The sequence below is a fragment of the Saccostrea echinata genome, unplaced genomic scaffold (genome assembly GCF_033153115.1).
Source record: "Saccostrea echinata isolate AGI-Se365-2 ecotype Australia unplaced genomic scaffold, CSIRO_AGI_Sech_v1 ptg000009l, whole genome shotgun sequence".
NCBI classification, from domain to species: domain Eukaryota; kingdom Metazoa; phylum Mollusca; class Bivalvia; order Ostreida; family Ostreidae; genus Saccostrea; species Saccostrea echinata.
The window spans coordinates 34,455,946-34,687,500 of record NW_026889758.1 but is presented as its reverse complement, the minus strand read 5'-3'; the positions used below and the strand labels follow the sequence as shown (position 1 = coordinate 34,687,500).

Below are 231,555 nucleotides of genomic sequence, written 5' to 3'. Positions count from 1 at the left end.
TTCTGAGAATTTTGAGGTCATTCACTGTTTATTATTTCCACCTTTTTCATTCTGGTTGAAAATTTCGTATACCGGTATATTTTGTAAAGAAAATTCAGTCGGTTGATCTAATCCGTACCTCAACTTATAAACTACCGTGGAAAGGGCTACTTCTTTTTCAATTATTTCATTTCATAGAGAAAGATTACCAAATTTCAGATCTATAGTATTTTAACTAGACCATATGCCCTTGTCATTTCTGATTTCATTTCATATGTTTTTGTAGTCGGAGGACATCAAAAATTTTTGTATAATGAATTAATGAAAAGTAAACGAGAAAGGGTTGAAATTATTGAATAACGATACAAAAAAAAAAAAAAAAAAAAAAAAAAAATTAGGGGTAATATTTTTTTTAACTATGGGGTGCATTAGGTATGGAGAGTATTAATGAAATACAAGGGCTAAAGCTGTTGTGTAAAATTAAAGTAGCTCTCAATTTTCAAGCTGGATATAGTATCCACTAAGTACGAATCTGATTATATTTCCCCTTTTTGTTAAGTTTTGTAGATTATCCCTTCACCGGTATATAAAAATACTAGTATTGTCTATGGTGAATATACATGTATGCGAAACGTTCGCTATAATGGCCTAACAAAATTATTGAGACAATTACTTTTACTCCACAAAGGACAGAGATTAATTCATGAAAATTCGCCAACATTTTATAAAGAACGAATAAAACAAATGTGCAAAATTTCTAATTTATAGGATAATTAGACAAGTCCCGGTGAAATTATAAACAAGCATATGTCTATTGACCTGGAGCAGCATCGCTACGTCATTTAACGTCAGGTCAGCCGATATATTCTTATTGTGAAATGACCAGGAAGCATTCAATCTACTTTCTCTGTCATTACATATAACATTTCAAAAATCAAACTGTGTCTTATAATATTTAATCGATTCTTTAAAAAATTTTAAAAAAATAAAACCAGTGCTAGCGCTGTTGCTACCCCAGTGTAAAATATACACAAAGTGTCAAATACAGGTTGACTTCGCATCATGCAGTACCGAGTTATGCAACGCGTCAACGTTATTTAGTCCGTAATAATTGATGGTCGTCCGGGGCTTTTATTTTTACTCTGGTTGAATTATTTGTAAGAAAATGATATATACCAATGAAAAAAATAAACCCTTAGACATGTTTTATTGCATTGTTATTGTTTAGCGGGTCGTTTAGTCTGGAAAAGAGTTCTCAATACTGCTACACAAAATTTTAGGTATGATCGCTGCTCCGCCTTGACGTCAAAATCCGTTTTGTCGTCGTTATCAGATTGCTATACCGCGCGTAAATTTTCTAATGATCTCCGTATTTCTGATCGAAATTCTAACAAACTTGCACAAAATGAAGTCAAAGTTAAATTGAAAAATTATATACATAATTTGAATTATTTTCGCTCTTACTATGGATCCACTGGGAGTTTTAACGTTGGTGTTACATATGTTCAATATCCGATTTCGTGACTGCGCCGGGTACCCCTACCATTGACACATTAATATTCCATTGAAAAGATGAAATAAAATATTTTTAAAATATTTCATGTTTTTATTACTTCTTAGAGTTTGTCAAACGTATATGCAAATTTTCACCGAAAAACGTTCATTAGAAAGAAGAATATACACAATGTCTCAATAATTTCCGAACAGCCCTCGTATAAGTGAAAAATAGTACAATATTGATTGCATATTAAAGCTTTCTTTGTGCAGATTAGAAATGAAACAAAATAATATGATTTTTGCCATAGATCTTAAGAAAATTCGAGATCTTCCTTTCTAAAGTGTTACATGTTTAGTAGGAATTGACCATTCCGAATTGAACATGTATAAGTATTCATGTTTATCTCAAGAATGAAAATGTATTCAGTGAACAGGTTAGTAGAAAGAAAAATCAGGTTTTTTTTTGGGGGGGGGGGGTGTTGGGGGGGGGGGACAAAAGTTCATTGACAAGTAAAAAGACCAAAGTTCAACAGAATGACGTTCTTTAGCTTTGTTTCCTATTCACATGTATTAAAGGAAACAGTCACCCCGTGCCCCCCCCCCTCACCTGGTTCCTACGGACATGGTGAAATTCAAATATATACATATGTTACATAGTACATGAGTAATTTTTAAATCAATTAATCATAATTGTAAGTGCCTATTTAAATCATATGTGTTTTTGCTGTTGAATTTTGACCCGGTTTTATGATCAAAATTCAACGATCCGGCTCAATTTTCAACAGGCTAGGGTCTGAATTCAACGCTGATGGTCTCAAATATTTAACGTTGAGAAAAGACCCCCCGGGTCAGTTTTCAACACGGGTCAAAATTCAACGTTACACCTGCATATCGGTACTGGAAAAACGTATTGCAATACGATATTTTTTGTTAACGAATCGCAATATACCGGAATATCGATATTATTGCGCAGCCCTAGCAGGATATTTGTCAAATCTGCACACAAGTAGGCAAAAAATCTGCTGAACTTCGTTTGAAGTATTCCACATAAAGAAATCTTTAAAATTTCATCTTAGTTTAAATGATGTTATTTAAAATTGAACGTCAAAATATGAAATTATTTTCTACAAAAACACAGAATATAAATTCAAAATTAACGATACCATAATTTCATGATCGTTTGGTAGATGAGAAGATGACACAATAAAGGATGGCCTTGAAATGACCCCCGCTCAAATCCAAGAAAGGTGTGAGATTGTTTCTCGTGTTTCTATTTCACAAAAATGTAAATCAAGTTCATCTGTATAGTGCAAAAATAACGAAGAGTACGAGTTGTCACACGATACACCATTGTTATCGATTTCTACAAAACTCTAAATTACTTCTTTTTAACACCGTTTTTGACTAATAATGTAAATATAGCTTTATGAACCTAAACTGAAAAGTTTAAATATATATGTTTCAAGGGAATATATATATATATATATATATATATATATATATATATATATATATATATATATATATATATATATATAATTGTATAAATGTAGATTTTTATAACATGCTGTGAAAAGGGGAATAACTCTTTCAAAGTATGCATAGTAAGAATGTATTGTGATTTTATGAGTATATTGTATGTTTAAAGAATTGTCATCCTGATTATATCAAATTGTACTTATATTATTTATATGTATATTTACAGGGTATTATTATCTCCAGATATTTACAAATAATAATCACCAAAAACGAACCCGCAGGTGTCTTAGTTCTTATTTATCATCTTTACCTGACCCCTGTCACAAAATATATCATGCAAATGTTGTTGTTTTTTTTAAAGTAAAATATGTGCTAATTTTTTTTTAATTTAAAAAAGTTCGAATATGCCATGATTTCTATTTAGTCTAAACAGACATACATCGCTATTATACCAAAATTTCAAGCCCAATGAATGAATTAAAGAGACCAATTTTAGGGGTAAGTGTGATTTGTCATATTAGATGTTGAAATACATGTATTGGTCCATTTCAAGTTTTTTTTTCTATGTTTAGCGTCCGCGTGCGCCTTGGTTTTTGAAACCACACAAAATCAAAAGTAGAAATTAATTATTTTGGTCGAAACCTTTTGAGTCTGTCGAATTCTTTCTATATTTTTTATCTCGAAAATTTATCAAATTTGTTAATAATTAGTATTTACTACCTTATTTCTGCAGGAGAAATATATCTTTCTACAAGCAAAATAATATTAATTGTTTTCGAGAATGTTGAGATCATTTACTGTTTGTTATTTTCATCTTTTCTTTTTCATTTGGGTTGTAAATGACGTATACTGGTATATTTTGTAAAGAATATTCATTCGGTTGATCGAACCCGTACTTCAACTTATAAATCATATTGGAAAGGGCTACTTCTTTTCATAGAGAAAGATTACCAAATTTTAGATCTATAGTATTTTAATTATGCCATTGTCATTTCCGATTTCATTTTATATGTTTTGGCAATCGTAGAACATAAAAAAAAAATTATAATGAGTTAATAAAAATTAAATGAGTATGGGTTGAAATTTTTAAATAACGATACAAAAAAAAGAGATTAGGTGTCATGTTTTTAACTGGGGATGAATTAGGAATGAATTAATAATATACGTGTACATATGCTGACTGACGTTTTCATACTAATTGTTAGGCCATTATTTACACACTGAATTGTCGACGGATTTTTCCGTTATTTCCAGATCATGAAAAGGAGCACACGGCGGGCGTGACCAGTTGGCAGGGGATACTAGTACTCCATGGCACCTGATTCCACCTCTGATGTTTTTGGAGGTCCGTGTTTGCTCTGCTCCTAATTTGCATTGTTTCTATGAACTTTGAGCTTAATTGAATAATGTTCGCTATCTCCATATTTCATTCATACAAGAGCTAAAGCCGTTGTGTAAAAAATTAAAGTAGCTCTCAATTTTCAAGTTGGATATAGTACTCAGTTATTCACTAAATACGATATTTTCCGTTTTAAGTTCGTATAAGTTCACCGGTATATAAATATACCACTATTGCCTGTGGTGATAATATGCGAAACGTTCACTATATATATAAGTGAAAAATAGTACAATATTGATTACATATTAAAAAGCCTTCTTTGTACAGTTTAGAAATGAAATAAACTAATGTGATTTTTGCGATAGGTCTTTAGAAAATTCGACACATTCCTCTCTAAAGTGCCACGTTTAGTATAAATTTTAATGCAAATCTAAAGTCTTAGAGTGTATGAATACCTTGAGACTTCGCTATTGCGGATATCAGTGCAATAATTAACTATAATTAATACAAGTGGTGAAGCTCGGGAGTGGGTTTGTGGGCCGCCTTGAGGCCTCCGGTAGGTGAGGTCCCCAGTGATGGGGGGGGGGGCATGGCTAGGGGGAAAAGCCCCCGGAAGCTAGTGAATTTTCAGCATTTCAGATAAAGCTAAAATTTGAGTGTCGACTAAAGGAAATTTTCAATAAATTAGTTTAAATTTTAAAATTTAAAATGCGGACTTCGTCATGAAATTTTATGATTAAATAGAAATAGGCTTTTCTGGTTTTTGATTGGACATGATTTTTTTTTCTAAGAAATTATGTGTTTTCTATATCCTAAGCACTACATAATTATAAAATGATATCATGTATTTAAATTAAAGAGGGTGTTGCAGTTCTTTTGTTATTTTCCCTAAAGTTGTAGCAGTTTAAAAGAAAAATTTCAAGTAACAGAAAACGGTCTTAAATTTTTTCAGCACAATGTAGAGCAATATTTAGAAACTGCATATCGACTACCAATTTGCCATTAAATGAATTGTAAATTAGCCACTTAGCAAAGTAAGTCAAGTTTTCTGTTTTTCAAATAGGGAATCCCCATTGTTCTGAAAAATTGCCTCCTTGAAACAGAATGAATTTGATATACGCATAAAGAGACAGGATTTTTCTTCAAAGCTGCCATTTCCGATTTTTGTTTCAAAGAGGCATATTTTTGAAAATCACAAAAATCGAATAAAAATTATTATCCATCCGAAATGGAAAATGTGCACATAAAATAGCACATGATACTTCAGTGTCGGAGCTGGTCTAGCGGTAAAGTGTGTGGACTCTTTGCAAAGATTCCTTTACCTGAGAATGGGTTCGAATCCTGGAATGGCTGGAATGAACATATTTTTTTTTTTCTTAAATAATGGAAGTACAATGTAACATCTCTCTTGAGAGAGAAAGAGAGAGGGAGATGTCAGAAAGTGAATGTGTAATATTTTAAATGCATGCAGAATTAAATTGTTTTCCATGATATTGTGATCTAAATCAAATAAGACATACATTTAGTGGCGATGTCTTAAAAAATAAAGTACTATCATTTTAAATAATTTAATTTTTTCATACTCATTTCGTTTCATTATTGTTCTGTTAATTAGTTGCTCAGATTTGACTTGAAACAACTAAATTGAAATGACTCAGTCGAATTTTTTGGATATTGCATCAACAGTGTGATTATTGGACATATTTTTATATACATATTAAAAAATATTAACGCATGCTGTCTACAGCACATCTTTCAAAATGATGTGCGAGATGCCCTTGCCATTAATTGTGCATTTTATCGTTCTAACGTTTCGCGTGCATTATGGCGATAGTGACCATAGATGTGAAAAAAAAGTTTACTATCAGGTCGCCAGTCTATAGGATAGGATATTTTTTATTTAAAGTCAGATAAATCAACAAGATAGGAAACACTATGCATGAATAAACGTAAAATGTGAAATGTTTTGTTATAACAAGCTGGACATACCCGCCGTATAAATAAAGTCATCTACGTAGCATTATCTATATTTAGAGATAACTCTTCATGCGTCGTGGGTATTTAAGAGGACTGGGTGGTTGTGGCCATTTTTAGACTATATTGATCTTCTTTAGAAGAAGAGCTCCATATAAAGATATACAAAAATGATCAAATTTTAAAACTAAAATGTATGAATTTTTTCTTTCCCAAATGATAGTTGACAGCTTAAGATATCATATCTAAAAAAATAAGTTATATCTGATGGTTAATTTGTTGACCCCCCAGCCTCCTTAAATGTCCTTCTCGATATAGGGAATAATCACGAGTTTCTGCAACACCCTCTTTGTATTTTACTATTCCGCTTGAGACTCACAAAATCTTTATTACATACTGTAGTGCCGATGCGCACCTCCTATTTTATGTTTCGAGTGGGCAGATGTTTGGGGTTTCTCATAGCAAAACCTGGACACTGGCCATTCTTTTTATAACACCGGGATACCCATCTCCTATCTGCAACTCTTCCTATTCCACTGAATAAAATTTAATGAGACTTCCACAGAATCGTTATTACATATTTACCATTGTGCTCCCCCTATTTAAATAGTATTTAATGTTCTGACCGGACATACATTTGGGGTTACCGATGGCAAAAATGGACTTTGCCATAATATATACTCATAGGGGAGCGTGGGGTGTCCTTTTGTGAGCTCATGCAGTGCTCACAGTATCTCTAGTTTTTCTTGTGTCCTCGCATAAAATTACGGTAGACATTTAAGATACCAGATACAGGTTTCTATGCACATAGAGACAGGTTTATACCTCCGCTTGGATTTGAACAGCGGTGTTCTACCGATCAAGCTAAAAAGTTAACCAAATAGCTCAAGCTAGTAAGGAGGATGTGCATCAGAAACTTCTGTTCTCCCCCAGTGAGAGGTATCCTCATCTCTTTTGGAGTGCCCAAAAGCTGAGTGAAGTTCTGAAGACAATCACTTTCACCTGCCAATGAACACCCAAAGTCTCAACCTGAGTGCCATATCTAACAGAAAAAAACCGCTTGGTTAAACTAGGAATCATGCACTAACAAATTACGAATTATGAAGTCAATAAGCGAGATAATCTAACCCTTATTGAATCTTTGTCTCATGTTTGCTATAGAAACATCCGCATTGATTTTATCATCTTTTAGTTTAAGTTCAAGTTTCTTTTTGTTCTAATTGCCAATAAGGCAAAGCTTTTAAATATACTATTTTAGAACAAGAGGCCCATGGGCCACAACGCTCACCTGAGTCAATATGGCCCTGCTGTTCTTCGTCAGCAGATTCCTTCTCCTATATATATTCATATATAAAGCTTTGATCGCCTACTCTAAGCATACCCTACCCCCAGGTGCCATGTTTTGAATGAAATTGAATCTAAACTTTCTGAGGATGCTTCTATATTCATATAATATACTAATCATGGCTTTGCTGTTCTTGAAAATGTAATTTTAAAGAGGTACCCTGGGGGGGGGGGGGGGTTCATGATTTGAACAGACTTGAATCTACACTATCTTAGGATGCTTCCATATCAATATGACTAATCATGGCTCTGTTGTTCTTGAGAAGAAGATTTTTAAAGATATTTTCTATAATATGTTCGATCCCCCATTATGTCCCCGCCCTACTACTGGAGGATGCCTTGAACAAACTTGAATCTACAATACTTGGGGATGCTTCCATATCAATACGACTAATCATGGCTTTCCTGTTCTTGGAAAGAGTTTACCTATATATTCCTATGTAAAACTTTGATCCTCCATTGTGGCCCCACCCTACCCCAGGGGATCATGGTTTAAACAAACTTGAATCTACAGTACCTGAAGATGATTCCATATCAATATGACTAATCATGGCTTTGTTGTTCTCGAGGAGAAGATTTTTAAAGATTTTTCCTTTATATTCTTATATAAAACTTTGATCCCCCATTGTGGCCCCACCCTACCCCAGGGGTCATGATTTGAACAAACTTGAATCTACACTACCTGAAGATGATTCCATATCAATATGACTAATCGTGGCTTTGCTGTTCTTGAGAAGAAGATTTTTAAAGAATTTTTTTTCTATATATACCTATGTAAAACGTTGATCCCCCATTGTGGCCCCATCCTACCCTCGGGGGTCAGGATTTGAACAAATTTGAATCTACACTATGTAATGAAGATTACACATAAGTTTCAACTTTTCTGGCCCAATGGTTCTTGAGAAGAAGATTTTTAAAAGATGACACCAAATTTTCACAAATTCTTAATTATTTCCACTTGGAAGAGGCCTGGCCCTTCATTTGAACAAACTTGAACCCCCTTTGCCCAAGGATGCTTTGTGGCAAGTTTGGTTGAAATTGACCCAGTGGTTCTGGAGAAGAAGTTGAAAATGTGAAAAGTTTACAGACAGACGGACAGACAGATGGACTACAGACAAAATGTGATCAGAAAAGCTCACTTGAGCTTTCAGCTCAGGTGAGCTAAAAATGAATCCATAACTGGTACCCTTCCAAAGTTTCCTTTGTATTTCAGGGAATCTACAAGACACTGTCATTAATACCAATCACAAAACAAACCCAACATACAGTAATAACATATATTTATTTATATAAATACTCCCTTCATGAATTACCTATTTTATTGATTAGTATCTGTAACAAGTATGAAAAGTTTCTAATTATATTAACCAGTTAGTCATCATGTTTACAACAAGTAAAGCTGTCTTTGATACACATCCTACATAAAAAGGCACGTTACACTTTTCAAAGAAATATTCTTAGCACCATCTTCTATAGGATTTAACCTGTTTTGTGTTTACGATCAAGACTGGTATAATGAGCCAGAAACAAAAAAAAAGTACTTTTATGATATATTATATGCATATATTTCATAGGTCACAAATTTTTAAAGACTTATGATTTACACATTACATATATTTTTATCATTCAACACATTTTTTTGCATTGTTTCAAAGTTTGGATCTGTAAAACACGATTTAATTGTACAGATAAGTCTATGTTTACATATAAACAAAAAATCTAATTTGATGTGACAAATGTCCAACATTAATGAATATTGCATAGATCTACTAACTTTTTTAAAACCCGTCTTCCGCTGGCAAAATGTGAGGTCTAAATCTAACAGAAATTTTCAAAATAATGAGGAAAAAACAGAGAAATACCTTCGGTATTTGATAAAACAACCAAATTACTCGTATATGAAGAACAATACCATTTCTGCAATGTACCTGTCTATAGAAGAAATCAGCTACAACATTCCATGGCTATAGGGAAAAAGTGTTTATCAAATGTATCATAGAACATATCATCAAAGAAATGGCCTACAAATGCCCATAAGCTTCATTTGTAAACATGTTGAAAAAATAGATTACATTTATGTCAATATGTACTCTTGCTAACAATGTTTTTAAAACACAAAAATTGAAAATTAAGTAGGCACTGGCTTTAAAAATATACGTAAAAATGAAATATAGCATTTTTACAGATTTTTTTCCCTTTTTTTGCACAGATATCATGGCAAGGTGTCTGGGTCCTCAGAATCAGAAAAACCCTTCTTTTGACACACAGGACTAACATTCAAACTTTAAAAAATTTGATATGTCTAGCTTGTGAAGAGAAAATTATGTCATTCTCTGCAATAAGAATGGTGCAGATTTTTTTAAGGAAGAAAAAAAAATTCAAGAGGTTTATATTGTGAAAAAATCATTTCCATTTTTTTCTCTATTTTTTGATATTTTGAACACTTCTTTGGATTGAGGGGGTATGATGTAACACATTATATATATGGGATATATTCATGTGTGTTTGATGTTACTGTACAATGTCTCAAGGACCAGACACCATCATTTTTAAATTAAATGTCATAAATGCTTTCAGGCTACAAGAATTATGCAGCAGAGGTCAATAATCATAATAGTGTAAATTGAAATTAATGTGATTAAAGAAGACACTTTAAATAAAAGTCATTTTGATGAAATCCTCCTGTAAGATGGGATTTTTATCATTTATAAATGCTTTCATTACACACTACACAGTAACTTTCAAAATAAATATTAAAAAAAAAATAATAATATCTTCTTTAATATATTAAGCCAATTAATTTATGCACCAACACATAATTATTTCTACATTACACTATTCATTCACCAATACTGAAAATCTTGCCAAAGAGCTAGAGCCACGAACCATCAAAATGTGCCTTAACTCAAAAATGAATGAGGATTTCAATATAGATAGTAGAGACTTTTAGCTTTTCATTACTGTTTTTCTTTTTTAGATATCTATTATACTTTTTCAAGAAGAGATTTTACATTATGGTATTGTTTTCATTGAAATTTGCGTGAGGAACGTCATTATTTGTAACGTAACGTCATTATGTTACATCGTAACGTCGTAAAAAATCCATGATTGCAATTATATGAACACATTTAAAAACTTAAAATTGGAATAGAGAAGTATCTAATCAGCATCATGATCATTTTACCAAATGAATATATTAAAAAAAACAAAAACAAAGAAAGGTGTTGATTTCATATTGCAGTTTATGCGATAACTGCGCGCGAGTGTTAACTGATTACATTATATCCTATAGTACATGGAAAAATAATCTGTGTTTCCGAGACTGGGAATCATTTGACGAAGGAGCGTTCTAGAGTATCTGCTATCTTTGTACACACGAGCACTGCAATAATCCTTTTGTTTAGTATTAAAGTATCTTATACTATAGACATATAACTTATAAATGCTATATTCTACATTATTTTCTGATATCAAAAATAAATTCTGGAAAGCTTCATCTGAACTGGATAGAAATATAAAGGCAAATACATATTTTCAATAGAAAGTGATGTCCAGTGTGATAATTGTCAAACCCTTTTCGTAGCGAGCATTTGAGGCTATTAAAGATCTTATTCTAATTAAATTCAAATTGAATTATCAGAGAAGAGTATTTTGTGAGTGCGAAGGACTTATTTCCAAATCATAGGTGCGTTTTTACAATGATATGAATTAAAACAATTGAATGTCTCGCCGATTTTCGTTTAGAGAACAAAATTAACAGAGTTATTAGATCTATATAATAAAATGACCGATAGATGTCCTTGAAAACACTCCTCCACACATGCACACAAGAAACACGGACCCCTGTAAATTGGTAAGAAGAGTCTATTTAGCGGCTTGTTCAAGAGAAGTGTCTTACACCCGCACCCCCTTTCAGGGATTTTTTTATTGTCAAAACACCCCCCCCCCCTTTCCGCGCATTGGAATTTTTTTTTTTTTTCCCCTTTTTGTGTTCGTCAAAAAATTCTAAGTCGTTTTATTTTTTAAATGGGTATATGATATGTAAGCTGTTAGCTAAATAACATTATTGATAATTGGATCGAGAACACAATTAACCGATGCTGAATGCATAAATACCGTATAATTTCTTCATATAAAATATCAGTGTGTGAACAAGTCAAACTATTTCCGCTTCATGTATATCTAAAACGCGCATAAGTTTTGCGTATTGTATGTATCTTAGATAATAACCTTTGAATTAGGCATTTGTATTTTTATTAATATAATAAATCTGAAAAAAAAATTACGTTCAACATGTAGTACTGGCAAAAAATCGGAAACTGGTTTTCGACACTTTTCAATTATCTATTTTGAAATTATTTTGACAAACTTCTTCAAATTATCTATGACATGCAGTCGACGTCAAAAACGTCAAATTATGACGTCATCATTGATGTACGTAAGCATGAATGAAAAGAACGTAATTTTAAATTTTATATGAAACAACACATGTTAAATGTGAGTTTAAGATATTCTAAAACAAAATAATTGACAAATGAGGGATTATGTAGTTATCAAGAATAAATCTCATATACTAATAACTAATTTAAGCTATTTACGTATATAATGAACTCATAACTACTGTTAAAATGGAGGACCTTGCTTCATTTTCTGATAGCTCATCGTTCATAAAATGTAAAATTCATATTGGCCACACTCGAGTACCTCTAAGATATTTTGCTTAAAAAATGCATATATGTAATATTTTTCTCTCTGCAAAGTTTGGAATCGGTACTTGAGTGTGGCCACATTCAAATTTTGAAATAACTACCGTAAAATCGACGTTTTTTAGCAGTTTTTAACTTCATTTGTATATTTGATGCTGCGCATGTGCTAAAGACGGTGGTCTGTGTGGCAAAAAATTGTATGTAGAATAGCATGACATTGTGCACTACAATATAACATATGACAGGCTTAGTGATTTCAAACTTAAATTTTGTCTAAAATTTAAGGCACATTTTGATGGTTCGTGGCTCTAGCTCTTTCATTATTATCAGGAAGGAAAAAAGTTTTCCCATTGACAACAGCATTTAAAAATTATTATTACCCAGGATTTTATTAATAAATGAGCATGGAAAATGTTTGTTTTACAAACATGTAAGCATTGTAGTAAGGGCTATACTGACCGTGATTAAGAAATGCTGGCTATTAAGCCATTATCACAAGGTTAACATCACAGAATGATTCGCCGGTGGATTCACAGCTGCATTGTAAGCTATAGATCAGAATACAAAATTTTTCAGGATGTAAAAAAAAAGAACATTTTATACCAATAACTGTTATAAACTTTTCTCTAATAAATTCTAGAATAAATCTACATTATATTTCCTGTGTGCAGTTTAGTATCTTGAATACATAGAGAAAACTTCAATCTCCTGTTTCAAAGATTTGTGTATGCTTAGTGATAAAATCACTTTTTTCAAAATAAAAAAATCACATGTATTATCTGCATTAATATTACTGTTAAGATATTTTTCCAACTTTAACCGGGAACATATAAACCCACAATACACTGCATTTTCTTGAATATTTCTGCTAGTTTACAATGCAACTCTGAAATCCTTCATTACAATAAAAAAGGAAAAGAAACTTCATCTCTGAAGCTCATCCGAAAAACTAAAATAATATCATGGTAAAATGCATAAACTTTGATACAAAACATTTCAAAGTTAAAATTCCAATACAAATACACATACATATATATATATATATATCTATACCTTAAAGCTCAAACAATCAGCTGGAAATATGATATTTACCATCTTCATGATATTTTGCCTTTCAAGACAAAATGAGAATATTACAACCTTTCATATTGAGATATAGGTATCACAACATTTTTTTTTTAACCATATCATATAACAATGATTTATTTTATTGCAAATGTAGAGAAAAACAAAATATGTGTGTATACAGAGAAAATGTGATACACATATTAAAATATAAATTTGTAATATAAAATCTTATCCAATTAAATTGCATAGAATGCTTTTTCAACACAAATTTATAACATTATATAACAGTATTGACATGGTCCTGTTCTTTTTCAATACCAAAATTTTCAAAGTACACTAAAGATCATTTTCTTAGATGTACATATGTACATGAATGTACAAAATTTTGAAACAATGTAAATGTTAGAACAATATCATTTTGTGCACAGCACATAAAAATAATATTTGATAAAAAATAATCTTCAACAATAAAAATATCTACTCTTCAGTATTCTGACACACTCTAACATCCTTTTTGGCAGTAAATATTTTTTATCTTTCACTGAACTTAACAAACTGTACTCTGAAAATTCACTCATCAATACAAACATAATCAAAATCTCAAAATGTATTTGTTCAATCATTATAAGTGTATTTCAGATCTACTGTCTGGAAGAAAGCGGGATTAATCTTTGTAAACATCAGCAGTTATGAAAAGTATGTCTTGCAGATATAAAGTGAAAAGATTTGTAAGAAAAAAAATTGAATATGAATAATAGGTATCCAGGTGCTGCATTTATGCTATCCCATATGTCTCTTTAAAAGCTTTCTGACTGATGTTCCTGTCCGTTGTACTATGTCCACCACTTGAAAGTTTAGAAGGTATCATTAAATGACTCGCTATTGACTGTGGTGAGTATCTATCACCAATCATTTGTTGTCTTGCAAAGTCCAAAGCGACTGAATTTGCTAGAGAAGAAGGTGCCACTAAGATCCCACCCAGGGCATGTGGCATGCTACTGTGGTTATCAAAGTACCCAGGCATCATAGCAACATTACCATTCATCAAGGTCAACTGGGAGTCAAGGTCAAAGTTTTCACTATGCCAGCTGTATGGTCGTGTAGGGGTGACTGGAGTTACCATAGCCTGAGAGGATTCCGGATAACAAGATGACAAACGCCGAGAATCCAATTCATGTGATAGATGCGATATCCTAGAGTCCGTTGACCTCATTGAACTCATATCATATGCACCAATCATGGGTACTGTTACTTTTGGATATGGAGTTTGCATCAATGATTTGTCATTGCAAAGCTTTGTTATCATGGAAAATGAAGAAAATGCACTGGGCTGACCTCTAATTTCCTCTAATTCTGGATGGAGAATTTCCTCTTGATTATTGACTGAAATTTGAGTCGGTGGGTTTTCATTCTTTGGCTCATTTTCTTGTTTCACCTGCAAGAAGAAAATCCATGGTTTATTCTGTCTAGATATTACTTTACACATTATCACAATTTGACAATTTTCCTTGTGAATGACGCAAAGAATTCTTACCTCTTCAAGATCAGATTCTACATAGTCTACAGACCCACTCTCTGAAGTTCCAGATAACTTGGGGTCCAAATTACTAGATCCAGACAATGCTGAGTCAGTGGATTCATTGTGACTTAGGTCTGCAAACATTGGTGGTGGGGCCAGATACTCCTTTGTCATTTCTGGTAGGGTCATTTCACTGTTAGGAATGTAGGACTCAGTCATCTCTGGTTTGGTGTAGGACACTTCCGTCATCACGCCTTGAGTAACTGGAGGATAGCTGGATAAAACAAGGTTACCAGCCAAGGCATCTAACACTGAGGTGCCACATCCACTACATGGTGCCAGGGTGCTAGGGAAAGTAGTCTGCAATTGATTTGAAATTGGAGGAACAAAGGGTTCATTCTCCTGGAGTTGATATCTTCCAAAGTTCTTGTTAAAGCTATCCGCACGACTTGTGCTTCTACTAACAGGCTGTGAAAAGGAAATTGCATCTGAATGACTAAAGCTAGAGGTGGTAGTGTGTGCGACATAGACGGGCACTGTCCTAGCACTGTTGTAAGTGGGTGGTACTGATTGAGGAGGGCAGGGCAAACTGAGTCTTCCTCCTTGTAAGGAGCCAAGACTACTCCCGCTCGGAGACTTGTTCATGTGCTCAGAACTGTTAAACATAGTGCTTGAACTCTGAACACTGTGGGTACTATGTCCACTGTGTGCACTGATATCAGACCTATGAGCACCAATGACAGGTGTGGCGGTGGGTGATATTCTATCGATGTGCCGGATGATGGGTGATGTACTCGGTGGGAGGGTGGGTCTTCCCAGTGAGGGTGAGTGATCTACACGTTTTATTCCTCGACCTACTGAGGCAGACTTATAGTCCAGCTTAGGGCTAGTCTTCTTACTTCGTGAAGGAACATAACCTGAAAGCATTTCCAAATAACCTGACTTTAGTCAAAGTAAAATAAAGGCTTTCAAATAATATATGACAAATTTTCAAAGTCTTGACTATTGCAGTGAATTGTATTTTCTTAATGTAAAAAGGTTACATGACTATTATAATCATGAGGTCTCAAACCCATAAATTGAGAAAAAGACTTGAGTCAAATTTTCATATTATTAAAACTAAATTTTCATTTATATGCTTCTATTTGAAAATCATACAAACTTGCAACTTTTCAAACATGTTTCTTAAAAAAAGGAATCAAGAATTAAAATCTAAATTTTGCCGTAAGTTTATTCTCAGTTTATTATTATCATTCGTACTTGGCAATGTGGAGATGACTCCATCAGCTTTCAATCTCCCTTGACGAGGAGACATTCTAAAGCTTGACACTTGTGGTGGACAATCTATAATAATTTCCTTGTTGTGATCTACAAAACAACAAAATTTCAAATAAAAATCCATTTAACATTTCTTCTTAAAATCTACCTAATCATATAAATTATATATTTTTTATAAACTTAAAACAAAATTTATGATAAACTATAATTGTCACAAAATAAATTTAAGCATTCAATACCCTATGATACTTTATTTTTTTTCAAATAGATGGCATATAAACTCTCTCAGTAATCTAATTACAAAATCTACTGAGAAGGCTTACCATCACTCTCTTCAAAACTGATGGTCATTTTGTCACTGGCAATGCCTGACGTGGTGTTAGAACTAGCATCACTGACCACAGAGAACCTGGTGGTTGTGCCTTTAGAAGAGGGAGATAAGTTTCCACGGAAAGCTCCTCCATTTGTCACAAGGTCTTGAGTGTCTGAGTAAATATAAGACTCTCGATATCTCCTCTTATCTGAAATAATATTTCCAAATCAATAAATTATCTTCTTTCAAAAAGTACATGTACTGTGGAATCATTAGATTTCGAGATGGCTCATTTTTCATGGTATTCGTAGGTACCTCTCATCAGACTCATTCATGAATTAACATCCTCAACAAATTAAATAATAAACTATGGTTACAAAGTCATATTTCCTTTTGTAGGCATAAGAGAATACCCCATGAACCTGTAAAATTTGAGCAATCCACGAAAATTGGCCCCCATGAATTTTAAAGATTCCACAGTAAGTATAAAATGAATCTTTTTTAATCTTTTGAAAGATCATCTTCAGAACCAGAAGTCTCTGATGAGACTGTAGCTCTACTGGTCTGTTTGTATAACAAAAGAAAAGTAGCACTTGGATTTGAAACATTGCAACATGCAACAATAAATAGAATTATGTATCTTAATGTAGTCTACTTTTGTGACAAGTTATATTGAAATCAAATGAAAACTAGGAGTAGTAGCGTTTTGAAAGTATTTCACTAAAATTTCTATTTTTAGTAACCATGACAACACCATTCACCCAAATAAAAAAAACAGAAATACATATTATGTATCGTAGTGTATTCTAACTGTGTGCCAAATTAGATTGAAATCAGACCAAAAATTGTAGGAGGAGTAACGTTTTAAAGGAATTTCAAAGAAATTTCTATTTTAAGTAACCATGGCAACACTGTCCATCGAATTCAAAAACCAATGCAATGAAAGAAAAAGTGAGCAAGCTCACATACCCCACGCTCCCCCAAAAATCAACAATGCAACACATTTTAAATACACAATATAATTATTCAAAAAGGGGCATTACTTGCAAAAAATCACATCAAAACTTCTTGCATATAAGGACATTCAAATCTTTGTATGTTACAAATTTAATTGGGCTGAAGTTTCTAGATAAATAGTGGAATCAAAATTTCTTGGTAATATACAAATCTATACATTATATCTGAAATACCTACAAAGTTTCAGGAAATTCAGTGCAGGAGTTATGCTGACAAACTGTTATTTAAATTCCTCAGTGATTTCGATTTGTTAATGAGTATAAGTCCATGTCCAACACATGACAATTTACACATTTAAATAATTGATGGAAACAAAATTATGATGTAGTCATATGAATTTGTTTTTATATAGTGTACTTATGAAATGATTTAAGGCAAAGCACCAATTTGAGAGGGGTGGGGGTTGGGGTTGAGAACTATCCAAGATTTTGTGTGTTGTGTGTGTGAGGGTGTGTGTGTGTGTGTTATATCATTAATATTTTGATCTCAAAATCAATAGGGGTCTTTTAAGGTCATGAAATATTTCACATAAAATTTAATTACAAAATTTAAAGCTGATTCCAGTGGATTTCCTTATTACCTAGCTGGAAAGTTTCTTCAATAATAGGCAAAACTCTTAAGGCAAAAATAATGGAATCAGAATTTCCTGGTAATATGCACATCTACACACTGTGTGCTAAATATCTGCAAAGTTTAACCAAATTCCTTGCACAGTTTAAGAGGAGTTGCACTAACAAACTGTTCGTCTCTATATTCAAGATATGGCCAAAAATCTGAGTTGAAAAGTGCCGAAATTCCCAGAAAAATAATGGAATCGAAATTTCCTGGTAATATGCACATCTACACACTGTGTACTAAATATCTGCAAGGTTTGACCAAATTCTGTGCAGCGGTTTAAGAGGAGTTGCGCTGACAAACTGTTCATCTCTATATTCAAGATATGGCCAAAAATTTATGTTGAAAAGTGCCCAAATTCCCAGAAAAAATAAAGGAATCGGAATTTCCTGGTAATATGCACATCAATACATTGTGTCCTAAATATCTGCAAAGTCTGACCAAATTCTGTGCAGCGGTTTATGAGGAGTTGCACTGACAAACTGTTCATCTCTATATTCAAGATATGGCCAAAAATCTAAGTTGAAAAGTGCCGAAATTCCAAGAAAAAATAAAGGAATCGGAATTTCCTGGTAATATGCACATCAATACATTGTGTCCTAAATATCTGCAAAGTTTGACCAAATTCTGTGCAGCGGTATATGAGGAGTTGCGCTGACAAACTGTTCATCTCTATATTCAAGATATGGCCAAAAATCTGAGTTGAAAAGAGCCGAAATTCCCAGAAAAATAATGGAATCGGAATTTCCTGGTAGTATGCACATCTACACATTGTGTCCTAAGTATCTGCAAAGTTTGACCAAATTCTGTGCAGCGGTTTATGAAGAGTTGCGCTGACAAACTGTTCATCTCTATATTCAAGATATGGCCAAAAATCTAAGTTGAAAAGTGCCGAAATTCCAAGAAAAAATAAAGGAATCGGAATTTCCTGGTAGTATGCACATCTACACATTGTGTCCTAAATATCTGCAAAGTTTGACGAAATTCTGTGCAGCGGTTTCTGAGGAGTTGCGCTGACAAAAAAACAGGACTGACGGACTGACTGACTGACTGACACACTGACTGACTGACTGACGGACGGGTCAAAAACATTATACCCCCCACAACTTGTTGCGTGGGGTATAATAAATTATGTATCTTAGTATAGTCTTCTTGTATGCCTAATTATATTAGAAGCAGACTAAAACTGTAGCAGGAGTAGTGTTTTAAAGGAATTTCACAGAAATTTCTATTTTTAGTAACCATGGCAACACCGTCAATTGAATAAAAAAACCAATGCAATAAATTATGTATCTTAGTGTAGTCTACTTGTGTGCCAAGTTATATTGAAATCGGACCAAAACTGTAGGAGGAGTAGCATTTTAAAGGAATTTCACAGAAATTTCTATTTTTAGTAACCATGGCAACACCGTCCATTGAAATCAAAAAACGATGCACTAAATTATGTATCTTAGTGTAGTCTACTTGTGTGCCAAGTTATATTGAAATTGGACCAAAACTGTAGGAGGAGTAGCATTTTAAAGGAATTTCACAGAAATTTCTATTTTTAGTAACCATGGCAACACCGTCCATCAAAATCAAAAACCGATGCACTAAATTATGTATCTTAGTGTAGTCTACTTGTGTGCCAAGTTATATTGAAATCGGACCAAAACTGTAGGAGGAGTAGCGTTTTAAAGGAATTTCACAGAAATTTCTATTTTTAGTAACCATGGCAACACCGTCCATCGAAATCAAAAACCAGTGCACTGAATTATGTATCTTATTTTAGTCTACTTGTGTGCCAAGTTATATTGAAATCGGACCAAAACTGTAGGAGGAGTAGCGTTTTAAAGGAATTTCACAGAAATTTCTATTTTTAGTAACCATGGCAACACCGTCCATCGAAATCAAAAACCGATGCACTAAATTATGTACCTTAGTGTGGTCTACTTGTGTGCCAAGTTATATTGAAATCGGACCAAAACTGTAGGAGGAGTAGCGTTTTAAAGGAATTTCACAGAAATTTCTATTTTTAGTAACCATGGCAACACCGTCCATCGAAATCAAAAACCGATGCACTAAATTATGTATCTAAGTGTAGTCTACTTGTGTGCCAAGTTATATTGAAATCGGACCAAAACTGTAGGAGGAGTAGCATTTTAAAGGAATTTCACAGAAATTTCTATTTTTAGTAACCATGGCAACACCGTCCATCAAAATCAAAAACCGATGCACTAAATTATGTATCTTAGTGTAGTCTACTTGTGTGCCAAGTTATATTGAAATCGGACCAAAACTGTAGGAGGAGTAGCGTTTTGAAAAATTGTTTACAGACAGACAGACAGACAGACAGACAGACAGACGGACGGACGACGGACACCTTACTATCGCATATGCTCTTCTGGTCTCTGACCAGTAGAGCTAAAAAGGGCATTCTTTTCTGTTAAAATTTTGAAAACCTTATACCGTAAATCTGGAAATTTATTTTTGCGAATCTGGGTCAAAAGGGTGTTGATTAATTTTTACGTTTTAAAATTTTGCGAATTGTCATTGGCGCTAAAAATAAAAAGCTCTTAAAATTTTCATAACATACATTTTATAAGTTACAGATGTGCATACAATGAATTATGCATGTACATACAATCACATTCCTTTCGTCGGGGTTTCATTATACACGAGAGTAATTTCTTCGTTAACTATCTGTTGTGCTAAGAATTCATTGTTAGATAAACATGATAAAATAACTGGCCTTTCTTTGTTAGAGAAATAATTTAAAAGAGACATACTGCCAGTCAAACAATCGGACGATATTGAATGTAGTTAATGCATGGATTATCACGGATAATTAGCCTGTAGTATGAACAGATATTCACCGGGTTAAAAAAAGAAGACACCGGTTGTCAGAAAAATTTTTGTTTACATTTTTTGTTGTTTATTTATTTTTAAAAAAAATATTTTTGCAAATGCAATGCACTCGCAAATTTGCTAAAAATTTATCTACAGTAAAAATTTCCAGATTTACGGTATACATTGCTTTAATTCTCCAACCAAAAGTCTCTGACGAGATTGTAGCTCTATTGGTGTGTACTTCTAACAAAGGAGGAGAAAAGTAGCATTTGTTGTTGAAACTATGCAACAGCAATAAATAGAATAATGATGCTTGGTTTAGTCTCTTTTTTGGCAAGATTTATTGCAATCAACTAAAACTGTAGGAGGAGTAGTCTTTTGAAATAATTTCAAAGAAAATTCTATTTTTAGTAACCATGGCAACACCTTTCATCAATTTAAAGAATTATGTAGCTCAGAGTAGTGCTCCAAGTTATACTGAGATCAGACCAAAACTGAAGGAGGAGTAGCATTTTGAAAGAATTTCCAAAAAACTTCTATTTTTAATACCTATGGCAACATCATTCATTGAAATCAAAAACCAACACACTGAATTATGTATCTTAGTGTAGTCTACTTGTGTGCCAAGTTATATTTAAATCAGACCAAAATGTAGGAGGAGTATATCACAAAAATTTCTATTTTTTAGTAACCATGGCAACACTGTTCCTATATTTAAATCAGACCAAAATGTAGGAGGAGTATTTCACAAAAATTTCTATTTTTTAGTAACCATGGCAACACTGTTCCTCAAAAAGATAAACAGAATAATGTATCACTGAGCAGTCTACCTGGGTGTCAACTAATACTGAAATCAGACCAAAACTGTTGGAGGAGTAGCGTTTTGGAAGCATTTCATGGAAATTTCTCTTTATTGTAACCATTGCAACACTGTTCAATGAAATCAAAAACCGATATAAAGAAATATGTATCTTAGTGTAATCTACTTAAGTGCATAAGTTATATTGAAATCAGACCAAAACTGTAGGAGAAGCATTTTAAAAAATTGTTTACAGATGGACAGCTTATCAGACGGATGGACGACGGACACCTTACTATCACATAAGCTCTTCTAGTCGATGACCAGAAAAGTTAAAAATCAATCCAAGTCTGCTATATGCTCTTCAAAATCTTTTGATCAAGCACACCATAGATATAGAAAGCCTAATTCAATTCTTTCAGAATCACAGAATTTACACTCATACCTTCTGCATCTAGATGTCTGATCTCCATAAGCTTGGGTTGGATGGCCATCTGGAACATGTGAGTTGTCCGACACAGAGACAGCAGGTACTTGGACTTGCTATCAGAGTCTGTGTAGTAAGCAAATTTTCTCCCTCCTGGGCCAGACTGAATCTCAAACTTCTTTTTCTACAAACAAGGAAAATATTTCATTTGAGAGCACTAATTAAAATAATATAAATGAATCATTTAAAGAAATAGTGCCCCCCCCCCCCTTTTTGTCATATCTGTTTTGATATTAATCAACAATAAAATAATTGACCACAATCTTTGAAATATTGATGAAACAGATCAACAACCAAATACTTCAAAGTATCATACAATTCTTTTTTTATATAAAATATGAGGAGGGTAGAAAGTTGTTCAGGTATAAAGTGCCTGTGAGAAATTTCAAAACGTGAAAAGAAAGAAAACAAACTCAGAATGACCAATTTTCATCATTTAAGCCTATATAACCGTGAATATTAATGCTTTATTAGCCATAATTAAATAGGAATTAAACTTTAAAATATTATCAGATGGTTGATTAGTAGGTACGAATATATGAATATTAAGTGTTTGGGGTTTGAAATACATGTAATTTTGTGGGTTATGGGGGTAATAGGAACCTCTTCCAGACCCTGCTCCCTCCAAACACAAATTCAGTTCTGCAATACCCACACGTTAGCTTCCACTTTCTATTACTTACCATACCCACAAGTTAACTTCCATTTTCTATTACTTACCTCAAAGTGAAGTTTTCCAATATCAGGCCATAAAAATGTTGAAATGAGATTTTTGAATGAATCATCAATTTCCTATAATGTATAAGAATGAAGTTTTAAAATAAATATTTTTTCTGTAAAACTTCTTTAATCTGTACGTTTATCATTTCATAAAAGTATCACTGGAAATTTACCTCATATAATTCAATTCCTTTGGCACAAACACCTAACCATGCATTGCAAGTTTTGTCAGTTTTCCGTTTCCGCAGACGATAAAAATGAAGATTGTGTGCAGCAGGTGACATGGAGGCCTCACGAATAAAACGCAACTCTGCCTCCGACTTTGTAACATTTTGTAAATCTTGATGAATGACTGGTGTGTTATTCACAATGTAGTTTTCTCCCCTTCTCTTTACCATCTGAAAATATTTTCTAAGCCATGTAAGATTACCTCAATAATTTTAAAAAAGCTTTTAATTTTTGTATTTGTTCTATCTACTTCCTAAACACAAAGATGATCTAAACTAACAGTGTAATTTTCAATGTAAAGAGTCTCACCTGTTGTGGAATTTATTTGTATGTTATAAGTGGTTTAACTGGGTTAATATTTTAATACATTTATTGCCTAAGTCAACTGATTATTTCATATCTACATATGTAATTCAGTTCTGCAAGATCAAAAGAACTTGAGGCCCATGGGCCACAGCAATTACCTGAGTCAATAGGGCCCTGTCATTTTTCTTTTCTCCTATATATTCCTATGTTAAACTTTGATCCCCTGTTTTAGTCCCACCCTACCCTCACAGTGCCTGGGAAGGTCAAAGAATAGGTGGGGCCAATTTCATGAAATGATAGGGCCATTTTGATTTTGTTAGGCTGAGAAAAAAAAAACATTGGGGCCATTTCGGTATTAAAAAAATGGATTTATGAGTGTGATTGATCACTGTTTGTTATTTTTACCTAAAATTAAATATCACAGTATGATCACTTTGCATTTTTGTTGTGACTTATGATGCATATATTTTTGACGACAGCATTTAAGTAAATGAACAAAACACTAGAGGAATAATATTGATAATCATTGTACCTGACATTGACTTGATGATTTTTTTTACCTATCTAAGATATTCATGCAGTGAATTATTCTAACCTGGCAAGTATTTCAAAAAATTATATTAAAACTAAAAGCACCAAAAAGTTGGGTTTTTTTTAAATGCTGATTTACAGATTGAGGGAAGGACAAAGTTAAGTAGACTTTATTGATATGGTATTACATTGTAAGCAAACATTTTCTATGTGCAAGACTTTCGTAAAGTTAAAATTTTCAATGCTATGATCAGCCATCCAAAATGACTTGTCAGTTACGAACCATGTGCGAGAAAAAAGTTTCTGTTTCTTTGCTAGCAGAATGTCATTATGGTGGTTCCAATTTTATAATTCCATACTACTATCGACATCGAAATTTGATGAAATCGTCTGTAATGCACCAACTGCAATGAACTCAGAAATGAGAAAATCATACACGGTCTCATTTTGCTGAATATTTGAGGGATGAGCCACATGGCACAGCACACCATTATTGCATTGCACCATTTTTCCGCAGTATGAACATATGTTGCATGGTGCGACCCCTTCCCAGGTCCTGCCCCCAGGTGTCATGACAAACTTGAATCTAAACTATCTGAGGATGCTTCCATATCAATATGATTAATCATGGCTTTGTAATTTTTTTTTTTAAGAAGATTTTATAGATTTTTTCCTATATATTTCTATGTAAAACTTTGACCCCCATTGTGGCCGCACCCTACCCCTGAAGGTCATGATTTGAACAAACTTGAATCTTAACTATCTGAGGATGCTTCCATAATAATATGATTAATCATGGCTTTATTGTTCTTGAGAACATTTTTATAGATTTTTTCTATATATTCCTATGCAAAACTTTCATCCCCCATTGTGGCCCCACCCTATCCCCAGGGGTCATGATTTCAACTCAGGGCTCTCTATTGTCTATAGTTGGGACCATTCAAGGGCCCCTTCCCAATTCAAAAAGGTACCTTTTTTCCCAATTGAATGTGTTAATTTTCCCAACAGTCATTTCTCCAAAAAATTAAAGAAAATATAGTTGGATATATAATAACTTATTTGCTATTCATATTCCTCTGTATTGCAAAACAAAAATTAGTTGATAACATAGACCAGAAACCCAATATATCATGATTTTAAAGTATGATGGTTATCCCAAGATTTCCCAAAAGGTTGCTATTTTCCCAATCTTTACCGCCTTGGTCCCATTCCCAAAAAGTAGTGCAAGAGCCCTTTCAACAAATATAAATCTACATTAAGTAATGAAGATTTCACGCAAGTTTCAACTTCTTAGCTCATTGGTTCTAGAGAACATTTTTAAAAGATGCCCCAAATTTCACTAATTCTTAATCATCTCCCCTTGAAAAAGGGTGTTGCCCTTCATTTGGACAAACTTGAATCCCCTTTACCCATGGATGCTTTGTGGCAAGTTTGGTTAAAATTGGCCCAGTGGTTCTGAAGAAGAAGTTGAAAATGTGAAAAGTTTACAGACAGACTTACACACAAACACCAGACAAAATGTGATTAGAAAAGCTCACTTGAGCTTTCAGTTCAGGTGAGCTAAAAACACTACTATAAATAAATTACCCATGCAGGAAAGTATTCCCTTGGATCAAAGTAACCCTCTCCATGCTTGTCTGAATTATAATTGCCAAAATCTGCCTGAAGTGCATAAGACACCATTTGAAAACACTTTCCTTCTGAACAAACATGATTGTAACTCAGCAGATTTTCCTTTAACTGGAGATAATACAGGTGTCTAGTAACTTTTTCCCTGGAAGAAAAAAATTCAGTTATAAAGACTCCTCATTTCTATGTTGTACTTAAAATACTTTGTTAATTTTTTTAAAATCTGAAACAGTAAAATACAATATTTCAAATATAAAGGAATATAACTAAAACTTTAGGTTTTATAAAGAATTTTACATATAGACTTTGTGTCAGATTTTAAGTTTCCATCTCATAACAAGTCTTACCTAAGTAACACAAACTGATCAACATAGAAATGAACACGGAAATGAACTGTTAAGATTGGCTGACCACGTTCATCCAATCCCTATCAAACAAAAAAACCATAATAAGTTGATTTTTTTAAATATTCATATGCTTAACTATATTTAAATATCAAATAATGCTATCAAATGAGACTGTATAATCTGCATTTATTTTTAAATTATACCTCTCCGTTTCCTGATTTCCATGACTTAGGAGCTTGTCTGTGGATTTTCTCATCCAATGCAACAAACAAATATTCCTCATCTAGAATAATCAATAAGTAATAATCAAATCAGTGTTTACAACAATCAAAAAGCAATGATTATAACTAATGTTTACAATAATCAATAAATAATAATCACAACCAGTGCTAAAACATTATTACACTATACAAAGATGTATCCTACACATTGATAACATTCAAACCTTTCTTTTGTGCCAGTCCAAAGTACTCCGTTTCCCTAAGATTTAGGTAAGAGGTAATCTGGTTGAAGACGTCCAGAAATTTGGACTTGACCTAGGAAGACATGAAATATTTTTAAAATGTGAACTGATTTCATCATGTATTTTTATATTCATTTTCATGAAAACACCTTTTTCTGGTTCAAATACCATATTATCCCTATTACCTGCCCAGGACACTTAGAAAATTAGAAAATGAGGACACTTACCAGGTCTGTCTGTTAAAAAAAATTTATGTTGGGTTACAAGACATGAATAGTATTACATGTATCGCAAATGGAAATAAACTTTTATAAAAGTACCCCCACCTAAAATGCATTTTAAAATGTTAAGTGGTATATGCCCCTACACTCTTAAAACAACATAGGTATCAGACTAACATTTTAAGAAGGCATAAATGATATAAACACTATGTTTAAAAATTAGAATAGGCATTCCAAAAATAAAAACACTATATTTAGACATAAGATTAGTCATTCTAAGAATAAATTATTAAATATCTTCAGTGCATAGTGGTTTAATCTTGTTTTAAAGTTAAATCATAAGGTAAGAAATATATGAGGAAGGGGGGTCCTTATTCTTAGTGAATTAAAAAAGGTTCTGGGGGCACTTCTAGGGGCAGGGGTGCTCAATAGGGCAAATATGGTATTCTATTTCCAGCTTCACCACTCACATCCACTGTGACTTGATAGGCTTCTCCATTCAATAAGATGACATTTACTATTTTCTTCTTTTTATTAGCAGCATTATGCAGGGACAGTGAGGACATAATTCACTAGTCAGAAATCTTATCGCCTTCTGTACCTCCTCTGGTGTATAGCCATAATACACCTGTAAAAAAAATATTATGTAAACATTGCTGTCTAAATTTCATGGATTCCAAGCTTACTGTTTAAAATACACATATTTACTACTTTTGAGGTCCATCTATATGAAGTAGTAATTTATGTTACTTTAAGGTTTAAAATTATTTTCTGGGAACAACTTTACTTTAGTGGTCCCCTGAAAAATGCAATAAAATATAGCGTTCCAATATACAACTCCAATATATAAGAAATAGTGTGAACAATAAAATTTTTTTCAAAAATATGAGGTTTTGGGCCTTTTGACCTCAAAATTGAAATCTACAATGAAAACTAAAGTTTAGAACTTCGTTTTTAGCCTCATTCTCTAAAAATATTCAATAAATAATGTTCTTTATGCAGTGAAAATTTGACAAAAATAATTGTCAAAGAAGTGCATGCAGCGCACGCTTAATGCCGTTTCTTTCGTACTTAATCATTTTTTGATGTAAAAAAATTTAATTTGTTGATACTGAGAGTTCTTGCAAAAATACATGGATCTTTAGAAGGGTCTTTAACCAAATGAAGGATTCAACTGAATTTCATGACTAATTTAAAAGATTCTTCTGTAATAAAAATACACACTAACCCTTATCTCTTGTGGGTATGCGAGGACTAACCCAAATCTCTACGGGGCTGGTGCGAGAATTACCCTAATCAGTCAAATAGTGTGTGAGGACTAGCCCTAATTTTTCAGATCAGTGGAAGACTAAATCTAATCAAACAAAGTACTTTTGCGAGATCTTATCCTAGTCTGTCAGGTAGGTGCAAGACGAACCCTGATCAATTGAGTGGTGTGTGAGACTAACCCTTAAAAGTCAGGTGATGTAAATCTTACATCTTAGTGCAATGAGCATGCCAATTGTGTGGATCTGGGGACCAGTAAGTAAAGATAAAAGTCTACCCATTTTCTGCTACTGAAATAAATTTGTCTTGTTATGCCTTGCAATGAAAGAAAAATCTATCCTCCCTTCTCTTTTTCTCCTCTTCACCTCCCAATCTTTTTTTTATTTTGCAAATGCTGAATTTCACCAATCATTCTGCTAAAATTGAAAAATTAACCGTAATAAATATACTTCTAAGTCGATGTGTTTACCATGTGATCAAGATTAAGATCAGATGAAGGAAAATTTATTTTGATATTTGCATTCACCAACTTACATGAAGTATAAAATAGTATTATTACAAAACCTTTCATTCATCTTCTTAGTAAAAATAATTTTAAATGCCTCGAGTTCTAAAATTGCATCAAATATTTGTTGAAAGCCTCTTACAGGAGATAACTTTCTATGATCAATGGATTATTTTTCTAATTGCTATCCTAATTAATGTAATGATATTTTGCACCTCATTCAATAAAATGTTTCTATATGTACCTTCATTGTCATGTAAAATTTTAATATTCTGTCCTTCATAATTCTACATATTATATTTTCTCAACAGAGCAAGATACTAAGGTACATGGAGTCACGACCTTTCAAATCTTCTGACCTGAGACAAAGTTTCCTTAGACAATTGTTCTTAGGATGCATCTCAGACAATCTTCCCCCTGATACATGGTTACATTATGTGTCATAACAACACACATGTAAGGATGCAAATGCTTTCATTTCCACCACAAAAGCTCAAAAGGTTAAAATTTTTATTCCTTTGTTTGTTTTTTATTCTTAACAATCCTCATAAAATAAACAAGTTGCTTCCACTGTGGCCAAAACATGTTTTTTTGACCTGACAGGGACAATCAATACACACGTGTGAACGAGTGTATACGTGCTGTGCGTCCCAATGGGAGCACCGGTGGAAAAAGTTGTCCCTTAAAACGAGTTTAACGCGCTCAATTTCAACAGATCTCGTTGACATGCCATCACTTACCTCTTAAATTAAAGTATGACGGTAGTGGATCAGGAGTACTTTCGCTTTTTATGCATTAATTGAGTGATACTCATTCAACTAAGAAACAAAATTCCTTACATTCCATTCTCTTTTCTTAACTCTAGCGAGCCTCGCTTTCATTTCTTGTAATCTCGAACCTAATCCCAAGACTAATATTTTCAAGCATGCATTAAAAATTAATTTCAATTCGGTAAAATGATGATCACAATTATTAAACATTCCGTTTAAATTATTCAAATTTCCTTATTTTGGTTCCTCTTTTAAATTAATTTTGCTTCGAGATTTCAACTCAAACCACAACAAAACAAACAATGTGCGCGAAATAAGAAAAGTCCTTAACTGGCTTAAGAAGTAGGTATGTTAACGTCAAGTGTCAAAATGGGTCTAGAAACGAAAAAAAGTTAGTTTTGGGAAATTAAGTTGGAAGTAGAACATACAGCTCAGTCTAAACTGCACTGCTCAAGAACGGTATTCCGAATTATCTCGGCGATTTCATTTGTAGGTAACTGTTCAGCTTTTGGTGATTAAACCGCTTCGCAGTTTATAAAGTGTAAACTGCCCCAACACAGGCAATACAGTATAACTTGAGTATCTATTAAATTTATTCCTTAAATATGAAACTTATGAATCAATAAGAATATTTATCACATCAATTACTACAGTTTTAAATGATCTGTTAGATTTAGGAATGCATGTGTTTTTTTCCACCTATACACTATGTTATTACATGTATAATTCTTACAGAAAAATTCATGAAATTCAGTAAAATCATAGTTTATGACGAAAAATTAACCAACTATCTATCTTTTGGTGAACGAGTTTTAGAGCAAATAGACTCTGGGCAGCTGGGACATCAAGGACAAATGCATTTTAGGGTGAACAAACATATATTCACATAAATATAAGCCAAGACCCAAACACCTGTGATTTAGAAAATCATTTGTTTGATTTAGAAATTTGTTTGTATGATTTACAAAATTAATTGTATGATTAACAAAATTGTTTGTACGGTTTACAAAATTGTATGAATTAACAATTTAGAAAATTGTTTGGAACGACTTTACTTTACCGGTCCCCAGAAAAATGCGCTAAAATATAGTGTCGCCGTAGGCGACTTCAGTATATATGAGATCGCGTGAGCGATCGAAAGAAATGAAAAATATGAGGTTTTAAGCCTTTTGGACCCCAAATTCGAATTCTACAGTTAAAAGTTTAGTTTAAAACTTCATTTTTAAACAAAGTTTTCAACCTCGTTCTCTGAAAAAAAGTAATAAATATTGTTTATTCAGTGAATAGGAGACAAAACATAATTGTGAATGTAGCGCGTGCGGCGCATGCTTAGTGCCGTTTCTTTTGTACTTAGCCATTTTTTTTTTCATGTAAACCAATGAGATGTTGTTGAAGCTGAATTAAGATCTTGCAAAAAATACAGACGCAACTGAATTTCTTAATTAATCTAAATGAACAAGACACTAACCCTAATCTTTCGGATGGTATGCGAGGACTAACCCAAATCTCCCAGGCGGATGCTAGATCATGCTAGACTAACCCATGTGCAAGGACTAACCCTAATCTTTCGGATGGATGCGAGACTAACCCTAAACAGTCGAAAACTTATGCAAGGACTAACCCTAATCTTTCAGGTGGGTGCAAGACTAACCCTAACCAGTCGAAAAATGTGCAAAACCATCCCTAATCAGTTGAGTGACGTAAATCTTACGTCATAGTACATAGAGTGCGCGGATCTTGCGGATCTGGGGACCGGTAAAGTAAAGTCTACCCAATTGTTTGAATGATTTAGAAAATTGTACAATTTAGAAATTTCTTTTGTACAAATTAGAGAATTATTTGTACAATTTAGAAAATTGTTTGTACAATTTACAAAATTCTTTGTATGATTTCTTAAAATCGTTTGTATAATTAAGAGGGTCAATTGTTATTCTTCTTTTGTTCTAAGTACACATATCTGTTATTTATTGAATAAGATTGAAGTAATTTATAAACAGCATATACTGAGGAAGATAAAAAATAACTCTGATACAATTATCATTTCATTTAGCACTTGTACATGAAAACTATATGAAATGCAAACAAATGCTATCATGTGACATCACAATCCAGACTGGGTTCATCCTACATTTATATACCAGGTACTAATAAGGTGTGTTAGGAGGCAGATCAAAATTGAACATAAAAGATAAATACAAATGGGTTGACCACAATGTTCACATTGTCAAATATAATATGTGACAGTCAACAATTATACAGTGTATATAAATATATATTTCAGGGATTTATCAGTACCTTCTCAGGGGCCAAAATTCGGCCCCATTCCCAATTGAAAATGACTTCAATTTTTCCCAATTTGGCAGTATTTTTTCCCAATTGGTGAACAATGCTTTTGTATTTAATTATCTTGGAAAAAACTCAGTAAAATTGTCAGATTGTCTGTAATTTTCCTCTATTTATCTCATTTAGCAAAGCTACAGTCTTAACATGTTGAAAAACGTTGTAAGCAAACATCGCCGACTTTTAATCCGAATTTCCTCCGTTTTTCTGAAAATGATGATATTGTGTAATAATATAGATTTATTAAGCTATTTACACCGACTCAATTGATCTATGAGTGAATGGTAAGAACTGTAGGCATATATTTCAGATGGAAAAATATATTTTCAATGCAATGGGGACTTTGAGAAAATGTGTACTTACATGTAGTATAATTTTTTGCAGGAGGTTTATAATCTGATTAATCTCCAGAAACAGATTCTAATCACCTAAATTGGAATCTCATACACACATGTACTACCCTAAGTTGTAAAAATACTTTATACCCATTGAAATCAAATTTAGGTTATTAGTCTATTATTCATTATCATAATTGATCTTGTATGATGAAGTTGGATCATATTTAATTGTCTGTTTGGTTGCTCAAATTAGAGTTCATGCTAAAATGTTAAATGAATTACACCTGAATACATAATGTTAGCAAGGTTTTTATTTTTCCCAATTTCATCATAAAGTCAATAAATTTTTCCCAATTCCCCAAAATTGGTGTTTCCCAAAATAAGCTGATAAATCCCTGTATTTAACTTAGATCCACCTTTTCATACCACACACACATTACATTGAAAGGTGAAAGGTCGTACACAGTCTAGACCCTGAGTGACATCACATTATTGGTCACGTTAGTTACTTTTTTATAACAGAGTCTAAAAAGTATAATAAAATAAGTCTTTGCCAGAAAGTTCCTGTGGTTGAGGTTTGCACTTTGCAGTCACCAAAACCCCTTTGTTATTATTTCATAGAGGTCTTTAGAGTTGGTCTAGTTTACCTTTCTTTCTTTTGTATAATTGGATAAATTGTGTTTCCTTTTTGTCATTAAAGGTTCTTTCCTATTGGACCTCACTTAAGAAAATATGGTTGGACAAGAAGAAGATGATTTAAGATCTTTAATTGAAGACACAGATTGGGTACAGCTTTTTCCAAAAGACCAGCAAGAGAAAATCAAACTTCTTTTTGTCAGATTGCTTCACTACAGGTACTTATTTTTAAAAAGATAATTCAAGAACTTTTGATTTGAAAACATAACATCAAATGATTCAAAATTCAGTTTAAAACATTATTTCTTTATTTGTTTCTATGTTTTTTATTTCTCTTAAAATTTATCAGAGTCAAACATCGATTTGTATTAGGTGAAGGCTTAAACTTGAGGGTTTGTCTGAATTCTATCCAAGTGATCAATATATTTTGTTGGGAAATGGAAAATGAGCTCAGTGAGTTTCCAACAAAATTTTGAAACTGAGGACTATAATTTAAAAAAATCCCAGTAATTCAACTAAAGAGTTCTGATTCTGTGGTATTTTTCTGCATTTAGAGTGATCTGCCCTTAGCTCTAAATTCAAATAAATTGAAATCTACTGTATTTTTTAATTTATAATCAATTCAAGCATTCTTAACATTTTAAAAGGCCCAGATAAAGTAACTGAACACATCATTTGCATGTATTTTATCCACTGAAGTAAATGCTCTGTGATTTCTGTTCATTCATACTTTGTTGTCTTTGAACATTTTTCTTGGAGTAAATGCCATGTACCATATATTGAAAATTATATAGATAAGCTCAAAACTTACACTTATATACAATATAATTTTCTCAATTTCCAAAAACATTTTGTACTGGTGTATAGAGGGTCCTTAAACTCATGCCACTAAATACAAAAATTCACTTAAAAATAAGGAAATAAATAAAAAAAGAAATTTTTTGAAAACAAACTTTGAAGACTTTGACTTTGCCAAGGGAAAGATGATATAAAGAGAAAACTGAATCTCATAAATAACAAGCTCTGAAGCGTGCATCATAAGCAAGTTATGAAATCACATTGATAAACCTAAGCCTATCAGTTGACAAACATTTAGATTGAAAATGTGCAATTTTCTTTTCATTCTAGATACATGTATTTATATATGCCATATATTTGAAAAATATCAAATCTATACCAGGTATATTTGTTAAAGATCGTCACCTATTTTGTCTGAGTATTCTTGGGAGTTTCAGTAATATAAAGAATTAAGGTACATGTATATACAATAATATGTATAAATTAAATTTTTTTTCAGTTTAATGATAGAATGTGGGCCTTGCTAAGAAGCAGGGGCTGACAAATGCCCGATGCCTGGAACTAGTGAATATTAGGGATGGGCAAGTGAATTTTTATGAACCACTTACCCTACGGCAAGTGACTTTTTCAAGGAAAAAAATAATAGTTTTAAGTGCACATGAGGGCTTGTAATGATTATTTTGTCTTCCTACTTTTCATAGTTTATGGTGGGACAAGTAACAATTCAGGTAGGGCAAGTGAATTTTGAGCATGCACTTGCCCATAGGCAAGTACTTGAAAAATCTGTTTGTCAATCCTGAGAATTAAGTCTGCCTAGAATTAGAAACTTCTCCCTAATTTTGCCTGAGGGAGAAGTGATGTCTCCCTAAACTTTGGGTCTAGCTTGGCCCCTATGTCCTATAAAGAGATAAAGTAATTCAAATCCTTACCTTTCACATCCAAGCAACAAAATTAATGTATAAAAAAGTCATTCTTAATATGTTTAGTTAATAGATAAATTGATTATTGCTTTTATTGGTTTTACCAAATTTGTTTGTAATTCATGATATAAATATTGTTTCATTTACAAAGATTTTTTGGATATCTAATAGAAATTTTGATCAACATATTGAAGTTTTCTTTAGGTCAGATAGAAAAGTTTATATTTAGACTATTAAAGATAAATCTAAAGTGACTGTTTGGAAGATGAGCTAAACCAGCACTTGAGTGTTTGACTCAAGGTCCACTTTGCCAATGAGTGCAGATTCAAATTCTGATTTTATAAAAATTCTGGGCATTCCTCAAATAAAAGGTACATTGAAGGATAGAGTTGCTTAAAAAGCTGTAAACTGATAATTCATTTTATCACATGTTTACTCCTTTATACAGTGAATATAGCTCATAGGATATTGTTTTATATCCAAAGCTTGGTTTCAGAGTGAATTTGATCAAGTCAAATATTGTGGATTTACATATATATAAAACCATGTGAAGCATGAATAACTATGTGTAAAACGCAATAAAAAGAATCTCCCATGATTTGTGGTCAGATTTAATTTTGTATCTAACTTGTTGTGTGTTTTTATTCCCTCGCCAAGATTCAGGGAAAAAAAACACACAACTTACTGGATAAAAAATCATATTCAACCACAAACCATGAGAGATCCTATATTTCTACAATGAACTAATATACCCAGAGCAAACTTGCACACTACATTCATTTGCTCTAGATGACATTTGTCAAGGTGAGTTAACTTATCTTTGATATATATAATTAATTTCATTGCTTACATATTTTACAGAACAAATGATGTTCATAAACTTTTACGAAACCTGGATGAAGTGCACAAAGGGAAGATTTTAATCAAAGCTAACACAAATGATTCTTGTGTGAAGAATTTTGTTGCTGTCATCATCAGATTATACTGCCATTGTATTGAGAACATTAAATTGGCTAGATCATTGGAAAAGGTACATACTTAATATACATGTAATAGTTACATCTTCAGAAATCTAATGTTCATGTACATGTGCATTGTATGTAAAGACAGTTGCATTTCTCACTGTCAACTCCATGTAGAATTACCAATAACAATGGATTTATTATCTGTGTGCAGATTATCAAGAAATTGTTTTCAAGTACTTTTTTAAGTGATTTGATATCTAAGGTGGTAAAACATGTATCACTCTTGTTTATTTTAGTTTTTACTGCCATTTAAACTAGACAATTCCAAAAGAATTGCAGATGAACTAAATCAATTTTTCTTGGGAGTAATCCATGAGCATCATCCAAGAGTAGAGAAACTCACTGCAGGTAAAATGTCAAAACATGATAAACAGGTAAATTAAAGGTAGAAAAAGGGAGCCACAGTACTGAATACAGTACCCCACAGTACTAAATACAGTACCCCACAGTCTGAATACAGTACCCCACTTCATTTTTTTGTAGCATCCTGTCTTCTAGATCAAAGTGACATCATAAGAGCCACAGCGGAGCAGAATATGGAGGATGTTCTTTCTTGGATTCTCCAGGAGATGAATGAGGCTAGAGGTTCAATAACAACTGATGGTACTAACAAGGAGAACCTACTCATCATCTCTGCTTTAGTCAAGGTAAGTCTTAGACACTTTCTTATATTACACTAATTACATTGGCTTCATGCAATGAAATCATTTCATTTAAAAATCAGACAAATGCACTTGTTACAATTTTTCATTTGTTTTTACATCTTTTTAGTACATTTAGATATATTGACATTATTGTTTTTTCTCAATACTACAACACTGTTTTATCTTTTCTTTGTTTTAGATCATACTTCAACTCTTTCAGTCTTGTCCTACTACGTGTTTTATAGCATGGAAAACCGGATATCAGGATAACACCTGGCAAATTCTCAAACAAATTCTGCTTCATTTGTTTCAGTTACTGGACACAGAGGTATTGAATCTGAGTTCCTTAAAATGAAGTTTGGTGTTTCAAAACACAGCATACATGTATATACTTTATTCTTGATATAAATTCCAAAGGATTAAAAAAATCAGTGTATTTATTGGAATCATATCCTGCTTCCTTTTGTAAAAATAGAGCATTTTAACTTTTTAGCATACTATATGTTAAGACATAGTTCCAGCAATATTGCAAGTATTTGTTAATATTCCATATATATACATGTACTTAAACTTCATTGTCTCAAACATGATGAGACAGAATCCAGATATCCATGGTTGAAGCACAAATTAATAATGGGGTTGGGACCAACAAATCATTTTAATGTATTCCTTGTATTGGACATGACTGCATTTGAGATTCCACAGTTCAACTGTAATTTAATTGTTTCTACAGATTCTCTCAGCTGATGTTAAAATGCTGTCTGGGACAGCCAGTGGGATATTTTTAGCATCTGCTCCAACAAATAACTTGTCAGTTGGCACATTTTGGACTGTATTCAGTAACATATTTCAAGGTGAGTATTTCCTACAAGATTTTTGACACCTTAGCTGTTTATACCATTTTATCTTCCTAAAAATTTTTCATGCAGACATGCTGTGATATTGAGTGAGTATAGCTACATGCACATGCAAATGACTGTGTACAGGATATTTTCAAGACTATTTATTTTTACCCCTTCCACCCTTGACACTGGGCAAAAATAACTCAGTATACACTAGTATTAATATTAATACAGATTGAAAATTTTGCAGAGACGTACAAATTTCTTGGAAATGGGGGTCAGGTTGAGATAGAATTTTTTTTTTAATAAAAAAATTAATACCATAATGTTCTTTTCTACTGTTTTACAATATTAATGTGTAACACTATTAGTAGAGCATTGATCATTTTGGATAATTTTGCAGGTAGCAGATCCCATGTTTCTTCTTATGAAGAACTGATGGCAGAAGGAGAGATTGAAGAACATTCATTGCTACAGCTAAGACTTGGTGCTATTGCTATGGTTAAAGGAATGCTAGCATGTGCAAGTGACATCTGTTTAGCATTCCATTCAAAGGACTCTGTGCCATTTTGTGTGGAATTATTTTCAGTGGTGCATGAATTCTGCATGGGACCAATATCTTTACGATATCATGCCTTTAATCTTCTGCAGACATGGTTCAATAAATTTCTACATTTAGTGTCTTCTGAATTGATTCAGAGTGAAGACTTCATTGATTCATGTTTAAATAAAAAGACTCTAGATGTTGTGTGGCTTAATTGGGATAGTCCTGTTGACGATGTTTCCGAACTAGCAGCAGACTCTCTGAAATGCTTGTTTGAAGTGTGGCAGGTGGCTCACAAAGAAAAGAAGATGGAAGATGATAATGACCCACATAAATTTTATTCTTCTATCCTCCAGAAGCTGAAGAGTGTGCCATGGTATATTAAGGGCCAATATAAAGTGATGTCAGCCCTGGTGCCTTACCTAGGATCACAGTTTGTAAGTTTTACTTGATTCTTTTGAATATTAAGGTAGCATAGTGGTAAAAATTTTTTCAAAGTTCAAATCAAAACATGGCTATGGTAAAAAAAATTCCTGAATTTCCCCTCCAGATCTGGATAGACAGAGACACAAACTTGCTGATATTGCACGTTGGCCATTTTGTGTTAGAGCAATACCTGTGAATAATAAATAGGTTTAGAAGTTGTGATTAGGAATTTATCCAGAAGTTAATTTTGGATTAATACTGTCTTCAGAAAGATACACAATTTTAATAAAAAATATTTTAGTAGCGTATGAAAGAATAATGGAAAAATTAATAGTCCTTACATGTATATGTATAATGCATTGCTTAAGCTTCGCTGTATATACTGTAAGTCATTTTAATTCCACGGTGTTAAAATTTCACGATTTCTCAAAAAGTACCAATTGAGATGGTTTTAATTTCACACTGCAAGAAATTAATTCAAATATTGTATAAAAATTTAAACATTTTTAAAAACTAATAATAGCATTGATGATGGTTGGGTTTTTTTTAAAAAAAATGATAAATCGCTAACATAGTGAAATTAAAACCATCATGATTATTTGCCAATCTACAGTATACATGTATCATATAATGTTAAATATTTTAAAACTGTTATATACAGTAATCATATGTTATATATACATATAATATATATGATATGAAATTGTTACATAATATATCTGTATGTCATGTTCCAAATCTTGCTGGTCACAGTGATTCATTTGTAACTTACTTGTTTATCTGCAGATAGTAAGTGAATACCCAGACTTACCCAAGGAACTCCTTCAATGTCTGACAACAAACTATCTGGCCTCAGCTGCTGCTGATGTGTACAGGACTATTGTGACTGATTTAAGGTAAATATTATTATTATTTTCTTACCCTTGTAATTGAGTTAAGGTACATCCTTTTTATAATCCCTCCTGCTCTCCTTCATCCGTAACTGAGTTAAGGTACATGTACATCCTCTTATTATCAATCCTACTCCTGTGACTGAGTTAAAGAACATCCTCTTATTATCCTTCTTACTCCTGTGATTGAGTTAAAGTACATCCTCTTATTAACCTTCCTACTCCTGTGACTGAGTTAAAGTACATCCTCTTATCATCATTCCTACTCCTGTCTCTGAGTTTAAGTACATCCTCTTATTATCCTTCCTACTCCTGTGACTGAGTTAAAGTACATCCTCTTCTCATCCTTCTTACTCCTGTGATTGAGTTAAAGTACATCCTCTTATCATCCTTCTTACTGCTGGACTGAGTTAAAGTACATCCTCTTATTATCCTTCCTTCTCCTGTGACTGAGTTAAAGTACATCCTCTTATCATCATTCCTACTCCTGTGACTGAGTTAAAGAACATCCTTTTATTATCCTTCCAGTTAGATTCCTATAACTGAGTTAAAGTATATCCTCTTATCATCCTTCCTTCTCCTATGACTGAGTTAAAGTACATCATCTTATTATCCTTCCTACTCCTGTGACAGAGTTAATGTATATCCTTTTATTATCCTTCCTACTCCTTTGACTGAGTTAAAGAACATCCTTTTATTATCCTTCCTATTCCTATAGCTGAGTTAAAGTACATCCTCTTATCATCCTTCCTTCTCCTATGACTGAGTTAAAGTACATCTTCTTATTATCCTTCCTACTCCTGTAACTGAGTTAAAGTACATCCTCTTATTATCCTTCCTACTCCTGTAACTGTGTTAAAGCACATTCTCTTATTAGCCTTCCTACTCCTGTGACTGAGTTAAAGTACATCCTCTTATTATCCTTCCTACTCCTGTAACTGTGTTAAAGCACATTCTCTTATTAGCCTTCCTACTCCTGTAACTGAGTTAAAGTACATCCTCTTATTAGCCTTCCTACTCCTGTAACTGAGTTAAAGTACATCCTCTTATTAGCCTTCCTACTCCTGTGACTGAGTTAAAGTATATCCTCTTATAAGCCTTCCTACTCCTGTAACTGAGTTAAAGTACATCCTCTTCTCTTCCTTCCTACTCCCATGACTGAGTTAAAGTATATCCTCTTATTAGCCTTCCTACTCCTGTGACTGAGTTAAAGTGCACAGGTGAATTAAGGCTAGGTATAGGCATTTCCATCCAAAGAAACTAATTAAAATGCCTAAGGACTATATCTATTATACAGAGAAAGTTAAAACGTATTGTTTAATACATGCTTGGTACCCAGGACATAAGATAGCCAGTACACATTATGACGTCATATTATGACGTCATTGTTCTTTACTACACAAGATTATAATGGACATCAAGAAAAATGCTTCGGCGCAAGGGCATGCTCTATTTTATTTAACTGAAACAAGGTATATTTAGAAGCAAAATATTCCACAGTTTGATGGTATTGCTGTACAAATATCAACAGCTCAGTTGTATAATTTCTATTTGTAAAGTTTTATGTTGAATAAGGGTAAAAATGTACAGTCCGGTATAACTTTCCTCAAATTCTGATCAAATGAGAAAATGCCTAGGATTTGTGCAGCAGTTTTATTATTCTATAGAATAATCTTCTTAGCATTATACAATTTTTTTGTAAAAATAAATAGGTAATCCCTTGCGCCGAAGCTGTTTTGCTGATGTGTTTTATTATCTCCAGTAGGTAAGATCAATGACGTCATAATATGACGTCACAATGTGTACTGGCTATAACATATCCTGGGTACCAAGTATGCATAAGAAAATAAATCAGAACTTTCTCTGAATAGTAAATATACCTCTTATGCGTTTTTATGAGCTCATTTGCATAGAAACCCCTATACCTAGCCTTAACTCACATGTGTACATCCTCTTATTATCCTTCCTACTCCTGTGACTGAGTTAAAGTACATCCTCTTATCATCCTTCCTACTCCTGTGACTGAGTTAATTTATATCTTTTTATTATCCTTCCTACTCCTTTAATTTAGTTAGGGTATGACCTCTTATTATCCTTCATACCTTTGTAATGAGTTAGGTACATCTTCTTATTAACATCCCTACCCATGTAACTGTGTAAAGGTTCATCCTCTTATTATCCTTCCTACCCTTGTAACAGAGTTAAGTGAAGTTAAGAACATTTATGAAAATTATAAACATTATGTAACATTAGTTGGTAAATACCAATTGCCTATGTAGATGGAAGAATCTTCCTTTTTTGAAGTAATACTTTTTTGTGTTGAACTTACAATGTAAAATTTAAAAATTTCAAATTTTATTCAATGTGTCACTGTGAAATAGGATTTTATTTATGTGTATCTCAGGAGGAGGACAACAGAAGAGGAACTGATAGCAGTGTGGGAAGAGACGTGGTGGCCCACTCTCCTGACTGGACTAAAGAGCAGAAATCTGTAGGCTATGCATAAACCTCAGAAAAATCTAGAAATAATAAGCAGATTCTGGTCAGTTACATTATCACACTTGCTCAAAAGCTCAGCAATAGTGGGTTATACATGTCAAATGTATCTGTGCATTTTTGCAAAGCAGCATCGTGGTAGGATTTTCTTTTCTCTGATACAGTTCTAATAGTGATAAATAGATTGGTAGGAGTTTTGTTGCTATGTGATGCAAATGTTGAATAACATAATTAAAGACTAATACCTCAAAATTTTTGAATTTATTTCAGACTTCAGAGAAACAATGTCAACCAGTACTGGATTTCTTCTACCACTAAGACAGCACCACACCTAGGCTCTCATATCCAGAACAAGCTGGAGAAAATGCTGAAAAACACAACAGCTGAAAGAACATGGCTGCTGTTGGCCTATTTATCTGTGTCAAAGGTGATAAGGGCAACACAAGTGTCCACTTTACAGGTATATTAATTAATATTAAATATTACTCTGTATGTTATAGTTTTATAAGTATGTATTAGCTGTATATGATTTACTATTTCTTTTTATTAGGGAGAAGACTTGATACGAGAGGGACTGTATTCATGTCAGGATGAAATCAGATCAGAGGCTTTAGGATTACTGTGTATATGCCACAAAAAATCAGGTAAAATTTCATTGGAAGGGGGGAGGATGAGGCAATAATTAATTTTTATTGCACTTTGAATGAAAACTAAAATTCTTTGAACTTGGCTCTTCAGAATTACTTGATTCACTTGTTTTGCCCACGGTTATAATTTCTAAAACTGATTTTAATACTAAAATATATAGGTGCCTTTAGGCCATGTGGCGTATAGGAATTCAATTTAAATTGCTGCAGTAGAAATATCAGTGCATGCAATGGAAGCTTTTAACTGTCTATTGAATAATCATTTATAAATATCCATTCAATGACTGTGGAAACATTTCTTTGATACAGAGCCATTATCAAAGACAGAAGACAAACTTCTCCGAGAAATTCTTCCACTTAATTTGAAAATAGACTCAGCTCCATTTAGACAACACTTGGCAGCTCATCTGAAAAGACTTCTGATCAGAGTTAGAGATGGATCTGTGGCCCTCATAAAGTCAGGGAACTTGGGCACTCTAGGTAAGGGCTATCTACTGTGGTTTTCATAAAATCAGTACTCTAGGTAAGGACTATCTACTGTGGCTCTCATAAAGTCTGGGAACTTAGACACTCTAGGTAAGGGCTGTCTACTGTGGTTCTCAAAAGTCACTTTAAGTCAGGGAACTTGGATGCTCTAGGTAAGGTCTGTCCAATTTACAAATTGTACCTTTGTTGTTATGGATTTTGGCCATCATTAAAAAGAATTTAATTGATGTACTCCAACCCACATTTTTCAAGGTGGGAAGGTAGGAAGGTTTTTTCTTTTTTTTTAATTATCATACACGTTGATAATAATTATAAAAATCAAAGACCTAGAAATTTATTTATGTTTTTACACTCAGGATAGATAGACAGATGTAATATTTATTGTTTTTAAAAAGTTCGATCGAAATGAGTCTTGGAGAAATGATAAAACCTTAACTTTAAAAATGATACAGACAATCTTCAAGTTTCATTTGCATATATCTTCATTTGTCAGGAAGTTGAGAATGTACATGTAAATAAGGTAAGCATTGATTGTTTTATGTCTAAGAATGATGATCTGCATATGCAATTGATCATCATTTTTAAATGTTTATACCTTGTTGCCCAGATGTGTCCCTGCAGTTTGTGGAATGGCTGCACACTTTGTGTATAGATAACCTGGTTCCTGGTTCCAGCTACCAGAGATGCAAAACCTGTCTGGAGATACTCTCCATCCTTTACGAAACCTTCCAATACAATGAGAATGCAAAGCAAAGAAAATCATTTACTCCAGGTACATTTTAAGTCACTTAGGTATTAACTTTTTAAAGCTTAATAGCAAGACTCTGATAATGCAGTTTTCTTAAGGTTGGTCTTGATCTGTCAGTTTGTCTGATTTACAATCAGCTCATTTTCGAAGAATCTATCCAAGATATTTTTTATCAGACTTCATGAACAAAAGACATACGAGGGGCATTTCAAAAGTTACGGCAACTGGTGTGCGGTAAATTAATGAGCGTCATTATCATAAATTAAATTATATCAATCCCTCAAAATAGTCCCCGTTGACCTGGACACACTCTTTCAGTCTTGAAATCCACGTGGAAAATGCTGCCCTATAGTCCTCTTTCGGTATACGCTTCATACACTGGAATACGGCACTTCTGACTGCATGACGACTTTCAAATCGCCGTCCTCGGAGGGCTTCTTTGATAACGGCATTCAACCAAAAATCGCATGGAGCTAGGTTTGGACTGTAGGGTGGATGTGGTAAAACGGCAATACCATTTTCCTTTAAATATTTGGTTACTACCTCTGGTCTATGGGCAGGTGCGTTGTCATGGAGGAGCTTTATTCCTCTAGTACTGGTTGTTGGTCGGGTCGTTTTATAGTGCTCTACAACCTGAGACAAGACATTCTCTGCATAAAATTGACCAGTAACACCGCTGTGTTCTGGATCTGGAACTTGAGCAACAGGGCCTTTAGAATCAAAAAATAAGGCGTACATTACTCTCCGGACAGACCGGTTTCTGCGTGCAGTTTGAGGCCTTGTATCATTTTCACCGATCCAAACTTTATTATTGAGCTTAGTTTCCGGTTCAAAAAAATATATCCATGTTTCATCACCAGTTACAATCTCATTTATTCGCCTTTGGTCACAATCTTCATAAATTGTTAGTAACTGTGAAGCCATTTCTACCCGGATGCGCTTTTGCTCTTCCGAGAGAAGATGCGGCACCCATCTAGCACAAACTTTCCTAAGCTTTAAGTTTTCCTTTAAAATACGAAAAACTGCTGACGAATTAATGTTAGTTGAGTCTGCTATATCCTCAACTGTATATCTAGCATCATCAGCTATTTTGAACAGCGACGATTTCTTTTTCGCCATATGCACAAACTGGACGCCCTGAACGGGGGTCTTCTTCAATTGATTTTCTACCCTCTTTAAATTGAACTACCCATCTTGCTATTGCTCGATATGAAAGAGCATGCTCTCTATATACTACATTTAAATCGGCTTTTATTTCTGTTGCCGTAAAGCCAAGCAATGAGCGAATTTTGCAATATGCTCTTTGCTCAACAAAAAAATTGTTCTCCTTATCAGTCATTTTTACGCCCAGCATACAGAGTATACCTAATTATGACATCATTTTAGCAGACCTATACGTCATTTTGAATGTAAAATGACGTCACTACTAATGCATATTTGTCTAAGCTTTACAGTGGTATCAGAGTCATTTTAATCCGTAAAGTAGTTAAAATTTTATATACCAGTTGCCAGAACTTTTGAAATGCCCCTCGTATTTGTTGGAGCAGTTCGACTGTGCCTTTACCTTCTGTTTGATCTTTATTTTCACCTCACATTTACTCATTTTGCATTTAGTGTACATTATTTATTAAACTCCATACAGTGATACATTTACTGTTCATATTGTTGGGACCAATTCATCTTTGTTAAAAACTTGTTAACTTTGTGTTCACCTTTGACCTAAGTTTAACATTTTAAGCTCACCTCGACGAAGTAGAGATGAGCTTATGCTATACCCCCGGGCGTTGGCGTTAGCGTCGGCGTTCCGGTTAAAGTTTTAGGAGCAAGTCCATTCTCAAGTAACTATAAGCCCTACCTGGACCAAACTTGCGAGGATGATGCATCTAGGGATGGACATTACCACACTTGCTTCGGATGCTGGATCTAACTTAGATTTTCCTGATGAGTGACCAGGTTAAAGTTTTTGGAGCAGGTCCATTGCCAAGGAACTATAAGCCCTACCTGGACCAAACTTGCATGGATGATACCTCTAGGGATGGACACTACCACACTTGCTTCGGATTCTTGATCTGACCTAGATTTTCCAGATGAGTGACCAGATTAAAGTTTTTGGAGCAGGTCTATTCCCAAGTATTATAAGCCTTACCTTGACCAAACTTGCGAGGATGATGCATCTTGGGATGGACACTACCACACTTGCTTCAGATGCTGGATCTGACCTAGATTTTCCAGACAAGTGACCAAGGTTAAAGATTTTGGAGCAGGTACCTAACTATAAGCCCTACCTGGACCAAACTTGCATTGATGAAGCATCTAGGGATGGACACTACCACACTTGCTTCGGATTCTTGATCTGACCCAGATTTTCCAGATGAGTGACCAGGTTAATGTTTTTGGAGCAGGTCTATTCCCAAGTAATTATAAGCCTTACCTTGACCAAACTTGCATGGATGATACATCTTGGGATGGACACTACCACACTTGCTTCAGATACTGGATCTGACCTAGATTTTCCTGATGAGTGACCAGGTTAAAGTTTTTGGAGCAGGTCATTTCCTAAGGAACTATAAGCCCTACCTGGACCAAACTTGCATTGATGAAGCATCTAGGGATGGACACTACCACACTTGTTTCAGATGCTGGGTCTGACCTAGATTTTCCAGATGAGTGACCAGGTTAATTTTTTTGGAGCAGGTCCATTCCCAAGACACTATAAGCCCTACCTGGACCAAACTTGCATGGATGATGCATCTAGGGATGTACACTAACTAACCTGCTTCGGATTCTGGATCTGACCTAGATTTTCCACATGAGTGAATTTAAGCCATATTTTAACCAAATTAGCATGGATGATGATGTATCTAGGGATGGACACTTCCAGACTTGCTTTGGATTCTGAAACTGATATTGATGGATATCGATCTTGGGATGTACACTAACTAGGAAAAAAATATGATGTGAGATTCGCCTTACTTATAGATAACATTCGTCGAGGTGAGCTTAGTAATCTTTGATTACCTATGTTTCTTCCTTTTTTGTTCTTCCTTTTTTGTCCCCCTTTTTGCCAATATCTGGGAACATTTATTTTTTCCCTCACTTTTACTAAAAGCAGGGGACATTAATTTGAGTCTGTCCCCTGTCATTCTCTCTGTGTGTGACACTATAGTTCAAAAAGTCATTTAGCTTTTGTATGGAAATTTTATATCATAACTCCTTATGACTTAAAATACTGTGGAATCATTTTAATTCGTGGGAGTCAATGTTCATGGACAAGCAAAATTTTACTTGTTCATGGGGACATCATTTTATGGGTTACTTGTTTATACAGTGGATTCAATGAATCAATTTGTTTCAAAATAAACTTTCGTGGGAGTGTAAATCCGTGGGTGAGGATGACCCACAGAATCCATTGGTCACCCATGAACAATGATGATTCCACAGTAAGATTTCTATTGATTTTTTGGTCAAAAGGTAAAAGGTCAGATTCAGAAATTCATATCTTGCATAAAAGTGTGTCCAGGTGACAATCTTAATTGATCTTAACTCACTTTGAGTTTTTGCCATGAAATTTTATATCATAACTCCCTATTACCAGTACTTCAAAAGCACTCTTTGGTTTTGGGCTCAAAGGTCAAGGTCACATATTCATCGTATCTTGCGTAAGATAGTTTCCAGATGAAAACTAGTTCTCTTTCAGCTTTGGCACTGAAATTTTGTATCAGAACAAGATATTTTACTCTGACCTCACATTTCCTAAATTCTGCTTTTAGTTCATCTTTGGTAGAGAATTTCTACGTACAATTTCACAGAGCAGTTCGGTGAAATTTATTTAACATTCTGAGGTTGTGGGATTAGCTTATCATAGATGATGGAGAAAAATGTCAAATGTAATCTAAAATGTACTTGAGATTGTGTATCAATTTGCTGCATAAAGAGAGAAAGAACTTGATACATTTAGCTTTTTAACACAAATAGGATGAACTCAACATGACATTCTACAAAAAAGCAATAACTGTAGCCAATGTATCAGTTCTGTGTGTGAGAAAGGAAAAAAGACTAAGTTCTGTGGGTGACATTTGTTTTTCGTTTTATAGAGAGCACTAAGAAACTGAACAATTATGTGAAGGAGAGAGGATTGTGGGATTTCTTCTGTTATCATAGCAATGGTGTACTAGTCATGTGTTTGCTGGATGGAGCTGATGATGTAAGATTTGTTCTTAAAATGATATCATGTTGGAAATACTTCGAAATTTAAAATTTGAGTAGCATGCAATGATGTTGGGAAAAAAAAACTATATACAAATAGTGTGAATAATGAAAAACTGATACTTGTTATTGATAAATTTGCCTGCATGATGACTTTCTAAACAAAATATTTTTACAATGAATAATTATAAACCCTGATGTTCATTCTTTGATGCATCCGTCACAGAGTATATTGAGATTCAGATAATTTGATGTCCATCTCTTTTTTATGTGATAGATTCAAGAGTTGGCCTGTAGTCTGCTGTTGGAATATTATACTTGGCCACTAGATGGCAGTCCTGGTCCATCTGGAGATGGTTCAGAGGGCACACTGGAATGTCATCTGATGATGGAGGCACTGCGGTTGTGTAACAGTCCTAAACCTTACCAGAGCCAGAGTGGGGCTCTATTGTTAAAACTCATCTTCAAAAAGTAATCTTATGAATATAAATTTAGCGCATATTAGTATTTTAATACTGACAGTATATTAAGTGTTAAACAAAGAGGCATTAATTAACATATTCATAAAATTCATAATACGTGACATTGTTTTACTTACTCTGTGAAGAAAGGTGAAAGTAGGTTAGGTTGATTAAAATTAAGAGTTTTTTTTTTCAATTTTTGTTTTTTTTTCTCAAAGAAATTGATTTTTGATATTAATACATAGTGATGTCACATTAACTAGAAATAGACTCATATCTCTTCAGTATTTCAAAATGTATTTCTACAGTTTCTGCCTGATTTTAAGGAAATTTATATAAGCATGTACATGTATATTAATTTTTGATTCACATGAATGATAATTTGCTTCTGGTTCTAATAAAATGAACAACAAAATTTTATGATTCATTTTTTTCTGTCACTGAAATACATGTAGTAAATTTTAATTTTATGTTAAAAATTTCTGACATGAAAATTGCAGCTCATATTGCTTAATTTCAGAAGTGTAACAGAGAATGGATGGTGTTTTATCATACAGTCTGACCAATGTAAACGTGACTTGACTTCACCAACAGGAGATCCAGTTCAAGTCTTCCTCCAACATATGCTACAGGAAATCCAGGGAATGCTGGCCAAATCCCAGAATGCTCCTGTAAAGGCTTCCAAGTCATCACCAATCCATGGTATGAGTTATAGAATAGTAAAGCTTATCTTTGTCTCTATTTATTCGTCAGAAGTTACAGTTCAGTAAAGTTCCGAGTTCTTCAGTAATATTTGAGGAATGGGTACCACTATTATTTATGCCCCACTCCAATCATTTTGTCCATGTGCCTTAATTGCCGTCCATTCATTCACTATAAGTACTGCTATGAATTAAGTTCTTTTTATAGTAAGTTGGCCACTTATTGACCACTAGGAAAGCAGAGATTTTGTAGATTACTCCACTAAATTTGCTTTTACTGGTACTTTTTTAACATTCATGTTCTGTATGTAATTATTACTTTGTATTTAGTTTATAATTGGAAGATAATAAATAGATGAGATCCATAGGTTTTGAGTCACAAGGTCAATATTTATGATTACTAGTAATTTTATGCAGTGTTTTGACTCAAGGTTTTGTTGACTAAATGACTTCATATTTCCTAAGTAATCACAAAATGAGGTTCTAATGTTCTATGTACCGGTATTAAAAACAAAATTAATCAAATGTCTTTAGTGTGTGCAAACTTGCTGAATTTTGTATGATGCTGTGGTCATTTTACAGGATATGTGACTGCAGTTACGAGATGTTTAACAGAATGTTTAGAATCACTGCAACAAAAAAGCATAGAAAGTCTCACACAACATTACCTAAGTTTGGTTGAACTAAATACCCAGATAATCCAGACAATGCTGAACATCATGGCCCGAGGCTCGGAGTCTGAGGGCTGTCCATCCTTTGCTGAAATAGGACAGGCTTTAGAGAGTTTAATTGTGGAAAGTGAGGAAGATTACAGTCAGAGTGAGGCTCTGTCTGGGGAACACCAGTACTTGTTATCCTGGTGCTGGGTCAATATCAAGGTAATTTATCCTATTTAATTAATGCAATGGTATGTTACTTTGGAAATGCACACAGTAGTTTTATACTGTAGATCACCAAATTTTTGCGACACCTTATTTTTGCGAGATAGGTATTGAGTGTTTATAAGTGAGACAAAATTTTCACGAATTCTGCTTATTGGTGTATATAATATATACTAATAAAAATAAACGCAAGAATGAAATTTTGACAAGCATACCGCCTCGCATAATTACGGTACACTAAAATAAAGTTCTCGCTAATAAAAAGTGTTTTCAGTACATAAAATTTTAGTCTTTTTATTATTATTATTGTTATTTTACAGGAAAGTTGTCTTAGTCTAGGACATTTGTCAGGAGCCTTGATAAGTTATTTTGAAATTATGGCTTTGGAAGTCAAGGTTATCAGATCAGTGGGCGATACCTTTATGAAAGTTCTTACACAGTGCAGACACAGAGTAAGGGCATTTTAAGTAAAATGAAGCATAAAGAGAGAACTCTGAATTGTAGAGTCAGTAAAATATTAAGTGAGGCATCTGATAAAAACCAGTACAGTAAAACTTGGTTATTAGGAAGTCACTGGGACCTTGAATTTTACTTCCTTATACTGAGATTTTTTAAAGTCATGTAAGGAACTTCATAAAAAGTCGTTTAGCGAATTCATAAAAAATTCTTTATAACCAAGATTTCCATACTACTGAGTTCTTTATAACCGAGTTTTACTGTACTATTTTTCACGGAAATGTAGATCCTATTGAAATCTATCCTAGGAGAGCAAATAGTCTCTGATAATTCACACTGAATGTTTGAATGTATCTTATTTCATACAGGGTGTTATTGAAGGATGCAGAACAGCTTTCACCGTGTTCTGTTCAGCTCTATTTGAATCAAACAACAAAGAATTGACCTGCATTCCTCAGAATATTTTATTCAAGGTATAATAACGACAGTATGTTAAGTGTTAAACAAATGATTCTAAACATACTTTGTGAAAGATTGAAAAAGAATTTGAAAACTCATTTGAAATTAAAATAGGAAATTGTGGCAATAGCTGAATTTTTCTAGTGATTAAGAATTTAAAAAAAAAAATGAAACACGGAAGTATTCCAGTGTGTGCTCATTATAGCCAACTGACTTTAATTGTGAAGCAAAACATTTGAGAGCTACCTTTGAAGGATCAAGGTGAAAAAAAAATTGAGCAGCTTTAATTATCTGTAATACAATTGTTCTTTTCCTTGGAATTGCCAGTAAAGCCATGTGATAGATTTCTTTTTTTGGAAATATCTATTGAATAACTGTGCATGGCACAGAAAAATTATAGAAGATTTTACTTGTATGCTGTATTTTTTTTTCTGTTTTGACATAGTCATTAGACAGTCTTCAGTCAAAAGCTGCCTCCACATCAACTACCAGAAAGTCAGCTGGTCTGCCAGTGGTAGTACAGTGTATTATCTCCTGTGAACGCCAAAACAAGAAGGTTAACTTTGCTTTGATATACATGTAGTTTTTATTTTATTATTCAAACCATTGAACAGTGAAGGATAATGTCTTCATATTTATGGTTTATTCATCATAATCTTTATTTCCAAAAGTGATTTCTTATTGAATGAATTATGTGTTCATAGAATTCCATGTGTGTAAATTTCCATATCTAATCCTTCTGCCTAAATGGACTTTAAAATTTGAGGTAAAATTCTGTAAATGAGAAGCAAAACAAATTCCAATCTTGTTTTTGGTTGGCTTTCTTTCCTAATTTTTTTTTTTTTGGGGGGGGGGGAGTGTTTTTGTTTCGTTGTTTTATTTTTTTAAGTACCAGTCCACATAAAATATACCAGTCCACATAAAAATCAGACAAAATTGTATGAAAGTGATACATGAAGGTTTTCAGAATTCGATGATTTTTCACTCATAAATTTCTCTTGCAATATGAACAATGTATGTAAAATGAAAAATGTTTTAAGTCATGGTTACCATGGAAACCCGGCCAAAGAAATTTCCTTAGCAACCGGCAATTTTTTCCATGTTGATGGACAAAAATTCACCTATCTTTAAGGCTTAAAATAAAATTTTAATACCATGAAAATTATTCTCAATTACTGGTGTAATAAAGATACACATTTAAAGTGTTTTAATAATGCAATGAAAGAAATTTAGGTCTTAAGTTAGTTCTGTGCTAGCCATTGGAAGGTACACATGTTTTGCAATTTCTGCTGATTCAGCATTTTTCGTGATTTTGGCAATATTCAAGGCCAAATTTAAAAAAAGGCCAGATTAATACAGCTGTTGCGTGTATTTCACATAAAAGCAGATGAATTTCTCTTTTAGAATTTGAAGTCAAATCCACGGGCCTTTTTGAAAATCAAATCTGTTGCCTAGCAACAAATATGGACATTTTGATACATAAAATGAGAAACAATGTAAAAAGTTTACGGAAAAATCAAATGAATTGTTATCTACAAAAACGAAAAACAAATCTTAAAATAGTAGAATTAAATTTTGACTTCCTAGCAAATTATTGAATATTGTATAATTATTTATCTCCATAGCAACAACAGGTTCTCCATAGCAACGGGCAAAGAAAGTCAATTTTGACATGTATTCATGTAATCTTATTAAAAATTTATTCAAATTAAGTCAGAAAAATGTCGTTGAGCAAAATTGACAATGAAATGTTGGTCTTATTAAAGTTTTTGTGGTACTTAATCAACCCATAGCAACGATTCCCAGTACATGACAACCAATGTGCACTATGCCTCCTGTAAAACAGATTTGACTTTGGGATCATATTGTTTGTCATGGAATTGAATATTCAAGTAATGTGCTGATAATTGTATATGCTGAGAGTGTGTAAAGAATATAAAATGTTGTAGCAAATTATTGAATATCGTACTTTGACTTATTTCCATAGCAACAACAACACTTCCCCATAGCAACGAGGCAAAGAAACTTAATTTTGACACATATTCATGTAAACCTGTAAAATATATCTAAATCAAGTCACAAAAATGTGTTTGAGAAAAATTGACATTGTCGTGTTTGTTTTAGGAAAATATTTTTGTACTCATTTAACCCATAGCAACGATTCCTAGCACATAGCCAGCAATTTTGTCAGTATGGGATTCATTCTCTGTAACCGCTGTATTGAAAGATTTGGCACTCGTCACAGATTTCGGGGATACATGTACGACTCTCAAATAATCACTACAGAAAGCATTACAATGTAACAATTATTCCTCATGAAAATAAATAGATAAATAAAAAGAATATTGTTACTATGGAAACGTATCTAATAATATTTGGTAAGAGGATTCAAATTGAGTAGGAAGATCAGGATTTAATTATTCTATTTATACTTATACAGATTGCAGAGTTTTCTTTTCAAACAGTTAGAGGATAAACACGTTTGTTCATATCTAAATATAGAGTTTTATGCATCAATAACCTCGAGTAATACTTAAATGATTTAAGCCGATGGTCGGGCGACCAAATTATTATCGTATCGTCGGCTGAAAAACTTAATCAGACGATTCTAGTATCGGGCGATGCAGAGTAGTCACATTAAGGACATTGGCAAGTCAAGGTTTTCCGGAGAAAAAAGGTTTAATACATGGGTTTTTTTACTTATGAAATAGTGATTGAGAGTGATCTCCCGTGTAGAATTCTCTAAGCGGTGAAAACCAATTAAAGCCAATGTTTACAGAGGTAAACAAAAGCACACGTACTTCCTTCAATGGGTAGAATCATATATACAGCAAGAAAGAAAAGTAGTAATGGCTTTTTTATACATTGTATTTAGGGGACAAAGAACCAACAGGTCGTCATTTACCATAGTTGTGCTCAGTATGCTGGGAAGAGCAAAGATGTGATATATGCTGAAAGGTAGACAGACTGAGATCAGTTCCTATGTTGTATGAAGGAAGCAGCATTTAGTAACAACGAATAAAAATTGAAGTAAATCCATGCCAATATTTTTATAACAATGTGTTTCAATCAATTTAGTCAATTAAATGATAGAATCAATCAACCAGTCTGACTCTCTTGACCATTATGAATAATATGTAATTATAGCTGTTAAGGGAAGTAACTCAAAAAAAAAGATCGGTGCTGGTATGTCCATGTCTTATATATACATTTTCAGTCAAAATATCTATAAGTCATAGGTAATGAAGATACAATAATGTATATAATACAAAAACTAAATGAAATAAGTGGGTTTTGGAGAAATATGATGAAAAATTATGTAGGTCCCTTTTATCAGTTTATCAACATTTTACATACCGGTAGGAAATGCATTGAGAATTGCAAAAACACTGATATGACAAAATCTAAAAAGGAAGGTTGGCTTGGTAGGTTAAACAATCCAGAATATAGCCTGTTTAATACAATTAAACCTATTCAAGAGTTCTTGAAAAATTCTATACGATAACCAGGAACTTTGCCAATGTCCTTTTAATTCCTAGGAACACCGATGCCTTTACATGTTAAAAATCGCTAAGTAGGCCAACCCTTACCCGATCATCGTTTGCTGAGCCGCTGTTTGATTTTCACCGTCGGCTGACATTTTATGAAAACCCAATCCTGAAATTTCGATCGACCTACGACCGACATGACAAACTGTCTGGCGATGGTTGGACAATGATCCTTATATTGACAATGATGCCTTATAATTTCCATCCTAGCAATGTTGAAGGAATTGGCCACCAACGCAGAAAAAAGTAACTTGTCCAGACAGACACAAAATTGGCCGGTTGACGCAAAAAGAAGAAGTCAAAATCAGACAAGACAACACCCAATGAACTGCCGACTGTCCCCCGAAGAATCCTATTTTTGTTTCAAAAAACTTCGGCCATTGGTCATTTTTGGAAATGTGACTGGGATTTAAAGTTTTCGAAAGACTAAAAGAATAACGTAGACTTAAAAACAGGTTGTGTTAAACAAATTTAAATTAAATTTGAAACCAACAATATCATACATTTAAAATATGGAACAAAACATTTTAGGGGAATCTATGTATTAAATCTCTGTTTTTGCTTTTTATCTGCTATTGTATGCATTATTTATTTATGTACGTTTGAATTTTTTTTGTTTTTTTTTTTTTAATTTCTCACTAAAAAACTATATCTCCCTCCAGAATTTCTTTTTGTAAAATAAGGGGTCATGGGCCACAAGTCTCACCTGAATCTATCTGTTCCTGCTGTTATTTGAATATTTTCGCTATATATTCTTAAGAAGTTGAAATGACCCTTTCCTAAATTAATATGATCATGCCAGATTACCTATTGGGTCCATGATTTTGGCAAACTGAATCTGCACTGAATGAGGTGCTTGGTTATCAATATACTTATAATCTTGTTGTCCTTGAGAAGAAGATTCTTTAAGATTTTTTCCCCGAATGGCATCTTCTCAGGCCTTTCCGGCAAGCCCCGAAAATACATTTAATGTATTTAAATCACTGGATGTTAAAAATTTGTACAAAATGAAGTGATATATAATTTTATAATTTATGTAAATATTTAATAACCATAGTTGATTGTTCCTTCTGTGGTATATTTTAATATCTGTACATTCAATGAAGATCAGTTCCATACTCTATTGAAAAAAAGTCTCCCTACATTTATTCAAATGTTTCTTAAAATGGGTTATCATAGACGCCTACTTACATGTAACACATTCGAGGTTGTTTTTTCCACTTGTCCCTCCCCCCTTTAAACCTCATCCAATTCTTAAGACCATGATATGAAATAACTTGGATTTACACAGAGACAAAAAAGTATATGTCAGCTTCTTAACAACAAGTAAAAGATACAAGCTTATATCTGATCTTTTGAAAAACAGAAATTATCTCAAATGAACACAATATATGCTAGATCAACATTACCAGGGTTAAGGGTTTTATTAGGTGTATAGAGTATAATTTTATGTGCTTGCTCACTTAACTCTACCTTTTCTTTCACTGCATTTCATTTCCGGTATTTTGCATAGCATTTCCGACATTTTTTTTTATTTCATTTACGACAATTTTTTTTTCATTTCCGACAATTTTTTGTATTTCCAGAATATTTGCAGGATATCTTTCTGGCAATTTTATGTTAGCCAAATAGGTGGAAATAGAATTTTTAAAGAATTAATTTCAAACTACGTTTTCAAAATATAAATAAAAACATATAATACAATACATTTATACAGGTAGCATTAAGATTTATAGCATTTTTCCCTGTGCTGCATGTACATGCATATGTGATGTCTTTGTTTTTAAAAACATAAAAACATTCTTCTGTCTTTAAAGAATCCCTTCAACGATGATGGTTTTTCATGGCCATAGGAACCGGGGGAGCACAAAATATAGAATACTATAGAAAACTTCGCTACAATATGTTTGTGCCTACTCAATAATAATGTCTGATGACCTTTTTTGCCAAGGAATTTTTGGTAGTTGATAGTGCCTCCCAAATGAAAGTGTTTGGTTGCCCCCCCCCCCCCCCCCCCCCACTGAAATTGCTTCCTATGGGTCTGTTTTTACGTCGACTGGTTTCTGTATGCCTTATAATTTCCATCCTAGCATATCTGATTTCAAACTTAAAGGTCATAGGAGACAATTACCTGAACATATTGAGTTACATACGGGAATGAGTTCATCTGAGCTGGTAAGATAAGACTGGAATTGTTTTGCCAATGTCCTTTTAATTCCTAGGAACACCGATGCCTTTACATGTTAAAAATCGGTAGATATGGATAGTGGTGATTTTACTTGTTTGTTGCCATGGGAACGGTTTCACTTTATTAAGGAAAATTGAAAAAACCTCTTTTTTTACCCAAATTTTTACATTTTAAATAACAGAAATATAAATTTAAGATAAATTAAGCATAAAATATATTAAATCATGCCATTTTGATTATTTTAATATGATAATATATAAAATAAATCATTTTTTTTCATTGAAAATAATTAAACATGTAAAGCGTCAAATACCTCAAATTTGGCGTCTTTTACTCAAAAAACGGGACGGGCAATATCTTTTAAAATCGTGTTAATTGATGAAACTATTCTTCCCAAACAAATTGATGTATGACATATATACAATTTTAAAAAAATAAAATTTGGAGGGTGTCGCAAACCTTACCTTAAAGTATTTTTTCAGAGGATGCGAATGTTGTGTCATAAAAGTGTATTTTTAAGGTATAGTGGGTCTTTGCTCCATGTCTTTGTTTACCAAAAAATGTATATTTTTATGCAAACTTTGACGGTAACCTTTCAATAAAATGGAGCGATGACCCACTCATATCAAAAAAATGTGTTATAGTATGAGAAAATGATCGTTTTGCCATCTTTAGTGTGTGTGTTTGCTATTTCATAGGCAAATAATTTCAATCTTCGTGAGATTTTTGCAAATTGTGGAATTTTTACATAAAGTATACTTTAATGTTAGATGATATATCAAAGAAAATTCTGTAATTGAGATTTAATTTTTCACCTTTATGTTTGTTACACTATAGGCACTTCGCTTGCCTTGTTCGCCGATCTTCTTTGTATCAGTAATTTGAGGAATCTTGATCAATTCATTTTAGAGAGCTTTAATAAGTTACATTTCTGAATTTACACAGAGGGCTAAAATGGTGCATGCACTGGTCGAAGTGGGAGTAAAAAAAAGAGATTTGTTGTTACATTTATTCTTAATGAAATTAATTCTTCTTAACTTTTCAAGTGTTGTTACTTAAGGTGTATAAAGCAATAAAATACTTTGAAAAGACCTGCTACATGCTTTAGTTGTCTGTATTGCAGAATTTGTTTTACATTCCATTCGACATCATTCATACCTACTTTGAACTGGAATGTTTTTTCGGTGAATTATGAATTTTTATGTTTAGTTGCTAAGGGGATTGCATATTGCCATGGCTTAATTATTAGGAGATTGCATGTTGCCATGACAACAACTGATAGAACATTTTATATTCATTCCGCTCTCTCAACATATACAATCATCAACACATTAATTGAATATTAATTTCCATCACAAACAATATGATCCCAAAGTCAAATCTGTCTTACAGGAGGCATAGTGCACATTGTTTGTCATGTACTGGTAATAGTTGCCATGGGTTGATTAAGTACCAAAAATAACTTTAATAAGACCAACATTTCATTGTCAATTTTGCTCAACGACATTTTTCTGACTTAATTTGAATAAATATTAATAAGATTACATGAATACATGTCAAAATTAATTTTCTTTGCCCGTTGCTATGGAGAACCTGTTGTTGCTATGGAGATAAATAATTATACAATATTCAATAATTTGCTAGGAGGTCCAAATTTAATTCTACTTTTTTAAGATTTGTTTTTCGTTTTTGTAGATAACAATTCATTTGATTTTTCCGTAAACTTTTTACATTGTTTCTCATTTTATGTATCAAAATGTCCATATTTGTTGCTAGGCAACAGATTTGATTTTCAAAAAGGCCCATGGATTTGACTTCAAATTCTAAAAGAGAAATTCATCTGCTTTTATGTGAAATACACGCAACAGCTGTTTTAATCTGGCCTTTTTTTAAATTTGGCCTTGAATATTGCCAAAATCATGAAAAATGCTGAATCAGCAAAAATTGCAAAACATGTGTACCTTCCAATGTCTAGCACAGAGCTAACTTAAGACCTAAAATTCTTTTATTGCATTATTAAAACACTTAAAATTCGTATCTTTATTACACCAGTAAGTGAAAAAAATTCTCATGCTAATTACTTTTTATTTTAAGCCTTAAAGATAGATGAATTTTTGTCCATCATCACAGAAAAATTTGCTGGTTGCTAAGGAAATTTCTTTGGCCGGGTTTCCATGGTAACCATGACTCAAAACATTTTTCATTTTACATACATTGTTCATAGTTCAAAACAAATCTATGTGTGGAAAATCATCAAATTCTGAGAACCCTCATATATCACCCTTTGTCTGATTTTTATGTGGACTGGTACTTAAATATTTGTACCTTTCAGCTAAAATCTTCCTCCCCTTTAACATTCCCAAAATTGTACTTGGATATACATATAAATATTTTTAAATACTTAACATAAATCAGAAATGGAAAGGAAAGTAACATGTTGATACACTTCCTTCTTATAGTATAAAACTAAAGGATTTGTTGGTCTTTCTGACAGTTACCAATTACTCTATGTAAAACATACTTGTAAGTACAAATCTGGAAACTGTAAAATGAGAGGTTAATAAGAAAATTAATTTATACGACTTAGGGATGCTTATATATCTGTTCAAACAGATACATATATTGTTTTGCTGTCTTATTGAAGAATTTTCCAAAAGTGGTCATTTTATTCCTTTGTAAAACTTTGATTCTCCTACTGTGGCCCCATCCCATGGACTATCTACTCTACATAGGGAAGCTTTCAACTACACTTCTTTATTTCTGGCTAAGTGGTTCTTGAAAAGAATCCTATCTTATTTGTACTTTTTATTAATATTTACCACCATGAAAGGGGGATGGCTCTTTGTAAAAAGATACTGAGGGTAAAATACGTAAAGAAAAAGTAGTTGTAACTTCCAACTGATTTCAAGCTACATGTATATCCATGGTACTCTAGATATCGGTGTTTGAGATAAAAGTTCAACTGTACCTTCTTTGAAAATAATATTGATTATATGTTGTATTATTACAGAATGAATCAATGAAGATAGCATTGGATCAGTTATTCAATATGGCAGAATTACCAATAGAAGGAGTCATTGACGACAGACATGATCTACCTCAAGTTCATGCATTGAACATCCTTAAATGTTTATATGGAGATTCAAGCCTGCACGAGGCCCTGATGCAGTTCATTGAAAAAGCAGTGATACTTGTGGTTGAGCAGTTTGGGTCACCAGCGTGGTCAATTAGAAATGCTGCTACAAGATTATTTAGTATGGGTTGACTTTTATTTACAGATTTCCTTTCTTGTTGCCATGAAAATTAGAAGAATTGAAAAAAAATGCAGTGTTTTTCTCTGAACAAAATGATATGTACATCGTTACTTCCAATATTCCTTTAAAATATTTTAATGCATATTTTAATGAAGCGAAAGATTCATGTTTCTAGTTGATGCTGCATGCATGCAGATGTGATACTGAGCTGTGATGAATTACTACTGATTGTATCATACAAAATTTTACATTATATCACAATTTTTTAGGTGTTTTGATTACAAGACTTTTTGGACAAAAGAAGATTATAGGAATGCAGGCCTGCAATACAAAATCTCTCCCAGAGTTATCTGCCTATTACCCAGAGTTAATTCCTTACCTCCTTCAGAGTCTGGAGAGTGCACTACAAAGGGAGATAACTGCCATTCATTCCCTACATCCCTCTCTCTTTCCTGTTTTAACTATTCTTTCACATATGGGAAGACTTGACCAAGAAGATGAATCAAAGTAATTAACAAAAATATTGGTACTTTTTTGGTTTATGAAGAAAGGATAAATTTGCATGCAATGAAAGGATTCATTGTTTAGTAAACATTTTGCAAGCATGCCTAAAGTGATTCTGTTCACATGGGTCATTGATATTTCAACTTTTAGCTTTCTTTGTTAACATGAATTTCCACACAATATAAAAAATGTATTTCTTCAACCTAATTTGATAGAGAAGGAAACAATAGTATCACAGTGAAAAATGGTTATAGTAAATTATTAGGAACAGCTGAAAGAAAATTGGTAAGAATACTCCTGAGAAGCCCTGTTTATTTAATAAGTTCTAAAGGTTTGACCTAATTACTGGTACTCTTTGTTAGTGAGGTCCTACCTCTGAGGAACCTGGTGAGGATACTCTTGAGAAGCCCTGTTTATTTAATAAGTTCTCAAGGTTTGGCCTGATTACTGGTACTCTTTGTTAGTGAGGTCCTACCCCTGAGGAACCTGGTGAGGATACTCTTGAGAAGCCCTGTTTATTTAATAAGTTCTAAAAGTTTGACCTAATTACTGGTACTCTTTGTTAGTGAGGTCCTACCCCTGAGGAACCTGGTGAGGATACTCTTGAGAAGCCCTGTTTATTTAATAAGTTCTAAAGGTTTGACCTAATTACTGGTACTCTTTGTTAGTGAGGTCCTACCCCTGAGGAACCTGGTGAGGATACTCTTGAGGAGCCCTGTTTATTTAATAAGTTCTCAAGGTTTGACCTAATTTCTGGTACTTTTTGTTAGTGAGGTCCTACCCCTGAGGAACCTGGTGAGGATACTCTTGAGAAGCCCTGTTTATTTAATAAGTTCTCAAGGTTTGACCTAATTACTGGTGTACCTTGTTAGTGAGGTCCTACCCCTGAGGAACCTGGTGAGGATACTCTTGAGAAGCCCTGTTTATTTAATAAGTTCTAAAGGTTTGACCTAATTACTGGTACTCTTTGTTAGTGAGGTCCTACCCCTGAGGAACCTGGTGAGGATACTCCTGAGAAGCCCTGTTTATTTAATAAGTTCTCAAGGTTTGACCTGATTACTGGTACTCTTTGTTAGTGAGGTCCTACCCCTGAGGAACCTGGTGAGGATACTCTTGAGAAGCCCTGTTTATTTAATAAGTTCTAAAGGTTTGACCTAATTACTGGTACTCTTTGTTAGTGAGGTCCTACCCCTGAGGAACCTGGTGAGGATACTCTTGAGAAGCCCTGTTTATTTAATAAGTTCTAAAGGTTTGACCTAATTACTGGTGTACTTTGTTAGTGAGGTCCTACCCCTGAGGAACCTGGTGAGGATACTCTTGAGAAGCCCTGTTTATTTAATAAGTTCTAAAGGTTTGACCTAATTACTGGTACTCTTTGTTAGTGAGGTCCTACCCCTGAGGAACCTGGTGAGGATACTCTTGAGAAGCCCTGTTTATTTAATAAGTTCTAAAGGTTTGACCTAATTACTGGTACTCTTTGTTAGTGAGGTCCTACCCCTGAGGAACCTGGTGAGGATACTCTTGAGAAGCCCTGTTTATTTCTTGAGACAACTCTCCTCAGCTGCCTTTGTGTCTTTGGTTCCACTGAAGATGACACTGAAAATCATCAGAGAGTTGATATCAGAAATGTCACCATCACCTGACAGCAACTTTATCCATGGAGCCCTGGTATCCATAGAAATGTTGACAAACAGTTGCAATGAGTAAGTACATTAAAATGATTTATTCTGTAAAAATGGCCTTAGATGAGTTTGCTGTAAATGAATTTATTTCTCTTCTGTGATGGAAAAACTATATGCATGTAAAGGTTTCAAGAAAAAATATCTTAGTTGGCTGGAAAGTGGTTAAATGAATATATTTACTGCCAGTGACTTAATTAGTTAAAAAATGTAAGTCCTAGTTCTGATCAGATTTGCTTTAAATTGAAGAATACCAGAGGATGTTATGCAAGCAATTTTAAAAATGTCAAGTGATGTGATCACCTTACCAGACATAGTGTCGGCACAGTATGTAAGACTGCTGTGTGGTCTGTTGAATAAGGAGAAACAGACAACTAGAGCTGAAATACTGGAAACATTGAGAAAATTCTGCTCAGATACCGAGAGGAAAGAACAAAACATGTCTAAGGTATCATATTATTCTTTAAATGTACATGTAGCTTTATATTTCATTTTGATGCATCGTCTCCTCCAATCCCAAATACATGTTTTAAAATATTTATTCATGTTGGTACAAAATAGTCTGTGTTATATAATTGCACCAAATTTTTAATATGCTAGAATTATACACCTACCATTAGTTTGTGGGGTTTTTTTACATGTCTTTCCAAACTTTTTTGCAGTTTTGTTCGATTTTCTTTTCTATATTTCTTGATTTTAATTTATTTTCAGAAGCCATTAACAGAGAAAGCCTGTATTGCTTGTTTATTACAACATGGATGCCAATCTATCTGTCTGAAAATGCTCACTACACAGAAAGTAAATGCAGATGTGAAATTGTTCTTGATGGAGTTTTTTACTGCCATAGCCAGAGAGGACAAAACCTTTGAAATGTCCCCTGATTTACTGCCAGATCTACTGAAGTGTATACTGGCAGAGAGTTATCCCCCTTTAGAGAGTGCACTAATTTCATGCATGACTGAACAGTACATGAGACATAGAACAATAAGCCAATCAGATCTACAGCTTTTGAAAGAAGCATGGCAGCTGAATAGAAGCAGAGTGTACAATAAAGGAATTCTGGCTTCAGTTGCTTTGGAATTAGGATGTGTTTACCTGGATGCAAGTTTTAGAAATGAAAAGTATGTGATCATTAGGACATTTTTTTTTATTAGTTTGAAGAAATGAAACTTTTTTTACTTTTTCAACAGTGAAATACTGTAATTTATCCATTAAATTAAATTGGTATTTTCACAAATGTGTTATTTTCACTGTGAAAATAACAAAATGGTGTCAAAACTCTCCTTCCCTTCATTAAGAGTCTTCAAGAAAATACTCCCTTTAGATAGCAAAAGTGAATAATCCATATCCTGACACCGACTAAAACTGCCAAAGTGTCTCCAAATTGTTAACATCTAATAGGCAATAGAAGCAAAAGGGAAAAAAGTGCTTTACTTGTGCTACAGGATTTTTTAAAAATATTTTCACTCATGAAAATATAAAAAAGAATCTTGTCCTGCTCATGAAGTAAATTTCATACCCAACTGTATAATGTAGAATATATCTTTTCTAATTTTTTTTATTTTACATATATATATATATATATACTTCTGATACGAGGGCTTTTCATAAATTATTGAGATACTAACTCTGTAGAAGGAAGAAATCAATTCTTGAAAATTGACCAAATTTTTTTCAAGAACGAATAATAAAAATATGCAAAAATTCTAGTTGATCACATCATTACAGTAGATAAATCCTGATGAAATTATAAACTTGTGTACATGTATTTCCATTGACTTAGAACACTCTGGTGAGATTACCACTAAATTATTTTATTGTTACTTCAGAGTTAGATTTTTTTCTAGTATTGAAACAGTTGGGAAGCATTGTTAAACTCCTATCTCTGTCATCACTCATTCAAAATTCCAGGAACCAACCAGGCACAAATGTTCTCCATTCTTAAACTCTGTTGAAAATGTGTGTTGTCATATTGCCATGAAATACCTCTTACAGTCCGACGCGGATTATTCGGTACTGACTTAGCACCACTGATTTGTAGCAAATCCTTAATAACTTATGGTCATCTAGTAGATTAGAAAGGAAAATAAACAGAATGTCTCAATAATTTCCAAACAGCCCTAAAAGAATCTATTTTATCAAAAAGGTCAATTGACATGAATGGGATCTTTTGACATGGCTAAAAGAAGTCTGACCAGTACATGTACCAGTATTACATATGTGTGGCTAACATTGTTTGTAGCCTATTTTTGGGAATTTTGTCGTATAATTAGACATCGTAATATACATGTAGATAATGGCTAGAATTTCTATAGAATATCTTAAAGTAAATCTCATTACTTCAGTAAACTAAAATGAATGTTACTTGAAATATTCAGACAGTTTTATAACTTTCAGTGTGGTGGCTGAAGAAGATATACTAGTCATCTGTGATGTCATGCATCACACCAGCAGCAGTAGTGACCTGTGTAAAGTGGCTGTATGCCACAGTCTATCGATTATTGGAGAAAGTGTACTAAGATTATGCCTACAGAAGAAAGGAGAAACATTCATGTCTTCATTGTTAAAGTAAGTTTTTTTAGGTTGTGTATGTGTTGAATTGTTGGGAAGCGCTGGGGGGGGGGGGGGGGGGGGGGGCTCCTGAGCTGGTTATACATGTGAAAAGAAGGTATTTTGAGAAGTTATGTGTAATTTTTATGCAGGGCACACTTGTCATTTGAATATTATGATAGTATGATAACTTTTATAGCTAGTTAAAGGGATTTCTTCTTAGGAAAATTGTCCATTTTTATGCCCCCCCATGAATATGGCCGGGGCATATAGTGTTTGTCATGTCCGTCTTCCGTCCTTCCGTCTGTCCTTCTGTCACATTTTGCGTTTAGCTCTGTTCAAAGCTCAGTTTCAAAGAAACTATCCAAGATATTTTTATCAAACTTCATATGCCAATAGATATTGATGAGAGCTATGCAACTGCATCAACATCTGACCCTGACCTTTCCTTTGACCTTGACCTTATTTTTCTTAAATGAGTGTTTAGCTCAGTTTTAAAGATACCATTCAAGGTAGTGTAATCAAACTTCATATGTTGATAAATACTGATGTAAGCTATTCAACTGCATGAACATTGTATTTACCTTGACCTTTCCTTAGACCTTGACCTTACTTTTCTTAAATTAGTGTTTAGCTCAGTTTTAAAGATACCATTCAAGATAGTGTAATCAAACTTCATATGTTGATACATACTGATGTAAACTATTCAAGTGCATCAACATTTTTTGACCTTGACCATTCCCTTGACCTTGACCTCGCTTTTCTTAAATTAGTGTTTAGCTCAGTTTTAATGAAATCATTCAAGATATTTTTATCAAACTTCATATGCTGATACATACTGATGAGAGCTTTTCAACTGCATCAATATTTTTTTTACCTCGACCTTTCCTTTGGCCTTGACCTTACTCTTCTTAAATTAGTGTTTAGCTCAGTTTTAAAGATACCATTCAATACTGTTATCAAACTTCATATGTTAATACATATCGATGGGAGCTATTCAACTGCATCAACATTTTTTAACCTTGACCATTCCTTTGACCTTGACATCACTTTTCTTAAATTAGTGTCAAACTTTCAAGATAGTGTAATCAAACTTCATATGCTGATACATACTGATGTAAGCTATTCAACTGCATCAATATTTTTGACCTTGACCTTTCCTTTGACCTTGACCTTACTTTTTTCAATTTGTGTTTAACTCAGTTTTAAAGAAAACATTCATAATATTTTTATCAAACTTCATATGCTAATACATACTGATGTAACCTTTTCAACTGCGTCAACATTTTTTGACCTTGACCTTTCCTTTGACCTTAACTTCATTTATTTTAAATTAGTGTTTAGCTCAGTTTAAAATAAACCATTCAAGATATTTTTATCAAACTTAAATATGCTGATACGTATTTGTGAGAAGTATTCAACTGCATCAAAAACATTTGACCTTGAACTTCCCTGTGACCTTGACCTCACTTTTCTTAGATTTGCATTTTGCTTAATTTTAAAGAAACCATTTAAGATATATTTATGTAAGTTTATGCACTCATACATAATTTGGCAAGAATTTATCATCTACATCCAACTTTTTAGATTTCAATTTTAAAGAAACTATTCAAGATATTCTCATCAAATTTCATACACCAAAACAAATTTTCATGTTGCATTACTTATATACCCTTGGCGGGGCATTCATGTCCTATGGACATATTTCTAGTTCAAGATGCATCTGTTGGGTCATTTATCAGGCATTTTTTCAAAATTATTGAGACCTTGAATCTTTTTTGTTAATTCAAAAATCTTTATATGAGCATTTGGACTAAACATATGTCACTTGTGAGATTGTAACAGGACACTAAGACTCTTTCTGCTGTTACTAAATGATATAGAATTATGTCTTACATTCAGGTTGTTTTTCTGTGTATGGAATCTTGTACAAGATGATGATCCTGATGTCAGGGTGCATGCTTCTAAATTCATTGCCTCACTCTCTCAGGAATTTAATGAGGTATTTAAAGAGCGATTTACTAGTCTAAACTATAATCTGATTTATAAAATACATTTTCCATCAGATGAAGTTTTTCTTTTAGCCTTTTATGAAATCTTCCTAAACATATTGTTATCTTTTACAGTATGGATCTTTGCAGTGCAATACATGTTTACAGGCAAGTTGCAGTTGATTTTATCAAACTCCATCAAAAACTGCATTAAAGTACATTAAACTCATTTGGTTTGCTCTGACATGAAAATCACAGAAATGTAAGTCATTCTTATGTGTAATTTTAAAGTTTTGTTAAAGTCATGTACATGCAGCTTTAAAAATTTGAACACATTGAGATATCTTTGACCAGACTGGCAGAGATTCAATTCAGGTTTGAATTATATTATAAACTTTTATAATCTCTATGTTGCATTCAACACACTTAGCTCATATTTTATATCAAATTGTCAGAATTTCTTATTTACAGGAATGGATAAGTTACTTCAGTGGGCATTTCTGGTGGTCAACACAAGCTGTGAAAGAGATCTTTCAAAAGCTGTACCAACCAACCAGTGTTCAACAGATATATCTGAAATCTCATAAAGGGTAAATTATACTTGACTGTTTTCAAGTTAAGTCTTGAAGTTAAAAGGCACGCTGAGTTATACCAGCCCATAAATAAGATTAAAAGTTACAGAATTTTTTTTTTCAGAATCACAAAAAATAATCCTAATCGTTCACCTGGATAATCATTTTTTTATTTATTGAGAGGGAAAAAGACATCTGATTGACAGGGCATTTGAGCAAAGGAAAACATGTTTATGTATATTAGTGAATTAGTGACCGATTTTGAGGACGTTAATAGGATTTTCAGAAATGATGTGGATATTAGAGAGGACATACTTTGACATCTGTTTATTTGCATTCTTTAAATTCATATCCTTTTGGCAGCTGGAGAATTTAAAAAATGTTCGTCTGAAAGGGGGTGGTCCAAAAAAAAATCATTAAAATATTTTAACCTCAGTTTCAATAAATACTCTGCCTCAAGAAAATGTATCTTTAATGTGCTATGGAATGAACAATTCTGCAGTTTCTAAATGTCACAATGCATGGATCACCCGAACTAGAAGTATGCATGAAAGACATATATTTTTAAGGGTTTTTTTTTGCTCTTCAAGATGAAATTTTTCTCTCCTTTCCTCCTTCCTTTTTCTTTGGCACCTTCTGCTGATTTTTTTTTCTTTCTTGTAATGCATAGACTGTTTATCTGCCTATTCAGCAGAACCTATACTGACAAGATATGGAAATCTGGAAAAATGCTTTCATGAAAATTTTAAAATGATTACACAGTATTCACTGTTTTATTTCCTGACAATCTGATTTTAGTAAACAGTTATATGAAGCAGAGGACAACAGTTTCTTCTCGGAGGCCATCTTCAATTCTGTTTATTTATACCAAATGTTACAGGTAGGTGCAGTAATGAATTTATCTATTTGCGACTGCCTACTACTTGTATTTCAATCATCTTAATGTTTGCCTTAATCTTCAGAAAATGTTGGCACTGAGCACCACTAATGATGTAACACATTCCTTTACGCAAGAGGAGATTCAAGTTCACAACTTGATACAGGACCTTCGTTTTGTTCAGGAACATCTGAAAATACTACGTATGTTTCTTGTTTGGCAAATCGTAAGAGACAATTTATTTGATACTTCATTTGATTGCATTGATTACAGAAATATTTGATCTGTGGGTCTGAACAGTTTCTTTATTTAAGCTACAGATGTTTCAAACACAGTGAAACTTGTCTAATCCAACATGCACTGGGAGACAAATTTTGTGTCAGAATAGATAGAGTGATGGATCACACAGTGTAAAGAGCATGGAAAATAGTAAAATGGGAAAGAAAATAAAGGTTGCAATTCATAAGAAACAGATTACACAGTATCAGATTAGACAGTTTTCACTGTACTTGTAATTCATTTAAAAAAAAAAATAATGAACATTTTCTCTTTTAATAACTGAAAGACTTATGATGACATTAACTCACTGACATTATGATTTCATTTTAGTTGCTTGAAATGTACTTTACATGTGTTTATCAAGATTCAGACATTCATACATGTATTGGTACATGGACATTTGGCATGGCATTCAATGTGTTAATTAATGTAGATATTACTTTGCATAAGTATTATACAAAACAAATCTGATAGCGCAAATTGAAGATTATACCATATGTTTGTGATTAACATTTACACTAATTTTCCAAAAAAAACAGTATGTTAACAGTATGTTGGTATTATAAGACATCACTAAATGGTTTGTTGTTTTCTTTAGATACCTCGGTTATTAGTGACCTCTGTGAGCCAGCTAACTTTAGAACTATGGTAGAATTACTACTTAAAGTTCAACTGTTATTGGAGATAAAACCAGACTGTTTAAGTGCTGATGCCATATCTCAGCTGAGTGTCAGTTACAACAATATAACAATGGTAAGCTCACTGATTACAGTTTGTTGAAAATAAATAGTTTGTAAACATTCTACATTTATTGACTGGGTTCAAGAGCAACATGCATTCTGTTGGACCCAAGAGCAAAACTATTTGCCTGAGGCCTAACAGCCTCAGGCAAACAGATTGGTTCGAGTGGTCGGCAAAACGCAGTTTTCCCGAGAATACAGTCAATAAATGTTTTGTTATATCCTATACTATTTATTTTGACATATCTTGCGCTGGCTTCCATTTTTGCAATACATGATGTAAATTTCGTTTACCCACACTGCTGATTTAAGTCGGTCAATCCTGTTACTGTGGAACACCAAAGAATGCAAATAATATGTAACTGATCCTGCCTACAGTGTGATGTATAAAAAACGTCATAGCAGTCCAATATCTCACTCGGGGTCCAACATGATTTTTTTTTTTTTGGAAAGCTCCATAAAACATTTGAAATGTTAGACTTTTTTGGTATAGATTTATGTAGAAAACAACTTTTAAAGGTACATGTATAACAGGTACACATACACTAGACAAAATTGCTAACGCACCACAGGGCTTTCAAAAAGATTAGAAACAGGTGGTACTTTGACAAAAATAGGAGGTACCTTTTTTTGAAGCAATTTTAATTAAATATGCTGTCAAAGTTTTCTCCACCAAATATTTTCAGTACAATCACAATTTCAGCTGGATAAAAGTACTGGGTACCAGCAGATTTTGAAAGGCCTTGCACCACCATAGAAAAATTAATAATTGCCTTTTCAAAACTTGTTTATGATGAATTTGATGTATAAATATGTTAGCGTAATTTAAAGTAAAACATTTTTTTTCTTTACTGCAATATTATCAATCTACAATGATTCTTTTGGTAGACTGATCCTGATGTATTTTCATAGTATTTAGATTTCAGTTTTTGTGGATACTGTATAGCATACAGCTTCAAAGTACAGTGTCATGAGCTCATAAACATGAAATATAAATGCCAAGATCAAAACCCTGCCTCACAAAAGGGACACAAGTTAAATCAACCATCCATAGTATTTATGCAAAGTGGGTCAAAGGTCAAGTGGATTGTAATGCTATTATTTTACATGATGTTTTATGTCAAATAGTGCAAATGCTAAATAGCATAAATTTACCTCTTAAATGTCAAAAATATGCTGTATATCAGCACATTGAACTATTTTGAAAAGTAGGTCAAAGGTCAAGTTCAAAGGTTATGAGGCCAGTAATCATGGTATTTTACAAAAGCAAAAGTCCAAAGCAATATATGTGGAAATTATCTTATCCATATCTTTTACAGTTCTCAAGATATAGGCTGTGACAGACGGACGGACGGACAGACAGATGCTGAATAAAGTGATCTCTAAGTGTCGCTCTGCTCTGCAGGTGACACAAAAATGCTGCAACTAGATTAATAGATATGCAAATGTCTATTATTGGTGCGCAATTATTGCAAGATTGCACTGTAAATCTGTGGCAACTGGAAGTGTGGTAGACCAAATTCTGATGCTTGAGTGCTGGGTGACTTTTAGGTGATATGATAGACTTACATGTATCACTCTCCTTCATCAGAGAAACAATGATACATGTACCACCTTTGTTACAATGTCAATGATAACCATCAGTAACTACCAACTTCACATCAGTGTAAAAAACTGTGCACATTTGGCTTCAAAAAATTGGTAGGCAGTCAAGAAGGTCAAATGAGTGTCTAGTGTTGACAACTCTGACTGGATTAGGCAAGATGACATTTTAGATTTACACATATTGATTAGGCAAATGTTCTGTTTATATATGGGTATGTTGAGTAGCAATTTATGTCTAGTATATACATGTAGTTAAATTCATATGCCTAAAAATTACAAGTATAAGTATTATTACTTTTTTGTGGTGTCCAAATATGTAAACTTTATGTATGTATATGATATAGAAAATCTTACCACAGATTCATGCCTTTGAGATACTAATGTAACTTCTTCTTTTTTTTGAAACAGGATAAGAAGACACCAGTGACTTTAACAAGATTCCTAAATAATGCATTCTGTTTTGTGTAGATGGACATTTCAATAAATATTGATGATTTATTAACTTTTTCATTCTATGCATTGCATTTTTTCATTAAAATGAGGCTTCAGAAGCTAAAGGATTATTGATATCTCTATATGCACATCCAATGAGTTCTTAATAGTTACCAATTTATTGAAGAAATGACCTGAATTATTCAATTATTCGAACTGTAGATTGTGGAGTCAAGATCAAGTCACATTGGCATTGAAAGTTTTTAATAGAAATCAGATGCAGATTCAGGAATTTTTTTCCAGGGGTCCCAGTCCATCAGGGTAAAAAAAAATTTCCAACGAAAAAAAATTCCTTGACAAGCAAAAAAAAAACACCTTAATTCCCTTCCCAAACATATTAAACCCAGAGAATTTCTTGACATGCAAAAAAAAAAAAAAAAGAAAAAAAAACAACCTAAAATCCATTTCCCAACCGTGAAAAACACCTATTTTGTCATGGTTGGGTCAACATTTTCTGGGGAGGGGGAGGGAGGGTTCCAAAGTCATTTTTTTCTTTCCTTTAGTATATACTTTTAATAACTCTGCAAATTCTAAGGGGGGGGGGGGGGTAGTCCAGAACAACCCCCCCCCCCCACCACAACCCCCCCCTCCTCTTGATCTGTGCATGGAAATAGAGATTTAATAACTAATTGAAAAATATTTCTTGGACAGTACCAATTTTCATAAGTTATCCAAACTTAAAAAAGTGTATTTTTGCAGATTTTTTTTTTCTTTTTGCATTGAAAAGATTTAGGGATGAGAGTCCATTATTTTCACACTTTTCATATTAACCAAATATTAAGACGAGTAAGTAGTTACCAGATTAAAAAGGTCAATTTTAACAGCAGCAGATTACATTCATCTTAATCCAAAAACTCCCTGAATGTCATTTCCAAGTAAATTTATCAACAATATTTATCTTATTACACTTATCTTTTCAAATTTATTAACAAACTAGTCAGATTCTGGAAGGGGTGTTTGCTAGCATTACATGATTTCATGAAAATTGTCAGAATCCATTTCTGTATGATATAATCCACTTTTTAAGATGAATAAGAAATCTGTGATTTTGACCTTTGAGATATCATAATTCATATTTATTGATAGTGCCATAGCTAACTTTTGGCATGATTGTAATAAGCATTGAGCCATTTACCAAAAGTGTGAATTTTAGAAATTCATGGCTCCTGAGACACGGGTTCTGCAGTTAGGGTAGGGCTCTATTGATCATATAGTGAAAAATGCATACATCTCTCCCCTGTATATTTAGAAGACAAACTAATTGCATGATTTTGATGCGCCTCTCCCATAATTGTGAAATTCTTGGCCTCTGGGTCAGGGGTTCTGGGTTAGGATGGGGCTCTATTTAATATATAGTGAAAATGCGTTATTTCTTTGAAATCAAATGCATTAATGTTTTGAAAATCTTCTCCTCTACTCCTAGGCATATGGGAGGCAAACAGAGTACAATTTGGTAATGAGCAATGGTATTTTTCCAGATGTGTCGAAATTTTGGACCACTGGGTCAGTGTTCTTGTGCTGGATATGGCTTTATTGATCTCGTAGGAAAATTTGTATTCTACTGAGAGGTTATTCCCTTTGCTATTCACGTATGATTTAAATCACTGTAAATAATATAATTGATTGGTGAATAAATGAATTATATAACAATGTTTAATGTATAATACAAAATTTTCAATGATAAGGTAGACTTGAATAATAGTTCAAACAAAATGAGACAAAAATACCTTAAGTTATCTTTGTACATTTATTTAAATGTCATTCAAAGACCAAGAGAGGCTGATGTAATGTGCTCAAGCAATAATGTTTTGTTTAAGTTTGTATGGTGATAATTTCAAATGGGAGTGTATTAGCACTGCCAAGTACAGGCAAGAAAATAGGTCTGCTGAATATGATTTGTTACAGAGTACTGGTCTAACTATTTTGTTGATCCCTGATCATATTTATATTGCTTTTGGGCAATATATTATACAATTGTTGACTTTTGATGAGGTCAAGGTTAACAGGTCCATATAGTCATTGGTAGACCTCATCAAAAGTCAATAATCGTTTTATTAATAATCAGGAATTTTGCAACATTTTTAGCTCACTTTAATGAAGTTGGAGGGGAGCTTATGTGATACCCTCGGCATCCACATCCCAGGTTAAAGTTTTTGGAGCAGATTTCTTTTCAAGTAGTTCTATGCCTGCATTAATCACAGATGCATGGAGGATGTCTCTAGTATGTTTCTTTGTACCATTCAAGGTTTCAGATGCAGCATTTCAGCTAAAGAATGACCAGGTTAATGTTTTTGGAGCAGGTTAAAGTTTTTTGGAGCAGGTTAAAGTTTTGAAGCAGGTCTCATTTCCAAGTAACTATAAGCCCTATATTGACCAAACTTGTATGGATGATAAATCTAAGGATGCACACTACCAGGCTTGCTTCTGATGCTAGATCTGACCTACATTTTTCAGATGAGTGACCAGCTTTAAGTATTTGGAGAAGTTTCATTCTAAAGTAACTATAAGCCTTATGTTGACCAAACTTGCAGCGATGACACATCTAAGGATGCATACTACTGTAATTGCTTCAGATGCTGGATCTGACCTACATTTTCTGAATCAGTGACCAGGTTAAAGTTTTTGGAACATGTTCATTCTAAAGTGACTATAAGCCCTATGCTTACCAACTTTGCACTGAAGATATATGTATTGATGCACACTACCAGAGTTGCTTTGGATGCAGGATTTGGCCTACATTTTCCAGATGAGTGACCAGGTTAAGGTTAAAGTATATGGGACAGGTACATTACCAAGAAACTATAAAGCCTACCTGAAACAAACTTCCATGGATGATGCATCAAGGGATGCACACTACCAGAGTTGCTTCAGATGCTGGATTTGACCAAATTTTCCTGATGAGTAATAACCAGATTAAAGTTTTTGGAGCTGACTCATTCTAGTGTAATTTCAAGCCCTACCTAGACCAAACTTGGCAATGCGTGGATGATGCATCAAGGGATAAACACTCTCAAACTTGCTTCAGGTGCTGGATTTGACTTACATTTTCTGGATGAGTGACTAGTTAAGAGTTTATAGATAAGTCCATTTCCAAGAACTGCAAGCCCTATCAGACCAAAATGTTGCATCCAGGGATGCACAATACTAGATTATAAGTTTACTGGGGACTTTGCCTTACTTAAAGATGTAATTTTTTGAGGTGAGCTCTGTAATCTTTACTTTTGTTTCACACCACAGTTCTTGTCTCAAACAAATATAAACACTCCTAAAACAATGAGTTGTGTAACAATATAACAATTATATTTCAGCAGTTTAACACCTGTTTTAAAAGTGGAAATCAATGTTAATGCTAAACAATAGATACTCAACCATTTACAAATAAAAGCGTAACGGAGTTTAGTCTTTTTTTTTTTGATACTGGGGTTTGCCATTTTCATGTCTACGACAACATATGCTTCAAAACACAATTTGATTGGTCAATGAAAATGTAAGTAAATCAGATGAAAATTAAAACCCGAATAAACTTTATGCAACTTCTTTTGGAGTTAAACTTGCTCTGAAATACGCCTCAGGAAGAGTGTCTGGATTAATCAGAGAGCATCAAAATTCCTGTTCATTTAATAACAATTTTTGTTTCATACTTCTATGGATCCTCTGAATTATATTCAGGTGACTGTCAAGGCCCTTGTGTCTCTTGTATTTATTCTTTCAGTTGCCATACATATTAGTGAGCCAGCTAATTTGAACTATTCTAAAAATACTATTCCTAGTTCAACTACCTTTGAAGGAAAGACTCGACTTTGGTTACATAAACTCCAACATAGGAATAATATATTAATTTTTTTATTGGAAACAAAACAAGCAATTCATAAACATTCACATCATTCAAATTTAAAATTCTTTCATTCATGCTTAAATTAAAGCATATCATTTTGCTTCACCTGAAATAAGTGTACCTCATCAATGTTTTCATCAGATTCAAGCCTTCCAGTAAAGTTACCAAGAGAAACTATTTTTTTCTATGATTCTAGATTCTATGGACAAGAAGACCATGTTCTATCTACAAATACCTTAAGAATTCATTTTTTTTTTCTAAATGTGGACAATTATTTCAATAAATACAGGGTGAATTAAAATCATTTCACGGAGACTGTTGATTTGTTTTTCTTCACTTGATTGAAAATGAAGCACCACATGAACATCCCTGGTCAGCTTGGGGATTATTGATAACTCTAAATGCACTCCGAATGAGTTCTTCATGATAGTCAATGGTAGATCCTTTCAGAAATTCCAAAGAGTCATTATCAATGGCTATTTTAACACCATCTTTTTCATAGACTCTGAAAAGAAAGATCCAAGAATACATAATGTTAAAAACAGTTCTAATGAGAGAAAGAAAATTGGAACATTTTTTGTAGTTAGCAAACTATCCATCAGTCTCTCTGTCATAGCCTATGTATTTAAAACCATTAGACATTAGGATCTAACATTTGCACACATTTTTCTTGACATTTATAATAAAATACCACATGTACCAGGATTACTGACCTTGTGACCTTGCATATCAATTATTTCATAATGACAGTATACACTGTCTTGCAGTGAAAGCTGTTATATATTTAGCATGTGTAATGCTTGTTAAGACTTTTATTTTAAGAATCAAGGTTAGTGACCTGAGCACTTTAACCTCTTTGATGTATTTTTTTCAAAAGGAAGTTTCATCTTGCATTCTTTGCATGAAAAAAGTATGGTTCTGAATGACATTTACCATATGTATTGCATGATAACAGGTTTTAAACTTTAATATAAACTTGTTGACCTACTCATAAAAGTTCAACTTTGCACAAATCTTTTGAATGTTAGATGGTGGATTTTGAAATTTAGCAATGTGTTGGAACTTTCAAAAATGTTTTGCTTTATAGGCATCGAGACCTTGATATAGACCTTCATCCTTTTGTGAAAAACAAGAGGCCTATGAGTCACAGTGCTCACCTGAGTCTCTTTGGCCTTGCTGTTCTTCATAGCAGATTTTTTTCCCCTAAAAAATTCCCTCCTTTAATATTTCATCAAACATTTTGACCCTATATTGTAAACCAAAATTTAGCCCTAAAGAAGCTAAATGATTTAATCAAAATTGAATCCATACAACATAGGTATTCCTCAATATCAATAGCATCAACATGGCCCTGCTGTTCTGGAGAAGATTTTTTTTTCTGTATATATGCATTATGTATTTTCTTACAGTCTTAATTAGCTCCCCTTGAAGGAGGGTGTGGCCCTTCATTTGAACAAATTTAAATTCCCTTCACCCAAGGATATTTGTGTGAAGTTTGGTTGAAAATGACCCAGTGATTCTGGAGAAGTTAACAAGAGGCCCATGGGCCTTAATGGTCACATAAGTATCATGAATTTTTCAGGCTATATTCACTTTGAGCCCACCTGAAACTGGCTAAATAGACTTTAATATATCACATACAGTTTGATGAGAACTCTAAAAATTTTTCAAATTTATGCTCCCTTTCCCCTATAAATTGATGAGTGAATGAAATAAACATTAAACCTTGATCTCCCAATGTGGCCCCACCTTATCCCTAGGGGTCATAATTTGAACAAACATGAATCTACACTACAGTACCTGAGGATGCTTCCATATAAATATTACCATCTATAGTTTGCTGTTCTTGAGAAGATTTTTAATGATTTTCCCTATATACCGGTACTGTACAGCAGGTTAAAATCGCGGTCGGAAAAGATCACGATTTGTTCAACTTGCAGCAAATCGCGGTCGTTTGAATTCGCGGAAAGGAAAAATTATACAAAAACTTTTTAAGCAATGCAAATATTTTCCTTGCGTATTGTGTTGATTCTGAACCCGATTAATTAAATAGAATGAAACATTGTACGAATCCCTATTAGAAGATGAATGTTGTACTATTCACAATGTTACACATTCAGATAAATTTTCTTCTTTCTTTCTCGTGTTTTCTTTCTTTCTTTTTATTAAATATATTAGAGTACAGATTAGTATTTACTGCAGTATGTTAAAATTCCTCTGAATCTAAATCAGTTGTCAGTACTGATAGTCAAAACGTTGAACTGTTAATAAAATTGAATTAATGTGTAACAGTGTTGTCTTTACTACATAAGTGCCTTGATTAAAGATAATAAGACTGGGTGATACACACAGGTGAAATCTAACAATACATGTTTTATAGATAATTACATCGTACCTCTACCGGGTTGCAGAATTAAATGTTAGTAATAGATGTCTATTTATCAATTAAGCTTTAAAAAAAACAACAACAGCTACGTGTTAGTAATTAGGAAGACAGCCTACATATATTAATTACTGCTTTTATGTTTGCAAGGAAACACGAATAGAGTTAACAAATCTAATCACAGATATCCGTAATATTTCAATTTATCCTTATCAATTTTTGAAGAATTATTCACTGTATGTTGAATTCGCGGAATATTTATTTCCGCGAATATAGCGAATATTAACTCCATGAGTTAATTTCCTGCTGTACAGTATTCCTATGTAAAATTTTGATCCTCCTATGTAAAACTTTGATCCTCCATTGTGCCCCCACCCTTCCCCCAGGGGTCATGATTTGAACAAAAAAGAATCTACAGTACATGAGGAACCTTCCATATAAATATGACCATCTATAGTTTGCTGTTCTTTAGATTTTTAATGATTTTCCTTAATATATTCCTATGTAAAACTTTGATCCTCCTATGTAAAACTTTGATCCTCCATCGTGGCCCCACCCTTTCCCCAAGGGTCATGATTTGAAGAAACAAGAATCTACACTACCTGAGGAACCTTCCATATAAATATGACCATCTATAGTTTGCTGTTCTTTAGAAGATTTTTAATGATTTTCCTTAATATATTCCTATGTAAAACTTTGATCCTCCTATGTAAAACTTTGATCCTCCATTGTGGCCCCACCCTTCCCCCAGGGGTCATGATTTGAACAAAAAAGAATCTTCAGTACATGAGGAACCTTCCATATAAATATGACCATCTATAGTTTGCTGTTCTTTAGAAGATTTTTAATGATTTTCCTATCCTCCTATGTAAAACTTTGATCCTCCATTGTGGCCCCACCCTTCCCCCAAGGGTCATGATTTGAAGAAACAAGAATCTACACTACCTGAGGAACCTTCCATATAAATATGATCATCTATAGTTTGCTGTTCTTTAGATTTTTAATGATTTTATATATATTCCTATGTAAAACTTTGATCCCCCATTGTGGTCACACCCTTCCAAGGGGGTTGTGATTTGAACAAACATAAATCTACACTACCTGAGGATGCTTCCATATTAATATAACCATCTTTGTCCTTACTATTCTTGAGAAGAAGATTTTTAATGATTTTACTGAATATATTCCTATGTAAAACTTTGATCCCCCATTGTGTCCCCACCATATCCCCAAGGGCAATGATTTGAACAAACTTGAATCTAAACATTGTCAGGAAGCTTCCCTATAAGTTTCATTTCTTCTGGCCCAGTAGTTCTTGAGAAGAAGATTTTTAAATGGCCCTACCCTATTTTTGCCTTTTTAGCTCACCTGAGCTGAAAGCTCAAGTGAGCTTTTCTGATCACCCGTTATCCGTCGTCCGTCCGTCTGTCCGTCCGTCTGTAAACTTTTCATATTTTCGACTTCTTCTCAAGAACCACTGGGCCAATTTTAACCAAACTTGGTACAAAGCATCCTTGGGTGAAGGGGAGTTTAAATTGTTAAAATGAAGGGCCAAGTCCTGTTCAAAGGGGAGATAATCAAGAAAATACAAAAATTGGGTGGGATCATTAAAAAATCTTCTTCTCAAGAACCACTGGGCCAGAAAAGCTGAAACTTATGTGGAAGCATCCTGGGGTAGTGTAGATTCTAAATTGTTCAAATCATGACCCCCGAGGGTAGGGCGGGGCCACAATAGGGAATCCAAGTTTTACATTGAAATATGAAGTAAAAATCTTTAAAAATCTTCTTCTCAAGAACCAGTGGGCCAGAAAAGCTGAAACTTAAGTGGAAGCATCCTGGGGTAGTGTAGATTCTAAATTGTTCAAATCATGACCCCCGAGGGTAGGGTGGGGCCACATTAGGGAATCCAAGTTTTACATTGAAATATATAGGAAAAATCTTTAAAAATCTTCTTCTCAAGAACCAGTGGGCCAGAAAAGCTGAAACTTATGTGGAAGCATCCTGGGGTAGTGTAGATTCTAAATTGTTCAAATCATGACCCCCGGGGTAAGGGCGGGGCCACATTAGGGAATCCAAGTTTTACATTGAAATATGAAGTAAAAATCTTCTTCTCAAGAACCAGTGGGCCAGAAAAGCTGAAACTTATGTGGAAGCATCCTGGGGTAGTGTAGATTCTAAATTGTTCAAATCATGACCCCCGGGGGTAGGGCGGGGCCACAATAGGGAATCCAAGTTTTACATTGAAATATGAAGTAGAAATCTTTAAAAATCTTCTTCTCAAGAACCAGTGGGCCAGAAAAGCTGAAACTTATGTGGAAGGATCCTGGGGTAGTGTAGATTCTAAATTGTTCAAATCATGACCCCTGGGGGTAAGGCGGGGCCACAATAAATACTACATTGGGGGGGGGGGGGAATCAGGTGAAAAACAGCAAGGCCAAAGTTACTCAGGTGAGCGCTGTGGCCCATGGGCCTCTTGTCTTGATTATCTCCCCTTGGAATAGGGCACTGCCCTTCATTTGAACAAATCTAAATCCCCTTCAGCCAAGGATACTTTGTGGCAAGTTTGATTGAAATTGGTCCAGTGGTTCTTGAAAAGAAGTTAAAAATTGAAAAGTTTATGCACGACTGTACACCGGCATGAAGAAAACAGATAGCAATAGGTCACCTGAGTGACTCAGGTGACCTAAAAATGTGACACAAACAAATTTTGATCAGAAAAGCTCACATGAGCCTCTGGCTCAGGTGAGCTAAAAAATTTGTTATATAACCATATTCTAAAAGTTGCTGTTGCAAGTAATCTGTGTTCCTTGGAGCACTCTCAAATTTTATAACTACATGTATTTCAAATTGTGAATCTTCAGGAAATAGATCTATGTTTTAATGATTTCTGTCTGACTTCCATTTGAATTTCAGAATTTATCCAATGTCTGCTCCAAGGAGAGTCACTGAAGAGAGAATCTTTGTATCTTTGTAGACATTACAACAATTATTTTTAAAACTTCTGATTTATAAGTGGCATTTTTATCAATTGAAGTGGTCAATTTGGCCGGTGGAAGGTTCTTAGGGAAAGCATTGCAAAGATTTCATACATCATGTTTGTTATATATAGTAACAAATTGAAACTTCCAGAAAAAAGGAATATTGCAGTAAAGAAGCACTTTTTGCCTTGACTTTCCACTTGGTGGAGTGACTCTGAGATATGGCACTATCACAATATTTTTCCATGTATAGCAACATTTGTTGGATTAAAGAACAAGTCTCAATAAGGCTTATCTGTGGTCCCCGGTTACTCGTCAAATTTCGAACATTTATTAAAATGTTTAAAAATTAAATTTTATTATTAATTAATGTCTTTATTATTTGAATCATCATCTAAAAATGTCAAACAATAGATATAGGCAGCATACGAAGCTGCGCGTTGAAGGTAGGGTCCTTTGATTTTCATGAATATCAAAAGAAATCAGTGACATATACACACTTCAAAGCTTTCGTAAACACCGAGCACAGGTTTGTTCAGAGTCGAGTTTGAAATATAATGTGTATATTATATGTGTAAAGGTTGAGTGAAAATATCTTTGTTGACCAACCTTGTGCTCTATGTTTTCTAATTAAAAGTATTGTGATTTTGAATCTCTTCGCTGACTTCATTTACATGCGATTAACCTCTCTATGACCTGTTTAGAATCATAACAAGCCACGTGGTTTTGTATCGTTACAGGTAAATGCCCCCAGCGAACGTGCTAGTTCTCAGTTGAAACGTACTCAGTTTTATATCGATCAGCATGGACTTGTTTGGTTCATCTTGTTATAGCTTTTATTCCCAAAGTTTTGTAAATAGAAAATTGTATTTGTAATTGATTGTGAATCTTGAACATATAATTCGTCTTTGAAAGAAAAATATTATACCAAGATCTTCTTTTTATAGTATCTAATCTAAATGTCTCCGCCCATTTCCATGTAATAGAGAAACCGTGGTCTGATCGGGGGAAAATGTTCCGGCATTTTTAAGTGCGATAGGTGTTAAAAATAGGCTTGTATTTTCTGATATGTTTAATTATTCATTATAAATACACAATGTTTTAATTAGAAATACTTCGTTGTACACAATGAAAATAAACAAAATACTGTATGCTAATATTTAACCGGTAAACCAAGGGTGTAAAAAGGGACCACACTACTATACTTAAGTAGAATACTCCTTTAGAAATGAATTTAGATATTCATTGGTCATCTGCTCCTATAGGTAAGATCCTTGGTTATGTCCCTATGCTTCTTACAGAAAGAGATTACACAGCATCAAGTCAAAAGTATAACATCATAAACCTCTAGCATGCTGGAGCATGTTGGTCATCAAGGAAATTAATACATGTGTTTTAAATGGCCTTGAAATTTTAAGATTTTGAAATAATTTAAATGGTTTATTTTCATATCAGCTAATTTTTAAATACATGTAATATACCTTCTAGAATTTCATAAAAAATCAAATTTAATACTCCTCTCAATTTATAGCTGGCAGAGGTATATGTAGCACTATTGAGTTGATCAGTTAAAATATGCTTTTCCACTGAATAAGTCATTTCAGAATTCAATAACTTCTGAAAAATAAAACGGAATTTATTTGAACTTGGTGTCTTTTGTAAAAAGTTTCTAATACTATTTTAAAAATGCACTTGTCACAATCGTTGAATTCTGTGAAATCACTAATTTTCCTGGGTTTTAATTTTCGTTGTTTTCATGGTACAAAGAGACCCATTAATTTATGTCCTGATATTTAAATATTTCAAACTACAGTATCATGCATATTCTTCAATTATGATATCAAATCCCTACGAATAAAAAATAATGAGTGATTTTACAGTAGTTGAGAAAGTTTTGTTTTGACTGAAGTTAAAAACAAGGAAAGATCTTTGTAGCAACTTACTTGTCATCATCATGGATTTTGGACTCTATATCAAACTTGTACTGAAATCCTGAGCAGCCCCCACCATCCACAACTACTCTCAAGTAAGAGTTTTCATCAGCAATTTCTTTCAACCTCTAAACGTAAAAAGTTTTTCATTACTTAGTTCTTTAGGTCACAACTGTTTGTTAAAATTTGGCATTTGCAATCTATGGAGGGTAATCATGTTCAAAAATCCAGACTTGTAAGTTTGTAAATCCAAACTTGCAATCGTATCAGTTTCATAGTCCATAGCAATCAGACCTTCAAAATTTTTTTCCCTCTTCTCCATTTCCTTTTTTAATTTTCTAAATTCTTCTCTCCTCTCTCTCTCTCTCTCTCTCTCGTTTTGCTTTAAATACTAACTTCATAACTTTAAATTAATGTGTGTGTTTTTTAAAACCCCTGCAACAGGTATCAGGTTCGCTCGCCCTATCTACCTGTTCGCATGAGTCCGTTCGCGCAGGGTACATTCGCCATTATTATTGTTCGCCCTATATCGTTCGCCATATATCTTGTTCGCCCTAATATATATAAAGTATATAGTAAATATTAACATTTGTTATTAATTTTATTCAATATTTTACGACTTGGTGTTTTTTTGTTTTTTTTTTTCAAATGTTGCTACAGTATTTTTTTTTTATTTACCGTAATCTTAATTAAACAATTCAAATTTGATATTATTGCTTTTTACATGCTTAATTGGTTTAATTATACTTAATAATGTCACTGTAATTTAGGGGATCATATTGATCACCATGTTTTTTTACAATCTGCATTATGTTTTGAAAACAATTAAAGGACGGAGACATTAATTTCTGTTGGTCTGCCTGGTCTTTGATAGGAGAGGTATTTAGTGTGACCACATGCATACGTCTGTTGCCTCCCTTGTGAAATATTTATGTACCAATGTACATATAATTTATTTTAAAAAATCCATTGGTTCATTATTCAACTTTCTGCAATATAAATAAGGCGAACGGACTCTGTGCGATCAAGTTTTAGGGCGATCGGACTCTGGGCGAACGAGAATTGGGGCGACGGCATCAAGGGCAAACACATTTTAGGGTGAACAAACATACAACCCCTGCAACACTTATTCTCACAATGTCAAGGGTCCTGAGTCCACTCATGGTCGTGGGACAAGAAGTGGACTCTGGACTCCTGATATAGTATGAGGATGTTCAACACTAGAATAAGTGCATGTATATATAGATCACAGAATATAATTTTGTCCCAAGGCTCTCTATGATACTTTGATGATTATATACCTTCACACATGAATCACTGAGTTTGATCATTTCTGCATCATTATTTGTCATCTTTTTCACCCCAAGATGGAATGCTCTTTTATCGCACCATGTCATTTGTCTGAAATTTAACCATGATGAGAAGAGATAAAAATTCTAGTTTTGCGTTGACTGATTTAAGTCTATTTAAACATTCTGTTGTCATGTGAGTTATTGTTGGGTATAATTGCCCTAAGATAACAGAATACTTGGCTACATAACTTACATCATCTGTTTTTCAAGTCTGTTTAGGATATTCGTGTTTGTTTGTTTTTAAATCATTAACAGTGACACTATAGAGCATTATAACAGAAATATACCTTGCTGAACAAAGACGTGAAATACTGTGACCAGTCTTCCGAAGCAAGCTTAGAGTCCGAAAGGTTTCCATTTAATTTTTTTTTTTTTATCGCGAAAATGACATTTTAGAGGGGACAGAAAATAAGTCGACGTTAGTGTTCATATCCAATACACAATGTTATCATCTATGCTTTTCAAACGTTCTTATGACTAGAATAAGGTGCGTTCAATTACCTAGATATCGACATTGTCGTACGGAGATAATACGGGTAAATATGATATAAAATAAGCTTTTCGAAGGAAGTCTTATTTTTTTAAGATGTACGTATATATAATTGTTACTCAATGGAAATAAATGAACAAAATATTAATAAATAGTATATTACAGAGGAAGGACACAACTCTATCGGTGTATTAGATTTCTTCAAACCGAATAAGCCTAAAAATGTCGGCCAGAAATCCTGGACAGGTGTTTGATCCAAGTTGGTTTGACAATATATATGTCAATTTACCCGCTGTGAAGCGCAGAGCAGAGTCCTTAGGAACCCGCAGAACAGTGAAGAAACAATGGCAAGCAGCATGGTTATTACGTGCAGTAACGTGTATTGATTTAACAACTTTGGCAGGGGACGATACTCCATCAAATGTTTCAAGGTGCTCTATTTTTAATTTGCCAATGACTTTTGCTCAGCAAACTTTTCAGTTGAGACAAATTGCTCCTCTTTTAATTGACAATATTATGGGTACAGACACTTCAAGTTAATGTTAAATCCATCGAACCGACTGCTCTTTTTGTGTCACCTGCAAAGTAGAGCATACTTTGGGATCATGTCTGTTACATCTTTTATTTTTCATGTTTTTTTTTAACTATAAAAGTTAGGAATTTTGATATATTCCTCAGTATCACTTGCAGGCACGTAGCCAGAATGGAAATGACGTGTACGCAGAGAGCAGCAAGGGGGGGGGGGGGGGGTCGAAGCCGCTGGAAGCTTCTCACTTCTGGGTTTACCAAATGTCATTCATTTTCTGGCAAAAAAAGTCCTGCCATTTCGCTTTTGTATAGAAAGAAAAAGACTTAGTATTATTATTTTTAACGCAATGTTAATATATGTAGTTCCGTGGAAAGTTTTTGTACGTGTAGTTGAGGCTAAATATTTTAACGATATACTGGTATCATATACTCTCTTTCAACGTCTGACAACAAGCATATAATAAATGTTAATTATTAACAAAAAAATGAATATTGTATCTTTTTTATCATAAACTAGTACTAGTTAATCATAGCATTCAACGATATGTTTGAAATTAAATTTCTCAAAGATCCTTAAACAAAATCATTGATGAATTATAGAACAATAATTCATTGACGATTTATTTGGATTTGGCAATGATTATTTAATGAAAGATTTCAAATTTAATTATTCAGACAACATAATATAAAATTTGAACAGAAACAGTATGACACAAAATAATTTGAAACACATATATTTGTTGGAGATGGTATTAAGATTTTTTCCTCTGAATAATTCTCTCTCTCCCCTAGACTTTTTTTTAAATGATGTGTACGCACTTGAGTATTTGCGTATAGGCAGCTACGTGCCTGACTTGGTAGTAACACAATTACTTTTGTGAAATACCATGGTTATTGACCTTGTGACATTGAATTTGACCTTGACTTGCCACTGATAACAATTCATTCTGTCAATATACACTATACTCTTTGAACTCTGAAAGGTAATTCCAAGATATTTAGCATTTACAGTGTTTATCATAAAACCTTTGAAAAATAGCAGTTTGAGTACTTTCAGTCCACAAAACCTTTGACCTGCTTTTCCAAAGAAAAAAAAATGAATTGTCAATCGAACATATATTAAATCTTTTCAATACTAAACTGAATTCTGTTTTTCCTAGCCAATGTGCTCAGGTGAGCGATGTGGCCCATGGGCCTCTTGGGTTTTTTTTTTCCTTTTCACATACCTTGCAAATATAACTGAAAAATAGATTATCAATAAATAATTCAATGAAATAGGGGAATCCAATGTGTAAAAGATGATACTGGCAATACAGTTTTTAGAACTTTTCTATGATCTTTTAGAATTGAGAAATATGCCCCCCACCCACCCCCCGACCCCCCAATAATTTTTCCCATATACGTAGTATACTATAGAAAACATAGCTACTTTATGCTTGTCCCCCCTCATTAATTACATTTGATGGACCCCCCCCCTTTTTTTTTTTTTGCTTGTCAAGGAATTTTTGCTTGGTTGTGCCCTCCCCCCCCCTCCCCCCCCCAAACTGAAAATGTTTGGTCCCTCCCCCCCCCCCCCCCCCAAAAAAAAAAAAATTGAAATTGATTCTATGGGCCTGTAGTAAGGTCAAACCTCGTTATCTCGAACTCTGTGGGACCGAGAAAAAACTTTTAGATATTCAAGGATTCGAGATATCAGGGGTAAAATACTTAAAGAATAAGTGGTTAGGACTTCTAAATTACTTCGACATATCCATAGTATTCAAGATATCAGTGTTCGAGATACTGAAGTTAAACTGTATATAAATGAATAAACACTTGACTACACTCTATTTTTATTCACATCATGGATGTTTCTTTTACTGGCAACATCTGCATTTCTTGGAACACTCTAATCATATGTTATTCCATCAATGCATATTAACATTAAGTTGAAGTGCCTGTGATTAAGGATTAAAAGGTTATTTTTATTTTGATATAGAAATTATAACCCTAACAAACACTGCCTACTAGTAGTTTGGGGTAAAAGTTTTGTGCTTATTTCAGGCTATGTTTTAAGGCAGCAAATCCTGTTGGAAAAGACATCCTGAAAGCAGTTGAAATGGAAAATGAAGGCATTTCAGTTGGTGCAGTGTGTGTGTATCCCAACAGAGTAGCTGATTGTGTCAGGTTTCTCAAAGCTTCAAATCGCCCTGATATTCCAGTAGCCTCTGTAGCAACAGGATTCCCAACAGGACAGGTACCCCTTAAAACACGACTAGAAGAGATCAAAATGGCAGTAGCAGATGGAGCCAAAGAAATCGACATTGTCATCAATCGCCAGTATGCTTTAGAGGGAAATTGGAGAGGAGTGTATGATGAGGTATGCATGATGAGAGAGGCTTGTGGAGAGGCCCATATGAAGACCATCCTAGCAACTGGGGAATTAGGTTCAATGGTTAATGTTTACAAAGCAAGCATGGCTTGCATGATGGCAGGAGCAGATTTCATCAAGACCTCCACAGGAAAAGAAGGAGTAAATGCCATTTTGCCAGTGGCTCTAGTCATGGTGCGAGCTATTCGGGAATACTACCAGCGAACTGGACATAAAGTTGGATTTAAACCTGCAGGGGGAATAAGAAGTGCCAAAGATGCTTGCACATGGCTCTCTCTAATGAAAGAGGAGCTTGGGGATGAATGGTTGTGTCCTCATTTGTTTCGTCTTGGAGCTAGTGCTCTTTTAATAGACATAGAGAGGCAGCTTTTCCATTATGTGTATGGCAGATATGCTGCTGCACATGAAATTCCTATGTCATAATGTGGTCATCTTATTGGGTACATGTAATTTATATGTTATTATAGGTGACTTTTAGATTGATATCACATTAAAGAGAGCCGATAAAGGCATTGTATGTTAGTCTCATTATTTGTTTCCAATTATATTGCTAGACTGTTTGGATTTTTTACCCCGTACTTTAACTGTGTATATGATGATTAATTTGAATCTCCTACAGCCTGGTTTTTAATTGAACTTGGTTCATAATGTTAAGTGATTTATATATTAAAAATCAAATGTTGTGTATATAGTTATTTTCATACAATATATCTAGAGTGGGTTTGTTCTTGATTATGTAAACCTTGATTACAACCCTAAAAGTTAAGAATTTATATGTACATGTACTTGATTTGAGTGACAGAGATGCATTGAGATGGACTCCATTCATTAATTTCGATGGCTCTTTATGTTGGATCTTTCAGCAGCTGTATTTAGGGTGGAGGGGGGCTGATTTTTTAAAAAGTGTTCCATTTTGTTGAATATATCATGTTTATATGCATAAGCATTATAATTATAAGTGGGGGTATTTGATAGTATAGTAATTATATTTAATAATTTTGACTTTGGGGAACCTACCTTTCTTTTTTTCTTTAATCAAGATAGTCTTGATAAAGTACCAAATTCAAGAAACAGTGAATAAGATATTTGTAAAAGCTCATTATATACAGGTTAAAAAAAACTTCATATTTTGGCAATTCATAGGTCTTCGATAGGCTGCCAATGGAAAATAAGCAATATGAAACATCCCTACACAGTAAACATTAAATACCACATCTAGATTTTCCATAGACTACCAGCATTGTCATGAGCCAGTCAATGATATTTTTTTTTAGTGACTAACAAATGAATATGAATAATTGTTTTGTAAAAAAAAAAAAAAAATGTTTCACTATTTTAAAGACAAATATACAAATGTAATTATTTGAATTTTTCTGTTGTACTGCTAGTTAGTATTCTAAACTGGTAAATAAAGTTGGAGTTCTAAATGATACAATTGAAATTGTGTCCACAATATTGTTACAGGTGTACATTGGCCAGTTGCTGTATCTCCTTGCAACTTTTCCTGGGACTACACTTGATGTAACTGTAATAAAATATTAAAAATAAATTAAATAATAACCAATTAATATTTTTTCTCCAGGATCTATTTTTTTACCATCCAGCTAGAGCATTCCTTTTCTAAGAATTAAAATAAAAATTAGTGAATTTCCATTTCATAATATAAGTAAACATGCATTTTTTTAAAGAAACACCAAGACTGTATACAATGCCTATGTTTTTATTATTACCTTTTTTTTTTGTACACTGCATCATACGGACTCAGATTTAAATGTACATAAAGTATGATTTTTTTAAAATGCAAATTTCAGCGATTTTAGATTTTTAGGTCACCTTAGTCGCTTAGGTGACCTATTGCTATCTGTTTTCGTCCGTCATCATGCGCCGCCAGTCGCCTGGTTTGTGTTGTGTGTTAACATTTGAGCATTTCAATTTCTTCTCTGAAATCGCTGAATCAATTTCATTATTTCAACCAATTTTGGCATATAGCGTTATGCTATGGGAGAAGGGTAAAATTAATGCCTTCTTTAAAAATCTTCTTCTTTACTCCTGGACAACAAGCAGTCGAACTGTTTGCATGATTGTAATGAGCATTGAGTTCTCTACCAAAATTGTGAAATCCATGGCCCCAGGGTCAGGGGTTCTGGTGCTATGGTGGGGCTATATAGATCATATAGTGAAAGTGCATTATTTCTTTGAAAATCTTATTCTCTGCTCCTGATAATTATTTAAACTAAGTATGTGGTTATGATAAACAAGGATGCCTCTTTCAAAATTATGATACTCAGGGTCGGGGGTTCTGGTGAAAGGGGGGGGGGGGGTCTCTATTAATTATATAGTGAAAAAGCATAATTTCTTTGAAAATATTCTTTTCTGCTCCTGGTTATAAAGCAAAGTGTATAGTTATGATGAGAATGGGGTGTTTCTTCCAGAATTTTGAGTTTCATGGCCCCTGGGTCAGATGTTCTGGTGTAAGGGTGGAGTTTTATTGATGATATAGTTGCTAAATAATTTAATTTAATACATGTTGTATAATTTAAATATTAAATAATCCTGTCCTCTCCTTAGTATTGAGCAGATAAACAAAGTGCATAGTTATGATGGGCAAGGGTATTTCTTACAAAATCACACAGAGTTTAATTGGAATTAAATGTAAGTCACTGTGAGGATCACTGGATATATCGAGTCAACATATAAATGAAAATAACTTTTGTTAATTGATAAAACAACATCAATATACATTTATCTGAATTAAATTTCGAGTTGAAGGCCACAACAAGTGCTTTCTTCATCTCATGTAGAAGGTTTTGAATAAACTCTGCTTCATAGGAATATAAAACCAGAAGTCTCTGATGAGACTGTAGCTCTACTGGTCTGTATGTATAACAAAGGAAAAGTAGCACTTGGATTTGAAACTTTGCAACATGCAGCAATAAATAGAATTATGTATCTTAATGTAGTCTACTTGTGTGGCAAGTTATATTGAAATCAAACAAAAGGAGGAGGAGTATTTTGAAAGTATTTCACAGAAATTTCTATTTTTAGTAACAATGACAACACCATTAACAGAAATCAAAAACCGATATACACTATTATGTATCTTAGTGTAGTCCAATTGTGTGCCAAATTAGACTGAAATCAGACCAAAACTGTAGCAAGATTAATGTTTTAAAGGAATTTTACAGAAATTTCTATTTTTAGAATCCAATTCATCAAATTATGCATCTTAGTGTACCAGTTATATTGAAATCAGACTAAAACTGTAGGAGGAATTGTGATTTCAAGGAATCTCACATGAATTTATATTTTTAGTAACCATGGCCACACCCTTCATTGAAATCAAAAACCGATGCACTAAATTATGTATCTAGTGTAGTCTACTTGTGTGCCAAGTTATATTGAAATCAGACGAAAACTGTGGGAGGAGTAGCGTTTTAAAGGAATTTCACAGATATTTTTATTTTTAGTCACCATGGCAACACCATTCATCGAAATCAAAAACCGATGCACTATATTATGTATCTTAGTGTAGTCTACTTGTATGCCAAATTAAGTTTAAATCAGACCAAAACTGTAGCAGGAGTACTGTTTTAAAGTAATCTTACAGAAATTTCTATTTTAAGTAACCATGGTGACACCGTTTATCAGAATCAAAAACCAATGCACTAAATTATGTATCGTATTGTAGTCTACTTGTGTGCCAAGTAACATTGAAATCCGACCAAAACTGTAGGAGGATTAGCGTTTTAACGGAATTTCACATAAATTTCTATTTTAAGTAACCATGGCAACACCGTTCAGTGAAATCAAAAACTGATGCACTAAATTATGTATCTTAGTGTAGTCTACTTGTGTGCCAAGTGAAATTGAAATCGGAGCAAAACTGTTGGAGGAGTAGCGTTTTGAAAGTATTTCACAGAAATTTCTATTTTTAGTAACCATGGCAACACGATTCATTGAAATCAAAAACCGATGCACTAAATTATGTATCATAGTGTAGTCTACTTGTGTGCCAAATTATATTGAAATCAGACGAAAACTGTAGGAGGAGTAGCGTTTTAAAGGAATTTTACAGATATATCTATTTTTAGTAACCATGGCAACACCGTTCATCGAAATCAAAAACCGATGTATTAAATTATGTATCTTAGTATAGTCTACTTGTGTGCCAAGTAATATTGAAAATCAGACCAAAACTGTAGGAGGAGTAGCATTTTGAAAAATTGCTTACAGACAGACAGACGGACGAACGACGGACACCTTACTATCGCATAAGCTCTTCTGGTCTCTGACCAGTAGAGCTAAAACAGGTCGGTAGTCCAGTCAATTTAGTGAAAATATGAGCTCAATGTCAAACAAATTGCAACACAAATTATTGTATCATAAATTAAGGACATATGCAACACACCTTACCTACTGATAATTTTTCAAGATATTCATAATTTAAGATATAGTACCATTAGATGTTTGCAGACAAAATATCAGCATGCATTACCAGGGGTTTTGAAAAGATATTAAATGATGAAAACTCTTGTACTATTCAAAGAAAAATATACAAAAAATACTAAACATATATTTTAGATGTTTCTTTCATCAAATTTGTTTTAAAAGATGTGTACGGCACCATATATAGACATTAAAAGAGTAGCACACAGGTCATTCAAGTATTGGAACTCTTCAACTCCAGGGAAAAAGACAATAATGTTCGAACTACGTTGCATATGTCCTTAAATGTAACATGTACAAAATATTTGTTGTAAAACATCTAAGAAAATCTGATGTGCGGAAAGCATAATTTGGGGTATTATATAAATTGGCTCTGGGGATTACTAAAGAAAAGGAGCATAACTGTAAATTCATCCAATTTTTTGCTGAAGGAATAGAAAATTCCTGTTTTTCTTGAAAGCATAATCTGTTGATTTCAATTTTTGTTTTCATACAATTGAATAGATCATTATTTTAAATAGATAATATAAATTTGAAATGGGTATTTTGAATTTAATTTCATACTCTTTGTTAATTTGGAAATATAAGCATTTTTTAATAGTTAGTGAAAACAGGCTTAAAAAAAAAATAAAAATGAATAAATTTCCCTAGGATCAAGATTTAGTATGCATGAATCATTTTAATACATAAATACTAAAAATAATTTTAAAAATATATCCATAAAATTTTAGAGACAAAGTCTTGCCTATGTTTTGATAACCTCTACCCTAAAATTATATTATTATGAGGCAAGGAAATGCAACATACATGTACTCTCTGAAGTGAGCCAAAATATCTATTTAAAAAAAACTCCTTAGATATAAAAGAATTTACTACACCTATAAATGTCATAATACAACAGTTTAATCAACTCCCCCTTTCATCAATTTAGAAAAGTGCACCAGAGTTTTAATCAAAATTGACTTAATTGATAAGAGTTATGCCCCTTTTCTATAGTAATTTTCATAGAAGATTTATATACCTCAAATAATGCTTTCCCCGCATCAGATTTGGTAAGATTTTTTTTATTACATTTATTTTGTGCATTCTAGAGTTTATTTGTAACAAAAGAAATTGTGTTGCAATTAGTTTGATGTTTCATGATAAATTGACTGGACTGGGCTAATAAAGGAGCACAATTAGTGTCCATTAGAATTCCAACAGTTTGTTGAAAGACTTCCTGTCTAAAGACTACATAGATATTGTTAATGAGGAACTTCAGCACCCTATACTAGTGTATAGAATCTGAGTGATTTTAACAAAGTCAGTCCATTGTGTGTAACATAACATTCAGGGACTAGCTGTGGCTTCAGTGTTACGTAAACGGCCGGGCGTGACCTAGTTTAGTCTCCAGTTCCATGTTGTCATTGGATCCATTTTAAACCCAGGTACTCCTATGACTTTGATGAATAAGAAGTAAGTCTGAACAACGTTCATACTTGCCATGCATCTATGCAACATTGCTGGCATGTAGATGAAAAGAGAGTGGGAACTAGCCCCCCTTCCAAGAATTTTTTTCAAATTTGGTAAATCTCTCTCTCTCTTTCTCTCTCTCTCCCCCCCCCCCTCTCTCTCTCTCTCTCTCTCTCTCTCTCTCTCTCTCTCTCTCTCATGCCCCCCCCCTCGTTTGGTTGAAATATTATGATACTTACTGCTTTTAGAGAAGTGCGAGTTTCTTCCACCCAGGAGTGAAGAAATTAATGATCGGACAAAAAAACTAAGGATTACAACAATGTGTCTGAATATTCCTTTTTTTTTAATGTGGGTAAAGCAATAAAATCAAACCAAGCAAAAATTTTGAAACCTGTCTGCAGAACTGCAGCTCTCCGGAAAAGAAAACATACCAGAGATCTGGGTAGTAGTGATTAGAATTGGCTCTACCAGTATTTATAGTAATCTTTATAGTAATGTTATATGAATCAACACATTTTTATCCTTGAAGTAATTCTTATCTTTAAATTCAAAATAATTTTTAAAAAAATTGGTATCTTAATAAAAGGCAAAAATCATTTAAGTTAGATATAATTCTGATGTCACCCAACTTAATTTAAACCAGAGACCTTTCAATCGAAATCGAACTTGCAGAGCGGCACGAGACAGGGTGGTTCTGTTCTAAAGCTGTGTGTGTTTAAGTAATCAGTAATCATTCAACTACCCTATAGCAATTGAAATATTCATAGAGGAAAACTAGTCCTCGATCAATTATTTGAAAAAAGAGGCCGATGGGCCTTGAGGGTCACCTGAGTATCACGACCGAGTTTAAAGGGTCATGTCTACTTTAACTCCACAAGGGACTCAAATCTTCTCTCGTATAATAAAAGAATTATCAATATTTATAGAGAGATAAATTAAATAGATAAATATAAAACGAATATATGGAAATGTGAAATCGTTCTAACATATTTTTAAATCTGATAAAACGCATTACATAATTTAGAATTGTCATAACATATTTAACGAATTCTTTATCATAAATAACATTCATATGCAACCTGTTATCAAAAATAAGATAGAAATATGTTACATAAGACTTTTATAAATTTGTTAAAACGAATTGTACAATTGAAATCATATATATGAATTATGAAATTCGTGAAAACAAAATCATGAATTCGTTTTTTTTTTTACTTCATTAATCACAATCACATATCAACAAAGTAAAATTTACGTTCATCAACTTCAACTATTGATAATTTGTAATTTTACATCAATATAGATTAGATCATCAAACTTTTCTTTGTTAGAAGGTAGAAAAAATATATGAATTGTGGTTAACATTTAATTTAAAAAGCCATGGATTGTAAGAGTTAGACTTTGATGTTACAGTTGTATTTCTAGCAAATCGTGTTGGCCAAATAGAAATTTGATGCCACAACCCGAATGCTACAATGAAAAATTATACCTGATTTAATTAAGTTGATTTAATGGCTCGGAAGATTCTTGTAAAGTAGGTCAAAGGTCAAGTTAACAGTATCTAATGTATTTTGCAAAAGGTATTATGACAAGAATATAGTTCATATCAGCATTATAAATAAGTTACGAGGTCGAATCCCTGGTTTCAAACAAAAGTACAAAGCAATACAATGTGCGAGATATCAAATCCATAACTTCTGCAGTTCTCAAGTTATGAGGTGTAACAGGAAGACGGACAGACAACGGACGTCAAGCAAACTTATCCTCGTGTATTGCTTTGACGGTAGGTGACAAAGAAAGGAATTTCAAAACATGTATGATTTTTCCTATATAGTTATATCATTAATGGTTAGTTCGTCCATTAATACAATAAAGAAATATATCATTTATAGTGGTCAAGGTGGTACTTGTTTGGCTTTATCAATTTCGTAAAACAGGAGTGGATCCAGTATTTTTTTTTTCCATGGGAAGGTCCACATCAACTCTAATTAAATGTCAGACTTGGAATTTTTTGACAAGAAAAAAAAACACACACACACACACAAACAACCAAACAAACAAAATAGAGCAAAACAAAAGAAACAAAACAAAACGGAGTGGGGATGGAGGTGTTGCAAGGTAATTTTTTCGTGACTTTTGCACAGAAATGTAGTATCTCTGAAAATTCCAGAGGAGGGGGGGGGGGTCGGACGCCACCCCCCGACCCCCCCCCCTCTCCAGATCCGCCCTTGTAAAACGCAAAAATGTAAATATATCAAAATGGAATTGTGACATAACAATAAAATTTAACCACTATGACGCCATGTCATTGTCATAAACGTTATGACGTAACAATAACCATTAACTACTATGACGTCATTAAATTGCATTCCGATGAGTCTGACTGTCATACCCCTTTTCGTTCTTAACTTATCAAAGAAAGAATTTGTCTTCAGTGAAGCTGGCAATTGCGGCCAAACACAACTTCTGTTAGTAAGTAAGACATACTGGAGGAATTTAAGCATGCACATTCTACATCTTAAGGTCCAGATCTAGTAAATTGTTTATAGTGTATTTTATGGTGCTAGGTCCATTATACATCTTTAAAACTAATTGAATTATATATGGTAAATAATGTATTTTCATGGAATTCAATTTGAAATGACGTCAAAAGTAATCCCAATACCTATATTCAATTTAATATTACATGTATTTTATACAGAAGATGTCAGTATAATATATTAATTACCGTTTTCTGAAAGGATGTCCAGACAATATGGAGACATTTAATTTGACTGATATGGAAAAAAATCTCATATTTTTAACTGGTTCTCTTTATTTTTCATTGTAAATGGTAGTTTAAAATAAGTTTTTGGTTGGGTTGACCAAAAAATTATGTTCCCGATACACCTTATTCAGGCCCGTAAGAAGCAATTTCAGTTGGGGGGGGGGGGGCACAGCCATATATTTTCAGTAGAAGGGGCTATATCAAATACCCAAAATTTCTTGACAAGCAAAAAAAAAAAAAAAAAAAAAAAAAAAACCGTCATCAGACGTTTTTATTGAGGGGGCACAAACATATAGTATTTATGTTTTCTGTAGTAATCTATATATCGGCAAAATTATTGGGGAATTCATTTCTCATATTTGAGAAATCTGTAGGTACCTTTCATTTACTAATTCTTGACCTTACTTGACCATATACATGTACTGAACAATAAACCATTTCGTTTCACATTTAAGATGGGAAGTTCCTGTATAATGAAAGGAATACCTCCGCAGTAATATATTTCAGAATGATTTAAAGCAATCATTTTTGCTTCAAATTTCTTTACTCATGAAAATAATTTTTTAAAAAAGCATGAATCATTATCGTTGATGTAGTAAGGAAAAGCCACTGAGTGTAGTTGGCTGGGTTTTGTGTAGAAACCAAAACAGTGTCCAGGAGAATATGACCTTTACACTGTGAGTATGGGGTTCACAATTAAATCACGACTGTTAAATGTGTTAACTTACTAATATAGCAAGGCCCGGAGAAACCGGGGTGCACGGGGGAGCCCCCCTCCCCTCCCACCCGAGCAAATATTTTTTTCAGTATACAAGTATAATAAACAATAGAAAACATAGATAGTTTATGATTGTGTCACCTAAATATAACGTCAAATGATTTTTTGTTTTATTTTATCATTATTCTTTCGGAGGGGGCGGGGGTGTATGCATTTTTGGGGTTCTTTGTTTTGTTTTTTTTTTGTTTGTTTTGTTTTGTTTTGTTTTTTTTGTTTTTTTGTTTTTTTTGTTTTTTCTGTTCTTTGGGGGGGGGGCGGGTTGTTTGTGTTTTTTTTTTCCTTTGTTTTTCTTTGGGGGGGGGGCTGCTTTGTTTTTGTTTTTTGTTTTTGTTTTTGCTTGTCAAGGAATTTTATTTGTTATATATCAAATAATATTTCAATTCAATTCACTTCATTGACAATTATCATGTCGGCATACAGTCACGAACATTTATAACATAAAACTAAACACAGATTAATATATATACAAAGTAACAAACACGAGGTAAACAAAATTAATATATTAAAATAATATTTTAGAAGAAAACAATCGTTGTTTGTCCTTAAATAATTGATAATTCTAGTAGGTTCATATGAAGAAGATGAAAAAAATAAATTAAGGAAAAGTCGTTATTATAATGTAAAATTTACAAAATAAAGTTTTATTGCAAAATAAAAAAAGCATTAGATTACGATATAAAAGGTCATAAATTAGGCTACGATCGACTAGCTTAAAAAAGGAGGATCGAGAAGGTGCGGGAAAAGGACCAGTCCTCAGTATCATAAAGCAGTCTAAGACTTTAAAAGTCAACATTTCTAGCTTTTAATTATAAAATGAACATGTCTTTTTATGAACTGACAAATTAATTAACAACAGGGAAGTGAAACGATTAATAACATTCAAATTTTATGTGTTTTCTAGTATAAAGCTTTAAAAAAAAAAGTAGAAATTTAAAAAAAAAAATGTTTCATTATCCTGGTGCCTGCTTTCAATCAGACTTAACCTGAATATTCACTCATGTACATGATTACACCCTATGACTATTTAAAATTTTAATATAAAAGTATACATACATATTTTAATCATTTCAATATTTTTTTAATCCTTTCAATATTTTTAACATCTTTTTCTCTACTTAAAGATTAATAAAAATTCCTCCATCAAACTTTTTACTACTATTAATAATAATCTGATATTTTGTTTATTAATTTATTTGAAAATAAAAACAAATCCAAGCAGTCTAAGTTCAAGGTCATGATGGTATTTTCACGCATGCGTAACACGTAAAAATGCATATATTGCAGCAAAGCACCGACTTCCGCGATAAGTTGTTTCCGATGTTGAGTTATTTCGACTGTGTACGAACGGATTAATTATGGATGTAATAATAAGAAACAGTTGTGTATAAATACAACATACAATGAAGTTTTTCAATGGATCTATGTCGCTAAAGATCTGCGAGGCGCATGATCTTAAGCCAACCGACTGCTCGACTCGCCATCAAATAGCCAAGGGGGCTCAGTTGATAGATCCATATATATCGGTAGACGTAGATGACAATGAAGTTGCAAGAACCACCACAAAAACGAAAACTCTGACTCCAGTGTGGAACGAGAATTTTATGACCGAAGTGCATAACGGACGTACGTTAGGACTTACGGTTTTCCATGATGCGGCCATTCCCCCCGACGACTTTGTTGCAAATTGTTCAATCCCATTCGAAGAAATCAAGGAAAATTCTAACGATCTATGGGTATGTTAAATGCATATATTTTATATCTTGTGATTTGCGTACAAGGAAGTGTTTGGGAATAGCCAGAAACAGCTACGAAATGTTGGAATGGGAATTTGGATATTCAAGATGGACGCCCGAATCGCAGCAGACGAGTCGCTTTTGTATATTTTTTGGAATGTACTCAACATTCTGCTATAATGTCACATATACTTTTCTGAACATGGCTTACTGATATATATATTTTTACTGAATTTTAGGTCGATTTGGAACCAAATGGACAAATACACATTATATTGGAATTACAAGGCTCTACATCTGAAGGTAATACACAACACCATATCATTAGCATATATTGTACATTCCGTTCGTAACCTCAAATTCAGGTCAGCCTTTGAGTGTGTTTTGCCAGTTACCATTTTGAGACTCTTAATAAAATCAGCTGTTAATGTTCATTGCATGCTATACCATGCTAGTGCACTATTGGCATCTTTTTTGTTTGGAGAAGTGATTTTCAGATTAGCCAATGACGTAGGCTTCTGTCGCCGATGTGATCATTTATGTTAATGAGGTTACCACCAATATTAACAATGTAAATAAATAGGAAGCTATTTATCATAATAAAATAAATATTGGAGTAAATATACATTCTTCTTACTAGTTATGATTCATATTGGAAAGAGAAAAAAAATGATTTTATAGCTGATTTGAAAAAAGAAACTAAATAAAAACAGATTCATTGCAATCATTGCAGTATGTAAACATTGCACTGAGCAGGTGCCCTTGCTGTCATTCTAATTGTTATTTATGTGCATGGACAGGTTAAATTGTTCAGTGACTGGTGACTGATTATATTTCTTTAAAACTTTATAATAAATCTGATAAGATATCCTTTGTAAAGAGAGGGGAGTGGAGGAAAACATAAATGTAAACATTTTTTTAAGTTTATTGATTAATAGGGCTTTTGCAAAAACTGTACAGTTATGAATTTAAATTCATACCCAACAGAATTATATCTTTTGGAAGAATGCTTTTTAATTGGTCAAATGAAAAATGTTGTTTAGCAAAAGAATTAAAAAAAAATTAATATTTTTCTTTATTTAATCAATTATTCAATCTTTAAAAAATGTTACTTAGGGCAATAACTCCTTCATTCAGGCATTTTCTTTATTGTACTTCAAATGTAAAATGGTTTCCCTGATATTCACATTTCAAATTTATTTATAATGTAACAATTAATTTGGAACTTTCAGCATCAGAATTATGTATCTGGACCAGATTTTACTTATTTTTTTTTATGATACTGTTTACTATAAATGTACATTTTTATGCTGAAAAATACTTTTGTTTATTTATGTCTTACAACTAAAAAAATATGGCAACCTATATATTTTTTTGCAATTATTAATTAATTTAAACTATATTCAGTAAAAATAAATGCAGTTTTTCTACTTTGAACCCATAAAATTGTGAGGGTGGAAATACCTTAAAAGCTCAATTTAAGAGAGTACAAACCATTCATCATTCATCTGTTGGAGGTTCTGACAGAGGATAGTGGGTCATCATATTTCAGATTTAAATTGGGGAGTGTCTAAAATATCCTCTTTATATGTAACTGAAAAGAAAATTCATTGTTAAAGTACCAAGTTACGTATAACAGCCATGTTTTCTCAAACATTTGGTGTAATGCCACCCTTCATTGGAATGTGGGAATCCTATTCCATATATGGCATTTCTTTCCATTTTATCAGTGTTTTGAAGTTTTTGTAACACACCTATCGTCAACATTAATTTTTAAGACAGAATTTTTCAGCCACTGACCCCAAATTTAGTATTTATATTGAAAGTCTAAAGTTGTGTTGGATTAAAGTTATTTGATCTAGATAGGACCCAGGGGTGCGGTTGAAGTAGATAAGGAGGGGATGAGAAAAAAGGATACTAAAAATAATCATTGAGTTTGTTTTTTGTTAAGAATTAAGATTTATTTAATAATTCAATTTTACATCTTCTATTTTTAACCATTTCTTTCGGAAAAAGTGTCCCATGGTGATTAATGTACCAATAGATATTAAAAGTCTTAGAATTGCATCAGTTTTTCATTAAAAATAATCTATGAACAGAACACATATAATCATATTAATACCCTTTTTCTACAAGAATGTATTTATATAACTATCCTTTCTTTACATCAACTATTGTACTTGTAATGATACAAACTGATCCAAATATGATGTTGTTCAAGACAAGCAACATGGTATGTAACATGTTAAAATATATTTTAGTTTAGTATGATTCTTTAATACTGTTTTACATTATTTAAGTACAGTATCTGTGTGTTAGTCATTCTACAGTAATCTCATAACCATTTTACATTTATGCTGTATGAAATTTGTACACACTAAAGTTGAGTATTAACTTCCACATAAAGGAAGCACTAGTCTACACATCTGCTGTAGTGTTATTTAATATTCATACTTACACAACCACCCACACAGAACAGTAGTGTTTTGCATTTGAGTTATTTTACCCATTGGCAAATATGACTCTGTATAATTGTTAATGACAGACTGACAGTTGACTTACTTTATTTATAAAAGCCTACTTTCTATTTGATTCATTCTTTAATACACATAAGTAGTTGATACTTTGTTCTATCATATCTTTATACATAATTAACAATCCTAATATTCAAGTAATCTTTATAAGAGAATATTATGTTTTATACTATTTATTGTATCAAAGTTTATCAAAATGGTTTGCACTTTAAAAAAATGAGCATGATGAATGGACGGGACTAATTAGAAATAGCGACAATAGTACTTTTAAATGAGCTTAAGTTCATTGATATTGTGTTTTGGAACATTTAAAATGGGGCTAATAGGCGTTGGCACTTTTACTAGATTTCTGTGGTGCTAAGCAAATGAGAGCCATTGACTCCCTCAGGATAGGACATCTGTCCATCGCAGTTTAACTCCCAGTGTAAATCATTACTAGGGCTGGGACGATATATCGAGTTATCGATTCAATATGAGGCCAAATAAAAAAATATGTGTGGTTCCGGTTACCCGACCTTCCCTATTTTATACCCCTGACCCTAAACTTTTTTTTGGCAATTTTCATATTTTTTCTGGAATTTCCCCCGATTTCCATCAATGGCTCCAGTTGTTTTAGTTTCAGCAATGACGGCCTCCTTGCAAAACATAATGCAAGTGTTTAATAGTGTTAAATCCAAAGCAAGCTAGCATGTAGGTGTCCCCTACCAATATTGACTAGTATCACACCACATTTAAATGCCATTTGCAAAGCAGTGATAGGTATTATTTAAAAAAAATTAAGAAAATCATTTTGTTAAAAAAAAAAAAAAAAAAAAAAAAAAAAAAAAAATCCCTACCTACCTACCCTAATTTTTTTGGAAGTGTAACCGGAACCACACATATTTTTTTGTTTGGCCTGAGGATGATACGCATATCGATATGTGTGAAGAAATATCGAAATATCGCAAAAAAAATTCTGACTTATGTTTTTCTTTGTTTACTTAACATTTTGGATCAAATATATAAAATAAATATGATAAATATAGATATAAATATGAAATACATAATAATTAATACCACTTAGGTAAAATGATTTTGTTTTACAACAGATATACAACTTCTTTGAGTAATTTTTAATTTATTTGTGAAGAAATAATGTTTTGTTCATTTCAATACAAAGAAACATTTTATAATCAATTCAACATATCGTGATACATATCGTATCTTGGCTCAAATATCGTGATACGTATCAATATAGAAAAAGCTGTATCGTCCCAGCCCTAATCATTACCCATTTTGAGCAGGGTGGACTGAAAGAATGAAGATATATAAATATCTTGTGTGAGGACACAGTGCATGCACAACATCAAGTGCCCATAATAGGGATTGAACCAGCAAGCTTTCTGTTACTGGCCACTGAGCCACATGCTCCATCTGTTCTTGTATATTTCAAGTTACTTTATTATCTTCCTAACAAACTAGTAAATTCCTTGATTTTTAAATAATTCAGTGCTCATATCACTCGGCTATCGTACATTGATAAACATTAACAAGTACATGAACATGAACAAGCATAGTAGCACTCAAGTAGTGAGTACCTGTGTAACTTCTGTAGTGCAGAGGGTAGTGCAATACTACAATGTATAAGCATCATTTATACCTATATTGGTAAATAAGATTGTACAATGTTAATGCAGCAGGTTTTCAGCTTTTATGGCTGAATATCTATCTTTTAATTAAGATTAACATTGTGAAAAGAATTGTTAATTTCTTGTCTATTTCTCATTTCTGTAAACATTTTTTTTTGAGGACTGATTATCCCATTGCTAGGATTAAACATGTAAAGTCAATTGATACTTTTTAATTTTTAATATTATGTATTTTACAGAGCCCCCAAAGGAAAGAGTATTTAAAGAAAAGGATGGTTTACTCAACCGCCGACGTGGGGCAATGCGTAGAAGGGTACATCAAGTCAATGGACATAAATTCATGGCCACACTTCTACGTCAACCCACTTTCTGCTCACTGTGTCGGGATTTTATATGGTTAGAAGCAAGTCTTATTTCCCTTTAATCCTTCTCCTACTCTGTTACCACTATTTTTTTTTTCACAATTGTATGACATTCTGACATTTTAATTGTACATGTACTATAAAAATACATGCTATGTCATTAAAAAAAAAAATGCAGCAAAATTTAGATGAAATACCGGAATGTCAATTTTATAACAAGGAATTTAAGTTATCAAGTTCTGATTTATTTGAATGATTAAACGTGAGAGGTTGAGCATTGAGATAAACATATTTTGGACTACTAAGATGCTAAGAGAACTTAAATGCACAATATTTTGCATTGTTTCTTTTTTTGATTAAGTGATACAATGTACAAGTACTTAATGATCTACATCAGAGATCCCGCTAATACTAAATGTCAATTAATTAAAATGGACAGCTCTGCATACTAAGAATAGAAGGTGAAAACCTCTGGTTAATTAAGCCATAAATACTGTATTATTCATGTTTTCTTGACATCTGCACTTCAATTAACAACTCACAAAATTAATTGTGGAAGCCTGGTAAAATTATCATGCATGTCTGAAGTATACTGTTACAGCACTGAGTTTTCTAATTTTGTCAGTTTTTAAATTCTGCAGTAAATTATGGATGATATATTTTTATTCATCTGAAGAAAGCTTAATATTGCATGAATATGATAAGTTTTGATACTAGGTGATGGTATGTCCTTGAATAAAGATCACCTGTGTCATTTACAGGTGAATTAAATCTTATTTGTTGCTGTAATAGTATTCACACTCAAACCAGTATTGCAGTTTTTTTTTATTTCTATATACATGTATCACAAAAGTTATATAAGATATGTAATTATAAATAATAAATTAACACATCTGTATCAATTATGTGTTTTAGTAATAACAGGAGCTTTTGTTTCATTGGTTGACAGTGAAAACAAAAAATCTTAAAAAATATGGTATGATAGTAAAGTACTGTATTTTCAGCATGCTAAAATGAAGGCATCATAATATGGTCAGTCTTAAATTAGCCAATCATTAAGTCAAGAGTAGAGACAGGAAAATAGCCCTCCAAATCATGTGACCAAATTGAAGATTAGGTTTCAAGGTCAAGTTAAACTTGGTATTCAGAATAAATTCAGAGATAATTGGAATGGGTTATCCAAAATAGAAACAGACTGGATAGTATATATTCCAAATAATGTGATGCATTTGCAAGATGGTGGTCACATTAGGTCATCCTTACTATAAATATATGTTTTCCCTTTACTAATGTTAAGGTAAGGTCCAAGACGAAGGTCAATTTTGATAAAATCTTTTAAAACATCTCATCTTGATTTACCTATATAGTGAAGTTTGAAGAATATAATTTGAATATGTCACTCATAAAAGGACAAGGAACAGCTAAACAAAATTGTTGATGGGAACGGACAGACAAACGGACATCATCTAACCATGGACTGGATTTTGCTTTGCAGTATGGAAGAATTTGTAGCATACTGCAAAGCAAAAATCCAATCAGTCTTTTCTCTAATGCAGGGGACTTTGGAATCAAGGTTATCAATGTCAAGTGTGTACATGTGTGGTCCATAAACGCTGCCACAACAGTGTAGTTACTAAATGTCCAGGCTCAAAGGATGACGCAAGTGTAGAGGTAGGGGGAAAATCTGACATGCTACCTAAATATGGAGAAAAATAAAATGTCACATTTGTAAGATTTGGCTACTAGAAAATGTAAAAAAAAAAAAAAAAAAAAAAGAGAGAGAAAGAGAGAGAGAAAATGAGAGATCAGTGATCCAACATATTACATCTACCAAGAGGGAATGAAAGCCTTAAGATGTAATTTACATGTAAACTGTGTTTCAAACTTATTAATATTTTTTTTAAGTGAATAAAAATTTCAGAACCAGTAACTTTTGTTACTTCCTTTTGTCTGCAAAAATGGATGTACGTAACTGCTGATTGCACAAATTTTCTTTTTGTAGCAGGTACCGCGGGTGAAGATCAATGTTCCACATCGTTTCAATGTACACAATTATAAGAGACCAACATTCTGTGACCACTGTGGCTCCTTATTGTATGGTATTGTTAAACAAGGGGAGCAATGTGGAGGTAAGCAAAGGCCTGCAAACTTTTACAGCTACATGTACTTTTGAAACTACTTAATACACATAATTTCTCTTACATGTATCCACAAGAAAATACCTGTATACCCAGTAATAGAAAGAAGTAAAATATGAATAATACACTTAATGTCAACTCAGGTACAGTGAATTCTTGATAATGCTAAGCTATAAATTTTATACTACAAGGAGCACTACTGTGCAGTATTATATTTGTTGAGGTTCAATTTTTATGGATTTCGTGATTACCCAATAGACACATATTTACAATCTCAATGAATATACATGTATATTGAAACGTAAGGTTATATCATTCACAAAATAATGTCTCAATTTTAAGAAATCCATGAAAAATGACCTACACAACTCAGTAATATATTTGAAATTGGATGCACAATGAATTACATCAGTTAAAACTAGGTACATGTACCAGATAATTTTTATGTTCTATAAATCTGCCATAACTGCTTATCTGTCTATTAATTTAAGAAATAAGCTTATATATTTACTTAGCATCTCATAAACAATAAACATTATTCTTGGCTTATTGTTTTATTGTATGTAGTATTATTGGCTTGGCCCCACCCTGTCTTAGCCCCTAGCACAATTCCTTGGCTGTAATTAGTAAAATACAACTAACTTGAATCTACTTTACATAATGATAGTTATATGACTCAAAAAGTTCTGAACCTATTTTACTTGCTTTTTGAGAATGGAGTGCATAGAATTAAATCTTCAATAAATTTATTTTAAGAACAGTACTAAGGAAAAAATATTCATAAATTATATATTTGTTACATTGTTACAAAGAATTATTTTTAAATACAAATAATATGTACAAATGTAACCACAGAAATATTACATGTGGCTGACACTGGTTTTCCCTTCGTTTTCCATCTGTATAGGTATTCCAAATTCATGAATTATTTGTGCATTAGTTATCTAAAGAGAGTGACCAATCAGATCACAGCATTATATTCCCTGTGAGTTTACATATGAAAAGAACGTGGTAGATCTAAATATCGAGAAAAGATTTTTATGCCCCGGCCGTAAATGAAGATTTGGGAGCATACAGTATTTGGTCTGTCCATCTATCTGTCTTTTGCCGGTAATCTGTCTTTTTGTTCACAAAAACTTTAACCTTCCCAAAGTTTTGAATGGTTGGTGTTAGGGCTTTCATGTTTTACTTGTGTATTACTTGTGACGAGACCTTTCTTTCAGTATCAACATATTTGACCTGGACCTGGGAATTTGACCTACTTTTGCAAATTTTATCAAACTTTAACCTTAGCCATAACTTTTGAGCTGTTAAATGTAGGAACTTTATATTTCACATGTGTAGTACTTGTGACTAGACTTTTCTTTGGTTACTAACATTTTTGACCTTTTAACCTTGACCTTGGAGTTTGACTGTCAAACTTTGACATACTTTAAAAAACTTTAACCTTCACCATCACTTTTGAATGGTTGGTGCTAGGGCTTTCATATATCACATGTATATTTCATGTGACCAGACCTTTCTTTGGGTACTAACAATTTGACCTTTTGACCTTAGAGTTTGACCTACAATAGTAAAACCTTTAACCTTGCCTATAACTGTTGAATGGTTGGTGCTAAGGCTTTTATATTTCACTTATTTATTCCTTGTGACAAGACATTTCTTTTGGTATGAATATTTTTAATCTCATGACCTTGACTCAGGAGTATGACCTTCTTTTGAAAAACTTTAAAGTTCCCCGTATTTTCTGAATGGTTGATGCCAGTGCTTTCATATTTCACCTGTGTATTCCTTGTGTCAAGACCTTTTTCTGGGTACCAACATTTTTGAGCTCTTCACCTTGACCCTGGAATTGATGTACATTAAAAAAAACTTTAACCTTGGCCTAGAGCTGCCATATGGGGTCATCAGTGTTTCACAAACACGTCTTGTTTTAAGTGAGATTTTTTTTCCACTCAAGATGAATTGAAAAACAAGCAAATCAAAGTTGGTGATAGTGAATTTTCTATTTTTAGATTCAAGTCCTTTTGGGTTTTTTTTCTTAATAAGAGTGATGAAACAAAGAACACAAATATTTTTGTGACAAAAACCCCTGTGGTTTATTAAATGAGTTGTAATACTGTAACAGTGGCCTGTCTGTTGCAGGAAAGTCAAGATTTTTTTTTCTTTTTTTTTTTGCATAATAATGTCAATTTCTTTGCAAGAACTTTCATATAACTTTTTGCAAATTTTATTTTCAGATTGCAAAATAAATGTTCACAAAAGGTGTAAGAAAAATGTTGCAAATAATTGTGGACTAAATTCAAAACAGTTGGCAAAGGTGATACAAGAAATTGGACTCACACCGGGCAATACAAGAAAAAAGGTACTGGATTTGAAGAATTTAAATAAGAAATTAAGTTTCATATTAATAAAACATAAAATTTGGCTGTAAAGTGGCCACATTTGGATTTATGGTCATTGATAGCTGATTGAAAATGTACTCAGAATAATGAAATGATTTTCAAATTAAAATGCTGTTTAAAAGGTTTTATCAAGAATTTTTGAAAAATGTATTTACTAAATTAGTAGTACATTTAAATCTGAAAATCCTGAGAAAATGTCAATTTTTCAATATATAATAGCATAGATATTAAAATTTCAGTGAATTTTCATACTAGTGAATTAGTTTAAAAGAAATAAATTACTACCGGTAATTATATATATTGATTGACTTTGAACATTAAAATAATAAATAATGAAAAAAATTATTTGTTAAGGAAATTCTGAGAAGTCTGTCCTTTTTAGCTCACCTGAGCTGAAAGCTCAAGTGAGCTTTTCTGATCACCCATTGTCTGTCCTTCTGTCTGTAAACTTTTCACATTTTCAACTTCTTCTCAAGAACCACTGGGCCAATTTTAACCAAACTTTTTCATATGGTATGAAAGCATGAAGTCTCTTTTTTATCTTAATGTTTGAAATTGGACATAGACTGCTAATTCTTTAATCGGTCCATAAGCAGGGCCATTTTATGCATAAAGTGAATCTAGCTCTTTATTTGTTGCCATCAATGTGTAATCCAATTCTCAAGAATTGATTTTCTGTTTTAGCCATCAATAAGTACAGAATCTCCGAACAAGGATAAACAGGGACGCTTGACATCTCCTCTTCCTGAATTGGGTAAGATATTTGAAATTTATATTCATTTCAATAAACAAATGGCTGTTTAGTTACGCAATAAAACAACAATGTATAATAAGTATACTATTGAACAAATTTATTTGCATGAGCATCGTAAGGTGTATATGATATTCTTTCTAGAGTAGATTTTATTTAAAAAAAGTAATAAATCGTGGCATGAATATTGAGGCCAACAATAAAAAATGGTTTGTTTGATATACGACGACCGACCCATCGTAAACACCCCTACCTATCTTTTTTTTCAGTACTTTAAATTCTTTAATTTTTTTTCTATTTGTTTCAAGGTAATTACAGATTTCTTGATCATTTTTAAAGTTAAGGTTTATCATTTCTCTTTTTTTTTTGCATCAGTATCAATGCCAGCTGTCCTGTGTATACATTGTAATGAAAACATCAATAAACTATAAGTCTGTGATTTTATTGATGATTATCAAGGCATTCTAAGATAATTAAAAAAAAAAACCCAGGTAATAATAATAATAACTACCTACATGTATCTACCTAGTCACCTTCAAAAATGTGGGTCAGAGTACATCAAACAAAAAAGATTTTAATGATGGCCTGAATGAAATTTGTGTTAAATCAAAGTATCATATTGCACTAGATTCACTATTAAAATGAGATTTATAAATAGAGCATTAATAAAGAATGAACTGAATATATCAATGTGCTGTGAACTGTTGTTGTAATCTAGTAAAAAATTATTCCTATCATACAAAAAAACAAAACAAAACAAAAAACAAGGTTCATGAAAGGTGTAATTTGGCTCTGATAAATTTCAAATTGTTAAATTTGAAGGAAAAAACACCTTTAGTATCAAAGAGATTTGTAATCCTTTTCATGTAATAAAGAGTGTCAAATCACCAGCTTTTTAAAATTGTACCTAAAATGACTTGTACATGCAGCTGTATATTTTTGCTCACCTTGATGAAGTCAAGTTGAATTTATGCTATACATCCTATGTAGGCATCCCAGGTTAAATTTTTCGAGCAGATCCATTTCCAAAGTAATTATAAGCCCAACGTGGACCAAGATGTAAAAATGGTGCATCTAGAGATGCCCATGTGTTCAGATGCTGCACCTAACCTTTATTTTGAGAAGAGTGGCCAGATTAGTTTTTGGAGTGGGTGCATTCTTAAGTTACTATAAGCTGTATCCAAGTCTTGGACTAAACTTGCATGGATGATAGACAGTCAAACCTTGATATCTCAAACTCGATTGGACCAAGAAAAAACTGAGATATCCGAGGATTCGTGATATGCAGGGTAAAATATTTAAAGAATAAGTATTTGGAACTTCCAAATCACTTCGACATATCCATGGTATTTGATCTCTGTTAGAAAGAATTCTTCCCCTTGTTCTTTAGACATTATATTTGGAACTTGTGTTGTGCTCATTTTAAATTACTTTGTCACAATGATCAGCAACTTTTCTATGTTCCTCCATAAAAGAACTCCAGAGAAGAAAGCAATGGAACAGCTGTTCTTCATATCAGTATTTTTGTTTTTTTTTCATAAGCTAAGAATTAACTAAATTTATGTGGCCAACTTATGCTTAAAATGAACCAAGTTCTTTTAATTTATGCATGTTTGAATAATTATATGAACCTCTAAATGTTCTTTCTTTACAAACTGTATCATAGTTATATTTTATTTGCTACTTTTTTCTCTCTATTTTTTTTTTCGTTCATTGTGTTTCTTATAATTTTATTTTAGAAAAAAAGAAAAACGGGAACAAAAAAATTCCCTACATGCGGAGTCACACAGTTGCTAGTATGTAATCAAACACCTGTCTTTGTCCTTGGCTACATATATTTCTTTTCTTTTCTCTTTGAAGGCAGATATGGTGATCTTGATTATACAATCCTCCTATTAACAAATAATCTCAGGAGTAATTAACACTTTATTTGGGGTGTCTCATTGAGAAGTTATGGTAACTTATTTAAGGAATGTTATAGTCATGCTTACAAAACATTTAATTTATGGTTTATAAAGAATACTTCCATGAAATATTGTAGAAACTCAATATCTGAGCAAATTTAATTTTTTAAAATCTAATTGTAAATAATTTTTTTTAAATTAATTTCTATTGATCTGCTTCATACATGTACATATTTATTGGAGAATATATACAATTTTTAAAAATCTTTTTATCTTGCACAATCTTTTTTTTTTATGAGTCACTGTTTACAGGACTTTGCTTTTCATGCAAGGTAATTGATACAAAAGTACAAAAATGTTAATTAATGTGCTGAGGATTTAAAAATCAAGATATTTCCCACAGAAAAAATTCCACAGCTTTTGACAGATTCATCACCACTTTTCATTTCTTTAAGGGATTTGAACATATTATTTTGAAAATCAAGTGTATTTTAATGAGTATATTTTATGTATATCTAGATCTGATAGATAAAAAAGAGGTAGAAATCTCAAAAGACAAAAAGAGAAGTATGTAAGAAAATCTATTCACCACAGATAGTGCTTATGACCATATAAAGCATACTATAAGCAGGCCTCTTACATAGCAATTTAGTTAGCTCGTAAATACATATATGTATCATTCTGTAGCCAGTGACAAATTCCTGTACATTATATATATGTACATGTAGCTGCATGCCTTGGAATCATTGTGCACAGGTGTCATGCTGTCTCTGAGTGGCTTCATCTTGTTCAATCAATTCAATTCTTTCATTTTTGTTTTTTTTTTACCATTGGTTGGTCGGAAGATGCATGGTAGACTACAGTTGCATGATTTTTTTTCACAATGTAAACCAGGTATTGGTATGTAAAGCTGTTGGCTAATAGAACAAAAACTCACAATGGATATTGAATGTGACTGATTGGACACGATACTATCATATTCTGTGGCCAGATTTTGCTTCGTTGGATGTCTGGAAGCATGTACTGTGTTTCCCACACATTTACTTATTATTGTTTGTGTACTTATTTTGGCATGTTTATTTACAGTATATCTTAACTCAAAGTCATGGGCTATTTGGCACAGTCCTGAATTAGCTATTTCAATACTGGTAGAAAATCATGTTTTGGAAGCAGTCATAATAATTGAATCAAAGGCACCATAATATGAATCCTGTTCAAATAAGTACACACACAGTAATTGTTCTTGTAAAGAATAGTGCATCTCTCATTTTGAAGTAGAAGTGATTGGTACAGTGAAAATCTAATCAGTATCTTTTAAATTTTTTGTTAGATTCAAGATAAAATGGTCATATGCGTGTTCCTTACACTAAGAAAATACTGTCGATGCACTGATGAAACTTGCAGTCATAAATTTCATCTATTTACATTTATGTATTGTAACAGGAGAGATTAGATGTTAAAATGGTACCAGTATATAACTTGCACAGAAGTTTCAGATATATTGCACTACTACTTGTTTTGTGTGGTTTTTGAACCATTTTCTGATAGCTGCACTTTTGTATGTTATTGTTTTTAATGTGTAATGCAAAACTATAAAATGATTGCTGTTTTTGTAATATCCCCTAAGAATAGGGTGTTTGCTGTGTTTATGTGTGCAGTGTTGATGTATAGATGTATTGAGATGTAACAGTCAAATGAAAAAGAGACCTGTAGCAAACACATGCTTGTACTAGGCATATTAACGAAACTGTGAATAGCCACAAATCCTTGAACTAACTTCAGCTTCTTTCATCTTACCATTGCAAACTGTATGATTTTATCCCATAGGACAGAGTATTGGATAATCTTTTGAGTGATAGAAATGCTTTGCTAGCCAGTGAAATAATGCTTATAGAAATTACATTATATAGTAGGACATATATAAAATAGGCAAATTTACATGCATAGACTTTTGAATGAGGCTAAATGTAATGATAAATTTTTAGATGAGTAATTATAGCTAAACATAAGTGTGCATATTGTATAATGGGAATGTAGCTTTTTCTGTTTCTAAAAAGATTGTAAGATACACATTTTTGTGAAAACAAGACTTGATAATCGTCTATTGTTACAGATGATGGGAATGATGAGTATCCAGAGGACAGTGATCAGAATACACTCTCCGCTGACGACATGTGTTTAAGTCGTGGGCGAAGTCCATCACAGGACAGATCAGGCCAAAGACGTGCAGATAGAATCGGCCTCAAAGATTTTGTCTTTATCAAAGTTTTGGGTAAAGGCAGTTTTGGCAAGGTTTGTTTTATTTAGAAATTACAGTTATTTATTTATTTGGTTAACAAATAAAAATCCTTTTGATCTTTACTTGAAGCTTAGGCTTATACAAGTTGTGCAGGCATCATAAAAAGAATGGCTTAAGTTTTTACTGGATTTCTTGGTACAATGGATTTGATAATCTTCATTATTCTTAGTATATTTTATTATTTATCATCTGAAAATGTAAATGAGGTCTCCATAGCATGAGTAAGTTAACTTTAAAATTAACTAGCCAAGGGATGAATAGTGCTCTTAAGATTAAGTACAATCTTCATCTGATTTGCACAATAATAAATTAGCTCTTGAGGTTTTTAACATGACACATATTGCTTTTAATCATGTACATGTATTAACTTGTACATAAATTAGTGGAGAAGGTGCTAAAATACGATTACTGTTAAAATAAGTATGTTCACAATATAAAAGTAATGTTCTAAAGTCACTATAAATCTTTGATTTAATGATAAATATAGGTAATGTTAGCAGAGAAGAAGGGTACAGATGAAGTCTTAGCTGTAAAAGTTCTTAAAAAAGAAACAATATTACAAGATGATGATGTAGAATGCACCATGACAGAAAAGAGAATCCTCGCTCTTTCTGCAAAGCATCCCTTCCTCACAGCACTTCATTCATGCTTCCAAACAAGGGTAAGTTCAGTAGAGAGTTGTGATTTTTTTTTTATTAAACATTTGAAGTGTTAATCAGTAGTTTTGTAGAACATCTTGTCTGCATTGAAGAAAAGTGATATTGCTTTTATATGCTTTATAAGGGCTTGTCCATGTGTATAAGATATGTTTATGATTAAAAGCAACCTTCATGTTACATAATTTAATGGCATTCATTTTGTCATTAGTGTACTGAAAAAGTAACTTTACAGACATTGCAGTCAAAGGAGTCAACATTAACTTAAAAATAAATTAGACCAGTCAGACTAGCACCTGAAGATTTTTACTAGCTTTGATCTCGGCTTCACTATAGACCTGACTTAATATCCATGGATCGTTTAATGAAGCAATTAAGTAAAATACCGACATGAATAATAATATCATCAGTGTTTTTTTTTGTTTTTTTTTTGAGATGCAAAAAAATTATATAATATATTGTCGAATAAATTTCTTTTTATTGAATTTAAACATTTTTCAACACAATTTAATCCTAGGCCTGGCTAAAGTAAAACGTAGACTGTACAACATTTGTAAAGACATTGACCCAGCTAGCAGGAAGGATGACTTTGGGTAGTTGTAGCATTTATGAGAAAATCAAATGGGGTCAAGATTGGCAAAATATTGACATGTATGATATTAATAAAAGTGTAAATCATGATTAAATGATGAAAGTAGGCCTTTCGACTGCTGCTAGGGTTCGATGTAAAGAACCAGAACTTATCACTGGAACTGGTTTATAACTGGTCCGAGGTAGCTAACTGTTTTTAAGTATGTCAATTTTTAGCGTTTTACAAGTGTCCCTTCACTGTCAGCGGAATCTTATGACTTAAAAAATTAGTACACATGGAAATTTTTACCGGCAGTACCGACGGCTTTTGACAAGTCTGGCAGTGAAAAGTAGGTATTGATAATGAGACAAGACACTAATTTCGAGTCAGTGTCAAAATTACATGAATGACAAAAAATGCGAAAAACTATGCATAATAGCATCAATGTCAATATGACGACTATTACAGAACAAATACTTACAAAACTTTGTTCACTGTTTGATATAACACTAAAGCCTATAAATGTTGTTTTCATGTAATGAATGGGTAATATGATGTTTGTCTTACATAAAATAAATAAATGTAATAACAGTATATATTTTTTGCTTTATTCGGTTTGATAAAAAAGCAGTCACCTGAAAAATGGAAAGGAGTATTGTTGTTAAAGAAACTGGAAATGAATGAACAACCTAGCCCCCTTTTTCACAAAAATGAAGTAGCCTTTTTAAAAAATTAGCATATTTTGATCCCTCCCTCCTGAGTGACATCACAAAAATTTGGGAGGATCTAATTTTAATTAAATTGTTTTTAAGTACTTAAGTTCACAAAATTGTACAACTTATTATAAAATGGATAATCTTCAGTTGACAAGATTCTTAGACAATTTTGATGAGTATTAAGACTTAGTGTTTTCATGGTTTTAAACATTTTCAATTGATGACAGATGTCAATTATTTTCTTCTAAAGCACCGGGCATTATCTTTTTTTGGTGCTATTGTTCATTGGCATGCATGAAACTTCTTCTTTCAGAAAAAATTTTTACCACTTGTATGAAGTCAGTTGTCTTGGTTTATTTATCTTTGTAGCTATAAGAAGATAAAGATTCACTTTCAAGAGTGTTTATGTACATGTAAATGTTGTTGTTTTTTTTTTTTCATGATTTAACAATTTCCTTTTGTGTTGAAACCAATAAGAACAGAAATGCTTTCTCTTTTCTGAAGAAATGGGTTTGTCATTATGTAACAACCAATGTTCAAAAGAGAGCTCAATACGTTCCATTCAAATGGAAAATTTTACTACATTGATGCACATCATTGTAGAAGGACATGAGATTTTCTAGCTGTTAACTCATAATTTGCATTATCATATGTTGAACATTGTAGGACTAAATGTATTATTTGTTTTCTGCTCTTTTTGATACAAAAAGTTCTACTGTACAGTACATGTGTGTCATCCTGTACAATACATAATATTAATAATTTCGCGATTTACAGATGAATTAATGACATAAAATATTTAAACTGATTAAACTGTATTTTTTGTTACATAAATTTTATTTTTGACTTCAGTTTATAAGCTTTTTACTAAGGATTTTTCCCTTCTTTTATACTTTGGTTCTTGTATAAGGCAGTAAATATTATGTAGATTGATGCGTGTATCTCTTCAGGACAATGAGTGACATAAACTCAAATTAAGTGGTAAACATGGTAAGTATTACATGCAAAAAAAAAAAAAAATCTGAACTTGCCACGCTTTGTTTAACCACTTCCTCAGAAAACGTGTAGCTTGAATTTGTCAGGGAACTAATATTGTGAACTCTGCACTCTGTTACTTATTTCTTAGCATAACTGCTGCTAGATTTTATCATGGTTAAAGAAATGCATTTGAAAATTAGCATATAAATATATTTATAAGCACACAGTTATTAAAGAATACTCTAAAACTATGTACATTATTTAATTAAATATGTTAACTTTCAAGACAGAAGAAGAGATTACGTACAATTACATTGTTAATATATAAGTGATTTTTATGCCCCCATTATTGATGATTCGGGGCATTAGTTTTTTGGTCTGTCTGTCTGTTGGTTTGTCTGCAAAAACTGAACATTGTCCATAATGTTGAATGGTTAGCTAGGGCTTTCATATTTCACATGTATATTTCTTGTGACAAGACCTTTCTTTGGGTACCAACATATTTGACCTCTTGACCTTGGAGTTTGACCCACTTTTTTACAAAATTTTACCAAACTTTAACATTGGCCGGTGCTAGGGCTTTTATATTTCACGTGTGTTCCATGTGACCAAACCCTTCTTTGGGTGCCAACATTTTTGACCTCATGACCTTGGAGTTTGACCTACATTTGAACAAGTCAACCTTGGCTATAACTTTTAAACTGTCAGTACTAGGGATTTACTATTTCACTTATGTATTTCTTGTGATAAGGCCTTTCCTTTGGTACTAATAATGTTTATCTTCATGACCTTGACCTTGGAATATGACCTACTTTTGAAAAACTGAAACCTTGACCATAATTTCTGAATGGTTAGTGCTAAGGCTTCCATATTCACATGTATTCCCTGTGACAAACCTTTCTTGTACCAATATTTTCAACCTTATGACCTTGACCTCGGAGTATGACCTACTTTTGAAAAACTTGAACCTTAGCCATAATTTCTGAATGGTTGAAACAAGGGGTTTCATAATTTAGTGTTTGTGTATTCCTTTAGACAAGACCTTTCTTTGGGTACCAATCTTTTTTACCTCTTGACCTTGGGAGTTTGACCTACTTTTGAAAAGCTTAAACCTTGTCCTTTTAACTGTCATATGAGGGTATCAGTGTTTCATAAACACATCTTTTTTTGTTGTACTAGTGTATAGCAGTCTTTGAAATACAATTTAAGAACTGAAATGACTTAATTATCTTACATGATTAAATGCATGTACAGTGTATTTGGAAATTGAAATTACTGTGTGCAGTAACTTACAGGTATATTCAACCATGAAATCCATGGATTGATAACTTATTTTGCCAGTGTCTTGCTCTTTTGCTCTTACTTTCTAAAGGGAAAGAAGAGAAAAATACTCAAAATACATATTTTTAAGATCATAACACATAAATCATTTGTTTTTAGCTCACCTGAGCTGAAAGCTCGAGTGAGCTTTTCTGATCACCTGTTGTCCATCGTCCGTCTGTCTGTCAGTCCGTCTGTAAACTTATCACATTTTCAACTTCTTCTCAAGAACCACTGGGCCAATTTTAACCAAACTTGGTAAAAACATCCTTGGGTGAAGGGGAGTTTAAATTGTTAAAATGAAGGGCCAAGCCCCCTTCAAAGGGGAGATAATCAAGAGAAGACAAAAATTGGGTGGGGTCATTAAAAAATCTTCTTCTCAAGAACCACTGGGCCAGAAAAGCTGAAACTTATTTGGAAGCATCCTGGGGTAGTGTAGATTCTAAATTGTTCAAATCATGACCCCTAGGGGTAGGGCGGGGCCACAATAGGGAATCCAAGTTTTACATTGAAATATGTAGAAAATATCATTAAAAATCTTCTTCTCAAGAACCACTGGGCCAGAAAAACTGAAACTTATGTGAAAGCATCCTGGGGTATTGTAGATTCTAAATTGTTCAAATCATGACCCCTGAGGTTAGGGTGGGGCCACAATAGGGAATCCAAGTTTTACATTTAAATATATAGGAAAAATCTTCTTCTCTAGAACCACTGGGCCAGAAAAGCTGAAACTTATGTGGAAGCATCCTTGGGTAGTGTAGATTCTAAATTGTTCATATCATGACCCCCGGGGGTAAGGCGGGGCCACAATAGGGAATCCAAGTTTTACATTAAAATATGTAGTAAAAATCTTCCTCTCAAGAACCACTGGGCCAGAAAAGCTGAAACTTATGTGGAAGCATCCTGGGGTATTGTAGATTCTAAATTGTTCATATTATGACCACCGGGGGGGGGGGGGGGGGGGGGGTATAACAATGTAGGAAATCAGGTGAAGAACAGCAGGGCCAAAGTTACTCAGGTGAGCGTTATGGCCCATGGGCCTCTTGTTCAAAATTATTCTAAAGTCGTCATTCATATTTTTATATTTGTAGGACCGATTATTTTTTGTGATGGAGTATGTAAATGGTGGTGATTTAATGTTCCAAATTCAACGAGCTCGTAAATTTGATGAACCAAGAGCTAGATTTTATGCTGCAGAAGTGACTCTTGCTCTTATGTTTCTTCATCGAAATGGAATAATTTATAGGTAAGAAGTACAGCTATTCACAGAAAATTAAACTTGCAAAGTGATGATGAAGAAAAAAGATTTGCAGTATATCCCAACATCTCTCCTCCAAAATTGATGAAAGAATTCCTTCACTGCGCAACATTCATTTTCATATACATCTTTGTAATGGTGTACTTTATGTAAAAATATTGCTTAATAGCAATTCTTGTTTTGTTTCAGGGATCTGAAATTAGATAACATATTATTAGATGCTGAGGGCCATTGTAAAATAGCAGATTTTGGTATGTGTAAAGAAGGAATGTTTGAGAACAAAGTAACACAAACTTTTTGTGGCACACCAGATTACATAGCACCGGAGGTAAGACACCTTTAAAAGAAGGATCGTTTATAGAAAAAAAAAATATGACGAGAGAACCTGAAATGCAGTGTATATCACATTTTTGAATATTTCTAATATAAATTCTTAATTTAAATTCTATAGAAATGTCAGAAATTTTTGTTTGTGCTTAGCTTATCAACAGAAAAAGTCAATTCCATTTGCTTTTCATTCCTTATGCCTCATGTATTATAAATGTTTAATTTCAGATATTACAAGAGCTAGATTACGATGCTTCTGTAGACTGGTGGGCATTAGGAGTTCTTATGTATGAAATGATGGCTGGTCAGCCTCCATTTGAAGCAGATAATGAGGAGGATCTGTTTGAGTCAATCCTGCATGATGATGTACTCTACCCAGTCTGGCTCAGTAAAGAAGCAGTACAAATCCTAAGAGGGGTAAAATTACTTTCTTCTCATCCAATTTTTTTAAAGCTTTCTTTACAGTACAAAAGAACTTGGAGGATAACGTAAATGAGAAAGTCATTAAAAAAGATCAATGTCAACTTTTTCCTTTAAACATGTTAAAAATTGTTTTTCAATGTAAAGCCTATATTAAAGTAAATGAAATAAACAAATACAAGCTTAGTATTTCAGCACATTCCTATCTATTATATGATTTTTATGCCCCGCATTGAAAATGGCCAGGGCATATAGAGTTTGTCATGTCTCTTCCGTCCTTCCGTCTGTCCTTCCGTCCCACTTTGCATTAAGTTCAGTTCAAAACTCAGTTTCAATGAAACTATTCAAGATATTTTATCAAACTTCCTATGCTGATAGATTTTGATGAGAGCTATTCAAGTGCATCAACAATTTTTGACCTTGACCTTTCCTTTGACCTTGACCTCAATTTTCTTCAATTAGTGTTTAGCTCAGTTTTAAAGAAACCATTCAAGATAGTGTAATTAAACTTCATATGCTGATACATACTGATGTAAGCTATTCAAATGCATCAACATTTTTTTACTTTAACCTTTCCTTTGACCTTGACCTCACTTTTCTTAAATTTATGTTTAGCTCAGTTTTAAAGAAACCATTCATGATATTTTTATCAAACTTCATATTTTGATACATTCTGATGTAAGCTATTCAAGTGCATCAACATTTTTTGACCTTGACCTTTCCTTTGACCTTGACCTCACTTTTCTTAAATTTATGTTTAGCTCAGTTTTAAAGAAATTATTCAAGATATTTTTATCAAACTTTATAAGCTAATACATAATGATGTAAGCTATCAACTCATCAGACTTCATACTTTAAAACAAATTTTCATGTTGCATTACTAACATACACTCAGCGGGGTGTTCATGTCCTATGGACATATTCCTAGTTATGCCATGCCATGAATATAGCCAGGGCATATAGTGTTTGTCATGTCCTTCCATCCTTCTTTCTATCATTTGGTCAGATTTTGTGTTTAGCTAATTTTTATAGAAACTATTCAAGATATTTTGATCAAACTTCATATGCTGATACATATTGGTAAGAGCTATTGAAGTGCATCAACATTGATGAATATGGCCAGGGCATATAGTGTTTGTCGTGTCAATCTTCCGTCCTGCTGTCTGGGCATCCATCACACTTTGCATTTAGCTCAGTTTCTAAGAAACTATTAAAAATATTTTTGTCAAATACATACTAATGAGAGCTATTCAACTGCATCAACTTTTTTGGACCTTGGCCTCACTTTTCTTAATTAGTTTTGCCTCAGTTTAAAAGAAACTGTTCAAGATATTTTTATCAAACTTCATATGCTGATGCACAATGATGAGAGCTATTAATTTGTATCAAAATTTTTGGACCTCGACCTTTCCTTTGACCTTTTCTAAAAATTTGTGTAGCTTAGTTTAAAAGAAACTATTCAAAAATATTTTTGTTCCCCGCTTTCACTGAAAGTGAGGGATATTAATTTGGGTCTGTCTGTCTGTCAGTCTGTATTTCTGTCGGTGTGTAACACTTTCTTTTCCGTGCAATATTTTGAGAAGCCTTTGAGCTTGAAATTTTACATCACAACTCCCTATCATCTAAAGAAGACCCCTATTGATTTGAGGTCGAAGGTCAAGGTCATGAATTCATACATTCTGTCTGTTTGTAACACTTCCGTTTCTGGGCAATATCTTGAGAAACTTTTGAACTTTTGCAGTGAAAATTTATACCACAACTCCCTATGGCCTAAAGAAGACCCCTTTTGATTTTGAGGTCCAAGGTCAAGGTCATAAATTCATACATTCTGTCTGTGTGTAACATTTTCTCTCCATGCAATATCTCAAGAAGCTTTTGCAATGAAATTTTATACCATAACTTCCTATGGCCCTGCCCACCCCTCTCAAAGTGTCCTGCCCTGTTTTTATTTTTATTTAGTTCATTTTTTTTTTTTTATCAAAAGTCAACTGGAAATTTTTTGGCATCAATCATGCTCAATGTTTTAAAGTTATTCCTGTTTGTATTTAAAGTCGTGTGGCACTATTTTTAGCACAGGAGCATGTGGAGAGTTATAATATATAATACAGGTTGTCGGCGGACTTTATATTCTAATTATTACATCTGTTAGAACTGTTTATTGAAGGCTAAATTAGACACCATGTGTTGTTTTGTTGTGGGGGGGGGGGGGGGGGTGTCCAAAGTAATTCTTTAGGATATACATTAAATAACTGCAAATCCAGTGGGGGGCCAGAAACTAGTCAAGATAAATTTATCAAACTTCATATGCAGATACATATTGATAAGAGTTGTTCAACTGCATTAACATTTTTGGACCTTGACCTTCTCTATGACCTTGACCTAACTATTTATAAATTTGTGTTAGCTCAATTTCAAAGAAACTATTCATGACAAGATATTTTTATCTACATGCATGTACTGATATATATTGGTGAGAACTTAACAACCGTCCATATTTTTTTTTTTACCTTGACCTTTCCTATGACCTTTGACTTTGTGTTTAAAACTCAGTTTCAAAGAGACTATTCAAGATATTTTCAATACATATTGGTGTGAGCTATTCAACTGTGTCACAATTTTCTGACCTTAACCTTCTCTGTGACCTTTACCTCACTATTCCTCATTTAGTCTAATCTTAAACAAAGAAGCGTGTTACATTTCTTTTCATGTTGAATTACTTGTGAACCCTGAGTGGGACATTCATGTCCTATGGAAATATTTCTAGTTTAGTATGATTTTAAATACATAGATCTAGGTTATCTGTAAATTGTATGAATAATTTTCATTCTTAGTTTATGACAAAGAATCCTGCCAAGAGACTTGGATGTGTAAAGGATCATGGAGGGGAAAAGGGAATCTTAAATAACCCATTTTTTCATGAGAAAATTGACTGGGATCTGCTAGAAAAAAGACAAATAAAACCTCCATTTAAACCTAAAATTGTAAGTAATTGAAATATTATGCTTACATTTTACCAGAAAACTATGAGTGATTGAGATGTTCTAAGTATCATCACAGGTCTGAGTGAAATGCTGCCTTTCTTTTCCAGAAATCAAGAACAGATGCCAACAACTTTGACAAAGACTTTACTTCTGAGGAACCAACACTTACTCCAGTGGACCCAGCTGTTGTGAAAACAATCAACCAAGAAGAATTCCAAGGCTTCTCATTTATTAATCCAGACTATGGAAAACTGTCCTATTGTCCGACCTCGGATATTCATTGACCCCTGCTAATTTTAAAGAAAGATTGTGATGACCCCTTTCCCCCTTCTTGCTCCCCCACGCAGATCAATAACAGGCAGTAAACAGACTAAAGAAAGATTCAGAGTGAAAGAAAGAGTGAGAAGGAAAAATATTCTGACAGAAATACATAAATTTTCCTTTTTTTAACTAAAGTAACTTTGTAAAATGAAATTATTTTGGGTAGTTACAGATGAACCAATATTTCCATATATTCCAGCAATTTGTTGTGGTGTGTCACCAGTTCTCTAGTTTATACCCCATCATCGTTTTTTTTTTCAGCCTCTTCATTCAATACCTCAGTTCTTTGACTTTTTAGAACTAAAAAACAAAACCTAGTCATGGCCACATATGATGCTGTGAATGTTTTATACATGTTTACATCACAGATCAATTTCTCATGCTTTTTTTCAACAACAGAATTTTTTTTTTTACATTTCACTATCGTAGTCTGTTTATGAAAATTCAACTTTAGAGATATAATTCCTTTCCATACTGTATATTGTTTATTATTTACATAATTTTTATATGAGTTGATACTGTAAATGCATTTATAAAAAGAGAAGAATTTCTGACTTTTACACAAAGGAAGTTTTTATTAATTTAAGAAGGCATTGGTACTGTTAGAGACAACATTTTTACAACATGTGAATGAAAACTGAGACTGAAATATGGCTTCTAAAGTTGTATTGTACGTATACATGTACATTGTAAAATAAACAAACACAGGCCAAATAACAACAAAACATATTTATATACATGTATTTGAATATATTCTAGTCAAGTTGCATCCGGTGTAAAAATTCAGTGATACAGTTATGAATTTCTTACACAGGTGCTATTTAAGTATTTTTCTGTTGCATATCTGATACCAACATGAAAATTTTAGAATTATATTGTTTGTACACTATCAAGTGTTAATAAGGTACAGAAAGTTACCTGAAATGAATACTTGAATGGACAAAAGTCTGTGGTGTCATATAACTTAAGCCTGTCTTGTTGTGCCCTTTACTTAGAACTCTGGGTTATAACCCAGTCTTCAAATGTTATCATAATCTGGTAATGATCTCACTTTTTTTTTCTTTGATAACAAATTGTATTTTCACTAAGTAAGTGCTAGTAGGAGGAATGAATATCTGAAAATTCAAACATAATACCAGTAAAATAAACTTTTCTGATTTAGTTTTAGAAGATGTGTGATATTCCATGCCTGTACAAGTACATGTACCTCTTAATTGAGAGGGGTTTTTTTTTCTTGATAGTAAATTTATGATATACACAAATACATGAACCACAAAGCTAAGTTCCATTTAAGTGAAGAAATAAAGCTTGGCATTCCTTTTCATAATTTATTAACACCAAGTTCTGAAGGCTGTTGAATGCTCTATGCTTTTCCATGATGGAGAAGAATAAACTTGCTTGAATTTTTGCATAAACTGAATGAAAGATGAACTTATTTATGCAAGATATGGTGTTGATTGACCCTCAAGCAAAAAAAAACTTCAAAATTGAGACAAAATAATTTTTTTTAGTTCAGTAGATAACTTATGATCTAATGATTATATTTATAGATTACTATAGATATATTATAATCACTATGAGAAAAACATGGATTAATTTATTGAATTTCTTTGACAGAGGGTTGTCACTGATAAATGCAATTTTTTTCAGGATGGTTTTGCATCTGAAAAAAAAACTTTCATTCCTAAAGTTGTTTTCACAGCATGGCTTTTATCTTGCATTGAAATTGTAGGGTTCAGTAGAAATGTGCTAATTTTTTGCAGATTATATTTTATTTAACAGTTTGTGAAACAGTATTTCACTCAAATCCTGTATGTTGATAAAAAAAATATGTTGAGCATTGTGCTAAAAATAGACTACAGGGATAAAACATGGGACACATGCAGCATTTGTTGGAGAGTTGATGGAAGAAGGATTGTGAGATTGTTTATGACAGTAGTCAGATTTTCTCTAGATATATATGTTGATGTCTTTCCTGCTTTACATTAACTATATCATATTCTTAGAATTATTGGCAGACTGAAATTTCTTTATATCAAGTGATACATTTTTTGTGGGTGTAAATTTTTAAGAGGGTTGCAAGTGATCAGTGCAATATTTTTTAGTTGTTTTATTGTTTTTTAATTGGTTTTATAGATGGAGGAAACCTTGGTCATGCATGTATTTGTGAACGGAAGCAGAGTGTTGGTACTCTAACATACATTTTTTTTTAATTTTTGTTGAAAATCAATATTTAACAATACATGTACCAAAGCCTCCAAACATGTTATTAATATTAGATGCAAGTCTTTGATTCAAGGGATCTATCTGTTATATATGTATATGTTACTGTAGATCTTTCAATAAATGTTTCCCAGATAATTTTACCTCTGATATTTTATGTTAGGCCTTGAAAAAACTTTTTTTATTGGGACAATCTTCATTGCTACTTTTTGTTTTGGCCACATTTATAAACATGAGATTTTTGTTAGATTTAAAAGTGGGGGGAATATTAAGTTGAAGGCATTCTGTCCACAAACGAATGTGCTATAGACATATGCAAATTAAAAAGAAAATGTTTCCTGCCATGTGATAAGATTATTGTGTAAGACTTAAGTAGCTGCCACATGAATTGATATACCATGATATTAGTATCTTTGTTATCAAAATTTTCAGATTTCCAAAAAGAAAAAAGTTATGTGCAATGTCTCTTATTTCGGGGTAAATGCTTTGTGGGTGAAAATATGAAGTTATGTGGTATTATTTGTATAAAGACACATTTTAATGTACAACTGAATAATGCTGGACAAGCACACTGTGAGGAGAGTACAGATTGTCATTTTTTAGAACTACCCTGATCAGTATTGCGTGTAATCATGTCATTTTCTAGCAACTTGCAAGTAATTTTCTAGTGACTTTCAAGTTTATGCCGACGATGTGTACTATATGTATTAATCATTTTATAGTACTCTGTGAAAGCTTGTTTTTGTTTGGATTTTTAAATTCCATATCATTTTAAGGAAGAGTTTATCTGTGACACATGTCTCATTAATTCCATTGTTCATTTTACCATAGAGTTCAGCAACCTCTAACAAAGGTTTTAAGTTGTATAATAAATGTAATAATCTGAATACCAATTCTTGTGTTTTGGAAACAGTAATGCATGATTGTTTGTGGTATTTCTAAATCACTATTCAATATGGAACCATGAAATGTTATGGATATTACTCATTTGAAGACGTGTACAGAATCCTGATCAAATTATAGATACAACTTGAATGACCCATTTGTAGCCGTAAGTGTCACATTTGCCCTGCTGCTTTTCAGATGAACCGCCCCCCTTTTCTTTTTTAAAGCACATGAAAAATGTTGATCCCATGTGTCGACCCCATCCTAACCCAAACAAATCTGAATCTGCAAAGTATTTGTAAAACTAAGATCCCCTATTGTGGACCATCCCACAAGCTTGAATCTACACTACCTAAAGAGTTTTGTTTATTAATATGACTAATCATTGCCCCTTTTTTCTTATTGAGAACATTTTTTCTAGACATATGTATATTCCCATGTAAAACTTTGATGTCTTAATGTGGCCCCAAGGACAAATAATTTGAAGAAAGTAGAGTATGCAGTACCAGAGGATGTTTATTTATGACTACCGGTAATTTAGAAGAATTTTCCCTTACATTCCCATGTTAAACTTTGATCCTCAATTGTGGCCCAACCTTACCCCTGGCGGCCATGATTTGATGAGACTTGAATCTATGCTATGTAAGGAAGCTTTCATGTTTCACCTTTTCTGGCCCATTGGTTCTTTAGAGGAAAACCTTTAGGTCTTCTGGGTCAAGGCCTCTAGGAGCTAATACTATGGCCTGGCATGTCATGTGTGTAAATTTTTTTGGAATCTTGGCCATATCTCAAAGAACCTATTGGCCAATTTTTATCAAATTTGTTACAGGGTATGGCTTTCATTTACTAATAAAAGGGATGTGATCCTTAACGAGGTGAGATAATTAAGGAAATATTATTTAAAAAGTGGTGAATGCTAGAAAAAGCTCAATGAACCACTGGGCAGATTATCACCAAACTTTTAGGATATGTTGTAGATTAAAAATTATTAAAGGCATCACCCAAGGGTAAAAGAAGTGGTCTTGAGGTCACTTCAAAATTGACTTTAAAAATGTCTTGTTAAAACTCTGATATTTTGCCCACTTTCAGGACTATGATCATCAATTCTTGTCAATTGATGAATCTTAAGACCTTGGGTTAACTTACTTTTATGAATTTTATAGCTATTCATTTTCAAATTGATTTGATGCCTATCTTGGACACTTTGAAGCCAAGGATAATCAAAACTTGATTTGCATCATGGCGCCTTGGAGTATTTCAATCAAAAAGTACTGTAAGTCACCATGACTTACTTTTAAACAATTTCAGATTCTGAGGGTTTACAATCATTAAATCTTGGTCATTTTGCTGCATCTTGGGATGTAGGGGCATGTCAACTAAAAAACAGGTTACAGTAACCTACTTTCTGATTTTTATGACTTATCTTTATAGAATCATTAACCTATCTATTTTGAACACTATGAACTTAGGATTTCCAAAACTACAAGATGTGTTTGTGAAACACTGATGCCCCCATATGGCAACTTATAGGAAAGGTTAAACTTTCTCAAATGCAATTCAAATATGTTGGTACCCAAAGTAAGGTTTTGTCTCGAGGAATATACCTGCATGTGAAATGTGAGAGCCCTAGCAGCAACCATTGAATAGATATGGAAAAGGTTAAAGTTTTTCAAAAGTAAGTCAAACATCAAGGTCAAATGGTAAAAAATAATGGTGCCTAAGGAAAGGCCTTCTCACAAGAAATATACTGGTGAAATATGAAAGCTGAAGCATCAATCGTTCAAAAGTTATGACCAAGGTTTAAGTTTTCCAAAAGTAGGTCAAACTCCAAGGTCAAAGGGTCAAAGTTGTTGGTATCCAAAGGAAGGTCTTGTCACAAGGATTACATATGAGAAATATGAAAGCCCTAGCTCCAACGGTTCACAAGTTATAGCCAAGGTTAAAGTTTTTCAAAAGTAGGTCAAACTCCAAGGTCAAAGGGTCAAAGTTGTTGGTATCCAAAGGAAGGACTTGTCACAAGGATTACATATGTGAAGTATGAAAGCCCTAGCACCAATTGTTCAAAAGTTATGGCCAATATTAAAGTTTTTCAAAAGTAGGTCAAACTCCAAGGTCAAAGGGTCAAAGTTGTTGGTATCCAAAGGAAGGTCTTGTCACAAGGATTACACATGTGAAGTATGAAAGCCCTAGCTCCAACTGTTAAAAAGTTATGGCCAAGGTTAAAGTTGGGTAAAATTTTGTAAAACTAGGTCAAACTCCAAGGTCAAAAGGTCAAATATGGTGGTACTCAAAGAAAGGTCTTGTCACAAGGAATACACATGTGAAATATGAAAGCCATAGCTCCAACCAATCAAAAGTTACGGGCAATGTTAAAGTTTTTGCGGACAAACAGATGGACGGACAGGGCAAAAACTATATACCCCCGAATCTTCGATACAGGGGCATAAAAAAGTCAAAGCTTCTTAAGTCCAGGGATGTGTCAATGTGACCTTCTATTATCAAGAACTATTCATTTTCAAATTGTTTTCGTTGTTTATATTTTGGACACTGTAAAGCCTGGAATGGTCAAACCTTGTCACTTGAAGCATCTTAATTCCTAAAACCTCAGTGTCACATAACAAGAGGCCCACTTTACCCCATGTAATACCTACTGTGGCCCCATCCTATCTCCCAGGGGTCATGATTTTTACAATTTGTAATCTACATTACAACAGGATGCTTCCACATAAATTTCAGTATTTCTGGCATAGTGGTTCTTGAAAGGGAGATCTTTAAAGATTTTTTGTATATACACATGTATTTCACATTATATATTAGATTCCCTATTGTGACCCCCTTGTGACCTTAGTGGTTGTTGAGAAGAAGATTTTTTCCATATATTTCAATGTAAAACTTGGATTACCTATTGTAGCCCCGCCCTACCCCTGGGGGCAATGATTTAAACAATTTGTAATCTACACTAACCAAGGATTCTTCCACATAAGTTTAAGTTTTTCTGGCCCAGTGATTCTTGAAGAGGAGATTTTTAGAGATTTTTTTTTCTATATATTTCATTGTAAAAATGGATTTCCTATTGTGCCCCCCTACACCCAGGGGTCATGATTTTAACAATTTAGATTCTACACTACCCCAAGATGCTTCCACATAAGTTTCAGCTTTTCTGGCCCAGTGGTTCTTGAGAAGATTTTTAAAGATTTTTTCTATATATTTAAATGAAAAACTTGGATTCCCTATTGTGGCCCCGCCTTACCCCCGGGGGTCATGATTTTAATAATTTAGAATCTACACTACCCCAGGATGCATCTACATAAGTTTCAGCTTTTCTGGCCCAGTAGTTCTTGAGAAGATTTTAAAACAAATTTCCGAATATTTCAATGTAAAACACGGATTCCTTCTTGTGGCCCCGACCTATCCCTGGGGGTCATTATTTTAACAATTTAGAATTTATTCTACTAAATGATGCTTCCACATAAGTTTCAGCTTTTCTGGCCCAATAGTTCTTGAGAAGAAGATTTTTTCTATATATTTCAATAAAAAACTTGGATTCCTATTGTGGCCCCGCCCTACCCCGGGGTCATGATTTTTACAATTTAGAATCTACACTATCCCAGGATGCTTCCACATAAGTTTCAGATTTTCTGGCCCAGTGGTTCTTGAGAAAAAGATATATTTATGATCCCACCCTATTTTTGCCTTTTCTTGATTATCTCCCCTTGTAAGGGGGCTAGACCCTTCATTTTAACAATTTAGCTTTCCCTTTATCCAAGGATGCTTTGTACCAACTATGGTTAAAATTGGCCTAGTGGTTCTTGAGAAGAAGTTGAAAATGTGATAAGTTTACAGAGAGACAGACAGATGGACAACGGGTGATCAGAAAAGCTCACTTGAGCTTTCAGCTCAGGTGAGCTAAAAAGTAGGTCACAGTGACCTTCTTTCTGAATTTCATGGCTAATCTTTTTAAACACATTTTATTTAAGCATTTCAGATACCAGGATAAGAAGTATCAAACCTTTTCAGTTCAAGCATCTAGGTGCCTTGGGGTATGTCAACTTAAAAGCAGGTTGCAATGATTTACTTTCTGAATTTTAGAACTTAGAAAAAAATTGTATAAAGCATTGTCTTTATTTGGAAAATAATCTATCAACATGATCAAGTGAAAACTGACCATACCAAAAGATGCTATATATAGGCTATATATTTTGAAAACTGTAACATGTCACCAAACCTGAATTGTTGGTGCAGCAATTTGTGAGGTCAAAAGTAGGTCACAGTGACCTACTTTTATTTATTGACACTCCCTCACTTGAGCCTTTTGCTCAGTTGGACTAAAAATTGAGGCTATTTACATTTTGAAACAAGATGTGTTTGTGAAACACTGATACCCTCGTATGGCAGCTTATGGCGAAGGTTAAAGTTTCTCAAATGCAAGTCAAAATCCAGGCCAAAAGATAAAAAATGTTGGTAAGAAAGGTCTTGTCTCAAGGAATATACCTGTGAAATTTTGAAAGCCCTAGCTGCAACTGTTTAAAAGTTATGGCGTAGGTTAAAGATTTTTAAAAGTAAGTAAAACGTCAAGGTCAAAATGGTTGGTATCCAAAGGAAGGTCTTGTCACAAGGATTAAATATGTGAAGTATAAAAGCCCTAGCACCAACCATTCAAAAGTTATGGCCAAGGTTAAAGTTTTTCAAAAGTAGGTCAAACTCCTATGTCAAGGTCAAAGTGGTTGGTATCCAAAGGAAGGTGATGTCACAAGGATTACATATTTGAAGTATGAAAGCCCTAGCATCAACCATTCAAAAGTTATGGCCAAGGTTAAAAGTTTTCAAAAGTAGGTCAAACTCATAGGTCAAGGTCAAAGAGGTTGATATCCAGAGGAAGGTCTTGTCACAAAAGTTTGAAACCCCAAGCACCAACCATTCAAAAGTTATGGCCAAGAAAGTTTTTCAAAAGTAAGTCAAACTCCAAGGTCAAGGTCAAAAGGTCAAAGTTGTTGGTATCCAAAGGAAGGCCTTGTCACAAAGAATACACATGTGAAGTTTGAAACCCCAAGCACCAACTGTTCAGAAGTTATGGCCAAGGTTAAAGTCTCATAAAATTTTGCAAAAGTGGGTCAAACTCCAAGGTCAATGTCAAATATGATGGTACCCAAAGAAAGGAATACACATGTGAAATATGAAAGTCACAGCTCCAACCAATCAAAAGTTATGGGCAAGGTTAAAGTTGAGAACAGACAGACAGACAAACAGACTGACAGGACAAAAACAATATACCCTCGGGATCTTTCGATCGGGGGGCATAAATATTTGTTAGATCCTGTTCTTAGAAACAGTGTAAAAAAAATTCATTGAGATCAGAAAGCACTTCTGAATAGTTTTTTGACTTGAATAACTCTTGTTAAGTACTGCATTTAAGTCCTTTTTTAGCCTAAAATGAGACATATCAGTGATCAATAGTCTCTGGTGAAACTGTACATTCACTCATTTGTATTTAACAAAGAACAAGAAATGCAGTAATTTTATAGCAAATTTTTGTATCTTTCTGTTGTTTAATTTTTAGCTCATCTCAACAAAGTTGGAGGAGCTTATGTAACACCCTCGGCGTCAGTGTCCCAGGTTAAAATTTCAAGTACTGTATACAAAATTATTTGACATGACAATCTTCTTATTTTTTATTCACATTTCCGCACTAAGCTAACTATACAAACAAAACGAAATGAAAAACCAAATTTAGAAAATAGAGCATGAATCCTAATACATGTAAATATCAACATCTTTAGAGAAAAACAATCAGTACGAAAGAAATATATGACTGGGACTGATATTTTATATTTTACACAGGAAAATGACAGGCTTCCTCTGGACAGAATTAACAATTCATATACAGGTGAAGAGCATGAAGTCTTAGTTTTAACAGTGACAAATAATGTAGTTTTATGGTACATGTATAATTAAAAAAAAACAGAAAACAAAAGCAAGAAAAGTTTTCTTTTCTATTATTTCAAAAACAAAAACTTTAAACATTTGAATTACCAAAGGGATAGTTTTAATATATTTTATTAATGTGGGAACCTACTCAGGAAATAAATAGATAACTCAATCTTAATCAACTACAAAAATGTAATTTTGGCAAAATTTATACATTTCTATATTCTCCATTGATATTTGTCATTGTGCTTTATATTAGTGAAAACTCCCCCAAAATGATGTATGTAAAATATACTGCAGTAGAAATTACTGATTACATGTACATATTATGGTGCTGCTCCATAGAATTCAAAAATCTTCATAAAATGAATGCAAAATTTCCATCTTAAAGCTTTTTTTTTTAACTACAAATGCAGTGCATACATTAGTCTTTTTACAATATACTGTTAACATCATTTTTACATAATTTACCACCAAGTTTTCTGAACTTTTCAATAATCTGAAAATAACACCATAACTTGGTTTCTTTTCAATTTAGATTTTATGCACAAAGAGCAGAAATACTGGTACTTTCTGACAGTATTATGAAATGTACACAAGAATTCTGAAGGTTAATTATGTCTGAGCATTAAAACTCTCAACAGACCAACAAGAGGCCCAGGGGCCACATCGCTCACCTGAGCACTGTGGCTAGGAAAAAAGAAAAAATCAGTTTAGTATTGAAAAGCTTAAATGCATAAGTGGTCCCAACCTACCCTAAAAGGGAGTGGGGGTATGATATGAACAAAATTAAATCTACACTTATTAAGGATGCTTACATAATTTTTTGACTGTGACATTTTTCTCTACAAGTTTGAACTTTCATTGTGGCCCCACCCTACCCCTGGAGGTCATGATTTGAACAAATTTGAATCTATACTATCTGAGGATGCTTCCATATAAATATTACAAACAGTGGCTTTGCTGTTCTTGAGAAGATTTTTAAAGATTTTTCCTATATATTCCTATGTAAAACTTTGATCGTTCATTGTGGCCCCACCCTACCCCTGGGGGTCATGATTTGAACAAACTTGAATCTACACCACCTGAGGATGCTTCCACATAAATATGACCAATCATAGCTTTGCTGTTCTTGAGAAGAAGATTTTTGAAGATTTTTCCTATATATACACCTATGTTATACTTTGACCGTCCATTGTGTCCCCACCCTACCCCTGGGGATCATAATTTGAACAATCTTGAATCTACACCACCTGAGGATGCTTCCATATAAATATGACCAATCATAGCTTTGCTGATTTTTGAAGATTTTTCCTATATATTCCTATGTAAAACTTTGATCGTCCATTGTGGCCCCACCCTACCCCCGGGGTCATGATTTGAAGAAACTTGAATCTACACTACCTGACAATAATTCCACATGAGTTTCATCTTTCCTGGCCCATTGGTTCTTACTTTGTGCCAAGTTTGATTGAAATTGGCCCAGTAGTTCTGGAGAAGAAGATGAAAATGTAAAAAAGTTAACGACAATGCCAACAACAGACAAATTTCGATCAGAAAAGCTCACTTGAGCTTTTGGCTCAGGTGAGCTAAAAAAAGTACTTTGTACAGTTTTATATTTGTAACACAATATCCTCATCTGCATTAATCAAAACCAAAACTACAAAACATGTACTTGCTATAGTCTCGCCTATATCAGAGGTTATAAAACAAACTGAACAAATTTTAAACCACTAAAATAAGAACATCTTTAAAGCTACTTAAAAACATATGCTGTACATCTCTTTACATATATTAGAAAATGTTGACAAACTGGAAAGAAAGAGTTGTTTTCTCAAACCATTGGCACTGACTGTAACGTGTAGCATCAAGAAGACAGTAAATTCACCACAACCAAACATCATAATCTTCATCTTCCAAATAGTCTGGTACATCATCACTCCATAGTCCGGAGGCGTAATCATCTTCATAGGTGTATCCACTGCCATCATCAAAATCATCTTCATCTTCCTCATCTTCATCATCTATTGGATAGTGGATGTCATAGGTGGCCCTGCTGCGACATGGAGAGAATTTGCAGTGTGGACAATTGAAGTGGCATTTGGTTAGGTTGCTAGGTAACTGGATCAAACAGGTGGCACTCTGTCGAAGAGGTTGAGGAAGTTCCTGGAGATTCTTCCATTTCTTCTCAGCAAAATTGAAACAGAATGTTGTAGATATGGTCTCTGGGTTCTTAAAGCCTTTGCCACCAATGACATAAAAGTTGCTGCCATCAGAAATTGTGCTGTATTCTACGCTTTCAAAGGGGTTAGCTGGGAAAGGCAAAAACTCCTCTTTGATATGCTTCCATTTTCGTGTTGTCATTGAGTATTTTGTGTATGAACACTTCCCCATTCTTGTCACCACAATCTCATCTCCAACAGGAATCATTAAATTGTCCCAATAAGCACCTTTGGATTGATCATACTTTCTATTCACAGTCGTATCATATACATAAAATTTTGCAGACTTTCCTCTCCTTTTGGGATTTGCTCCCACTTTGTTGGCCAAGACACAAATCTTCCTATCCTGCATTACACATGCCACCAAATGGGAGTTTTCATTTCGTTGAAACAGAGTCTGCTTGACTTCACATTTAGAATCATCTTCTTTCACTTCCATAACAAAAGTGCTCCACTGGTGTACCAGCTGAGGACCAAACTGAATGACATGGCTGGAAATTATTGCATACAATTTTCCTGCACATGCTAGAATTGTGTGAAGCGTGTTATTGCCATAGTTTTCTGGAACTTCTAGTAGAAAACTTGTCCATTTTATTTCCTTCAGATCAAATTTGTAAACAGACACTTTGGAGGAAAAAGTTTGGTGCCCATTATCAAAAACATACAAGCACTTCTTTTTTGAACAGTATGTTATTGTAGCTTGTTTCATTTGGTACGGGAGTGGTGCTAATTCAATCCACCTGTCTTCTGCCAATACATATCCTAGTAGTGTGTTAACAGCCATGGACTCTCTGAACGGAAACATATGGAAGATGTTTTCAAACATTATCTGACCGCAGCCTCCTGCCACCAGAATTGCCTCCCTTATTCCATCATCTTCCTTGATGAGTCCTGTTATGTACTTCATTTTAGTGTTCAAGACATGAACCTGACATTTTTCATTCTTCACCACTAGAGGATATGTCTCAATCTCCTTCTCCAGAATAGTCTTGGGAATCTTCTTCAAGTCCAGTGAACAAAACAAACCGGGGAAGAACTCCTCTCTATTCTCTTGATCAAATTCCACCCACTTCAGGATGAACTCAAAAAATTGCATTTGTTCTACGTAAGACAAGGTCTTATCAGTAAGGAGTGACAACACAGATTCTGAAGTCAAGGTCAAAGCATCCTCCTGTTGCATGATGTCTGGCAAATGTCCTCTTAAGAATTCAAATACTTTGTTGTAAAATTCCAAGTTATACAGACTGCATAATAAGCACATTTGGACGCAGTTCTCGACAGTCATAGTAACACTTTCTAAATAACTTTGACAGCATGATTTTAAGTCTGCAATCTGGAAATAGTCAGCCACTTCAAGAATGTCCTTGACTGTCTCGTAAGATATCTCAGCTATCCCAGTGTAAAGGAAAGATATAGCTGTCCTTACTGCAGGGACTTTGCCAATCTGAAGGTGAATCTTTCCTGAAATAAATTTATAAATTTTAAACTTTTTTAAATATTACCCTTAAATATTTCCAAATATTTCACACAACCACTGAATATTTTTCCTTTTTTAAAGAAAACCATATTGACTTTATCTAGGGCACTAAAATTTTCTTCAAAATTACCACCACCGGTAGTTAGATCAGTTTCTGACCTGCCTACACAATATCAGTAGTTTTTTCTTTTTACCAATTTGTCCACAAGATTTGGCTTGCATGCAGATTTTCTACTTTCAATACAGAAAATATAAGTGAATTCACATGAAACAGATACTCAACACCTTCACATAATACTTGACAACTAGAAATGTGTCCATAGGACATGAATGCCCCGCAGAGAGTATATTAGTAATGGAACATTTTAACAAATTGAGAAAAGTGAGGTCAAGGTCAAAGGAAAGGTCAAGGTGAAAAAATATTGATGCAGTTGAATAGCTCTCATCAGTATGTATCAGCATATGAAGTTTGACACTAATTTAAGAAAAGTGAGGTCAAGGTTAAAGGAAAGGTCAAGGTCAAAAATTGTTTATGCAGTTGAAAAGGTTACATCAGTATGTATTTGCATATGAAGTTTAATAAAAATATTATGAATGGTTTCTTTAAAACTGACCAAAACACTTATTTAAGAAAAGTGACGTCAAGGTCAAAGGAAAGGTCAAGGCAAAAAAATATTGATGCTCTCATCAGTATGTATCAGCATATGAAGTTTGACACTAATTTAAGAAAAGTGAGGTCAAGGTCAAAGGAAAGGTCAAATTCAAAAATGTTGATGCAGTTGAATGGCTCTCATCATGTATCAGCATATGAAGTTTGTTAAAAATATCTTGAATGGTTTCATTAAAACTGAGCTAAACACTAATTTAAGAAAAGTTGATGCAGTTGAATAGCTTACATCAGTATGTATCAACATATGAAGTTTGATTACACTCTCTTGAATGGTATCTTTAAAACTGAGCTAAAAACTTATCTAAGAAAAGTGAGGTCAAGGTCAAAGGAAAGGTCAAATATTGATGCAGTTGAATAGCTCTCATCAGTATGTATCAGCATATGAAGTTTGTTAAAAATATCTTGAATGGTTTCATTAAAACTGAGCTAAACACTAATTTAAGAAAAGTGAGGTCAAGGTCAAAAGAAAGGTCAAGGTCAAAAAATGTTGACGCAGTTATAAATAGCTTACATCAGTATGTATCAACATATGAAGTTTGATTACACTCTCTTGAATGGTATCTTTAAAACTGAGCTAAACACTAATTTAAGAAAAGTGAGGTCAAGGTCAAAATAAAGGTCAAGGTCAAAAAATGTTGATGCAGTTGCATAGCTCTCATCAATATCTATCAGCATATGAAGTTTGATAAAAATATCTTGGATAAGTTTCTTTGAAACTGAGCTTTGAACAGAGCTAAACACAAAGTGTGACAGAAGGACAGACGGAAGGACGGAAGACGGACATGACAAACACCATATGCCCCGGCCATATTCATGGCGGGGCATAAAAACAACTCAGGACAACTACACATGAAGAGGTGCAAAGTTATCTCCATAACTAACCTTTTTGTCAATTTTAGACTCAACTTTTATGCCTGTCAATTGGGCAGTTACTCAATTGGATATAAATGCTTGAAAATTTTATTTCCTATATTCTGTTTTCTGTTTCCTATAATTCAAGTATCTGTCTTATTTTAAAACCTGAAATAGTGGAAATCTGCAAATTGGGAGATTTGACACTTAAACAGTAGAGCATATTTGGGGGGTAAAAATCGTAAAGGTATAAATGGGTAAAGCATGAAGTAGACAGGTCTGCAGTTTTTTTTAAAGCCATCTGCAAATCCAAATATGGAAAAATATTTTTAAGGTTTTGCCAAAGGTCAACATATCCAAAAATTTATTTTTACAATAGCTCCAAAACTATGTGGTTTAGAAAGTTAAAACTTTTACACTTTATAGATATATCATTGATTAACAGATAGAAAGTATCACTTGATAACAAATACTTTTAAAAAATATTTATCGAGAAAAATTCTTTTTAAAAAATGCATATATTTTTAAAAAATACACCTAATTAATTCCATACTTTTAGTGAAAACCATCATTCAGAAACAATATATGTTTATCAATGAAGGGCAAGTTGGACTTCGATAGCCTCTGAAAAATTGTTTTCCCTGTTTATTTTGTCCAAATGTTAAGATTTGAAACCGAAAGTACATTGCAAATGGCGGATTTTATAGGGGTCTTCTCTTTATACGTCATGCTTTCAATAACAGCCTTTCAGAGACCATTCACGTCCAACTTGCCCTTCATTGATAAACATATATTATTTCTGCAATGATGGTTTTCACTAAAAGTACAGAATTAAGCAGGTGCATTTTTTTTTTAAAAATATGCAAATTTTTTGAAATTTTTTTCTCAAAAAATATATTTTTTTAAATATTTGTTTTCAAGTGATACTTTCTATCTGTTAATCAATGATATATTTATAAACTGTAAAAGTTTTAACCTTATATCTCACATAGTTTTGGAGCTGTTGTAAAAATTATTTTTTGGACATCTTGACCTTTGACAAAACCTTAAAGTCAACTGTTTTTTTGGTAATGTATGGATGGATAATACAATATTTTTATGTACTTCCCTTTGGATAATTTAATGAAAGACAATAAAAAGTCTTTCTTTGCTGTGTTATACAGGATATAGCAGTACATTAAATACAGAAAAAGTATACATTACCTACTAACAAGGATTATGTATTTTTTCTTCAATGTTGCAATCATTATACAGTAAAACACACGTATAGAGAAATGCCAGGAACAACCAATTTTGATTTGTTATAAACTTAATTCATTATATAAATTAATTTTATCACATGATTTAAACCAAAGGGAATGAATATCACTTCCCTATAAGTGTCAATTCATTATAAGTTAGTTTTCTGAACCATGTTTTTACTGCATTACACAACAAAGAAAGCATTTTCATTGCATAAATGATAATGCCCAATTATATTATTCCATTACTTACAAATTCTGTAAAGTGTTAGGGCTCGACATTAACGCTTGTCCGCTTGCCCAGTAACAGTGAAAAAAAATTACACACAGGTGAATATTGCTGGGCACTTGTCCGATTGGACAAGTGCATTTTAATGTAAAGGAGTCTCTAAATAATAATAAGAACGACTGTGAAAGTTAATCGGTAGTTTCAAGACGGAAGCTGTACATAAAAACCGGACTTCGATCCCGATAGGGATTGCTATTAATTGAATTCACATTGGATCGGGATCAAACTTAACGAAGTTTGGTTCACTTGTGGACATTTATGTTGTTGTCAGGACAGAAAACCTAGATAAAATTTCGTTTTATATGTTTGTTGTAAATATCAATATCATGACGAATCAATAAAGCACATGTCATGTGTAATGGACTTTAGTTTAGTTTTCAAGTTGACAGTATTAGATCTTTATTGAAAAATTTTCGGACAAGTGAAGTTGAAGTTCGGACAAGTAAATGTCTTGGTCACTTGTCCGAATGGACAAGTAGGAAAAAAAGTTAATGTCGAGCCCTGAGTGTACATATATATAGGAATTACATATTAATGTAGATGAAATTATGAGCGTTAAAGACAATGTTTTACCTGAGGTTTTTTCTTTCAAACCACTGTCATAGAGAGATTGGAAGTAGGGACACATCACTAACACATTCCAATGGGCACGAATTTCCTATGCAGAAAACATATTAAGATTAATGCCATATGTATCATATCGTAATCATGATTTCTGTGTTGCTCTGCTGTATTAAATGTTATGGCCCAGATTCATTCCATTCTTTTTAAAATTGCAGATTTCTAATTTCTCACTTATAGTTATTACTTGATGAAGAATCTCATACTTCTCCCTTCAATGACACTGAATTTATCTAAATGACAATGACCTAGAGGGTATGCTATTCATTATTTTTAATGAAAACAATTTCTGCTAGTTGTGCAGGCATAAAAAAATGTCAAAGATATAATGCACTTCTATTAGTATAAGACCAATAGAGCCTCACTAAGACCTGAATTTGGGATCCAATGGTCACTAACTCAAAATTTGCTTCCAACCTGCTTAGGAACGCAGGTGGTTATACAAAGTTCTTATTTACTTTCATGGTTTTGGCCTCAATCTTAGGATGATAGCTCCTAAAGATTTGATATGACATCAGGACTGCATAGAAGATTTTAGCAGCTAGGCTATTTAGGCCTCAATGAATGCACTGAATGAATCAATACTGTTATGGTTTGACTAGCATACTGTTTAAGATTATAGCTCTACGTAAGCTATACAGGTATCTACATTATGATATTTAAATGTCTGATGTACAACAGATTTAAAGGAGATTCATAAGTTTCAGCATCTTACAATCTTTACTACATTTAATTGTTTAACAAATACAGAAATATTAACTAATAATCAATGAACAGATATTTACCACTTGCTCTACAACAAGAACGACATCACACAATTCTGAATTTGATAGCATCTGATCATGTAGATGCAGCTGCAGAGACATAGCATGTGTGGAGCGACTTCCCATGGTGCGGGGAAAAGGGGTATCCATGGCTTCTGATGTACCACTGAAAACTGAAACAACAAAAAAATTAATGTAGTATAAAGGCCATGTTCTTGTTAGTTTAATGTAGGATTCCTCAAACTCTTACCTAAAATTTTATAATTTGAAATGTTTATGAGGAAAGATATAACTTTCCTTACCTCTTGCCAAGAGCCAAACCTTGAAGGCTAATTTTTTTGCAGGAATATTAAATCACACTAATTTACTCTTCCTCTCTTGATCACCAACAAACATCAATGTACAATCTTACCAGATTAGAGCCATTTCAGTTCAAATTAAGTTTCTATTGATCAGGTGCTTTGTTACAACTCGAAATGTAATAACAATGCAAAATATAATAAACCACGATTATTGCATTTTCCATTATTACATTTTGCATCAAGGTCAATGCAGAATGTAATACTGCAAAATGTAATAACATGATTTTGGATTATTACGTTTTGCGTTATTACATTCTACATTTGGATTAATGCAAAATGTAATAATGCACTTTCTGGTGGTTACATTCTGCATTGATATCGATGCAAAATGTAATAACGCAAAATGTGATAATCCTAAAGTCTCTTTTTACATTTTGCATTAATACATTCTGTGTTGATCTCAACACAAAATGTAATAATGCAAAATGCAATAATCACCAGTTTATTAAATTTTGCATTGTTACAGAGACTACAAGGATGGTCAGTTCAAATTATGAAACTGTATTATGCAACGGTAAGGAGATTTGTAACATCATTACTTTAAAAAATTCCACTTTTTCTGGTAGGCATCTGCTCTGACTCTATTCTGCACGTCAAAATATGAACAGCGGGGAACCGGGGAAATATCGGATTATTTGCAGTTCCAAAAAACTTTAAAGTAATGCCCTCTTTGATCAGCATTACATTTATCTTGTAATAATTTGCATATGTCGAATCTTCGCATTACATTTTATTGCTCAACGTTGCAAGAATGCAACCTCAGAAAATCTCAATGACTGCATGTACGGAAAGCTAAGTGTAAGAAGTCTTGTCAAACGTCAAAATGCTATGAAGAATGCAAAAATTTTTACTCTCTTAATATCCAGAATGGATACCAAAGCATTATTCTCCATTCACATGTCGTAAATAAAACAAATCATACCTATTTCATTGAAAAAACTATCAAATTTTCACTAAACTGTGGCCACATTTCGTGGAGTGCGGGAAACACGAAAATAAATTTAGTTCCCTATGGATAAGTCATTCAAAAAAGTGTTTGTGGTAGTATTTTGAATATGATAGCAGTGTTTTAGAGAAATAGCCAGATTAATCATAGACATATAACAAATTGATATTTGATCTCTAAAATCATGATTGTTGGTTAGAATTTCGAAAATTGGTGTTTCGACATTAATGAATATAATGATGTATGAGCTATCCATTTTTATTTATCATGGCGGAAAGTGAGCGGTTGAGCCCCTTCGTTTACTGGGGTCAGAAAACGGACCATGTCTCGTTAAAAATTGATCTGAGGGATGTTGTTGTAAGGCGTAAAAATTATATTTTCTATCTTATTATTATATTCAATCGAGAAATCGCCCTGCTGCTAGTTATTGAAAAATCAGCTGTAAATTTATATTCTACAGGTCCGGCACAATCTCTTGATTTAGCTATATAGCTTGATTTAGCTATATAGCTTTATTAAGCTATTCAGAATAGCTTGATTTAGCTATTTCATCACACTTTTTTCTTAAATGTGCTATTTTCTCAGCATCCACAAAAAGTGGCACCTTGGTGCAGTGATAATATTCAACCTTGAACTCTTCTGAAAATAATGCATGTAAAAATCACTCATCAAATTGTGTCTCCTTAAGAGACTTTGTACTCAAAGTTCTAACTAAAATGTTTTGAGGCTATATAAAGCAATTGATACAGTTATTTCTGCAATGAAATTATAAAGGAGGCCAATTATGGTCAACAAGATAATTGATTGGTAATAATTCAGTACAATGAGAAGCAATCAAATTTATGTGCGAAACATGCAATCAGTGGTACCATGCTAACTGTCAGTCTGTTCATAGTAAGACATATAATGAACTTGTTAACAACAGTGCCATTGCTTGGGATTGTATCATATGCGACTGTCCTAATTACAGCTCAGTCTGCTTTGAGCAAGTAGTCCTAACTTCAAACCCCTTTAGTGTGTGATCAGACTCAACCATTGCTAGTCCAGTACCAAATACAACCATTGTGCCAGTTCATACCTCCACACCAACTAGGAAACATCAACCTAGACCAAAAACATCTCCTATAAAGCTACTCAATGTAAACTGCCAGTCGATCAAGACCAAACAATGCCGTATTAAAAACCTCATCGAAAGCACCAAACCCGACATTGTTGTGTGTACTGAGACCTGGACAGATCCATCAATTACTGACAATCAAATTTTCCCAACAGATTACAAACTGTACCGTAAAGACCGTGCCACTACTGGAGGAGGAGTGCTCATTGCTGTTAACAAAAACTACCTGAGTTCACCAGTCCCTGAGCTAGACTCAAACTGTGAAATCATCTGGACGAAGATCAGTCTAGTTGGACGGAAAGATCTATACATCACATCATATTATAACCCTAAAACAGCTAATGAAGAATCCCTAGATGAACTAAGTAAATGTCTAAATCGTGTATACCAGATAAGAAATGCAAGTGTAATTGTTGCGGGTGATTTCAACCTACCTGGATGGAACTGGGCTAACAAGACACTAAAGCCAAATACACCCTGGCCAAGTAACCACTACAAATTTGTAGATATCTTAGGTGACAATGGCCTAGTTCAGCTAGTAGAATGCCCAACAAGAGGTGACAACACCCTGGACTTAATACTGACCAATAATCCATCAAAATTTAACAGAGTAGAAACCATTCCAGGCATCTCGGACCATGACATTGTCTTTGCTGAAATAGATACAGTACAATTCGTTTATTATCTTAGTTTATTTGTCAGGCCAAAACTTTATAATAAGCGACTTTTATAATAACCATAATCGGCTGAAATTCATGTCCGACGGCTGACGATACGACGTTTGTGTAAATTATTGGATGTATTATACATCTTACGTTACATATAATTTCGATTTTTTTAGGTTTATTTGAAATACAAGTTAACTGACATATCATTTCACAATATTTACTTACTGTTTCAACTTTTTATTAAATATAAATTCACTTAAATAAAGCTTAATACTCTTCAAACTCAATCTTCTAGATCCCTTGGCATCCATCTTGTTTATTTTGATCTACTTTCATCTACTTTCATTTTCAATTTATGGTCAATTCAAATTACAAATGTTTCGTTTCGTTTTTTTTTTTTTTTGGTCACATTAAATAAATTAACCCAGCAACAAAGCATACATTCAAATTGTTTCTTTTATTCATCCAAAGTAGACATAAAAAAATTACCTGTTTACACTTAATGTCGCCGTATAATTAAAATTAATTGATACAGAAAATGACCAATATAGTGGCCTAAAACGCTTTTGGACGTATATAAAACATCAAAGAACTGACAACAATGGAATTTCACTGATACGCAGTGAAGGAGTTCTACATGCCAATCCCACTGACCAGGCAGATGTTCTGAACAAAAACAAACAGTTCCAGTTGGTATTCTCAGAGAAGACACAAATCAGTACTGAAAAATTCATGCGCGACTGTCCTATGAGTGGAAAGTACCCAGTTGCTCCAGATCTGCACATCACCCATAATGGAATTCTAAGACTAATGAAAAATATGAATCCATATAAAGCAGCGGGTCCAGATGGGATTAAACCAAGAGTGCTGAAGGAGTTGGCTGACAGTCTATCCCCCATCCTCACCATCATCTTCAGGAAATCTTTACAAAGTGGAGAGGTTCCATCTGAGTGGCGTAAAGCACATGTCAGTCCGATTTTCAAGAAGGGTGACAGATATAAGGCCGAGAACTATCGACCCATTTCCCTTACATGTATCTGCTGCAAGCTTATGGAACACATTGTCACCAGCCATATCATGCAGCATGCTGACCTTAACAACATACTGTACCCACTCCAGCATGGTTTCCGTAGCAAAAGATCCTGTGAAACCCACTCATTGAGTTTATAGATGACATAACCACCCACATGGCTGCCGGAAAGCAGACATATGTATTGATTATGGATTTTTCTAAGGCTTTTGATAAAGTTAGCCATAGCCTCCTCATCCATAAACTCCGACATTATGGGATCCAGGGCAACGTGAACAACTGGATTTCTAGCTTCCTCTCTAACAGAACACAAGCCGTAGTTGTTGATGGAGAGATGTCCAGCTATGTTAGTGTCGAGTATGGCGTGCCCCAAGGATCAGTCCTTGGGCCATGCTTATTCCCTTTCTACATAAATGACATGCCAGAAGGCCTCAATGCCACAGTAAGACTATTTGCTGATGACACTATTGCTTATCTTACTGTCACATCAGAATTGGATACCCAGACACTCCAGACCGACCTAGATAAATTGGGCATGTGGGAAAGGAGGTGGAAAATGGAATTCCACCCAGACAAGTGTAATGTACTATCGGTCAGCAGGAAGTCCAACCCAATACATCATCAATATAGGCTACATGGCCATACTCTCGAGCACGTAAAGAGGGCGAAATACCTTGGCTGTCTAATAACATCTGACCTGAAATGGAGTGACCACATAAATAATATCTGTGGTAAAGGAAATAAGACCTTGGGATTCCTCCGTCGTAACTTGAACATCAGTTCAACTTCAATAAAGGAGAGTGCATACAAATCGTTAGTCAGACCCCTGTTGGAGTACGCAGCACCTGTCTGGGATCCCTACACCCAAAAAGACATCCATAACCTAGAAATGGTACAACGACGTGCTGCAAGATACATAAGCAACAGGCATGGCAACAGATCGAGTGTAGACAGCATGATTCAACACTTACAATGGCAGTCACTTGAAGAACGTAGGCGAATATCCAGACTCGTCCTATTTTATAAAATTGTTCATGACGAAGTTGCCATCACCAAGTGCCATCGACTCATTCCATCATTACGTCAATCACGACATACTCATCATAAAGCCTACCAAATACCATCTTGTAAGAGCGATTATCAAAAGTATTCCTATTTCCCTCGTACCATCCAAGAGTGCAATAAACTACCATCGGGAATAGTCTCGGCGAATACACTTGAGACCTTCAGGTCTCAGGTGATCGCCTTCCAGCCATAAATAAGAAATATCATTTTAATCTTTTAACCTTTTAAAGTTTTAATTTTGATCATATCATGCGCACCACATTTGCCATAATAATCAGCTTGTTGATTGTGGGCAATACTTGGCAGAAGCAGAATCATACTTATCCATGCCTCAATGCACACAAGGTAGTGTACAGTTACTCAAACAATGAAAACACATCTTTTGCTTAAAAGTATTCAAATGCTGCAATGTTAGAACTCTCTTTGATTTCGGTTGTTGTTTTGTTAGCCCATAGTACATATATGAATAGTCAAATACTTGCGACTTTTTGTCTATTTCTTGCAAAAAACATTTTTGTGAAAAACTGTATAAAAATAGCTTTATCAAGCCATTTTGAATAGCTTAATAAAGCTATATAGCTATTTCAAGCTATATAGCTAAATCAAGAGATTGTGCTGGACCTGTTCTATTTCTAGTAATTTTCTTATAGGCCTAAAATTCATTTAAAAATATCAGATACATATTGAATATTTCGTGCTATTTATGTCTCTGAAATAATAGTTTTAAAAAATGTTGAAAATAAAACATCCATTTAATGCACAGGATCCCAAAGTCGAGTTGACTGAAGATGGGCTAAAATTTGAAGCCGATGGGATTGGTGTTAGGGGCAACAACTTTTATCAGCTGGATATAGATTTTTACCATCCTGTTGATCCAGACGTAAGAAACTGTTTAAATAGTTGTTATATCAATAAAAACATATTCTAAAATAGAAAATATCAACAGCCACATTTGAAAATTGAAATGACTTAATTTATCAACACTCCACTGTTCAATAAAAGGATGGGGTCATTAGACACACTTGGGAAATGAGAGATTCCAAGTGTAATGGGTTTGGGCCTTGGATATCGGCCTGGGTAGCTCAGTCGATAGAGCACCTGACTAGTGATGCAGGGGTCCCGGGTTTGATTCCCGGTCCAGCCATACATTTTCTCCTTTCCTGTTACAGATTTGGTGTCGTGACCACCCCTGGACTTGCAGGTGAAAGTCCTGCCAGGGGCTAATAAGAACTTGGGTTGTGTCTTCGAGGGCAAAGACAATTTAAGGAGGGAGGAATGTAATGGGTTTGGGCCGTGGATATCGGCCTGGGTAGCTCAGTCGGTAGAGCACCTGACTAGTGATGCAGGGGTCCCTTGTTCGATTCCCGGTCCAGCCATACATTTTCTCCTTTCCTGTTACACAAGTATAGCACAGATTCAAAATCTGATGAGATGGATCAACATTAACAGTTGTCCAAATGCCCGGGGCAAGTAAATTCTCAGTTCAGGAAAGTGAAACTTTCAATGTACTTGTTCAATAAGGCAAGTTATATTTTTAATAGAAGCATATAGTGTTAATCTGTTACTTACCTTAGTTTATAAATAAAACAATAAGAACACTTGATTTCCACTGGAAACATGACTGACAGTGCTTTTGCATTCGGAATCCCTCAGTAGCATTTCTGGATTATACTGTTCATTCAAGAATTTGTTTGGTTTGTTATTCTGTTTTCTTTACTCTTATGTCTAACAACTTTGTCACCTATTTATTAGGAAGTTAGATTATTTCTTCATTCACAGAATATAAGACAATGTACCCTGATCAAGATATTTATGTTTCATAGCAACTGTCTTTCTTTAGGATTGCTTCAAATTCATCTCTGAAAATCAAAATTTACAGAAGGATCCAACCAAAAATAATTTTTAAAAATATGAATTTTATTCTATAGGTTATTGTTGCATGGAAGTGCGAGTTTACAGGCTAAATACAGCTTAACTTACTATAACGACAGTATCTGGTCACACTTTTCTTATCATAACATTTACAGTTATTTTCTTCTTTCTTAATTTTGGGCAACCAAGTTTTGTATTTGGACAAGTCAAAGTTTGAGTTTACTTGCCAGAAGGGCAAGTGAATGTGAAAGTTAATGTCTATCCCTGGAATATGTAAGAGTTGTCATTGACAAAAAGGTTTTCAGAGCTGCTGAAGAATAATTAAAACAAGATGTGTTTGTGAAACACTGATGCCCCCGTATGGCAGCTTATGGCGAAGGTTAAAGTTTCTTCAAATGCAAGTCAAAATCCAGGCCAAAAGATAAAAAATGTTGATACCCAAAGAAAGGTCTTGTCTCGAGGAATACACCTGTGAAATTTGAAAGACCTAGATACAACTGTTCAAAGGTTATGGCGAAGGTTAAAGTTTTTTAAATAAAAGTCAAGGTCAAGGTCAAAGTGGTTGGTATCCAAAGGAAGATCTTGTCACAAGGATTACATATGTGAAGTATGAAAGCCCTAGCACCAACCATTCAAAAGTTATGGCCAAGGTTAAAGTTTTTCAAAAGTAGGTCAAACTCCTAGGTCAAGGTCAAAAGGTCAAAGTGGTGGTTGGTATCCAAAGGAAGGTCTTGTCGCAAGGATTACATATGTGTAAAGTATGAAACCCCTAGCTCTAACCATTCAAAAGTTATGGCCAAGGTTAAAGTTTTTCAAAAGTAGGTCAAACTCCTAGGTCAAGGTCAAAAGGGTCAAAGTGGTTGATATCCAGAGGAAGGTCTTGTCACAAGGAATACACATGTGACGTTTGAAACCCTAAGCACCAACTGTTCAAAAGTTATGGCCAAGGTTAAAGTTTTTCAAAAGTAGGTCAAACTCCAAGGTCAAAAGGTCAAAGTGGTTGATATCCAGAGGAAGGTCTTGTCACAAGGAATACACATGTGAAGTTTGAAACCCTAAGCACCAACTGTTCAAAAGTTATGGCCAAGGTTAAAGTTTTTCAAAAGTAGGTCAAACTCCAAGGTCAAGGTCAAAAGTTGTTGGTATCCAAAGGAAGGTCTTGTCACAAAGAATACACATGTGAAGTTTGAAACCCCAAGCACCAACTGTTCAGAAGTTATGGCCAAGGTTAAAGTCTCATAAAATTTTGCAAAAGTGGGTCAAACTCCAAGGTCAAGGTCAAAAGGTCAAATATGATGGTACCCAAAGAAAGGTCTTGTCACAAGGAATACACATGTGAAATATGAAAGTCATAGCTCCAACCAATCAAAAGTTATGGGCAAGGTTAAAGTTGACAACAGACAGACAGACAAACAGACAAATGGACAAACAGATAAACAGACAAACAGACAGACAGGACAAAAACAATATACCCCCGGAATCTTTTGATCCAGGGGCATAAAAAGAAAAAAAGAATTATTGAGAAATGCACAAAATGAAGTCAAGTTAAGCAATATAGTGTTAATAAGATACAAAGTATTTCTTCTAGATGTCTTAATGGAGATGAGTGAATATTGGAAGCTAATTGTCTAAAAATGAATTATTTCTCTTGATGTTGCAGAAAAGTAGATACAGAGTGTTGAATAGGTGCATTGACTTCTACATCCAGAAGAAGGGGAGTGGTGAAGTGTGGCCAAGGCTCACATACCAAAAAATCAAGTACCCCTGGCTCAAAATTGATTTTGACAAAGTTGCGTATGAAGATGAATCAGAATCAGAGGAAGAAGACAAGGTTTTTTTTCATGTTTTCAAATTGAAACATTTTACTTAAAAAAGACATTACACTTAGGTTCTGTTTTAGTAAATTTTAAAGGACAGTATGTTTATAAGTTCAAAAAGAGAGCTGAGTAATCAGAAAGATGACCATTGATTAAGTCTTCGTAAATTGTTTGTACAAGCTTAAAATGAAGACTTTGTTCCATGAACATGTAAGTATGCATATTATTTTTAGGCAAAAAATATGTCCGAGGAAGATGTTTTGAAACAGATTGAGAAAGAACTGGACTTAGATGCTGCTAAAGGCCCAGGTAAAAGTTTGAAAAATTTATATATGCTACATGTAGGTTACCAGTATTGTTTTCATTGGATGGTAGTGACTTTTAACTGTTCCCCAATGCTCTGGAGTTTATCCCTTTGAAAGAGTTGTTTGAATATGATACCTGTATATACGGATAAAAAAATTTTTGGAATGTTTGCATTATTCTTAGATTTTTATGCTAAAAAAAGCAGTTGTCTTTCTTTCCTGCAGTTACAAACATTTTCTTGTAGATTTACCTGATCTGAAGACAACATACCTGTTTTTCTACAATCTATTCCAATTTGTTGGCTTCACCTTCATCAGCAGTGTTCTTATTGTAAATTTCTGCAGAGACAAACAAAGTAATTAGCTTCAGCTTTATATCTACTTTTGAAAGTTTTGAAATTTGCAGTAATAAAGGTTTTCTGTTAATACTTACAAATTAAGAATTATGATTTCATGAAATCATTTGGGTAAAAAAAAGATGTACTATTCAATACTTTATTTTTTTTATTATTGTAAAATTTATATGTAATTAAAGTTATTTCAAGCATATACCTACTTATAATAACCTGTGATTGGTTACAGTGGCAATGACATCGAGCTTCAGCCTGGTAGGAAATCCCTTAATGATTTGTCAGACAGCAGCCATCATGGAAATTCTTCATCCTATGTTAGGGCTGGTCAAATCAAGTGCAATAGCCCCTTTAATGCAGGTATGGCTTGAAAGTGAGATGATTTTTTTTTTAAAGATTATATTTAAATATGAAGACTTTATGAATATATTGTAAACATAAGTAATAAGTCTGTATGGGTATTTACGTATCCAGGTGTTTGCATCTTCATCTAATTTAATATATCTGTTCAGAAGTAGTTTGCTTCATTAATCTTTAAGATCACATAAATTTTTCCTTTGAAAAGAAAAAAAAGAAGATGTGTGGTTAATAGGGCTGTCATGAGTACCCGAAATAACCGAGAACCGCGGTCCAAGTTGTTCGGTTCGGTTCCGGTTCCATTTTTCCGGATTTCGGTTTGGGTCTGGTTTATATATTAGAGTCTGTTCAATACAAAAAATGGCGTCGAAATCAAAGGAATGATGAAGATAACAGTGATAAATAAACATCACAACTGAAATCTACTCCATTCCATGACAAAACACTTGTCACAGAAGTAGTAGATGATTATCAAAACGAGCAGGAATGGTCAGGTTGTGGCTAATAGTAGGCCAAGTCGCCGATGTCTAGACGTTCGCATGGTTAAGACTTGTTTTCAATGTAAATTTAATGTAACAAATAAAGATTTTTCAAGTTAAATTCATGAAATTACGGTTTAAAATAGATTTAAATACCCGACCCGAAAAACCCAAAACCGAACCGAAAATTTACAGAACCGACCCGACCCGAAAAATTTTGGAACCGTGACAGCCCTAGTGGTTAAATTTTTAATTGATTTGATGATTAATAATTAAATAAATTTATGACAAAAGAGTAAAGACTGAAATTATTTTGACCAAGTAGGTTCAGGGATCATTCATCCATGGATGAAAACATAACTGTGCAATTAATTTAATGTCATAATAGGATATTAATTGTATGATAGGTGCTGTTAATTTCATTGACAGGTCCTTGGGAGAAATTTTATACTATTTGTTGTAATTCTTCATGAAGAGAACATACAAACTGCACCTATAGTATTTTTCTTGCTTTTAACATGGAGTTTGATAGAAGTTGTTAGGTAAGAAATTTATCATTAGCTCACCTGAGCTGAAAGCTCAAGTGAGTTTTTCTGATCACCCGTTGTCCGTCGTCCGTCCGTCTGTCCGTCCGTCCATCTGTAAACTTTTCACATTTTCAACTTCTTCTCAAGAACCACTGGGCCAATTTTAACCAAACTTGGTACAAAGTATCCTTGGGGGAAGGGGAGTTTAAATTGTTAAAATAAAGAGCCAAGTCCCCTTACAAGGGGAGATAATCAAGAAAAGACAAAAATAGGGTGGGGTCATAAAAAAATCTTCTTCTCAAGAACCACTGGGCCAGAAAAGCTGAAACTTATGTGGAAGCATCCTGGGATAGTGTAGATTCTAAATTGTTAAAATCATGACCCCCGGGGGTAGGGCGGGGCCACAAAAGGGAATCCAAGTTTTACATTAAAATATATAGGAAAAATCTTCTTCTCAAGAACCACTGAGCCAGAAAAGCTGAAACTTATGTGGAAGCATCCTGGGGTAGTGTAGATTCTAAATTGTTCAAATCATGACCCCCGGGGGTAGGGCGGGGCCACAATAGAAAATACAAGTTTTACATTGAAATATATAGGAAAAATCTTTAAAAATCTTCTTCTCAAGAACCACTGAGCCAGAAAAGCTGAAACTTATGTAGAAGCATCCTGGGGTAGTTTAGATTCTAAATTGTTCAAATCATGACCCCTGGGGGTAGGGCGGGGCCACAATAGAAAATACAAGTTTTACATTGAAATATATAGGAAAAATCTTTAAAAATCTTCTTCTCAAGAACCACTGAGCCAGAAAAGCTGAAACTTATGTGGAAGCATCCTGGGATAGTGTAGATTCTAAATTGTTAAAATCATGACCCCCGGGGGTAGGGCGGGGCCACAAAAGGGAATCTAAGTTTTACATTAAAATATATAGGAAAAATCTTCTTCTCAAGAACCACTGAGCCAGAAAAGCTGAAACTTATGTGGAAGCATCCTGGGGTAGTGTAGATTCTAAATTGTTCAAATCATGACCCCCGGGGGCAGGGCTGGGCCACAATAGGAAATACAAGTTTTACATTGAAATATATAGGAAAAATCTTTAAAAATCTTCTTCTCAAGAACCACTGGGCCAGAAAAGCTGAAACTTAAGTGGAAGCATTCTGAGGTAGTGTAGATTCTAAATTGTTCAAATCATGACCCCCGGGGGTAGGGCGAGGCCACAATAGGAAATACAAGTTTTACATTGAAATATATAGGAAATTTTTTTTAAAAATCTTCTTCTCAAGAACAACTGAGCCAGAAAAGCTGAAAATGATGTGGAAGCATCCTGGGGTAGTGTAGATTCTAAATTGTTCAAATCATGACCCCCGGGGGTAGGGCGGGGCCACAATAGGGAATACAAGTTTTACGTTGAAATATATATAGGAAAAATCTTTAAAAATCTTCTTCTCAAGAACCACTGAGCCAGAAAAGCTGAAACTTATGTGGAAGCATCCTCAAGTAGTGTACACTCTAAATTGTTCAAATCATGACCCCGGGGATGGGGGGGAGGGGGCACAATAGGGAATCCCAAGTTTTACATTGAAATATGTTGGAAAAATCTTTTAAAATCTTCTCAAGAACCACTGGACCAGAAAAACTGAAACTTATGTGGAAGCATCCTGGGGTAGTGTAGATTCTAAATTGTTCAAATCATGGCCCCTGGGGGTAGGGTGGGGCCACAATAGGTATTACAAGGGGGGAAGTCTGGTAATGAACAGCATGGCCAAAGTTTCTCAGGTGAGCGATGTGGCCCATGGGCCTCTTGTTTTTGGTAATATTTAATGGTTATTTTTATGCCGTGTTCACAGGGAGAGTTTATTTCGAATTAAATGCAAGTTACTGTGAACTAAATTTGAACTGCATTCACACAGAAAATTTCATGCGAATAAGTTTAATTCGAATTAATCGACTGTGCATCAAATTACTTTGCATTAGCTCTATGTGAACAGTAAGCGAAGCTAATTTGAATTAAATTCTAACGAATGCGTAATAGCAAAATTAAGCCACTTGTCACATGTCAGTGGTCAGATGTTAGTACTTACGCAATTTATGAGTGAAAAACAAAGAAAAATTAAGTTTATCACTAAACATCTGTACCGACCCTATGCTAATTTCTCTTCGAATTAATTTACTGCAAATTAAATATTTAATACGCATTCGTGTAAACAGGGCACTAGACAGACAAAAAGCTTACTCAATTATGATGATGTTAAGTAGATGTATATTTAATATACCGGTATGTCTCAAAGTTTATCTCAAACAGAAGATTTTTGTGTGTATGATTCACAGAGCACTGTGATATTTATAATAATCAATGCTTTTAAGCATTCCCTCTTTTGCCTCTCAGCAAAAACACAAGACATTCACTCTCTAATTGATTTTTATTGAGATCAATGATTTTGACTAAAAGCGTAAATTTGCTCTAAAATGCAATTTGTGCATGATATATGAATGGGGTATAAGAAATGCATTTAAAATTTCATATACATGTAATAAACATATAGTTCTTGTTTTCTGATCCTTCGTTCATTTGATTATAACCAAGCCATGATGTTCTCATTTTTTTTCCAGATATCCATTTTACATGTTAGCAGTTCTAAATCAAAAAGTTTACATTGTCACATGGTTGAGGTATACAATGTGGATGCCACTTTATCCTCTTGGCATATTTCTAGAAGGTAAACAATCAGATCTCAAAGTGTTATGTTTATATACATAACTCGATAAACATGCACATGTACTTGTATATTTAAAAGAGAAATATCATTTGCACAAATACATTTTACAGGCATGTATTTTATCCTGTGAGAAAAATGTGTCGTAATTTTGATGATTACAAGATTTTGAAGCTATTTACACAAAAGATTTTCTCATTCTTAGTTTAAAATACCCTCACATCCTAATTTCAATGTTTACAGTAACATAAATTCTATAAAGTATCCCTATTTTTATGCAAAAAAGGGAAATAATATGCATTACGTTTTATATTATTCTAATATGAGATGGAGGCTTTCTGGAAAAGAGATCTCATGCAGTCCTACATGAATGTTGTTACAGGTGCTGTAGTCATTTTAGCCATTCCATTATATGAGATGTCTGAAAGGTTCTGCCTGTTTCTACCAAACAGTGTCAACATGGCATTTTATTTCCCATGGCTTCTGTATGCATATCCACCAGTTTTGCTAATAGGTAAGTTTTATATTGATTCTCTCTAATGAATAAAGAATACTTAAGTGACTGTATTTGGGAATTTCTCACTGTTCTTTCTGCAGTAAAGTTATTAACGAGGTTGGATCCGGATATTTAAAGTCTTAAACTTTTTTGTCAAGTATATTTTTAGTTTTCACACATAACTTAATTAAAAATCAAAACAAAAAATGGGGATCAATATGCTTTTTTTGGCGCTACAGTATATTTAATATGACCTTTTTGCACTGAAATTTGTGTCTAAATCAAAAATCACATCTTCGACATTTTCCCTCCAATGTTTTTATCCAAATAAATCATGGGACAAAATAAACTACTAGTCTATTTAAAAAAAAGACACATTAAAATTGTGCCTAAGAAAAAGTTTCAAATTGCTTCGCATAATCAATTTTTTGACCTTTCTGCACTCACAAAATGTGATTTTTCCGACATGAAAAATTTAACAAGCAAGAAAATTATTTTAAAGTCTTAAACTTTTGCTGAATTTAAGCAGATTGTTCAAAGTTATCTTATATACTCAGAAAAGAAAAACAAAAGTGGGGGTCTATGATGTAAATTTTTAGATATTACTAAAAAAGTGTTAATTTATGTTAAAATTGGCTCAATTTTTTCCTGGACTTACAGAATGTATTTACTGTATTTGTCACTATATAATGAAATAATTCATAAGAAATAATTTAATAGATATTTAAGAACCAGTATAAAACATTTCACTGCAAAAAACTGCTCTGTGTGCAACTAGCATGGAAAAATAGGAATCTAAACTTAACAATACTGTATATATTTCAAAAGGGAAAAATTGATCATTTTCTTCTAAAAAAAACTTCCACCACAAAATATAGTTCCTGCCTTAATCCTATTTGGATGGAATTTAATCGTGGTTTTTTCATTGGATATAGTTTAGTTTGCATTGTAGAATCCAGATTTAATGTTAGAACTTAAAAATGATGCAGAATTTTAGAAATAAAGGTCCAGACCAAAATCTGCTGAAAGGCACAGGATGGAACCTCCTTAAATATGATTAATGAGAAGAAATCAAACTCCTACAAAGTTTTGGTTGGTTCTTAATTATGTATCAAGTAGTTTGTAAGGACTAGTCAATATTAAATGAACTATAAAGCTCTATGATTTTATGGGTTTTTTTTTTCCTTTTCAGCTGGATATAACATGCTCAAGTACATGAACAACCAAAGAAAGAAAGTATTAGGTGCCACATCAACTTCAAAATCCAAAAAGTCCTCATGAAGTTCACATTGATCACTTTACCAAGTTTTTCTAGCTTTATTTATTTTTAAATTCATTTTGTATCCATAGAAGAATGGTTAAGAAATTAATTTAATAACTGATTAATTTGTTTTATCTGATTATTTTTATTGCACTTTATTGTTGAATCGTTCAATATTTTGTAATACCAAGCATTATGTAAAACATGGGCAGTTTCAGTTTATACTGAAGTATTATGATTTTAGTGTAAGTGTTGTGATGTTTGAGTGTATGTTGCATTTGTCTTATAAAATAAGCAACTGCTTAGATACATGTAATTTATTATTTTGTATCAGTATTTTGGTAAGAATGAAAAAAAATCTTTTCAATACATATATAGTTGAGCTAGATCTTGAAAAGAATCTTGAGCATTAAACCCACATATTAAATGATATATTAAAACTATCTTGTCACAACTTAAATACATAAAAATGAAAAACAAAAACTGTTCTTAAATTCTGTTGCCAATGAAATGGAGGTATGAATGCTACTTACTATCCAATGCTAACAACTGAGGATACTTTTAAACTGCAAAGTGAAATCGAAACAAAACGAAATGGAAGAGACCAGGACCTAGCGGATATAAATGCTAGATATCTAGGTCTTGTGAATGGCCTGTATGTTTCAAATACAGTGAAACACGCTAATAACAAAGTGCCAAGGACAGATAATTTTGCTTTGTTTTAAGTTCGTTATATCCATTAAGTTTACAATATGTTTAAATGTCATGGGGAATGAAATCACTTTACTGTAAGCATCGATTTATTAAAAGCATGTTTGCTATAAGTGTGTGTGATTGTATTTAGCTGTTTAGAGTTATGTAGCAACTACAATATTAGTAATTTTTTCATTAATCACTAGATGCTAATTTAACCAAACTGTGGTAAAATTAATTTAAAATTATATTTATATATGCTTATATTTATATTTTGATTTTTCTATTCATTTATTAGCTCTTGAGATAATACTACGTCTATTGTGCAATGTGCTGTCACTGCTGTGTCGGTCAACTTTTTGGATAGTCCGAAATATCTGACGTTTTCCAGGCTTTTTTCACGATTTTGATATTTTACGTGCCAGGAAAACGTCAGAACCGGCGCCATTACAAAAACTGGAAATTCACCGCCTCCAACTGGAGGCGGCATTCTCGGGTTGATTTTCGATACTTGCTAACCGAATTAAATGCTGAATTCACAACTTATCAGTAGTACAATGCCTTTAGTACTCACCAACATCATTTATATGGGTTTGTTTATGAAATATACAATCTGGTGAAAACAGTTTATCAGAGGGTCGAGTTTTCTTTTCATTTCGTGCATTTTAAATTCTTGCAAGACCAAATCGAAATGTGGAGTGATATTTTCTTTTCATCGATATTGGTGAGTACTAGAAGTATTGTGGTACTGATAAATAGTAAGTTTGGCATTTAATTCGGTTCGCAAGTATCGAAAATCAGCTGCGGTTGGAGACGGTGATATTTCCAGTTTTCGTAATGGCGCCGGTTCTGACGTTTTCCTGGCATGTAAAATATCAAAATCGTGAAAAAAGCCTGGAAAACGTCAGATATTTCGGACTACTTTTTGGAATGAGGCCTTCTTTTTGGTTGACACACTCTGAGAACTGAAGATGCATCAACTTACAAAGTTTGATGATTTTAAGCCTCTTTTTTTATTTGAAACATTGGATATGGCCTTGAAACCCCAAAAGTAGGTCATGTTGGGTCCTCCGAGTGTGTCAACTAAAGAGTAATGGAATTTCACCGATATATCTAATTATTTCGAATAATAAGAGGCTTAGAGATGCATCTTCGGTCCTTGGAGTATTTCAACCAAAAAGTAGGTCACTGTGACCTATTTTGGTATTTCACACTTTTATCTCAATATTTAGGATAATAAGAGGCTAAAAATCATCAAACTTTGTCACTTGATGGATCTTACAAGTTTTATTTGCGAAAGTAGAGAAGTTTAGCAAACCAACGTGTACGTGTAGCAGGGGGCCCCCCACCCCTTTCCCCGGAAATTTGTGTATTTCAAGTTTTAACGCTAGGAAAGTATTTTCTTACCCATGAAAATGAGCTCTATGGGCTTTCGTATGTGTGAGACAGATGTCCCTGCAAAACATTCACAGGCACTCGTTCAGTTCTGACACAAAAAAAGTTGACCCCCATAGTATAATACTAACACCTTGTGTAATTAGTATAGTATATGAAGTGCTTGTGAAAATCAAGTCACATTCTACATACAAAACCGTGGAGTCATTTGGATACATTGGAGTTTCGTGTGTTGCCGACGAAATGACAAAAGTTTAAGGTTTTTGAACTTGAAATATCACGACTTTTTCAGCGCTAAATTAACACTTGCTCCGATACAGTGCTAAATTAACACTTGCTCTGATACGAAAGGTACAGCATACGTCAAGCGATGTTTGAGAGCATTACGTACTCAAAGTCAAGACTACCATGGAAAACGTAATACATTGTACATCTATTAAAAGTTTTGAAACTTTAGAACTTCATCACAACGCGATTTCTCAGATATATTTTCTGAAAAAAAAAATCCTTATGATGCAGCGTTTGCAATGTCTTGTACTTTAAAACAACGATTATGCTTGACCTTTTTTTTTATTCGCAATATTTGCCATCGAAATTTCCTGTTTCGTTAAGCTTTGAAAGTCTTACACCGCTTCGTGACCATAAATATCCGTAAAACTAGAGTTGCGAGCGAATGTTTCTCGCTTTTATAATACATGTTGTATAAATGTTGATTGACAGTTAATATATATTTGAAGATTTATCTGCAGCTTGAGTAAGTTCCCCAACTGTTTCGCTTTTTTCTCGCTTTATTTTTTTATTGTTAACGTAAAAACATGTATATATACATCAAGATGAATTTTGCCACAATACATTAAAACACAAACTTATATACAAACTTATCCGTTCTTAATACTAGTTGTTAATGATATGATTTATAAATAATCCCTAAGTGATCATGTGCATATATTTTAGATGAGGTATTTTATGAAAATACTATGGAAGGAATACGATCTTATGCATAACACAAATAAGGTACTTGTGTACCCAATAGAAAGTAAATATTGCACGACTTTGACTTAGCAAAGAAACGAGTACAAAATTTTCTTGAATCAATGCTTCTACCACTGCCATCAGACTATCTGGGAAGATCGCTCAGCCGTACTTCCAGTACTTCTAATCGAAAACGAGTCATCCAGAAAGAAATGGGACGATCCGAATTCTTTCCCTTTTCGTAGTAACACAGATCCGGTTTCTGAACCGTCATGTTTGAGTTCACTAATTATACTTTTGGCTCTATATCCATTCATCCCTGCTAATACTGCTGTTGTTAAAGCAATGAACCAGCTAGTCACCTGAAAAAGAAAGGAAAAAAACGTTCTAGTCATTGCCGCAACATCGTCATAAAGTCGGACAGAAGAGGTCCTTCCCTAGGTAGTTTCATAAATATAGTTTACGCGATGATCAAATCCAAAATGTTTGATTTGGAGGTTCAATTAACTCAGATCAACATCGCTTGTTGTAGAAGGAATTCAAAGGTTGTGTGATTCACTCAAGATTTTTTTTTAATGCGGATTTTATTTCTGGGTTCAGTCTACATCTCTTAATATGCAAAAAAATTATCCAGGTCCGTAGTATGGAGGGGTGTCCTTTAATAAGAGTTTTCGCTGTCAATTTTCATTTAAAGGCCAGACCCCCTTTTTTGTTGCAGTAGTATGTTGAGTCCATTGTACCCAAACAGTTTTCTGCCGAATATGTGAGTAGGATTCTGTCCCCTCCTTTAAGAATGTGAGTTTTGTGAAACTTCCTCTCCTGCTCGTTTATTTTCTTTTCTTTTTTCTGTGATTTTTTTTTGGGGGGGGGGGTCTGTCTCAGTTTTTCTGTGTTTATTATCATTTTTTATTATTTTGCTTGTAAATACACATGTAAAGATACAGTAATACCCCCTCCCGAGACCCCCCCCAAAAAAACTCGATGCTATGTGTCTATTATCGGCGCAAGACACATCTAAATATTTTATATAGCCCCGTGAACAATAAATTAATTCTGTAAAATAGTAAAGCAGCGCTAACTTTAAATCATTTTTTATGATTCACATTCAAACTAAATAAAACAAGAGGTAAATGAACAAGCTTGAGCAAGCTTTCTCCATCTGAAGATAAAAAAGATCTACATGTATTACCTTCCAGTCGACAACACTCACTACTTTAATTAAGCACCCTCAGGTTCTTACTATCACTCGTAAAATATTCCTATCACTAGAGAAATATTGATGAATTAGTCACACTTTCACAGGACGTTGATTTTTACCTTAAATAATTAAAAAGAAATCTAGCAAAACCATTAAACCTCAGGTTATAACAGAGCATGATTGTTGCTTCATGATGAACCGTGGGTGAAATAAGTACAAGAATACAACCTTATTGGTATGGATAAAAAAAAAATCTTCCTTGTGCACCCCTCCCTGGTGTATATCCTAGATCTAGAAGGTCTACAAGATTGTGGCCTTAAAGGAAATCAAAAGAGATACAGCTGAAACTTCATAAGGTGGTTAGACAACTGCAACATACCTCTGTAATTTTCATGTATCTATAAAACTCTTCCTTCCCCTTAAGTGTTGTCCATTGCATATCCTCCAATTCTGAACAACTGAAAATGAACAATTAAAGAAATCTTAACTTTGCAATTTTAAATTCATTAGATGCAGATTGACCTATTTAAGGCGACCCCCCTTCTTTATGAGAAAAAAAAATAGCAGACACATTTTACTTGCAATTACATACAAGCTGGTAGTGGGGTGCTTTTAGTAAGAGTGTTTTTTTATTGTGTGAGACTACAACATGTTCCATTAAAGCATATAGGTGGATTAAATGTCAAAGAATCCTAAATTTAGCTTTTTTTTTTAAACTATCATATTATCTGATGTTGTTCATCTAACCATAAAACCATAACAATCCAGGTAGAATGACTTTTATGAGTTGCGTATTACAAATTCTCTCTGACAAAATACATCTAGCACAACCCATCAGAGTCATTTTGCATCTTTGTAGAAATGTTTAGATTTGGGCACTTGCAGGCGCCTGATGAACAGACTTTGAAATATGCCGGATCTGTATTGTACATCACAAGTACAGTGCAGAAAATGTAACAAGCTCTTCAATTTATATGCTGTATATTTAAAGATTCTCTTGAGTTTTGAGAAATTGCCGGTCTCTTGCATAGGCGTCGGAATCGGGGGGAGCTGGGGGGGGCTTCTTTTTTGCAAAGATAGACATAATATAGGCATTGAACTTTCAATCACCCCCCCCCCCTTTCGATTTGTTTCCGACGCCTATGCCTTGAAAGCCATTTCAGCAGTCTATATATATTTTTCCATTTTGTATGAATTCGTAATATTTTTCCCGTTTTTGTTTCTCTGTATTCAAAAATATATACATGGCAGTAAAAGATATCTGCATTGCAAATTACTTGCTCCTGTCATCGTTCATTTCATCAAATTAAATTATACTTCAAAGGTTAGTTCTAGTCATTTTACCTGTATGGCACCTTTGACTGTAGATTTTTACAGAAGCTATTTAATCCAGTAGTCAGCATTCCGCTGGAGACTAGTAATGCTAAACTTATGCAACCATGAAGTATACACCCAAACAGGAGAGCCGGTAAAGACTGTCTGTAAATCAAAAGATTAACAAAGATCAATCTAAAATATAGGGCTGGGACGATATATCGAGATATCGATAATATCGATTCAATGTGAGGATGATACGCATATCGATACATATGAAGAAATATCGACATATCGCTCAAAAAATTCTGACTAATGTTTTTCTTTGTTTACTTAACATTTTGGGTTTAATATGTAAAATAAATATGCTTAATATAAATCTAAATATGAAATAAATAATAATTAAGACCACTTGTGCAAAATAATTAAGTTTTACAACAGATATTCAACTTCTTTGAATAAATTATTCTTATATGTGAAGAAATGTTTTGTTCACTTCAATATAAAAAAGGATTTATAACCAATTAAACATATCGTGATACATATCGTATCGTGGCTCAAATATCGGGATACATATCGATATAGAAAAAGTTGTATCGTCCCAGCCCTACTAAAATAATGAACCGTAGTAAAAGCCATTTAAAGCATGTAACATGTACAACTTTGACCCCTTTCACAACAATAAAACTGAATACTGGCCACCATCCAATATTCAAAGGAAACTAAATCCTTAACAATTTATCAAACAGATGAACATGGTTACTTTTACTACAGAAACAGAAGACATATTTAATTTTCATGAATTAATCAGCACAGGTGATAAACACTCAGTGACCTTTTCACAGGTAACATGCATGGCGATTTACATTTTACCGTCGAGTTCCTCCATTTGTAAATAAAACCAAATCCAAATAAAGGCATGTATGGAAGCCACTACAGGGGCATATGTAGCCACATGACACTGAAAGGGTTTCCCCCACGTAGATCCACCCCAGTCTAAAACAACAGTACTGTTATCGTTCGTCTTCACTGTTACTGACAAGTCGGCATGGAGTAAACACTCAAAATTGAAGAAGTTAAAAGTCCAACCGCTTGGAATACAGGCACACAGTGAGAGAATGAACACTATTCCATTTACGAAGATTTGAGAAAACCTAAATTTATGCCTCTTTGGTAGCTTATCAAACATTGTTGTGTTCCTGCTCAGCTGTGTCACCGGCACATGGTGCGTTTTGTTCGGCGAATGCCCAAATGGCAAGGTCGCGCAGCTGATCAAAACGTCGCCGATAATTTTGCTCATTGACCTTTACTTTTTTTAAAGGGTGTTGACGGTATTTAAATTTATGGGTTTAGAACTACATTTATTTAAACTTTAGGTCAAGGATAAAGATTTGGTCATTTATAGTAGTTGCTTGTGAATACGCGTCCATAAAAAGTGATTTAAGCAATTTTTTTAGACTGAATGAAATTATTATTGTAAAATATTTTAGCACACTTAAATCCTTTGATGACATGCATGATTCAAAGCATGATACATTTATTAACATATATAAATATTATCCAAATACTAGCTGCCATCTATAGATTGTACAAATCATACTTTTGAGTTTTATATATACATTTAACGTTTATAATTATATTTCAAATTCTACAATGTCTGAAGTGTGATTTTCTTTATGTACTGTGACTGCTGACACCTGTACTTCTTTAGTTTGACCATATGTCCCTTCTAATAAAATGATGGGGGGGGGGGGGATATCAAGAGGCAAATGGGCCACAAAGCTTGCTTGAGTCATCTTGTTCCTCCTGTTCTTTATCATCTGATTCACATTTTTTTTTAAGTTTTACTCAAAATAATTCCCATGAAAAATTTTTATGTCATATTATGGCCCCAACCTAGCCAACAGGGGTTATGATTTAACTGTACTTGAATCTACACAACATTGAGATGCCTCTATTTCAGTATAACTAATGAAGCCCTGTTGTTCTGAATTTAAAGAAGGAAAAGATTTTTTTTTTCATGCAAAATTTGATCTTTGATTTTAGTCCCACTTTATGCCATGGTCCACAAATTAAAAAAAAATTCTGAGTGAATCCACACAATTTAGGAATTCTGCATATTTTAAATACTATTAAGTATGATCCTGGTAATCTTGAAAGAATTTGTTCCTAGTACATGTACTGATTCCTTTGTAAAACTCTGATCAATCATTGCAGCCCCACCCTACCCCTCAGGCCCTGGGAGCCATGATTTGATAAAAAAAAGAAAAAAAAAAGAATGTAAACTATCTCAGAATGCTTGCATACCATGGCCTTGCTGTTCTTAAGATTTTTTTCTCTAAAATCCCAAAATATACCTAGATCTCATTTTGTGGTCCGACCCTACTCATGGGGGCCATGATATGAAAATATTTGAATCTGCACTATCTGAGGATCTTTGCACATTTCTATAACTTATCATGGACTTGTTGTTCTTGAGAAGAAGATTTTTAGCTCACCTGAGCTCACTTGATCTGAAGGCTCAAGTGAGCTTTTCTGATAAAAATTTGTTCATCGTTGTCGTTGCCATTGTTGGCATGGTTATCAAACTTTTTTACATTCTCATCTTCTTCTCCAGAACCAATTTCAACCAACTTTGCACAGAGTATCCTTGGGTAAAGGGGAGAAGGGGATTCAAGTTTGTTCAAATGAAGATCACATCCTCTTCCAAGGGAAGATAATTAAGAAATACTGAAAATTGGGTGGGGTCATTTAATTAAAAACCTTCTCAAGAACCATTGAGCCAGAAGAAATTAAACAATTGAAAGCTTTCTAAGGTTTTGTGTATTCAAGTTTGTTCAAATCATGACTCCTTGGTAGGATGGGGCCACTATTGGTGATCAAAATTTTACATGGGAAAAAGCTTTAGAACTCTCCTTCTCAAGAATGGCAAAGTTATGATTAGTCATGTTTATATGGAAACTTCACATTTTAGACTTCTTCTCCAGAACCACTGGGCCAGTTTCAACCAAACTTGCCACAAAGCATTCTTGGGTAAAGAGGATTAAAGTTTGTTAAAATGAAGGGCCACACCCTCTTTCAGGGGAGATGATCAAAAATAAGTGAAAATTTGGTGGTATCTTTTAACAAGAGGCCCAAGGGCCTTAACAGTCACCTAAGTATTATGTAACATTGCAAAAGATTCAAAAATTTAAGTATAAAATAAAACAAAATAAGCTGATAATTGACAAATGAAGCTATGTTGCCATAATGCAAGAGAAAAAGGATGATCAGGGATCAGCAAAATAATTAATTTAGTAATTCAGTACTTAATAGCAAATCTTAAAGTTGATCTATTTGCTTGCCCATACTTGCCCAAATTTGTCACTATATCCACATGCAGTCTAAATAAAACAATAGTTCTTGAGCACGATTAGTAAAACCATTCCCTCTCACATTAGCCTCTCTTGGTCTTTGAAGAACATTTAATGTACAAAGATATTTTGTATTACATATTATAAACAAGATGTGACCATGATGGCCTATTACTAGTACTTAGATTCTGGTTATCAGAGTGGCCCTTTTTTCACGACACCTTTTGTTAGCCCTGTGGATAATAGAAAAAAGCCAGGTTTATTTGATGGAGTGGTGGTGTAATTGTGAACTAGGGTATTTTTCACATTTTTAAGCAGTTAACAAATTTATCAAGTGCACAAGTTTACATTTGACTTCTCAATTAGGTAAAGACATTTTTTTTTTATACTAAACATAATTTGACATTCTTTCATACCAATCTTTATGTTTAAAAAGTAAAATCCTAGTGTTAAGAACTGTTTTGTATGACCTTTTACGAAGAGCATCAAATCTTACTGGTACTATCTATCTGCAATTTCCAAGCAAGTTACATTTTTCTTTTTGAACTTCTTTGGTTATTGCGTAATCTAATCTTGATCATCAAGATGCTTTGACTCTATCAAAAAGCAATACATGTGTATTACAAGCATCTGGATGACTGAGACTATAGTCATCATGTGAAATCTTGAGTTAAAGAGCACTTTAACATAATGTAAACACCCAATCAGAAAGTCACAAATTTTAACAACTATTTAACATTTGAGAAACCGTGAAATAAATTGTTTTACTACACTTTATGCAGGAATTAATTTAAATATTTGTATAATACAACAATGATAAATGTGTTTAATATTGCCCTGGGTTCACAAGCCAAATGATAAAATACAGAAACAATTTAGTGATACGATGTGTATTTTATTTTAGTATTTTAATTTATTCTGTTTTTACATTAAAAAAAATCGCTGAACTTCTTGATCATCCATAATCCTGTGAGCCGCACAACAAAAAATAATAGCATCACACACACTTTTAATTTCTTTCGTTACACTATACATATTTAAAAAAAACAAAGAAACAAAACAAAAACCAAAAAAAAAGGGAAAAAAAATAGGACATATTATTAAACTATAATGGTAGGTATTCCTGTACTGGTTCAAAAAAAAATTTAATAATTCCCAGTAACTGTAATCTAGATCAAAAATAATTAAATTATTATTATAAATTCAGTTATGTTAACTAAAACTTCTATGACTTCTTTTTTTTTTTTTGGAGTATTAATGCAGTCTGAAGAATGTGAACAGGAAACTCTTTATTAGTTCCAGATTTAAAATCTGACAAGGCAAAAGATACAAAGTGTGAGTGCAGCATTTTAGATTTGTTATAAAACAATCATGAAGAATGATTCAAATGCTGTATCTGCAGACAGGATCTAGGGAATAATCACTAATATATAGATGTACAGTCTACAAGTTGCTGCCCTTTGCATTGTAACATATCTTGTTGCTTGTCTACATCTCAATGGTATGAATTTAACACACATTATAATATGTTTACATAGATGAATCATTGTTGCTTTATGAAGGGTTTAACCATGTTAAAAATAAAACTAGAGTGTTCCAAGGAACACATGTGTCGCCTGCTTTAAAGCTTCATTAAATATGTAAATAAATCTAAGAATGGTCAGCTATTTATTTTCATGTATTTGCCTGCAAAGAAAAATAGTATAAGACTGCGACAGAATCTGAAGATGAAAGAAAATATGGGTTCCCAACCCTCAAATGAATGATTAAATTGAAATTATTAGAAATAATCATTTATCGTCTATTAATATGTATTTCCAACAATCCTCCAAAAGAGATTCCAGTCTGTCTTTTACTGCAATTGTCAGACTACAAAATCCATTGTGGAATACCGATTCCAATATATTTTCATAGTATCTGAATATAAGTTTGTGTGGTAACTGAATATCATACAGTTTCAAAGTACAGTATCATGAGCTCATAAACATGGAAATGCTTTATATCAAAACCCTGCCTTTCAAAATTCAAAACTCACAAGTTAATATAATCAAACTGCTAGGGGTATTTTTTGTAAAGTACGTCGAAGGTCAAGGTAAAATGGATTGTAATGTTGGTATTTTTCATAATGTTTTATGACAAACAGTGCACATGCTAAGTAGCATAGACTTACCTCTTAAATGTCAAAAATATGCTGTATATCAGCACTATGATCTGTTTGGAAAAGTAGATCCAAGGTCAAGGGTCAGGAGGTCAGTAACAAGGTAATTTACAAAAGTCACAGTGCCAAGCAATATATGTGCAAAATATCAATTCCATTCCTCTTACAGTTCTTGAGATATAAGGTGTGACAGAGGGACAGACAACTAGACAGACAGCTAGACGCCGGGTAAAGTGATCCCTAAGCATTGCTTTGCTCTGCAGTCGACACAAAAATGCAAATTTTATCTTCAAACTTCATATTACGCTGATAAGCATGCAGTGTGATTATATGTTTAAAGAAATAAACTATTCTGTTGAAATCCATGATGACATTGAGGAAGAGAGTGGAGCTCTGAACATTTTCTCTTAGAACTTGACTATACAGTAACTGCAACACTTTGACTCTAAGGTTTTCTTTGTCTTGAAGGACATTTGTGACACTGATATGTTTTCCCAAAACTGAAAAGTTTTGCTGTGATGTTTAAGGAAAACACAGTTTTGTGGTAGTTCCTTCTCTATCCTAGAGATACAGGTAATGATTCTGCTGCCCCAGCATCAAACTGTCTTTGGCTGAAATAAAAATGGAAATTTTGAAAAAAAAAAAAAAAAAAAAAAAAAGGTGGCATACAATTCATTCAGAGAGAAGGGTGGGCACCTATCTTAAATAGAAAAGTTGTATGTAATAGCTTACCTGATGTGAATACTAGACCGTTTACTGGTGGAAGTCCATGTCAGCTGACTTTTGCTTGGCACAGAAGGGTGGTAAAAAGTACAGGTTGGTTTATTCATGCACTTGATTCCAAATCGACAAGGCTGAAACACAATAGATATCATAATTAAAACTGAACTGACAGCTAATGTGCAAAATCAAACTTATGTTTCAAAATGATGCTCTTATGGTAAGTTTGTTTATTCTGAATTTGTCAAAGTTCTAATTTTACTCGTAAGGATTGTACTGGACAAAACAGAGCATTCTAAATAGAAAGTCATCTTCAAATTAATTCTGGACCATTAAACTCCTCAGTATAATATAACTGTTTCACATATTTTCTACATCAAATGATGACATTCCTATTAGGATTTCATTGTCTGCCACTCATTTCATTTTTTTGTTGTTACAAAAGTGCTTTTATCTCCTACAGGAAGACCTGACATCATACCTTAGGGTGATAGAAGGTACACTGGACATTGCTGCAGTTAGGGAAGAACCTGCAGGTAATTGGTGTGTTGGGAGTGGGAGCCTTGTTGAATGAGGATCCATAGGAAGCTGCCATTGGGACTGGGACCTGGACGACTGCAAAGAGTTATCTAACTTTACTACTGATGGAAAACTGCATACAAGAATATCTGTAAAATTTATTACTATTTACATCTAAAACTAACTGACAACAGACTTTTTTTCAGGAATATGTATAATCCACATCTACAAGTATATACAAATTAGTAAAAATTTAGAATTTAAAACTTTTTTCCCCCAATGACTGTCACCAAAATTCTCTAAAAAAGACAGTAGCACAACTGCTTTGAACAGTCTATAGAAAAAACATATAGGAAAAAATTTCAGAATTTCTTCTAAGCATTTTCATTTTGATATGAAAAGAAACTGAAATGAAAAGGAATAACACACATCACTTACATCAAGAAAACAGCAGCATGTTAAAATTCATTTTGAAATTAAATTTTAAAGTAAAGATACAGAAATAAATGAATCTTAAAGTACCAGGTTTTATTCAAATCAAAGCATATAAGGCTAACATGTTGAAATATTTATATTTTTTTTTAACCTGTATCAAAATCAAAGTTCTCTGATTCAGAAATCAAAAGATTTAGACTGCAATCTTTCTCCTATTAATAATGGATCAATTATTGTTGTATGTAATTATAATACACTGGAATTTTTCAAAAATTTTATCTTCCTTCCTAATTCTCCATCATGAAATATATTTCTGGACTGCCACTTTAATTGACCTTGCAATATCAGGCAACCAGAGTTATACCCTAAATGTGGATATTTTTACGGGTAAAATTATGTGATTTCCAAAGCACAAAGTATTCACTTGGGGCCTATTTTTGAGGAAGTTAAGGAAATTACAAAATATGTTACTATATTGTTTAGTATGGTACCTTAAATGAAATCATTTACATGGTTATAAATTTTGGGAATTGCAGAATTTGCAAAAATTTCCTCCACATGAACATTTCCAGGTTTACAGTGTACTGGATAATATTAAGACTAATCTAAAACAACTTGTTGACATATTGAAAATTTCATAATTACATATAGGCCAAAAGGTGGCAGTTATCCGGAAAAGCAATAACGAAAGTAGATATCCAACTGGTGTCAAAAAATGTTTCAGCTAAAGCGCTTTCAAAATGTGCAAGTTTGCAGATAGATGGATAGTAGAGAGACAGACATGGATGATGGATGCTGGGCAATGGGGGTAATCAGAAAAACTATTTGAGCTTATAGCTCAGGTGAGCTAAAAGTCTTGAATAGAATACACATGAACAGACAGACAGACAAAATACTTTACTGTACTATAAAAGCTTCAAATTGAGCATAAACATGCTGATTGAAATTCGTATGTCTTACTTTTCTGTATGACTGTGGTAGATGTGTTTCTCTTGCTGGCATGAGTGAATGGACAATCCTTCCTAGTACACTGGGCATCAAACTTACAGTTAGGGTGTATGTATAGACACTTGTCCCCAAATTTACACTGAGGAAACATTCTGAAATAAAATGTCAAATATTAAGTGTCAGAAACTGTCTCAGTCTATTCTGCAGGATATGTCTTGTGTGCATGAAAAAGCTTTCTGCAACTATTAATTTTGTTTTTATTAATAAATCTTGCTCCTCTCTCTCACTGCCACAAACCTAATTAGAATAATCTAACTGTGTCTCAGGACAGGCCCTCATTACATATGTTAGATTTCATGGAATGTTGCGGCTAAGATTTAGCCTAACGTATATTATGGACCAAGGAGCATTAAACCGGGTCCATAGGACATTTATCATTTTAATGATAGAACATTCTATCACACACCCATAACATAGGAAAAGAAAGGATTTTTTTAACAGAAGCAACTAGGAGTGATACTGTTTCGTAAATACACTGTAAATGTACTGTGTGTGTACTTAAAAAAAAAAAGTGGGCTTCATATTTTAGCAGCTTTGGCATGGACAATAATGTGCTTATTCATGAATACTGTGAATACTGTACGTGTACATAAATAGGCGTATTCAAAATTTAGCGTAATCACTGGGTATGGAGTTGTTGGTGTAATCATGAATTAGCGCTACAAAGGTCCGTGCCGTATATTGTATTTATAAATGATCTCTTAGTGGTATTCATGAAATGGCACATCGTTGTCTGCCCCAAAGCTGCTAAAATATGAAGCCCGCTTTTTTAAGTATACATACAGTAAATCATTGATAAATACAATATACGGCATGGATGGGTTTAGCATTGATTCATGATTAAGCCAACCACTCAATACCCAGTGATTGTGCTAAATTTTGAATACGTCAATTTATGTACACTTACATGCAGTTTATTATGTACAATGATTGAACCCCCCAACCCTGACCCCCAACATACACCATATCATGTTCTGCATGACATTGAGAAGAAAAAAATGGAAGAGGAGTATGTTTAAGATTTATTTTCACTGCCTGCACATGTCAAAAACATACTGTATAATCAGATATTCCCTGCTCAAGCACACTTCTCTCCACGGATATTCAACAAGACATGTGGAGAAAAACGATCCACACAAAACATTATGAAATCCACACATAGGGGAGAAAATGAACAAGTAATTATTAAACATATAAATATACTATTATAACAGTAACTTGAAGAGCCAGGTAATGCCAAGTTCACAGGTGTCGATCATCAGATCAAACTAGAACTGTCCAGCTGGGTTTTTTCAGAAAAGGTACCAAGTCACTATAAGTATTTTACAGAACTCACAGTGTGTTTAAATTGTTAACATTGACAGTTAAAATTTAATTACTCATTGTATTTTTTTTTTTTTTTTTATAAATGAAGAATCTATGCCAAGGCCTAATAAAACATCAAAATACTAATCATATTGCAATCATCTGTCATCTTAGTGTGACATATACTTGTATATGACACTCTGTAATTTATTTGTTGAGATATTAATGCAATCAAAGTCTAAGAGTGTAAAATAATAATAATGAATGGAATGGCACAAACATGACAAAAATAAAGAAGAGGCCCATGAGCCACAATGCTCACCTGAATAAATTTAGCCTAGCTTTTCCTCCTCTTGATTTGTACAATTTACACTACATCGCATTAGTTTCATCTTTCCTGGTCCAGTTTCTTGAGAAGACATTTTTTAAAAAGATTTCTTCCTTTACATTTCCTGTATATTTCATTGTAAACTTTAATCCCCTATCCACCCTACATCCAGGTGCAATGATTCAATTTAGAATAATAATTTGATCTGTAAGTCATCATTATCAAGAGACATACCAAAAATCAGCTCAATATCTACAAGCACAATAAAAAGAAAAATAAAGGAAAACAATGAATTATTAGAAATTTGCAAAGTCTAAGGGTCATTACTTCAGAAAAATGAGTCAAGCAACACAAAACTAATACTTGATCTGTAATTAAGTCATCATTATCAAGAGACATACCAAAAATCAGCTCATTATCTACAGGCACATCAAAAAAAGTCCAGAAAACACTGAATATTTGCAAAGTCTAAGGGCCATAAATATCATAAAAATGTATCTGTAAGTCATCAACATCAACACAAATACCGGTAACAAAAATCAGCTCAATATCTATAAGCAAAAAAAAGTCCTGAAAAGAAATGACAAAATGACAGAATAACAATGACAGATAGAAAGGGGTAACACTGCATGCCCCAGTCATTTCATGGTAGGGACATAAAAATATCATTTACGCAATATCAAATTTTGATACTTTTTACCAAATTAATTTTGAAAATAAAAGGTTGGCCTTTAAGGAACGTACTGAATATTATCAATTGCAGTTAAGAGACCAGATCTGTAATTCCTCCCCTAAGCCAGACTTTTTTGAGACATATAAAAATTAATGAAAACCATTTTGATAGGTTCTGTTATATATTCTAAAAGTCAGGAAAATTAAGTTAACAAGAGGCCCAGGGGCCACGTCGCTCACCTGAGCACTGTGGCTAGGAAAAGAGGAAAATCTGTTTAGTATTGAAAAGCTTAAATGCATAAGTGGTCCCAACCTACCCCTAAAAGGGAGTTGGGGGGGGGGGTATGATTTGAACAAAATTAAATCTACACTAACTAAGGATGCTTGCATGATTTTTTGACTGTGACTTTTTTCTCTACAAGTTTGAACTTTTATTGTGGCCCCACCCTACCCCTGGAGGTCATGATTTGAACAAACTTGAATCTACACCACCTGAGGATGCTTCCATATAAATATGACCAATCATAGCTTTGCTGTTTTTGAGAAGATTTTTCCTATATATTGCTATGTAAAACTTTGATCATCCATTGTGGCCCCACCCTACCCCCGGGGGTCATGATTTGAACAAACTTGAATCTACACCACCTGAGGATGCTTCCAAATAAATATGACCAATCATAGCTTTGCTGTTCTTGAGAAGAAGATTTTTGAAGATTTTTCCTATATACTCCTATGTTAAACTTTGATCGTCCATTGTGGCCCCACCCTACCCCTGGGTGTCATGATTTGAACAAATTTGAATCTAAAGCACCTGCAGATGCTTCCATATAAATATTACCAATCAAAGCTTTGCTGTTCTTGAGAAGAAGATTTTTGAAGATTTTTCCAATATATTCCTGTGTTAATTAAAACTTTAATCTTCCATTGTGTCCCCACCCTACTCCCGGGGGTCATGATTTGAACAAATTTGAACCCACATCACCTGAGGATGCTTCCATATAAATATGACCAATCATAGCTTTGCTGTTCTTGAGAAGAAGATTTTTGAAGATTTTTCCAATATATCTCTATGTAAAACTTTGATCGTCCATTGTGGCCCCACCTTACCCCCGGGGGTCATGATTTGAACAAATTTGAGTCTACACTACCTGACAATAATTCCACATAAGTTTCATCTTTCCTGGCCCATTGGTTCTTGAGAAGAAGATTTTTCATTAATGCCATTAATTTTTTGCTATTTCGTAATTATCTCCCCTTGGAGGGGGGCATGGCCCTTCATTTGAACAAACTTGAATCCCCTTCACCCAAGGATACTTTGTGCCAAGTTTGATTGAAATTGGCCCTGTAGTTCTGGAGAAGACGATGAAAATGTGAAAAGATTACGCCAATGACGACAGACAACGGACAAATTTCGATCAGAAAAGCTCACCTGAGCCTTCGGCTCAGGTGAGCTAATAAAATCTAGCAGATTTCCTTAAAACAGATCAATATTGAATTTATTTTATTTAAAAAAATTAGTTTAGAGAGAGAGAGAGAGAGAGCATGTGATCACAAGCAACACATGGCACAAATAGATAGAAATTTAAAACTAAATATACTAAATGTATGTAAACATATTTTTTGTGCTACACATGAACATGTATTTCAAAGAAAAAAAATAATTGGCACAAATATTTTTGACATCAAATTTTAAATTGTGAATTTTTCTCTCTATCTCTCTCTATATATCTTAGAGTAAATGCTTAAGAAGGGAATAACAAAAAAAATCAATCATTTTAACAAATTTTTTCAGATGCTGTAGGCCAAGTGATATTGAATCACCAGCAGCCGCAGGAAGATTTTATTTAGCCTATGACATAAATGTCTATAATGAATATGAATCAATGAAAAAAAATTAGCAATATTTGGCAGAAGTAACAATATTTGGCAGCAAGAAATAATTCAATGTCAAAAGAATAAAAAAAAGGTCCATGTTGATCACTCTAGTCAGAGCTAAAGCCACATGGTTTTATTCAAGTTGATTTGTTGTATTTACAAATACGAATTATCACATGATAAATTTGTCTATTCATATAAGGTCAATGACATGTAAAAATCCGTGCACATTGAAGGAAACTGATGGTGTTTTATACCTTTTTTCAAAATGTTTATCCTGAGCACAGGTTTGCCAAAACTTCTCCCTTACATATGTTGAATTAATCAATTAATTTAACAATTATAACCTACTGTCCTTTTAAGAAATTTGGACAACAATGCATTCACCATGTATTAGGGGTTTATAAATAGGACAAACCTAGAATATCAATGGAGATTCATGAAACAAGATATGGCTTTGTTCTTCATCATAATTCCTACAAGTAATAGTTTTTCAAAAAGCTTGCCTGACTAAGCAATTAATATCTATGGAACATATAAGCATTATAAGAAATAATTTTTCCATCCATTTTTGAAGTTGGGAAGGGGGGGGGGATATTTCATTACCTTACATTTTTAAGACTTTATACAAAAAATCATGATTTTTTTTAAAATCTTAATTAACTTCTTTGCAACTCATCACAAGAATGAAAACTTATTATTAAAGTGAACATTAAGTTAAAGATAGTTATTGTATCTCAAATAACAGGAATACAAGTGGAATGTAGATATGCATTTGGATAAATTTGAAAGAAGTTAATATGATTTGATATTGAAGATTCTTTAAATGGTTTTAAATTAAAATGAAGTTAATAACGAATTTAACTTAATAAGATTGATTTGTGTTGGCTGTTTTAAGGTTACATGAATTAATTTCAATTAATGCATTGGAGATCAGAAGTGCCAAAAGATAGCTTAAAAACATGATAGCTATTCATAATACCAATTGAAATAATCTAAAATGAATATCTGTATGGAATCTGGATTGTGCATGCACTTTTATGCATAATCACTTTACGGATAACATTAAAGGTCATAGGAGACAGTTACCTGAACATATTGAATTACATACGGGAATAAGTTCATATGAGCTGGTAAAATTAGACTGAAATTGTTTTTTGGATTTTTTACGCAAGATAGCTACAGCACAGTCGATCAAAATTCACTCAGTCGTGAAAATTCACTTTGACTAACGTTGCTTATCTCCCTTAGCATATGACCTCAGTAAGGCCCAATCGCTGTTCAAAGCTATGCAATGTTTACAAAGTATCATGTCATTTTGCAGCTTAATTTTAAAGATATAATAATCATGGCTAAAACCTAGTATAAATATACGATCTTCAAACAAGCAAGTATTTCTTTTTAAAAATTCCATTGCATATTTGCAAGATGTTTGCATGTTTTATCAATCAAAATGTGATCATTTTCATCGTTTGACACTTCGATCTATTGAGAGAAAAATAAAGCAATCGGAAGAGAGAAAGAAGGGAGAGTGAGAATGAATTCATTTTTCATAACCAGGGCAGTTGTTTTTATGAAATCATTTATTTACAACCTAGTTTTACTTTCACACAGAGTCCAACACTGTCAGTATGACATTTTTCAGTCTTGACAAACGATACGTACCTGCTGCGTTAAGCAGTTAAGTATCACATGACTTTAAAAAAAAAAAAAGAAAGAAAAAAATTTCTTGTGTTACTGTTTTATATAATTAAATCAATTCTTATCATTTGACACTGTCTTAATATTCACTTACTCATGTACAACATCACCACCAATACCCGATCTCTGGCGCCCCCTCCCATCCCCCTTGTTATTTCTTATTTCTTTCTTTTTGTAATTGAAAGTTCTTGAAATAATCGTGTCGTTTTTAAACACACTGCAGATGGGTTAAAAACAACTCTGGCAAGAACTATACGTAAACTTGTATATATGGGAGTTAGTACAAACGACGTTTAAAAAAAGGCAGCTCTAACATGTGGAAATATTTCTATGAAGAATAAGGATTCTACCAAATGTAGATATTGAATGAATTAGAAATCGACATTTTTTTAATTTAGTAAAATTTAATACATAAAATACGAAAAAGGTAGGTATCTTTCCAGTCAATTTGTTAAAATATTTATCAAAGATCAGTACTTATCATCGTATACAAACCTGTTTATTTTTCCAGTGTGTATTTATGTTTTTTTCTGTAGAGTATATAATTTCAAAAGTTTTAACATCTGTTAAAAAGAACATTAATATTAAAATTGTAGTCTCGCAAATGATGGATGGATTTGCAAACTGATCACGGACTGTACTATTTACTACCACATACCGATTATTTCAAAAGTCGATCAGTATTGTAGAGTCAAACCGTGTCTGCACAAAGTATTGGCATCGTAACAATCTCATTTGCTCTGGGCTCAACATTTCTTCTTTATATATATATTTTTTATAGAAGAATACGATCATGTCATAAACTCAGGGATTCTATTGCTATATCGTTTTTACAGCAGTATGTGTGTTTCGGATTGGGGAAAATGAAACTTCAAAGACGCTGACATTTTCAGTGGTTCACGCTTATCATGGACTTCAATACCACCGGCCCCGTGTTTATTTTGGGGATTCACATTAGGGATATTCCCCATATAAGTGTCATATTCTTTCTTTAACAGAATATTATAGGCTTAATCAAAATTTTTATTCATATCAGAAAAGGTCACTTTTAATAAATTATTCTATTTTATGTTGCATTATGCGATTTTTCTTGGAATAAAAAATGACTTACTTTTTTTTTTTAATGACGATGGAATCCTTTTGGAATGTCGTTTATGTGCATTAAACAGGGAAATATTTTTTTGTTTCTAAAGGTTTGATGCAGAGTAAGTAATCGAAGTTGTAGCTTAATTTAATCGTAATTTTATATAGGATATCCATCAGGATCATCCTCCGATAAAAAGCCCCCGTTTTGAGTTGCCGTGCCTTATTAACGACTCGTTCAAACTGAATTGACTGAACTACGAAATCAGATAACTCACCTGAAAACATAGACACATTTATATTTAGAAAAATAGCTTAAATTAACTAAATAAAAATATGGTAGAAATACATTAGTCTAATGCTCTGTTTACATCAGTGGGCTCTTGTGACGTCATAAAACCACAAAATCAAGAACGATAAGCGGGTAAGAAAAGTAACAAGTGGAAAAGTTTTCACCTTTATTTTTCAGTAGAACAAAGGCCAAAAAATATTACTACTCGTAATTTAACATTATATAAATACTGCATGTAGTTGAGTGTAACATTGAAAATTTTCACCCCAAGAAAACCATTGTCAACCGAGGCGCAGCCGAGGTTGACAATGGTTTTCTTGGGGTGAAAATTTTCAATGTTACACTCAACTATATGCAGTATTTATTATATTATACTGAATGTTTTATACAAATACATATTACAGTGAACCTTGCGCGCATGAATTCTGCGCAGTCAATATTTTTTGGAATAACACCCGTCGTCAAGCAATGTTAACTGTTGCTACGCTGGTGGGCGTGGCTTCATTATTCAGCGGGTAATAGTGTTTTTTAACAAATGTTTCTCGACGAATCAGATTCAACTAATTTACATGAAAGTATAATATTCTTTCATATATAGCTTTAGGTTTAAAAAGTGAAATCCTAATGTTAAGAATCGTTTCCTATGACCTTTAATCTCAGAATTTTGAAGATAAATAACAATTTTTTCATACACTTAATATAACAAACCTATAGCAATGTTTTTCCAGGGGGGGGGGGGGGGGGAGGGGGGGGGGGGGGCTAGCCCTCCTTAAAAAAAAAAATTGAAAATTTGACAAGCCAAAAAAAAAGTAAACTGCCCACTGCCCAAACCTGAAAATGCTATTTCATGGGGGAAGGGGGTTCTGTAATTCTAACTTCTTGGCACATTTTTCTTTAATACTGAAATTTGCCTGTGTTCAACCATACAGCAACAAAAAGTGAAAGGGGAGGGGGGGGGGGGGCAAGCACCTTCAAAATGACAAATTACCTAGTAAAACTATATCAAAAAGACTATTCGCAGGGGGCAAGCCCCCCCCCCCCCCCCTTCCACTGCATACTAAGGGCCTGAATAAGAAGTAAAGACATATGTGGACGTGCATGATGAAATTTTCACAATATTAGATGCAGGGCAAAATGTATCAAACCAGTTAACCAAATGTTGACAAAAGTTTATCATTATAAAGAAAAAAACTGCAGACAATTTTCCTTGTTGATATGGAGCCTATTGAAAAAAATATCGTAAATTTATATTTGTCTGAACAGCTGAAAACAAAAGATTGATTGATTGATTGTATATTGTGTAACATTTGAGAATTTTTCACTCATTTAGAGACATCATTTGATATGTTATGATGTAATTTAGAAAAGAAATAAAATTCTGAACTTTAAGAATGAGATTTAAAGAACAAACTTTATTTAATTCCATGGAAGTTATCACACCCTTTCAATAGAACAATCCAAGAAAATGGCGCAAAGATAATTTACTTGTGACTTTTGGTGCGAAATGATTGTGTTACCCCTTGCATAGAAGACAAATAGACTAATCCAATAGTTTAGAAACGCAGAAAAACTGTTACATGTTACACGGACATGTACGTAGAAGATTATCCCATAGAATAAACAGGTGAATGCAAAACAAGAGGCCCAGGGGCCACATCACTCACCTGAGCACTTTGGTAAGAAAAAGTAGAAATCAGTTTAGTATTGAAAAGTTTAAATATAAAAATGGTTTGGGGGATATGATTTGAACAAGCTTGAATCTCAAACTTCCTAAAGATGCTTTTGAATTAATATAACAAATAATGGCTTTGCTGTTCTTAAGATGAAAATTTTTATTGATATATCCTTTATATTCCCTTCTATAACTATGATCCCCTGTTATGGCCCCTCTATTCTCCTGGGAGGTCATGATTTAAACAAATTTAAATCTACATTAAGTGAGGATGCTTTTATATTATTATGACCAATCATGTCTTTGTTGTTCTTTTGAAAATTTTTAAAGATTTTTTCTATGTAAAAAAACTTTTATTGCCCATTTTGGCCCCACCCTACCCCCGGGGGTCATGATTTGGACAAGCTTGAATCAACACTACCTGAGGATGCTTCCATATAAATGTGTCTAATAATCATGGCTTTGCTGTTCTTGAGAAGAAGATTTAAAAAGATTTTTTTCCTATGTAAAACTTTTGATCACCCATTGTGGCCCCACCCTACCCCCGGGGGTCATGATTTAAACAAGCTTGAATCTTAACTACCTGAGGAGGCTTCAGTATTACTTTGATCAATCACAACTTTAATGTTCTCAAGAAGAAGATTTTTTTAAAGATTTTTCCTATGTATTCCTATGTAAAACTTTGATCCCCCATTGTGGCCCCACCCTACCCCTGGGGTCATGATTTGAACCAGCTTGAATCTACACTACCTGAAGGTGCTTCCATATAAATATGACTAATCATTGCTTTATTGTTCTTGAGAAGAAAATTTTTAAATATATTTCCTATGTATTCCAATGTAAAACTTTGATTGTCCATTGTGGCCCCACCCCACCCCCGTGGTCATGATTGGAACAAAAGTGAATCTACACCACCTGAGGATGCTTTCACATATATATGACCAATCATAGCTTTGCTGTTCTTGAGAAGAAGATTTTTCCTTTATATGTGTATTCCTATGTAAAACTTTGATCGTCTATTGTGGCCCCACCCTACCCCCGGGGTCATGATTTGAAAAAAATTTGAATCTACACTACCTGAGGATGCTTTCACATATATATGACCAATCAAAGCTTTGCTGTTCTTGAGAAGAAGATTTTTAAAGATTTTCAAATATTTTTCCTATTTATTCCTGTGTAAAACTTTGATCATCCATTGTGGCCCCACCCTACCCCTGGGGGTCATGATTTGAACATACCTGAATCTACACTACCTGACAATGATTCCACTTGAGTTTCATCTTTCCTGGACTACTGGTTCTTGAGAAGAAGATTTTTAAATGATGCCATTAATTTTTTACTATTTCATAATTATCTCCCCTTGGAGGAGGGCTTGAACAAACTTGAATTCTCTTCACCCAAAGATACTCTGTGCCAAGTTTGGTTGAAATTGGCCAAGTGGTTCTGGAGTAGAAGATAAAACTGTGAAAAGTTAACGATGACAACGATGACGACGACGACGGACAATGGACAAATTTCGATCAGAAAAGCTCACTTGAGCATTTGGCTCAGGTGAGCTAAAAACTGAAGGAAGAAACACATCTATATTTAGCTACAGTAATATGATTCTTTCTTCTGCAAGCTGTTTTTTGTTAAAATGCAGGTAACAATATCCGATGTAAATCAGCGTGCACAAAATCTAGCTTACTAAGTATGATCTCTTAGTTTCGGACCATGGAAATATTGATCTTTATACTGCTGATGCTTGTGGCGACAGGCAATAATTTCAGAAAGTTGCGATTAAGACCTTGTTTAATAAATCTTAGGGGCGATTTTCAATACTTTATTTTTTCGCAGTTTACCTGGGTCCACCTTAGAACACTTAGTGTAAACATTCTTTGACATATTCCAATATATCTCTCTGAACTTTGTGGGGAGTATAACAAAACATGAAGCATTGAGTTTGATCTGATGGTCGGCACCTGTCAACGAGATTTGATCTGAATATTCCGATCAAGTCACTGATGTAATGTTAAATGTATTATATCCCCACTATCATTAACTAAGTGTAATAAAAGAAAATTGTTCGGATCCATCATACATTTTCAAGGAACTTTTCGAATACGCAAGAAAAAACATCATATGTGGTATGTAATATGCCATCTGTTTCATAGAGTGGTGATATGGATTCAGAAATCCACTGTGTGGCAGTGTGGTGATTTAGAAAGTCAGATCACACCTTCATGTGATTGTGCTAAATCAACACTAAAATTGTAAATACTGCTCTATTAAACATATTATATTTCTTACTCATTTCACTGTCTAAAGTATCACCAAGCAAACATTTCAGTGTGAATTTTTTTTCAAATGTAATGCAAAGGTACACCATAACACTATTCATTAAATAACAGGTGGTGTGCCACCCTTTAAAGTGCTGGTAAACATAATCCTAGCTTTGTCAAAGTCTCTCTGTTAAATCTGTACTACAGTTTGCTCTCTTTCATTATGTTTTAATCTCATTTGAAAAAATAGTGACTAAAGAAGGCAATCTTTAAGTGTTAATGAAAGCAATTTTTAAAGTTTTAACTTAATTAATAATGTCTTCTGAATACTGTGGAATCATCGTTTGTGGTTCAGCAATTTGTTCCCCGATTTGTAGGTCACTCTTATCCTTGAATTTACAACCCCAGAACACTAACTTTGTAAATATTCATCGAGGATTCTGTATACATACTAGGCACCCATGAAATTATGTTCCCATGAACCAGTAAAATTTTGGTTGCCCATGACCATTGACCACAAAGAAGTAAAATAATTCCAGAGTATTTCAGATTGAATCTCCTCCAATGCTGAGAGTGTTTACCTGACAAAATGTTGGTCTGACTGATGAAGGTGTGTAGTTATCAGGATTGAGACATCTCTGTCGTGACAGACTTACAAAATTAATTTTTGTATGTGAGCAATTTAACAGGGCTATAGTCATGCTTTAAACCATACATAGATTTGAGGCTTTCACCATAATTATGTGTAAACCAAAAATTTTGATAGAGCCACACTATCAATCATGTATTCCTATGATTTCAATTTGTCTCTTCGCTGAACACCCTTGATTATCAAACACCCAATACTCACGATTATCATACGAATATATTTGACATACATTGAAATTGTTAGATTCCATTCAGAAAGGTTAATAATTTTAAAAAAACATTAGATCAAAAAACATACAGCCATGTCTTTTTCATTATGGCAAAATCTTTTGCACAATGAAAAGTTTAAACAAAAGGGCACCTCAATATGAAAATAAATTCCCTAATTGTAGACCTGAAGTTAACACATATTTTCATGATTTTAACTTTTTAAACTAAACTATTGTATACAGGGATATTTTTGTCTCATGTTATTTTTGCCCTTTCACACTTGCAAACAATTTTGTCCCATTTTAAATTCACCCAGTCACAATTCTGTTTAAGAAATTATACTGTTTTTTTTAATTTGCCCCGTTTTAAATTTGCCCACCTGTGAGTAGGGCGAAAGGGGCAAAAATTTCCCTGTATAAAGTTTATTTTAATTGACATTAAGTTTACTTCAGAGCCTTGTAAGTTCTCAAAAAAAAGACTATAGTATATCCTCCTGAATTTTGTATATTTTTCCTTTCTCTTTATATTGTTGATTCACATTTTATATTATACTTCAAAAAACAAGAAAAATACTATTTTATACTATTATGTAGTTATTCAGTTATTATGAGTTGTACTTGTCATTATTTTAACATCTTCCTAAAATTCAGATCTGCAGATAATGATCTGTATTTATTGGTAAATAGCTATTTTTAAAAAAGCCAACACTAGTTGATTGATCAAAACACAAGAGCCATGAGTGCTGATTACCTGTGTGTAACTAACTTGTCACCTGATTTTATAGACATTTTGAGTAACCCAGCCTTTATTTATTCAAATAACTCTCAGACCTCTTTTAGATACAGGATAATGTTATTTCATCAGTGTTAACACATTTACCCAATGGTTTTTGCCTGAGAAGTCTTATTTTGGGGTGACACGTTGATTTTTGCCTTGGTACAACAACTATGCCAGTATGTAGCATGATGCCGCTCATTGTAGTAGCAAGCAGGGAAGTCATTTGATGTTTATCCTCAAAACACTTGTTACTACCTCTCATAGTTGAATATTGCTGTGGATTGGGGGAAAAATCCAGTGTAGATGGTTTGAAATTAATCTTTTTGTCTCACGCTCTTGCAAAAGCAAGGGGACATTAAATCTCATTTGTCTATCAGTCTGTCCATCTGTCAGTCTGTCACAAAAACTTTAACCCTGGTCATAACTTTTGAAAGAGAAAAGAAAGGGTTTTCATATTTCACATGTACATTACCTGTGATATGACCTTTCCAAATATACTATGATTTTTTTACCCTGTGACATTAAAGTTTGACACCTACTTTTCAAAATATTATCATTGGTTTTAACTTTTGAATGAGAAAAGATAGGGCTTTTGTGTTTGACATGTACATTTCCTGTGACAAGACATTTCCGAGCATGCTATGACATTTGACCATGTGAGCATGACCTTGAAGTATGACCTAATTTTCAAATATTCAACATTGGTGATAACTTTTAAATTAGATACAATGGACGTTCATATTTGGCAAATGCATTAAAGTGTCAAAAAGTTTCCAAATATGCTTTGACATTTGACCCCATGACCTTGACCTTAAAGTTTGACTTAATTTTAAAAATTTTAACATTGGTGATAACTTTTGAATGGGAGATGACATGGTGTTGATATTTGACAAGTGCATTACTGTGTCAAAATATTTATGAATGTGCTATGATATTTGACCATGTGTCTTTGACCTAATTTTCAAACATTTCATCATTGCTGCTAACTTTTGAAGAAGCAATAGGGAATTCATATTCGACACATGCATTGCCTGTGACAAGCATTTCCAAATGTACTATGATTTTTAACCCCATGACCTTGACCTTGAAGTTTGATATAATTTTCAAAAATTTGAACATTGCTGATTACTTTTGATTGGACATTTACATTTGACATGTGCATTACCTGTTTCAAAACCTTTCTGAATGTACTCGTGTTTTTGAACTTGTGATCTTGACCTTAAAGTTTAATCTACAGTCTTTTTCATTTTTTTTTTACAATGGTAATAACTTTTGAATGAGAAAAGATAGGGCTTTCATATTTTTACAAAAACATTACCTATAACAATACCTTTCAGAGAGAACAATCATTTTTGACATCCTGACCTTGACATAGAAGTTTGACCTACTTATCAAAAATTTTAACTTTGGCCATATCTTCTGCTGAAGAATAGAGAGGGCTTTCAAATTTTTTTTTTTACATGCACATTACACAAGTTGTGAGAAGACCTCTCGGATTGTATTATGATATTTGACCTCCTGACCTTGATCTTGAAGTTTGATGCACTTTTGAGAAGCTTTAAGCTTTACCATATCATTTATGAATTCAATAATTTACCACTATATCTTTTTTGTATAATGCACAGATAAGACAGGACACTTAAAGAAGACAAAATATGCCATAAATAATTGCATCCAAACCATAAGCAGGGACCACAATTCTTTGAATTTGCTTGTTTTAATTTTACACCAATTCCTCAAAGTCATCAAACCACAGTCGTGTCAGAAGAAAGAAAAACATAAAAATTACAACCCCTATATGTAGTTACATAGGAATAGAAATGCTCCTAAAACTTAACAGGGATGCCTATGCTTAGAAAAATGCCTGGGGCCCATTTTACAAAAGAACTTACGACTAAGACCAAAATTTAACTCTGCTAGTAACTTTCTAATTTACAATAAATATAAAATACAGGTAAACTTCGTTATCTCGACATCGACGGGACCATCGGAAAATGTCGAGATATCCGAGGTGTCGAGATATCAGAGTTGAGACTTGACGTCCAAGATTTCATTGCATAGCAAAACAGACAATCTTATTATATGTACATGACTTTAATATAGACTTTAACTCAACATATTTCAGAATTCCCTCTATTTTTATTCAAAATCTAAGAAGTTATTTTAAAAATCTTGTTTATAAAACGTGTTCTTTCTAAATTCACAAAGTTTCAGCACAAAGTTACAACATTGAGCTGCATTCGCTTGTAACTTGCCTTTTCGTCAGAACAGGACACGAAATGCGCTCTATAAACTTCGAACCGTATAAAGTCGACATCGGATATGCGGTAAAAAAAATTAAATGCGGATTATTTTTTCCTTATTTCATTGGGAAGAATGTACATTAAAATAAATTTTTTAAAGAGATTTGTGTATCTAAACTAACGTAGTGTGTTACAGATGCACGAATTACGGCTGATTCGGTAAATCGTGTCGTTAATTGGATTGTTTCCTGTTGAATACATTTTACCTACAAAATATCATTAAAAGATTTTTTAATTCCTTAGTTTGAATTTTTTCAGTGTGTTTGTTATTCATTGTAATTTAGTTATCTTTTTTCAAATTTAAATTTATGTTACGTTTCGATATAAATAACATTCTGTACATTTACGCAGAATCGGGTAGAGTTAGCAATGATATTACCCAAGCTTAATTAACTTCTCCAAGACGCCGAAGGGGCTTGGGATTCATCTACAAACACAGTCTATAAAATGAATTAACTTCTCCAAGACGCCGAAGGGGCTTGGGATTCATCTACAAACACAGTCTATAAAATTAAGCAGCGTGCAGTCAAAACATGGGTGTGAAAGGTGTGAAACTATGACGACGTCGAGATACCCGGAGTCGTCCGTGCGTGACGAGCGACCCTATCTGACAAACAGTTAGGTTCAGTAGAGCAGAAAATTGCCGATGTCGACATATGCCAGGTAAATTTTGCTCTTGGGACTGTGAATATACGTCGAGATAACCCGGGTTGTCGACATTACCGAGGTCGACATATCAGAGTTTTTGCAAATCATTTATATAGTAAATACTGCGGGGACCGCGGAAGGATGTCGACATATCCCAGGTTGTCGACATATCCGATGTCGAGATACCGAAGTTTACCTGTAGCTTTAATCTTTTAAAAAGGTATGTAGAACGATACTTTTCCTCTAGCAATTTTAAACAGAATTATTAATTTTGCAAAATTTAACAATCAACTGAAGTTTTTGGTCTTAGTCGTAAGTTCTTTTGTAAAACAGGCCCCAGAGGTATAGCATACATAAGCTAATCTAGACTTTGTAGAGTGCTTTCACTACTTTGACAAATCATTTATGTTGACATAGAGAAAGTTTCAGGTTACATTCCATCTATAATATTTAACAATGCTATAGCATTATTAACTAGAAAACTGACCAGTCAGCAAGGGCCCCGCCAAGGGGTAGAAATATAAGGGTGCAGCTTACAAAATGAGAATTTAATTGATTACAAAAATTTTAAAAAAATATATGAAGAAGAATATGCAATAACAACTGTATTTATAAAATTTCAAGATAATTCCTAAATATCCAACAACCTGTAAAGAGTATCCCTGTATTAATTTACATAAGGCAGTAAAAAAATGCCATATCTATAATTACTCAATTAAATGTATATTTAAACAAGAATAAAGCATGTGTTTTATAAAATGCCAGCCTTCAGTGAATGCAGATATCACCCAGGCTTGACCTTAACTTCAAAAACAAACATCAGTTGCAGACAAAGGTTAATTTATCTTAAAGTGACAAATAAAGATAAGCCTGGAAAATCTTCTGCCCCAGACAAGATAATTAATCCCAGGGGATTAATTGTACTGCTCTCTCATCCTTTTCTTCCAAGTTTACAATAAGAACTTTTCAGTATAATGATCGAATGAGTTTATTATCGGACTACCTGTTAATATTAATAGTATTCTTGAATTTACATACGGCAGCAAAAAATAAAAATAAAATAAAAATAAATAAATAAAAAAAATAAAAAATAAAAAACAAGAGGCCCAGGGGCCACATCGCTCACCTGAGCACTATGGCTAGGAAAAAACCAAAATCACTTCAATCTTGAAAGGTTGAAAAGTTTAAATATAAAAGTGGTTGGGGGGGGGGGGTGTCATGAATTGAACACATTTGAATCTACATTATCTGAGGATGCTTCCATTTAAATATGACCAATCATGGCTTTGCTGTTCTTGAGTAGAAGATTTTTAAAGATTTAACCTATGTATTCCTATGTAAAACTTTGATCACCCATTGTGGCCCCACCCGACCCCCAGGGGTCATGTTTGAACAAACTTGAATGTACACTATCTAAGAATGCTTCCATATAAATATGACCAATCATGGCTTTGCTATTCTTAGCAAATAGTTTTTTTTAAGGATTTTTACTATGTGTTCAAATGTAAAACTTTGATCGCCCATTGTGGCCCCACCCGACCCCGAGGGTCATGATTCGAACAAATTTGTATGTACACTATCTGAGGATGCTACCATATAAATATGACCAATCATGGCTTTGCTATTCTTAACAAATAGTTTTTTTTAAAGATTTTTACTATGTGTTCCTATGTAAAACTTTGATCGCCCATTGTGGCCCCACCCAACCCCCGGGGGTCATGATTTGAACAAATTTGTATGTACACTATCTGAGGATGCTACCATATAAATATGACCAATCATGGCTTTGCTGTTCTTGAGACGAAGATTTTTACTTTGTGTTCCTATGTAAAACTTTGATCGCCCATTGTGGCCCCACCCGACCCCCGGGGGTCATGATTTGAACAAACTTGAATCTACACTACCTGAGAATGCTTCGATGTAAATATGACTAATTATGGCTTTGCTGTTCTTGAGGAGAAGATTTTTGAAGATTTTCCTATATATTCCTATGTAAAACTTTGATCGCCCATTGTGGCCCCACCCAACCCCCGGGGGTCATGATTTGAACAAACTTGAATCTACACTACCTGAGGATGCTTCCAAGTAAATATGACCAATCATGGCTTTGCTGTTCTTGAAAAGAAGATTTTTGAAGATTTTCCTATATATTCCTATGTAAAACTTTGATCGCCCATTGTGGCCCCACCCGACCCCCCGGGGTCATGATTTGAAGAAACTTGAATCTACACTATCTGAGGATGCTACCATATAAATATGACCAATTATGGCTTTGCTGTTCTTGAGAAGAAGATTTTTAAAGATTTTTCCTGTATATTTCCTATGTAAAACTTTGATCGCCCATTGTGGCCCCACCCGACCCCCCGGGGTCATGATTTGAAGAAACTTGAATCTACACTATCTGAGAATGCTACCATATAAATATGACCAATTATGGCTTTGCTGTTCTTGAGAAGAAGATTTTTGAAGATTTTCCTATATATTCCTATGTAAAACTTTGATCGCCCATTGTGGCCCCACCCAACCCCCGGGGGTCATGATTTGAACAAACTTGAATCTACACTACCTGAGGATGCTTCCAAGTAAATATGACCAATCATGGCTTTGCTGTTCTTGAAAAGAAGATTTTTGAAGATTTTCCTATATATTCCTATGTAAAACTTTGATCGCCCATTGTGGCCCCACCCGACCCCCCGGGGTCATGATTTGAAGAAACTTGAATCTACACTATCTGAGGATGCTACCATATAAATATGACCAATTATGGCTTTGCTGTTCTTGAGAAGAAGATTTTTAAAGATTTTTCCTGTATATTTCCTATGTAAAACTTTGATCGCCCATTGTGGCCCCACCCGACCCCCCGGGGTCATGATTTGAAGAAACTTGAATCTACACTATCTGAGGATGCTACCATTTAAATATGACCAATTATGGCTTTGCTGTTCTTGAGAAGAAGATTTTTAAAGATTTTTCCTGTATATTTCCTATGTAAAACTTTGATCGCCCATTGCGGCCCCACCCTACCCCCGGGGGTCATGATTTGAACAAACTTGAATCTACACTACCTGAGAATGCTTCCACATAAGTTTCATGTTTTCAAGCACAGTGGTTCTTGAGAAGAAGATTTTTTAATGATGCCATTAATTTTTCACGAATTCTTAATTATCTCCCCTTGGAAGAAGGCGTGGCCCTTCATTTGAACAAACTTGAATCCCCTTTACCCAAGGATACTTGTGGCAAGTTTGGTTGAAATTGGCCCAGTGGTTCTTGAGAAGAAGTCGAAAATGTGAAAAGTTTACAGACGGACAAACGGACAGACAGACGGACTACAGACAAAATGTGATCAGAAAAGCTCACTTGAGCCTTCGGCTCAGGTGAGCTAATAAAACAAACATATCTTTATGTATATCTTGTTTTAGAATTCAATAAAATCATAAGTCATTGTGTATTTTACCAAAATAAAGTATGAACATTATTTAAATCCACATTTCAGAGAATGTAAACATCATTCAGAATTGACCTTAACTTCAAAACAAACTTCATTTGCAGATAGAGGTGTTAATTAATCTCAATTTGACAGAAACAGATAAAGCTTTGGATTTTCTTCAAGAGGAAAGTTAATTAATCCCATGGGACTAGTTGCAGCTTTCATAGTTTACAATAGGAACATTCTCAGCAGTTATCTCTCTTTGCCCTGACATTCATTCTAATGTAAAGTTAAGGAATCTACCCCACCACCCCAGCTCCAAACTGGATGACATGGAGAACCAAACTAAGCATCAAAATATGTCTTACTGCCTCTTCAACCAACATATCAAATTTGAACTTAATTGGTCAACTACAAAAAAAGTTATTAGAAAAAAACAGAAAATTTGTGGATGGAAGAATGACAGACAGACAGACAGACGGACGGACAGACAGAGTGATTACTATAGGGCACCCGCAAATCCTTGTGGGGCCCTAATTACCGGTAACTATCAAAAGAATGCCAATTTCACACTCAACTCTGTGTCAAATTTTACACTATGAATTTGATTTGGCACCTCTCTCTCTCTTTTTCTCTCTCTCTGATATTTTTGAATCTTACTTGCAAGGCATTGTGGGATGGTGATACAGACAAGCATTGCCATTAACACATGCTGGCCAGAATCTACATTTTTCAGACAATTTGGCAGCTTTTGATGGAAGAACTTCTTCCTCTTCTTCATCTGTTGTAAATTAATGATTGTTTAAAATACTTGTAATAAATCATATAAACAAAACGATCATAGGGCAAATTAATGTGGCCTTAACTTAGTTGAAAAGTTAAAGATGATTGCTAATCTTGTCTAATCATGAGCATCCAGCTTCTATCCTAGCAAACAAGCTGTATGACCTTGTCTAAATGACCTTGGTTCAAGATTATGATACACCTTTTGGTTATTATCCACATTCATGTGAAACATGATCTGATGTCATTCCACTGTAGTACATGTAATAGTTTAGACAATAATGTTACACTTCTAAAACCCAGCAACCTTGATCTTGTCCGAAAGTCTTTTCTTAATGGTACAGACATATCCTTTACTCACAAGCAACCTTTATGCAACATCTAATGTTCTGTGTTTCCCCATTTTACACTTCTGTATCCTGTGATTCTGACATTATTAAATTTTTAAAGACCTAGGGGGTCCTGTCCTCAAGCACCTGTGATTTTCCATTAAGTTTATTAATTTTCTTTGAGTGGGTGTACCATTAGTTTTCATTGGATTCCATTTTTTTTGGAATGGAATCCATTCTCTGTTGGTATAAAAAGGGGGTTCCATTGTTCAATGGGGACTTCAGCCCTTTTCACTTTCTTTGATTAGAAGTAGGTCTTTTGGCTAGATTTTTATCTGAATTCTTAGATTAAATTTAATTATCTCCCCTTGTTTAAAGGTCACATCCCTATTTTTAACACAAAATAGAGCCCTTGGGCCAAGGATGCTCTGTGACAATTTTGACAAAAATTGAACAAGGGGTTCTTGAGATATGGCCCATATTCCAAAGAGTTGACGCACACCGCACAAATGGCCATAGCATTAGCTCTTTGAGCCTTTGGCTCAGAAGAGTTACTAAAATTATGTATCTTAGTACAGTCTTTTTTTGTATCAAGTCTTATTGAAATCAGATAAAAATTGTAGTTCTGAAGAGTAGTGTTTTGGAGGAATTCTATTGAAATTTCTAATTTTTGTATCCATCGCAACACCCTAGATCGAAATCAGAAACAGAATCACAGAATTCTGTATTTTGTCTTATTGAAATTGGACCAAAATTTAAATAGTAGTATTTTGAAAGAATTTCTAACTGATTTCTATTTTTAAAAACCATGGCAACACTGTTTTTCGAAATACAGAATATTGTATCTTAGCACAGTCTACTTGTGTTCCAAATCATAATCATATTGAAACTAAACCAAACCTGTAGATGAATTAGCATTTTGAAAGAATTTCAAAGAAATTTCTATGTTTAATCAGTCTTCGCCAAATCTTTTTTTCAGTACATGCCCTTCGGGCAGGTTTAACCACTTATTACGCTAGCCCAAACAAATATTTACATGCCCAGAATTTTATCAAATAATTTTATTCTTATTTGCCTTTTCATGCCAAGGAAATGATCCGAAATCCATTTCTATTGATCTATTGTCTCGCCATTTATTGTTTTCAACCTGTACACTTTTTGTGTCTCCTTTGCAAAAGAGTTCCTTGGAAGTCACATATTGTTTTCAAATTGTATACTTTTTGTGTCTCCTTTGCAAAAGAGTTCCTTGGAAATTGCGGTAGAATAAACTATCGTTAAAATTTTATTTGATGCTAGATTTTAGATGAAAAATCAGACTTTTAAGTACATTTAATGTTATTCGTATTATTTAATTTGACAATATGGAGGCTTAGGCCTCAGAATTTACATGCCCTTCGGGCTTGTAAGCATGCAATTTCCACATGCCCGCTTCCAATTTTACCAGGTCCCAGGCTTCGGACTCCCGGGATTTGTCGAAGACTGTTTAATGAGCATGGCAACACTGATAGTTGAAATCAAAAACCGATATAGAATTACGGTGAAATCCCTAATTTTCGTGGGGGTTTAATTTTTATTCTTTTCAAGGTATGAAGAGACCCACAAATTTATGTCCACCAAGAAATGTAATTTTTCACATATATTACTACCCAAAATTCTTCAAACATGAAATTGAATTACCATGAACCCAAATTTTTTCCTCAAAGCAGGAAAATTTGACCCCATAAAAATAAGTGATTTGACAATATGTATCTTAGTATAGTCTACTTTTGCACCATGTCTTACTGAAATTGGATCAAAACTGTAGAAGAAGTAGGGTTTTGAAAAATTATCTACAGACAGCTAGACAGATAAACAGACATCTTTAATATTAATGTTTTAGCTCTTCTGTTCTCTGACCAGTAGAGCTAAAAATCAGCTCATTATATACAAGCATAGTAAAAAAAAAGTCCAGAAAACAATGATGGAACAATGGACAGACAAGGGTAACAATAAATGTCCCAGCTATTTCATGCCAGGGGCATAATAACAAGAGGCCCAAGGGCCTTAACGGTCACCTGAGTAAAATACAACAATTTAGAGGATCCATAAACTGAAAAATGAAGCTTTGTTGCCCAAAAGCAAGAAAAATAGTATGATTAGCATCAACAAAATAATTGGTCTAGTATCTATCTGCCTATCTGACTTTCCAAGTCATTAAATCTATGAAAGTACATTTTCATTATACAATAAATTATCTTGCATAATTCTCTTATTCTATTAAGCTTTCAAATACATTATTTACATTGATTAATTATCAAAGGTGAATGGCAAAGGGGAATAACTTTGCTCAGCAGAATACAAGTTAATAGAGCCCTGGCCAGGACTAGAACACTTGACTAAATGGTCCAGGTGTTCAAAAATCTGGTAAAAATACCCTTGCATATTAAAACTTTTACTCTGTTTGCCTTGAACATCCCCAGAAGCATAGAAGATTTTCAAAGAAATGCATTTTCACCATAAAATTAAATAAATAAAGCCCCATCCTTACCCAGAACATCTGACCCATTGGCCACGAACTCGCAATTCTGGAAGAAGCACCCTTTCTCATTATAACTATACACTTATTTCTTTACTTTATAACCAGTAGTAGAAAAAATATTTTGAAAGAAATTATGCATTTTCACTATATATAATCAATAGAGCTCTTTCCCCCTCACCAGAACCCCTGACCCAAAGGCCATGAGGCATTCTTCCTTATCATAACCATGCACTTCCTTTGTTTGAAAAATACCCAGGCGCACACAAGATTTTGAAAGAATTCATGCCAATTCCCTATCTAATCAATAAAGCCCCGCCCTAACACCAGAACCCCTTACCCAGAGGCCATTAAATTCATAATTTCTGAGGCAGCCATGCTCATCATAACTATGTACTTAGTTTATTTAATATCCAGGAGCAGAGAAGATTTTCAAAGAATTAATGCAATTTTACTATATAATCAATGGAGCCCATCCCTAACCCCAGAACCCCTGACCCAAGGGCCATGAAACAATTTCTGAAAAGGCAGTCATGCTCACCATAACTATGTTCTTAGTTAGTTTATTTAATACCCAGGAGCAGAGAAAAAGATTTTCAAAGAATTAATGCAATTCTACTATATAATCAATAGAGCCCTGCCCTAACACCAGAACCCCTGACCCTGGGGCCATGAAATTCACAATTTTGGAAGAGGCACTCTTGCTCATCATAAATATCTACTAAGTTACTTTATTTAATACCCAGGAGCAGAGAAGAAGATTTTCAAAGAATTAATACATTTTCACTATATACTCAATAGAGCCCTGCCCTAACACCAGAACCTCTGACCCTGGGGCCATGAAATTCACAATTTTGAAAGAGGCACTCTTGTTCTTCATAACTATGTACTTAATACCCAGGAGCAGAGAAAATTATTGCAATTCTACTATATAATCAATAGAGCCCTGCCCTAACACCAGAACCCCTGATCCTGGGGCCATGAAATTCAAAATTTTGAAAGAGGCACTCTAGCTCATCATAACTATATACTAAGTTAGTTTATCTAATACCCAGGAGCAGAGAAGAAGATTTTCAAAGAATTAATGCCTTTTCACTATATAATCAATAGAGCCCCACCCTAACACCAGAATCCCTGACCCTGGGGCCATGAAATTCATAATTTCAGAAGAGGCACTCTTGCTCATCATAAATATGTACTAACTTAGTTCATTTAATATCCAGGAGCAGATAAGAAGATTTTCAAAGAATTAATGCATCTTCACTATATAATCAATAGAGCCCCGCCCTAACACCAGAACCCCTGACCCTGGGGCCATGAAATTCACAATTTTGGAAGAGGCACTCTTGCTCATCATAACTAAGTACTAAATTAGTTCATTTAATAACCAGGAGCAGATAAGAAGATTTTCAAAGAATTAATGCATTTTAACAATATAATCAATAGAGACCCGCCCTAACACCAGAACCCCTGACCCTGGGGCCATGAAATTCACAATTTTGGAAGAGGCACTCTTGCTCATCATAACTATGTACTAAATTAGTTCATTTAATACCCAGGAGCAGATAAGAAGATTTTCAAAGAATTAATGCATTTTAACTAATGTATATAATCAATAAAGCCCTGCCCTAACACCAGAACCCCTGACCCTGGGGCCATGAAATTCACAATTTTGGAAGAGGCACTCTTGCTCATCATAAATATCTACTAAGTTACTTTATTTAATACCCAGGAGCAGAGAAGAAGATTTTCAAAGAATTAATACATTTTCACTATATACTCAATAGAGCCCTGCCCTAACACCAGAACCCCTGACCCAGGGGCCATGAAATTCACAATTTTGAAAGAGGCACTCTTGCTCATCATAACTATATACTTAGTAAATTTATTTAATACCCAGGAGCAGAGAAGAAGATTTTCAAAGAATTAATGCATTTTCTCTATATAATCAATAGAGCCCCGCCCTAACACCAGAACCCCTGATCCTGGGGCCATGAATTTCACAATTTTGAAAGAGGCACTCTTGTTCTTCATAACTATGTACTTAGTTACTTTATTTAATACCCAGGAGCAGAGAAGAAGATTTTCAAAGAAATAATGCACTTTCCCTATATGATCTATATAGCCCCACCCTAGCACCAGAACCCCTGACCCTGGGGCCATGAATTTCACAATTTTGGTAGAGGACTCAATGCTTATTACAATGATGCCAACAGTTTGACTGCTTGATGTCCAGGAGTAAAGAAGAAGATTTTTAAAGATTGCATTATTTTTGGTGGTTTTAGCCCCACCCCTCAGGCCCCAGGGGGGCAGGGACCATGGAATTCACAATTTTTGTTCCCCTTCACCCATAGGTGCTATATGCCAAATTTGGTTGAAATTGGTTAAGCGGTTTCAGAGAAGAAGCTAAAAATGTTCAAATGTTAACACACGACGCACACCGCACGACGCACGACGCACGCCGACGGACGAGAACGGATAGCAATAGGTCACCTGAGTGACTCAGGTGACCTAAAAATGCAACAGATTTATACAAATTTTTGAATTACTGTACAATGTAATCAAGTAACTAACCATCTGTATCTTTTAGGCTAAATGTAATTGGTTTAACTTCCGGAGCCGAGTGTACAATAGTTTTCTTTGAGATCTCACTGGAGATCTCCATGTCACCTCCCCCTCCTTCCTTTTCAGCTTCAAACCGGTCAGGATTCACCCCATCCAGTGTGACTATAAACCTGGTGTCCACAGGTGACACAAAGGCTGTTGGTTTTTCTCTGTTTAACAAAATCAAATTCATGGTTTTTCTTAAAACAGTAACATGAAATAATGTTCAATTACCTGGTTTGATCTTCAAATTCAAAAGGACCAGACTCTCTGTAACTTCATGAATTGTCTTAAAAGACTTTCATAAAACATGCTATTGAAAAAATCATAATTTTATTAAAACCAGAAGTCTCTGACAAGACTTAGCTCTACTGGTTGTACATGTACTTATAACAAAGGAAGATAAAAGTAGCACATGGACTTGAACCTTTGCAACGGCAATAAATACATTAATGTGGTGATTCTGTTTCTGATTTCGATTTGTTGTAGCAAGATTTATTGCAATCAGACGAAAACTGTAGGGGGAGTAGCCTTTTAAAACAATTTTACAGAAATTTCAATTTTAGTTACCATGGCAACATCATTCAACGAAACCAAAAACAATAAAGACAATTATATATCTTCTGTATCTCAGTGTAGTCTACTTGTGTGCAAAGACTACTGAAGTCAGACCAAAACTGTAGAAGTAGCATTTTAAAAGTATATCAAGAAAATTTCTATTTTTAGAAACCATGGCAACATCATTCATCAAAATCAAAAACTGATACACAGAATTATGTATCTTAGTGTAGTATACTTATGTGCCAAGGTTTACTTAAATCAGACTCAAACTGTAGGAGGATTAGCATTTTGAAAGTATTTCACAGAAATTTCAATTTTTAGTAACCATGGCAACACCATTCATCAAAATCAAAAATTGATGAATAGAATTATGTATCTTATTATAGCCTACTTGTGTGCCATGTTACATTGAAATCAGATCAAAACTGTAAGAGGATTAGCGTTTTGAAAGTTTTTTCACAGAAATTTCTATTTTTAGTAACCATGGGAACACCGTTCATTGAAATCAAAAATGGATAATCAGAATTATGTATCTTAGTGTAGTCTACTTGTGTGCCAAGTTATATTGATATTAGACCAAAACTGTGGGAGGAGAAGTGTTTTGAAAGTATTTCCCAGAAATTTCTATTTCTAGTAGCCAAGGCAACACCGTTCACTGAAATCAAAAACCGATACACAGAATAATGTATCTTAGTGTAGTCTACTTATGTTTCAAGTTATATTAAAATCAGACGGAAACTGTAGGAGGAATAGCATTTTGGAAAATTATTTACAGATGGACGGACAGACAGATGGATGGACGATGGACACCTTACTATCGCATAAGCTCTTCTGGTCTCTGACCAGTAGAGCTAAAAAAAATAATAAAGTCAAACCTCGTTATCTCAAATTCAATGGGACCAAGAAACAAGAGGCCCATTGGTCACATCTCTCGAGCACATTGACATAGAAAAAGCAGAAACCAGTTCAATGTTGAAAAATTCCTATATAAAACTCTAACTGCCCACTGTGGCCCCACCCTAACCTGGGGGTCATGATTTCAACAAATTTGAATCTACACTACCTGAGGATGCTTCAACATCAATATGACTAATCATGGCTTTGCTGTTCTTGAAAAGAAGATTTTTAAAAGATTTTTCAGATATATTCCTAATAATGTAAAACTAAAGTCCCCCAATGTGGCCCCACCTTATGCCTTGGAGGGGGGGGGGGGGGGGAAGGGGATGTCAAGATTAGAATAAATTTGAATTTACACTACTGAGGATGTTTCTTTAATAATATGACTAATCTTGGCTTTGCTGTTCTTGAAAAGAAGATTTTAAATGATTTTTTCCAATATATTCCTATGTAAAACTTAAGTCCCCCAATGTGGCCCCACCCTAGCCCTGGGGGTTAAGATTAATATGACTATTAGTATTAATCATGGCTTTGCTGTTTTGAAGCAGAAGATTTTACAAGATTTCTCCCTAAATATGCCTATGTAAAACTTTGACCATCCATTGTTGCCCCACCCTACCCAAGGGGGCATGATTTGAACAAACTTAAACTTACACTACCTGAAGATGCTTCTATAATTAAATGATTAATCATGACTGTTCTTGATGAAGAAAATTTTTAAAGATATTTCATATATATTCTTATGATAAACTTTGACACCCCGGTGTGGCCATCCCCTACCCCCAGGGGTCATAACTGGAACAAACTTGGATCTCCATTACATGAAAATGCTTCTATGATAATATGACTAATAATGGCTAAGCTGTTCCTGAACAGAAGATTTTTTAAAGACATTTCCTTTATACATTGTATTTCAATGTAAAATGACCCCCTGTTGTGGCCCACCCTATCCCTGGGGGGTCATGATTTGAACAAACTTGAATCTACACTACCCAAGGATGTTTCTATATGATTGCGCCCATGACAAAAGGGCCTTATGGCATTTTTACTAACACAGAGAAATAACGTCATAAAGATGTGACATTGCAGATTGACGGTGAACATCAACGCATATTTTTTTCATCCACGTTTTGACGTTTTGTCATGACTAGCTTTTGTTGCTGTTCTTAACATAATATAATTAATATAACTAATAATGGCTTACCTGTTCTTGAGAAGTTGATTTTTAAAGACATTTATTTAACATGTATTTTCCTATGTAAAACTTTGACCCCCTCTTGTGGCCCTGACCTACCCCTACCTACAAACTTGTATCTACACTACGTGAGGATGTTTCTATAATAATATGACTAATCGTGGTTTTTCTGTTCTTGTGAATTAGATTTTTAAAAACATTTCCTATATTTTCCTATGTAAAAATTTGACCCCCTGTTGTGGCCCTACCCAAACCCTGGGGGGTCATGATTTGTTCAAACTTGAATCTACAGTATGTAATGAAGCTTTCTCATAAGTTCATCTTTTTTGGCCCTATGGTTCTTGAAGAAGATTTTTAAATGACTTAATCCAATTTTTCTTTTTTTTCTTAGACTAGTTATCTCCCCTTGGAAGAGGGTGTGGCCCTTCATTTGAACAAACTTCAATCCCATTTAACCAAGGATACTTTTTGCCAAGTTTGGTAAAAATTGGCCCAATGGTTCTTGAGAAGAAGATGAAAATGTAAAAAGTTATCAACGATGATGACGACAACCACAGACAAATTTTTATCAGAAAAGCTCACTTGAGCCTTTGGCTCAGATTTGGGCACACGAGTGTACATGGTGTACGGCTGGTGTAGGGGATCGCACCTTGTAGAGTATACAGGTGTGAGGACAAAGTATGAGTGCCAGGTAAAGGTCTACATATTATGCAATTTTATATATCTTCTACGGACTGGTAGGCCATCAAATCACCGACACACAATATCCCATTCCTTCTTATTTCAAGAACTGCTCCCGGAATACATTAATTTAGAATGATGTTTCATAGGTGACCCTGAGAATGATAATTAAATTCATACATCCAAAATCTTCTGCTTATTTTAATCTTATATTGGAATTTTAATAATAAAAAAACCCCTCATTATTAGCCACCCACTGCCCTCTGCAATAAATGTGAAATTGCCATAGATGCATTCTTTAATCCAATCCCCTTAAAAAAAATCTAATATTTACAAAACATACTACAAAAATTTAATTAATATCAAATATCATGAATAGCCTATTGGGTATATCACCTTTCATAGTCATAAAAATATATCACCTACATTAATTTATATCGAAGGCCGTGGCTTCTAATAGAATAACCACATTGCTTGACTTTCGCTATATGCATATAAAAAAATGGTCAAGGTTTATATACAGGGTTTGACAATAACTTTTATGAGTACTAGACCAGTCGGGCAACTTCCAATAATTTTTACTAGCCCTGACCATAAAATCACTAGCCCTGAAAACTTAAATCCACTTTTTATAAACTGCTAATTATAATGGAAAAAAGTTTCGAAACCATACTAGAATAAAGATACCGTCTCTTGCACCTGTTAAGATATATATTGACAGACTCTTCCATAGGTCACTATCCATTAAGTTGGGTTAAGCGTGACACACAAAGATTATAAGCCTTAATTAAGGAACAATCAATGAACTTAGTATAAAATTAATTATCCTTAATATAAATACATTGTGAATTAAAGAATATATTATTCAATAACTTCATACTAATTTTAAATACTGAACGAAGTTAGTTCCCATCGCAACTTGTCTATTACAGCTGGGCTAAAAATAGCGATTGTGTCATGAGGGGAAGTTTTCTTTTACAGAGCGATGGGTGATGTTTACTTTCAGACAAATAAGAATTTAAAAAAAATTATAAAAATAAAAAAAACTTTTTAGAATATTTATTTGAAAGACTGAAATGAGGGTTATCATTTATTTCATACACATGACCAGTCGGTCTAGTTCACGAACAATTTACACGACCGGACCACTCATTTACTAGACTGGGTCAGTCAGACGTGCCTTAGTGTCAAACCCTGATATAACGCTATTTGAAAATTGCAATGACAATTTCAAAATTATCTTGGTTACATAAGAATAAATTTTATTAGAAAATTAATTTTCATTTTGTACTTAAAATATTCTAATATTCCAGCTTCTATATTTTTAATATCAACTATTACATTTTTTATTTTTCTTTCTTTCTGTTTGGTTTTGTTTTATTTTGTTTTGGTTTATAATTTCGAAGGGAGATAACTCGCCTTTTAGACCAAGACTGTTTTCACCTATGATCTGTAGGTTGCACCGTGGTGGTGCATATTACCTGGATGGCTGAACCACGGGGGTACGTGGTTTTTACATGAGACACCTGTACTAACTGCGATGAGATTCATACCGTGGGGGTGAGCGGTAAATGCATAGGCTGTGTTGACTGTACTGTATTTTCCTATATAAAACTTTGACCCCCTGTTGTGGCCCTGCCCTGCCCCTGGGGGTCATGATTTGAACAAACTTGTATCAACACTATCTGAGGATGTTTCTATAATAATATGACTAATCATCCCTTCGCTGTTCTTGTGAAGAAGACTTTTATGGACATTTCCTATATTTTCCTATGTAAAACTTTGACCCCCCCCCCAAGTTGTGGCCCTACCCTACCCCTGGGGGTCATGATTTGTTCAAACTTGAATTCACAGTATGTAATGAAGCTTTCACATAAGTTTCATCTTTTTTGGCCCAGTGGTTCTTGAGAAGATTTTAAATGACTAAATCCAATTTTTCTTTTTCTTAGACTAGTTATCTCCCCTTGAAAGAGGGTGTGACTCTTCATTTGAACAAACTTGAATCTTTTTTAACCAAGGATACTCTTTGCCAAGTTTAGTTGAAATTGGCCCAATGGTTCTTGAAGAAGATTTTTTAAATGACTAAATCCAATTTTTCTTTTTTCTTAGTTATCTCCCCTTGGAAGAGGGCGTGGCCCTTCATTTGAACAAACTTCAATCCCATTTAACCAAGGATACTTTTTGCCAAGTTTGGTTGAAATTGGCCCAATGGTTCTTGAGAAGAAGATGAAAATGTAAAAAGTTATCAACGATGATGACGACATCAACAGACAAATGTTTAGCAGAAAAGCTCACTTGAACCTTTGGCTCAGATTTGGGCACATGAGTGTACATGGTATTAGGCTGGTGTAGGGGATCGCACCTTGTAGAGTATACAGGTGTGAGGACAAGGTATGAGTGCCAGGTGAAGCTCTATACATTGTAATTTTGTATATCTTCTACAGACTTGTAGGCCATCAAATCACCAACACACAATATCCCATTTCTACTGATTTCAAGAACTGCTTCCGGAATACATTAATTTATAGAATGATGTTTCATAGGTGACCCTGAGAATGATAATTAAATTCATACATCCAAAATCTTCTGCTTATTTTAATCTTATATTGGAATTTTAATAATAAAAAAACCCCTCATTCTTAGCCACCCACTGCCCTCTGCAATAAATGTAAAATTGCCATAGATGCATTCTTTAATCCAATCCCCTTAAAAAAAATCTAATATTTACAAAACATACTACAAAAATTTAATTAATATCAAATATCATGAATAGCCTATTGGGTATATCACCTTTCATAGTCATAAAAATATATCACCTACATTAATTTAAATCGAAGGATTTGGCTTCTAATAGAGTAAACACATTGCTTGACTTTTGCTATATGCATATCAAAAAAATGGTCAAGGCTTATATAACACTATTTGAAAATTGCAATGACAATTTCAAAATTATCTTGGTTGCATAAGAATATATTTTTAAATTATTAGAAAATTAATTTTCATTTTGTACTTAAAATATTCTAATATTCCAGCTTCTATATTTTTAATATCAACTATTACATTTTTTATTTTTCTTTCTTTCTGTTTGGTTTCGTTTTATTTTGTTTTGGTTTATAATTTCGAAGGGAGATAACTCGCCTTTTAGACCAAGACTGTTTTCACCTATGATCTGTGGGTTGCCGTGGTGGTGCATATTACCTGGATGGCCGAACCACAGGGGAACGCGGTTTTTACCTGAGACACCTGTACTAACTGTGATGAGATTCATACCGTGGGGGTGAGCGGTAAATGCATAAGCTGTGTTGACTGTACTGTATTTTCCTATAAAAAACTTTGACCCCCCTATTGTAGCCCTGCCCTACCCCTGGGGGTCATGATTTGAACAAACTTGTATCAACACTACGTGAGGATGTTTCTATAATAATATGACTAATCATGGCTTTGTTGTTCTTGTGAAGAATATTTTCAAGGATGTTTCCTATATTTTCCTATGTATAACTTTGAAATCCCCCCTCCCCTAGTTGTGGCCCTACCCTACCCCTGGGGGTCATGATTTGTTCAAACTTGAATCCACAGTATGTAATGAAGCTTTCACATAAGTTTCATCTTTTTTGGCCCAGTGGTTCTTGAGAAGATTTTAAATGACTAAATCCAATTTTTCTTTTTTTCTTAGACTAGTTATTTCCCCTTGAAAGAGGGTGTGACTCTTCATTTGAACAAACTTGAATCCCTTTTAACCAAGGATACTCTTTGCCAGGTTTGGTTGAAATTGGCCCAGTGGTTCTTGAAGATTTTTAAATGACTTAATCCAATTTTTCTTTTTTTCCTTAGTTATCTCCCTTGAAAGAGGGTGTGGCCCTTCATTTGAACAAACGTCAATCCCATTTAACCAAGGATACTTTTTGCCAAGTTTGGTTGAAATTGGCCCAATGGTTCTTGAGAACAAGATGAAAATGTAAAAAGTTATCAACGATGATGACGACATCGACAGACAAATTTTTATCAGAAAAGCTCACTTGAGCCTTTGGCTCAGATTTGGGCACACGAGTGTACATGGTGTACGGCTGGTGTAGGGGATCGCACCTTGTAGAGTATACAGGTGTGAGGACAAGGTATGAGTGCCAGGTAAAGGTCTACATATTATGCAATTTTATATATCTTCTACAGACTTGTAGGCCATCAAATCACCGACACACAATATCCCATTCCTTCTTATTTCAAGAACTGCTCCCGGAATACATTAATTTAGAATGATGTTTCATAGGTGACCCTGAGAATGATAATTAAATTCATACATCCAAAATCTTCTGCTTATTTTAATCTTATATTGGAATTTTAATAATAAAAAAACCCCTCATTCTTAGCCACCCACTGCCCTCTGCAATAAAATTGAAACTGCAATAAGCACATTCTTTAATCCAATCCCCTTAAAAAAAATCTAACATTTACAAAACATACTACAAAAATTTAATTAATATTAAATATCATGAATAGCATATAGGGTATATCACCTTTCATACTCATAAAAACATATCACCTACATTAATTTAAATGGAAGGACGTGGCTTCTAATAGAATAAACACATTGCTTGACTTTCGCTATAACCATATCAAAATAATGGTCAAGGCTTATATCGCTATTTGAAAATTGCAATGACAATTTCAAAATTATCTTGGTTACATAAAAATATATTTTATTAGAAAATTAGAAAATTAATATTCATTTTGTACTTAAAATATTCTAATACTCCAGCTTCTATATTTTTAATATCAATTGTTACATTTTTTATTTTTCTTTCTTTCTGTTTGGTTTCGTTTTATTTTGTTTTGGTTTATAATTTCGAAGGGAGATAACTCGCCTTTTAGACCAAGACTGTTTTCACCTATGATCTGTGGGTTGCACCGTGGTGGTGCATATTACCTGGATGGCCGAACCGCGGGGGTACGTGGTTTTTACCCAAGACACCTGTACTATCTGCGATGAGATTCATACCGTGGGGGTGAGTGGTAAATGCATAGGCTGTGTTGACTGTACTGTATTTTCCTATATAAAACTTTGACCCCCTGTTGTGGCCCTGCCCTATCCCTGGGGGTCATGATTTGAACAAACTTGTATCAACACTACGTGAGGATGTTTCTATAATAATATGACTAATCATGGCTTTGCTGTTCTTGTGAAGAAGATTTTTAAAAACATTTCCTATATTTTCCTATGTAAAACTTTGACTCCCTGTTGTGGTCCTACCCAAACCCTGGGGGTCATGATTTGCTCAAACTTGAATCTACAGTACGTAATGAAGCTTTCACATAAGTTCATCTTTTTTTGCCCTGTGGTTCTTGAAGAAGATTTTTAAATGACTTAATCCAATTTTTCTTTTTTTTTCTTAGTTATCTCCCCTTGAAAGAGGGTGTGGCCCTTCATTTGAACAAAACTTAAATCCCCTTTACCTAAGGATACTCTTTGCCAAGTTTAGTTGAAATTGGCCCAATGGTTCTTGAGAAGAATATGAAAATGTAAAAAGTTAACACGATGACAACGACAATGACAACGACAGACAACGGACAAATTTTTATCAGAAAAGCTCACTTGAGCCTTCGGCTCAGATGAGCTTAAAGACTTTCAGATATCCAAGGGTTTGGGTTAAAATGCAATAAGAAAATAGTTGTTGGGACTTTCAAATCACTTTGACATGTCCATGGTATATTAAAGATATCAGAGTTCAAGATACCAAAGTTCAACTTAATATCTACAACCTTGAAACTAGAAAAACTGTGAGCACTGAGCTCACAAAATGATAACCTTGTTTTTTAAAATACTGAATACAATAAATGTCATTTTAAGCATATTTTATGAATATTGAGAGTTGAAATTTAAATACAGCAATTTGCATATTTCAATTGGATTTGGTTCCATACTACTGTGATATCATAGGCGACAATTCAGTGATACAGAATTTGCACACTTTTAATGAAGTTATCAATGACAAAGGCAGCATAATTACAAAAAATAGGCCCATGGGCCACAAAGTTCACCTGAGTTACTTTGGTCCTGCTGTTCTGCATCAGATTTTTTGCCTAATATACATGTATTCCTTTGTAAAATTTTGATAACCTTCATTTTGTGAGGTCAGTGCTCACAGTTTTTCTAGTTTCAATTTATTTCATTTTACTGAATCAACTGAGGTTGAGAAAATAATCTGCTTTTTCTTGTTATTCTAAACATTTAAAATTTATACATATATTAGAATTACATGTACCAGCTCTGATTATGGTAATGTTTTGTTAATCAAGATTGCCATCCTTTACACATTCTATGCAGCTGTATCTGCATAAAATTTTGTATAATAAATGAATAATAGCACAGTACTATAATGTTAAATTTGTTAATAAAATTGGTTATAATGTGATGACAAATCAAGTTGTACAGTGAAAGTGAGTTTCTTCATATTCGCTGCATCTCCCTCGCTGTTATGTTTAAATTTTTACAGAAACATATAAGGTTGGATATCCAACCTCATATGTACACAATCGTGATTTGGTTATCCATGATGCAGAAAATCCAGTTTGTATTGCATATATTTCAGTAAGATTAATATGAACAGCTGATCAGCCATTGTCACTTTTGACCTTACATGAACACAGGATCACTATCTAAAACTTGGATATTTTATTCAGGGGTTTTCATTTGTCAGTAAGTTTTTATTATAGCGGTATGTACGCAATAAAAACACATTATTTATAAATAGTTATCATATGGAACGTACGGTAATATACTTTTAATTTCAAATAATTGCGACGTCTTTTAAACAATGCAATGTTATACTGTTTTTATTCCAAGTTCTTTTCTTCAAACACTTTGAATAAATAAACTTTGTTTAACTAATGGAAGACTTACGTTTTGGTCTGAGCCAGTGTCCTCTTTCTGTTCTTCAGCAAACTCTGCTGCTTCAATAACATGGCCCTCTGTGTAACATCGTCATCCTCATCAATGTCTGCCTCCTCTAATTCCTCTGGACTTGCCTCCTCGAGCCCTAAGTCAGTGCTGCCCTGGGAGGGCAGGTCCCTCTCAGACTCCTGCTGTAAGAGTTGTTGCACATCTGGATCAACGTCAGGACTGAGGGACTGGTCATCATCTGACCCCACAGGAAGCTACTCATTGAATAAAAAAATGTATTGATCAAAGTTTTGAACTGACATGCAGTGCCATTTTATCCTATATGATGAAACAAAAAAATACCCACTAATACTTGTTGCCAAATGAGTTTGTCAGTAAGTGAATGAAATCTCACAAAATACTGTAAGTGTACATAAATTGGCATATTCAAAATTTAGCACAATCATTGGGTATGGAGTTGGTGGTGAAATCATGAATTAGCGCTATACACGTCTGTGCTGTATATTGTATGTATAAATGATTTCTTAGTGGTATTCATGAATTAGTGGATCATTGTCTGCGCCAAAGTCGCTAAAATATGAAGCCCGCTTTTTTAAGTACACATACAGTATCCAGGACTCAACATTAACTAAAATATTCACTTGTCCATCAGACAAGTTGTCAATAAATATTACTTTTCTGAATCCACTTTTTACTTATACCGTATAGCCGGTTTCTTTAGCGAGTGTAAAATTTTTAGCTAGCTCAAAAGTATGCCGATAATTTTGGCAGAACTTTTTTTGGAGGACACAGAGTTCCATGACTTTGCAAAATTCATCTGTTAAATGAGTTTCAGTAACTTAATATTCATTTGAATATCAATTTAGGCAAAAGTTTGAGTAAATACCAATACCACATGAAAAATATCAAACATTTAAAAACAGACTGATCAAAGTTATTTAATATTTACTTGTACATATTCAGTATTTATAATCAAGGGTGCAAATTTAGCGATAAAAATTTTAGCAGTCTACTACAAAACTGCTAAAAGAAGCCAAAGTTAGCACCCTGCTACAATTTCCCAATATACAGTATAAGAACAGTGTTAAGCTTTATCATTAAGACTGAAGTAGCTATATATGAAATTAAATCTTTTTTTTGGCACACTGGATATGGCTCTTACTTTTCCAATGTGCAATAAAAGTATCCTTTCTAAACTTTGATGTACCTGTGAAAAGGGACCATAATTTGTTGGCACATTCTTTATTATTATGACAAACATTACAATATATAATGCCAATTTGACTAGTCAAGGCTGAGCTACTTTCACTTTCTTGATAGACCTCATTGTACATTATTCCAGGAAATTCAGATTTCCAGCTTTCCTGAAACAATTTTTTTTTGTACATATTTGTTTTTTAGCCTCTAACTTTCTTGTAATCATCTGAATCATCAATCCTTTTCTTAATAAACCTGTACGTTGTTAGATGTGTGTCGTTACTAGTACTTACATGTATAACTGTGAAGACCAGTTTACACATGTTAATTTTTTTTTTTATGTTAAAACACAGGATTTCATGAATTCACCGGGGATTTTTTTTTTTCAAATTAACAATTTTTCAAAATGGTTAAAAAACAAGAAGTCTGTGAGCCAATGCTCACTAATAATTCCCCCGCTCTGATGTGAATACATAAGTTCATTTATGGACAGACACATTGATAATCAGGAAATTGACATCGGATTTGTACAAAAAATGGATTCCAACATATGGCATGCCTAAACAAAGAGTGTGTTAAAATTTCAAGCACCTGTGAATGAGTAGTTGCTGAGAAAACTGCGACCAAAATTTGTTATGTATGGTATGGACAGACACATGGATAAACAGGAAGTTGACATCAGATCTGTACAAAAATGAATCCCACCATATGGCATGCCTAAACAAAGATTGTGCTAAAATTTCACGCATCTGTGATGAGTAGTTGCTGAGAAAACTACGACCAAAATTCGTTATGTATGGTACGGACAGACACACGGATAAACAGGAAGTTGACATCAGATTTGTACAAAAATGAATCCCAATATATGGCATGCCTAAACAAAGATTGTGCTAAAATTTCAAGCATCTGCAATGAGTAGTTGCTGAGAAAACTGTGACCAAAATTTGTTACAGACAGACAGACATACAGCTAGACAGATGGATGGACAGACAGACAGACACACAAGGGTAAAACAGTATACCCCCCTCTCCTTCAGAGCGGGGGTATAAAAATGAACCAGTCCAAGTGAACACTTAACTTGTCTGATCAGACAAGTGATGATGGAGATTTATTTGTCCAAACACGAAATGAACTGGACACGACTACTGGACGATCGTTAATGTTGATCTCTGATATCCTCCTTTAGAATAAACAATTCTACTGAGCCCTAGACCCACAAGACTGACCTGCTGACTGGTGTTTGAGCTGCTGTGAACACTGTCTCCATCCTCTGTTCTGTCTTGGATCTCAATGTACCGACTATCAACCACTGGAATCACATGTGCCACTTCTTGAACTGAAAACAGGACAAAATGCCAAGCTTGTTATCAAAAATATACTACTATTTTAAATATTAAATATATGCTACTTAACAAAATTTCACACTTGCTATTTGAAAAGTAATGTGTAATGAATTGCATTACTATAGCAAAGAAACTGCAATGTAATGCATTATTCATATCAAAGAAAGAAATGGTTTTATCAAAGGAAACTAAAGATACCTGATGAACTTGCAATTGTAATGAAATGAATAACACTGCAATGTAATCAAGGCATTGCTCCACGATATTCTCAAGCTTATAGTTAAATAAACCCTGTTGACCATAGCTTGTGTACCCCTGGACTTAAAATCCCTCTTTCCCTGGTCACTAAGCATGTGTAGAAAAAAAATACTAAAAAAGAGTCAAGTTCAAATGATAATCTTTATATTATTTCCATGACTCTTTATGCCCATTACTGACTTTGACCTTGTCATTTGACCTTTTGACTCTATAATTAATCAGTTTTTTTTCTGGCTTCCCTATAGCAAGTACATTGTGTGTACTGTATTAAGTATGTGAGTGTGTGTTTGTTTGTGTAATTAGTTTCAAGTTTTTGATTAGTGTGTAAGTGTGTGTGTGTGTGTGTAATCATTTTCATGTAGGTTGCACACATGAAAATACAAATGACATTGTTTTTGTTCCTTCCTTTTTGACAACCTTCACCATCTTTTCTTTGGGCTCACCTTTTTGTGATTTGGGTTTGTTTTCTATAGTGTATTTCATATTTTTCATCAACTCTGTCTTTTTTGAGTTGGAGACCAGCCCTCTTGTAGCTTTTTCTGCAGTAGCAGATTTTCTGGATTCCACCCCACTAGATCCACTCCTTCCATGAAGTGTCACAGTTACAGGTTTCTTAAGTCGTGTTCTAGCATCCTCTGAAAAAATGGATTGTAGGTCAATTTCAGTACAGCTGAACTTACATTATTTCACAGAGGTTAACTCCTGCATGTAGATGAATGATCACTGATACTTGTAGGATGTTTTTAATTCTGAACGTTAAAAACTGTGGTTTTTACCATCAGCAGAAATGATAAACTTTCCTTAAAAACTATATCAGCTATATGAATGTTATACTGTATGTGTACTTAAAAAAGCGGGCTTCATATTTTAGCGGCTTTGGCGTGGACAATGATGTGCTAGTTCATGAATATAGCTAATAAATCATTTATCAATACAATACATGGCACGGAAATGTGTAGTGCTAATTCATGATTATGCCAACAACTCAATACCCCTTGATTGTGCTAAATTTTGAATATGCCAATTTATGTACATGTACAGTATTTTATAAAATAGATACTGTATACTTCTTTTAACTAACCTTTGGCACTGTACAATTTTTCCTCTTTAAGTACAGCATTCATAGCCTTAGAAACAGATTTCTCAGCTTCTGCCGTAGCTTTCAGTATCAGGCTTTTGTTGGCTTGTTTTGTAATTGGTACACTGGACCTAAACAGATAAGATTACTTTTTAAAAACTCTTCCAATTTGATCTTAAACATTCAAATCAATTACTTAAAGAACATTTCTTGAGTTAACATTCACACAGAGAACAAAATACCAACATAGAATAAGAATTATACAGGAAATAATGTAAATGAGCTGCTTTAAGTAACAGTGTTAATGAATCTTGGTGATCAATGCAATTCTGCAGAGTAATAATGAGTAAAGAATTATTCTTAAGATCAGCCGGCAATCTATACATACTTTCTAGGTCGAGAGGAGACCTGGACCACACTGGCCACGCTGCCCACTGCGGGGTTGTAAGGGTCGTACTCCTCTTCTTCCTCCAATTCAAACTTCCTCTTCACTGAGGCCACAACAGACGTAGGCTGTCGCCTTCTGGGAGGAGTTACCTACCAAACAAACATATTCTCAGTATATCAAGCATAAAACAATTCTTTTTTCTGTATAATCAACATATTCTGGAATATCTACAGTGTAGAATTAACAACTAGGTGAAATTTAAAAATCCACTGAAAAGAAAAAAAGATAATTAAAAAACTTAGCATGCAGCATATTTTGGTAATTAGAAGGGCTAGGTATGCACACATTGTAGAGCAAGAACATGACAATTTTCATCACTATAGTTAATTCCAACTTTAATCTACAAAAAATGTGTCTACTGAACAAAATTCTCAATCAAAATACTCAGTATATAATAGCTGATAGAAGAAATAATTTGCATTTATTTGTACAGTACAACCTCAATGTCTGAACAAGACTTTAATCGGCTACCAGTTTTAGGCATCATGGCATCTAAAATTTCTAATTGGTGACTAAAACCTCTCCACAAGTTGCCAAATTGGTGATCAATATAAAATGACTTGACTACCATCAAATTACAGAACTATAAACATATTCACTAATGGGGATTTTTCCCAAAAGAGGCAATTTTTTTGCAATAAAAATGTCTTGTGTTTTCCTCTGTTACATAGGCCTGTTTGATTGTTTTCCCCATCAGACCAGGATCAGGAGCCAGCTGGCACCTAAATTTTAGAGGTCACTTTGAGGCCTGCTGAACAAGGAAAAATTCCTGTTGAAAAAATACCTGAGTTTTCAAGATATTGAACTTGCATGTAAAACTCAAATAAATAAAAAGATCAGGATTGCCATCTCACTTCAACACATCCCTAGTAAACATCATATTGATTTTCAAAAAGTTCAACTGTATGTTAAATAAATTGTCATTCATGATACACAGAACAAAACTTACAGTTCTCTTTGATGATGAGGGTCTTTGGACTGTTCTGCCTGGGGGTGAATCTCTAGAGGAGGTTCTTCTCTCTTTATCTGGAGATATAGGTAGACCTAGGCGAGAATGTACTGATACTGGCTTCACAGCAGACTTGGCTTTACTCTGAGAGCTGACCTGACTAACCTTCTGTTTATTATCCTGGGATGATGCATCTAAACAAATGAATTCAAACTCTGAATTCCTTACGTACATGCATATTTTTATATCCTGAATGTGAAGTTAATCAGATATATGAGGATATTATTGCTTATGTGAACATGCTTTGCAAGAGGTTTCTCTGCCATCGTCTTACTATTGGAATTTGTTCTATGACAGTTAACTTTTTCTTTACCATCATATACATATTAACAAAATTCCAGGTAAAAGAAAAAGTGAAAAATAAAAACCTGCATACATCAAAGTAAAAAGAAAGTGCTTTATAAAAAGTTTCCTACTTTTATCAGCTGGTTTTGTCTTCCCCTTTGTTACACTAGGTTCCTCTTTGAACTCTGCAGCAAACTCATCTGATGAATAAATGAAAACTGTACCATGAATCTTTATTCTTATTTAAATTATCATCATAATTTTTATCATTTTAACTTAGAAACTTCTTTAAAAAGGCAAAAACAAAAAGCATCTGTTTTATTTTTCTTTTTACATATGACCCTTCCAAAATGGTCTTGTCACTTTTTAAATCCAAGTATGTTTTACCCCCTTTGAGGAAATATCACAAATTCATATAAATCCTGAACTCTTATCAACAACATTTATTAAAAAAACAATATGACATCTTGTGAATATATGCAGTTCCTTTCACATTATCCCCCTTAACTCCATCTACTTACCTTCCTCTTTGTTCGTCAGCAAATCCTCAATTTCTGGGTCTACTTCAGGACCAGCCTTGCTTTTTTTGCCCTCTTTGGTGACACTTTTGACCTCCTTTGTCTTTTCCCTACTGTCTTTGATTTTCTCTTTTGTCTTTTCTTTCTTCTCTGTTGACAGCTGCCTTTTCCCTTGCTTCTCTTTTTTATCTACATAAATCTCTTTCTGATGGTCATTATCTTTTGTTTCTGCTTTTTCTAACTCTTTTGATTTCTGTTGGTCTGCAAAATATTGAAAATAAAATTTACAGATAAAACAATTAAATAAAGTGTACTGCAAGTATAAATGATATGCTCAACTCGAAAAACAGAATCAATGATACAATTCCTAGAGATTATTCAACTGACAAGGTTTGATGATTCTGTTTCTCACACTGAGCAAGATATGATCTGGGCATGATTTAAGTATACTTACTCAAAAATTTCAGTCAGCAAAAAATATCTGTTATACAACATCATCTAAAAACAAACTTCTGATAAATAATTAGTACATACTGATTGTATTTGTACTCATAAAACATACCTGTTCCAAGACTTTGAAGCTTTTTCAACAAAATGTGCAACCTGAAAATTCAAACAAGACAAGCTATAAAAGTTGTATAATTATGTACAAAAAATACAAGTCTAGCCGATCTTTTGTAATGTACATAAAGAATATTCTGCAAACTTAAACACTGAAAGACTGTAAAGAATATTAAAGGTAACTGTAAGATAAATAATCAATATATCTTAAATATATGACACAATTTGAATTGATCTGCATATATAAATACCATGATGTGAACTTTTCTGTGTTGTGGCTTAGGAACAAATTGAGATCACTGTTCATCTGTTTTTCTGTCTTTTTATTGGCAATCATAACCATAATGTAGTCAGGGAGTTCATCATCTTAAAAATAAAAATAAAAGTGTTCTATTCTCTTTGTACGTAGATTGCCTCCAAAATAAAACAAAAGCCATAAATACTAAAAAATTATATTAATAAGAAGAAAAAACAGATTTAAAGCAATCTGTTCCAGAACATTGTCATAATAATAATTATTAATGAAATCAATACTATTATATGATTGAATAATTCCTCTCTCTCTGATTGCCTGAGATCCAACAATGTAGAAAAAATACTACATTATATTGACCTGCACGTGACCTTCTAGGTCAATATAAGGATTTATTTCCTCTACATTAGTCTAAAAATAGATTGGGAAATTCGAAATTGATACAAATACTTTTGGAAAGCTATTTCACTAGCTACCAACATATAACATAAGGGAATATATAATTTGGGGTGGGAGTGGTTTGGGAGGGGGTGCATGAGACCACCCCCAACCCCTTTTTTTCTGAACAGAAATTTTTACTTTCAATTTAGAAAAAATATATTCATTGAAAGTTTGGTCCCCCATTAATGGACCTTAATCCCCAACCCCTAACCCCAAAACAAAATTTGAAGTAAAGAGAATTCTCTTTTGGGGCGGGGAAAGGGGGGGGTAGTCAAAATTTTTTTCAGCTGTCATGGAACCCCCTCCCCCTTTTCAAAATCGATCCTATAAAAGAGCCTGATATTATTTCCTTTTTTCATAGTAACTAAAGTAAATTAAAAAAAAAAAATTAAAATTAATATGACTGGTAAAGATTATTTAACCCTGCTTCTCTCATTGTGTTTGGCTAGGACTTCAGCAAATTTAAATAAGTAAGATTGCATGGACAGCTTAATGAGTTTGTTTCATTAAAGCATTGAATCATTTAATAAAACAACTATTGCTGTTTTTTTCAATCAATACGATGATTTAGCCACCTGAGGAGTGCAATATTCACCGAGCCCGAAGGGCTTGTATTGACCTCAAAAACAGCAATACTTGTATATTACATAATCATTATTATAATTAATACATATCCATACAAATTCATCAAAACCTTACGGTAAATAGATAAGTAAGATTTTATTGAATTTCTTGCAGGAAACTATAATCAGAATTTATCAGATACTATGAGTAATGTTTACTAGGGCTGTGATCGAATCATGAGGGGAAAAGATATCAATGTATCATGGTATTTCAGAAAAATATTGCAATATACTGTATCATGATGTATCAACTTTTTGTTAATTTACTAGTTTTCCATAATTGTTTCTGATTTTAAGGGAGGAAAAAAGTAGATTTCAGCATTTCATTTTCAAAGAATATCATTCCAATAGTCTTTTTAGTGTTTAAAGCAAATATAAGCAAAATAAAAATTGAATCTTTTTTATTTTTAATTACTAAAAAAAGAAATTTGATTTTTTTTTTTTTTTTTTTTTTTGGAATTTTAATCAGTTCAACCATATTGGAGGTGACAGTATGTTATACTCTTGATTAATTTCTGGATTCCAAGAATTTGGAAAAGGGAGGGGTTGAATCCAGTGGTCATGAATTTCACAAAATCTGGTTAAAACAGTTACAGCCTTGCTCATTGTAACTGTGTACTTGGTTTGCCTGCTAGATGACCTGAAGCAGAGAAGAAGATTTTCAAAGAATTGCATTTTCACTAGATGATCAATACAGCTCTGCCCTAACACCTGAACCTCTGACACAGGGGCCAAGAATTTCACAAATTAAGTAGAAGCACCCCTGTTCATCATATCCACTTAATTTGCCTGCTAAATACAGGAAGAGAGGAGGAGATTTTTGAAGAATTTATGCATTTTCACTATATGATCAATATAGCCCTATCCTAACACCAGAACCCCTGACCCTGGGGCTGATTTGCTTTCTCTTTAATATCTTTTAAGTTTTACATACATCTAGAATGAATGTGCCTTAAAGAAAAATTAAGCCATATAAATTTCAACTTTAGATTCTCATCCTAATTTGCTCAAAAATTGGGGTGGGAAGGCAGATTTTATTTTATTATATTATCATGATTATTATTGAAAATATCTACAAAAAGTTTTTCTTATACAATATTTTTACATTGCAACATTTTTAATGCCAATATGAATAGCTTTTGTTGTTTATTCTTTTAAATATTTAAAGAAGATTATTCTTATACAAAATATTTACAGTTTACACGCTATGGCACCTACCACTAAGAAATGGGGAGCACATCCAAATATATAGGCCCTAAACTGCACAATGTTGCTGTATGTGAAGCTCACAACTTCTCACTGGTTTGCTCCAAAAATGTTTTAGTTTGACCAATAACTTTTGTTTTGTGTAAAAATATCATGTTTCCACTGTCCTTATACAAGTACATCCTATTTTTTGTTCTTGACACATTTGATATCGTCGTTTTGTAAAACAGTGTGTCTTAAATATTTTTTTTGAAATGTCTATGCTGAACAGTTCTCAGATTTACTATTTCCTTATAAATATTATCCTCTAAAGCTTTTTTTAAGGCTCTTGTGCTATAAATAATGCAACACAACTTTTAATAAAAACAGGGAATAATTCTTAAACTGTGACTGTGATTCTTGTTGAGTAAACCATAAGAAATGCTTTTGATATATTACACAACAAACCATAACAACAATGTGGGACACTTTGATAGGATGAAAATCAAAATTTAATTTAATATCTGCCCTAATATTAAAGGAAAATATGCAAGCCCTATAAAAAAGGGTTATTTTGAAATAGTGTTTGAAAATATTTAAAAGTGTGATGCTAGGTAGATTTAAACTATGACTCTAAAACGTATACCTTCAGGGTTTTCCGTAAGAACTGGCTACCTGCCAAATGAACCACTTCAGTTGATAAAAATGCCACTTAGAAATCAAAATTTTCAAATATTTAATGCAAGGTTCAGAGAAATTTTGTTCATAAACCTCAACCCCTAGCCTGTTACAATTGATCTCTAACCCTTTACTTTGAAAAAAGGGAAAACACTGTACCTTGGGTTTCAAGAGTTAGCAGTCTAACCATCTTTGCTATCCTTACTATGGAAATATTTGGTATAAATATGAATCAGGCTGTCAAAAATATGCTTCTTTGTTTTTGGCATTTTTTTTTTATTTTTGGGTAAATAAACATGGCATTGAAGAAGTTGCTAATCCCTTAGTATATATGCATGTCCCTGATGAGACATGCAATAAATTTATGGATTTTTTTTTCTCTATGAAAGCAAAAACATTGAAAGTAAAGATGATAAATATTGCTACAATGTGTAATAAATGTAGGTCTCAAGTATAAGCAGACTATAAATTTTCTTTCAACATAATTTACATCTGTCAATCTTGTTTAATTATAAAATTATAACGGATATACATAGGGTTGGATACCGTTGAGGATGAAACGGTACAATACCAAACCGGTATTTTTGAAACAATACGGTATTTTTAATGGTACGGTACTATACCTTGATAAATTAGAATGAAGGTTCATTTTATAACAAATGCGCTTTCACCAGTCACCAACCTTTCAATGCTATAATCATAAATAAGCTTATCAACTATGTTTATATTTCGACCTTTTAATAAATTATCAACAAAACAAATAAATTGAATCTCAAACGAATTAATTTGACTAGATACATAATCACAATTATACACAACCTCCCTGGTTGGCCAGGACCCATTTTGTTTGGTCGCACTAAACAACGAAACATTATTAGAAAATGGATAGAGATGCACATCACTTTTTTGTGAAATTTTGCCTTTTTAATTTACATTTATTATCAGTTTTAATTAATAAAATTAAAACACGATTAATGTGAATGTATTTTAACTTAAAAAAAAATTAAACTTATTGATTTAGCTCGAATATCGGCAATCAAAAGCAAGTGTCATACTAAGCATCCATTTTGTGAATTAGCCTACCCTTCCAATGCGCGGAGAATTCGATTTTGGCGAGACTGGAATCGTTTTTCTAAAATGATTTTGAATATATCAAAATATTTCAAAGACTAAGAATTACTGATATTAATACCGGTATTAAATGAAACGATATTTTACCGGTACTTTTGAAACAACTACTAGGTATGGTATTGGTACCGCGTACCGGTATCCAACCCTAGATATACACATCCTACTCGTTTACTTTAAAATTGTTAAATAAACAAGCTGAACATACAGCATCTTCCAATCAACATAATCAAAAGAATATTATCAAAATTAACCACTGTTTTCTTTTATGGCTTCTCTTTATGCCATGAATGTATGCATACAACATTAAAATGTTCTTTTACAACTTATAAATATTTCCGTTTCAAGATAGAAAGTAATATGGAGCAAAAAATAAAAATTACATGAGATATTTCACTCCAATTTTCACAGCATGAACAAATTCAGTGTGAAACATAATCAGTGCAAATCATCCCAGATTTAGACAGGAGTGGGAAATATATGCAGGCCTCTGTCGATACTTGTTACTTTTACCCTGCTGAAATCATGTTTGTACCAGCCAAAATATTTGATGCAGAAAAATTTGATAACATATATAATTAAAATTACTTCCATAAGGTACCTCCCATTTTTGTAAAATTACCACCATTTCAATCTTGTTGAAAGCCCTGTATAGGTGGACAATTAATAGCGAGCAGCGCGAAACGCTGCTCGTCACTGCGAACTCTTAAAGCAACGCCTGGGCGAAGAGAAAATTCAGACTTGCACATTGATCCAAGTGAATTTTTTTCCGCAGTTACCTGTGGTCCCATAATGCTTAGCGAATTGCATCTCGCCGCACACCACGTTCTCGCAGTAGCAAAAATATTCAACAAAATATGAAATCACCTTGATTTAATGGATATATAGCAGAAAGATAGTAGATTAAACGTTTTTGATTAAAAATAGCACTGTTCAGACTTCGTTTTGGTAATGCAACATACAACGTCATATGATGTCAGAGTCCAGATGTAGCAAATGTCACGTGCGGTTTGACGAGCCCGATCTAAATTAAAACTGAAAGGTATCTGCACTCCCCCTAACGGTCGCACCGTCAACATATTAAGGTTGACTCTATTAATCCGAGATGATTATATAAGTCACTTACCAACATAGGCATTTAATTCTATCAACTTTGCCTTTATTGCTGACTAAAATTAAAAACAAAAAAAATATTATAATGAACATGTCAGTATACATTCAAATGGATGCATTAAACCACATGAATTTATTATCAATTACAGCAGGCATATCTTCAAACGACATTACATCAATACAATCTTGACAATAGAGGAATTTCGGATTGGTATCGTTATATTTTAAGTAGTACGTTTTGCAAAAACTGCACCTTCAGATAACTTGATAATAGTAACTAGAGTTGATTAAGCATAATCATATATAATTTTTACCCGAATTTTATGGCTAATGTCTTTTCCGTGATCCATTGCCGACAAGACGACGAATCAACGACGAAAAATTAAGAGGAATAGTGAATACTGAACCCGATATAGTAAATTGTAACATTTACTTATTTTTTATTATGAATGATAAATTTTTGCGTTATTAGTCGATATTGCACTTTGTATTGTGTTTGTCACACAATTTATAAAACCAACTGTTATTCCAGCGAAGTATTCTCATTATTCAAAAAGTGTTCCCTTCGTTCATATCGGGCTCAATATCCCAATGTTTAGGCCTTTTTTAACTTTAAATTTAGAGAACAAAAAATCCACGACACAGGGCTGACAGGGTTACAAGATGGTTCTGTTAGAAAATGACACGGTATATATGAACAAAAATAGTGTAGAAATAAGGATTGTTGTTTTTTTTTAAATCAATATATATTCTGAACTCTATTGAGAACTAAATTTAACAATTTTTTTCAGTTTTTGACGGAACTTACAAAGTTATTCCAGAAGGGGAAGACTTCAGGGTCAATATCGTTGACAATGAAGAGATGTAAGTACACATATATGAATAGTTTGTATGTCTGTTGTAATCATAATTATGTTGGAAGGTATTATTATAAAATATAGGAAATGTTAGCATGGATCAGGATGAGCCAACCAGTTCACTGATGTACAGTACCAGCATTCCATATTGTACCATTATTGAATACCTAAATAAAGATATTTAGCTAATTCAAGCTTTATAGCTAACTAAAGACATTGTGTTGGACCTGTTGTACATTTGTTATATTTTTTTTGTCCCAGAATATGAAAGATTGGGGCGTAATTTTCTTTTGTTTTCCCTCTATCTGTCAGTCTGCAAAAACTAAGTATTTGGCTTTAACTTTTGAGCCAATAATATTAAGTAAGTAATTTCAAGTTTTACATGCATATATATTCAGATATTTAATATGCCTTAATTTTCAAATGTACTAAGATCAAATGAAACCCTTATGTTTGTGTAATGTAACTGCATATGGAAAATATGATAGCAATGTAATTTTGACTATATTGACACATACTTCGTGAAAAATTACACTCTTCAAACTTCATATATGCATCACAAAGAGAGCGCATACAAATGGCATGGAAATTCAAAATAATTTCTTGCTTGGGTTTGTTGCTTCATTCATTCTGTGTTTGTTTCCTCCTTTTGGAGATTCATTATTATACAAAAATACACAAAGATAGTAACTTTACGTAAGTGCTAATTTGTACATGAGTGCATAAGTTAATAAGAAAATGACCTTAATCTGGGAGATATTCACATGTAAGTTTGCAATCGAGCTAGTGCACAGGGGCTACAACTGTTTTGATAATTTCTAGATAAAAAGAGTTTCTAAAAAACCCTTTTATCATGTTTATAATAAATTGGTCTGAAATGCTGTAGCAACATATACTTCATGATATTATTCCATAAATTTGATAAAATATGAACTTCAAATCTGTGTTCAAGCCCCTTTAACAAGCACACCCATCGTCGAATACCCATGGGTGATCTCGTCTTTTAATCATCACCGGGTGATGAGTAAAAGTTGAAATCACCAATGGGATCAGACCATGAAGCACATCTGTCATTTGAATACTTGGTAAAGGGTAAACTGGGCCATGTTTTGATTTTATGAACAGATAAAATTAAGGTGTTGTATTGTTTACATTATTTCTTTTTGAGTTAATTCTGGTCCATTGATAATTTTCACTGTCCAGTTGGGCTAGAACAGTGTAGGTATGAAAAAGACTGGTCCAGAACAGTGCAGTACTTAAAGAAGGGCACTGCAAGGTAGAGCATCCCTTGCAAAAGAGCACCTCAATCCCGGTATTAATTATTACTTGGTAACTTCAGTGATCCATGCACTCACTTACCCACCCACACAGAAGCGCGTTACTATATCCACTCCAACTTGTTGCGAGGGGATAAAAATCAGACTACATTTAATGTAATGGTGAATTTATTTTCCAATTTTAAGTTAATCAGTTTAAAAGAATCAAATTTCTTCACTGCTGTATCTTGATTCTTAATCACCTCTAGAAGTGCCGCATTCAGATTCTGCCTAACCCTTGTTTCCTGCACATATTTCTTGTTTCTTTAATAGATATACACGTACACTGTATCTTGTTCCAGCATTTAGAAAACATCACAATGTTTAAAAATATACTCCTTAAAAAAATTTGTCCTTAGAAATATTGATATTGAATTTACATTGCATATTTCAACCTAACAAAAACAAGGAATTGCTCGCATCTAAAATAGAACCTGGGCTCACAAACCTGTCTAGATAACTAACCCGACTGGGAATTGATTTTGATATGCATAAATAGTCACTGGTCCCAAGGACACATGCTTTCAACAAAGTACATGTACTCGCCAAAATTTACTGGCCCCAGGCAGACCAGTGGGCCATCAATGTTTTTGAACCCAGAAAGTGCACAAAATCATTTTCTCTAGAATAATGAATATACATGTATATATTTATATCATTCTGTTTCTCCATTGAAAAAATGAGTAGGAAGGGCCATCAGATTATTTCATTAAAAGTCAGCATTTTATGTTCCATATAGGCAGACATCATTTTCTCATATCTGTATGTACACTGCAGTATTTGGTTGAAAAGGGAGAAAAAGATTATCATAGAACTTGTGTATAAATTAATTTATTTGATGTTGAGTGCAAAAAAAGTATTGTTAGGAATCAAATATTATCTAACCATGATCAGGACAAGAAATAAAAATTGATAACTGGATGTATATTTTGGTTATTAGAAAAACATTAAAAGTATTTTTGAATTCAGGTTATTCAATAAGGAGCTTTCCATACTTATATAATCTTAGTAAATTTTACAGGGTTAAATTTGTCAATTTTATTGAGTGCCCATGACAATTCTATTTTCACGATTAATAAAAATACCAAATGTTGGATGCTTTTCCCTCATTCTAGAAAGTGCATTGATTTTTATTTATTTATTTATTTTTTTTTTTTGCATAATTATATATTTATTTATTTATTTTACCAAATATTAGAGGGGATGCCTTCCTTCCCAAGTTCCTATAGCCATGTGAGCATTCTTAGTTTAGATTCCACTTTGCACAAATTGTGGAAACAAGAGTATATGGTTAGACTGAAAGAGGTCCAAAGTTATACACAGAAATTTACTGAAACAGAAAACCAAAATTCTGAATCAAAGGAATTAACATTTGATCAGCACAAGCTGAAGATTAGTATTTTTCTGGATGCCTGTCAAGCATAGGATTTTCAAGATATTGAGCATACAGTGAGACATTATGAGGGCAAAATCTTAAGTTTAGAGTAGTTTGGTCCTTGACCTTTGATCTTGTATCCTTAAAATCAATAGGGGTCATTTACTTTTTAGGGAATACCAGTGTACTAAGTTTGATGTTTGTCAAACAAAGGGTTCTCAAGATATGAACAGACAATATCTTCTTATATCTAAAGTAGCTTGACCCTTGACCTTGTGATTTCAAATTCAAAAGGGCTCATCTAATTAATTTTTAGGGGGTACCAGTTACCAGTGTGATGTCTTTCAAGCAAAAGGTTCTCTAGATATTGAGTGAACGGCACTTGGTCAACCAACCAGAACATTGACTGACGGGCACAAAAAAAATATCCAAGCATTATTTTAAGTGAGATCAAACGTATTGAAATTATTATGGCTTACATGGTGGACATAAGAAGGAGTTTTGTTTACAAGTCATTTGGTGAAAGCAGAGTGACTAAGCTGAGGATTATAACCCATGATGTTTCACACTGTTCTGTATCATTTGACTGTTGTTTGTACAGTGGGAGTGGAATTATATGAAAATCTCTGGTCTACAGTGTGAAAAATTGCAGATGAGTAAAGAAAAATGTTTTAATTAAACAACTTACAAGAAAGGATAGTCCTATGTGGGTATATGGTATTATTGATGTCACACACACCCAGGGTGTGAAAAACTGACAACTTATACAATGATATGGAATAAATGAGAAACAAAAATGTATCAGTAGATAAGATCTAACACCATTTTTCAGGGCTTTCAAAAACATTTGAAACAGATGGTACTTTTCCAAAGATAGGAGGCACCTTGTGGAAGCAATTTTAATTAGATATGATTGTCAATTTTTTCTCTAACAAATATTTTGTCCCTGTAAAATCATGATTTAAGCCAGGTAAAAGTACCTGGTACCGGCACATTTTGAAAGGCCTGCCTTTTTTACTTTGCAGAATTCTGATTTAAACAAGTACAAACAAAATTATCAATATTATTTTGCTGAGGTGCAATTAGAAATGAGTACCACCATATTTACTTAGGTCTAATTGAATTAGTACAGAGTTAAGTTCTAACAATGTCAATAAAATGATGTTTTTATGATAAATAATGTTGTTATTACCGTAATTTACAGATGATGGAAGAACTAAGCCAGAACCTAGAAAAGGCAGTCTTCCAGAGCCTCATGAATATAAATGTTTACTAAGGGCCACATTAGGCAACAAAAAAATTAGCACAGTGGTGAGTAGTATTATATAGTATGGACATCTCAATAGACTTCAACACTGCATATAGCTGTACATCACAAACATATTGGATGAACATACTGTATTTTCACTTATTTTAGAAATATTCATATTTTAATGTTTTTGGTGGAATCATTTTTTTTTTCTTTGATATCAATTGATTTTGCCAATTTGAAAATACAGTTGAACTGTGGTATATCTCAAACATCAATATCTTGAATACCATGGATATGTTGAAGTGACTTGGAAGTCCCAACAGCGTATTCTTTAAGAATTTTAACCCTGATATCTCAAATCCTTGGATATCTTGAAGTTTTTCCTTGCATGGTCCCATGAGGAGGTTTGACTGTATTATTGTATATAGATGTGGTATGTAGAAATAGTGATATTGGAAAATGTCATTTTGCCAAACAGTCCATTTACCTAGATGTGGTAAATTTTGAACTAAACTGGGTACATCTGCACTATACAGTATGCTATAGTTTATAATGTTTTACCAACACCAGTGCTTCCAATCACACTGTATGTCCTAGAAAACCTTCTTGAAAATGACATGATGTCCTCTTACACTCTAACTTTTGTTTCTCTTTTATAACATTTGAATGTATCTATTATGTAAATAAATGTGTCACATTTAACATTTAAAAAAAAAACACTGCGAATAGAAATTCTTCTCTTTGTTTTTAAAATATCAGTGCCCTGGTATATAAATTGTAGTAGATCTCCACCTTTGGATATACAAATTTTATGTACAATACATTAGGAGGATTTCTGTATTTGGTGATTTTAAATTGGGTCAATTCAAAGTGAATGTAGACAATGAGTTTGATACCATGAAAATCAAGTTAAACATTTATAGATGCTCTATATATACTTTTTATAACATTTTTATTTGCTTGATGAATGATGTTTTCTTGTGTATTTGTTGCTTTGAATGCATTTTCTGTCATATCAGTACATCACTATCACTATCTGCATACTCAGAAAACCAATCTCACCCATCTAAAACTTCATGAACATTTTATTATCAGCAATCTCTGAGGCACATGTCCAATAAGCAATATCCATCTGAGAGTTGGCAATAGGTTAGAATAAGAAATCATATGCCATTTCTATACAAACTGAAATATTTCTTTTTTTACTTGCAATATATATTAGTATTGCTCAAAGTACAATTACATCTGAACTTCATAGAATACATAAATATGTAGGACAATGGCCACCTTTCTAACTCCTCCAGTTTCAGGGCTCACATACAATGTACTATGTAACTGTATGATTGAGGATTGTTTATTATACATATTGTATTGGGGTCTCCTATTACAGAAAATATGGGTAAAAATATCAATTAATATGTAGAGGAAAATAATCATTTAGTCAAAAGGCAGAAAAAAAGACTGCAGTGTTAAATTATACATAAAATATAAGTACAATGCCAAATCTTACAGCAAAAAGTAAGTTAAAAAAAAAACAAAAACAAACTTGAAAGCAAATTTTAAAAGCCAAATTATATATGTGTAGATTTTAGCTAACAAGACCATTTTGTGTAAAAATTTCCCATCGATTACCAAAAAAACCCCATACATAATTGTCATTTTATCAATTATATTTTAAACTGATCGGATTTATGTCTGGCAAACATGTGGCCTTTTTTTAGAGTCCCTGCTTTCAGATATATTTTTTATGCCCCAATGGCCTTGTAGATCTTTTCATGTCGCTTTATTTTTTATTTTGAAGGTTGAAAAAAAAAAGTTGAGGAACTCTAATAAAAATAATTCCTATTAATAGAACTCTGATGTTTCCAACTTTAATCTGATTTACATTGTATCAGCATTGAATGATCTTCTTTCAAAAGTAAATGGACATGTACAGGAGATTCAGTTAAAATCTGAAGTTAATTGAGATCTGGTTATTCATTTGTACATTGAAGTATATGAACAATTTACGATAATTTTCTTTTTTTTCAGATAAACCAAAAAGATGTTAACAAATTTCAATTGGTAAGTGCATTTATTTAAGCTAGAGTCAAGTCATACTGGACTATAAACAAATGCAATGATTACACAGTCAAATCTTAATGTACTTCTGGAGTTACACATTGTTAAGAATGAACAAAAACCTCTCTAAAAGCATTTTTAGCATGTTCATATACAAAGAAACCTGTTTGGGCACAATATTATTATTTATCAGCTCATATAACTGGCCCTCATCAGATTTTCTGCACACCTTGGTCATGAATATGTTATTTCAGGATTGTTTACCCATATGCCTTATGGATATTAAAATCCAATTGATTTTATGTATAGATTCAGTTTGATTTTTATTCTTTTTTTATTCTTATAGGCATATGCAAATCTTTTAAAAGGCAACATGGATGGATTGAAGAAAAAGGACAAAAAAGCAGCTGCTGCCAAATCAAAGTCCAAAGCTACACAGTGAAAAAGCATTTCATTTTTGACCTCTCTGATACATTGTCACATCATCCATTAAATGTTTCCTAACACCAATCATTTTATGTTATGCCATCTTTCATTATTTTGTTATATATGTTATTGCAAGTTATCATTATTATGAGAAAAACTTGTGAATGTAAAACTGTTGTCAGGACACATAATTTACTGAATATTTGGAGCACCATTTTAGGGTCAGGTACATTTTTGATGTTTGATTACATGATTTCTATGGAGAAATGTTCTCATTGATCAGGAACAGCTTATTTTATAAAGAGTGGGTACTATTATTAATCAGATTGTTGATACATGTATTATTGTTTAGGAATTAACCAACATTTTCAAACAATTTTTGTAATCATGTCCAGAAAAAGTTATGGAGGTTTGAAATGTTTGATAACCCAGAAGAAACATTATTACTAATAATTGTTCGGTGAAGAAATAGTGTTGTATAAGTATGTGCAATAGAGTAAAAGGAATTCAAACAAAGAACTTGATAGTTGTGTTAAGGTAGAGTTTGAAAAAAAAAATGTTATACAAAATATACATGAATTGGTTATTGAATTAAAGTTTGATATTCCAAAAAAAACCTTTTATTTATGACAGAATTTAAGAGGTCTAAGAATTTCTAAAAGGTGTGTTGATAACTATTCTATGAACTCTCAAAAAAAATAGGGCCATATTTATTTGTAAGAATTTTAAGTTGGTTCAAATCAATGACCACAGGGGGTGAGGGTTTTTTTTTTATTTTTATTTATTTTTTTTTTTTTTAGGCTTGTCAGATTTTTTGGGGAGTTGCCCCCTCTCCACTTTTGAAACCATTGCTACAGGCCTGCATATGCCAGATCCCAATGTAGTGCAGTTTCTAGTTTGTTTGAATCATGGCCCCTAGGGCTAACTAGGGTGGACTAAAATAAGGATTCAAGAGCTAGGAAGTATATTAGTGCCACGTAATATTTTTTTTTAAGTTGGCTTTTCCAACTTTAAAGTTGATAATTCCAACTTTAATCTTGGCTTTTCCATCTTTGTATGGCTTTATGCGTTATATTCAGAAACTTTGTAGCTGGACTCCTGTTGCCGTTTTATACATGTAATTACAATGGAAAGAAATGATTTAATTATGAAATGATGAAAGAAGAAATCATTTCATTGTTCTGTAGTATTTGTAGCATGTAATATAGTGTTGATTCATCCTTATATAACAGACACCTAATAATTGTATTATTTGTTTAAGCTTATTCTCTCATACAAAACAAAATACATTGTATAGTCTGATCTCTTAAACAGATTTGGTTATAATCCTGTCATTTACGGAGTTGTATGGAGTTATTCTCTATGTAATTATATAAGATGGACCAAAAGAATATAAGGGTTTTTAATTAAAAGTTGAAAGTTATATGTAAGGTCATAGGAAAGGTCAGTGTGACAAATAATTGACACAGATTAATCATTGCTCACCAATCAATTTGAGTGTATTAATTTTGCATTAATGGTAGGTAATAATTTAAAATAAAGGAAAAAAGCTAAGGAAAAGGGCTAGAACAGCTCAGATTAAAGTTGGAAAAGTCAAGATTAAAGTTGGAATTATCAACTTTTAAGTTGGAAAGTTGGAAGTGCCAACTTAAAAAAAAATATTACGTGGTACTAATACGCTTCCGTAAGGAGGGGGCCACAATATGTCAAATTTTTCATGGGAGGAAATATGAAAATCTACTGATAAAGAACATCAGAACCAAAGCTACTCGTGTATTGTAGCATTTACGTACCATTATTGATTGGGGAGGGGGGGGGGTTAAGTCTTATTTTAAACAGCAGAAATTAGGACTGTGGCAGTTTCAACGGCATAAAAATATCTGTGGCGATAGTAGGAGGACTTCATGAATTTCAGATAAGAACGGTTACTGAAATGTTACGTGTTCTACGGATGTTCAAATACATATAAAACAAGCGGTTGTCCATCGACCTGCTTGTCATTCTCTTTCTCGAAACAGTTTGGATGGGTATAAATATGTCAAGAGCTGACGTGAAAACAAAGTAACGAAAAGCTCTCTTATTCCGATAAAAAATGTTAAATACATTTAAAAGAATAATTTATTGCTTTAAAAGTACACCAAGAATGAGATGGAAATAACAATTTTATCTTGTCATGAACATTTAGAAATCATTGATATAAACCATTAAAAAAGTGGTTTATTGACATAGATGCACCTATTTAGAGTTAATAAAGAAAAAGGGAAGGAAACATTGTGCATTACATATTAGGTGATATATATTAAATAAAAGTTTTACAGAGCAAAACTGGTATTAAAGGGGCCTTGACGACAATGCCATTCTTCATAATATATCTTCAAACATCTGTGTTTGTAAACAGGGCACGAGCTCTGTTGTTTACGTTTTACCGGGTGTGATCAATTTGCTTAGTCTGCACACATCACTGAGTACGGACTGACAATACTGGTGAGTTGGTTTTGCTTTCACATATTTCTATTTTGGATTTCCTGGATTATAGTTTTAATATTTTTCATTAATACACAAAACAATTTCTACTTTTTTAAAGTTTACTTCGCGGAAGTGCTAGGCTTTGTGTCAATCAAACGCGTCCCAGAATTCGTAGTTTTAATAATTTCCAGATAAATGAAGTTTCTTAACACGCTTTTATTATATTTCGGTGTGAAATGCTCTAGCAACATATAAGTTATGATATTGAAAATTTTAGAAAATATGAGCTTCAAATCTGTGCCCAAACCGCTTTAAGCAGGGATTGACTTTTTTGCAACATGGGTTCAAACCTCTTTTACTAAAATACAAATAGAAGCCTTGTCGGCAGACAAGATATTCAGTGTTATTTTTTTCTGGAAGTGTAAGCGTGGTTGAATAAGAATTTGATAGTTGAATTTGATAATATTAGTTTTAAACAAAACTCTTCTGAGAAAGCTACATCATGGATATCCGACGAAGTTTTCTTAGATCATTTGAGGTCTAAGTATGAATGGATTGATTTTGTACTATGGCAAATCTCTTAACTGTAATAGCAATTACAGTAATTATAAGTGATATAAATAGCGTAAATAATTCACAAAGTTCAAGTCAACCGTAAAAAAAAATGTTATTGGTCGAAATGAAGAGCAACCACCTTTTATTTTGACACACATGATGTTACAATTGGAAGGTCACTTTTGTATTGTGTATAAGCAAATTACTAGTATAGTAGTAGAGTTTCTTCTTTCTGAAAGAACACAATTTCACTCTAACGGGGGGGGGGGGGGGCTTCAGAAAGTATATAAGAGGGTTCATGTAATGGGGAAAAATTAAATTTTAAAAACCATCAGCTGAGTAGATGTGTCTTGTAGTTTGTGACAAAAATATTTATCAAGCTAGAATTGATGAGAATTTATTCACCCATTATTATATCGACCGAAATGGGGTGGGGGTGGGGCACATTTAGCGAATTATACCTTCATACTTAGTGTCAAAGTCCTATGACAAGCAAAAACTGCTATTTTCGTACCAAAGTTCTTTTTTAGATGTACATGTATTTACTCTTCCATCCATTAAAAAGATGTAAGCTTGCCCACCCCTCCACACTTTCAACAGTTGGTGGGCGGCACCTATGCTTCCTATTATTCATGTGAAACACGGTATCCATTACCGAAAACCAGAAATACAATTTTGACTATTCGGTAGATATGAGAAATATTTTTTCAAACAGACTTAATTGACAAAAAGAAAATCTTTCCGGAAGCGGAAAATGCAAGATACGAGTAAGGAAAGGTGTAGTAAACACAACCTGTCTCAACGCAGATCATTGGAGAAAATCTTAGCCCATGCGAAAAAGGAAGCACAGCGCCTTTACTCACACTAGACACGTTTTTAGTCAAACCAGAACTGCTATAGTTACGTCAACATCACTTCCTTAAATAGCTGAGGAGGGAAAGTAAGACGTTGCACTTTTTTGAGGAAGGAGGAGGTGTCAGAAAACAGGAAAGCAGAGAGGTAGCTATGGATCGTATTTGTTGTAAAGTCTCCTATCCAAACCCCCTTCCTTGCCAAAGAGCGTACACGATCGTCTGATCCTTCAACTCATATCAGAACAAAACCACAACAATCACCATGCATGCAAAGGTAGCAAAAATTATTATCAGTACATAGCAACAATTAATCATCAGTGCATTGGCAGCAAAAGTTTAAATCATAAGCACATAGACAGCAACAATTCATCATCCAGACCTAAGCAGCAGCAACAATTTTAATCATAAGTGCAAAGGCAGCAACATTTGTAATTTTCATAACAAAGGCAGCAACATTTGTAACCATCAGAACAAAGGCAGCAACATTTGTAACCATCAGAACAAAGGTAGAACAAAGGCAGCAACATTTGTAATCATCAGAACAAAGGCAGCAACATTTGTAACCATCAGAACAAAGGCAGCAACATTTGTAATCATCAGAACAAAGGCAGCAACATTTGCAATCATCAGAACAAAGGCAGCAACATTTGTAATCATCAGAACAAAGGCAGCAACATTTGTAATCATCAGAACAAAGGCAGCAACATTTGTAACCATCAGAACAAAGGCAGCAACATTTGTAATCATCAGAACAAAGACAGCAACATTTGTAACCATCAGAACAAAGGTAGAACAAAGGCAGCAACATTTGTAATCATCAGAACAAAGGCAGCAACATTTGTAACCATCAGAACAAAGGCAGCAACATTTATAATCATCATAACAAAGGCAGCAACATTTGTAATCATAAGTACATGGGCAGTAACAATAAATCATCAGTGCATCGGCAGCAAGAATCTTTTAAAACATCGGTACGTACGCAGCTACAACTAATCATCAATGCATAAGCTGCAACAATTTGAATTATTAGGTCATCTTTACTAAATCATTACCAAAACGTCTTACATTTCCAATGTTTTTCTTAGCGGTCAAAAAAAAAATTCGATGTTGAACGGCCGAGTGAGATATTGGACCTGTCGATGAGATATTGGACCGCTATGACGTTTTCACATCACACTGTACATGCTGTAGGCGGGATTATCTATATTTTATCAATTATTGTAAACATGGAAGCCAGCTAAAGATATGTCAAAATAAAAAGTAAAAGACATAACAAAACATTTATTGACTGTTCTCGGGGTAAATGCGTTTTGTCGGACCCAAGAAACCTTCAGAGAAAATGCACTCTTAAACTTTTTATTACTATTCTCTTCAACGAGAATTTATCTACAAAGCCATATATGGCATGCTTGCGATTTGTTAGTGAAACGGTCGCCTGAAGTTTAATTCCGAACTTCGTTTTTAATGATGATATCAAGGGGGGGGGGGGGGGAGGGGGGGGGGCTGTATCGCGAGGAATGATTAATTCAGTATTGAAAAAGTCTTGAATAGAATGAATCAAACTTGAGCTTTTTGTTTCCCACATCATATTTACAGTCATTGAATAATGACATGTTTAAAATGCGATCTTTGGGGAGGGGGGGGGGTAAAGCACAAAAGTTGGATTTTGTAAAAGCATAAGTGCTCTGCCCGTCAATTGAAATATATTGTCAAACATTTAGTACGTGATCATTTTCGTCTTTCATTGGATCCAAGTCGCATCACCAAGGTCATATATTAATGACAAGGGACACGCTTTAAAGGAAAACGACAAGTAGATTTATCTATATGAACAAAAAGAGCAAGAATTATTACTTCTGTTTCGCTTATCTACCATAAATCCCACAACAGCGGTGCTTATTTAAGAATAAGAACTCGTGAATTGATGTTTTAGATTGGCCTTTAACTGCGTTTGAATTTCAGTTCCAATACATGTTCATTAAAAGGCTTAAACGGAATATTTACCATTATCATTAACGTTCACTTGAATGTGTATTTGTTGTTTAGCAGAAAATAGAAAGAGTTTAAATTTCAGTTTTAAATTTTTAGAGGAAAAAAAGCTGAATTAAAAAAAAACGCTCTGGCTGCGGCACTTGTAACCTTGCAATTTGTCAAATTTCGTGTAGCTCGTTATAAAACATTTATTTGTGATAACACACCATCGGATTCAAATTCATCCCAAGCCCCTGTTTTGTAACAAAACCCTTACTTTTACACGATTACCCAGTGAGAGTTTCAGATAGAATATACCATGCTATGAAAAAGCGTGAATTAATCTCTATTTTCAGTTCCTTATCTCCAGTGGGAACGTTGTTCACAGTAGTTTTCTTCACAAAACCAAATCTATTGCTTCAGTTAACAAAATCAAAAAGGTGACATCTCTTCTTGGTTTCTGAAGAAGAGAATATGAGATTTCATCATTGTGCGTAGGTTGAGTACATGTTAACTATTACTTTTGTTTGGAAGTTTAATATGAGGTCAAAAATGATGTCACTTTAGCGTTGTGTTTGATAATTCAGTGAATATATAGTACACTAATTTTAATTGTACAGATGGGGAAGGGAGATATTGTGACGCGGCTCGAAACGTCAACAAAGTTTGGGTTCGGATATTTAACGAGCCAATAGCGTAATATGTAGCGTAACCTCCTTAGTTGAAGAATTCACAAGAAAATAAATCCAGAATACTAAGACACTATGAAGTTTATTAAAATACAAAAAAAATTATGTGGGATTGTTGATCAAACAATGAAATAAAAACAATAAATTCAAACACCCATGAAGCTATTTGTTGCCCTAATTATTTAAAGAAAACTACTGGTGAAGTTATGGATGAATAACCCCGGTGAATAAATTGTGGTGAATCGACGCCACCAACAATTCCTTATCACCAATACTGTTGCTGCTGTAAAGCTATGGTGAATCAATGTCACCAACAGCTTTCTATAATCCAAAGGTCTTAAACACCTGTAACTCGGTGTAAAAACATCACCAGTAGTAATTAGCTAATTCCTATTTAATAAAGGTTTAAGTTTCAAGAATTCTATAAGCACACCATAAATAATCCAGATTTCACCCAAATTTACCAAAGAAACTAATCCAATTATTAACCATAAAATTACCAGTTTAAATCAACAAATTAACCAATTATGAAAGTATACCAATTCACGGTCAGCTCTTAATTGTGCCTCTGACATCTTCGGGATCTTAGAAGAACTGCAAAGTCTAATGGTCTCTGTAACGGTTTTAAATGCTGATGCTGTAATCAAATGACTTAGCGCACCAGGAGGTCCCATCTTCCCATTTAGCCTGCTTACTAAGACTCCGGCTGACCAATACACAGATCTTATCAATGTAACTTTTTTCTAAAGCTAGGAATATACTCTATCTAAGAAGTTAGAATGTTTTACTTACTTAATGCCTACCAAAACTAATTATAAACTATAAAAACATTATCTAAGAATTATACAACTATATAACAATGTTCCATATCTGGAAGGTATATCACATTTTCTGGCATACATGCATTAGGTATACTGTTGATGGAAAAAAAGTGTCTGTCAAAGGATGACAAAATCACAAGAATATCTCTGTCTAAAATATAAAATACGGAATAAAAAATCTCTTTCTCCCTCTCTCTCTGAATAGTAAGTTGCTAAATCCTTTTTATCGCTTTTTTTAAACCATGAAATAGCATTTCATTGTTAAGAAAAGTAAATTTAAATTTAAAAAAAAAATCTCCTTCTGATGATAGAATGTTTAATAATTAATTCCGTTTAAATCCTGTTAAATATTTTTTTGGTTGGATGGCTGGAAACTGAAATATCAATTATGAAAACGGAAAGTTCAATATATTGCGACTAAATGTGATGTCACGAAATGCTGATGTGGGTAATTAACACAACTGTTCGCAATCACTCTTCCTGCTAGTATAAAAGGGTAAGGTTGTTCATTACAAGAAATGTTTGTATATAAATTCCAGAACTTCTCTGACAAATACAAACTAAAAATTCATTGATAAATCTTTTATCACAGGAAGCTATAGAAAATGGACCAAGTTTGCATCAATCAGATCATAAAGTCTCGAGGAAATCGTTTGTACCGTAACGGAAGACTTTGATGAAAAATGACGCAGACCTAAATCCTATGATAATTTCTATAAAAAGAAAAATAAACAAAATAGTATAGCATAATCTTGATTATTTTTCTGGAGGTGAAGTACTTATTTCAATATCGTTATCAATTTTTACTTCTAATTCGGCAATTTTCAACAACGTAACAAATTATTTAGGTGAATGGCCATGATATTCACTTGTGAAGAAGCGTTAAATCAATTGATACCAGCACGGTGGCATTTAAGAAAGGGATGAGAACGCTGTATTGTACACAAATATCAGGGTTGTGGGAAATCCCTGGAGTGCCAAGTCGTAGTAGAAATACTCTTTGATGGATTTACTTACTACTTTGTTAATCTTTCGACCGTTCAAATACTTCAAATTGATTGCATTCGAAAAAGGTTTTTAATGGAACAAAATACATGTAACTAAAAATATTAAATCATTGAATATTACTTTGAATTGCCCTTGTTACTTTTTGAGATACTGATTTTATTCTAATTCATGCAGATCAAGGAATTTTTAAAAAAGAAGTATTATAAATAATATAATAAATTATTATATATAATACAGAGTGGAAATAAGTTTTCATTATAAGATTTTTATAGTTCAACAACGTATTTCAAATTATAAGAACTAAAAGTATATAACGAGGAACACAAGCAATAACAAAAATATACGTATTTTATTAAGTCCAAGAATTCCCCTTCTCATTTTATGGGTTCCATAAGTTTTGTTAAATTTATATAAATGAAGTTTTAAACGAAGGACAATTACATGTACGTTTTTGTATCTCGATTAAAAAATATCAACATGTATACGAGCAATTCATATTGAAAAAAAAACACTCATTCTTTCTATATGAAGTCAAGGAAATACAATCAATTCAATACATGTACACTTTATCTGTAGGTCATTATGCCCCGTAGAAAATGTCTCACGAACTTGTCTTAGATCAATGTACATAAATTCCTACTCCAATAACGATGGTAATATAATTGTTTTAATTCATAGATTTTAACGGTTGACAATCTGGAGATCATCCACCCCAAGTTGTAAAAATACCTCTGGTTATCAGCAAATCAGAGATGAGGGGCG

The 231,555-nt window shown here is 33.5% G+C and overlaps 10 protein-coding genes across 13 annotated transcripts; 5 read left to right on the top strand and 5 right to left on the bottom strand.

Annotated features, from left to right (window-relative positions):
* Positions 1-12,330: 12,330 nt before the first annotated feature.
* LOC133182270 (protein expanded-like) lies at positions 12,331-29,345 on the bottom strand. Of its 2 annotated transcripts, none has more exons than XM_061317050.1 (13): positions 29,299-29,345; positions 27,159-27,316; positions 26,450-26,540; positions 26,208-26,287; positions 26,005-26,084; positions 25,616-25,802; positions 23,137-23,361; positions 22,964-23,035; positions 22,202-22,367; positions 16,507-16,704; positions 16,166-16,273; positions 14,921-15,822; positions 12,331-14,821 (listed from the first exon to the last, which is right to left on the bottom strand). In XM_061317050.1, exons 2-13 carry the CDS (start codon positions 27,252-27,254, stop codon positions 14,162-14,164), a joined length of 2,865 nt encoding a protein of 954 aa, XP_061173034.1. In that variant the 5' UTR covers positions 27,255-27,316; positions 29,299-29,345; the 3' UTR covers positions 12,331-14,161. The 2 variants fall into 2 exon arrangements, with proteins under 2 accessions (XP_061173034.1, XP_061173033.1); XM_061317049.1 differs by having other exon boundaries at positions 29,200-29,334.
* A 3,271-nt stretch (positions 29,346-32,616) lies between these two features.
* LOC133182269 (tRNA (32-2'-O)-methyltransferase regulator THADA-like) lies at positions 32,617-70,458 on the top strand. The gene is made up of 33 exons (XM_061317048.1): positions 32,617-32,761; positions 35,123-35,291; positions 35,523-35,634; positions 35,770-35,933; positions 36,130-36,258; positions 36,664-36,784; positions 37,176-37,753; positions 38,529-38,638; positions 41,037-41,123; positions 41,399-41,588; positions 41,679-41,772; positions 42,085-42,255; positions 42,869-43,033; positions 47,104-47,213; positions 47,493-47,686; positions 48,197-48,378; positions 48,960-49,255; positions 49,579-49,710; positions 50,083-50,187; positions 50,619-50,729; positions 58,920-59,163; positions 59,433-59,670; positions 61,152-61,370; positions 61,596-61,794; positions 62,058-62,467; positions 63,744-63,914; positions 65,799-65,898; positions 66,023-66,055; positions 66,359-66,477; positions 67,258-67,339; positions 67,422-67,539; positions 68,214-68,368; positions 70,369-70,458. The coding sequence occupies exons 1-33, from the start codon at positions 32,640-32,642 to the stop codon at positions 70,426-70,428; spliced, it is 5,490 nt and encodes a 1,829-aa protein (XP_061173032.1). The 5' UTR covers positions 32,617-32,639; the 3' UTR covers positions 70,429-70,458.
* Positions 70,459-74,279: 3,821 nt separating this feature from the next.
* LOC133183622 (iron-sulfur cluster assembly 2 homolog, mitochondrial-like) lies at positions 74,280-83,321 on the bottom strand. The gene is made up of 4 exons (XM_061318554.1): positions 83,219-83,321; positions 82,881-82,980; positions 81,592-81,707; positions 74,280-74,792 (listed from the first exon to the last, which is right to left on the bottom strand). The coding sequence occupies exons 1-4, from the start codon at positions 83,287-83,289 to the stop codon at positions 74,621-74,623; spliced, it is 459 nt and encodes a 152-aa protein (XP_061174538.1). The 5' UTR covers positions 83,290-83,321; the 3' UTR covers positions 74,280-74,620.
* A 293-nt stretch (positions 83,322-83,614) lies between these two features.
* On the top strand, positions 83,615-87,884 carry LOC133182268 (deoxyribose-phosphate aldolase-like). Its single transcript, XM_061317047.1, has 2 exons — positions 83,615-83,852; positions 85,993-87,884. Exons 1-2 carry the CDS (start codon positions 83,644-83,646, stop codon positions 86,741-86,743), a joined length of 960 nt encoding a protein of 319 aa, XP_061173031.1. The 5' UTR covers positions 83,615-83,643; the 3' UTR covers positions 86,744-87,884.
* A 9,147-nt stretch (positions 87,885-97,031) lies between these two features.
* On the top strand, positions 97,032-124,175 carry LOC133182267 (calcium-independent protein kinase C-like). Of its 3 annotated transcripts, XM_061317044.1 has the most exons (16): positions 97,032-97,496; positions 97,736-97,799; positions 101,898-102,054; positions 103,577-103,691; positions 104,023-104,149; positions 106,399-106,523; positions 107,248-107,317; positions 109,054-109,110; positions 109,738-109,785; positions 111,332-111,510; positions 112,005-112,178; positions 116,850-117,004; positions 117,206-117,344; positions 117,572-117,760; positions 120,595-120,744; positions 120,852-124,175. In XM_061317044.1, the coding sequence occupies exons 1-16, from the start codon at positions 97,164-97,166 to the stop codon at positions 121,026-121,028; spliced, it is 2,259 nt and encodes a 752-aa protein (XP_061173028.1). In that variant the 5' UTR covers positions 97,032-97,163; the 3' UTR covers positions 121,029-124,175. The 3 variants fall into 3 exon arrangements, with proteins under 3 accessions (XP_061173028.1, XP_061173029.1, XP_061173030.1); XM_061317045.1 differs by lacking the exon at positions 109,738-109,785; XM_061317046.1 differs by lacking the exons at positions 109,054-109,110; positions 109,738-109,785.
* A 5,654-nt stretch (positions 124,176-129,829) lies between these two features.
* Positions 129,830-139,575, bottom strand: LOC133182266 (kelch-like protein 3). The gene is made up of 4 exons (XM_061317043.1): positions 139,519-139,575; positions 138,256-138,407; positions 137,423-137,507; positions 129,830-133,781 (listed from the first exon to the last, which is right to left on the bottom strand). The coding sequence occupies exons 2-4, from the start codon at positions 138,382-138,384 to the stop codon at positions 131,983-131,985; spliced, it is 2,013 nt and encodes a 670-aa protein (XP_061173027.1). The 5' UTR covers positions 138,385-138,407; positions 139,519-139,575; the 3' UTR covers positions 129,830-131,982.
* A 229-nt stretch (positions 139,576-139,804) lies between these two features.
* Positions 139,805-154,540, top strand: LOC133182265 (very-long-chain (3R)-3-hydroxyacyl-CoA dehydratase-like). The gene is made up of 10 exons (XM_061317042.1): positions 139,805-139,899; positions 144,186-144,302; positions 146,955-147,125; positions 147,345-147,420; positions 147,662-147,772; positions 147,999-148,126; positions 149,032-149,144; positions 151,737-151,843; positions 152,223-152,354; positions 153,529-154,540. The coding sequence occupies exons 1-10, from the start codon at positions 139,810-139,812 to the stop codon at positions 153,615-153,617; spliced, it is 1,134 nt and encodes a 377-aa protein (XP_061173026.1). The 5' UTR covers positions 139,805-139,809; the 3' UTR covers positions 153,618-154,540.
* A 1,921-nt stretch (positions 154,541-156,461) lies between these two features.
* Positions 156,462-160,431, bottom strand: LOC133183621 (uncharacterized). The gene is made up of 4 exons (XM_061318553.1): positions 160,036-160,431; positions 159,200-159,334; positions 158,235-158,313; positions 156,462-157,019 (listed from the first exon to the last, which is right to left on the bottom strand). Exons 1-4 carry the CDS (start codon positions 160,356-160,358, stop codon positions 156,798-156,800), a joined length of 759 nt encoding a protein of 252 aa, XP_061174537.1. The 5' UTR covers positions 160,359-160,431; the 3' UTR covers positions 156,462-156,797.
* Positions 160,432-163,791: 3,360 nt separating this feature from the next.
* On the bottom strand, positions 163,792-215,524 carry LOC133182264 (zinc finger CCCH domain-containing protein 14-like). Its single transcript, XM_061317041.1, has 18 exons — positions 215,457-215,524; positions 215,156-215,198; positions 209,973-210,087; positions 209,723-209,763; positions 209,164-209,421; positions 208,774-208,842; positions 208,298-208,491; positions 207,289-207,437; positions 206,904-207,031; positions 206,266-206,457; positions 205,448-205,557; positions 203,025-203,278; positions 192,766-192,965; positions 187,225-187,345; positions 167,315-167,454; positions 165,882-166,015; positions 165,413-165,534; positions 163,792-165,291 (listed from the first exon to the last, which is right to left on the bottom strand). The coding sequence occupies exons 1-18, from the start codon at positions 215,490-215,492 to the stop codon at positions 165,237-165,239; spliced, it is 2,361 nt and encodes a 786-aa protein (XP_061173025.1). The 5' UTR covers positions 215,493-215,524; the 3' UTR covers positions 163,792-165,236.
* Positions 215,525-215,760: 236 nt separating this feature from the next.
* On the top strand, positions 215,761-223,045 carry LOC133183619 (signal recognition particle 14 kDa protein-like). Its single transcript, XM_061318552.1, has 5 exons — positions 215,761-215,829; positions 215,934-216,006; positions 219,895-220,001; positions 221,974-222,006; positions 222,350-223,045. Exons 1-5 carry the CDS (start codon positions 215,806-215,808, stop codon positions 222,443-222,445), a joined length of 333 nt encoding a protein of 110 aa, XP_061174536.1. The 5' UTR covers positions 215,761-215,805; the 3' UTR covers positions 222,446-223,045.
* Positions 223,046-231,555: the final 8,510 nt, after the last annotated feature.

Bases quoted from the DNA above. Each gene is read 5' to 3' on its own strand.
- LOC133182270 (XM_061317050.1), bottom strand. From the start codon at position 27,254: ATGTCCTCACTGTCCCTGCATAATGCTGCTAATAAAAAGAAGAAAATA. The intron at 26,541-27,158 runs GTGAGTGGTGAA...ATGTCTTCCTAG, and splicing joins CCTATCAAGTCACAGTGGAT to GTCAAGTCCAAATTTCTGGA. The intron at 25,803-26,004 runs GTAAGACTTGTT...TTTTTCTTCCAG, and splicing joins GATCAGTTTGTGTTACTTAG to GGAAAAAGTTACTAGACACC.
- LOC133182269 (XM_061317048.1), top strand. From the start codon at position 32,640: ATGGTTGGACAAGAAGAAGATGATTTAAGATCTTTAATTGAAGACACA. The intron at 59,671-61,151 runs GTAATTAACAAA...ACTCTTTGTTAG, and splicing joins GACCAAGAAGATGAATCAAA to TGAGGTCCTACCCCTGAGGA. The intron at 66,478-67,257 runs GTAAATTATACT...ATCTGATTTTAG, and splicing joins TATCTGAAATCTCATAAAGG to TAAACAGTTATATGAAGCAG.
- LOC133183622 (XM_061318554.1), bottom strand. From the start codon at position 83,289: ATGGAAACCTTTCGGACTCTAAGCTTGCTTCGGAAGACTGGTCACAGT. The intron at 81,708-82,880 runs GTATATAATCAT...TTTTACGTTTAG, and splicing joins TCAGTGATTCATGTGTGAAG to AGGTTGAAAGAAATTGCTGA. The intron at 74,793-81,591 runs GTAAGTTGCTAC...CTTTCTTTTCAG, and splicing joins AAAATCCATGATGATGACAA to AGTCTATGAAAAAGATGGTG.
- LOC133182268 (XM_061317047.1), top strand. From the start codon at position 83,644: ATGTCGGCCAGAAATCCTGGACAGGTGTTTGATCCAAGTTGGTTTGAC. The intron at 83,853-85,992 runs GTGCTCTATTTT...TGCTTATTTCAG, and splicing joins ACTCCATCAAATGTTTCAAG to GCTATGTTTTAAGGCAGCAA.
- LOC133182267 (XM_061317044.1), top strand. From the start codon at position 97,164: ATGAAGTTTTTCAATGGATCTATGTCGCTAAAGATCTGCGAGGCGCAT. The intron at 103,692-104,022 runs GTAGGGGGAAAA...TTCTTTTTGTAG, and splicing joins AGGATGACGCAAGTGTAGAG to CAGGTACCGCGGGTGAAGAT. The intron at 112,179-116,849 runs GTAAGTTCAGTA...TTATATTTGTAG, and splicing joins ATTCATGCTTCCAAACAAGG to GACCGATTATTTTTTGTGAT.
- LOC133182266 (XM_061317043.1), bottom strand. From the start codon at position 138,384: ATGGATACCCCTTTTCCCCGCACCATGGGAAGTCGCTCCACACATGCT. The intron at 137,508-138,255 runs GTAAATATCTGT...TTTTCTGCATAG, and splicing joins TTCTTGTTGTAGAGCAAGTG to GAAATTCGTGCCCATTGGAA. The intron at 133,782-137,422 runs GTAAAACATTGT...AATTTATTTCAG, and splicing joins TTTGAAAGAAAAAACCTCAG to GAAAGATTCACCTTCAGATT.
- LOC133182265 (XM_061317042.1), top strand. From the start codon at position 139,810: ATGGCGGAAAGTGAGCGGTTGAGCCCCTTCGTTTACTGGGGTCAGAAA. The intron at 144,303-146,954 runs GTAAGAAACTGT...TTGATGTTGCAG, and splicing joins ACCATCCTGTTGATCCAGAC to AAAAGTAGATACAGAGTGTT. The intron at 152,355-153,528 runs GTAAGTTTTATA...TTTCCTTTTCAG, and splicing joins TCCACCAGTTTTGCTAATAG to CTGGATATAACATGCTCAAG.
- LOC133183621 (XM_061318553.1), bottom strand. From the start codon at position 160,358: ATGTTTGATAAGCTACCAAAGAGGCATAAATTTAGGTTTTCTCAAATC. The intron at 158,314-159,199 runs GTAAAATGACTA...GTTCATTTTCAG, and splicing joins CAGTCAAAGGTGCCATACAG to TTGTTCAGAATTGGAGGATA. The intron at 157,020-158,234 runs GTATGTTGCAGT...TTTCTTTTTCAG, and splicing joins GATACATGAAAATTACAGAG to GTGACTAGCTGGTTCATTGC.
- LOC133182264 (XM_061317041.1), bottom strand. From the start codon at position 215,492: ATGGATCACGGAAAAGACATTAGCCATAAAATTCGG. The intron at 209,764-209,972 runs GTATTTATATAT...TTGAATTTTCAG, and splicing joins ACAGAAAAGTTCACATCATG to GTTGCACATTTTGTTGAAAA. The intron at 166,016-167,314 runs GTAAGACATACG...AACTCTTTGCAG, and splicing joins TACCACAGTCATACAGAAAA to TCGTCCAGGTCCCAGTCCCA.
- LOC133183619 (XM_061318552.1), top strand. From the start codon at position 215,806: ATGGTTCTGTTAGAAAATGACACG. The intron at 216,007-219,894 runs GTAAGTACACAT...CGTAATTTACAG, and splicing joins ATCGTTGACAATGAAGAGAT to ATGATGGAAGAACTAAGCCA. The intron at 220,002-221,973 runs GTGAGTAGTATT...CTTTTTTTTCAG, and splicing joins ACAAAAAAATTAGCACAGTG to ATAAACCAAAAAGATGTTAA.